The 288,358-nt window shown below is 40.1% G+C and overlaps 4 protein-coding genes, 2 long non-coding RNA genes, 2 other non-coding genes and 1 pseudogene across 17 annotated transcripts in view; 4 read left to right on the plus strand and 5 right to left on the minus strand.

Moving 5' to 3' along the window:
- Positions 1 to 582: 582 nt before the first annotated feature.
- Positions 583 to 47,637, minus strand: CIRSR (corepressor of RBPJ and splicing regulator). The gene is made up of 10 exons (XM_031008580.3): positions 47,507 to 47,637; positions 39,641 to 39,735; positions 33,642 to 33,715; positions 32,751 to 32,761; positions 32,598 to 32,662; positions 32,149 to 32,197; positions 30,878 to 30,995; positions 3,837 to 3,943; positions 2,879 to 2,964; positions 583 to 1,394 (listed from the first exon to the last, which is right to left on the minus strand). Exons 1-10 carry the CDS (start codon positions 47,576 to 47,578, stop codon positions 716 to 718), a joined length of 1,356 nt encoding a protein of 451 aa, XP_030864440.2. The 5' UTR covers positions 47,579 to 47,637; the 3' UTR covers positions 583 to 715.
- Positions 47,638 to 47,664: 27 nt separating this feature from the next.
- On the plus strand, positions 47,665 to 75,231 carry SCRN3 (secernin 3). 3 transcript variants are annotated; one of them, XM_004032820.5, is made up of 8 exons: positions 47,665 to 47,773; positions 50,242 to 50,409; positions 51,886 to 52,067; positions 52,954 to 53,153; positions 56,071 to 56,283; positions 68,068 to 68,230; positions 69,648 to 69,822; positions 72,860 to 75,231. In XM_004032820.5, exons 2-8 carry the CDS (start codon positions 50,251 to 50,253, stop codon positions 73,040 to 73,042), a joined length of 1,275 nt encoding a protein of 424 aa, XP_004032868.3. In that variant the 5' UTR covers positions 47,665 to 47,773; positions 50,242 to 50,250; the 3' UTR covers positions 73,043 to 75,231. The 3 variants fall into 3 exon arrangements, with proteins under 3 accessions (XP_004032868.3, XP_030864441.2, XP_055235167.1); XM_031008581.3 differs by having other exon boundaries at positions 47,713 to 47,773; positions 50,333 to 50,409; XM_055379192.2 differs by lacking the exon at positions 47,665 to 47,773 and adding an exon at positions 47,814 to 48,182.
- Positions 75,232 to 77,385: 2,154 nt separating this feature from the next.
- Positions 77,386 to 131,549, minus strand: GPR155 (G protein-coupled receptor 155). Of its 4 annotated transcripts, none has more exons than XM_019022666.4 (17): positions 131,324 to 131,549; positions 127,459 to 127,607; positions 125,946 to 126,436; positions 117,754 to 118,153; positions 115,191 to 115,356; positions 113,713 to 113,868; positions 111,356 to 111,439; positions 110,602 to 110,719; positions 106,392 to 106,476; positions 106,206 to 106,296; positions 104,686 to 104,896; positions 98,536 to 98,640; positions 91,746 to 91,882; positions 90,220 to 90,315; positions 87,246 to 87,310; positions 85,032 to 85,169; positions 77,386 to 81,564 (listed from the first exon to the last, which is right to left on the minus strand). In XM_019022666.4, exons 3-17 carry the CDS (start codon positions 126,403 to 126,405, stop codon positions 81,264 to 81,266), a joined length of 2,613 nt encoding a protein of 870 aa, XP_018878211.2. In that variant the 5' UTR covers positions 126,406 to 126,436; positions 127,459 to 127,607; positions 131,324 to 131,549; the 3' UTR covers positions 77,386 to 81,263. The 4 variants fall into 4 exon arrangements, with proteins under 4 accessions (XP_018878211.2, XP_063551073.1, XP_055235163.1 ...); XM_063695003.1 differs by having other exon boundaries at positions 127,322 to 127,607; positions 131,324 to 131,533; XM_055379191.2 differs by having other exon boundaries at positions 81,455 to 81,615; positions 131,324 to 131,533.
- Positions 79,328 to 85,483, plus strand: LOC134756656 (uncharacterized). Its single transcript, XR_010129623.1, has 2 exons — positions 79,328 to 79,400; positions 85,200 to 85,483. It is a non-coding gene; the product is annotated as an uncharacterized lncRNA (long non-coding RNA).
- Positions 131,550 to 131,613: 64 nt separating the features above from the next.
- On the plus strand, positions 131,614 to 132,753 carry LOC129531910 (uncharacterized). The gene is made up of 2 exons (XR_008677375.1): positions 131,614 to 131,981; positions 132,488 to 132,753. It is a non-coding gene; the product is annotated as an uncharacterized lncRNA (long non-coding RNA).
- Positions 132,754 to 146,428: 13,675 nt separating this feature from the next.
- On the plus strand, positions 146,429 to 146,844 carry LOC101134286 (replication protein A 14 kDa subunit-like; annotated as a pseudogene).
- Positions 146,845 to 201,324: 54,480 nt separating this feature from the next.
- Positions 201,325 to 201,431, minus strand: LOC115933924 (U6 spliceosomal RNA). The gene has a single exon (XR_004069750.1). It is a non-coding gene; the product is annotated as a U6 spliceosomal RNA (small nuclear RNA).
- Positions 201,432 to 202,948: 1,517 nt separating this feature from the next.
- WIPF1 (WAS/WASL interacting protein family member 1) overlaps positions 202,949 to 288,358 on the minus strand; it is a 123,314-nt gene continuing 37,904 nt past the window's right edge. Inside the window, exons 1-8 of one of the 5 annotated variants that reach the window (XM_004032822.5) lie at positions 277,819 to 277,958; positions 228,883 to 228,971; positions 224,635 to 224,764; positions 218,527 to 218,703; positions 214,998 to 215,768; positions 211,228 to 211,440; positions 210,437 to 210,550; positions 202,949 to 205,977 (exon numbers count right to left, since the gene is read on the minus strand). In XM_004032822.5, the coding sequence (XP_004032870.3) occupies positions 205,922 to 205,977; positions 210,437 to 210,550; positions 211,228 to 211,440; positions 214,998 to 215,768; positions 218,527 to 218,703; positions 224,635 to 224,764; positions 228,883 to 228,933 (1,512 nt within the window). In that variant the 5' untranslated portion in view covers positions 228,934 to 228,971; positions 277,819 to 277,958 and the 3' untranslated portion in view covers positions 202,949 to 205,921. The other 4 variants (XM_063695004.1, XM_063695005.1, XM_055379195.2 and 1 more) reach the window with 4 other exon arrangements.
- Positions 209,583 to 209,645, minus strand: LOC115933838 (U7 small nuclear RNA). Its single transcript, XR_004069686.1, has one exon. It is a non-coding gene; the product is annotated as a U7 small nuclear RNA (small nuclear RNA).

The following is a 288,358-nucleotide window of genomic DNA, read 5'->3' on the forward strand; positions in this document are numbered from 1 at the left end:
AATTTTTTGTATTTTTAGTAGACACGGGGTTTCACCATGTTGGCTAGGCTGGTCTCGAAACTCCTGACCTCAGGTGATCCGCCCGACTGGGCCTCCCAAAGTGCTGTGATTACAGGAATAAAGCCACCGTGCCTGGCCCAGTTGGACTGTTTTAAGTTTGAGGTAATTTGTATACCTGCACAGAAAACTAATATTATCCAAATGTAAACAGCTTATTCTATAGAACAAAACACCTAAAGGGGGGCTTAAAAGTCTTAAAGATTTATTAATCCTTGTTTAATTTATACTAATGAATTTGAATAATTATTACAATTCACTTCAAGCAAATTCAATAACAAATTTGAATTGAAAAAAGTAAATTATACCCATTCAATGTACTGTCATTCTTTTAATGATGTTTCAGAACAAAGAAAATGTCACAGAGTTATATGTGGTTTTTATCTGGTATGGGGAACAAGAAACAGTTACCAACAGAAAATATTTCCACAGCCCCAAAATAGCTTACTTACAAATATTTGCAAAATTCATTCTTATAGTATTCACGTAGTTTTGTACTTGAATTGACAGTCTAGAGATGAAAAATTAAAATTGAGCTTTTTTATTAGAAAGACAACAGTACATAATTTAGCCCTTGCTAAAGGTATTCAATAAAAAAGTGGGGATATTTTTATTCCCAGGTAATTGTCACATACAGTCTTTCTTCTCTACTTCTGCTTCATTCTCTTTGTGTCACTTTAGTATGTGTACCTCCTGGGTGCTCTCTGTACATTTTTTCTCCTCTATACAAGTCTGTGCCATGGCTTCTGCTGTCATTTCTTCTGCTTTGCTCTTCACCAGGACTTCGCTGTGGCCGTTTCCTTGTCTCCCTTTGCTTGTAACTACCAGGACTTCTGCTCCGGCTTCTCCGGCTCCTTTCCTCCCTGCTGTGGCTTCTGCTGCTCCCCTCCTTTCTTTCAGAGCCTCTCTTCTCTGGGCTATGTTTATGGGTTCTGGACTTTTTGTCAGAATCAGAATGGCTCCATTTGCTGTTCTCCCTAGAACTCTCGTGTTTTAAGAACCTGGGCTTTTCCTTGGCTTTTTCCCGGTTGTGGTGACTGCTAGAAAGTTCTTCATGAAGCTTTCTCTTCTTAGACTTGTCCTTCTCTTCAGAATCACTGTTGTTATGCCCTGAACACTTGTTTTTCTTTCTTTTCTTCCTTTGTATTTTTTTTTCTTTATTGTTACTCTCACTCTCACTACTGCTTTCTGAAGTCTCAGTAGAGGAAGAGGAGGAGGAGGAGGAGGAAGACGAGGAAGAAGAGGACTTATGTTTTTTGTGTTTACTTCTGCTCTTCTGAAACTTTTTCTTTTTTCTATCTTTTTTCTTTTTTTTCTTCTCCAGTCGATCTAATTTCCTGTAATTGGGAAATAAACAGTAACAGACTGTGTGAAAAAGTTATTTCATCAACTGTAAGTTATGAACAAACAATATATTTTCTTAGAAGTTATTAAAAATAGTATCCATGGCAGAGCGCGGTGCCTCATACCTGTAATCCCAGCACTTTGGGAGGCCAAGGCGGGCGGATCACAAGGTCAGGAGTTCGAGACCAGCCTGACCAACATGGTGAAACCCCATCTCTAGTAAAAATACAAAAATTAGCCGGGCATGGTGGCACCTGCCTGTAATCCCAGCTACTCAGGAGGCTGAGGCAGAAGAATCGCTTGAACCTGGGAGGTGGAGGTTGCAGTGAGTCAAAATCATGCCACTGCATTCCAGCATGGGCAAAAGAGTGAGACTCTGTCTTAAAAAAAAAAAAAAAAAAAAAAGAACTGGTATCCATATATGAACACATTGTTTACTAAATGACAACTCATTTTCTTCCTTTAAAATTATTCAAAGCGTGAATACATTAAATTAAAAAATTAAATGCATCAAGCCAATTTTCTGACTATACTTCAATAGTAATGACTACTTTTTTGTTAAATTCTTACTGAGTTGAAATTATATAGCACTCTAAAGGGTCATCCTAAAGAAAGCCTGTGAAAGGTGTGTAACATCAGTTGGAACTACTATAAAAGCAAATATATAGCTATAATCAGATGAAAAATTAATTTTATGTACTATTTTATAGTATATAAATATTAATCAACATTATCAAAATTCAAGAGAATATTCTCCAGAAATTCTGAGTAAGAATACACATTAAACTTTTGAAATATTGGTTTTATAAAATAATATAGTTAACACTTGTTTTCAACAATTGTTTAGTTTTATAAATAGGACAATCCTATTAAAACATTCTGTTTCTAAAGAGTACTTCACATTCTTGGAGGAGTAACTTGTTTATATGGTATGTTTGAGTTACTCTGAAAATAAGTCTCTAGGTTCTGTCTAGCCATTCTCAAAAATCTACATACTGAAAGCATCATGAGCTCCCTCTATTGGACCCAGCAGACATTTCTTGGATTCTTTTAATTCAGAGGTAGTCTGTTTAACAAAATTCACGTTTACCTTAAATTTAAGCATTCTTTCTGCATTCTCATAAAATTTTACAAAACATTTTAAAAATGGCCAAAAATGTTTCCTAAGAACAAATTGTGTGCGAAGATACATACAAATCTATTTTGAAAAGTAAAAGCTATAAATAAGTCTAATTCTAAATTAAACATTCTGAAAAGTGCAATCGTTTTGTGGTATAATCTGAGTATACAATCTTACACTCATTTCCATGTTACTGAAAAGACAGACAAAATTGTATTAGCTATGGGTGAAGAATAATCAATAAATGTGATGCATGGTATAAGGACCTTCATGAGCTCTTAGGATCAGAGTTGAATACGATACTGAGATGAATACTAAGGAAAAAATAAATCTATTAAATATATAATTTTAAATTACCTGAGAAGTTTCTGTTTTTGTTTGGTTGTTAGTGACTTTAAAAATTCAACTTCTGGATCTTCTTCACCCTCACTTGCAACATACTCCTGAGTCAACAAAGATATCATTAAACTGCTAGATTTCAACACAAGGTAGTTAGTAGATAAAAAAGAAAACATTTATAAATAAGTTTTGTATCAGGGACACACTGTAGATGAATATGATATTTTGGATTGGGAAGTGGGAGAGAATTAAAAAAATTTTTTGTAGTCTCCCTGCCGAAGTGGATCATACAGCACTAAGAGGTTAACATGACTCTTTGCCAGCATTAGGAAACTTTTCCAGAAAAAGGATGATAGACACACACAGATAAAATGTTTAGAGCATGACTTCCATTCTCTATCTCTTGAATGTTAACACTTGCCAGTTTAAATACTTTATTTTTAATTTAATGAAATATAAAAAAGAAGATTATAAGTTTTACAGGAATGTCAAAATATCCACAATTTTAGCTTTTATTATAATTTCAACAGCACATTACCAAATATATAATAATATAGCCCTTCAAACTCAATCATTTTCTGGATCTATGTATAGTTTAATAAAATAAATAAGTTTAAAATATTTTCTACAATTTTTAGGAGTTTTTACATACTTCTAACCATTGGTTCTATTTAATGTCATATCAGGGGTAAGTTAGCAGGAAGGAAAAACCAACAACCTCATCACCAGTTCAGTTAGATATTTTATCCACATCAACTCAGAGGAGCAGTTTCATTTATTAAAATACAGGTTTATAAACAATTTCTCATTTAGATTAAAATAATAAAGCAAAATCAAAATACATTTTGGGCATTTTCTTTGCTCTATCTTACTTTCCTATGGATATATGCATATTGGAAAACATTAAGTAGCAATTCACAAGCAATCACATTTAGATTTATAGACATTTTCAGCTTACTGATAAAAAGATCATTACCTGTGATGGATCATTTGCGGTCAAGTTTCTCCCCAGTACATTTCGTTTCAGTGCAAACCCACTGTTTCTCATCTCCGCTATTAGCTCCGAGGGGTGCATCGATGGCCCTGTTCACAAAAATCACAGTTTGAATGTATCATTTATATCTCTCTACCTTTTTCGGACTCCACAGTAGGAATGCAGTTGAAGCTTTGTTAAGTAAAATCACAGCTAAATCAACTCAATAATCTTCTGCTGAGCAAATAATCAGATATGATTTTCTAAAACAGCAGTCTGGAGATTCAGAATAGAAAATAATTGCATTTTTCTTTACGTGCAAGGGGAGTCTTCTTATGTAACTTTGTCATATTGAAAAAGATACATTTAGATGTTATCTGGTTGGCAGTTTTTAGTATAAAATCAAAGCAAAATATTATAATAAAAAACTACAATTAAACTTTTAGTAGTTATTCTCTCAGTAAGAGTTCATTTAAAAGATGTATTTTTAAAGGTACATGAGGAATTTATCATCCTTATTTCCAATTCAAAATTCCTCATCCTTATTTGTCAAATAACAATACTGAATACATTGCCAAGTGGTTGCTAATCACACACACACACACACACACACACACACACCTATGGGTAACCACCAAGAACTTTAATTAATCTTGCTTTTATTCCCAGATTTCAAAATTTTTAATTACTAGCTTGGGTTGCTAACAAGCAGTTTTAGGCTGGCTACTGGTATGTATGTTTTATTTGTTTTTACACTACACTTCCACTTTTGCAAAATCTCAGACTGAAAAGTGAGCTTTTTGTTTCCCAAATATGAACTAACAATAAATTTTAAAAATTTTCAGCTGGGAGTGGTGGCTCATGCGTGTAATCCCAGCATTTTGGGAGGCAGAGGCGGGAGGATCACTTGAGCCCAGGAGGCCAACTTGGCCAACATGGCAAAACCAAGTCTCTAAATAAATAAATAATTTTTTTTAAAGGTTTGCCCCCTGCCCTCAAACATAAGGTTTATGTAAGGTAAGACAGACTCTTATCTCATTTTGTATATTCCTGTTTCATTTTGTTTTCCCTGCAGATAGCAAACTAATGACAACATTTCATGGCAGCTATTTAAAGTTGCCAGCCTAAATCACCTACACTGGCTTAAATGACGTACTCCAGCTGATGTGTCTGTCATTTAGGGAAGAATGAGACAGTTACTGCCAAAAAGGAGTTCATAAGGGAGGGTAGGGGGATAGAAAAATATTCAGAAATGAGTTCTTTAGTTTGCTGGTTAAATACTTTGTCTATTTCTTTTTACTGCTTTGTTGGTCTTTTACCACTTATTTGTGCACTCACCTGCATATTATCATGGAAAGCAAAAGGCAATCAGTTCAAATTTGTTTACCTGTCAATAGCAGATGTGGTTAAAAATTTGGTGAGAAAAACTCAGTTATAAGATAATATATTTTACTGGACTTTCCAGGCTTTACCATTCCATTCATATTGCCAAGAACAACTGTAAGTTTGCCCTAGGTACTAGGGAGATGATGGGAAAAAACTGTCTATTATTGGAGTATGGGGGAAGTTATTAATGATGTCATAGTTTTAGGAAAAAAAGGCTTATTTAGTTAAAAACAAACAAAAACACCTGTCTTATATTAATATTTCATTTTAAACCAAGAGGGTTTTTAATTTTTTTCTTCTTTTTTTTTTTTGAGACAGAGTCTCGCTCTGTCGCCCAGGCTGGAGTGCAGTGGCGCGATCTCGGCTCACTGCAACCTCCGCCACCTGGGTTCGAGCAATTCTCCTGCCTCAGCCTCTGGAGTAGCTGGGATTACAGGCACCTGCCACCATGCCTGGCTAATTTTTGTATTTGTAGTAGAAACGGGGTTTCACCATGTTGGTCAGGCTGGTCTCAAACTCCTGACCTCGTGATCTGCCAGCCTCAGCCTCCTAAAGTGCTGAGATTACAGCCGTAAGCCACCGCGCCCGGCTCAATTAAGAGCTTTAAATGAATAATAGAATGTTTACTTTGGTGGCTTCTCAAATTTCACATGTAGGAACTTAATTTTATAAAGTAGAAAATGTCTCTTCTTAAGTGTCAAAACTACATTTCCTTGTCAACAATTTTATCAGATATCGAATGAATTCAGACACCAAACTTGTTAATAATTAGAATAAAAACCACTCCAATAAAGGGTCACAAAGCTTGGCCATCATGATGAGAGGTTATACTAATTTCATCAGTTTTCATCACAAGATGGGTAATTTTAATAAGATGTTATAGAAAGCATGCCTTCTTTACAGTACTTCCAACTACGTCAAGAAAATGATGTATTTCCCCAGTGTTACAGAGATTATACAGACTATTAAACAATCATTACTCTTCTAGCATTTATATTTTTCAAAAATCCCAACTGAAAACTCTGTGTAGTATATAAATTTAGCACACTTTCACAATGTATGACTGTAAATACAGTGCTTAGTGAAGTGCTCGGCAAATAGTACTTAATAAAGAGTAACAACTATTATTTTTACCAGTAGCTATTCAACTTTCTTATATAAGAAATTGTCTTTTTATAAGATATATATGTACATATATTACTTATATATGTACATATATATTTTATATATTATATATTATTTTATATATTATATATATATTATATATAATATAATTACATATTATATATTATATATTATATATTTTATTTATTTTATATATTTTATATTATATATAAATATAATATATATAATTTTATATATTATATAATATATATATTTTATATATTATATAATATATATATTTTATATATTATATAATATATTATATATTTTTATATATTATATAATATATGTATATATGTATATATATTATATATACACACACACACACACACACACACACACACACATATATATATATATATTTTTTTTTTTTTTGGTAGAGACAGGGTTTTGCCATGTTGCCCAGGCTGGTCTTGAATGCCTCAGCTCAAATAATACACCTGCCTAGGTCTCCCAAAGTACTGGGATTACAGTTGTAAGCCACTGCACCCGGCCACTATCCAAATTCCATGACTATCTTATGGTACTTTTCATAATTCAAAAAAATGCTCTTAGTAGTAATACTTTTCACAATCCAGTCTTATTCACATATTTTTTTATACTTAAACCTTCTCCTATCAACCAAAGTTCTGGGTTTAAAGTTCTAGGTTTAGGAGATGAAACAAGTCAAGTTTAATCAAGATATATTTAGCAAGTATCTTTCTACTTTCACATTATTATGACAGAGGCTATGTAGAGTTACATTGACAGAAATGACTCCAGATCTTTTGAGAACTCAAAATTTGGTTGATAAAATAGATGATTACAGATATGTTGATAAAATAGATTACACAAATATGTTCAAATGTAAAATAACTACTTTTATGTATGATGCCTTAATAATTTCAATTATAGCTGGAGTTGGATCTTAAAAATTGTTTGGCTTATTCTTAAATTTGTCATGGTAGAATAATACTAGAGAATTCAGAAAGAAGGCATTTGTTCTAAAATGCAGATTTGTGAGGGCTCCTTTCTAGATCATCTCAGCCAAGCCTTCACAGCATGAAAACCAATGTTCCCACTTAGAAAAGCAGGTCCACTGAAGAAACTGCTTTCAACATTCATTTATTTTACAAACTTTTCTTTGCTGTGATATGGATAAGTATCAAAATACCAATTGTGTACAGTTCCATGTTCTGATTAGACCCAGGCTCTACTAGAAAAATACCGTGAAATCGAGTCTCAGGAAAGAAAAAATTCCTAGAAGGTAAATTATGCTATACAAAATTATGTGTGTAAAGCGCTTAATCTACTCACTAAGAGTATTCATTTTTACAGAACAAAAACAATGAAAGGTAAAAAAAGAATGTCCTCTTGTAAAATAGTTATCTTATCAAAGAATAATATATAAACTCAAAAGTTCTGGCTATGAGGAAATGGCATACAACTGACTCCACAATTATAGTATGGCAGTCCCAGGGGAATGCCACAAATGGCATAGGAGGGAGACTAAAGCTGAAGTCAAAGACACTTGTGTTTCACTGCAAACACTAGGTCCATCTGCTCCATTCGAAGTTCATCATTCTTTTCTTTAGCCAGGATGGTCTCGATCTCCTGACCTCGTGATCCGCCCACCTCGGCCTCCCAAAGTGCTGGGATTACAGGTGTGAGCCACTGCACCTGGCCCATCATTCTTTTCAAACAATGCATTATCACCTACAAGTTTATGGTATTAAGTAGGAGAAAAGGGGGCAGTGAGTTGTAGGTTAGGTAAGGCTGAATTAGAAATGCCTTTCCTGGCCAGGCGCAGTGGCTCATGCCTGTAGTCCCGGCACTTTGGGAGGCAGAGGCGGGTGGATCGCCTGAGTCCAGGAGTTCAAGACCAGCTTGGGCAACATGGTGAGACCCTGTCTCTACAAAAAATACAAAAATTAGCTGGCCGTGGTGGCGCACATGCCTATACTCCCAGCTACTAGAGAGGGTGAGGTGGGAGGATCACTTGAACTCAGGAGGTTGAGGGTGCAGTGAGCCTGTGATCTCACCACTGCACTCCAGCCTCAGCAACAGAGTGAGATCCTGTCAAAAGAAAGACAGAAAAAAAGACAGACGGGAAGGAAGGAAGGAAGGAAGGAAGGAAGGAAGGAAGGAAGGAAGGAAGGAAGGAAGGAAGGAAAGAAAGAAAGGAAAGAAAGAGGGAGGGAGGGAGGGAGGGAGGAAGGAAGGAAGGAAGAAGGGGAAGGGGAAGGAAAGAGGACAGACTGACTGACTGGCCTGTCTCTCCTTCTCCCAAATATAATATATTATGTACTTAATTTATAGGATGCCACTGTTGGCTGAAACTAAATTGCTACCCTAAAGTGAATATAGTTTTGCTTCCTATTACAGTGATGATCTATTTTTTTTCCCTTCTCATTGTGTGTGTGTTTTAATTTAACTTTATACTACGGAAAATTGCAAACCTACATCACATAGCTTCAACAATTAACAATATTTTGTCATTCTTGTCTTAGCTATTACTTCCAAATTTATTTTTTTCATAGAATATTTTAAATAAAATCTCAACCTCAATACCTTTATTATGCTTCTCAACATTGATAATTTTAAAATGTCATCGAATAGTCAACATTCAGATTTCTCAAACTGTCTCAAAAGTATCTTTTTACAGTTGGTTTGCTCAGATTAGGATACAAACAAGGTCCACATATTGTATTTGATTTATAGATCTCTTTTAATCTAAAACATTTACCTATCTTCCCCTCCCTATTGTTATTCATTTGTTAAAGAAATTGGGTAATTTGTCCTGCAGATTTCCCACATTCTGGACAGTGATGCCATTTAACATGTTTCTCTAGCTCTTATATTTCCTATAAATTGGTAGTTAAGTCTAGAGCCTTATTATTAAATTATTTTGATATTTTATACCACATACTTTGGGGGAATATATGGCAAGTTTTGTAAAGTTTGGATTTAGGAAAATGACACCTGAAAATACACTTCTGGTTAATTAAAACATGTTTCTAGCTAAAGAAAAAGGAGGCCAAGACTACTTGTATGTTCTTGTAATCACTTTCCCATGTATTTATTGCAGTCAAACTAACAGTAATATAACCATAAAAGTTGTTTTAAAATAAACCCCAACATTATCACAAATGAAAGAAAGTACAATCTTCTGTCCCTTTTTCTTTCCTAAAGTTAAATTGGCTATATCTAGCGAATAAGCCAGTCCCTGTCACTAAATGTAAAAAGGACAGTTAGACACTAGTTAGAGTATGTGATCAGGAGGGAGATATGTGTCTAACGGGACTTATCAAGAATTATCTTACACTTATATTTGATTACTAATATTACCGTAACCTTTCTGCTTTTAAGAAAGCTTAAAGTTATCTTTTAAAAAGACTAAAAAAATGGGCTCAGTAGGAACATGCAGCATAACACCCAGGAAAAAAAGTGAACAAAGCTATTAATAAAGTGTGTGGGTGATTTTTATTTATATAGATGAGAATGTTTTATGTATGATTTTCTAAAGGTTATGCAAGAACCAACTGTACTGAATTGTAATAAAACTGCTCCATACTGGGAATTTTCCTGACACACTGCCAGTTCATCTTAGTGGAGGCTGGAAACATAGGGTTTCTTATTGCCCTCATCCGAAGTTCATACTGAAGACAGCTAATTGATGTCTATTGAAACACACAATGTAAAGGAAAAATTAAACATTTCGTTTTAGTCTATGTGTCTGGAAAGTACACAAAGGCAAAGAAATATGAAACTGTCCTTATTGTATGCTAGTAAAAAAAATCACTGTTTATTAGAAACTTTGCCTTATTTTTATTTATTTTTATTTTTTTGAGAGGGAATCTTGCTCTATTGCCCAGGCTGAAGTGCAATGACACCATCTCAGCTCACTGCAACTTCCACCTCCTGGGTTCAAGCGATTCTCCTGCCTCAGCCTCCCAGTAGCTGTGATTACAGGCGCTGGCCACAAAACCCGGCTAATTTTTGTATTTTAGTAGAGACGGGGTTTCATCATGTTGGTCAGGCTGGTCTCGAACTCCTGACCTCAAATGATCCACCAGCCTTGGCCTCCCAAAGTGCTGGGATTACAGGCGTGAGCCACCGTGCCCGGCCTAGAATGAATATAAAGATATATGACTTATATGTACTTACTTATATTTTCAACTTAATTTATATGCAAATATTTTAGTGATGATATATCTGGCAATAATAGTTAATTCATAGCCCTACAAGACTACAAAAAATCATTTGTGCTGTGATGAACCTGAAGTATTAGAAGTTAGCATTATTATTACTATTATTTTTTGAGACAGAGTCTCAGCCTGTTGCCCAGACTGGAGTGCAGTGGCACAATCTCAGCTCACTGCAACCTCTGCCTCCCAGGTTCAAGCAATCCTCTTGCCTCAGTCTCCCAAGAAGCTGGGATTACAGGCGCACGCCACCATGCCCAGCTAATTTCTGTATTTTTAGTAGAGATGAGGTTCACCATATTGGCCAGGCTGGTCTCGAACTCCTGATTTCAGCCTCTCAAAGTGCTGGGATTACAGGCGTGGGCCACTGTGCCCAGCCCAGAAGTTAGCATTATGTTTTAAATGAGTTATGGGAATATGAATGCTCTTGAAAAGTTAGGCATCCATGAGCCTCAAAAACTTGTTGAATCAAAGAAATGAGATACAAAAGGGTACCTACTGTATGATTTCACTTATAAGAAGCTCAAGAACAGATAAAATTCATATATTGGATTAGGAATTAGAAAAATGGTTGTGGGAGGAGAAGGCAGCCTGGAAAAGGACAGAAGGGCATTTTCTAGGGTGATGGCAATGCTCTGTATCTTGTCAGGGATGTTGGTTACCTGGGTGTATACATTTGTCAAATTCAAACTCTACATTTAAGACCAGTGCATTTTACTTAAAAAAAAAAAAAAGAGATTTTAAATCCATAAACAGTGATTACTGAGTGACTATGGTACTGTGGCCACTCATTATATCTATATATTATATATCTCTCTATGAGAAGACCTCTGCATAGGGAATTCAAACTTACATATCCCAAGTATATAACTTAGAAAATGGTTTAAAAAATTAGTGTGTAACACCAGTTAGAATGGCGATCATTAAAAAGTCAGGAAACAACAAGTGCTGGAGAGGATGTGGAGAAATAGGAACACTTTTACACTGTTGGTGGGAGTGTAAACTAGTTCAACCACTGTGGAAGACAGTGTGGCAATTCCTCAAGGATGTAGAACTAGAAATACCATTTGACCCAGCGATTCCATTACTGGGTATATACCCAAAGGATTATAAATCATGCTACTATAAAGACACATGCACACTTATGTTTACTGCAGCACTATTCACAATAGCAAAGACTTGGAACCAAAGCAAATGTCCATCAATGACAGATTGGATTAAGAAAATGTGGCACATCTACACCATGGAATACTATGCAGCCATAAAAAAGGATGAGTTCATGTCCTTTGTAGCAACATGGATGAAGCTGGAAACCATCATTCTGAGCAAACTATCGCAAGGACAGAAAACCAAACACCGCATGTTCTCACTCATAGGTAGGAATTGAACAATGAGAACACTTGGACACAGGAAAGGGGACATCACACACTGGGGCCTGTTGTGAGGTGGGGGAATGGGGGAGGGATAGCATTAGGAGAAATACCTAATGTAAATGACGAGTTAATGGGCGCAGCAAACCAACACGGCACATGTATACATATGTAACAAACTGCACGTTGTGCACATGCACCCTAGAACTTAAAGTAAAATAAATAATTTTTAAAAATTGGTGTGTAATATTGAGAGTTTATTATTTTATCTCCTTAGTACTTGAGAGAACTTGTTTTTTGCCTTCAAGTTTATAATATTTTGGGGAAAATTATTTCATAGGAAAGACTTAAATTGTAAATTTTTATTATACATTCAGAAGAGATTATAAATGGTAATGTTTAGAATAGTTAGCAAAGCCTTTCCATTCACTCACTCACTAAACCAGTAGTGGAACATGGGGGTTTGTGTTAAATTCATTAAGTATGATTTGGGTAGAAGAATTAATATTTACTGAGTGAACTAAATTTCATTCATTCTCCTTTTCTCAGGTAATCACAAGCTAATTTCTTTACTTGAAGCTGATAGACCTTGAGTAGATGAAATGATGGTAATAGGAAGAGTCATGTAAAAGAGAGTTATGACTGTGATTGGAGAATCATAATACCCCTTTGAGATTATGGGAGGTGTAGCTTCCACTGGTACATGCCTTTAACATCAAGCAGGGTCATTTACTGACAGAACAAGATTGTTATTAAAAATTTGTTCAAGTCAACAAAATTTCAAGGAACAGCCATACTAACAACAAATTTAATTACAAAATTATAATAATGTGTATAAATAATTTGAAATGACTTAACCATTGGTAATACCTAAAACAAAATAGCCAAAATTTGAAGTACTAATAAGGAGCATCATTTTGACCTTTGAAGTACTATGACTGGACAAGTTTTACTAAAATACCTTGTTAATAGGCCAGTATTTCTTTTCAACTAACTAGCTTCCTCTTGCATAAAAAAATTTTAAACATCAAATCACCTACATATTATAAAGGAGAGACTTATAATCAACTATAATCAAGTACAATCAACTACGATCAACTACGATCAACTATATATTTTAAAAGAGGGAAATGGTGCCTAACTTCACTTCTTTATTTTGAGGTCAGTTCTTTATTTACTAGTTTCAATATTTGCCTGTTTTAGGAGTTTAGCTTTAATAAAATTCTGGTAACACAAATGTTTTTCTGCAGTAGAATTATGTTGGAGGATTAAAAAGAAGTCTGCCATTAGATGCAGGGCTATGAGTAGCTATCCTGGTAGGACTTCACCTCTCCAAGGAGTTGCATAAGGGAACTGCTCTGTAACAGATTCAGGTAGGATTGCCAGAAGGGCAACTGAGTTTATCATCTTTCTTTCTACAGGAAGTTCCTCTGGTATGCTCCTAGCTGTCTTCCTAGCAAATATTATGATCAGACAATTATTTTGGTAAATTTCCCAAATGTGTTCCCAAGCAACAAAAATGCCTTCAACACGAAAGGTTTATGAAAAGATGGAGGAGAAGCATGTGCAGCGCTTCTTGCAAAAAATGTCTATCAGTACCATGGCTTAGTGCAGCATTCTTCAAGAAAAATTAAATCAAGAATTAGGAAAAATTAGGCAAGGAGAAGAACACTGACACACAAACAAATCTTTGCAGCAAGTGTAAAATAAAACTTCCTTAGTTTAAATTGTTCATTTTCATATGGTTAGAACACACTAAAAACTATAGTGTAAACAAGATTGGATAGAAACATTTGAGGCATTAAGTCCTTATCATATTTTACCCATTTGTGGTGTGTCTAGAACTCAGACTTAGGCAATTCTTATTTTTTTTAAAAGCAATTTTGTATATGTATAGTGTATCTGGTGACATTATTTTGAATTTGAAATTTACTTTTATTCAAATCATGAAATTTACCATATTATCCTATCTACTCAGTCCCAAATATTTGAAAAAATTAGCTAAATTTAAAAAAATTATGGCAGGGCTGGGCATTGTGGCTTACGCCTGTAATCCCAGCACTTTGGGAGGCTGAGGCCAGAGGAACACTTGAACCCGGGAGTTTGAGACTAGCCTGGGCAACATAGTGAGAGCCTGTAAATTTTTTTACAAAAAAAAATTGAAAATGAGCCAGGCATTGTGGTGTATGCCTGTGGTCCCAGCTACTCTGAAGGCTGAGGTGGGAGGATTGCTTGAGCCCAGGAGGTCGAGGCTGCAGTGAGCTGCAACTGTGCCACTGCCCTCCGGCCTGGGGGACAAAGCAAGACCTTTTCTCAACAAAAACAAAAACAAAAACAAAAAATTATGGCAAAGTAACTAGAAATATATAATAAATTAAACTGAAAAATCCAAAACTCAATTAGTAAAATATGAAATAAATGTTAACAAATTTGGAGTCGATGTTTATTCACTTTTTGTTGCTTTTATAACTTTGAGCTTGAAAGTCCTCTTATTCTCATAACAAGAAAAAAGCTGAAACAACAGAAAATTTAAAAATCTTAATTAGCCAGGCGTGGTGATGGGTGCCTGTAGTCCCAGCTACTCAGGAGGCTGGGGCAGGAGAATGGCATGAACCCGGGAGGGAGGTGGAACTTGCAGTGAGCCAAGATCACGCCACTGCACTCCAGCCTGGGTGACAGAGCGAGACTCTGCCTCAAAAAAAAAAAAAAACAAAAACTTACATTTATCAGAGAATTGAGGTCGCAGGGCAAACCGCTGCCCTGAAAACTGGAGAGATAGGTAATACAGAGTATTATAGCTTGCTGGAATGAGAAACTACTGCTGGAGCCAGCCATTGGTAGGAATACTTAGAGTAATTTGACTAATTGTTGGAGACTGAGCATGGACTAGCTTGACAGATAAAAGCTCCTAGAGGCCCAACCATAGTAGAGCCCCCTTTCATGAGTTTTATTTCCAGAGTCTCCACCAGGTTCTCATTGTGAAGACCAAAGAACAATCTCCGTGTGCTTCCCTTCCATCAGTGGGAAGGGAAAAGTAACCATTTCCAAATATACCCAGAGCATTTTGTTTTCCTTAACAAATGCTTACTCTCAAGGGCAACTATGTCACCATAGCCAAGCCTACATGGGAAAATAAAGCTGAGAAGCACATGTGAAGGTTACAGCCCACAAGCACAGGCTCACTGAAAGACTAAGACCTAATCACAGAATAAGAGAATGCTTCCTTCTCCCCTATATCTTACTACCACATCAGGAGCATTCCTGTATAATATCAGGGGATTAAAAATGAAAGAACTGCAAGGCTCAGACCCTTAATACTGAAAGAGGAGTCTTTTGGGAAAGCTAAAGATAAGAGCAGACAAAAACAAGGACACTAGAGGAAATTTTAGCCTCTGACATCTACAGTGACAGCAAACAGTAGACACAGTCTTAAGGCCTAGCCAGATAAACATAAAACCTCACCTTACAGGCCTGTTTACCTCAGTTCCTTTTACCTGATACACCATGTCCAGCTTTCAACAAAAAAATTATAAGGTATGCTGTATTAGTCTATTTTCATGCTGCTGATAAAGACATACCCTAGACTGGGAAATTTACAAAAGAAAGAGGTTTAATTGGACTTATAGTTCCACGTGGCTGGGGAGGCCTCACAATCATGGTGGAAAGCAAGGAGGAGCAAATCATGTCTTACATGGATGGCAGCAGGCAAAGAGAGAGAGCTTGTGCAGGGGAATTCCTCTTTTTAAAACCATCGGATCTTGTGAGACTTAATCACTGTCACAAGAACAGCATGGGAAAGACTTGATCCCATGATTGAATTACCTCCCACTGGGTCCCTCCCATAACACATGGGAATTCAAGATGAGATCTGGGTGGGGACACAGCCAAACCATATCATCCCACCCCTGGCCCTTCCCCAATCTCACATCCTCACATTTCAAAACAAATAATGCCTTCCCAACAGTCGCCCGAAGTCCTAACTCATTTCAGCATCAACTCAAAAGTCCACGGTCCAAAGTTCCATCCAAGACAAAGCAAATCTCTTCTGCCTATGAGCCTCTAAAATCAAAAGCAGGTTAGTTACTTCCTAGATTCAGTGGGAGTACAGGTATTGGCTAAATTCAGCCATGCCAAATGAGAGAAATTGGCCCCTTTGTTTTCACAGGGGCTACAGGCTCCATGCAAGTCCAAAATCCAGCAGGACAGTCAAATCTTAAAGCTCCAAAATGATCTCCTTTGACTCCATGTCTCACATCCAGGTCACACTGATACAAGAGGTGGGTTCCCATGGCCTTGGGCAGCTCAGCCCCTGTGGCTTTGCAAGGTATAGCCTCCCTCCTGGCTGCTTTCATATGCTGGCGTTGAGCGCCTGCAGCTTTTCCAGGCACACTGTGCAAGCTGTCAGTGGATCTACCGTTCTGGGGTCTGCAGGACGGTGGCCCTCTTCTCACAGCTCTATTAAGCAGTGCCCCAGTAGGGACTCTGTGTGGGGGCTCCAACCCCACATTTCCCTTCTGCACTGCCCTAGCAGAGGTTCTCCATGAGGGCCCTGCCCCTGCAGCAAACTTCTGCCTGGACATCTGGGAGTCTCCATACATCTGAAATCTAGGTGGAGGTTCCCAAATCTCAATTCTTGACTTCTGCACACTTACAGGCTCAACACCACATGGAAGCTGCCAAGGCTTGGGGCTTGCACCCTCTGAAGCCATGGCCCGAGATCTACATTGGCCTCTTTCAGCCACAGCTGGAGTGGCTGGGACACAGGGCACCAGGTCCCTGGGCTGCACACAGCACAGAACCCTGGGCCTGGCACACAAAACCACTTTTTCCTCCTAGGCCTCTGGGCCTGTAATGGGAGGGGCTGCCATGAAGACTTCTGACATGCTCTGGAGACATTTTCCCCATTGTCTTGGGGATTAACATTCGGTTCCTTGTTACTCATGCAAATTTCTGTAGCCGGCTTGAATTTCTCCTCAGAAAATGGGATTTTCTTTTTTATCATATTGTCAGGCTGCAAATTTTCTGAACTTTTATGCTCTGCTTCCCTTAAAAAACTGAATGTTTTTAATAGCACCCACGTCAACTCCTGAATGCTTTGCTGCTTAGAAATTTCTTCCGCCAGATATCCTAAATCATCTGTCTCAAGTTCAAACTTCCACAAATCTCTAGGGCAGGAGCAAAATGCTGCCAGTCTCTTTGCTAAAACACAAGAGTCACCTTTGCTCAGTTCCCAAGTTCCTCATCTCCATCTGAGATCAGCCTGGACCTTATTGTTCATATTGCTATCAATATTTTTGTCAAAGCTATTCAACAAGTCTCCAGGAAGTTCCAAACTTTCCTACATTTTCCTGTCTTCTTCTGAGCCCTCCAAACTGTTCCAACCTCTGCTGTTACCCAGTTCCAAAGTTGCTTCCACATTTTCAGTTATCTTTTCAGCAATACCTCACTCTATTGGTACCAATTTACTATATTAGTCCATTTTCACATGCTGATAAAGCTACACCCCAAACTTACAACTTACAAAAGAAAGAGGTTTAACTGGACTTACAGTTCCATGTGGCTGGGGAAGCCTCACAATCATGGTGGAAGGCAAAGAGGAGCAAGTCACGTCTTTCATGGATGGCAGCAGGCAAAGAGAGACAGCTTGTGTAGGGGAATTCCTCTTTTTAAAACCATCAGATCTCATGAGACGTATTCACTGTCACAAGAACAGCATGGGAAAGACTTGTCCCCATGATTCATTTACCTCCCACTGGGTCCTTCCCACAACACGTGGGGATTTAAGATGAGATCTGGGTGGGGACACAACCAAACCATATCATATGCCAAAAAGCAAAAGCCACAGTCTCAAGAGAAAAGCAAGCATCAGAACCAGACTTAGATATGGCAGAGATTCTGGAAGTATCAGACTGGGAATTTAAAATAACTAAGATTAATATGTTAAGGGCTCTAATGGAAAAACTGGACAACATGCAAGAACAGATGGATAATGTAAGCAAAGAGATGGAAACTCTTAGAATCAAAGGAAATGCTGAAATCAAAAACACTATCAGACTTAGATTAGTTGTAAATTCATATTTACAATGCCTTTGACGGGCTCCTCAGGAGGAAGGAACCAGTGAGCTTTAAGATATGTCAGTGGAAACTTCCCAAACTGAAAAGAGAGAAAAGAAAAAGAATATTCAAGAACTGTGGGACAATTATGAAAGGTGTTACATGTGTATAATGGAAACAATAGAAGAATAGAGAGAAAGAAACAGAAGAAATATTTGAAATAACAATGGCTGAGGATTTCCCAAAACTAACGATATATACCAAACCACATATCCAGAGCCCAGAAAACACCAAGCAAGATAAATACCAAAAAATCTATACCTAAGCATATCACATTCACACTGTGAAAAAATCAAAGATGAAGAAATTTAGTATCTAGTGCAAGTATCCTTCAAAAGTGAAGAAGAAATAAAGACCTTCTCAGACAACAAAAATGGAGGAATTTTTTGCCAGTAGACTTGTCTTGAAGGAAATATTAAAAGAAGTTCCTTAGTGAGAAGGAAAATGATATAAGTCAGAAACTCAGATCTACATAAAGAAAGGCAGAATGTTTGAGAAAGAAATGAAGTTTGTAAAATACAATCTTTTATTTTTCATATTCTTAACTGATCTAAAAGACAAGTTTGTTCAAAATGATGAAAACTGCAAAATACTGGGTATTACAGCTTAGGTATGAATGAAATGCATGGCAGCAATGTTATAAGGGATGCGAGGGAGCTATTCAGTTGTAGAACAGGAATTGGGTTACTCTGTTATGAGATACTTGTACTAACCATGAAGTTGTATAGTATTCGAAAGTGGACTTAGATTAGTTGTAAATTCATATTTACAACTGTGACATACATACAAAAGTGGTTCTAGGGCAATCGCTAAAAAAATTTTTAGAGTATAATTAATATGCTAAAAGAGGAGATAAAATGGATTCCTATCAAATGCTCAATTAAAACCAGAGAAAACAGAAACTAAGAGACAAAAAAAGGAAACAAAAAATTAGGGTAATGAACAGAAAACAATTACAAATATAGTAGATATTAATCCAACTATTTCAATCATTGCTTTTGATAAGAATGGTCTTAACACACCAATTAAAAGACAGAGGCTGGGTGTGGTGGCTCACACCTGTAATCCCAGTGTTTTGGGAGGCCAAGACAGGAGGCCAGGAGTTGAAGACCAGCCTGTGCAACATAGTGACAGCCTGTCTCTCCAAAAAGTTTTTAAAAAATTAGCTGGGCATTGGGCGCGGTGGCTAACGCCTGTATTCCCAGCACTTTGGGAGGCCGAGGCAGACGGATCACGAGGTCAAGAGATCGAGACCATCCTGGCTAACACGGTGAAACCCCGTCTCTACTAAAACTACAAAAAAATTAGCCGGGTGTGGTGGGGGGCGCCTGTAGTCCCAGCTACTTGGGAGGCTGAGGCAGGAGAATCATTTGAACCCTGGAGGCGGAGGTTGCAATAAGCCGAGATCATGCCACTGCACTCCAGCTGGGCAACAGATCGAGACTCTGTCCCCCACCAAAAAAAAATTTGGTGGGCATGATTGTGCATGCCTGTCATCCTAGTTACTTAGGAGGCTAAGGTGGGAAGATAGCTTAAGCCTAGGAGTTTGAGACCACAGTGAGCTATGACCTCGCCACTGCACTCCAGCCTGGGCAAGAGAGAGCGAGATGCTGTCTCTTAAAAAAAAAAAAAAAAAGACTATTTGAGTAGATAAAAAAAAACAAGACCCAACTACCCAACTATATGTTATTGTTGTCCACAAGAAACCTACTTTAGAAATAAAGACACAGATAAATTAAAAGGACAGAAAAAGATATACCATGCTAACACTAATTGATAAGGCTGGAGTAACTATATTAATGTCAGACAAGTAGATTTCAGAGCAAGGAAAATCATCAAGGATAAAGAGAGACATCACATAAATTATAAAGGGGTCAATTACCCAGGAAGACACAACAATCCCATGTGTACGTGCCTAACAACAGGGCATCAAAATATATGAGGCAAAAACATATATAAATGTTTTTAGAAATAGACAAATCCACGATAATAGCTGGAGATGTCAACACCCCTCTATCAGTAACTGACAGATCCAGCAAGCAGAAAATCAGGAGGATATAGTTCAACTGAATAGTACCATCCATCAACTGGATGTACTAACATTAATAGAACACTTCCTCTAACAACAGCAGAATATACATTCTTCTCCCACTTGTATAGAACATTCACCAAATAGACCACATTCTGGGCCATATGACACACCTTAACAAAGGTAAAAGAATAGAAATCATACAAAGCATGCTCTCAGACCATAATGGAATTCAACCAGAAATCAGTAACAGAAAGATAGCTGGAAAATCCCCAAGTACTTAGAGATCTAAAAACACACTTATAAATAAACACAGGAGTCAAAAAAGTAGTCTCAAGAGAAAGTTAAAAAATATATATTTTGAACTAAAGAAAATGGCTGGGCGTGGTGGCTCACATCAGTAATCCCAGCACTTTGGGAGACCAAGGCAGGAGGACTGCTTGAGCCCAGGAGTTTGACGCTGCAGTGAGCTATGACTGTGCCATTGCATTTCAGCTCAGGCAACAGAGACCCTGTCTCTAAAAAAGAAAATGAAAATACAACTGCTGTGTAATAAGGAATTTGGCTGGTCTTTGTCCCTAGAGCTCTTGGGTCACTAGGTGCATTGTAAATGAGCAGTAAGATTTTAAAAGGCATCTTTTTTCCTGAGCAGCAATTCTCAACAATGGGCTTAAAAATCTTCAGTAAATCATGCTGTAAACAGATGTGCTGTCATCTAGGCTTTGTTCTTCCATTTACAGAGCACATGCAAAGTAGATTTAGCATAATTCTTAAGGGCCCCAGAATTTTCAGAATGATAAATGAACACTGGCTTCAGAAATTACCAGCTGCATTAGCCTCTAACAAGAGAGTCAGCTTGTCCTTTGAAGCTTTGAAGCCAGGTACTGACTTCTCTTTGCTAGCTATGAAAGTCGTAGATGGCATCTTTTTCCAATAGAAGGCTGTTTCATCTACATTGAAACTCTGTTGTTTAGTTTAACTACCTTCATCAATTATCTTAGTTATATTTTCTGGAGAACTTGCTGCAGCTTCTACATCAGCATTTGCTGCTTCACCTTGCAGTTTTGTTAGGGTTGTGGCTTCTTCCCTTAAACCTTATGAATCAATCTCTGCTAGCTTCCAACTTTTCTTCTGCAGCTTCCTCACCTCTATTACCCTTCACAGAGTTGAAGAGAGTCTGGGGCCTTGCTTTGGCTTAAGGGAATGTTGTGGATGGTTTGAACTTCTATCCAGATTACTAAATTTTCCTCCATATCAGCAGTAAGGCTGTTTCACTTTTTTCTCATTTGTGTGTTCACTGGAGTAGCACTTTTGATTTCCTTCAAGAACTTTCCCTTTGCATTCACAAGTTAGCCAATTGGTGTAGGAGGCCTACCTTTCTACCTATCTCAGCTTTCAACATGCTTTCCTTATAAAGCTTAATCATTTCTAGCTTTTGATTAAAGTGAGAGATGTGTGATTCTTCCTTTCATTTGAACACTTAGAGGCCACTGTATGGTTATTAATTGCCTAAATTCAATATCATTGTGTCTCAGAGAACAGGGAGGCCTGAAGAAAGGGAGAGAGATAAGGGAAGAGGCAGTGGGTGGAGCATTCAGAATACACAAAACGTTTATCCATTAAGTTTGCCATCTTCTATAGGTGCAGTTTGCGGCATCTCAACACAATTACGATAGTGATGTCAAAGATCACTGAGCACAGATCACCATAATGATATAATAATACAAGTTTGAAATATTGCAATAATTACCAAAAATGTGACCCAGAGACAAAGTAAGCACATACGGTTGGAAAACTGGTGCTGATAGATTTGCTCAGCACAGGCTGACCAGAAACCTTCAATTTGTAACACAGCATCTGCAAAGGGCAAGAAAGTGAAGCATGATCAAATAAGGCATGCCTGCATTAGAGTTTCAGGGCTGGTTCATCCACTATCACTGCTGGTGTAGAGCTGAGTTCACCGGCGGGCATAATGGGTGGTTGAGAAGCAGGCTGAAGGAGAGCTAGCACTCCCAGCAACCCCAGCTCTAGCTTTCCTATACAGTAACTGTTTATTTATTTACAAAAAGTTTCTGTAGCAATAGGGTCTTGCTGTGTTGCCAAAGTTGGTCTCAAACGCTGGTCTTGAACTATCCTCCCCTCTCAGCCTCCCAAAGTGAGGAGATTATGGGTGTGGGCCACCACACCTGGCCCAGAGTGACTGTTTAGTGTTACCTGTTTGCTTCGTGAAGAAATAAATCTGCAATTCAAACATGGAAAGATGTGCAAAATCTTTGTTTGCTTGGGGAAAAGAATTACTTAATAGATAGAATTTTGCTTTATATTTATTTTGACAATCTTACTAACATTAATTTGCTTTATAGGTACCTATACACAAATTCTTATCCCCTTGTGGGTTAGAAACTTTAATTAGTATAAGACTATGCACTCTGCTGTGTGTATGTGTTTAAGCATCACAGAAAAATACATTCCACGGGCTGGGCACCATGGCTCACGCCTGTAATCCCAGCACTTTGCGACACCGAGGCGGGCGGATCACGAGGTCAGGAGATCGAGACCATCCTGGCTAACACGGTGAAACCCCATCTCTACTAAAAAAAAATATTAGCCAGGTGTGGTGGCAGGCGCCTGTAGTCCCAGCTACTTGGGAGGCTGAGGCGAGAGAATGGTGTGAACCCAGGAGGTGGAGCTTGCAGTGAGCCAAGATCGAGCCACTGCAATCCAGCCTGGGTGACAGAGCGAGACTCCGTCTCAAAAAAGAAAAAAAGAAAAGAAAAGAAAAGAAAAATGCTCCATGGATGAATGTGGGGCAGGTATCAGTGGTTTTACTTGTATTACACTGTGAAATTCAAAGGCAAAGAAAATGGTATTAAAACCACATTCTTTCCCTCATATTATATGATTCTATTTATATAAAATGTACAGAGTAGGCAAATCTATAGAGACAGAAAAAATTAGGTGGTTGCCTGAGGCTGGGGACTAGAGGGTGAGGGCTAACAGGTATCTTTCTTGGGTAACAAAAATATTCTAAAATTGACTGTGGTGATGGATGTATAACTCTGTGAATATACTAAAGGCCATTGAATTGTATGCTTCAAATAGGTAAATTGTGTGGTATGCAAATTATAGTTCGCAAAAGTTGTTAAAAGAAAACAAACTTGCTGTTGATATATCCCACTGTGGATTTAAAAATGTTTAATTTAAATATACATTAAAAACACAAGTAGCTGACAGATGTTAAGAGTCAATGATAAGAATAAGGGCTATAGAATATAGATAAAAGCCAGGTGGGCTGGCCATTTAATTGTATTGTAGTATAAAAATATTTTATAAAAATTCAGTCAGCACTGAAGCTTACAAGTTTTACATATAATTTTGAGTACCTGGAGTGGATGAAAACTTATAAAGTTAAGATGATCTTATCAGTAGAAAAGATATTCTAAACCATTTTAGCCCAAAGAAGCATTTTGATTGCCTAATTTAACTTTGCAAAGGAGAAGTAAATCTTATGCTGGTCTCTGTAAACCTCACAGCTGGAACATTCTAACAGCACCTTGCAGTTTCCAGTGATCAAAGTAAGTTACTTTATATACTAAACTAAGAATTTCATAATAGAAATAATGCAACACCAGGGGGTGCGGTTATCATGAAATAATTACACTCCTGAGAGATTACAGGCACAAGGCTGTACCCCAGGAGTGTGATTATCCCATGATAAGCACATCCACTGAAATTGCCTTATTGCAAAAATAATCTCTATTCACTGGTGAGACATTATTCAATAGGTGATTTTTTTTTAAATGAAAAGACTTTTTTTGTAGCTTGAATCAGCAAGTAGATTAGAAAATTGGTCAGTTTATTTTTCATTGCATTCAAATTCAGAACACAACATCATTATTTGCTTTCCTATTTCATACAGAATTTTGATTTTGATTTTGAGAAATCTTTGAGAGTTTCTATTAGCCTTAGTTAAGTACTACTGCTAAATTTAAGTCAAACTTTAAAGGCATTAATTGAGCAATTCAATTTTAAATAATTTACTTCTATATACAGTTTTTAATTCTTCTAAAACAATGTTCATTTAAAAAACTTACAAATGTAATGTACCTTCACTAATGGAATTACAGGTAAGCCAAAAAGATGAAATTAAAAGTCGCAAGTAATCCTACCACCCAGACACAACCACTGTTAATATTTGTCTATCTGCTTCCAATCCTTTTTCTAAAAGTATCTGTCTCTCTGTCTACATGTCTACCTAAAGATACAAAGAGAAACACAAATGTAACTACTGTTTCATAACCTGCTTTTCTTATTTGACCAAAGGTTGTAAACAATGTCCATATCATTAAGAAATCTTCATATCATTTAATGGGATAATATTCCACTGTAATAATATTCTATAATTACTCACTTAATATCATTTTATTAGATATCTAGGTGTTCTTTCTCTATTTTTTTTCTCTGTAGCCCAGGCTGGAGTGCAGTGGCACAATTTCAGCTCACCGCAACCTCTGCCTCCCAGGTTTGAGCGATTCTCGTGCCTCAGCCTCCCGAGCGGCTGGGATTACAGGCGCCACCACCATGCCCAGCTAATTTTTATATTTTTAGTAGAGACAGGGTTTCTCAATGTTGTCCAGGCTGGTCTCAAACTCCTGACCTCAGATGATTTGGCTGCCTTGGCCTCCTGAAGAGTTGGGATTACAGGTGTGAGCCACCGAGCCTGGCCTCTCTTTTACTGTAATATTATATACAATCCTTTGTGACTGAATGTTTGAACATATCCATGATTATTTCCTTAGGGTAGATTCATGACTTTGTAATAAGTAAAACATAATTTAAAGAAACAGAAAAACGTACTTTGCTCCCAAATCGTCAATTGTTCTTACATATAGTTTAAGCTGATGGTTCTCAACCTTGATGATGCCTAAGAAATAGATCAGTAACTTTCATCATTTTATGTGGCATCACAGATGGTGAAAGTTACTGATTTTTTAAATCATAATTTTATCATAGAGTTCAGGCATTCTAAGATACAAGATTTAAGAAATTAAAATATCCAATGTATTTACAAGTATTTGTTCTCAAACCATGTCAGTTTGAATGGAAAAACTGGAAATGGAAATTTCCCTAGCATCTTATTCTATAAAGACTGAGACAAAGAATTAATTCAGTCGGCTAGTTATTTCTCATCATGAACATAGCCTTTACAACACACCAGTAACTCTGCTTTTTTTAGCTGTTCCAATTATTCTGAAAATAAGTTTAATACGGGAGTACAAAGGAAAACATTAGCCTTCTGAAGAATATCATGTGACAGTCAATGTTTGAAAAGCCTAAATTTTAAGTTTCTTTTTAATCACACATTTTAATGTAAAAATAAAATTACCTGTAATTTCACCTAATTAACATACTATTTTAATTTTTCTGTTTCTTTCCAGTCCTAATTTACATGCCCATAGATTTATATTAGAATCATAGCATAGATTCATATTAGAATCATAGCATAGATTCAATTGTATTCCTTAGTTTACTCAAGATATCAACAGTTGACTTTGCCATTCCCCTAGGGCTGGATATTTAGACTGTTTACAATGGTGAAAAATTAGAAATGTTGACAATGTCTTCCCTCACCTTAAAAAAAAAAAGCTCTTTCAACACATCACCATCTTTCCTTTTCCTCAATACTATCCCCCTGTGTGTGTGTATATGTTTTGCCTGTTTCTTCTCACAAGCAAAACACACACATACACACACACACATACACACACACTCTTCCATGGCATTAATTTTGCTTACAATGGTTTCACCAAACTTTCAGATCGTGAACGTCATCTTGGAGAGTAAGATGCTCAGACTTCTCCCTCCTCTCAGGACTCTTCTACAACAGCCCCTCTGCAACAGGGGCTTGGGAACCAACATTTACACAAAATACTTAAGTGAACCTTTACATTAGGTAAGTTTGAGTAAACACTGGCTACAGCATCAGTGGCCAAGCCCTTTCGGCCAGCTTTTTGAAAGCCATTTAAATCTGTTGCTATCATTTAAAGTCATCCAAGTTAAATCTTCTGTGCTTATGTTTTTCTTTGAATCTTTCTTTTTTGGTCAACCTTTCTTTCTACCTAAGTTTTAATTCTTCAAAGCTCATTTTAGTCCCACCTCCTCTATTAGCTACATAATTTAACACTCAGTTACTCTCTATTAAATAGAGCCTTACGTAATACCGTACTTTATTTTCCTGACTAGGTTGTAAACTGGGATTACTCTATGTTATTTTGATGTGTCTGATTAGATTGTAAATCAGGGGTTGTGCCTGTATCTTCTATGAGCTTGGGTTCAAAAAAATAAAACTTACTGGCTGATGTGCAAGATGTCAGATACAGAATTGGCAAATACAATTATTTCAAAAAGTAAGCAAAAAACTTCAGTTCTAAGAATTAAGCAAATGCAGGCAGAGAGATGTTAAGCAGCTTGCCTAAAGTTACACAGATACTAAGTAGCAAAGCAGTTAGCTACGTACGGAGCTACATAGATGCCTGGCTGTAAACCTGGCAGCTGTGTAGCTCCACAGCTCCTCAGTCTGTGTGCTTAACCGCTAAGTACATGGCTTCTCAGAACTGATGGTTTCCTCTATACGAAAGGTTATTCCTTTTGCCTAAGATGCTCAATACTCTTTTCCCATGTCTTGCATGCCAGCATCCTTCCTGTCATTTAGGTCTCAGCTTAACATTGCTTCCTTAGAGGAGCCCTTCCTGATCACTTAATCTAAAGTAATTCCCCATTTAGTTCTTATCACAGTAACCAATTAAACATTCATCACAGCACTTATAAATACCTGAGATTTTCTTATTTATTAGTTTACTGTGTGTCATTCCCAATATAATGAAAGGTTTTGGTACTGTGTTCCTAGAGCCTAGAACAAGGCCTGGCACAGAAAAAGTGCTCCATAAATGATGATTGAATAAATATGTTTATCTTACAAACCACTGATGAACATTTAGGGTTGTTGCCAATCTTTCACTACTATAAATCTTTGAAAATCTGCCTTATCACTGTTTTTTATAAATTACTGGAGGGCAAATTTCTAGGTAAAAAGGTATGCATGTTTTTCAGGCTTTTGATATATATCAGCAAATATATAACCTCTCCAGAAAGGTTGCTCTAATTTATCAAGAGAGGATTAAAATGTTCATTTTGGCTGGGCACGGTATATCACACCTGTAATCCCAGCACTTTGGGAGGCTGAGGTGGGATGATCATTTGAGCTCAGGAGTTTGAGACCAGCCTGGGCAACATGGTGAAACCCCATCTCTACAAAAAGTACAAAAATTAGCTGGGCATGGTGGCTTATGCCTGTGAGTCCCAGCTACGCAGGAGGCTGAGGTGAGGGGATTGCTTGAGCCTGGGAAGCAGAGGTTGCAGTGAGTTGAGACCCGTGTCACTGCCCTCCAGTCTGGGCAACAGGATGACACCCTGTCTCAAAAAAAAACCAAAAAACAAAATAAAATGTTCATTTTACCACACTTGTGCCAATATTGGATGCATACCTTTTAAAAATCTTTACCAAGGTTCGATGGGCAAAAAGGTAACATATTGTTTTAGTTTTCATTCCTTTGGTTATTAATGTTGAAAATATTTTCATATGTTTAATGGTCATCTGAATTCCTCCTTTTGTAAACTATCTTTATGTCCTTTGCTCCTTTATGTTTGCATGTTCATCTTTTTCTTATTGACTTGAAAGAACATTTTTGTTTTTGAGACAGTCTCGCTTTGTCACCTGGGCTGGAGCACAGTGGTGCAAACCTGGCTCACTGCAGCCTCAACCTTCTGGCTCAAACAATCCTCCTGCCTCAGCCTCTCAAGTAGCTGTGACTACAGGTGCAGACCACCAAGCCCAGCTAGATTTTTTTGTATTTTTTGTAGAGATGGGGTTTCATCACGTTGCCCAGGCTGGTCTCAAACTCCTGAGCTCAAGCAATCCTCCTGCCTTGGGCTTTCAACGTGCTGGGATTACAGGCAAGAGCCACCATGCCCAGCCCTGAAAGAACATTTTATATGTTAGGGGTATCAGCCTCATGCAGAGAAACCATATTATTTCCACAAAGGTAATGTTCTCATCTTCTCCCACCCAGGTGCTCAATTCATTTAGATAGAGAAAAAGAATCACTAATATGTAGACTTCTTAAGCCTGGTTACATAAATGTTAAAACTTGATAGGAACCAAATACTTGAGCATTTTTTCTACTTCATTCACTTGATCCTGAAAAAGTTCATTTTACTAAGGAATAGTACCACAGTAAAACCCCACCATAAGAGGGTTCCAAAAATGTCAATTGTATAAATTGAGTGACTGAGTTACTATAAGGTTAATGAATAGAAATGGAGGGCTGGAGGGCCGGGCGCGGTGGCTCACATCTGTAATCTCAGGACTTTGGGAGGCCGAGGCGAGTGGATCACGAGGTCAGGAGATCAAGACCATCCTGGCTAACATGGTGAAACCCTGTCTCTACTAAAAATACAAAAAATTAGCCGGGCGTGGTGGCAGGCACCTGTAGTCCCAGCTACTTGGGAGGCTGAGGCAGGAGAACGGCATGAACCTGGGAGGCGGAGCTCGCAGTGAGCCAAGATCGCGCCACCACACTCCAGCCTGGGTGGCAAAGCAAGACTCTGTCTCAGAAAAAAAGAAAAAAAAAAAAAAAAAGAAAGAAATGGAGGGCTGGAGAAGAGCCAATAACCAGCTTTATTATATCTGAATTCACATAATTATGGGCATGTTTTTTTGAGGTTTTAGTGTTTTCAATACTCTTAAAAACAGGTTAACTATTCAGTTAGCACAAGTTCTTTTGAATGTTAGCAGACTTTCTAATACAGACTCAAAGAAAATCAAGTCTACTGATTATTAAAAGAAAGCACTGAGTCTGGAGTCTATACTACTCAGGATCAGAGTTACATAAGGCTGAGGCATAAAGACAACCACTACTTCTGCCTGTCCCAAGTCAACCCATGAGTCATGCAGTCATAGGGGCACTATAAGGTTCGAGTGAAAGAAAAGATAAGATGCAACCCCTTCCAGAAAACAGGTTATACTTCCAGATATAACAACAAATCCCTGTGACTAAAAAAGAAGTGGTCAGAAATATTTGAGCCAACGGGTATATAACATACACCACTCCATTTTCTTTGGGGCTTTATTTCCTTTGAGGCCTTTCTCCCTTCTTCTACTAGTTAGCTGGGGGCAAGGGAGGAGGAGGCATTAGGTATGTAAGCTTTTAAGGGTACCTGTACTGTGGTATCAGTGGGATGTTCTTTTGTCAGAGATTGCCAGACCTATTGTGTCACCTGACAATACTGAGCGAATAATTTCCTTCTACTTAAACTGTACAAATAGTTTCCTTCTACTTAAAAGGTGGTTACTGGCCAGGCATGGTGGCTCATGTCTGTAATCCCAGCACTTTGGGAGGCCGAGGCAGGTGGATCAATTTGAGCCCAGGAGTTCAAGACCAGCCTAGGCAACATGGCAAAATGCTATCTCTATTAAAAAATACAAAAACTAGCCAGGCATGGTGGTGTGTGTGTCGGTAGTCTCAGCTAGCTACTCGGGGGGCTGAGGTGGGAAGAGAGCTTGAGCCCGGAAATTGGAGGTTGCAGTGAGCCGAGATTGCGCCACTGCACTCCAGCCTGGGCAACAGAGCCAGACGCCATCTCAAAAAAAAAAAAAAAAAAACCCAAACTTATTCATCAAATTCCTAAACTCCTAATAGGAGAACTGGCACTTTGAATCCTATAGCCTGAATCAGCTTGCTGGAAAGAAGCAGGATCTCTAGCTAGTGATTAGTGGCTGAAGAACGTATGTTGATTGAGGGTAAACCCTGGGCTCAGAATGAGGCAGCAGTGAAAGCCAAAGGAAGTCTGAGGAGGTGCATCACAGGCCTTGGTGGCCTGAGAGGACAGGGCTTCATGCCCAGAGCATCTGCTTCAATAGAGCAGCCCTGCTTTTATATGTTCTGTATACTGAGGTTTCATGTAAGATTTCTTAAAAGAAAAAAAAAAGAGGTTCTCTAGCTGCTTTAAAAATGCAGAAAATCTCTGAGTTATACTATCACCCTTATTTTAAAATAAGGAGCTGAAGTTCATAAAAGTGAAAGGACTTGCTTAAGGTTACAGGATTAAACAGATTATTTCTATTATGATCTATTACAAGTTAGGGTTGGATTATTGTGCCTGTTTCAATAATATACTAACAAAGCACTAATAAATTTAAGTTAAAACTTCTCAGTTTAATATCTCTGTAGAAAAAGAACCAAAATAATCTAAACCAAATTAGATCAATTTTTCTGAAGTAGACAGTAATATGTAGGACAGTAAGTAACTTTAAGTAAAAAACAATTTTAACATACTCAGCTTTGTTTTTACCTCTGTACTAAAAAGAGATGGCTGCTGAGGCTTTCAGTACAGTCTATTTTTATAATTCAGGATATGAATATGAGAAATAAGCATTTTTTCCTTCCATTTTTAGGCTACTAGCCTGATAAACTATGTTTAATGTATTTTACTTTAAAACTTAGTTCATAGGGCCTTTGGCTGGAAAAATTAAACTTAATCCTATTACACAGCATTTTAATTCAACATATATGATCAGAGTTTCCCATTAATCGTATTTTGGGAATGGTCTTAGTCAAAAACAAACAAACAAGCCACACACACAAACCCAAATAAAAATACCCAGAAAGAGTAAAGAAAAATGTTGTTTTATCTTTCCTTGTTTGTCCTCTCCCGAAACAAATCATGTCTAGTGCCTACCTGAGCCATCAGTGGGAACCGAACTTGCATTGATTCCAGAAAGACCAAACAAAGGACATTCTCGATCTGTGTTGACATGACCCCATTTGTGACATTTAATGCACCTCACATTTCGAACCTGAGAAATAATGAATGTGATTTTGGTTACTAAAAAAGTAAGAATCTAACCAATGTTCAAATTCCTATTCCTTGATAGAATTTAAGCTAAATTACATTTTTAAAAGATCTCCAGGGAAAAAGACTCCAAACTATGTTTGGTAATTTAATACAAAGACTAAAATCTTTCACTATAAATTTTGCCTAGAAACTAAGCTGAATCCCATTTCTTTTTGCCTCTCACTTGGTGGCAATATAATGTCATCCAAAAAGAAATGGTAAAATACCAAAAAGAATTATGGCGTTATGTGAAGAATTTAAGCTTAAATTCTCTCATTTTAATAAGTAAACCTTTAAAGTTTCAAATTTCAAAACCTGGAGCTGGTAAACATTTTCTGTAAAGGTCCAAATGTAGTAAATATTTTAGGCTTTTTGGGACAGATGTTGTCTATTCTAACGACTCAACTCTGCTGCTGCAGTGGGAAAGCAGCCACAGCCAATAAATAAATGAATAGGCAAAGCGGTGTTCCAATAAAACTTTCTTTACAAGGATTTGCCCTCTGATGATAGTCTGTCCTGATTCTAAACCAATAATAGATTTAAATCTTTTCTTGACCTTGAGCTGATTCTCCAAATTTTTTGAAAACTGCAGAGACCAATATCATTATAGCTCTCACTATAAAAGTTTGATTCCTGTCTTTTTTTTTTTTTTTTTGAGATGGAGTCTCGCTCTATTGCCCAGGCTGGAGTGCAATGGTGCAGTCTCGGCTCACTGCAACCTCCACCTCCTGGGTTCCAGCGATTCTCCTGCCTCAGCCTCCTGAGTAGCTGGGATTACAGGCGCCTGCCACCATGGCTAGCTAATTTTTTGCATTTTTAGTAGAGACAGGGTTTCACCATGTCGGCCTGGCTGGTCTCGAACTCCTGACCTTGTGATCCGCCCGCCTTGGCCTCCCAAAGCGCTGAAATTACAGGCATGAGCCACCACACCCAGCCTGATTCCTGTCTTTTATCAGCCTACTACATTTTATGTTTTCTCCTCTATTCCTTATATTATCTGATACAAATAAAAACCATAGTGCCCCTTTTCAGCTTAAACACCTTTTAGACAACAATATAAAGATACATTTATTAAATAAAAATTATTCTTACAGAGTAAAATATGTGTCACTTGCCTGAATACCAAAGGGCTGATCTCTGATGTTCATGTCATCTTTGGCATATCTATTAAATAGAGGAAATGTACAAACACAATATTAAGAATAATTTAAAAAATTAAACAGCAGTTAATCAGAAAAATAGTTTTACAGTTCTAAGAACATTATGAAATATATTACTTCAGTAAGAATACAGAACTATAAAATCTATCTAGTATTTCCAAACACCATTTAGTTATTATGTGTCTAGTCTGATAATTTGTGATATTAAAAAAATGAAAAAGTATATAAAACAAAAGACTATGAGCAAGCAGATTAGTTGAATAAGACAGCTAATTAAAATCATTAAAAATAACTTTTCACATCAGTTGCCTCCTCTAATGATTGAAAAAGCAACATAAGATGGGATATCAGTAAATGTAAACTTAATGATACATATCTTGTCTTAAAAGTAAACCAGTCCTTACTTTTCTCGTGGGGCTCCTTTCTGCCATTCAAATTTGTATTCGGTCTCTCCTTCTGTTTCTTCTTTCTAAAAACATTCATTGAAAATTCTTTTAATTTTTCCATATAATACAATCAACTGCAAGTAAATTCAGACATAGAAAATAGTACTTTACCTCTTTGTTTTCTTGATTGCATATCAAAAATATGGAAGAAAAAAGGTATGACAAGTTAAAAACTTCAATATAAAAATCTACTGTATACACTGTGATATCATGTTATTTAACTGTCACTTATAATAATTCATTGTTTGACTTTTTTTCTTCTGTCACATGATAAAAATTCAGACCACTGCGGGATAAAATACAAAATTAAAATTAATAAGTATGTTAACTCACAGTTTTTAAACTTTTCACTGTTCATTGACAGTGAATATTATGTTTTTTATTTACAAATGCATTAAATATTTAGTAAGAAGGACTAAAGATACATATGCAAATTATTAAAGAATAAGTGTACTTTGGACATGAAAGTTTCTTCCTTCTCAAAGGGCACATTATGAAATATTATCAGATTAGAAAGATATTTTTTAGTATTTATTCTGTTGTATGATTATAGTTTTTATTATCTTCACAGGATAACAGCAATTTTAAAAGATGGAGAGCAACTTTAAAAAAATATCTGTCATAGTACTTTTCCATCTTTAGCTGCAAACACATCAAAGACTTAAAAGAAAAGGAAGGAGGCCAGGTGCGGTGGCTCACGCTTGTAATCCCAGCACTTTGGGAGGCCGAGGTAGGTGGATCACGAGGTCAGGAGTTCAAGACCAGCCTGGCCAACATGGTGAAACTCTGTCTCTATTAAAGATACAAAAATTAGCCAGGCGTGGTGGCGTGCTCCTGTAATCCCAGCTACTTGGGAGGCTGAGGCAGGAGAATTGCTTGAACTCAGGAGGTGGATGGAGGTTGTAGTGTGCTGAGATGGCGCCACTGCACTCCAGCCTGGACGACAGGGCAAGACTGTGCCTCAAAAAAAAAAAAAAAAAAGAAACGGAAGAAGATAAGTACCTTTTTTAGCTCCTGGTGGGGCTTCATACATGAAATTAAGGCCATTCTTTACACGTTCATCTCCCATAAGCAATCTAAGTGAAACAAGACAAAGTTAACGATTTTATGTAGGACAAAAAAAAAATTATAGAATAATCCACTCCCCACCAAAAAGCCTAAGGGAATTAAGATAAAATATTTTTGTTAGAAACAGAGTTCTAAAACTTTACTCCACTAACTAGATTACATCTGAATGGAAATTAAACAGTGCTGTCTCTTTAGTAACTGGTTATAAGCTCTGAGACTTTCTTACTAGCTGAGAGATCCTACCCATCCTAACAAAAAAGGGGAAAAATAACATGGTCATTTTTCTTACAGGATTTTCTTAAACCCTGAAATGCTGTGGAAATTATGACAACTTTGAAATCCAATATGCCATCACAAATTTACAATTAAGTTAAATAGTGCCAACACTTTTTCTTGATTGTAAGGGATCAAACGGTTTTGTTTTTTCCCACCAAAAAAAGAAAAGGCAAAGGAATCAGTTTTGGAAAAAATAAGTCTCTCAGGGATTTCTTTAGGAAGTCAAATCCAATCAGGGCTTGTAAGAGTCACAGTAAATGAGAAAATAAAATTCTTTCGTGAGGCCAGTGAAAAAAGAATAAAGAAAGTCTGCAGTTGGACACAGTGGCTCACACCTGTAATCCCAGCACGTTGGGAGGCCAAAGCAAGTGGATCACCTGAGGTCAGGAGTTTGAGACCAGCCTGGTCAACATGGAGAAACCCCGTCTCTACCAAAAATACAAAAATTAGCCAGGCGTAGTGGTGCGTGCCTGTAATCCCAGCTACTCGGGAGGCTGAGGCAGGAGAATCACTTGAACGTGGGAGGCGGAGGTTGCAGTGAGCCGAGATCGTGCCACTGGACTCCAGCCTGGGCGACAGAGCCAGGCTCTGTCTCAAAAACAACAACAACAGCAAAAAAAGTCTACATATGCCAAGTAGTATGATGGACTCAGTGTCTGGTGCATGACAAAAATCACATTCTTTATAGTTCTGTTTTAACACTCAAAGTTCCCTGTTTGAGCTCTGTTTAAAAAAAGATACACTAGGCTTTTTAGAAAAAAAAAGCTCTGTAACAAATGGAATGACTGGTTCAGTCAAAGTTTTAATTCATAAGATCCAAGTAAAAATAATAAAGAAGGAGGCTAAAGAGTGAATATAATTTCTCCTTATATTTGGAAAAGACAATCACAAAGGATATATGACATGATTATAATTCCTCTCCTTATATCCACTGGATTCTATAAAGACCTGTAAAAAAGAAGCAAAAGGCCACAAGGATCTACATCCAATATATGTAGATATAAATAGAGTGATATTCAGCAATAAAAGGGACTGAAGTACTGATATATGCAATACCGTGGGTCAACTTCAAAAGCATTATGCTATGTGAAAGAAGCCAGTCACAAAAGACCACATGACATATGATCTAATTTATAGGTCATGTCCAGAATAGGTAAATCTATAGAGACAGCAAGTAAATTAGCGGCTGCTTAGCGCTGAGAGGTAGAAGGAGAAAAAGGCAGGGGAATGAGAAGTGACTGCTAATGGGTAGAAGATTTCTTTTTTGGATAATGTAAATGTTCTGAAATTAGATTACAGTGATGGCTCCAAAAGTCTAAATATACTTAAAAACAACAAACACTTTTAACAGGTGTATAAGTTACATTTTAAATTCACATCATTAAAAATATCAAAATCAGCTGGGCATGGGGGCTCACATCTGTAATCCCAGCACTTTGGGAGGCTGAGGCGGGTGGATCACCTCAGGTCAGGAGTTCGAGACCAGCTTGGCCAACATGGTGGAACTCCGTCTCTACTAAAAATACAAAAATTAGCCGGGCGTGGTGGCAGGCGCCTGTAGTCCCAGCTATTTGGGAGGCTGAGGCACAAAAATCACTTGAACCTGGCGGGCAGAGGTTGGAGTGAGCCGAGATCGCGCCACTGCACTCCAGGCTGGGTGATAGAGTGAGACTCCGTCTCAAAAAAAAAAAAAAAAAAATCAAAATCAAATACACTGAAAGCCAAGCTCGGTATCACTAGTTATTAGGGAAATGCAAATCAAAATCACAATGAGATATCACCTTGCACCTACTGGCTGGCTATCTTCCCAAAAAAAAAAGAAAATAACAAATGTTAGAGAGGATATGGAGAAACTGAAACCCAAGTCCATTACTAGTAGGAAATGTAAAATCGTGTAGTCACTGTGACAACCAGTTTCATGGTTCCTCAAAACGCTAAATATAAACCTACCATGTGATCCAGCAATTCCACTCCTAGGTATATACCCAAAGGAACTAAAAACAAGGACTTGACCAGGTATTTCTATGCCAACGTTTATAGCAGCATTATTCACAATAGCCAAAAGGTGGAAGTAACCCAATACTCAAACAGATGGATAAACAAAATGTGGTATGTACATACAAAAGAGAATTATTCAGCCACAAAAAGGAATACAGTGCGGATACATATTACAACATATATGAACCTTGGACACATTATACTAAGTGAAACAAGCCAGACACAAAGGAACAAATATATGATTCAATTTATATGAGGCATTTAGAATAGGCAAATTCATAGACACAGAAAGTAGAATGGTGGTTGCCAGGGGCTGTGGGCCAAGGGGAATAGGGAATTATTCTTTAATGGTTTAATGGTTACAAAGTTTCTGTTTGAGACAACGAAAAAGTTTTGGAAATGATGATGGTTCACCACACTGAATTTAAGGGTACACTGAATTGCACACTTAAAATGGTAAATTTTATGCAATATATATTTTACAAAAAAACCCACAGACAAACCATTTCATTTATATGTGTATTTTTTATTTATTTCTCTTTGTTTTTTTTTGTTTTTTTTAGAGACAAAGTCTCACTATGTTGCCCATGCTGGTCTCAAACTCCTGGACTCAAGCAATCCTCCTGCCACAAAGTGTTGGGATTACAGGCATAAGCCATTGTGCCCAGCCCAATTCATTTATATTGAAACAAAAATAATAATAAAACCCAAACTAAAAGATTGTTTCCCACTTTATGCAAAATTCAAGACACATATAAAATAAAAGGTAAAGGTATAACATTGGTATTTTTGTTTCAACCTCAACTAAAAATTTACATAGATTTTTTTGACATCCCATAAAATCTTTGTATGTATCTAGACAGAATAATAAATGTGATTTTCAGCTGGGCATGGTGGCTCATGCCTGTAATCCCAGCACTTTGGGAGGCCAAGGCGGGAGGATTGCTTGAGTCCAGGAGTTCAAGATCAGACTGATCAACACAGTGAGTGAGAGACCCTGTCTCTACAAAAAAGAAAAAATTAGCCGGGTGTGGTGGTGTGTGCCTGTAGTTCCAGCTATTCAGGAGGCCAAAGCAGGAGGATCGCTTGAACCCAGAAGTTTGAGGCTGCAGTGAGACATAATCATACCACTGCACTCCAGCCTGGGCAACAGAGTGAGACCTTCCTCTCAAAAAAAAAAAAAAACAACAAAATTTTTTTTTTCATCTTAGGAAAAAAGTATAAAGTGACGAAGGTGATTGATATAATAAACATTAAGCAATCTCTAGGACGGTAAAAACAAAAGAGAAACAATAGATTACTGAAGAATGAAATTGGCTATCAAAAACAGTACTTTTGAATGAGGAAGAAATAAACACTTGGCAAATGACCAATTACTCATAAATTTGCATTCAAATGACCAAACCTAGAAGTAATAATATCTTAGTAGCAATGAACACACTTAGTGCTCAGATTGTGGTTTCTAAATATCATTCACCAATGAAAGGAATCTGGGTGCCTTGGAAAACTGGTTGATTCCAGTGTTGCAGCAGGGAAAATAAAAGACGAGTCTGACCATCTTGTGGGACCAAAAGCAGCATTAAAAAAACAAAACAAAACAGGGTTGGTGCATGTTAAATGGATATACGAGCCAATCTAACAGAGCTCTCAATGGCCCAAACTGAAACAACTGGAGCAAGAAAATAAGTAACAATAGTATTATATTATAATCCAAAGAATTAAATAAACAGCCATGAGTCCATATTGATAGAAAATTAATAGTAACTAGATAAGGGAAATTCTTCCTTACAGAGGAATTCAAATTAATAAATGTAGAGGGAACGATAGAAATAGAAAATAACCATTAGAACATCACAGAAATAAATAATTGATGCAGGCAAGATCTACTGATGAATACCAAAATTAGGCAAAAGTCCAAGGAGAAACAGGGTATTTGCAGGGCTTCAAATATTAATTAAAAGGGAAAATAGCAACTTTTTTTTAAAGATAAAGAATAAACATGAACACTGTGATCTGTTTCAAACCTAGTTTTTCACCTCCACTCTGTTTTTATCCCTCTAACTCAACAACTGTTTCCTGAATACCCTCTCCATTTTCCAATATGTTTTTACTATTAATAATATAAAAATTAGGTTTTTGTTGTTGTTGCTTATTTGAGACGGAGTTTCGCTCTTGTTGCCCAGGCTGGAGTTCAGTGGCGTGATCTTGGCTTACCGCAACTTCTGCCTCCCAGGCGCAAGCAATTCTCCTGCCTCAGCCTCCTGAGTAGTTGGGATTACAGGCATGCACTACCAGGTTTGGCTAACTTTGTATTTCTTAGTAGAAACGGGGTTTCTCCATGTTGGTCAGGCTGGTCTCGAACTCCCGACTTCAGGTGATCTGCCCGCCTTGGCCTCCTAAAGTGCTGGGATTACAGGCATGAGCCACCGCGCCCGACCAAATTAGGGTTTTTAAACAGTGATGCTATTGACATTTTGAACTAGATAGTTCTTTGTTGTGTGGAGCTGTCCTGTGCATTGTAGGCTGTTTTGCGGCATCCATAGTCTCCACCCACCAGATGTTGATAGCACCCCAGTCCGCAGTTGTGACAATCAAAACACTGTCAAAACAATGTCTCCAAACATTGCCACGTTCCCTGGGCAGGGTGGCAGGGAGGGTGCAAAAAACGGTGCTCAGTTGAGAACCACCTATCTAAATCCTTATCATTCTTCAGAGTTCAGCTTAAATGTCACCTCTTCCATAAAGTCTTCCGTTATCCTAAATGGAATTATTTCCTATACTAACATGCTGTATTTTTAAAAGCAGTGTATGTTTTTAATATATCGGTTATTATATTTGGCCTTCAACTATATGTATTTGTATCTCTTACTAGGGTTTCTTAAGGATAGAGAGAAACTACACTTCACACACTTTTATAGGTCCCTATAATACCACTTATTGCCATGCATGGAGTACTCAATAAAAGTTACTAAGATTAAATAAAATTAGTGAGAAAGCTACTTAACTTTTATTTCTTTAACTTTCCTCTCAATATATTATATTTTAAAGAGTAGTAATAGTTTAGTATTACTTTGCTAAATTCCATATTTTGATTGAAAACTGAACTTCATGGACAATTTACCAAAACACCACTATTCAGTGGCTTAAGATTAACCAAGAGAAACCAGCTTCAGTGTTAGATCTGCATATACAAACACAATAGCTAAAGGCAGGTACCATGTTAGAAGACACCAATGAAGAACTCTAGCCACGAAACAGCTTTTAACAGAACAATGACATGCGTGTCAAATAAAGTCACTTAACTTTTCCTCTTGAAAGTATGCTGGGTATCTTTTGAGTGTGTTAAAGAAATAAGTTTGTAAGAGGTCTCAGCAGTTCAAGTGTAGACATGATTGTTCTTCTAAGCTTTGCCTAATTTGAGACTTGCTCAAAGACTGTATATGAGTCATGTGAATCTATGTTTTACGTGAATTATGGGTAAAGCTGGAAAAAGTGGCTATCTACAGGTATGAGAGTAAAAGAGATAGCCCTCAGGGAAAGACACGAATCCTATAATTGGGTATTTGATTCCAAAAAACTGACTTAATATATCATTCAGTAGGAAATTATTCCCATGAAATTGATAATTCTAGATATACTGGCATAACAGAATTTCTTACCTATTATCATATGATTCTTGTTCTTTAAGATATTGCTGCATCAATTCTTCTTGTTTCTTCTTATCATATGATATTTTCTGTTCTGCCATCCATACCTAGATTAGTGAAGTAAAAATGCAAATTAAATTGTTGGATTTAAATTAAACAAACTTTGCTTTTCTTGTATAATAAAATATAAAATGCAATTGTTTAAAGCAGGAGTGCCCAATCTTTTGGCTTCCCTGGGCCACAGAAAACACACTAATACACAGTGGAAGAAGAATTGTCTTGGGCCACACAAAATATACTAACGATAGCCAATGAGCTAAAAAAAAAAAAAAAAGGGCAAAAAAATCTCATAATGTTTTAAGAAAGTTTACAAATTTGTGTTGGACCGCCTTCAAAGCCGTCCTGGGCCACATGTGACCCACAGGCCAAGAGCTGGATAAACTTGGCTGAAAGTTTACAACATAATCCAATTTGGCCGTAATTACATCATTACAAATTAACACCTGAAAAATCTGAAGTGTCTTGATACGAGTTCTTTTTATTTTTGAGACGAAGTCTGGCTATCACCCAGACTGGAGTGCAATGGCATGATCTTGGCTCACTGCAACCTCTTCCTCCCAGGTTGAAGTGATTTTCCTGCCTCAGCCTCCGGAGTAGCTGGGATTACAGGACTCTGCCACCACACCAAACTAATTTTTTTGTATTTTTAGTAGAGAAGGGGTTTCGCTATGTTGGCCAGGCTGGTCTTGAACTCCTGACCTCATGCAATCCGCCTGCCTCAGCCTCCCCAAGTGCTGGGATTACAGGCGTAAGCCACTGTGCCCAGTCCACAGAATGCTTTATAGCAAGTTTTGGTTTTTTCAAAGCTGTATTTATAGTTTAAATTATATTAACTATATTCATAGGTAGTCAATGTTATACATTTCTTATATATCCTTCCAAGATGTTCTAATATATATATATATATATGCAAAAGAACATATACCACATTCTTCTTATATAAATGGTAACATACTTTACGCAAACACACACACGCACACAAAATATATATAAAATAAAATTATATACCATGGAGATCTGATATGGTTTGGCTGTGTCCCCACACAAATCTCATCTTGAATCGTAGTTCCCATAATCCCCATGTGTCATGGGAGGGACCCGGTGGGATGTAATTGAATCATGGGGGCGGTTACACTTCATGCTGTTCTCATGACAGTACATGAGTTCTCACAAGATCTGATGGTTTTATAAGGGGTTTTTCCTCTTTTGCTCAGCACTTCTCCTCACTGCTACCATGTGAGGAAGGACATGTTTGCTTCCCCTTCTGCCATGATTGTAAGTTTCCTGTCAATTAAACCTCTTGCCTTTATAAATTACTCAGTCTTGGTCATTTCTTCATAGCAGCATGAGAATAGACTAATATAGTAAATTGGTATAGGTAGAATGGAGTGCTGCTAAAAGGATACCCGAAAATGTGGAAGTGACTTTAGAACTGGGTAACAGGTGGAGGTTGGAATAGGAAAATGTGGGAAACTTTGGAACTTCCTAGAGAATTGGAGTGCTCAGAAAACAGGAAGATGTGGGAAAGTATGGAACTTCCTAGAGACTTGTTGAATGGCTTTAACCAAAATGCTGATAGTAACATGGACAATGAAGTCCAGGATGAGGTGGTCTCAGATGGAGATGGGAAACCTTTTGGGAAGTGGAGTAAAAGTCTCTCTTGCTAGGCAAAGAAACTGGTGGCATTTTGCCTCTGCCCCAGAGATCTGTGGAACTTTGAACTTGAGAGAGATGACTTAAGGTATCCGGTAGAAGAAATTTCTAAGCAGTAAAGCATTCAAGAGGAAGCACAGCATAAAATTCTGGAAATTCTGCAGCCTGACAATGCAATAGAGAAGAAAACCCTATTTTCTGGGGAGAAATTCAAGCCGGCTGCAGAAATTTGCATAAATAATGAGAAGTCGAATGTTAATCACCAAGACAAGGGAAAATGTCTCCAGGGTATGTCAGAGACCTTCACAGCAGCCCCTCCCATCACAGGCCTGGAGGCCTAGGAGAAGGAAAAAAGTGGTTTCCCGGGCCGGGTCCAGCCTCTCAACTGCTGTGTACAACCTTTGGTCTTCGTGCCCTGCATTCCAGCCACTCCAGCTATGGCCACTGCTTCAGAGAATGCAAGCCCCAAACCTTGGCAGCTTCCATGTGATGTTGGGCCTGCAGGTGCGCAGAAGGCAAGAACTGAGGTTTGGGAACCTCTGCCTAGATTTCAGAAGATGTATGGAAACACCTGGATGTTCAGGCAGATGTTTGCTGCAGGGGTGGAACCCTCTTGGAGAACCTCTACTAGGGCAGTGCGGAAGGGAAACGTGGGGTCGGAGCCCCCACACAGAGTCCCTACTGGGGTACTGCCTAGTGGAGCTGTGAGAAGAGGGCCTCTGTCCTCCAGACCCCAGTATAGTAGATCCACCAACTTGTACCATGTGCCTGGTAAAGCCACAGACACTCAACACCAGCCCATGAAAGCATCCAGGAGGGGGTTATACCCTGCAAAGCCACAGGGGCAGAGCTGCCCAAGGCTGTGGGAGCCTACCTCTTGCTTCAGCACACCCTGGATATGAGACATGAAGTCAAAGGAGATCCTTTTGGAACTTTAAGGTTTAATGACTGCCCTATTGGATTTTGGACTTGCATGGGGCCTGTAGCCCCTTTGTTTTGTCCAAATTGTCCCATTGGGGATGGGTGTATTTACCCAATGCCTGTACTCCTGTTGTATCCAGGAAGTCATTAACTTGCTTTTGATTTTACAGGCTCATAGGTGGAAGGGACTTGCCTTGTCTTACATGAGACTTTGGACTTAGACATTTGAGTTAATGCTGGAATGAGTTAAGACTTTGGTGGACTTGGTGGACTGTTGTTAAGGGCAGGATTGTGTTTTGAAATGTGAGGACATGAGATCTGGAAGGGGCTGGGGTGGAATGATATGGTTTGGCTGTGTCCCCACCCAATCTCATCTTGAATTGTAGTTCCCATAATCCCCGCGTATCGTGGGAGGAACCCGATGGGAGGTAACTGAATCATAGGGGCTGTTACCTCCATGGTGTTTTCGTGATAGTGAGTGAGTTCTCAGGAAATTTGATGGATAAAACCATCAGAAAAGGAGCTTTTCCTCTTTTGCTCGGCATTTCTCCTTGCCGTCACCATGTGAAGAAAGATGTGTTTGCTTCCCCTTCTGCCATGATTTTAAGTTTCCTGAGGCCTCCCCAGCCCTGCAGAACTGCAAGTCAATTAAAATTCTTTCCTTATAAATTACCCAGTCTCAGGTATTTCTTCATAGCAGCATGAGAACAGACTAATTCTAATACAAGACTAATATGGATCAGTAAACAAACACTTTCTTCTTTTGGGTGGTAAAGTTGCATATTGTGGGACTATACCATAATTTATAATTTATTTATCTCCTACTGTATAAATGGGCACTTAAGAAATTTCCAGTATTTTGCTATTAAAAACTTTGCTGCAAGAACTCAATACACAGGTAATTTCACACACATTTGACAGGGTTTTGAAAAGGATCAAGGCATGGCCAAGGAAAAAAACAGGGCAAGATATAACTGGCAGAGAGAATGACTCAGGCAAAGGCCCAGAGATATAAAATAGAACGTAAGTAGTTCAATATTACTAACATATAAAATCTTAGGTTGGGCTGAGGTGGGCAGATCACCTTAAGTCAGGAGTCTGAGACCAGCCTGGCCAACATGGTGAAACTCCATCTCTACTAAAAATACAAAAATTAGCCAGGCGTGGTGGTGTGTATCTGTAATCCCAGCTACTCGGAAAGCTGAGGCAGGAGAATCACCTAAGCCTGGGAGGCAGAGGCTTCAGTGAGCTGAGACTGCATCACTGCACTCTAGCCTGGGCAACAGAGTGAGCCTCCATCTCAAAAAATAAATAAATAAATCTGAGGTGGGAGAATAGTAGGAGGGGAGAAGGAGAAAAACGATGGAGTGAGATTACTTGGACTCAATCCTGTAATATTTTCATAACAGGCTGAAAGAGATCAGATTTGTGCTTAAAGACAATTCTATCGAAATAACTTACATCCATACAATGGAATATTATTTAGCAATAAAAAGGAAAAAGTACCAATACATGCCATACCATGGATAAACTTCAAAAACATTATGGTGAGAGTAGCCAGTCACAAAAGACCACAGATTGCATGATTCCATTTAAATGAATTTCCAGAATAGGCAAATCCACTAACAGAAAGTAGATTAGTGCTTGCCTAGGGCTGGAGAGAGGGAGAAGAGTTAAGGAGAAATGGGAGTGACTAACAGGTATGCGGGTTTCTTTTTTTTTTTGAGTCAGTGTCTCACTGTCACCCAGGCTGGAGTGCAGTGGCGCAATCTTGGCTCACTGCAATCTCCGCCTCCCGGGTTCATGCGATTCTCCCACCTCAGCCTCCCAAGTAGCCGGGATTACAAGCGCCCGCCACCACACCCAGCTAATTTTTGTACTTTTAGTAGAGACAGGGTTTCACCATGTTGGCCAGGCTGTCTTGAATTCCTGACCTCGGGTGATCCACCCACCTCAGCCACCCAAAGTGCAGAGATTACAGGTGTGAGCCACCGTGCCCAGCGGGGGTTTCTTTCTGGGGTGATGACAAAGTTCTAAAATTGTTTGTGGTAATGATTACTTAACTCCATGAATATATTTTAAAAACCACTAAATTGTACATTTTACATGGGTGTTTGTATGATATGTAAATTTATCTCAGCAGAGCTGTTAAAATGAAAAATGACTATTCTGATGGCTGTGTAGTGAATGGATTTGAGAGGACTCAAGATTGGAGGCAGTAGAACCACTTAGGAAATGCAACGATATAGGTGAAAGATGATGAGGGTCTGAATTAAGACACAAGCAGCAGTGACAGAAAGGAAAGATGGATTCAAGAGATATTTGGAAGGTAAGACCAATAGCATTCAGTGATTGACCAGATAAAGGAGTGATGGGAAAAGGGATGAATCCTGAGCTTCTGGTTTGGGTAACAGGATGAAGGATTGTTTTACTATCTATATTTCTACCCATATGAAATAGCAAGTATAAAAAGGGCTGATTTGGGGTAAAAAACTTTTATATCAGATATGTTGAGTTTGAGGTGCCTATAGGACATCAAGATGCAAATGTCTAGTAGATAGCTGTTTTGAGCCACATCAAAGTTAAGAAGAGAAAACTGGGACTGCAGATTTGAGTCATGAGTAAACTGGCTAGTTAAAACAAGCTAGTTGGATGTGATTGCTTGGGGCAGGCATACTAAGTAAGCAAGAAGTGGGCCAAGGATGAAACTCTGGGGAACGCTTATATTTTAGGGGCAGGCTAAGAATAAAGATCCAGTGAAGTTGATGGGAAAAGAACAGTCTAATAAGAGAGCTGGAAAACTAGAAGAGAGTAGTTATTACAGCTAAGGGAACAGAGAGTTTCACAAAAAAGGGAGTTTACAGTGATGCAATTGTCAATAGCCAGTTTATGAACTGTTTGCCAGTCCACAAGAAGACTAAAGAGCTTGGACCACAATGTAAATTAACTGCTTCCTTCATTAACAAAATCAAGAAAAAAAAAGAACAGCTGAACAAAACAGTGTATCCTGTGACATAAATGATTGAGGCAGCGCATAACAATACACAACAGAGTGACCAGCAGATATACAGCATTCACTCTTATTTTTGGTGAACAAATGAGACCTTAAAACCTACTGGACTTTTTATAAGCTTGGGAAACTGAAAACAAACAAGGAAAAAAAGAACCTACTGGACTTTAACAAACCCAACATGCCTAATTTTACAATTAGAATTTTCTTTCTTTCTTTTTAAATATAGATGGGGTCTCACTTTGTTGCCTATGCTGGTCTTGAATTCCTGGCCTCTCAAAGTGTTGGAATTATAGATATGAGCCACCATACCTGGCCCTTAAAATTTTCATGGTGGAACTCTTTTGCACTCTTTGATCAAACTCCTTTGTTTCTTCCACTTCTATTTCTTAAAAAAAAAAAAAAAAAACTTTACTGGAGTATGACATATAAAAAGCTGTACATATTTAATGTATACAACCTGAGTTTGGTGACAAGTATATCCTTGTGAAACCATCACCACAATCTACACTATAAACATACCCATCACCTCCAAAAGTTTCCTCCTACCCTAATAAATTTTTCTATTTATCTTCATTTAATATAGTTCCTTTATCCTTAGTTAATAAACAATGCTAGAGGTTACCCCCTCTCCCCATAAAGTGTTAACTATCTAGAAAGGTCTGCTAATCAAAAACATTTCATTCTTCTCTATCCTGGGAAAAGTATAAAACAGATCAAAGAGGCCAACAATATTTGGTACATTTTACATAACACTTTACACAGATGAGAAGAATGTAGGTTCTAAGCCTATAACTGCTTTACTGAATTTCTCATAGCGGACTTGCAAAAGTTATTCTCCGTGGATTTCTTTTTTCTTGTAAGAAAGCTGATACATTGAAATTTATAAAGCGAAATGTCAAAAGTTCCAGTAAAAAATTATGATTTCTCAGGTATATTTGTCTCTAAATATAAACAGCAAATAAGCAAGCACCTGAATTCCATCTAATCTCTTCATTCTTGTAAAAATAGTAACAGCTGACCCCCTAAGTATGCAGAGAAAGGAAATGTCTGTGTTTGGTGTCAAAAGTTATTGAGCCAACCAAATACAAGAAACCTCTCCCTCCCACAGTTGCAACCACACAAACACAAACTGGTGCAGTGGAAAAAAATCACTGGGTTAATCAGGTGTTCCAGATCCTAGTTCTGGTACAACATTTAACTAGCTGTGTAACTCTTGGCAAATTTGTTTCCTCATTTATAAAATGAGGAGATGGGGCTGGATGATTACCAAAGAGCTTTCAAGGTGTATCTGTGTTATTAAAATTTCATGGGGGAGTTATTAAGAAAAAATGTTTAATAAGACTCCTTAGGAAGGTAACAGTGAAAAAAAGTTGAGAATCACTGGTCTAGAAGAGAGTATATAGCAGTATCTCATCACCTCAACTCGTTCTAAAAACAAAAGCTTAGTTATTTTCACAAGTTTCTATGTAGGGACAATCAACATTTTATTGAGCACCTCCTCTCTGTAGTGGACACAGTGATAGATGCCTACGTTGTTTCAAATCCTTTATCTCCATTATTTCACTTAATCATCACAATTAAGTCAATCATCCTTAATTTACAGATTAGAAGACTGAGGGTCAGATATTACAAATATTTTGTGCAAGGTCTTAAGGCTAAAAGTGACTGCTCGAATAACTAGAATCCAGGTTTGACTCCAAAGCTGATTCTTTCTACTTCACTCTTTTGCTTTTCATTACTATGATATTCACCAAAGTATTACAACTGGTAGACCTGTAATTATGTAAAACACTAAACTTCAACGAGGTCATCAAAAAGACACTAGATTATTGGGTAAATTTTTTAAAGATCTATCTTAAATAAACGGGGAGGCTTCTTTGTACAGAAGAGTTCAGAAGCCGTGATCCCTGGGATCCGAAAAGACAAAAAACCAGAATCAGCTGAAGGAAGTACTGAGGAATTTTGACATTAGTCTTCACATATTATGGATTTGCATTCTGGCCGACAAAGATTCTCTAGGCCACCGGTCTCCTCGCTGTTGCAGAATAAACGCTGAGTACCCGCTGCGTCAGCGAGCTGCTCAGCAGAGAAAGGCGAGACCACCAGGGCTTTAGGCCTAGAGAAGCGTAGGCTGTCCTAGGGATCTCAGAGACACCATCACTTTCACTTCCAGCAGCCTCTGGGAAGGCAGTCGCTGTGGGCCTGATCCCTCCCCGGGTCTGTTTACTCACTTTTTTGATATTGGATTTGGAGGCAGGATGAAAGTCTTTCTTGCACATGAAGTTGGCGAAGGATTTCCCCATCTTGGAAGTGGAACTAGGGAAAGCAGGGGCTAGATCTGTAAGCAACGTAAACAAACTCAGCCGCCTAACCGGAACTGCGTTTCCAGCAGCAAGGGGGAACTTCCGAGATCAAAGGTGACAGCTTCCGGCAACTGATGCCTCCACTGGCCACTCCTCCCTCCGTCCACTTGTCACTTCGGGTAGCTGGGAGGCCAGGTGAGGGGCGCGCACGGGGGAGGGGCATGAATAGTTGAGACAGAAACCGGGAAGACCCAACTGTGGCGGGGCACTGCTTGACCGAGGGGCTCCGGAGCCCAGCTGCACCGGCTGCGGTTTGAGCGCCCAGGGCCGGGGTGCGGGGTGGACCGCGGCGGCCCTTCGACCAAAGGTGCTTGAAGCTCGAGCCCATTACTTTCTGTGGACTCTGACTCGAGCTGCAAAAGCTTTTCTGCACTGTTTTTCTCATCTATGTTATGAAGATAATAATTCCGGCCCTAACCGTAGTATGCTTGCGAGAATCCAACAATATGATGTTTCTGAAAGCGCCGGCTGAACTAAGAGCGCGTGAAATAGAATGACAGACAGCTCTGCAAGAAAGGAGGCCCTGTCTATTTTGTACCCAGCTGTACGGTGCTGGCGCCGAAAGACGTTCAATAAATACTTATTGAATGACGAATACGCGTTAGGAGTTGGTAAAATCTCTCAAGGCTTCACCTCCTCAGTGGGCTAGGTGCAATTGTAACCAGGGGGCAAGTTTCCTTAGCTTTCCCTACGACCCCAGTTAGGCAGCTCAGGTTACTATTGCAGCTTGATGGCCCTTGGGACTCCAGGTTTTTGAGTGGACGTGGCTGCTACTGCAGCAGGTGATCCACCAACCAAGTTCTCTATCAGGGTAATGTTAAGAATAAACCTTGGCCGGGCGCGGTAGCTCACGCTTGTAATCCCAGCACTTTGGGAGGCCAAGGTGGGTGGATCACCTGAGGTCAGGAGTTCAAGACCAGCCTGGCCAACATGGGGAAACCCCGTCTCTACTAAAAATACAAAAAATTAGCCGGGTGTGGTGGCACGCGCCTGTAATCCCAGCTACTCGGGAGGCTGAGGCAGGAGAATCACTTGAACCCGGGAGGCAGAGGTTGCAGTGAGCCAAGACTGCGCCATTGCACTCCAGCCCAGGCAACAAGAGTTAAACTCCATCAAAAAAAAAAAAAAAAAAAAAAAAAAAAAGAATAAGCCTTTATGAGAAATTTTCTCTCCTACCAAATAATAACAATAACAGCTTTCATGTGAGTATCTACTATGTTCTATGCACTGTGCAAAACACTTTACGTGTTGCCTTATTAAGTTCTCATAACAGCCCATCAAATAGTGTCTTATTTTTCTGATGAGGCAGAAGGCATAGGTAAGAGAGAGATTAAATAGTCTGCCAAAGTTATATAGTGATAGAACTAACTATAAAACACAAATAGAAGGAGATCCAGGACATAAGAGTTGAAATACAGAAAGAAAATAACAGAAACCATCAAGACATCAGACTTCTCGTCACTGAGGAGAAGAGGAAAACCCTTAGGAGTTTCAGTCTGAAGTTTTTATTTAGTCATTTTGTTTTCTTTTTAAGGAAACATTTATTATATTTAAATTTTGTTTTTAAGTTGCTAGCGTCTGCCTGTGTAAAGCCATTTTAAGGTTTTGTCATTATTAAAGGAAAGAAGGAAACTCTGTAAAACAATGTGTCTGTTCTGGCAGCAAAATAAGGACCTTTAGGTGTTCTATTATAAGTGAAGATCTAAGATTTTCCAAGTTACAACTGAAGAGGTAATCTAGATATTAAGGTATATAATTGCGATTTATTAATTAAATATGTGAACTTTCTCCTAGAAATATCAGCAATTTGGAATTATATTGACATATTTTTGTCTGAATCAATGAGTCTGTTTCAAAATTTCAGTCTCATCAGAATTATAATGTGTATTATTTCCCAGCTCAAATAAGACCCCTTCTTCCTTCCTTTGAGGAAGTACTGGGCACATAAGATTTTTTTCCATAAGACAAGTTCCAGCAAAGAGAATATAAAGATTAGTAAGACATACTCCCAGCCCTCAAGGATCTCATTGTCCAGTAAAGGGACTTATATATACACGAATGTAATGGAATCTAGCCTTTACAACAATAGAGCTAGGTACATGGATTCCCAAATATGGAAATGGTGAAACGAAATTCAGGGAAGACTTTAGGAGAGAAAGGTCTTAGAGAATAAATGTGAACTATACAGTAGAAGAAGGTAGTTCTCATTGCCATTTTGTTACTGAGTTGTAGTACAAGATTGAGTCCCAAGTCATATTCTTACTGATTTTTAGGCTATAGTATACAAAATTTAAAACTTTAATGAACAGCCAAGCACGGTCACTCATGCCTGTAATCCCAGGGCTTTGGGAGGCAGCACGGGGAGGATCTCCTGAGCCCAGGAGTTCCAGGCTGCAGTAAGCCCTGATCATACAACTGCACTCCAGCCTGGGTGAAAGAGCTAGACCTTGTCTCCAAAAAATAAAAATAAAAAAATCAAAGCTTTAATGAACATCCTTAATTAGATATGGCAATAATATCCTTTGGTCATTGAGTAAAACTCTTTATTTTTATATACTTAAAAGTGTTTTTTTTTTATTTTAAAACATCTGTATAATTTTTAGTTAAAAAAAATGGAACCTTTTTCCTGTGACACTTTCGTGGCATTACCTCCAGCAACAGTCGATAACAGGATTATTTTTGGAAAAAATTCAGATAGACTCTGTGATGAAGTACAAGAGGTGGTTTATTTTCCTGCTGCAGTTCATGATAACCTGGGAGAATGTCTTAAGGTAGGTGAAATAAATGTTTTGTTAGCAATATGCCTTTTAAAAATATCATAAAGTTATTTCTATAAATAGCAATTTGGAAGAAACTGTAGAAGTTAAAATTGAGGAGTTTACATTTGAAAAATAAATGAGTCAGAAATAAACTGTGATCTTTTATTTCGGTGATTTGGAGGAAGTTGAAATAACAATAATAAAATTATCCATTGTTTGAATAAATATTTGAATGCTTTCCATATGCAAGCATGTTAGATAGGGCAAGAGATTTAAAGTCAGCTGTCAAGACTCTGTTCCAGGAGCTTAGAGTCTAGTATAGGAATAAGATGTGTATGCATTATACCCCATTATAAAATAGGATGGTTTAAATGCTAAATTTAAGTAACAGTAGCATGCTGTGGCAGCGGAAGAGAATGAACATTTAATTCAGCTTGGAGTTAGCTGGAATTTGATGGACAAAAAGGATTCTGATTCTGAATTGGCATAGGTTCTACTTGATGTAGAATAGGAAAGTCATCCCAGACTTTGGGAATGACAGTTTTATGACACATCAAAAAAGGTTTATTGGGCCCTATGTTAACACTATCAATATACATTTTATGCAGTCACTTGGTAGTATACACATTAATTAAAGGATCCTTTAAAAACTTATTTAAAAAACCCATTTAATGTGGAACTTAAAATGAGAGCTTCAAATTATGCTATTGTTGCTAATTCATACTTTTTAGATTTTATTTTATTGATATTCTAATATTAAAACATATTAAATATTAGACTTTTTTCTGTATCCTATGCCATATTTTTTTCTTTTGCTAAGACCACTTATTCATCTGTGATACCACTTCCACTTTATTTCTTCATATTTAAATATAGCCTGTCCTGTAAACCAGTGGTTCTCATTCTTTTCATTGCTGTGGACATACCTAATGGTTGACTTCAAAATGTGATGTGAGATTCCTATGACAAAACTCTTGTGTTCGAAGGCTACCATATGAGTAATTATATCACTAATCAAGAAACACTGGATATTGAGGTTGAGAACTACTTCCTTAAGCTTCAACTCACACATCTACAAAAATGTTTCAAGATATTACAGCTAGAGACCGTCTTTCTCCTGAGCTCCAATAGCACCTTGTCTTCACTTCATGACCCTAATACTTTATACTTTATTTTATCTTAATGTAGAAGTTTTAGTTTCTCAAAAGTGAGATCTTTATCTGATTCATCTTTGTAACTAACATATCTCTTGGCAGAATGTTTTATAATAGGAAATGCTCAGCAAATATTTGAATGAATAAATATTTTAGGGTTATTCTGAATATGTTTTAAGGGTAATGCCTTTATTATTGAAAATTTCAATTTACTTATATTTCCTTTACCTCTTTCATAACAGTTTTGTCTTCTGACTGATCTTTTTAAATTCTGGATTTTGATAACTTTTCTGGTTTTGTGGTTCTTGCTATGACTTTTTTTTTTTTTTTACAGTGTACATATATAGAAATTGATCAAGTTCCTGAAACATATGCTGTTGTCCTGAGTCGCCCAGCGTGGTTGTGGGGGGCAGAAATGGGAGCCAATGAGCATGGAGTTTGCATTGGGAATGAAGCTGTATGGGGAAGAGAAGAAGTTTGTGATGAAGAAGCACTATTAGGAATGGACCTTGTCAGGTTATTTTTTGTTACATTTTATACTACAGACCTTGTCTAAATTTATAATTTTTGTGTAACTCTTACTTGTTTTATTTTCCTATTTTTGAGGGGGCTTTGATACTTTGCAGTTTGTGTCAAAATGGTTTAAAGTACCAGCATGCAATTTCATGACTCTCAGTTTTGTTTGGTTTTTTTAAATTAATTAATTTTTATTTTTTTGAGATGAGATCTCACTGTGTCATGCAGGCTGGAGTATAATGGTGTGATCATGGCTCACTGTGGCCTTGAATTCCTGAGCTCAAGCAATCATCCCACCTGAGTCACCCAAGTAGCTTGGATCAAAGGCACGTGCCACCACACCTGGCTAATTTTTAATTAAAAAAAATTGTTTTTTCAGAGACTAGGGTCTTGCTATGTTGCTTACACTTGTCTTGAACTCCTGGCCTCTAGCCATTCTCCTGCCTCAGCTCCTGAGTAACTGGGATTACCAGCACAGGCACCATGCCCAGTTTTCAGATATTATTATTTGGGAGAAGGGAAGAAGTAGGAAATTATAATTCATTGGAAGTACCTAACATGCTTTAATCACACCTTAACTAATTCTCACAATAACCTCATGGGCTATCGTGCTCATTTTACAAATGAGATATCTGAGGTTCAGAGATAAAGTAACTTGACAGTGAATTACCAACTTTGAATTTGATAGGTTTGTTTGACTCCAGAAACTTTATTTCCATGATTCCAAACTGACTTCAGAAGGAAAATTTTTAAAGTTAGATGTCATTTCATCTGTTAACTTGAAAGAAATTTTACTTTGAATCTAAAAAATCTCATGAGCATGAAATTATTTAAGAAAAATAATGGAAATTTATTTTAATATGAGAACTTTATATTTTTGTTTTAGACTTGGCCTTGAAAGAGCTGATACAGCTGAAAAAGCCCTCAATGTCATTGTTGACTTACTAGAAAAATATGGCCAGGGTGGAAATTGCACAGAGGGTAGAATGGTATTTAGCTATCACAACAGTTTCCTGATAGCTGATAGGAATGAAGCCTGGATTCTGGAGACTGCAGGGAAGTACTGGGCAGCAGAAAAAGTACAAGGTATGGACAACTTTTTGTGATTTAACTTATTTTTGCAATTAATAAAATACACCCTTACCTATAGATATTGCATTTAATTGCTTCCAAGATTAATAATCTAGTGTAATGAAGGGTTGAACTGCAAGGGAAATTTTAAAATTTGAAAGAACAATGAAAAAGTGCCATAAAGAGCTTTCTTGAAAAAGATAAAAAGGTAGCATTACCTCTGGGAATATGAATTTCATATAACCTGTGTATACTTGCTTTGCTGCAGCTCTTGGCCATTTCATAGTACTTTTTCACTTTAATAATCCCTTACAATTTCTTCCCCTTTAAACTTTGGGCTGCACTCCAAAATCTTATGTGTAAGTGTGGAGGTGAGGAAATGGGAGTGGGGTTAGAGACAGGTGTTTGTGAGTTGGTGGTTGAAAAAGCTGTGTTGATACAATAGTAAAACACAAAAGTTTGATATCTTTGAATAAAACAACATTACTTGATTGTTTTAGAATGCTTTGATTTTTCATTCTCATTTTCTTTGTGATCATATATTCCTCTAATTTTTCAAGTGAGGAAAGCCAGAGATGTAAAGTGATTTAAGGTGGTAAATGAAAGACCTAGAATTTAAATCTTTTCATCTTGAATCTCGTCACTAGAACATAGCCTTATGTTTAAGCATAATCATGTCCTTCTTGGGTATTTAACTTCTGGACTCCTAGTTTACTAGAGAGATAAGATACACATGTGAAAATGCTAAATGGTGCACGAATGATACAGACACATAGATTCTTTGAACATTTAGAGAATAGAAAGGTTATTATCGTGAGCTAGAGGAGTTCAGAAAGGCTTCATGAAGGTAGCCTTGAACTTTGGAGGATTTAGGTGTTATTTTTCAAAACAGGTCATTACCAGTTGTTTTGATGGACATTTTGTTTTATGTTTTGCATATATGTTTATTAATGTATAACATTGTAGTTAGACTTTTTCTTTTTGTGATAATTGGCTTGATAATACCATTGAGCACTTTTATTTTATTAAATGTACTACGTGCAAGAGAGAACTGAATAAATACATTTTGTTGAAAAAGTGCCACCTGGCCATCTAAAATGAACACCTTCATTGGGTCTCATTGTCTAGCTGTAGATTAATTTTGCCAACTGGTTTCTCTTTCTATTACTAACTAAGCCCAAGAACTAAATTGTTAAATGATAGGGAATTATTTATTAGATGGAAAATTATTGGCTGCGCATGGTGGCTCATGCCTATAATCCCAGCGCTTTGAGAGGCTGAGGCAGGAGGATCACTTCAGCCCAGGAGTGTGAGACCAGCTTGGGCAACACAGTGAGACCTCAATTCTACAAAAAATACAAAAATTAGCTGAGTGTGGTGGTGTGTACTTATAGTTCCAGCTACTCAAGAGGCTGAGGTGGGGAGGATAGCTTGAACCCAGGAGGTCGAGGCTGCAGTGAGCTATTATTATGCCACTGTACTCTAGCCTGGGCGAGAGAGTGAGACCCTGTTGAAAGAAAAGAAAAGAGGGAAGGAGAAGGGGAAAGAAAGAAAAGAAAATTCTTCCATCTGATTCTATCATGACTTGGATCTGGTTTTTGTAATGAGGGTATCCCAAGTATGACCTCATTAGAGTAATTTCATTGATTTTTACTTGACAGACTGTCATTTCAGCTGTTTTTAAAACATTATCAATTTTTATTTATCGTGATCTATTTCATTTAGTATAATCTCTAAGACAGGCTTTTATTTTTTCTATTTTGTATTTTAGTTGAAAACTTTGTTTATAGCTTCATGCCATAATATTTTTGGAAGTCATATATTTTGATTCTAGACTTATTTATAATTTAAAAAAATTTATAGAAAGGACTACTATCTGGAATATATAAAGAGCAGTCAAAACTCAATAGTAAAAAAAAAAAAATCCAGTTAGAAAATAGGCAAAAGATATGAAGAGTCATTTCACCCAAAGGGATATACAGATTTGAAATAAGCATGAAATGATGTTCAACATTATTAGCCATTAGGGAAATGCAAAACCCCAATGAGATTTTACTACACCTCTATCACAGTGACTGAAATAAAGGTAAGAATGTATAGCTAGCCACTCTAGAAAATAGTTTGTCAGTTAAAAAAAAAAAACTAAACATGCAACTACCATACAACTTAGCAACTGTACTCCTGTGCATTTATCCCAGAGAAATAAAAACTTACAAACATTTACACAAGAACCTGTACACAAGTATAGCAGCTTTTTCCATGATGACCAAAAACTAGGAACAATTCAGATATCCTTTACCTTGTGAATAAGTAAGCAAGTTATCATACATTCATACCATGGAATATTACTCACCAATAAAAATAATAAACTATTGATATATACAATAACATAGATGAATCTTTAGAGAATTGTGCTCAGTAAAAAAAGCCAAAGGTTTATATATTATTCCATTTATATAACATTCTTGAAATTACAGTTATAGAAATGGAGAACAGAATAGCTGTTACCTGAGGTTAATGAAGGATTTGAGGTGGGAGATAAGTAGACGTGGCTATAAAAGGGCAACATGAGGGATCCTTGTGGTGATGGAAGTATTCTTTATCTTGACTATAGCAATACCAATATTCTGGTTGTGATATTATACTACAGTTTGGCAAGATGTTACCATTGGGGGAAACTGGGTAAAGGGTACACAGTATCTCTCAGTATTATTTTTTTCTAACTGCATGTGAATCTATAATTATCTTAAAATCAGTTTAATTTTAAAAATAATTCATTTATCTTTTTGAATATGTAATAGATGCCCATGGCACAAAATTTAGAAGTCTATATTTACGTTTACATAGTGATTAGGAATCATGATGTACAGATACATGCTTTATGTTAAATATGACTTTTCTTCTCCTTTCTCCTCTTCTTCTTTGAAAATAGAGGGAGTTCGTAATATTTCTAATCAACTTTCCATAACAACCAAGATTGCCCAGGAACACCCAGACATGAGAAACTATGCTAAGCGGAAAGGTTGGTGGGATGGTAAAAAGGAGTTTGATTTTGCTGCAGCATATTCCTATCTTGACACAGCCAAGATGATGACTTCATCAGGCAGATACTGTGAGGGCTACAAGCTTCTAAATAAGCACAAAGGTAATTTTATCATATAAATAATATTAGGATGACAAACTATATTTTGTGTAGGTGTAATATGGGAATGATAACATCTGTTTTGGGGAATTATAATTAGTAAAAATATTGTTCTATTAAAATGAAAAATATTTATTTATTATAAACCTATTTTTTGAGGTAAGTATTATACAATTGTGAGAGGGTCATGATTCTTTTGAAGGTCAAGTTCAGATTTTCAATGCTCAGATGCATTTTTTCAGTTCTTATTAATATTCTTAAAACAAAATTGAGATTACTTTTCTTCTGAGAATTCATTGCAACCTGGAGACAGGCTTCTTTGACTATTGCTGCTGCTGCTGTTATTTATTTTTGGGTAGTACTCTTATCAGTTATTTTCTTATATATAGAACTTCTGGCCAGAAGACAAACTGAGCAGATATAGGAATTCCCTCTTTCCACTCCAAAACTTGAGAAATGTTGGATAAAATATTTAAACATTCAAGACATATATAGCTAAGTTCAAATACAAGAAGAGAAAATCACCAGGTACCAAAAATGAAGAGAGGGCCCACACAATCCTCCTCATCTCTGTGTCAGTTGGGGGATTCTGGACCAGATATACACCTTAGAGGCTAGAGTGTTAACATCCATGAGAATGTAGGTGTACAGGTGAAAAAGATCCATTTGGGGAGCAGGAACTGGACTCCTTATTACGGCTATGAGTCTGAAAAATGCTACTCCACTCCCTACCCAGAGTTTAGGATGGGATTGAGCTGCCTGCTGCTCCAGGATATGGATCAATACAGTTTCTTGTGAGAGATTGAACTCTGAGCCACATTTATTTTGTGGGCTCACCTGGAGCTACCTGGTGAGGAACAAACACTGGTTTGTAACCAGTAAACCAGACAAGATCCCAGCATACCTGTATTTCTATACCCACTATATGAATATTTGGTATGACAAATATTTATATTTTACTCAAATTTCCCATCCGAATGGGAAATCTGCTATAATGAATCTACATGTATTTGCCACTGAAAATATTTGTTACATGGGGGTTCCATTGAAGATGTAGTTTCTACGACTATTATGATAGTTTCTACTGTAATGTCCTCAAGTTCACTCCTCTTTTCTTCTGCATGATTTAATCTGCTATTAATCTCATCTAGTAATATTTTGATTTATTATAATTTTAATCTCTACAAGTTCCGTTGGTTCGTTCTGTATAACTCCCATTTCTCTATTCTTTACTTTCAAGTTTTTAAAAAATCCTTAAGCATGTTTAGCATCTTTATAATAATAATTAGAGTGGCCGGGTGCCGTGGCTCACGTATGTAATCCCAGCACTTTGGAAGGCCAAGGAGGGCAGTTCATTTGAGGTCAGGAGTTCGAGACCACCCTGGCCAATATGGTGAAACCCCGTCTCTACTAAAAATACAAAAATTAGCCAGGTATGGTGCAGGCACCTGTAATCCCAGCTACTTGGGAGGCTGAGGCAGGAGAATCGCTTGAACCTGGGAGGCAGAGGTTGCAATGAACCGAGATTGCACCACTGCACTCCAGCCTGGGTGGCAGAGCCAGGCTCTGTCTCAAAAAAATTTTTAAAAATTAAAAATTAAATAATTAGAGTATAGTTCATTAACATTTAATGGAAGCTGGTTCTGGTTGCAGGTAAGATGGAATAAGTAAACTCTACTCTGTCTCTCTCTCTGAATATAACTAAAAATCTGGAAAGAATGCATGGAGCAGCTTTTTGAGGAGTCTTAAAAGTAAAACGGAGCAGTTAGCAGGGCAAAAAAAAACCAGAAGTCAAAGTAGGAATGATCCAGGAGTGAGTTTCATGGTTGTTGTTGTTCTTGTTTTTCTCATTTCATCCAGCCTGGTGTTAAACAGCATGAATCCCAGAACCGTGTACTGGGTGTCAACAGAAAGAGCTCCAAGAGAAACCTTCTTTTTCTTGTCTGAGGAGAGGGAAGGTGGGCACCAACAAGACATAGCATGGGAGAAATCTCCTGGGAATTTTTTTTTTTTTTTCTGCTTTCTTTCTGTCTTGTCCCAGCTCCCAGGCAAACTCCAGTCCTGAATCTGCAATCTTGTGATGGGTATGTGATGAGGGCAGCAGCTGCTGGGAGGCATCTAAAACTCTGAAGGAAGGGAATTCTCTCCCACTAGAGGAATTGTGGTCCAAATACCATAGGAGAAATTCTGTTGCTTTTTGCCCTCTCTCTGTTTTCCTGCCTCTTGGCTTCAGAGGCAGACCCAGATGTGGGAAGCAGTTGGGCAAAGAAGGGAGACCACCAAGGCTCTGTTGTTCTAGCTAGAGGACCTGGAAGGGGGATCCCTGGAAGCCAGAATGTCAGGGAGAATTGAGGAGCAGAGGTAGCTCAAGAAAGAAATCCCATGAAGTTGTGTAAGAATGCCTGGGCCTACCCTAAGCTGTACATAGGTGTATCTGACCCTAAACAGCATACCAAAGCCTTTGAGAACTAACCTATAGAGTAGACAACTGCTCAGTTTCCATATAGTGCTTTTTTTTTTTTTTTTTTTTTTGAGACAGAGTTTTGCTCTGTTACCCAAGCTGGAGTGCAGTGGTATGATCTTGGCTCACTGCAACCTCCTCCTCCCGGGTTCAAGCAATTCTCTTGTGTCAGCCTCTTGAATAGCTGGGACTACAGGCACATGTCACCATGCCCAGCTAATTTTTGTATTTTTAGTAGAGATGGGGTTTCAACATATTGGTCAGGCTGGTCTCGAACTCCTGACCTCAGATGATCCACCCACCTAGGCCTCCCAAAGTGCTGGGATTACAGGTGTGAGCCACCGCACCCCGCCTGCCCCCTCACTTCCTACTGCTTGTGGTTGAGGTCTGGTTCTTCAGGCCAGAAAGACCAAAGTTTTCTATTGCTGTCTGCATAGAATGACACAGCATTGACCATGGGCTTCCCTCAAGCTAAAGCCATAACAAAAGTAAACTTACCCTGTGCTTCATTCTGTCTCCCAACTTTCACCTTTCCTCCAGAATGTTACTTCATTTGTTAATTGTAAAGAGCCTTCAGGTAGTTGTTTTTCTGTATTTTGTCCCAAGTTGATAGTTATCTGCGGGAGGATTGGCCCAATAGGAGCTCACTTAGCCACATTGAAAGTAGAACTCCTTCCCATGTCATTTAATATTCTATGATATTATTTTACTTATAAAAATTAATATATTCACATGATTCAAAATTCTGAAGTACACAAGATTATACAATGAAGTCTGTCTTTCCTACCCTGTCCAGAGATACTTAGTTTTTTTTCCCATATGCAGTTCCTTATGTGTTCTTCCAGAGATGATATATGCTTAATGAAACAAATATGTAATTTTTCTTTTTTTACAGAAATGATAGCATGCTATTTACACTTTTCTCCACGTAACTTTAGTTAGCAATATACAATGTAGATCAGTTAGCAATATATGATGTAGATCATTCTGTTTCAATATATACAGAACATTCTCATTTTTTAAAACAGATATGTAGTATCCTATTATTTTGTTATTCCCTTATGGTAGTATTTTAATCATTGTATAATAAAGATTGATTGTATGAATCATACTTTAGCTATCAAATCCCTGTTATTTGGGTTATTTTTAGTTTTTCATTATTGAAATTATATAACATGCTTATAGCTTATTTATATTCATATCCATGCCTTTTTTTTTTTTTTTTTTTTTTTTTTTTGAGACAGAGTCTTGCTGTATCCCCCAGGCTGGAATGCAGTGGCACCATCTCAGCTCACTGCAACCGCTGCCTTCTGGATTCCAGCGATTCTCCTGCCTCAGCCTCCCAAGTAGCTGGGATTACAGGTGCCTGCCACCACGCCTGGCTAATTTTTTTATTTTTTGTAGAGACGGGTTTCACCATGTTGGCCAGGCTGGTCTCTAACTTAACTGACCTCAAATGAGCCGCCCACCTTGGCCTCCCAAAGTGCTGGGATTATAGGCGTGAGCCACAGCACCCAGCCAAGCCACCGCACCCAGCCCCATGACTATTTTCTAAAAGTGAGTTTGTAGTAGAATGTCAGGTCAAAGCTTATGTACATTTGAAGGTTTTTGAAACACATTGTTAAATGACCACCAGAAAAGTTACATAAATTTAAATTACTGCCAATAATATTTGAGTACCCATTTTCTAACATGCTTATCAATAGAGGATTTTTTTCAACCTTTATAAATTTTGTAGGCAAAATGGCATGTAAATATATATACCTACTATGTACCCACAAAGAGAAATGAGAAAAAAATGGCATGTTACAATTTTAATATTTTTTTTAGTGAAATTAGATATATTGTTACATTTACTGAAAATTTGTAATTGCTTTGTAAGTTGTTTATTAATGTATCCTTTTCCCATTTTCATGTTGGGTTATTACTAACTCTTAAAAAATAACTTCCAATGTATTTTCTCCTTTTGCTTCCAAATAATTCCAGCAAAGTAAGCTTTATTTAGATTACTGAATGGCAGATAATTGCTAAAAGGGTCATGCTACTAATAAAAATGTAAATGTGACTAATATACCCTCCTTCACTTGAAGGATAAAATGTTTCTATTAAAAAAAATTTTTTTGAGACAGTGTCTCGATCCAATACTCAGGCTGGAGTGCAGTGGCGTAATCTCAGCTCACTGCAACCTCTGCCTCCCGGGTTCAAGCTATTCTCGTGCCTCAACCTCCCGAATAGCTGGGATTCCAGGTGTGCACTACCATGCTAGGCTAATTTTTGTATTTTTTGTAGAGCTAGGGTTTCACCATGTTGTTCAGGGTGGTGTTGAATTCCTGGGCTCAAACCATCTGCCCACCTTGGCCTATCAAAGTGCTGGGATTACAGGTGCAAGCCATTGTGCCTGGCTGGTAAATGGTTCTATAAAGCGGTCAGAAAGCAACTACTCTGAGATGGATCAGTGATTGATATTTGCTTTTCATGTATTCATTAAACAAATTATATGGTAGTTATTATGAGGGTGTGGCCAAAACATTAAGGAATTGATTACAACAGTACAGGATGGCTTGGTCTGGGGTCCAGGGCCACCAAGCAAGGTTATGGAGATCATGCCCTGTACAAGGGGGTAAGTAGGGCTGAAATCCAGCCCCACTATCTGCCCCAAAGAAGAGGCCCCTTTCTCTAATTTCCTTAAAGGTTAGCTAGCCCAGAAATGGCAGTGGTGGCATGGAGATGGAGCAAAGTGGACAGATTTGGCATATACTTTGGTGGCAGAATAGACAGGACTTAATTAATTGGAGTGAAGGTTAGAGAGAGAAAGATGTCATAAATGAATACCAGGTTTCTGCTGGGAACCAGTGAACAGTTGGAAATGCCATTTGTAGAGATAGGATAGATGGAAGATTTGAGGGTAAAGAGTGTAGTTTTCCATTTTAGAAGAATCAACTACTCTGAGATAATAACCTAACCATCGCAGAGGGATGATTTGCATCTTCCTTTGTCTGAGAGGACAACTCATCCTCTTCCCTTCCTGGGTTTAGAACTTCACCCAAAAGGTGTTGGTGATTGAGGGTGGAGCGTAGGGTAGGAGTAGTCTTAGGAGGTGGGCACTCCTATCCACTTGAAAGTCAAGATATTAACTCAGACCTGTAGCAAAAATAGAGTGAGACTCTAGAATAAAGCTGATGCTGTTGGATATTTTCAGTCTTTTATTGACAGGTACACAGGAAGTGGCAAAGGATCTTTTTACGTGAAGTTATGAGTACATTCCCCTGTATATATGTTTCTTTTACTTTTTATTATTAATGTTGTTTGGTGCTAATACAGCTATTTAAATAAATCCAATCTCAGTATAAAAAAAGGAAAAAGTTTGACAGAATATTTGTAGAATGCCTTTACATTATTGTTTTCAAAGTAGTTAATATCTTATTTATATTTTAATTTCCAAAAGAACATGTTATAATTTGAAAAGTTTTCTGTAAAGTTTCTTAATGTTATAGTTTAATAAATAGGTTATCTAAACTATCTTTTTCCCCCACGTAGATAGATATGTAGAAAATGCTAAAGCATGTTATACTAAGGATTTTAATTTTAGACTTATTGTAAAAGGAGAGCATCAGGAAAAATAGCTAATGCATGTGGGGCTTAATACCTAGGTGATGGGTTGATAGGTGCAGCAAACCACCATGGCACACGTTTACCTATGTAACAAACCTGCATGTCCTGCACATGTATCCCGGAACTCAAAATTTAAAAAAAGAAAAAAAAAAAGTAGATCAGGAGTAGCTGTTGCAGCAACACCTACTCCCATTTATTAAGTGCTTTTATCAAGGGCCAGATACTGTGCTAAATGATTTAATTATATTATTCTTTTTTTTTGAGGCAGAGTCTTACACTGTCGACCGGGCTGGAATGCAGTAGCATGATCTCAGCTCACTGCAACCTCTGCCTCCCGGGTTTAAGCGATTCTCCTGCCTCAGCCTCCCAAGTAGCTGGGATTACAGGCACTCACCACCACGCCCAGCTAATTTTTTGTGTTTTTAGTAGAGACAGGGTTTCATTTTGTTGGCCAGGCTGGTGTCAAACTTCGGACCTCATGATCCGCCCACCTCGGCCTCCCAAAGTGCTGGAATTACAGGCGTCAGCCACTGCACCTTGCCTAATTATATTATTCTCTAAGCAACCATGTGAAATAGATATCTTCATTTTACAAATGAAGAAACCAGCAGTGTTTGCGCTCTTCTCTATGAAACTGAAAAAAATGGACTTTCTTACTTGTGGTATTTTTCTCTCAGCACCTAATTCATTATGTTGTGTGTGCTTAGTAAGTATTGAATAAATTAACAAAGTATTGTTAGTTGATTTGAATTAAATTGTAATTTGCAGATAGTTTAACAAAGATCACTGTTGTGTACTTTTTGCTAGTAATAAACTTAAAGGCTCAGGAAATAAATGTAGCAGATATTCTTTAAAAATGAAGAACAACAATGCATAATCAAGATGGAGAGGAAAATGCCAAGAATTCTAAGGTTTAGGGTAATTGGACAAAAGAAAGAAAGAAAAAAGAAATAATTATAAGCCAATTAGCTACTACATCATAATAATAATTCAGTTATATTTAAGAATAACTGAATCGTAGATTTGAAATGCATACATGATTATAGGAATAGATGCATCTGACATGAAACTTACTTTTTCTCAAGTGTGAAATATAGTTCATCTAGCTTTCTGTGCTTTGACAAAAGAATATGTCTTTCTAATACTTTCATAGAAAATTGTCTACCAGTACATTATAGTTAATTTTTCCTATGATTTTTCTAGTTAGAACAGCCTACCTCTCTTCTTTCCAACTATCCCTACCTGATAGCTATTAACTGTGCTGCATGTATATCCAAATTGAATCTATATTCACTCATATATTTTAAATAACTAGCTTAAATTGCAATGAAATTACACCCTGTGTTTTGCATTTATTTTACTGAACCCTGCCACTGCAGTCTCAGTACTTACTCAATGCTTGCTAGTGGATTACTTATGGCTATCCCACTGAAGTGATCATGTAAATCCTCCTTTCATTTTGTGAATTGTAGGTTTTGAATACAGAAAATATTTTCATAATACCTGTATTATCACAGTATTATGGTTCTGACACTGTTTTTTATTAAAACTTGCCATTTATAGGAATTTGGATTTGAATCATTTTTAAGGCTCACTAGGTGTTGAAACTATGTGCCTGATATATAGGTGTGGATGGCAGGTTTTTGCTTTATTGTTTAGTTTTAATATTAAGGGCTGCTTTTAGGCGCACCTTCTTTACCGTGTTTTTCAAAACTAACAGAAATATATTATTTCTGTAACAAGTTATCTATAAATTCAATAAGTTATTTTTCTTGATTTTGAAGTAATGGCTATATTGTGGAGAAACTGGATAAGAGAATGTAGACTTGTATAAATCTGTTGTCATTAACATAAAATAGTTGGTAGCCTGCATAATTAACTGAGGGCAGAACATTAGATTATTTTATATGGAATTCAGTTTTAATTTGAAATATTGTGAATTACAATTTGGATACAGGCTTGCTGTGAGCTTTTTCTTTTAATTCCCAATTATGGGAATAGTTGGGGGAGAGATTCTTGCTTTTCATGCTCTCTTTGTTTTTATGAGTTACTTCATTTTTTCATTCTTTTACTGTCATTATAGGGTTTTGAGAGAGAGGAAGGAGATACCTGTGTTTAATCAACCGTGTTAAATGAAAGGTTTTTTGTTTCTTTAGAACTCATTGAAATACAATAATTAAACATTTCCATATAAAGTATCTAAAAATATCTGTTGGCAGAAACTATGTTTTGTGATTGATTGAGTGATTGACAGGGTCTTGCACTGTCGCCCAGGCTGGAGTGCGGTGGCACGATCATAGTTTACTATAACCTCAATCTCCTGGGCTTAAACAATCCTCCTGCCTCAGCCTCCTGAGAAGCTGGAACTACAGGCATGCATTACCACACCTGGCTAAATTTTTTTTTTTGGTAATAGACGGCGGACTTGCCATGTTGCCCAGGCTGGTCTCAAACTCCTGGGCTCAAGTGATACTCCTGCCTCAGACTCCCAAACTGGTGGGATTACAGGCATAAGCCAGCATGCCTGGCCTGTGTTTTTTATTGTTGTTGTTGTTTTTTAAACTGTACTTGTTACTTGTTACCTGGATTCACCACATTCATTACTGTTATTAAGAAATTGGTACTACTTCAGGATAAAAAGAGACTGATGTATTTAATAAATGGGAGGCATAATAGTGCAGTGGAGTGGTTAAAAAGCACAGGGCTGGTTATGAAGGAGTAACTGGTATTAGACCAACTTCCTTCCAGGAATAACTGTGAGATCTGCAGGGAAAAAACCTCTGTTGTTGGAAGACATGGATGAATACCCAAAAGAGTACACAAAAGAGTAGAGACGAAGAGCCTAGATCCTGAAGGCTGAGAGAAGACTCTACACATTGAGAAGACCTTGACTTTCTATGTCACAGTTTCTTAACGCAATTGCCAACTTCTAAGCAGCACGTAGGTAGGATGAGACACAACACTGAGAAATCAAGCAGAAAGTAGCTGCTAGGAGCCTTAAAAGCTAAGCAGAGATTTTTTTTGCAGTCTCACAAGGCCTTAGGGACAAAAATTTGACTGGAGGGCCAGCCAAGAAGAAGGTACCTGGGAAATACCCTTAAGCTTTCAATTGAGATCCCAGAAATGCTACTCCTTAGGAAGAGTAAGAACAAACAAGGGATAGACTAGTCTCAACACTGGATCAAGGTAATCTACCTATATTCTATCTGGTTGCCAAAAGAATATTAAATGCTCTGCAAAAGAAAGTATCATGCAGAGCCTCTATAAAATTTCATTCAATGGAAAGTATCAGGCATGCTAAGAAATAAGACCAAATGACTGAAAACCAAGAGAAAAAGTAGATAGTAGAAACTGACCCACAGGCTGTCTACACATTAGCTTTATTGGAAACAGACTTTGAAATTACTATTATATATTCAAAATAATAGATGAAAAGATGGAGAATTTCATCAGGGAACTGGAGTCTGTAAAAGAACCAAATGGAAATAATACAACTAAAAAATTATAACTGAAATTAAGAATCCAATAGATTGATTTAACAACAGATTAGGTATAACAGGAGAAAAACATTAGTGAACTGGAGGATCAGTAGAAAAGATTCCAATTCAAACAGAAATAAAAGTTTAGAAAATATAGACAAGAATCTGAGAAGCATGTATAGGACTCAGTGAAAAGGTCTCACATACATAAGATTGGAGACTCAACAGGAAAGGGGAGAGAAAATAGGGAAGGGCAAAAGCAATAGTTGAAGGATACAGGCCAAGAATTTCCCCAAACTGATAAAAGTCATCAAGCAACAGCCTCAAGAAGCTCTGCAAATCCCGAGAAGGACAAATAAGAGGAAGCCACACCTAGGCCCATCATAGTAAGATTTCTGAGGGGGAAAAAAGACAGAAAAATCTGAAACACATCCAGAGGAAAAAAAATATCTTCAAGGAACAAATATAAAGCTGACAGCTAACTTTTCAACAGAAGGGAGGGAATTCTAAAGATTGTAAAATGACAACTTTAAGGTGATGGAGAAAGATAAACTACTAATTTAGAATTGTATATCCAGTGAAAAATATCCTCTAAAAATAAAGGTGAAATAAAACAGAGAATTACTAGCTGATTGGCACTAAAAGAAATGCTAACGGGCATTCTTCAGGCAGATAGAAGCAAGGTACGCAGGAGTAGATGAAGAGCAACAGAAACAGTAAATACATAGGTAAAACTAGACAAACATTGTTGAAAATAATAATAACTTTCTAACCAATGGCCACAGCTGCAGTGCTTAAAGTCTGTTGTGCATGGATTTCATGGAGCACTCTATTTTTCACAGGATGCTTTTGGCTAGTGACTGAGAGCAGCAGGGAGACAAAGGCCCATTCTAGGGATACACAGGACTCCTCTAATGGCTGACTTGGATCAAGGACTCCCTGACAGCCTGGCCGAGCTTTCCTTAGATGGCATGGCAGCCTGGGATACTTCTCCAACTTCTCTTCCTTCTCTACTAAACTCAGACTTCAGATTGTATCATAGTCTGATGATTCTCCGAGGCTTTCCAGGTTCCCTCCCCATTTTCTGTCACAGGCATTTCTCCTAAAATATTTGATCCTATGTTGTGGCATCTGCTTCTCAGAAGACCCAGATGAACACAGTAGAAATTAAAGTGCATTAGAATAGCACAAAAGATAGGCAGTAATCGGAGCTAAGTTCTGTATGGGTCCTGCTTGTGTTAATTGGTAAGTGGTAAAGAGTTAATTGAAGGCCCACTGTAGTAAATCAAGAGAAAGTAATAAGATTTTTTTAAGTGTATAAATAATAAGCTGATGGGAGAACTGGAGTAATAAATAATTGATAAAAAGAAGACAAGAACGGAGAAAAAGAGACAAAGAATAGATGGAATATATAGAAAACTAATAATAAAATGGTCTACTTAAATCCAAATAATCAGTAACTATATTATATTTACTTAATTTTTTCAATTAAAGACAGAAGCCTAGGCACAGTGGCTCGTTTCTGTAATCCTGGCACTTTGGGAGGCTGATGGGGGAGGATTGCTTAAGGCCAGGCATTGGAGACCAGCCTGGGCAACATAGCGAGACCCCCATCTCTACAGAAAAATTTTAAAATTAGCAGGCATAGGCTGGGTGCAGTGGCTCACACCTGTAATCCTAGCACTTCAGGAGGCCGAGCTGGGGAGGATCACCTGAGGTCAGGAGTTCAAGACCAGCCTGGCCAACATGGTGAAACCCTGTCTCTACCAAAAATACAAAAATTGGTTGGGCATGGTGACATGCGACTTTAGTCCCAGCTACTTGGGAGGATGAGGCACGAGAATCACTTGAACCCAGGAGACAGATTGCAGTGAGCCAAGATCGCACCACTGCACTCTAGCCTGACAGAGCAAGACTCTGTCTCAAAAAAAAAAAAAAATTCTGTAAGGGCAATGGGATTGAATATATTTTTGCATTATTAATTCCTTTTTCTAGGGATTTTTTACCTGTTACAATGGCTTTGAGACTTTGCATAGTTTATATTTAAAATAACATACCTTTCCTGTGACAGTGGAATGAATCTAATTGTAGTTGATACAAAGTTTGTTTATAGTCAGTCTCTTAATTTATGTCAACACTAATATCTCACATATTATCAGTAGAGAAAGCAGTTCATATTTGCAAGGCATCTGTATATGCATATCTATTTGATGATTTTAAAAATTATTTCTCTAGGAAATATAACTTTTGAAACAATGATGGAAATTCTTCGAGATAAACCAAGTGGCATTAACATGGAGGGAGAATTCCTGACCACTGCAAGCATGGTTTCTATTTTACCTCAAGACTCCAGCCTTCCTTGCATTCACTTCTTTACAGGGACTCCTGATCCTGAGAGGTGAAGCCACAGAATACTATAAACCAGCAAGGGGTCAGGGGATGGAGTAGAGTCATTAGTATGTTAATAATTTTGTCAGGATAAATTTTTGTTATACAACTAGGACAATAATTTTTAATATATTTTCTGTTCAGGCTTTAATCTGCAATATCCACAAATGTGTAACTGTTCTCTTTTTATGGGAAGGAAATGTGAATAGTTTCTTGTATGCGTTATCCCTACTCCTTCTTCCTACAAATAGATTTAACACAGTCAAGAAAAGAAAGTAGATTTTCTTACTCAGATTTCAGATATGATATTAGATAATTCATAACAGTAAAAATGTTAAATGATGTAGTTGTGCAGGATTTACTTATGCACTCGTATCTAGAAAATACATGTGAAACTTAAAATATCAATAGTTCCAGTTTTATTTAATTATATTATTACTATTTTGAGACAGAGTCTCGCTCTGTCACCCAGGTTGGAGTGCAATGGCATGATCTCAGCTCACTGCAACCTCTGCCTCCCAAGTTCAAGAGATTCTCATGCCTCAGCCTCCCTAGTAGCTGGGATTACAGGCGTGCGCCACCACACCCAGCTAATTTTTTGTATTTTTAGTAGAGACAGGGTTTCACTGTGTTAGCCAGGATGGTCTTGATCTCCTGACTTTGTGATCCGCCCGCCTCGGCCTCCCAACATGCTGGGATTACAGGCGTGAGCCACCGCACCCGGCCAAGTCTTCCTTTTTTTTTTTTTTTTTTTTTTTTGACACAGGGCCTTGATCTGTCACCCAGGCTAGAATGGAGTGCAGTGGCACAGTCAGCATGCTGTAGCCTTGAACTCCTGGGCTCAAGTGATCCTCCTGCCTTAGCTTCCCAAATAGCTGGTACTGCAGGTGCATGCCACCATGCCTGGCTAATTTTTAATTTTTTTGTGGAGATGGGGTCTGGCTATGTTGCCCAAGGCTATTCTTGAACTCCTGGTCTCAAGAGATTCTCCCACCTTGACCTCTGAAAGTGCTGGGATTACAGGCATGAGCCACTGTGCCCAGCATGTGTCCTCCTTTACTGACACTGGCGCTGATGTTCACCCCAAGTCCTAATCCTCTTCTATAACATTAAAGGTTGTTCTTATCCTCCAACTGTGGAATGTGAAGTAGGAAAGACAAACTATTGCTTTGCTGACACTGTTTATGTGCCAGGTCCTCTGTTAGGTTCATGGGAACACAACACTAAATAAAGTATGGTTCCCTGCCCCAAAGGAGATCCCAGTGTACCAGGGAAGACAGGCATGGGTATAACTAATGTGACAGGAACAATTAGTATGTAGCATCATTAACAGAAACTTCTAATTGAGAGAATCTTAGAAGACTTAGAATAACACTGAATATTTTTATATATTGACATGATAATTTAATAAAGACTCTTTCTTCTAGATCTGTTTTTAAGCCTTTCATATTTGTGCCACATATTTCACAACTATTGGATACCAGTTCACCAACATTTGAACTTGAAGATCTAGTTAAAAAGAAATCACATTTTAAGCCTGACAGAAGACACCCACTCTACCAAAAACATCAACAGGCATTGGAAGTAGTAAATAATAATGAGGTATGCTAGATTATATTCTTTGTTATATCATTAAGTGTAAAGTTTGATTCAATCCGTATTTTGAATTTTGGAGTATCAGCTTTCCTCCCTTCTTATAAGAAATAGTTTTAGGAAGAGTTTAGATGCTCAGACTATAGTAGAGCTGTATTATTTTTATCTTTGGTTATGAATACATGTATGTGAATCTTGTAGAGAAACTTAGTACATTAAACATAATAATAATAGCTAACATTTGTTGAACACTTACATAGCACTTTTACATGAATTATTTTATCTAATCTTCACAACCACTTTATGAAATGGGTACTATTTTGATTCCCACTTTGCTGATAAAGTATCTGAGTCTAGGAGAGTTTAAGTAACTTGCTTAGTATATATCCCACACCAAAAATTACAAAGCCTCCAAAGAGCGGTTGACCTGGTTTCTTAACGTAATGTTCTTAATGATACAGACCTAGATTAAAATTAATTGAAAGTGACTTAAAACCCCAGAGACTTAAAATAATAATGAGTTTTAGTTTTTAAAAAGTGATACATCCTCATTATTTTAAAATGTAAGCATTATAGAAGAGCAATATATCACTCAAAATCTCTTCTCTAGAAATAAGGATTTATTTTTTTCTGGTATAGATAGACAGGTCATTTTATAATGTCTATACCTATTCAGCTCGCTAAAGAAAAATAATGGATAAGAAGCGAATGGAAAGGATATCTGTTGACCCCCTGCAATGAAAGAAAACATTAACCATCTTAAATCTTTTCTCGTCTGTTTCTACCTCCTGGTTTTTCTTGCCTGTAATTCCTTTTACTTTGTCAAGGCATATACATTTACATTCTGTCCACACTGAAACGGATTAAATGAATTTTCCTCCAGGTAATAATTTATTTATTTTTGTCTGCAGTGTTGGCATTGTTTCTATGCCTTTTTTTCTCTCACCTATTTCACTTATGCTCAAAGCAACAAGCTCTGCCAGACTTCCTATTTTTATTTGAAAATTTTTATTTTTAAATAAAAATTCTAAAGCTGTAAGTATTTTAGGCTTTACTTAAAAATCATAAGATGTCGATTGACAACTTAAAGTAGTGGAAAGATAATGGAATTTGAGGGAAGAAGAGTAAAAGAGCTGGGTTCTGGTCCTGGCTCTGTAAATAACTACTTTTGTGTGTTAGGGAGAGTCAATCCTATTGGTAGTTTTAATTTACATTTCTTGATTACTAGTAAGATTAAAAACCTTCTCCTATGTCTATTGGTCATGAGTATTTTATTTTAAATTACTTGTCTATTTTTTCCCTTAGGCTATTTTTCCATTGATTTTGGGTTATTTTTGTTTTTTGGTTTAAATAGGTAAAAATATGTGAATATTAACTGTTTGTAATAAGGTGGAATTTTATCCCAGTTTATTGTTTGACATTTAACTTTTTTGTCAGACAAAAATTTTAAACTTAGTCAATTATATTTATTAGTCTTTTGCTTTAAGGCACCTTGATTTCATGTTTCAAAAGGCCTGCCTCACCTCAATATAAATATAACTTCTAGCATATATATGTGTTTTTTAAAAATTTAGTTCTTTAGTCCATCTGGAATTTACTTTTGTGTATTTCATGAAGTAGGGATTTTAACTCTGTTTTCCAAAAAGGTAACAAATTATTCCAATACCATCTATAGACAAAATCCATTTTTTTCCCACTAATATGAAATGTAGTGTTTCCTCACAAAAAAAGCTGCATACAATTTCATACTGCAGTCCATGTTAAGGTTATTTGTTTTGTAGAGTTCTACCCCATAATGGTTCAAATTTTAAAAATTATGCTCACAGGCCGGGCGCAGTGGCTCATGCCTGTAATCCCAGCACTTTGGGAGGCCAAAGCGGGTAGATCAACTTAGGTCAGGAGTTTGACACCAGCCTGACCAACATGATGAAACCCCGTCTGTACTAAAACTACAAAAATTAGCCAGGCGTGGTGGCGGGTCCCTGTAATACCAACTACTCGGGAGGCTGAGGCAGGGGAATCGCTTGAACCCAGGAGGCGGAGGTTGCAGTGAGACTGTGCTATTGCACTTTAGCCTGGGCGACAGAATGAGACTCCATCTCCAAAAACAAAACAAAACAAAACAAAAACAAAAACAAATTATGCTTACTTTCTAGTAACTTTTTATTTATTTATTTATTTTGAGACAGAGTCTCACTCTGTCGTCCAGGCTGGAGTGCCCTGGTGCGATCTCAGCTCACTGCAACCTCCGCCTTCCAGGTTCAAGCGATTCTCCTGCCTCAGCCTCCCGAGTAGCTGGGACTACAGGCGTGCGCCACCACGCCCAGCTAATTTTTTGTATTTTTAGTAGAGACGGGATTTTACCATATTGGCAGGCTGGTCTCGAACTCCTGACCTCGTGATCCACCTGCCATGGCCTCCCAAAGTGCTGGGATTACAGGCGTGAGCCACTGCGCCTGGCCAAGTTTTTTCTTACATACTTTTTCTCTAGATAAGTACCTTATAACTGATCATGGTGATTCATCAACAATTTAAAAATTACTTCTTTCTGTAAGAATCATAGACCTTTTTTCTCCCTTTATTGAAATAAGGATGAAGTCATAGAGGAAATGTCTTCTTTTGGTTGATTTTTTCCTGAACATTATTGTTCTATTGTATTAATCTGATAATATTGGTTTTAAATGTAAAAAATCTAAATTGATAAAAATATTTCAGCCTCAGTTTTCAGCAACCTTCCACATACACAGTTCATATGAGATTTTCTATTGTCCTGTTGTCTTTTAGGTTTTTTACTTATAAACTACTCTTATAATTGTTTTTGTCTTTTCTACTAAAAATAATTTGGTATTCATGCATTAACTCAATCTAGAGCAATGATTTTCCCGAAGAATTTCATTTCGTTCTTTCTGTCTCTAAAGAACAAGAAGGGAACCAAACCACAATCAGAAGCCAGCATGAACAAACCTTATCTGTAGAGATGGGTTGAATTTGGTTGGATTTATGTGTATATGTATATGTGTTTATCTTTATATTTTTAATTGTTTAGGAAAAAGCCAAAATAATGTTGGACAACATGAGGAAACTGGAGAAAGAACTATTCAGAGAGATGGAATCAATCCTTCAAAACAAGCATCTTGATGTGGAGAAAATTGTTAATCTTTTTCCTCAGTGTACAAAAGATGAAATTCAAATTTATCAGTCAAATTTATCAGTCAAATTTAGTTCTTAGTGATCATATGATCAGCTAATATTAGTTCTTAGTGATCAGTGGTCAGTAATCTTCAAAGTCAGAATCTATCACCTTGGTAAATTATATAAACCTAATTTGAGCAGATCTGATTATTCTTGGATAGTATTCAAGTGGTATCTTGACTATTAAACTACGTATAGTGTTGCTGAAATAGAAAGAAAACAGCATTGGAATTGGATTCATGTATCGTGGGATACCGGTGTTATTTCAGGTGATGTACTTGCATTATTTTCTTTAGCCATAGTAACTTTTTGTCACAATAACTAAGTATTCAATTATATATAAAGAATGAAACATTAAAATGATGCATGGATTTATATTTATTATAATTATGTAGTACCGTCAAATCATTTTGTCAGTTACATCAAGAAAGCAGATTTTTCTTTAGTCATGAAAAATATCGCAAGTGGTAAGTTGTTTGTGCTTTAGGCAAATATTAACCAGCTCTAACAAGAAAAATGTCTAGATTTACACATTGTCAATACAGTATATTAGTTCTGCAAATGCACTTTTGTTAAACTCAAACATGCTCTTTGTCAAGACTTGGCTAACCAGTGGGCTTGTAGCTCTGATTATCTAGCATTTTTAGGGTCATTCTCCTTAACAGGCTTTTATGTTAATAAGATATATTTTTAGAAGAGCTTGTTTGGGAGATTAGAGAATAAGATAAAAGAACCAAAACCTTAGGATATACTGTTTCTGGGTCTGAAATCTCTCTCATTGTTTACTTCTGTTCACTCATTGAAAACAGAAACAAGAATGAGGTAGTGGCAATGAAATAGAATTATTAGTATATTATGAACATTATAACATTTTGAACACTATAATGCATTATATTTTATGAACTTTTATGAACTTTATACATGAGTAATATCTTCCTAAAGTTTATAAAACATTGTTTAGGTTACATAAAGATTACCAAGTAAGACTCAAAATTGCAAATATAAACAAAAGAAAAATCCAGCTGAAAATAACACTAAGTACTTTTGAGTTTCTAGAATGTCCATTTTGGTATTTGGTTACATTATCATATTTACTAGTCACTATCAGCACAATTAGGTTAATAAAGAAGTGGGTCATTATATTCAAAGAGTGCTCAGGAAGTTATGTGTTCAAAGTTCTCTCATAAATACCATCGTCTGCCTGATACTGCTCTTGTCTAATATAGGGTTGACATTACAAAAGAGGAGATGTCTGACTCAAGAACTCAGCTGATTCTGTTTGCCTTAAGTTTGGTTCAGTGATAGGCTGTCTTCTAACCCCCATACTCCTCTTCTCTCCTTTAATAGATGAGGAAACTAAGGGCAAACAGTTCGTTACACTTAGAGGAATCTTATTTCCCTCTCTAGGGGCAGCATGTTTTCACCTTCTCCTTTGCTGCCACCTTGGCCTAAACTAGCACCATCTTTTAGTTAGTTACCTAAACTAACACCATCTTGTGTTAACTGTTCTCCTACACCCATTTTTGTTCTTTATTTCCACCCACATGAGTCACTGCAGCCAATCTATTACAAATTTAAATCTGATTATGAATTCCCCTCCTAAAACTCTTTTTTAAAAGAGACTTTATTTTTTGGAGCAGTTTTAGGTTCACAGCAAAATTGAACAGAAAGTACAGAGTTCCAATATAGCCCCTATCAGCATACATGCATAGCCTCCCCCACTATCAACATCCCAGTACCAGAATGGTACATTTGTTACAATCAATGGCCCTACATTGACACATTATCACCCAAAGGCCGTGGTTCAAGTTAGAGATCACTCTTGATGTGGTACATCCTATGGGCTTTGATAATTATAAAATGACATGTATCCACCATTATAGTATTATACAGAGTAGTTTCACTGCCCTAAAAATCTTCTGTGTTCTGCCTATTTATCCCACCCTCCCTCCAACCCCTGGCAACCACTGATCTTTTTACTGTCTCCATAGTTTTGCCTTTTCCATATGTCATATCATTGGAATCATACAGTATGTGACCTCTTAAGATTGTCTTTAACTTACTTAGTAATATCCATTTAAGGTTCCTGCATGTCTTTTCATGACTTGATAGCTCATTTCTTTTAGTGCTAAATAATATTCAATTGTCTGAATATACTACTACTGAAGGACATCTTGGTTGCTTCCAAGTTTTGAAAATTATGAATAAACCTGCTGTAGACATCCATGTGAAGGTTTCTGTGTGGACGTGTTTTCAACTAATTTTTTGTAAATACTAAGGAGCACAATTGCTGGATCATGTGGTAAGACTATGTTTAGTTTCCCAAGAAACTGCCAAACTGTCTTCCACAGTGGCTACCATTTTGCATCCCTATCAGCAATGAATAAGAGCTTCTGTTGCCCTATATTCTTGTCAGCATTTATTGTTGTCAGCATTTTGGATTTTGGCCATTCTAATAGGTGTGTAATGGTATCTTGTTTTAATTTACAATTCCCTGATGATATATGGTGTTGGACATTTTCACATGCTTTTATCTGTTTATCTTCTTTGGTGAGTTGTCTGTTCAGATCTTTTGCCCATTGTTTACTTAGGTTGTTAATTTTCTTATTTTTGAGTCTAAAACTTTTTTTTTTTGAGACAAAGTCTCATTCTTGTCCCCCAGGCTGGAGTGCAATGTCGCATTCTCAGCTCACTGCAACCTCTGCCTCCTGGGTTCAAGTGATTCTCCTGCCTCAGCCACCCGAGTAGCTGGGATTAGAGGCGCCTGCCACCATGCCCGGCTAATTTTTGTATTTTTTAGTAAAGACAGGGTTTTACCAGGTTGGCCAGGCTGATCTAGAACTCCTGACCTCAGGTGATCCACCTGCCTTGCCCTCCCAAAGTGCTGGGATTATAGGCGTGAGCCACTGTGCCCGGCCTAAACCTCTTTAAATACCAAAGGGATCCCACTGATCTGCCTCATTTATATCTTATTACACCTTCAACCGTTGTTTTTTAGGTTTCTACTATGCTGCTCTTTCATGTCCTTGAATGTGCCTTCCTCATGGCCGTATTTGTCTGCTTGCACTATTCATTCCATGTGCTCCCTTTTATATAAGTAATACTTGACACCCTTTAGAGTTTTGCTAAAACATGACTTCCTCAGGGGAGTTTTCCTCACACCAGAAGGTCTCTCTTACAATACTCTTGGAGGCACAGGTGATCCTGGTCACAGGTCAATCATGTTTAACATCTGTTTTTCACAGAATAGAAGCTCCATGCAGATAGGAATCATATTTATTCCCACTGTTGTGTGCTCAGTGTTCAGATTGTGTCTGGCACATGCTAGATGCTCGATACATATTTGTTAAATGAACATTCAAGTACTGATGGGAAGAATTTACACAGCCCTCTTCTCTGCCTGTAGAAATGTAAAGTTGAAGAAACTAGCTAGACAATCTATCTGCACAACTTGGTATCCTTTGATAAGTCTCAGGTCAACCTGTCACCTCTTAGATACTGGTATTATTTACCATTACTTAATAAGCCAGGGGAATAATACAAGTATTCTAGACAAGGCTATTTTGTTTGATCTTTGATGAAAACACCAGTTTATATATGTTAATCATGAATCAAAAGTTTTGCTTTAGAAATAACTACATAGCCTAGAATTTTGGAGAGTTAGTTTCTTCTTGTAAAATGTGCCCAAAACAGGTCTACAGAGCTAATGTTTTCTTTTTCATTAATTAATTCAACCTTTTTTCATACCAATTGCAGAAATTTATAATCTCATCTTTTCTTGAAGAATGATGATAACATTTATGATCCTGAACTTTTCTCCAGCCATCACTCATGACAGGACTACCTATGTGCAGTGGCCTAAAGTAATTTAATATTTTACATGATGAGATATGAAGGGGCAAACACTAAGAGCTGCATTCTGCTGCGTAACAAACATATAAAACACTAGTTTCACATTTTTCTTGCTTTAGAAATTTACTGACCATTAATTGTTGTTCTCAAAATGCCAAATACACTTTGTCTTAGTCTAAAAATATTGAAAGCTAAGCACAAGCTAGGCATGGAGTTACTCATTGAGAGTTAAGAAAACAATTGACTATGCTGAAGAAAAAGAGATAGGTTTTAATCAAAATTTTATCATTTTTCTAGCTGTCACTCTACATATTGGAAATGATGAAATGTATGAAAAGGACTCAATGTCATATTGACTCATTCATAAAAGTGTTTATAGAATGCGTAATTGGGAAACCCTGTTTGCAGAGCCCAGAGTCATGAAGAACAGAGCTCAGGAAACCCATTTAAGAAAACATTGAGAATGTATAGAAAAGACCTCTATGGCTTCTGCATTATTCAGATTACTCAAAGAAAAGATGTCAGTAATGCAAGTTAAAATAGGTATTTTATTGAGAAACTTGCTTTGTCAGTGAGAAAGTTAACAGTTACAAATATTTTCATTTAATAAAATTAGCATATTTTTAATTCTAAAAATGTCTCTTAAAAGCCTTTATTATCTGAAACTGCAGATCATTCTGATCCAGGGTTTTCTTTTAGGGTCTCCCATGGAAAAAGATATTGCAGATTCCATTCATGCAAATAACAGAAGTAGTATGACTTGTTCACAGACAAATTCTCCACTTGAGTTTCAGTTGTCTGCATGCATGTGAATTAACATCTTTATTACTGTAACTAGAAAAATCTCCTGGTAACAGCAATGAGGCCTTAGACTTACCCCTGAGCATTCAGAGTCATAATATGGTCTTATTAAAAAAGGAAAATTCCGCAGCAAGACAATTCAGCTTAAAAACATCCCCATTCCCTAATCACAACTTAAAATTGGTATAGGTTAATAGTACACTAAAGTATAATTTATTTGTTATTAATAAATATACTAGGCTTCCATGCAGGTTTTTTTTTTTTTTTTGCGATGGAGTCTCACTCTGTCGCCCACGCTGGAGTGCAGTGGCGCGATCTTGGCTCACTGCAAGCTCCGCCTTCCGGGTTCATGCCATTCTCCTGCCTCAGACTCCCAAGTAGCTGGGACTATAGGTGCCCACCACCACGTCTGGCTAATTTTTTTGTATTTTTAGTAGAGACGGGATTTCACCGCGTTAATCAGGATGGTCTCGATCTCCTGACCTCGTGATCCGCCAGCCTCGACCTCCCAAAGTGCTGGGATTGCAGGTATGAGCCACTGCGCCTGGCCCCCATGCAGGTTTTTAAAAAACTGTTTATTTGTTGCATTAAAAGGGCAATGACTCTAACCCTATAAATTATTTTATAAATAACTTTTTTACATGAGACACTTAAAGTATAATTAAATAAATATCTGAAACGTTTAAAATAAGTTAAACTAGCACGGACATCTAATAATTAAGATGCTCAAAGGTCATCTAAATAGATCTCTTTAATTTACTGAAGATAAAGTTTACCTGAAGATGCTATGGTCTAAATGTCTGTGTCCTCCTAGAATTCTTATGTTGAAACCTAATCCTCAATCATGTTTAACATCTGTTTTTCACAGGCGAATAGAAGCTCCATGAGGATAGGAATCATATTTGTTCCCACTGTTGTGTGCTCAGTGTTCAGATTGTGTCTGGAACATGCTAGATGCTCGATAAGTTATTTGTTAAATGAACATTCAAGTACTGATGGGAAGAATTTACACAGCCCCCCTTCTCTGCCTGTAGAAATGTAAAGTTGAAGTCACATCCTCAATGTGTTAGTATTAGGAGGTAGGGCCTTTGAGAGGTTATTAGATCATGAGGGTGGAGCCCTATTGAGTGGAATTAATGTCCTTATAAGGGGCCAATGAGACCAGTTCTTCCCATCTACCATGTGGGGACACAGCAAGAAGGTACCATCTATGAGCCAGAAATTTGCCTTACCAGACACTAGATCTGTTAGTGCCTTAATCTTGGACTTCACAGCCTCCAAAACTGTGAGAAATAAGTTTCTGTTGTTTATAAGCTATCCAGTTTATGATATTTTGTTTTAGTAGCTAAAATAATAGACTAAGAGAAAAGGCAACATTTAGTAATTTTAAAAATTATATATTTTTATACATGGACACTTTAAAAAGACTAAATTCTAAATGTAATCTTTAGAATTTTTTTTTTTCTTTTCTGAGACAGAGTCTCACTCTGACATCCAGGCTGGAGTGCAGTGGCACGATCTCAGCTCACTGCAACCTCTGCCTCGTGGTTTCAAGCAATTCTCCTGCCTCAGCCTCCTGGGTAGCTGGGATTACAGGCGCACACCACCACACCTGGCTAATTTTTTTTTTTTTTTTTTTTTTTTAGTAGAGATGGGGTTTCACCACATTGGCCAGGCTGGTCTCGAACTCCTGGGCTGAAGCAATTCACCTGCCTCGGCCTCCCAAAGTGCTGGGATTACAGGTATGAGTCACCATGCCCAGCCTAGGTTTAGAATTTTTAAATATTGGCTTGAACTATATAGTTTTTTTTTTTTAACTACAGGGAATAAAGTAGAAGAGTTATCCTGCATTACGATGCTTTGTTCAAACACAGAAATGATACATCATATGGCAATAATTTTGTTGATAAAATTCAAATTAATCTACTCAAATTATTATTTGTAGCATGAAAGTTAAAGATCAGATTGTACTTCTGCAGAAGGACTGTGGAGATAATAATACATATGGAGGTTCTTATTCCTTTCCTTAATGGCATAGATTAGTAATTTGGGTAGAAAAGAAAATACAAACTTTAAAAAAAAATAGTGCCTCTAGGTTTTTTTTGCTTGTTTTATGTTTTTGAGACAGGGTCTTGCTCTGTCACCCAGGTTGAAGTGCAGTGATGTGATCTTGGTTCACTGCAACCTGCGCCTCCCAGGCTCAAGGGGTACTCCCACCTCAGTCTCCGAAGTAGCTGGGACTACAGGCATGCACTACCACACCTGGGTATTCTTTTTTCTTTTTCTTTTCTTTTTTTTTTTTTTTAGTGCAGACCGGGTTTCACCATGTTGCCTGGGCTGGTCTCGAACTCCTGACCTCAAGCGATCTGCCCGCCTCAGCCTCCCAAAGTGCTGAGATTACAGGCGTGAGCCACTAAGCCTAGCCCTCTAGTTTTTAAATGAGTACTATTTGTCAGGAAATGGAAAAAAGAAAAAGAACCTCTTATTAGAATCATTAAAATTCTTTTTCAAGAGATGCTATCAAAAAATATAAAGTTGTCATAATTTAAGGTCCATCTCCTGCTAGCAATACACTTGCCAAATTTGATAATTTATAGGAACAGTTAATAGGATGTTAATTTTGAAATTATAGTAAACAGTTGCAGAAAGCAATGATTATATAATGTTGGCATATTCGTATTATTTATAGTACAATTGACCCTCCATATGCACAGGTTCCACATCCATAGATTCAATCAACTGCAGATAAAAAGATGTAGTCAGGCTTACAATGGTTGCATCTGTAGTGAACATGTACAGACTGTTTTTCTTATTGTTATTCCCTAAACAATACAGTATAACAACAACTATTTACATAGCATTTACATTGTATTAGGCATTATAAGTATCTAAAGATGATTAAACTATATGGGAGAATGTGCATAGGTTATATGCAAATACTACACCATTTTATTAATTATTTTATTTTATTTTATTTTTGAGATAGAGTCTTGCTCTGTTGCTCAGGCTGGAGTGCAGTGGCACGATCTCGGCTCACAGCAACCTCTGCCTCCCAGATTCAAGCGATTCTCCTGCCTCAGCCTCCTGAGTAGCTGGGATTACAGGCACCCGCCACCACACCCAACCAATTTTTTGTATTTTATAGTACAGACGGGGTTTCGCCATGTTGGCCAGGCTGGTCTTGAACTCCTGACCTCAGGTGATCCACCTGACTCGGCCTCCCAAAGTACTGGGATTACAGGCGTGAGCCACCATGCCCGGCCTACACCATTTTATATAAGGGACTTGAGTATCCTCAGATTTTGGGATCTTCAGGAGTCCTGGAACCAATCCCCTTGGATACTAAAGGATGACTATATTATATCCATTATCAGAACTTTAATTTGGTTTTCTCTTTTTCCTAAGTCAGCTTCCTATGTGTTTTACATACATGTAAAATCACAGACCCTGAGCATGTGGTGGGAGCACATCTTTTGACATTTTACAGAAGAGACAACTGAGGCTCAGAGAGGTTGCCTCTGTTAACTTGCCCAAGGTCACCCAGCTAAAAACTAATGAATACGCGGCTAGAATATGATTCCATGTAGGGTTCTCCCCTGCATAATTTAGGTCTTAGGGGAATGTGAGGGTGGGGATGAATGCTCAATTTCTTTATATCTTTCCTGTTGGAGAGTGTTTGCATTAATAGCAGGAGGACTCTGTTCAGGACTCTTTTGAAGAAATCTGTAAAACAAGTACTCATCCCGGAATTCATACTCGTTGGTAATATGTTGGATGACTCCCCCTTGTACCAGCCTGTCTCCGTATATCACAGCTTCACCACGGTCGGAGGCAAGGCCGACTTCAATTAGCCAGTTCACCAGGTCACAGCCACAGAAAGTTCCAGCAGAAGTCTTTGCACCACACCTGTGTCAAAGGAATGATTCACCCATATGTTCTGTAAATCTGGTATCAGCACTGCATGATAGAGGACAAGCAAGAAAAAATAGAAGGAAACAAGGAAAGACAGCATGGTAGTTAAAAGCATGGCAGGAAGGAAACTGTTCTGAATAGAAAGGGTTTGTTAACTCTCCTGACCTAGGAAGACCCACTGGAGAAAAAGAAAATATGCCAGTAATGCTTGTGAAAACAGAAATGCTTAAACAATACCAAAAAAAGTCATAGATAATGTAAATGCACTTACAAAGAAATACTTTTTATAGTAGCCTGTTATCAGATCTGTCCTGTAATAGCTGAATATGATATATTTTATAATTTATACTTTTAGTTATACTAAATAATTTGTGTCAGGAACACTAAATATTTTTCACAAGCTCTTAAGAAGTGATTATTTTCACTATTCAAATCAAACTTTATTTTTAGCTCCATATACATCATGTATACGTATGCACTACATACATCATAGCGCCCCACAAGTAGCCTTTCTTCTTGCCCTCAGCAGGCAAGACAATCCTACTGATATGTTTGTCAGAAATTTGCTTCATTAGGAAGCAGGGAAAGAATAAGTGAGATCTAACTTGCTACAAATCTAAGATTTTTAAAATGTGCTTTGTGAATCTACTTCTTGAATATTTAAAAATCTGTCTTCCTGATGCAAATATGGGATGTCTTAAGTATGTATAAATAAACAAAGGATAGAGAGATACAGGGAAAAAAATCCAATTACACGAGTGCTGTACAAATACACTATAGATAGACAACATGAATCTGTCCACAAGCATCATTCAGGCTACAAAACCTAAAGTGCTTGACGTGGGAAATGGTGGATGAAGATCAAGGTGAAAGGAGAAATAGGTGACAAAAATTTAAAAACATTTCACCATAAATGAATATTCATTAGAGTTTATATAAGAATTAGAAAAAAAGGTTAATACTCATGAAAAGTTTTCTCAAATACATAAAACTACATTATTTTAACATCAGTATTTCATTTAGAGATAAGTTGTCTTAATTTATGCCTTGCAACTAGAAACACCACATTCGACAAAAGCCTGGATATTATAGTCTGTGTTAGCCTTCTTTTTGCTTGTTGATTTTTTTATTTATGGCCTAACACTTTTTTTTTCTTTTTGAGACAAAGTTTCACTCTTGTTGCCCAGGCTGGAGTGCAATGGCACGATCTCAGCTTACCCCACAACCTCCGTCTCCTGGGTTCAAGTGATTCTCTTGCCTCAGCCTCCCGAGTAGATGGGATTACAGGCATGCGCCACCACACCTGGCTAATTTTGTATTTTTAGTAGAGACGGGATTTCTCCATGTTGGTCAGGCTGGTCTCGAACTCCCGACCTCAGGTGATCTGCCCACCTCAGCCTCCCAAAGTGCTGGGATTACAGGCGTGAGCCACCGTGCCCGGCCTATAGCCTGACACCTTCTATTCCAGACACCAACAGAATATTTATTTCCTGATGACTGTGATCAGGCAGCTATAATGACAGCCCATGGCTGGGTATGGTGGCTCACGCTTGTAATCCCAGCACTTTTTTTGGGAGGCCGAGGTGGGCAGATCACTTGAGCTCAGGAGTTTGAGACCAGCCTGGCCAACATGGCAAAACTCCATCTCTACTAAAAAAATACAAAAAATTAGCTGGGTATGGTGGCACGCACCTGTAGTTCCAGCTTCTCAGAAGGCTGAGCCCAGGAGATTGGGGCTGCAGTGAGATTGCGCCACTGCACTCCAGCCTGGGCGATGGGAGTAAGACTCTGTCTCAAAGAAACAAACAAAAAAAGCAGCCCATGGAGCTGTACAAAGTGGCAGAGAATGTGACACTGTACAGGCTGTAGAGCCCGGAAAGGGGCAGGAAACAGGCTGGCACACTCCCAGCCAGTGTCCATTCAGCCAAATGGGACTGAGGCAGACTGGCAGCCCTGCAAATTGCAAAAGCTATGCTTCCTTCCCAAGAGCTGGCAATCACACTGGGCCTCAAAGAGCTAACCTGGAGTTCTCTTTTTTAATTTTAAAAAGCAGGGTTTTTTTGTGGGTTTTTGTTTGTTTTTTTTTTTTTTTGAGACAGAGTCTTGCTCTGTTGCCCAGGCCAGAGTGCAGTGGCGTGATCTCAGCTCATTGCAACCTCCACCTCCCGGGTTCAAGCGATTCTTGTGCTGCAGCCTCCTGAGTAGCTTGAATTACAGGCACCCGCCAACACACCCGGCTAGTTTTGTATTTTTAGTAGAGACAGGGTTTCACCATGTTGGCCAGGCTGGTCTTGAACTCCTGACCTCAGGTGACCCTCCCACCTTGGCCTCCCAAAGTGCTGGGATTACAGGCATGAGCCAGCACGCCCGGCCCTAAAAAGCAGTTTTAAATTGTCAAAACTATTCATAGATGGCACTTTGAAATAATTGTACTCAGAAGGGTGAAAAACTAACTTTTCTTCATAGTTTACTATTGCCAGAAAGTGGGCTATGCCTATCACAGACATTCTGTCATCTAATTCAACAATCCCAAGAATTCGATATTTTAAAGAAGAGGAAAACTAAAATTTAGAGAATTGAACTTGCCCAATGTCACACAGCCAACAAGCGGCAGTTCAGGAGCTGAGTTCTAGTATTAGTCCACACCCATACTGCAGCCCCTTTTCCACTCTCCGTACCAGGCTACCTTCTGATTATAATGATATATATGTTAAATACAGTGGCATAATATATGTAAATAAATTATCCTCCATATGAATTTTCATACATTTCATATTTTCAGTTATAGACATAAAAGTATTTGGTTCTTTATATTTTGTTTTTTATGACAAAGAGAAATACTGGTAGTATAGTATTTATTCAAAGTTCATAATTTCCTGCTGTATACTTCGTTTATAAAAAAATTTTTTTTCCTCATCCAAAATTAAAAGAGAACCCGCTATATACTTCATACCTTAAGGATTAGTATAATAAATATTATGTCACAGACTGAAGATTAGAACTTGAAGTGAAACATAAGCAACAAAATTAAGAGGCAGAAATTTCATTTCATTTTCTTGACAACAAATGCATTTGTCAAGAAATGCTGAGGTGGGAATATAACATCACTTCTAAGTCCAGTGTATCTCAAAGTTTTGTGAGAGACACTACTGGCCAACTTGAAATGAGTGTCAATATTCTATGACATTTTGGTTCACTCTAAACTGAAGTGTTCACATTTTATATGGCAATCAGAAGTTATATGACATTTTTAAAATACTAAAATCAACGTAATATGGTTCTTTTATATGCCATTTCTGAAACTATAAACTCACTCATAATTCCTTTAACTTTTACATGCATATGTAAAAATAATCATGTAATCAGTCACAACCACCTCATTTAGCCTATTACAATCCAAAATTAATCAATTAATCATTTAAAATATAATTGTCTAGAACCTGTACTGGCGCTTTGCTTACCTTCTTTCTTTGACAATGTTTCGGATACAGAGGTCACGGTGATAATGGATAAATTGTTGACAGGTCATTTTTATTTCCTCTGAAACAGGAGAATCCCTGTTTTCTGCTGTTTCTTTATTGTTCCATAGGAATTCAAGTCTGAAAATCAAATTTATGGCCATTTTTAAGGAAAGAAAAGCACTGAGAGAGAACTCTTCCTGCCTTATCACCCCATCAAAATGGCTGTTCCAAAGCTGTCGATCACCAAAGCTGTCATCTACAATACCCAGACATCGTTAGTCTCAGAAGCAAAAACATTCTACATTCCAGACATCATTAGTCTCAGAAGAAAAAACATTCTACATTCAATTTCCTATTCAAAGCATACTGGGGTGGAAGACTTAATCATTTTATAAACCCTCCAGACATGTTTGATCCATTTCAGGTTCTACTAATAAATGTTCCTTACTCTACATTCTACTGTTTTGAAATGCAAAGATAAATTAGAGATCAAATATTTTAATCACTTTTCTATTTTAGTACCACAGAGACAAATACCAAAAACTCGTACTCCAAAAACTGGAGTATGAAACAGTTTTGTTTCAGCCAGCCTACACATTAGAATCGTTGATTATTTTACCCAGTCAACAAATGAAGCTGATAACTAAGTTCAATGACTTTCCAATTATGCTTTTCTTCTTTCGTGAAATGATTATGAACCTAGCAATTGCATCTTGATGATAATGATAAAGATGAAGAAGAAAGAACCATTAGCATTTACTGGGCACTTTTCATAGCGCTGGTGGGATACATTTCTTTAGCACTTCCAGTTTCTACAAATTTTGACTTTGAAAACACAAGAAGTAGAAAGATTTGTCCCGACCTCTTCCTCCTACCCCCACAATGGAGTATTACTACTTGTTATTTTTCATAAAGAAATCCCTGATCTTAATTCAAAGAAACCCTTCACTAAGCTGATAAAAAAAACCAACAATTTAGAAAGAAACTTGAGTTTTCTGTAAGCTGTCAGTTTGATAAAAAGAGAAATTGTGTTGTCAAAGGAGACAGACAATCAAATATAGACCATGGGGGCACACCACCTACTACTTCCATTTCCAAAGACATTTTTGAGTTTCATTTAACTTTATGTAATAGTTAATAGCATAGATAGAAATCAATGTCCATCAATTCTTGTTAAAGTGCAAATTACAATGCCGGATTTACAATAGTTCCTCCAATTTTTTTTTGCAGTTGTTTATAACCTTTGTGTGGCATTTAGTGGTGTCTTCGCAGTTACTAAAGGTTTAAAAACATCAATATCTTTTTTTTAAGCATAATATAGCAAATTTTTATTTGACGTTCAAGTGTTGAAATTAAGCATTTTATGTACCATTATTTGGACACTCAAATATATTTTCTTAGGTTTATAATTTAGACATTAAAAATACGTCCTAGTAAAAGTTTCACCATACAAAGCCTAGGATGGGGCATCACAGGGCTAATTTTACCAATCAAATTAAAAAATATATATATTTAAAAATTTTTTTTTAATTTTTATTTTTTATTATTATACTTTAAGTTCTAGGGTACATGTAAAAAACATGCAGGTTTGTTACATATGTATACATGTGCCATGTTGGTGTGCTGCACCCATTAACTCGTCGTTTACATTAGGTATATCTCCTAATGCTATCCCTCCCCCCTTACCCTACCCCACGACAGGCCCCGGTGTGTGATGTTCCCCACCGTGTGTCCAAGTGTTCTCATTGTTCAGTTGCCACCTATGAGTGAGAACATGCTGTGTTTGGTTTTCTGTCCTTGCGATAGAAAAACATCAGTATCTTTGTGTGTGTGTGTGTGTGTGCGTGTGTGTGAGACAGGATCTTGCTCTGTCACCCAGGCTGGAGTGCAGTGGCACAATCTTGGCTCACTGCAACCTCTGCCTCCCACGTTCAAGCCATCCTCCTGCCTCAACCTTCTGAGTAGCTGGGACTACAAAAGCATGCCACCACACCTGGCTAATTTTTGTATTTTTTTTTTTGTAGAGACTAGGTTTCATTCACTATGTTGCCCAGGCTGGTCTCGAACTCCTGAGTTCAAGCAATCTGCCCACCCTGGCCTCCCAAAGTACGGGGATTACAAGCAGCCACCATGCATGGCCCCATATCAGTATCTTAATATAATGGCTTTGTCATCACATTTACAGATACAGATTTATTTCAAAACTTAATTTACCTTCTTTTGAAAGGCAGGATGATTAAATGTTTATCTAATCCAAAGATTCCAAAGGAAATAAATCCCTAGGGAAGAAAACAAAGTTATTTTTTTCAGAATTCAACAATAACATTTTAAAACAGAGAAGTTAAGGAAGTTACCAAATTTAGTGTTTGAGGAGACAAACCTATAGTGACAAGAGCAACATTTTAAGTGGAACACACAAAGTAGGCCCTTCAAAGGCAGGTATGATGCTTTGCTGCCTTTTCCCAATCATTCTGTCCCACTCATTATGATGGGTGATACAAACCAGGGCTGAACAGCCGCATTTACATGATAGTAAAATGAAAACGTTTAAGGGCAAATATGTCTTTGTTTCCCCTTTATAAAAAGAAAATATTTCCCACTGTGCGTATTTATTATTTTTCCATGAAACCTCACAAATTATATAATTAACAAGTGTTGCAGTATCTAATAATAATGCAGTAATTGAACAGAATTTATGTAAAGTGAAACTGGCTAGTGGTTAGGGGAAGAGTTCAAGGATTTGTGAGTGTCAAGGCAAACGCCTAGCACCAGGTATCAGCCACAGGTTAGGACAATTTAAGACCTTTTTGAGAGACAGGAAGTTGGGAGCTGCCATTTGTGGCACACTGGGATAAGGATCTGAATGCAAGTTGGTGGAAGTAGAATGGAGAATGCAGAAGGACCCAAATTTCTTCATCCCCCATACTATAAGCAGCCAGAAGGGAATGAGCTTACCATACCACCTCCCCAAGAGGAAAATGGGATGGGAATGGGGTTTCTGTCTGTCTTGCTCCATTGAAACACTTCGGCCTTAAGTTGTGGGGCAGCATTTTAAATGCAACATTCCTGGCATTAGCTGCTGTTGATGACACAGCCCTATGGAATGAAGCTCATCCCAGTCCCAGTTCTGGATAGCTCAGCTTAGAATGGGCTTTCTGAATGCAAAATGCTAAGTCAGACTATGATTTTTCAACTCAGTATTTTATAGTTCTTAGATACAAAATCAGATCTTAAACAGTATCACAAAGTGAGATATCAAGTAGGATGCTCATGTCTGTCTGTAATAAACTGATTAAGGTCATTTGTCTCTGTGGGCATAGCCATTTTTGCTCCCATCATAATGGCCAAACTGTAAATATTGTAAGAAATTAATATTAGGAAAAACACAGCGACATCTATTGACAAATGTTAACTAATTCATATGGCAAATTATTTTAGATTTAGTAGACAAACTCAGTGATTTCAAATGTGTGGGTTTTTTTGTTTTTTGACCTGATACTCAGTCTGTGGACTAATATTCTGTAATGCAAAAGTAAGGGCTGGGTGCGGTGGCCCATGCCCGTTAATACCAGCACTTTGGGAGGCCAAGGCAGGTGGATCACTTGAGGTCAGGAGTTCAAGACCAGCCTGGCCAACATGGTGAAACCTCATCTCTACTGAAAATACAAAAATTAGCTGGGTGTGGTAGCAGGTGCCTGTAGTCCCAGCTACTCAGGAGGCTGAGGTAGAAGAACCACCTGAACCCAGGAGGTGGAGGTTGCAGTGAGCTAACGCCAATGCACTCCAGCCTGGGTGACAGAATGAGACTCCATCTCAATTAAAAAAAAAAAAGTAAGGAGTTAAAGGTCAAAATTTGGAATTTGCACATAAAAAATATTTTCCCAATATGTAAGATGTAATTTATCCTTAAGTATCCCTTTTAATAGTGACATAAACATAGACAATAGCACCTATCATATTACTTGTTTATGGAATTTTAGTTTCCTAATTTATAAACTGGGGGTGATAATACTACTTTGCAGGTGTTGTCATGATGTTTAAATGAGATAATGAATGTGAAATGCTTAACGATGGTTGGCACATAGTAGACTATCAAGGAATGGTAACTGCTATCTCTAGCCAAAATTTATTTATATATACCACATGATTTTTCTTTTTAAGATTTAAGTATCTATTGTTCAAGAAACATCAAAATGTAAATGAAATGATATCCACTAATTTAAGGAGATGGCCGGGTGTGGTGGCTCATGCCTGTAATCCCAGCACTTTGGGAGGCTGAGGTGGGTGGATCACCTGAGGTTAGGAGTTGGAGACTAGCCTGAGCAACTGGAGAAACCCCGTCTCTACTAAAAATACAAAATTAGCCGGGCGTAGTGGTGCATGCCTATAATCCCAGCTATTCAGGAGGCTGAGACAGGAGAATTGCTTGAACCTGAGAGGCAGAGGTTGCAGTGAGCTGAGATCACGCCATTGCACTCCAGCCTGGGCAACAAGAGCAAAACTCCGTCTCAAAAAAAAAAAAAAAAAATTTAAGGAGCTAAATTAAAAGTTCAGGGAAAGTAAGTTATTTCCCCAAAGTGACCTTTTTTTTTTTTTTTTTTTTTTTTTTTTTTTTTGAGACAGTCTCATCTCACTCTGTCACCCAGGCTGGAGTGCAGTAGCACAGTCTCAGCTCGCTGCAACCTCTACCTCCTGGGTTCAAGTGATTCTTGTGCCTCAGCCTCTGCAGTAGCTTGGATTATAGGCATGGACTACCACGTCTGGCTAATTTTTTTGTATTTTTTGTAGAGATGGGGTTTCACCATGTTGGCTAGGCTGGTTTTGAACTCCTGGCCTCAAGTGACCTGCCCACCTTGGCCTCCCAAAGTGCTGGGATTACAGGTGTGAGCCAATGAGCCCGGTCCCAATGTGACTTATTAAGATCACACCAAAGTTACTACCTGGCATTTTTCTGGTGGAAGCACTCAGCGTACATTCTGATGACTTTAACCAATATAATAATTCGTCTCTACTAGAAGACAAGCAGCAGCTGTCAGCTGCCATGCATACCAGCAGCTGGCAAACAAACTAAATCCTTTTTATGTGAAAGAAAACAACATCCTAATCCGATCCCCACTTCCCCCGACCCCCTACCAATCAACCTATCCAGGAAGACAAAAACCCCTCAAAGTTCTCCATAAATAAATACCTGACCAAAGTTAAACACAGCACAGAAAAACTGTAACTCAACATAAAGTCTTCCAGGCTCTTGGTTGAATAGCCACCATAAACAACTGGAAAGATTCTGTAAAGAAAGGAGAAAAGAGTATTTTAAAATCAAGCAAGCTGATAATTCCTCTCCATCCACAGCATAGTACAATAACTTACCTACTTAATAATTACAGGGAAAAAGACTAGACGGAAAAACACTGAGAGAATATAGAGGCTTTATCTTTTCAATAAGAAAGTTTCAACCTCTCCTCCTGACAGATGTCATTCAAACAGTTATCTATTCTGATCAGATTTGAAGCGAGAAGACATGAGCCATAATACAGAAGCTTACATAATGTATCAAGATTGCCAACTAGCCTAAGACAGGCCTGATTTTAAATTTAGTTCTACACAATGAAAACAATTACATCACTAAGCAATTCTTGGCAGCATTTCTTATTTTTTGATTTTTGTTCTTAAATGGCACTTAAAGTGGTATTGGCTGATATCACACTATCTCACGAGCATCCCAGTGTGCAAAGTGTTCCTTCATAGGTTATCTGGTCCATCTCCTACCTCTGGACGAGTTACACTTGAACCATCTCAAAGAATTATATAATAAGAACTGATAATTCACAAATAGGACATTTAGTAATCAAAGAAATGCATGTAGTCTAAAAATAAAATACTGTATATTTTAATTTTCTCTATTTTGTAAGGGTCTATTATATGAAGTAGTTATGTTATTTTGTTAATTGAAAATTATTTTTTAAAGTTTATCTGAGGAATATGTTCTGAGAGGTTTTTTGGTTTTCTTTTTTTTTCTTCTGGTGGACACTGAGGTTTCATGTTCTGAGACATTAATGTAGGCATTTATCCACTTTGGTCAGTCAGGTATGTTAGGAGTAAGTGGCCCTGTGTACATTATTGAAATAGCTGCTTTTGGGCCTGGCGCGGTGGCTCACGCCTGTAATCCCACCACTTGGGAGGGTGAGGTGGGTGGATCACCTGAGGTCAGGGGTTCAAGACCAGCCTGACCAACATGATGAAACCCCGTCTCTACTACAAATACAAAAATTAGCCAGGCATGGTGGCACGCGCCTGTAATCCCAACTACTCAGGAGGCTGAGGCAGGAGAATCGCTTGAACCCGGGAGGCGGAGGTTGCAGTGAGCTGAGATCACGCCACTTCACTCCAGCCTGGGCAACAGAGTTAGACTCTGTCTCAAAAAAAAAAAAAAGAAAAAAGAAATAGCTGCTTTTACCAAATTCTAGGTTCAGAGCATAGAATGAATAAATGATTCTAAGCAGAATAAGCTATTGGAGCACTCAGGCCTCAGAGTAATGTGAATGATTCATCTCTTCCCCTCACACCCCCAAATATTTAGCTCAAGATCCAAATTCAGGTGACCTAGCTACCACACTTCTGGAAAGCAGCAACTAAGTTTTTCCCGGATGCCTGAATAAAACCTTTGCCAAAAATTTAAAGAAATGGCCCCAAAACAAAACCAGAAAAAACCATTACAGCGAACAGGCCAATGATGAGAAGTAAACACAGCAACACATGTCGGGTCAGTTGCTGGTCTCCACTCTGTAGATACTGTTCTTCTTCCTGGGCTAATATGCAGCTCTGGGAGTTACAGCGACTCACACAATGATTGTCTATAAAAGAGTAAGCACAACAATTTGTAATCAGAGCTTTTTATCTAAATGCATTTTAAATTTGTAATGACTTCCTAAGAGAAACAACAGAAAAGCACATTCAGCTAAGAATCAGTATATTATTTTAGATGAAATTGGAAGAAAGCTCCTTCATGTTGCTTTAGAAGAATTCTAGCTGAAATGTTTTTATCTCAAAAAACATAAGTAGAATACAATAGTTCCCTTTTACACTATTCAACAATGTTATATATATAATTATCTAACATAAGTTATATAATTTGGTCTTTAAAAATTATACATAATTTGCCCGGGTGTGGTGGCTCATGCCTGTAATCCCAGCACTTTGGGACGCCGAGGCAGGCAGATTACTTGAGATTAGGAGTTCAAGACCAGCCTGGCCAACACGGTGAAACCTCATCCCTACTAAAAATACAAAAATTAACTGGGTGTGGTGGCGGGCACCTGTAATCCCAGCTACTTGGAAGGCTGAGGCAGGAGAATCGCTTGAACCCAGGAGGCAGAGGTTGTGGTGAGCCAAGACTGCACCACAGAGTAAGACTCTGTCTCAAAAAAAATTTTTTTAAATAAAAAAATAAAAATTATATATAATTTTTATATAATTAATATAATTAAGTATAAATTATAATTTGTATTTATTTTATATATTATATAAATAATATATACACATTACATATATAATTATATAAAAATTATATATATGTTATAAATGTATATTATATATAAGTATATATTATAATCATAAATTTATATATAATTATATATGTAATTTATGTATATTATATAAATTACAAATTAATATATAAGCATATATAAATAAAAATTTTATATTTAATATTTATAATTTACATATATAAATTATATATTAAATATATAATATATATTAGATATTATATATATCCTAAGTGAATTAACACAGGAACGGAAAACCAAGTACTGCATGTGCTTACTTATAAGTGGGAGCTAAATATCAGATACTCATGGACATAAAGATGGCAACAATAGAAACGGGACTACTAGAGGTGAGGAGGGAGGAAGGAGGACAAGGGTTGAAAAAGTATATAATATATATTATATTTTTATTTTTATATTGTATATATTAAAATTATATACATATAATTTTAAAGGCCGAATTAATAACTCAAGTTTTATCACTGATAAATCTACATATTAGTCATGAATACCCTATTTTGGCTAACTGTAAAACAAATTACTATTATCTCTTACCTCTCATTAAAGAGTTTACAATTTGCCTTAACCCCTGCCTTTCACCATATACAAAAATTAACTCAAGATGGACTAAAGATTTAAATGTAATGTCTCAGCCAGGCACGGTGGCTCATGCCTGTAATCCTAGCAATTTGGGAGGCTGAGATGGGCGGATCACTTGAGGTCAGGAGTTCAAGACCTGCCTGGCCAACATGGTGAAAACTTGTCTCTACTAAAAATACAAAAATTAGCCAGGCATGGTGGCGGCCGACTGTAATCCCAGCTATTTGGGAGGCTGAGGCAAGGGAATTGCTTGAACCCGGGAGGCAGAGGTTACAGTGAGCCAACATCATGCCATGGCACTCCAGCATGGGCAACAGAGCAAGACTGTGTCTCAAAAAAAAGTAATGCCTCAAACTATAAGAATCCTAGAAGAAAACCTAGGAAACACCATTCTGGACATCGACCTTTGGGAAGAATTTATGACTCAGTCCTCAAAAGCAATTGTAACAAAAACACTATACTGGGAAGTTTTAAGGTAAAAACAAAAACAAAACCAAAAATTGACAAATGGGACCTAATTAAACTAAAGAGCTTCTGCATAGCAGAAGAAACTATGAACAGAGTAAACAGACAACCTACAGAATGGGAGAAAATATTTGCACACTATGCATCTAACAAGGCCTAATATCCAGAATCTATAAGGAACTTAAACAATTGAACAAACAAAACACAAATAACTCCATTAAAAAATGCACAAAAGACATGAACAGACACTTCTCAAAGAAGACATACAAGCGGCCAACAAACATGAAAAAATGCTCCACATCACTAATCATCAGAGAAATCAAAACCACAATGAGATACCGTTGCATCAGTCAGAAGGGCTATTATTAAAAAATCAATAAACAACAGATGCTGGTGAGGCTGCAGAGAAAAGGGAATGCTTTATACCATTGGTGGGAATGTAAATTAGTTCAGTCACTGTGGAAAGCAGTCTGGAGATTTCTCAAAGAACTTAGAACAGGACTACCATATGACCCAGCAATCCCATTACTGGGTACATATCCAAAAGAAAAAAAATGGTTCTACCAAAAGACTCATGCACTTGCATGTTCATCACAGCACTACTCACAACAGCAAAGCATGGAATCAAACTAGGTGCCCATCGATGGTGGACTGGATAAAGAAAATGTGCTACATATATACCATGGAATACTATGTAGCCATAAAAAGAATGAAATAGGCCAGGCACAGTGGCTCATGCCTGTAGTCCCAGAACTTTGGGAGGACAAGGCGGGCAGATCACTTGAGCTCAGGAGTTCGAGACCAGCCTGGGCAACATGGCGAAACCCTGTCTCTAAAAAACTAAACAAGTCCGGATGCGGTGGCTCAAGCCTGTAATCCCAGCACTTTGGGAGGCTGAGGTAGGCGGATCACCTGAGGTCAGGAGTTTGACACCAGCCTGACCAATATGGTGAAATCCCGTCTCTACTAAAAATATAAAAATTAGCCGGGCATGGTGGCAGGTGCCTGTAGTCCCAGCTACTCGGGAGGCTGAGACAGGAGAATTGCTTGAACCTGGGAGGCGGAGGTTGCAGTGAGCCAAGATCGTGCCACTGCACTCCAGCCTGGACGACAGAGCGAGACTCCATCTCAAAAACAAAACAAAACAAAAATTAGCCAGGCGTGGTTGCACACGTCCGTAGTCCTGGCTACTTGGTAGGCTGAGGTGGGATGATGGCTTGAGCCTAGAAGGCAACAGTTGCAGTGAGCTGCGCACTCCAGCCTGGGTGGCAGAACCAGATCCTGTCTTGAAAAAAAAAAAAAAAAAAGAATGAAATAATATCCTTTGCAGCAACATGGATGCATCTGGAGGCCATAATCCTAAGTGAATTAACACAGAAACAGAAAACCAAGTGCTGCATGTGCTCACTTATAAGTGGGAACTAAACATCAGATACTCATGGACATAAAGATGGTAATGATGGAAACTGGGGACTACGAGAGGTGGAAGGGAGGGAGAGGGCGAGGGCTAAAAAACTACTGGGTACTATGCTTAGTACCTGGGTGATGGGATCATTTGTTTGTACCCCAAACCTCAGCATCACACAATATACCCAGGTAGCAAAACTGCACACGTACCCACTGAATCTAAAGTAAAAGTTGAAAAAAACTTTGCCTTAGGAAACACCTTTGAGGAACCATAAAAGTATTATATGCCATGTTTTGTTCACATATGGATACAAACACAAGTCACAGGCATGACTCTTTTCTGGCCAAAAATAGAGGTGAGGGACTTTTCACAGGAAGCCTTTGTTTTTCTACCTTAGCTCCATTCTATATATGGGAGAAAAAGCAAAGAAAAACATTTTTTTTACAAAATAGGTGTCTAGTCCAACATATAGTCTTATACAAGTCAGTGATTAAAAACCACAATTCTATAGCTCTTGCCCTCAAGCTAAAAGAAAAAATTTGTATTTCCTAAAACCACATTTTAGAAAAGGCCATGTATACCCATTAAACATGGTCTAGCACAATTGCTGATGGCATGGGGGAAGGTTCATAATGTTGCTAAGTATAAAGAAAGTAGGTTGCCAAACTGTCTCTGTAGTATGATCCTATTTGAATAAAAATTATTTGTATATATGTGTGGAAAAATCCTGGAAGTATACCTATATATAATAAATCTGGTTTTAAAATATTGTGTACAAGCCAGGCACGGCAGCTGACGCCTGTAATCCCAGCACTTTGGGAGGCCGAGGTGGGAGGATCACTTGAGGTCAGGAGTTTGAGACCAGCCTGGCCAACATGGTGAAACCCCGTGTCTACTAAAAATACAAAAAAAAATTAGCTGGGTGTGGTGGCAGGTGCCTGTAATCCCAGCTACTTGGGAGGCTGAGGCAGGAGAATTGCTTGAACCCAGGAGGCAGAGGTTGCAGTGAGCCAAGATTGCGCCACTGCACTCTAGCCTGGATGACAGAGTGAGACTCCATCTCAAAAAAAAAAAAAAAATTTTTCTGTACAGATATTACAAAAATGGATAAAAATAAATCTTACTATCTTTCATTTGCTTTTTCATACATTGTTGCCATTCAACAATCTAAATGTGATACTTATTTTTGCCTTTGTACTATGCCAAGGGGTAGAGAATAAATTATATTGTCAACTCTAAAAATTCTAATTTGCCCATGGTTTAATTTCCTTCAGGCTTTATTTTAGGCTTAGGGATGATACTAAATTGTATGATTAGATGAAGTCCCTATATAATGGCTCTCATTCTATATAATTTTTATAAAATATGATCAGAAAATCCAAGCCCCTATAATTTAAGGGAATTTTCAACGATCAACATTTTGTTTGTTTATTTTTGAGACAGGGTCTTGCTCTGTTGCTCAGACATGATCATGGCCTATTGCAGCTGCAAACTCCTGGGCTCAAGCGATCCTCCCACCTCAGCCTCCTGGGTAGCTGGGATTACAGGCATGAGCCACTGCATTCAGCTAATTTTTTTGATTCTTTGTAGAGATAGGGTCTGGCTATGTTGCCCAGGCTAGTCTTGAACTCCTGGGCTCAAGCACAATCCTCTTGCCTTTGCCACCCAAAGTGCTGGGATTATAGGAGTGAGCCACCACGCTCAGCCAAGAATCAACATTATTAATGAAGAAAATGACAGATAAGCAAAGCCTAAGGAGATTTGGGGAGGGAAAAAGAAATTTGCCAAATCAGATTACATGTTGAATTTGTTAATGGATTTTACTACTAGGTATATTGTGTAGGGAGATAACAATAAGGAGGAAAACCTTGGGAATTCTGATGTAAAGAAACGATTTTAGAAAAAAAGCAGACAGATAAAACAAAGACAGTGTAACTGCCAGAAAGGGTTTCTTGTAAAAGAAAAAAAAGTCAGTGAATGTTTCATATCTGATATGTTTTCACTACTTTTTATGGAAATGTGAATTCTATTATTATTTAAGATTCACTCCTTGCCAGCAGATAGCCAAATATAAATCCCATCTGAATAACAATAATTACTACTGCTACTACATATTTTAATGAGCATTTACTATGTATACCACATACTGTGCTAAGTGATTTGCATACATTGTTTTCTATAATCCTTACATTTCTTATATAAAAACATAATGCCTTTAGCAATAATACAGTTGACATAGGCCTTATCAAAAAGAGCATTTTTGGGGGTTTCCCTTTTTAGTTTGATTATAAACAAGTATAATCAATGAAAAATGCACTGCAATTCCACATAAGTATGTTCGGTTGTTTTGAATAATTTGAAATTTAGGCCACAAATGTAATTCAGCCTCTTAGTCAAAAGGTTATTACTTTTTTTTTTCTTTTCCCTAGATGGAGTCTTGCTCTGTCACCCAGGTTGCAGTGCAGTGGCGTGATCTTGGCTCACTGCAACCTCCGCCTCCTGTGTTCAAGCAATTCTCCTGCCTCAGCCTCCCAAATAGCTGGGATTACAGGTGCCCACCACCACACCCAACTAATTTTTGTATTTTCATTAGAGACGGGGTTTCACCATGTTGGCCAGGCTGGTCTCGAACTCCTGACCTTGTGATCCACCCACCTCGGCCTCCCAAAGTGCTGGGATTACAGGCGTGAGCCACCTTGCCTGGCCAAGAGGTTATTACTTTTAAAGGTGTTTGTTCCTTATTTTATAAGAATGGCCATATTTAAAGCATAAAGATTCAAAATATAATTAAGAACTAATTAATTAGTCCTGGTCCTAGGGGATGAGAATGGGGGAAAAGCCTGTTTCTAAAACAAGAAAAAAGCTTCCCTCTCTCCACCTCCCACCAAAATGCCCTTTAGGGCAAACTTCCTGGATTTGTCACTTGGGTTAAATTTATTGGAAAATGTGTGTATGACACTACCTATTAGCACTTTGTGAGAACTTTATTTTTTAAAGTGAGTATTCTGTCTATACACAATTATTCCCTATTAGCACTTCTTTGCTCTTAATTGAGGATCTATATTCTTGATGTTTGTAACTTCTATAGATATTCTATGTAGAGTTCTTTTGAGGGATAAGAATAAGGAATCTTCTGGCTGGGCGTGGTAGCTCACGCCTGTAATCCCAGCACTTCGGGAGGCCGAGGCAGGCAGATCACGAGTCAGGAGATCGAGACCGTTCTGGCTAACACAGTGAAACTCCGTCTCTACTAAAAATACAAAAAATTAGCTGGGCATGGTGGTGGGCGCCTGTAGTCCCAGCTACTCAGGAGGCTGAGGCAGGAGAATGGCGTGAACCTGGGAGGCACAGCTTGCAGTGAGCCAAGATCGCGCCACTGCACTCCAGTCTGGGTGACAGAGCAAGACTCCGTCTCAAAAAAAAAAAAAAAAAAAAAGAATAAGGAATCTTCTGTCCCTTAATCCCATCCTCATAGTCCAGAGGCACTTACTTTTCTCAAACGAAGGAATCACAGGCTCACTGGTGCTTGTGTTTGCTATTGGCTCTATTGATGGGCAGTGTAATTCACCATTTCCCATGGAGCAGGAGCAGCAACCTATATCAATCAAATAGTATGTGAGAGTAGAGCCCAACCACAACATAAATGGACAATTTTAAGAAATGCCAAAGAAAACAAAACAAAATCCACTCACACACACTTCCCATGTAGCCTCAATAGTTTTCACATGGTATCTATCCAAAAGTATTCAAATGTTCTCACTCATATACAAAATTAAAAAAACTTAAATCTCATAGAAGCACTGAGTGTGGCCAGGCATGGTAGCTTACACCTGTTGCTTCAGGAGGCTGAGGTGGCAGGATCACTTAAGGCTAGGAATTTTTTTTGTTTTGTTTTGTTTTTTTGTTTTTTGAGGTGGAGTCTCACTCTGTTGCCCAGGCTGGAGTGCAGTGGCACAATCTTGGCTCACTGCAACCTCCGTCTCCTGGGTTCAAGCGATTGTCCTGCCTCAGCTTCCGAGTAGCTGGGATTACAGGCACCTGCCACCAGGCCCAGCTAATTTTTGAATTTTTAGTAGAGACAGGGTTTCACCATGCTGGCCAGGCTGGTCTAGAACTCCCGACCTCAGGCGATCTGCCCGCCTCGGCCTCCCAAAGTGCTGGGATTACAGGTGTGAGCCACCATGCCCAGCTGAGGCTAGGAACCTAAGATCAGCCTGGGTAATACAGCAAGACTCTGTCTTTACAAAAAGCTTTTTAAAAAATAGCTGGGCATGCTGGCATATGCCTATAGTACAGCTTCTTGGGAGGATGAGGTGGGAGGACTGCTTGAGTCCAGGAGTTCAAGATTACAGGGAGCAGTCACACTCCAGCCTGGGGAAAGAAGGAAGGAAGGAAGGAAGAAGGGAAGGAGGGAAGGAGGGAAGGAGGGAGGGAGGGAGGGAAGGAAGGGAAAGGAAGGAAAGGAAAGGAAGGGAAGAAAGGGAAGGGAAGGAAGGAAAAGGAAGGGAGAGGAAGGAAGGGAAAGGAAGGAAAGGGAAGGAAAGGGAAGGAAGGGAAGGGAAGGAAGGGAAAGGAAGGAAAAGAAGGAAAAGGAAGGAAGGGAAAGGAAGGAAAAGGAAGGAAGGGAAGGAAGGGAAAGGAAGGAAGAGAAGGAAGGGAAAGGAAGGAAGGATGAGTAGTGGGTACCGGATACTTGGGCGGGTAGGGGGTGGCAGGGATGGGGTCAACAGGTACAAAGTTACATTAGAATAAGTTCTAGTGCCCTATCATACAGTATGGTGGCTATAGTCAACAAAGATACTGTACATCTCAAAATAGAAGAGAGGATTTTGTATGTTCCTACAACAAAGAAATTATACATTTTGAAGTGATAGATATGCTAATTACCCTGATTTGATCATTACACAATGATCTCCAGCCTGGGCGACAAAGCGAGACTCCATCTCAAAAAAATAAAAATAAAAATAACAACAACAACAACAACAAAAACACAACAAATGACCAAACAAAGAAATTAGTGAGCTTCGGTTTTAAAGGCCCTGAAGAGAAGTGATAACATGAGTGCCGAGTGCTGGACGGACCAAAGAATGGAAGGTTCACTGGGTAGTTCAGGCAGCTGCAGGGAGAGGTGGCAGAATAGGCTCGGAGAGGGATATGGCTGGCAGTGGAAGGGCTTGGGCACTATGTGCAGCACTTTGGGCATCACGGGCACTGCAAGGCCCTTGCAGCCTCTGAAGCAGGAGCCTGATGTGGCCAGAACTCTGTGAGGAAGGTTAATTTGGCCATTTCCCTTATAAAACAGACTGGACCAGAGTGACAAGAAACAGGAAGTTCAGTTAGGAGGGAATTACAAGAATCCAGCAGAGAGACTGGAGGCCCAAGTGGGGAGATGGGAGGTCAGGGGGAGGAGGGGGACCCTGCAGAGGGAGAACTCCATGCCCTGAATGGCTAATTCACCTCAAGGGGAAACAGCAGAGATGTTGCTGAGCTGGGAAGTTCTAAAGAATGATAGAACCACTAAAAGAAAGATAATTGTTTAAAAAGCTCCAGTACCTTTGACAAAGAGAACAAGTGCTGTCCACATATTCAGAAAGAGATGTAAATAATTTTTTATTTTTTTTTAGATGAAGTTTCGCTCTGTCACCCAGGCTGGAGTGCAGTGGCACAATCTTGGCTCACTGCAACCTCTGCCTCCCAGGTTCAAGCGATTCTCATGCCTCAGCCTCCCGAGTAGCTGGGTCTACAGGCATCTGCCACCACAGCCTGGCAAATTCTTGTATTTTTAGTAGAGACGGGGTTTCACCATGTTGGCCAGGCTGGTCTCAAACACCTGACCTCAAGTGATCTGCTTGCCTTGGCTTCCCAAAGTTCTGGGATTACAGGTGTGAGCCACCACGCCTGGCTGAGATATAAATAATATATGTGTAGACAGCAGGAAATCTGGGATTGGATCTGTATAAAGGGGTCAGGTTAGAGATGCAACATTAGGAACAAAGTACAAAGCGTTCACATTAAAGCCATGGGAACTTACCTATTTCCTGTGACCCAGGAATTACCATCCTAGGTATAATTTTTTTTTTTTTTGAGACAGTGTCTCGCTCCGTTTCCCAGGCCAGAGTGCAGTGGTGCACTCTTGGCTTACTGCAGCCTCTGCTTTCCAGGCTCTGGTGATCCTCCCACCTCAGCCTCCTGAGTAGCTCGGACTACAGGCACATGCCACCATGCCTAGCTAATTTTTTATTTTTTGTAGAGATGGGTTTTGCCATGTTGCCCAGGCTGGTCTCCAACTCCTGAGCTTAGGCAATTCACCTGCCTCAGCCTCCCAAAGTGCTAGAATTACAGGTGTGAAACACTGCACTCAGCAACATCCTAGGTATAATCTTGATGTATCTTGATGTATACTCAAGGAGATGTGAATAAAGCTGTTCATTACAGCATTGTTTCTAACAGCAAAATATTTTAAAGCAACTTAATCCATCAGTAAGGAAATTAATAAATAAAATTTGGTATATGCATATAATTGATTACATCTACAAAATGAATTCAAAAATATTGAGTGCAAGAAGACAACTACAGTATAAGATTTATATAAAAATGTAAAAGCATATAAAAATACTATATATTGTTGATGGAAAACCACACATATTGTAAAAGTATAGTAAAATTGTGCTCTGGAAGGATACAATCCAAATTCATAATAGTGGTTACTTCTGGAGTTAACAGGAATGAAAGATTCTAACAAACATTCTGACTTTATTGGTAAGTTTTATTTCTTTTAAAAAAGAAAACTGGGCCAGGCGCAGTGGCTCATGCCTGTATTCCCAGCACTTTGGGAGGCTGACGCGGACAGATCACTGGAGGTCAGAAGTTCGAGACCAGCCTGGCCAACATGGTGAAACCCCACCTCTACTAAAAATACAAAAATTAGCCAGGCATGGTGGCACACACCTGTAGACCCGGCTACTTGGGAAGCTGAAGAGGGAGGATTACTTGAACCCAGGAGGTGGAAGTTGCAGTGTGCCAAGACTGCTCCACTGCGCTCCAGCCTGAGAGACAGAGAAAGACTTTGTTTCAAAAGAAGAGAAAGACTTTGTTTCAAAAGAAGAGAAGAAGAGAAGAGAAGCACCATACAATAAATAAGTTAATATATTTGATTACAAATCAAGACACAAAGAAATCTCAGTCCTGATAGGCTTAGGCAAATACTGAAGTCCTGTCTTAGACTTTTTTTGAGACAGAGTCTTGCTCTGTCGTCCACACTGGAATGCAGTGGCACGATCTCAGCTCACTGCAACCTCTGCCTCCCTGGTTCAAGTGATTCTTCTGCCTCAGCCTCTGGAGTAGCTGGGATTACAGGCACTCGCCACCACACCTAGCTAATTTTTGTATTTTTAGTAGAGATGGTGTGTCACCATGTTAGCCAGGCTGATCTCAAACTCCTGACCTTGTGATCCGCCCACCTCAGCCTCCCAAAGTTCTGGGATTAGAGGTGTGAGCCACCGCACCAGGCCTTGACTTTTTTTTTAAAGACAGGATCACGTCTATTGCCCAGGCTGGATTGCTGTGGCGTGACCATGGCTCACTGCAGCTTCGACCTCCTGGGCTCAAGCAATCCTCTTGCCTCAGCCTCCTGAGTAGCTAGGACTACAGGTGTGTACCACCACATCCAGCTAATTTTTTATTTTTTGTAGAGTCAGGGTCTCACTATGTTGCCCAGGCTGGTCTTGAACTCCTGGGCTCAAGCAATCCTTCCAAAGTGCTGGGGTTACAGGTGTGAGCAACCATACCCAGCTTTGTCCTAGACTTTTAAAAGCCAGATGCAAAAATTCAGGATTGGAGAGAAACTGTTCAGTAATGTACTCGGGGTGGGAGGCAGGTTTTTAGTCGCTCATAAATTCAAGATGAAATCATCAGAGTAAGTTAATGCAATGTTAGGCAGAATTAAAAGTTTCTTTTCTAAGTAAGGACAGGAATGATTCTCTTACTCTTCAGTCAACAAGCATTCATCAAATATTGAATGCTCACTGTGTCCTAGGACCATGGTAACTGGAATGTTATACTCAGATTTAAGCATCCCATTTTAAGAGGTACACTGAGAAACTAAAATGAATCCTTGGTGTCTCATGCATCTCAAACTTAGAAGGGTCAAATTGAACTCATTATCTTCCCCTACATATTCTGTTCTCTCTGAATTCTTCTTAGGTAATACCCACAATTATACATTCACTTAAACTAGATTTCTGGAAGTCGTTCTCAGTTTCTCTCTTAGCCCACACCCAGCTTCTAATCAATTACCAAACCCTGTCAATACAACTTTGCCTGAGTTTGGCCTCTCCTGTTTATCCAATACCTACTGCCTTAGTATAGGCCCCGAAGACTCAACTCTGCCATTATAGCATGAAGGTAGCCATAGATGATATATAAATGAATGAGCATGGCTATGTTTCAATAAAATTATGGACATGAAATTAAAATTTCATGTAGTTTTTAAGAGTCACGAAATATTTGTCTTCTTTTAATTTTTCTTCAACCCTTTAAAAATGTAAAAAACATTTTTAGGCTGGGTGCAGTGGCTCACACCTGTAATCCCAGCACATTGGGAGGCCGAGGCAGGTGGATCACCTGAGGTCAGGAGTTCTAGACCAGCCTGACCAATATGGTGAAACCCCATCTCTACTAAAAATACAAAAATTAGCCAGGCGTGGTGGCATGCGACTGTAGTCCCAGCTACTGGGGAGGCTGAGACAGGCGAATTGCTTGAACCCAGGAGGTGGAGGTTACGGTGAGCCAAGATCGCACCACTGCACTCCACCCTGGGTAACAGAGTGAGACTCTGTGGCAAAAATAAATAAATAAAGAAACAAACAAAGAAAAAAAAACATTTTTAGCTGGTGGACCATACAAAAACAGGTGGTGGGCCAGATTTGGCCTATGGACTATAGTTTGCCCAAAACTGACTTATATCATTAATCTGGCTTCAAACAGGCCTCCTTTAGTTCATATTATTGATGGTGCTTGCCTGATACAATATTGTTAAATTAACTTATGTATGTGCTTCGTTTCCTAGTTAGGGCCTTCCTTCAGTTGCTACTTTTTTCTATATTCTCAGGTCCAGGGAAGTTTTAGGATTTAACAAAAGTGTATACTCACAATAAGACTTATAAACAAAAATCTAATGAATAATTTTACAAGCAAGTTTGTTGACTGTGATTCAAATTCTTCATTTGACAAGCACTCATGATATTCAAACTAGTTCAAGGAAGTTTCCCATAAACAAAACATTTAGGATACATGCTATAAAGGCATGTAGCAGTTTCTTTATATTTAAAGATCAGGCTGGCTCATGCCTGTAATCCCAGCACTGTGGGAGGCCGAGGCGGGTGAATCGCCTGAGCTCAGCAGGTCGAGACCAGCCTGGGCAACATGGCGAAACCCCATCTCTACTAAAAATACAAAAATTAGCAGGGCATGGTGGCAGGCATCTGTAGTCCTAGCTACTCTGGAGGCTCAGGTGGCAGAACTGCTTAAACACAGGAGGCGGAGGTTGCAGTAAGCTGAGATCATGCCACTGCACTCCAGCCTGGATGATAGAGCAAGATTCTGTCTCAAATAAATAAAAATAAAATTAAAAAGATCATACTTGTTTCTGGAATAGAGCTTGTAAAAAGTTCTGGTTCATTTATTGGTGCTGGACTCTCCTCAAAAGCAGTATTTCCAGGCTCCACCACTTTGTGGCTCTGAGACTGATCGAAACCTTCATAGCTTCCTGCTTGGGCAGTCCGGTTCATGCACATGAGGGATATGCTAGCTATCAGGATGCTGCAGAACAGGGTGACCGCTGTGGTGATCATCTGCCAACATGAAAAAAAGATATCAGGCCACTTTTCACAACTTCATCTTGATAATCTTAGGGCACATTTTTTTTTTTTTTTTTTTTGAGATGGAGTCTTGCTCTGTCGCCCAGGCTGGAGTGCAGCGACACAATCTTGGCTCACTGCAACCTCTTCCTCCCAGGTTCACGCCATTCTCCTGCCTCAGCCTCCTGAGTAGCTGGGACTACAGGTGCCCGCCACCACACCCAGCTAATTTTTTGTATTTTTTAGTAGAGACAGGGTTTCACCATGTTAGCCAGGATGGTCTCAATCTCCTGATCTCGTGACCCACCCGCCTCGGCCTCCCAAACTGCTGGGATTACAGGTGTGAGCCACCGCACCTGGCCATCTTAGGGCACATTTTTGATGGACAATATATCTCCACAGTTTTAAACACTCTAGAACAGTAGCTCTTTTAAAAAGGTAAGTGTATATAAGGAATGTAAGTTACTTGGAGAGAAATTAGGGTTTGCTTGTAATTACACAAGGTTTTAGATGCTGCTTTCATTGTATAACAATTGGTTACCAACATAGCCACTGGTTTCCTTTACAAGGAATCTAAATGATTTCTCTCCGATGTTTTCTTTACTCCTGTTTCTGCTCACTTTCACGTATAATTCACGCATACTTCAGTCACTAAGATGTTTTTCTGGTAATGATATTAAAAATAATTATAGCTAATATTTATTGAGCACTAACCAGATGCCAAGACTAGTCTAAATCTTTTATATGTATAATCTTATTTATTCTCACAAAAACACAATAAAATCCAAAATTGCAAAACAGAAAAAAAGAGTAAGAAATCAAAATTATGTGGAGAGGCTTTTTAAAAACACATCTTTGGAATCCACCCCTAAAGAATTCTGCAGGTCCCACAAGCCACTTACTCTATAGCTTTTCAAGAATATTTTTCCTAGATACGTTTTGTCCTGAAATTTATATTTATGATAGGATTAAGAGTCAAGAATTTGACCTTTATTATTACTGCTAACTTATTAAATGGTTTTAAATTAATCACTCTTTTCTCCAGCACAGGAAACACAATTCCTAAGTGTGATTAAGAACATTCAATAAGTTTTAAGCATTTAGAAATCTTCAGCTAAAAATGGACTTAGACATGTAAAATGTTCATGTTCTAGATGAGACAAAGTGATATAGGATCACCAATCTGATATGCAATAAATTGAAATAGATTTTCAAAGTTAATTTTAATGTAAGTCTAGCAAGGCACATAACGAGCTAAAAAGAGACATTCTCAAGAACAGAACTGCCAGTAAACTCTTCCCACCTGTTCTTTTCCATAAAAGAAGGCTGAGTCAATGCTATCTCCATTGTGTTTTCCAGTTATCAAAAGAACACCAACAAGGAGAGCAGGAATTCTGTAATCACAAGGGATATTGGGAGAGAAAAAGAAAGGATGAATAGTAACTGTCTATATGGAAAGGTGTAAGCAAACAGAGAACTACCAACTTACCCCCAGCCAGATATTATGATTATTCCAACAGGAATTTGTACCCTCTCTCGCTTTTTCAAAAGAAACAAAGAAATTGCTAGAAGGCCTAAGAATAAGAAGATTGAAAGAGAGACAGTTACTCAACATTGATCAGACTTCATGAAACTTTATTTCCTTTTTATTTTTTTAAACCAAGCTTATTTCATAGTAGTGTGTGGTTTTTGCTTTAGAATTTATTCCTTCTAAATAAATGCTATCCTCAATATTTTGAAGCAAGTTTTAATTCAAAATCATTCATTGTTTCCCTCATATATTGTTTCTTTACTCAATTCTTTTTATCTGTGAGGATTTATTTTATTTTCTCTCTGGTTTTTGTTGTTTGTTTTTTGGATAGGGTCTCACTCTGTTGCCCAGGCTGGGGTGCAGAGGTGTGGTCACAGCTCCCTGCAGCCTTGACCTCTGGGTTCAAGTAATCCTTCCACCTCAGCCTCCTGAGTAGCTGGGACCACAGCCACATGCCACCATGCCTGGCTAAATAAGAATTTTTTTTTTTTTGTAGAGACAGAGTCACACTATGTTGCCCTAGCTGGTATTGAACTCCTGAGCTCAGTGGATCCTCCCACTTCTGCCTCCCAAAGTACTGGGATTACAGGCATGAGCCACTGCGTCTGGAGAAGTATTTCTTTCCAAAAGCCCTAATCATTTTATTGTTTTGATTCATGTGTTTGGAATCTAAGTATAACTGAAAAACATTTTTTTTTCTTTAGACAGAGTCTTACTCTGTTGCCCAGGCTGGAGTTCAGTGGCATGATCTTGGTTCACTGCAACCTCTGCCTCCCGGGTTCAAGCAATTTTCATGCCTTAGCCAAACAAGTAGCTGGGATTACAGGTGTGCACCACCATGTCAGGCTAATTTTGTATTTTTAGTAGAGATGGGTTTCACCATGTTGCTCATGCTGGTCTTGAACTCCTGGCCTCAAGTGATCCACCTGCCTTGGCCTCCCAAAGTTCTGGAATTATAGGCATAAGCCACTATGCCCAGCTGGAAAAACATTTTTTAACTGAATACAGGACAATTCTAAAAATAAAAACATCCCCCTCTTCTGGTGCTAAGAAGTATGGGCAACTCTTACCCAGGTTATGTTTTTAGAAAACGCCCTAAGTATAATGATAGCACTTAATACAAACACACTGAATTTAATACAAACACAAATGTTTTGAAGTTCTTGAACTTTCCTTACAACTTATATGTAATTATGTATACAAGTAACATTTTATTTAATAAATTCTACATAGTTATAGGATCTTAGAACTTTAAAGTTGAAAGGGACCTCTATTTTTAAATGAGCACCTTAAATGTGGAAATGAGGGTTTGCCCAAGTCATACAGCCAGCAGAGGGCAGAGTGAGACTAGAAACCTAGCCTTTTGACACAAGCTAAATTCTTTGTTTCTTGAATCAGTTTCTCAAACTCAGATTTGTGGACCCCTAGGTCCCTAGGTACCCTAGGGTACCTAAGACATATTCTTCAGGATCTGAGAATTTCTATGAGAAATTTTAAGTCTTTTTTTTCTTTTTTCTTTTTTCAATGGTAGTCAGCTGTGTATCCACCTTGCAACCAACGTGCAGTCTCATGATTTCAGAATTTACATTGGGTTTATTTTTATTTTATTTTAGAGATGGGGGTCTCACTTTTTTACCCAGGTTGGGGTACAGTAGCACAATTACAGCTCAAAATTCTGGGCTCAAGGGATCCTCCTGCCTCAGCCTCCTGAGTAGCTGGGACTACAGGCATGTACCAGCATGCAAAGCTAATTTTCAAATTTTTTATAGAGAGAGGGTCTTACTATATTGCCCAAGCTAGTCTCGAACTACTGGCCTCAAGCGATCCTCCTGCCTGGATCTCCCAAAGTGTTGGGATTACAGGCATGAGCCACTGTGCCTGGCCAGAGCTTACAATGGGTTTTATATTAAGTTTGAGTCAAGTGAAGGCCAAATGATATTACAACACACAGTCCAAATGAAATGGTAGTTTGAAGAAAGAATATCAGTGAGATAACAAGGTCAAAACCCCACATATGGAAGTAAAGGCAAGGCAAAAAAGCCATAGCAGTGAGTTCCATTTTATGTTGCAAGCTATGATTTACATTAGCAAAACAAGATCCTTTGTCGTGTTAATTAATGTTGCTAATTAGAATTACTGGGTTTGTAGTTTTGTTTGAATAGAATCTGTGAATTTGCTTTGGTTTTAGAATTGCATATTAGCTGTATATAAAGAATACATACCTAGATTTAAGATTGTCCAGATTAAATAACACTGTGCTAGATTTAATATAAATTGACATTGAGGTCCTTGAGAATTGGTTTTCTTTACCACTTTTCCTCCCTCAATCCATTTGTACACTGTGTAGTTGCAGTGCCAGGGAAACAAGTAACCAATCACAAAAGGGTGCCATCTTTGTTACAGTAGCAAAGGCAGTCTTTAAAATTCTAATGTGCATCACTCCTGCCTTGTGAAAAGAACTGTATACAAACAGGCAGAATCCAGCTAGCCCTGGATGTCTCACTGAAGCTGTGAGAGCTGCTGCCTAAATCAGTCTATCTTTTTGGGCCTATTTCTCAGTTTGCAAAATGAAGGATTTAAGTTAGACCAGTGTTTCCTAAGGTGTAGAGATTATAGGTGTCACAAAGGTGAAAATGTTTTGACTAGTTATATGTTTATTTTAATGCATATTTGAAAAAAACTAATTAGCAAATGAAACCTGGGATTTTACTGATATAAGGCTCAACTGATTAAAGTTTAAAAAAAAGTAAATCAATTTTAAGGAAAAAAGAACAAGTAGTATGCAGATATGGCAAAAATTGTGAGGATGGTATGAAAATGAGTAGAACTAAAAATGATCGAATGGGATGACTTAAAATGACATTTTCAGGTCTAAAATTCTGTCATAGCATAATAATCTGATGGTTAAAGGGCACCTTTATTGGGTTTTGGGAATTCAGAACGACTTCTTTGAATAGACTTTGGCGTGCATGCTTGAAGGGGGTTTCAGAGAGACTTAGGACATTTTAATTGATTGATCTAGTTGCTGCTCTCTTATTCTGATTATAAAGTTAACCTGAATAAGCCTAGTTATTAGACATCAAGTTGGTCCATCGATATTTTGAAATATAAAGTCTTTAGGCTCTTTTAATTTGACATGGCATAAAAACTCATGCTATGCAAGATGTAGTTGCCTTTAAGAAGCACAAACCATCTTCTGTTTGTGCTGAATTTTTCATTCCATGATTCCTCACCACATTGTTGCTTCACTTCAAAAGGCTATTGACTGAGATGGGACCTGCTTTTGATCCTGAAGGCATGAAATCAAAGGTCCGTCCTTTGTGGCCACTTCCTGACACCTACCTCCTACCATTCTACTATTTCCTTTCATGTGCCATTTTATAGGTTCAAATTTGTAGGATGAATACAAAACAGCCAGACAGAATTTTTCACAAACATACCAGAATGCATGCATCCACATAAATATTATACTTCAAAATAGCAATGTGCTACAACATTTTGAATATCCTTTTTGGAGCCAGCTGAAATGAGAAACAGTCTTTCTCACTGGGTCCTTCTCTATTTCCATGCCTTTTTATTCCCTTAGTTTTCTTCTTCTCTTATTACCTCTAATTCTTCTATTTAATAACTAACATAGTTCCATTTATTTAGTGCCTACCATGTACCAGACATAAATACTCACATTTCATTTTGTCCTCAAAGTAACTCTGTAAGGTGCTGTAACCTAGTTTTACAAATGAGGAAACTGAGGTTTCAAAAGTTAAGTAATTTGCATGAGGCAGAGCCAGAATTTCCCTGTTCAGCAGGACTCGATAGTGAGCTCTGGAACACACCTCACGCATCTTTCCCATTCCCGCCTTTCTCCATCTGCCTACAGTATCTTCCCTCTTGTCTCCAAAAGGGAGCAGCACTGACAGCAGCCTAGAGCCACAGGCCCTGGGGAAAAGGACCATGTGACTGGACAAGGCTCTGAGCCCAGGCAGGAATAGAGTACATTAGGAAACAGAACTCAGCTTTGCCGATGGCCTCCGTGGGTGGGCGGATCTGCCTCAGTGCATGCCTTGATCCTGTACTACCAGACTTCAAATAGATCAGTAGAAGCTCAGGGCTATTAGGAATGGGGTGGGGTGGGGAACAGATCTCAATTTCCATTCATAATCCAACTCACCTGTCCACAGGTAGGTGCTATAGAGGGAGCTGTACAATAGAACAAACACCAAAATTTGTCCAACAAAATTTTTTTCTTTAACAAAATTCCATATCATCATTCCAGCACAGGCAATAGACTAAGGAAAAAATTATTAAAAGACTTTGTAAATAGCTAAGAAAACCATATAATTCAATACTGCAACAGAAAATTCCAATTAAGCCAGCCATATTCATCTTTCATTCACAGCAAATATTATTTGTTTAAAATTTTTTTGTGAATAATTATCAAGTATTACACGCTACTTATACTAAAACTTCAAACTTTATGTTGAAAATCCATTTTATAACAGAGCCTTTGACAATATACATATCCAATTGAAACAGATGACTACATTCTAAATATTAATTTTATACCTGTATTTAGTAATGGCTTACATTAAAATTGCTAAAGTTCTTTCCATTATAATTTGAGACATGCAAAGATTAATTAGAAAAATGATTGTGAAAGAGTTCAATTATTAATGATTAAATTGTTTCTATTAAAAAATGCAAAGTTATCAAATGCCATTATTAGCCTCAACTTTAGATAGTTTAAGACATTTTGCAATATTAAATATGTTAGGCATATACTAGTTGTAATCAAACTGTAATTGACTGCATTTGGTAATACTTCTGACTTCATAACTGGAAAAACCTAGCAAAGTTATTTTCTCCTCTACAGTAGAATAATCCACTAGAAAAACATAGTTCTAAATATCAGTAGTTTTACTAACCTGAGCAATGAGTAAATTAGTTGTAAGCATATGAGGAAGCTGTTTATATTTCTTACTCAAAAGAAGAATAGCCAGAGACCAGATCTTGAAGACAAAAGGTTCAAAAGTTATTCATGTTTCTTAATCTTTATAATTACTTATTAAATAACACAATGATTAGCCTCTTTAAATAACCCTCTTTGTCCTGGTTCTGAAAGAATTTCCAATATTTTATTTAATCTGTCTAGTTCCAAAAAGGTAAATTATTATAACCAATGTAAAATAACAAGCATGGAGAGATCCCATAATAAATTAACTCTCCAAAAATTACAGGGTCTTTAAGAACTTATGTGGCCAGGCATTGTGGCTCATTCCTGTAATCTTAGCACTTTGGGAGGCCAAGGCAGGTGGATCACCTGAGGTCAGGAGTTCGAGACCAGCCTGGCCAACATGACGAAACCCTGTCTCTACTAAAAATACAAAAATTAGCTGGGCACAGTGGCGGGCGCCTGTAATCCCAGCTATTCAGAAGGCTAAGGCAGAAAAATTGCTTGAACCTGGGAGGTGGAGGTTGCAGTGAGCCAAGATTGTGCCACTGCACTCTAGCCTGGGTGACAGAGCAAGACTCCATCTCAAAAAACAAAACAAAACAAAACAAAGCAAAACAAAAAAAAACTAATGCCTTGGACAGGTGCAGTGGCTCACGCCTGTAATCCCAGCACTTTGGGAGGCCCAGACAGGCGGATCACTTGAGGTTAAGAGTTCGAGACCAGCCTGGCCAACATGGCGAAACCCCACCTCTACTGGGTGTGGTGGTGTATGCCTGTAATCCCAGCTACTTGGGAGGCTAAGGGAGGAGAACTGCTTGAACCCAGGAGGGAGAAGTTGCAGTGAGCCAAGCCAAGATCATACCACTGCACTCCAGCCTGGGCAACAGAGGGAGACTCTGTCTCAACAAAAAAGAACTAATCCCTTGACGAGGGCCATGTTCTAACTATGCCTGCCTTCCATGTCTGGGGTGGGACACAGGGTCACAGACAACTATTCAGGGAAGGAGCTTTAGTGGAAGATAGTTATAATAATGCACTATTCTAAGTTTTTTTCCTTTTCTATTTCCACCATATTGTCTCATGGGGTATCTAAATGCCAGGCTGTTTTACTTCAAACAACACATACCACCCACCTTTAAGGTTAATCATCTTACATTCTTCATTTTTTATTCTTTGTGTGTGTGTGAGACAGAGTCTCACTGAGGTGCAGTGGTGCGATCTCGGCTCACTGAAACCTCTGCCTCCCAGACTCAAGTGACTCTTGTGCCTCAGCCACCCAGGTAGCTGGGATTACAGATGCATACCACCATGCCTGACTAATTTTATATTTTTAGTAGAGATGGGGATTCTCCATGTTAGCCAGGCTGGTCTCGAACTCCTGGCTTCAAGTGATCTGCCTACCTCTGCCTCCCAAAATGTTGGGATTACAGGCATGAACCATGGTGCCAGATCACATTCCTCATATTTTAAAGGATTGGGTTTCCATTCTACCTACGTAGTGGCCAGGTAAGTATCCTGGCTGACTTCCTTCTTTCCTCATTGCCAACTGAAATGTATATGGTCTCTTTCCCCAAACTGCCCTGTTATGAATGGGTGTAGTAGATTTTAAGAACATGTGACAGAGGTGGAATTTCTTTAAAATTAATCACACATTTATTTGTTACCAATATACATATTCACCCCCACCTCCATTAACTGTACACATTGTCTTTTTTTTCAGCCAGAATATCTGTAGTTTTACTAACATGAATTCAATAGGCCATTTGATCTGTAAGATACTCTAGCTGTCATATACTTAATTATTTAATTTTAGTTAGATATATTCAGTTTGAGAAGTAACCAAAAGTTTCATTAACATTAAATAGGCGGTTGGACTTGAACTCAAAGATACCTTCTGACCCCATGATTCTAGAACAGCTAGGAATTCTATAGTGATTCATCATTTGCAGGATGCTTTTCACATATATTATTTCATGTAATCCCTTAAAAAACTCATGGAAATATGTGAAATTATTGTCATTATTTTATGCTGGAAAACAGAAATTTAGAGAGGTTAAGGTAACTCCACAGAGGCATACAGCTAGTTTGTGAGAGGGCCAGGAATAAAATCCAGGTCTGACTAAATCTCATGTCTTGTCTGTTATAGAACTCTAACTCCCAATAGAAAAACAAAACTCAGTTAATCAGAAGGCTGACATTATATTTTATGGGCAGGCTTTAGCTTTCTTTATTTCATAAGAAACTAGATTTTTAAATCCCTTCTATTAACAATCTATTCTCAAAACTCATTCTGTGGTTTCCATTCATTTTGGGATGCAACGTACTTACCAAGGAGATCAGGCTGACAATACTTATATCAAAACTAACATTCTGGATGGCATATGCCAATGGCTTAGGGTCCATAGTGGGAAAGGTCAGTAACCAGGCAGAAACATACATGATGGGAGCAGACACAAACGTGCTTATCACCATCCCTGAGGTTATCTGCAAAAATGAAATCAAACGGAGGAGTTACAATCTCAATTAAACAGTATTTTAAGCTTTAAATAACCACGGCACACTAAAGCATTCTAAAATAAAAATGAGACACAGTAAAGACATTATAAAATCCAGCATGTTATCCAATACCATACTTCCCCTTTCTGAGAATCCTTAATACAAAATACAATTGAGTTACCTTGGTTCCTCTTCTAATCTATGCTTAATTTATATTTACGCATAATAAATACTAGAAATTTACTGTTGATGGTTAGTTATCCTCTAAGTTCTAGAAAATAAACTGTAGCAATGATATAAATAAACCTGTTTCACAAACTATGTGGCAAAAAAGAAAAGGAATTCAAAAAAAGAAAATTACCATGCAAATGTTTATTTTACAGATTAAATAACAGAATTGACCTCCATTAAACAACTTAGTTCCTTTGTATTATATTTACAAATCATTTACTCTGATGCTGTAGATACCATTTACAATACATTTAGACACTGTTAATAATTTGGTGTCAATTGATTTTAACTATCTGCTGCAGTTATTATGCGGTATTTTGCATCTGGTGCTTGAAATTATCAATGACAAAATAGGCATTTTTTTCTTCAAAATTTCAAAGTTACCTTTCTGTAAATAATTTTTAGGTTTCAGTCTAAGTACAGAAATAAAATAGTTAAAACTAAAAAAACTGATTAAAAAAAGTCATGGCTGACTAAAGACCCCAGATTAAATGACTGTTGTTACATTATGTTACATGATGCCTGTTTCTTATAATGAGACAGCTTATAGGCATCAAATTCTCATAAAAAACAATGCTGCTTGCTCTGTCACCCAGGCTGGAGTGCAGTGGTGCAATCTTAACTCACTGCAACCTCTGCCCCCTGGGTTCAAACAAATCTTGTGCCTCAGCCACCCAAGTAGCTGGGATTACAGGCAACTACCACCACACCCAGCTAATGTTTGTATTTTTAGTAGAGACAGGGTTTCGCCATGTTGGCCAGGCTGGTCTCAAACTCCTGGCCTCAAGTGGTCTGCCCACCTCAGCCTCCCAAAGTGCTGGACCTCATAAAAAACAACATTGCTTTCTATGTTTAGAAATTAAAATGGGCTGGGCACGGTGGCTCATGCCTGTAATCCCAGCACTTTGGGAGGCCAAGGCAGAAGGCAGGAGTTTGAAACCAGCCTGGGGCAACATAGTGAGACCCCCGTCGTCTCTATTTTTTCATTTTTAAAAAAGAATTTTAAAAAATTTGAAATGAATTTAAAAATTTTTTTCTACTAAACACACCATCAAACTTAGAAAGTACTATATACATACAATTTCTACTTCCATGTTGAACTGTGTTGCAAAGATAGCCACTCCTGGTGCTACAGGAAAGACACCATACAGAAATGCATAATTTGATAAACTTGTATGGTTCACCACACTGTCGCCCTTGTCCAAGAGTTCCACCATTTCTCTGCACAGAAGTGGCAGCACCAGACTGAAGAAAAAAGAAAAACATCATTTACCTGATATCAAAGCATGGTTGTCCCCAGTAGCAGGCTGCTCTGGTGAATTTGGCATCAGGTTCTCCTGCCCAGAAGGTATGTCTATTTGCATGCACATATTCTGTGCATGTCTACCTGGGCACATTTTGTTGAAAAAATCAAGAATTCAACTTGGAGCCATTTAAAGTGTAACAATATTCTGGAAATACCTCACACATCAGGGATTAGGAGGGAAAAAAAGATGTTTTTGGTTCTACAAATAATTTTTGTTTTTTGCCAAAAGATGGTAAAAGTTGTAATTCTAGCTACTTTCTTGCTTCCTCTATCAGTTTACTGAAATGTTCAAAGAAAGAAGGTTGACAATCTGCATAAAAACTTCTTTCAAGAGAATCACTAAACTCTTTTTCTTTCTTTCAAAGTATTCTAGAGAGACAGAAACTCCTGTTTTGAAAAAAAAAAAAAAAAGCTGAACTTTATCATGATTAGGGCTTGAAATGGTTCAGTTAATAACAACATTGCTTAATAAGATTCTAAAATCCTGCCGGCATGGTGGCTCAAGCCTGTAATCCCAGCACTTTGGGAGGCTGAGGCAGGCGGATCACGAGTTCAGGTCAGGAGTTGAAGACCAGCCTGGCTAACATGGTGAAACCCCATCTCTACTAAAGATACAAAAAATTAGCCGGGCATGATGGCACATGCCTGTAATCCCAGCTACTCGGGAGGCTGAGGCTGGAGAACTGCTTGAACCAAGGAGGTGGAGGTGCAATGAGCTGAGATCATGCCATTGTACTCCAGCCTGGGTGACAGAGCAAGACTCTGTCTCAAAAAAAAAAAAAAAAAAAAGATTCCAAAATCCTGTAGAAAAATAGGTATCTTCAAGCAGCTCTTCATCTTTGTAAAAAAAAAAAAAAAAATTAGCAAAGGAACTAAAACAACTGAGATGGAGCATAAAACTAGTGAAATGCAGACCTGTTGAAGAGTCAATTATTAAACAAATTCTTCAGGATTTCATAGAATGAGCAAATCCACAGTAGTTGAGCAAATAGGGCTCTCCTTTAAAATCAGCAAGACCAAGATTGTTAACATTTTCACAGCAGCACCTAGCAAGGCCCTCTGGGATGGAGTAAAGAACTACTTTGATCTGTACTTTTTTAATTAAAAAACTTAAATATCTAATTAAGTATCAAAGACCCCCCATCTTTAAAATTAGAATATTTAAATTCTACTTATAAGCAAAAATTGATAATACCATTATTGTTAAAACTATACTTATTACTTCCACAATACTAATACTTTGTTTCTGAAGAGCATAACATCGCCATAAATAATTTTCAGTACTTATATTCATTTTTATTATTATGAAAACAGTAGATTATGTTGCACTGGTCTCATGAATATAACTGTCTATACATGAGGGGAATTCCATAGTTAAGTATGCCTCAAGTACTTTGGGATAATCTTGCAGTAAAATTATGTCACCTGCACCATCAAGTAGAACTCCATGGCTAATGGACCAAGTAAGCTGAAGAACTATTAACTAAGAAGTTGAGGCTGGGCACGGTGGCTCATGCCTGTAATCCCAGCACTTTGGGAGGCCGAGGTGGATGGATCACCTGAGGTCAGGAGTTTGAGACCAGTCTGACCAACATGGTGAAATCCCGTCTCTACTAAATATATAAAAATCAGCCAGGTGTGGTGGCAGGCACCTGTAATCCCAGCTACTTGGGAGGCTGAGGCAGGAGAATAGCTTGAACCTACGAGGTGGAGGTTGCAGTGAGCCAAGATCACATGACTGCACTCCAGTCTAGTTGACAGAGCAAGACTCTGTTTCAAACAAAAACAAAAACAGCAACAACAAAAAAGAAGTTGATGAGCACTTTTCATTTGGCAAGCCAGGATCATATGGCTGATAATAATCATTCATATTGACTTGGCTGTATTTAGAAAATTTGGCCAACCTCAGAACTACAAAATACTTTTCCCAAATTCATGAAAAAAAGTTTGTATTAGAAATTATTGTTCTGGTTATTACTAAGATGCTTTTGTCTTTGGGGTCTTTATGGATTTGGAAAAGTCAGAAATGCTGCAAAATTTATTTGAAAATACTGTCAAACTGGGACATGAGGAGATACTGAGTAAACTTTATGTAAAAGCTGAAGGGAAACCCATCATCTTTATCCTCTGACAGTAAGATGGAAAGAATAAGCTACTGGGAATAAGGAAATGACTTTCCACAATACACCATCACATTTTCCTTTATCTCACAACTATTCTACAAGGAGGGGTTATTAATATTCAAAGGGGAAAATGGTTGCAGACATACCCCTGATGAATTGGCTAAATACGGCTTTCAAAAAGTACAATTCTCAAGTTAAATAAGTGATGCTTACAGTTTAGCTGTGATGAGAAGAATTAGTACTACAAATGCCGACTTCTTCAGTCTCTTTATTTTTCCCACCATCGTGAGACCGAGATAAAATAGGGCTGATCCAGAAAAAGAATTTCCAAGTCCATCAAGAAAATTTTCGACATATACAGGTACCTTTCGATCAAGAATAAAATTGAAGGCGATGCCAATGAAGACCATAAATACTATTGGGTTCTGTAATACACGCAGGAGTCCGAGTCCCACAATTTTTATTTTATTTTGAGAAGCATTTTGAGTGTCTTTCCACTTTTGGATTTCACAGAAAATAAACCCTATAGGGTTTAACATCATAAGAGATATTGGTGCCACCAAATAAATGTACTGGAGATATTCTGGGTATGTAGTTTGATATAAAGCTTCAACTGCAAAACAAGAATATTGATTTTTAAATGATGACCACAGAAATACAGATATATGTTATGTATATAACATTTTCTGTACTTTATAGCAATGATAAATCTAAAATTTTCAAAATGACCCAAATAGCCTATTTTGGAAAAGTACATTTTAGTAATAAAGCTGAAAAAAGAAAAATGTAATAAATATCATATAGCTTATAAAATGATAACCAAGTTTACACATTATTTTTAAACCTCACTAATTTTTACCATCTAAGGGTTAAAACTAGTCTCCAAAAATGAGCAGAATTGTAGAATTTTTAGAAGAAACAATTCAAAGTAAAAATCTAGGGACAAACTAAACATTTAAGTAGTAATAGCAAAAATGTGTTTATTGGTATCCATGGAGAGAACAGTTTTACTGGAGTGGTAAGAGACAGAAGTCAGATCACAGAGGGTTGAGGAGAGAGTAGGAGTTATTTCAGGAACTAAAAAGGAACACGGATGTGGAATCCAAGCTGTGTAAGAAAAGAAATGAAGATGGGAGATGTTTGGAGGCCTCTAGGAATTAGGGGCAGTTGGAAGTGCGGGAGTTCAGAGTAAAACAGCTAATGAGCTACTCAGTTAAATATTTTCCAGATGACAAGGTCCAGGATGTGGCTATGGGACTTAGTGGCTGAAATGGAGTAAAGGAAAACATCACTGGAGAAGAGGAGGTCAAGGAAATGACAGGGCAGAGAATTTCATGGTAGTTCACAAGACAATGACAAAACTTGGGATAAAGGTAAATGAGAGGGAATGCCTAGAATGAGGTCAGCAGGTAACAGCAGAGAGGATCAGTGGTCTAGCCGGAAAGCATGAACCTCAAAGCAGTTTTTAACAGCAGAGCAGAGGGATGGTCTAGCAATGGTCCACAGTAGCTGTGGGGATGCCAGTCCTACCTTCCACTGCTCATGTGGTGTGCTGGCAATGGGAAAATGAACAACCTCCATTTGAGAGGAATGAAAAGGAATGAATGCCTTCAAAGACGACCAGTGGAGATACTTAAGGAGTAGAGATAGAAAGGTGGATCTTACAATGTTTGGGAGGGAAATACAGTAGAGTCACATCAATGCACATTTAGTTAACACAAATTCAACCATACCCTCTTGGGAAAACAAAAGCTTCATTTCCCCCCACCCCCCATAGCATGTTTCCAAGTGCAAACAAATTATTTCAACTGCTGTTCATTGAAGAACAATGCTAGCTAAAAAAATCTGGCTGTGTTAGACTTATGAAAAATGGTACAATATAGACAAAGTATGTGTGCTGTATTTGGTGGGCATTTTCAAGAGTTTGAATATACAAGATGACTTTAGGACTTAACCACTGCATAAGATGTGTTTTTTTTCTCATGAGGGAGGTGAGTGAGTGGGATCAGACTTCTAGCAGTTTCCTGGTAGACGTGAGGGTTGGTGACCTAGTCTTTAGTTTATTAGAGCAACTTAGGGCCTTTCAGTAAACAACTGGTCTCTAGCACATTTTTGGCAATGGGTCCCGATATTATACAATCTAATGCAAATAAAGGCTGATTTATAATTGATTTGAAGTTGAGAAAGATAAAAAAGAACAGCCACAATCGCTCACAAGGAGAGAGGCAAATGTGAAAACATGTAAAAGATTAGGTTTCTCAATTTACACTAAGATAAAATGATATAGGTAGGAAAATACACTTGTTTACTTAGGATGTGTAAGTTCAGTTAATGTCATGCACATGTCCCATTAAAGTTATATAACTAGATTATGTAACCTTTAGAAGGTCACCTTTTTCCTAAAAGCTAAAACCTATTTTTTTTTTAACAGATTCAATCCCCATTTTCTCAGCTAAGTAAATTCAAGATCTATAATATCTCCAAAATGAAGCAGTGGCTAAAAAATATTTGATTACATAAAACTTTATAAGTTCTTTCCACTGGTTTCCAAATTAGATATGCTAGTTATATAAGTTAGTGGTTTTCTTTCAGGTTTCATAAGGCTTCATCTTTTAAACAAAAAGCAGCACTTTTGATAACTATTTTTAGATAATTATATTTCTGATTCTCTTGAGATATTTTATCTCAAGAGAAAGATGTTCATACCTGCCCACCAACTTTTATAATAGAGCAAATATTTTCAAAAAGTCTTATGTTTTCATCTGAGTATCAGAATTTTTCCTAACCAGCCACAACAATAAGATGCATGACATGTTTTCCTTTGACAACACAGCTATACAGTTCTGTGATCTACTCAAAGCCCCTTATATTAATGCCTTTTTCCAGAAATTTACTTTCCTGGCACACTAGCATTTAATCACTACCGCATAATGAACTTTACATTGTTTTAAGAACTCAGTGCAAATTTAAGCAACAGTTTTTATATTTGGCCATTCACCACATACTTTCTTTCTTCTTTGGAAGGATGTTCTCCTCTTGATTGCTACTACAATTATTAGTCAAAAATCTCAAAATTAGATTACTTCATGTGTTTACCAACCAACATTCTCTTGGATTTTCTCAACCACCTTCTTCATCCATTTTATTCACAGCTAACAGTACCATCTAAATCTAAACTTTCAAAAGGTAAGATTTTCTCACGGTTCTCACTGCCCACAGAAACAGCTACAAAACCTTTCTTTTACCGGGCATGGTGGCTCACGCCTGTAATCCCAGCACTTTGGGAGGCCAAGGCAGGCAGATCATGAGGTCAGGAGTTCAAGAAGAGCCTGGCCAACACGGTGAAACCCCATCTCTACTAAAAATACAAAAATTAGCCGGGTGTGGTGGCGCACTCCCGTAGTCCCAGCTACTTGGGAGGCTGAGGCAGGATAATTGCTTGAACCTGGGAGGCGGAGATTGCAGTGAGCCAAGACTGCACCACTGCATTACAGCCTGGGCAACAGAGTGAGACTCTGTCTCAAAAAACAAAAAACAAAACAAAAAAAACCCTTTCTTTTAACATCCACAGTCCAGTCTCCACAATTGGCCCCTTGCTTATCCACCCCATCCTTAATGCAAAGACTCCATCAGCCAGTTTAATAACAGTTATACCAGACAACCACCACATTCATAATTAGTAGTTCTTTATGCTGTTCATACCATCACCCCCTAACTTCTTAATATCTCCTTTTTTTACCTAAATCTCACCTACTACTTAAGGCCTGTCTCTGGCACTACATTTCCCACCAAGTCTTCAACCTACATCATTAATCTCCCCTCCTCTGGTATTCCATAGTACTTTGTTTCATACTAGTGCCACCTCAACAAATTCTAAGTTCCTTGAAAGCATCATTTTAATAGCCCTCAGTCCCTGCCATAGTGCTTGAGAAAATCTGAAAATACTTGCTGAATGGTACGAACACATCAATGAACGTCAAAAGTTTCAGATGTAGTAAAGATGTATTTTCTAATACGCAGCTCTTTACATCGAATTGTTGTCAATGAATCCATTTTTATATCCATTTTTAAACTTTATTTTTACTTTTAAAAATTTATTTTTAATTGACAAATATAAATTATATATATTTATAATGTACATAATGTTTTAAAATATGTATACATTATGGAATGGCTAAATCAAGCTAATTAAAATATGCATAATCTCACATATTTATCATTTTTTCTGATGAGAACACAAAATCTATTCTCAGCAATTTTCAAGAATATGTTGTTATTAACCATCATCACCATGTTATACAATAAATCTAATGGAAATTTTGTAACTTTTTTTACATTTTACACATTATGAATATTTATAAAGCAGGTTACTATTGAGGTATTTTAAGTCAGCTGAACAAGCATAGAGGCAGAAGAAGTGTAGTCTAGAGGGAACACACAGAAAAATTGTGATTAAATAAATACATGTTAAATTACTAGAATAGGGTTCAACATGGGAATTTCAGTCTACTTTCTGCCATTCATTTGCATAATTAACATTACATCTTTATCTATAAATTGGCAGTGCTTTTTTTTGCTATCAATCTGAAGATGGTTTTTAAAACCTGAAAAAATATACATGAAAGCAGTACGGTATAGTATAGTAACTAAAATTAGGTTTACAATCATTATATCAACTTTTAAGTTCTAATTAATTAATGCTTATAAATAAGGCTCTTGGAGGGCGGGGAGAATCCCATTATGAGGAGTTATTATATAGCTTTGAAGAACTAAGAGACAAAATTAGCCACCCACTGTGCTTCCTATTTTGATTCCTGCAGGGTTTCAATCCCTAGCATATAACACAAAGACCCAGATAAAATCATTCTATTATGTAATGGCATATAGTTAAATGCTTCATTTCCTTTCTGTTTACAGCTCAAGCACTAGACCATAATTATGATTAGTCAGAGTACTTATGCTATCAGCATTGTTTGAAGAATAAATTATAGGACTTAACTATGCTCTATTAGTATCTTTTAATGACAGGCAGGGAACCATTCTGATATGCTGAAATCAACATTTTGCCACGGGAGAGTCTTAGTTTCTTCTCATACTTGGATTTTTAAAAGTACTTTAGAAAAGAATTGCTCTAAAACACAGTGAGCTTCTTTTATTTTTATTTTTTGAGAGACAGGGTCTCACTGTCACCCAGGCTGGAGTACAGTAGCCATCTGCGGCCTTGAACTCCTAGGCTCAACAGATCTCCTGGCTCAGCCTCCCAAGTAGCTGGAACTACAGGCTTGTACCACACCTGGCTAATTTTGCTGTTGTTGTTGTAGAGACAGGGTTTTCACTATGTTGTCCAGGATGGTCTCCAACTCCTGGACTTAAGGAATCCCTCTGTCTCAGCCTTCCAAAATGTTGGGATTACAGGCATGAGCCACCATGTCCAGCCTTCTTTTTTAGTTGCAACATGCACTATTCTGTTACTGGAGTAATAATACATCATTTTAATGTAATGTCATAGACTGTTATAGTTGTCATAGTATGTAGCGAAAGAAAACGTAACTATCTTTTTTCTTTGTTCATTAACTTATATGTCTTCTCCTTGCCAGCATTTCCTGTGTTACCTGTAAATTGGACAGATGTGGAACAAATGCAGTCTTAAAAAGGACATTTCTTATAACCCATGATCGATGCTTGTCTGTGAGCAAGAGAGTGGGAATTCCTCGGAGAGGCCAGGAAACGAAAGACAGAAAGGTCTTCTCTCTGGGGACAGTATTCTTTCTCTGTTCACCGAGAACAAGGCCAGAAGGCAGATGGGCACAGCAGCAGTAATAAGTTACCTCATCAGGTAGCAGATACTCACCCCTAATAGTTCTACATCACACCTTCCAACGTCTAGATATATGAAAAAGCACTTGTCTACTATATTGGTTTTTAGCAAAGTTATATTCTACAACTTAATATTACAAGAGCTTTTGTTATTGTGATTTAAAAAAACAAAAACATAAAAACAAAAATTATACCTCGAAATCAACAAACAACCATCAGAGAAATTTGGGCTGGCACACGGCTAGAAACATGATTATTACCAGATTCACTGATTTAATGTGGGACATAAGAAAAGCAGTGATAAAATGGCTGATTACATTTTGTATTTGGAAAGTCTGCCTCAATATGACAATAAATTAACTATTCTAATAGGTCTTTTTCCACTACTACTCATTTTATGGAATATTTTAGAGGAAAAAAACCCTTTGATTTTTTCTGGAACTAGTATATTACAAGGCTGGTTGGGTCTTCTGAAAATTGAACTGGCACATTATGTAACTGCATGGCATAAGAGAATGCCCAGGATTTGCAACCAGAAGACCTAGGTTTGGGTATCAGTCACCTGCTAGTTGTATGACCTGGGATTAAATAATTAAATCTCTGTAAGCCAGTTTCCTTATTTGAAAATGAGGATAAAAATATCTGCCCTACCCAAATGAGATAAGTATATAAGAAAGTACTCTGTAAACTACATAGTTAGAAATGTTAGTTCTATTTCATTATCGGCTCACTAATCTATGGGAGCATGAAACTATATACTTCTAGTTTATGTCTAAAGATACGTAATATTTGTCAGATATTTAACACTATGGTGCCGAGTCAGTTCTAAGGTCCTTATACCATAAATACCTTGAGAAATTTACCTTATTAATTCTCCTGAGGAAATGGACAAACATGTTAACTCCTTGCTGTTTTCTTTCCAAAAGTCTTTATTTCCTTTTGAAATTCAATAACCTTAAAGGAACACCTATCTAGTTTCTGACTATTTGTAGCTCAATTATCTATGAGCCCAGTTTTTCCTGTCTCTTAAACCTCCAGCTTTACTGACAGTTATTTAACTTCTTAGGTGTTTCTCTCTTTCTGGTAACAAGATAGAGGAAAGTCAAAAGTAGAGACAGAAGTGAAAAGTATAGTTAAATAGAATCTTTTTCGTACCAGTAGTGAAATAAGTTGGGGTTTGAGGGGAGAGGATAAAACTGCTAGATAAGAAACTTGAAAGTTAATTGTGGATTTCAATTGTATCCTTCAATAGGCTCAAGTCACTGCTCAGAAGACATATCATCAGAGAGGCCTTCATTGACCACCCTACCTCAAATAGCACCTCCACATTCCTATCCTTCTATGTGACTTTATTTTTATGGCCCTTGTCACCACCTGACATGATTTTAATTTTATTATTCTCCCATTACAATGTAAATTTAATATGTGCAATAACTTTGTTCACAGCTATAATCCCAACAGTTAGCACAGCCACTGGTACGAAACAGTTCCTTATGAGTGAGTGAATGAATGAATGAATGAATATATCTATAATATTCAAGTCCTCATACTTGATAGATGATCAAAGTATATATAACTTTAATTTAAAATATAAAAAAGTAATTTAAAATATACATTTTCTTGGTGACAGAGTGTTCTGAAATATAGAATGTTTCCTTTCAAGATATGTCAATATCCCAAACTGGTACGTTTACTGTTTCATTAGTAAAACATATACACATAGAAACATAAAATTAGGCTGCTGAAAGAGTCAGAAACATAAAAAAGGAAAAGTTAGAAAGGTAAAAAAGCTCTCACCATTTTTGTTCTTAAACAAGAAATTAACTGCAACTAAAATACATTAAAATTTTGAATAACAAGCTCAAAAACATTTTTTTTTTTAAATTTGAGACAGGGTCTCACTGTCACCCAGGCTGGAGTACAGTGGTATAATATCGACCCACTGCAACCTCTGCCTCCTGGGCTCAAGCAATCCTCCTGCCTCAGCCTCTTGGATAGCTGGGACTACAGCCCTGTGCCACCACAGCTGACTAATTTTTTTTTGTTGTTATTTTTTTATAGAGACGAGGTTTCGCCCTGTTGCCCAGGCTGGTCTCGAACTCCTAGGCTCAAGTGATCTGCCCCCCTCGGCCTCCCGAAGTGCTGGGATTATAGGTGTGAGCCACATCTGGCCCCAGAACAATTTCTGATATAAAATAATACATATTCTAGATGGTAAGAAAAATAAATTCCTTTCACAAACAATAATAACTTTTTATATAGACATAAATCTACTTTTTTAACATAATTTAAATCAGAATTGGATCCTTTCTAAAAATTAAGCTTCTTTCATATGCGCTTACCGGGAAGAAAAAAATACAATTAGGTCTGTTCACAGTGGTTATTAGAATATGACCATTTATGTTAGGTAGATGTTTAAAGGATCCTCAAACTCTGAAGTTTAGGAAAAACTATGATTCATCCTAAGACATATTTAAGAAAAAAATGAAAAACTTCTTAGATATAAGAGTAAGAATCTGTTACTAACAAATGCCTAAATAAATTAAAATTGAATTTTTTAAACACTTGAAAAATAAAAAATAACTTACCTATAGGGTATCCCAATGCAAAGTCATTACTTTGTGTAGCAAAAATAGGGAATAGTCCAGCTTTGCTAAATCGACTATCAGGACTGGCAACCAATAAGGTTAATACACATACAGTGAAAAATACAGAAGCTTTGGCAATTAAGATACTATATAGGAAGGACCAGTCCACATTGGAAAAATTAAGTACAACCATGTTTTTGAATAATAAAGCTGGAAGTGCAAATCTGGAGACAAAATTTCCTAGTCCTTTGGCCTGGGTTGATGTTATGACATTGGCCCTTCCTGCTATGTAGCCACAAAGGACAATGCCAAAGCATTCCAGTAAGGCTGGAAAAAGCCTTGTAATTGACATTGAAGGTGGGTCATTAGTGGAATTAAATCCATGCGTTACTGCTGTAGGCAAAGTCTTGGTCATATTGACTGCAATGGTTAAGTTCTCTGCAGGTAAATTAGAATTCATTTTCTTTTACCCTCCAACTCCAACCAGATCTCTGGAAAGAAAGGAAGAAAGATTCAGTATGGCCATCAACAAGAATTCTAGTTGAAATAATACACTGGCAAACCTAGATTTATTTACTTATTAAATGGCCAAATAAATATACACACCCCTAGATTTACTTACTTATTCAATGGCCAAATAAATATACATACCATCAGGGAAAATACAATGGAAAAAAAAGTGGGGGGTTGCTAACAATAATCGCTTCACTCTCAAAGGCAGGTCAGCTCAAAATATTTATGTTGCTAAGTTCTATATTCAGTATTAGACATGAGTAAAATAAGATCCGCAAATATTAGAGCTGCAGTGATGCCCTGTGGTTCTCTCCAGTGATTCTCTCCATCAATTGAGCTCTGCCTGGTGGATAAGGGCATCGGGCCCACATAGTCTCCACTGAATGTCCCCATGCATCCAAATTCTCTGGAAATTTCAGAAGTTCTCAAGGCTACATTGAGGAGTCACCCAGGGACCAGAGTCCTTTCCAGCCCGTGGTCATATTTGAGTATAGGATGGGAAGAAGGGTATAGTAGAGCACCACTAATCAACTTTAAACCAGTAACTTTTTTTTCTAAAGACAGGGTCTTGCTGTGTCTCCTAGGCTGGAGTGCAGTGGTGCAATCTCGGCTCAGTGCAACCTCTGTCTCCTGGGTTCAAGTGATTCGTGTGCCACCACGCCCAGCTAATTTTTGTATTTTTGTAGAGACATGTTGCTTAGGCTGGTTTTGAACTCCTGACCTCAGGTGATCTGCCTGCCTCAGCATCCCACAGTGCTGGGATTACAGGCATGAGCCACCGTGCCCGACCTGAACGAATTAACTTTAACTTTTCTGTGTCTCACCTTCTTCACCTGTAAAATGGCAATAATAGTAATACCTACCACATGGGAACTTGCGATTATTCCACTGAAGTCTTTATAATCACATCTGGAACAGAGTAATTACTTAACGGAAGTTAAATATAACTTTTGGTAGAATATGAGAGAGAGAAAAAAATGACGACCTCCCACCAATATACCTTTAGCTCCTTCTATACCCGCCACACACACTGGCCCCAGGGACTTTGTGCCACAGGGACTTTGCACATTCAGTTCACTCAAGTGTCACGGAAGCAGGGACTATGCATGTTTTTGCTCAATGTTGTGTCCTTAACATCTGGGACAGTACCTGGCACACACGAGACAGAAAAAAAAATTTTTTAAATGAATAACTATAATAACTTATACTTAAATAAACCTTTTACCCTTTCATGGATCAATGTTCTCTTTCAGGCACTATTTAGTTTACAGACAGATTTTTTTTTTTTGTTTTCTGAATGATAAAGTATTATAAGTTTTCCACTACAGCAACAGAACCAAGAACACAAAATATGTCTAAAGGTGTTCATGAAATGTTAAAAAATACAAAATGTTTTGTAAAATGTTCTAAAGAGGTTCAGAGAATGCTAAAGCATGGAACAAATTCAAAACACGAATAGTACAATAATGATCAGACCCCCTCTTGCTGCCAGGAACACAATGAACATGAGGTCTGGATAACTGTAAAGCTAATCAGCTTTTATTAGTATCTTGAAATTAAAATGACGACAATTGCCAATTTCTTTTTCTTTTTTTTTAGATGGAGTTTTGTTCTTGTTGCCCAGGCTGGAGTGCAATGGCATGATTGTGGCTCACCTCAACCTCCGCCTCCGGGGTTCAAGAGATTCTCCTGCCTTAGCCTTCCCGAGTAGCTGGGATTACAGGCATGCACCACCACGCCCGGCTAATTTTGAATTTTTAGTAGAGACAGGGTTTCTCCATGTTGGTCAGGTTCGTCTCAAACTCCCAACCTCAGGTGATCTGCCCGCCTCGGCCTCCCAAAATGCTGGGATTATAGGTGTGAGCCACCACGCCCAGCCAACAATAGCCAATTTCTAAGTGATTATTCTGGGTTTACCATCTAAAGTAGACTGATATAAGGTAGAAAGTAAAAAGCTCATGCTTCCAGAAATTTACAATGCTCAGGTTAAGTCCTCAAACATCTATATCACATTAAAAAGACTTAGATGGCAGCCCAGAGATCACCAACAACTGATACCTGGCGTGGGTATAAGGGAATTTTCTCTGTGCTACCCTTGTATAAACCGAACCATTTGAAAACCTTATATTTAATCTGGATTAGGACAAGTATTTTTCTACTAGGATTAGATAGCAGTGGTCAATATAGTACATGAAACCTACACTACTCACATACTTGAAGTTTACCAAATAAGCATCAAATTATATCTTGGGAAAGCTACCGGTTGGTACAGATACACATACTTGAAGTAAGGAGCTGGTAAACAATTAAACAAAGGCGTTAAACATTTGGAGCCCTTAAGACAGTGTGTACTTGGAAAGGCAGTGCTAAAGAGGAAAGTGATCAATTAGTCCAGTCTTCTGTTCACTTTCAAAAGTGCCTAGAGTATTAATAACTCATTCTGCTTATAAGCCCTTACTTGTACCACACAAGCATGTCAAGGCATTCCAATAATATTTTTTAACCAACAGTTTTAACTAAACTAGCAGAAGTTCAGTGGAGAGTCAAACAGATTCTGAGCTTTATGGTTTATCAACTCATAAGTTACTTAGCCTTTCTGAACCTTTGTTTCCTCAACTGTAAAATGAGAGTAAAAACCTCCCTATAGGGGTCAGTCATAGCAGCTCACGCCTGTAATCCCAGCATTTTGGGAGGCCGAGGCAGGTGGACTGTGTGAGCCCAGGAGTTTCAGACCAGCCTGGCCAACATGGCAAAACCTTAGTCTCTACAAAAAATTAGCTGAGCTTAGTCATGCGTGCCTGCTGTCCCAGCTACCTGGGAGGCTGAGGTGGGAGGATCACCTGAGCCTAGGAGGTCTCTGCAGTGAGCCATGATCACACCACTGCACTCCAGCCTGAGTAAGACCCTGTCTCAAACAAAGACCTCCTTAGAGGGATATTGTGTGGATAGAATATTTTATATACAGCTTATCACAGAGTAGGCCTTCAAAAAATGGCAGCAATTGCTATTAGGAACTGTTGTCTTACTACTAATAATGATAAAAAAGTAAACATGTTAGTTCTTCAAACATAACTGGTAAAAGATCCACCAACTAAAAAAAGAGGGATGGGATGCGTCATAAATTTATCAGTTTTTGTTTTATACCAAACAATTAAGTTGAATTTAATTTGGTTTGATAGTAAATGGTTAACAGTGAAGGCAGAGCTCTTCATTTTTCTCAGGGTGATGGTCAAATAGTTGTAGCAATGTCCAAGATTAACTTTCAATTCGTTGAAAAATTAAAAAAAAAAAAAAAAAGGGCCGGGCGCAGTGGCTCACGCCTGTAATCCCAGCACTTTGGGAGGTCGAGGCGGGCGGATCACCTGAGGTCGGGAGTTGGAGACCAGCCTGGCCAGCATGGTGAAACCCTGTCTCTACTAAAAAGACAAAAATTAGCCGGGCTTGGTGGCAGATGCCTGTAATCCCAGCTACTCGGGAAGCTGAGGCAGGAGAATCTCTTGAACCCGGGAGGCAGAGGTTGCAGTGAGCCGAGATCCTGCCATTGCCCTCCAGCCTGAGCAACAGAGCAAGACTCCGTCTCAAGGAAAAAAAAAAAAAAAAAAAAAAAAAGGCAATCTGCCCCTCCCCATGAGGTTTCTTTTAACGTTTTTCAGTATTATAAAAGAAATACCTGCTGAGGTAAAGTCAAAATAATCAAAATGACTTTAAAAGTTTCATTTCATCCTAATCTTTTTTAAACGGGAAGATAATATGCTTTCTAAAGCATATTTTAAAATGAACAGGAACCACAGCAAGGGAAGTTTTAAAAAAAATTACATCCAGCCTTTTTATCTATAAAAACAAAGCTTGTTACAGAACAAACACGTTCACAGTAAAAGACCACTCGCTGATGCACGAACTGAAGAAATGCTACTGTACTTACAAACCGCTTCTAGCCACATCATATTTGGCTTAGATCACATAAACGAACCACTGATATTGTAAATAATTGCTATTAAGTGAAAATGCGGGGGGAAGGCGAGGGTTGACTAACTTCATAGAGAAAGCTTTAAACTCTCAGGTTATTTCTCAAACATCCAACATCCTTTATCCCGTGGGATAAGTGTAATACAGTGTGGTACTATTAAAGCACTCTTCAACATTAATAGTCGCACCATTCACCCACTCCTACCTACTTGCAAGGCGCCAAATGTCCTCCCTAGAGACCCAGGGTAGGGAGCGCTGAGCACTGCCTCCTTGCCTCGTCTGCAGGGACAGACTGTGGCCCTCCGAGATAAGGGGCGCAGAGAGTTCCTAACCGAATAGGCTGCTCGGAGAGCAGCTGCCAGCCAACGCCTGGGAAGGCAGCTGTGGAAGTGGAAAGGCAGCCAGGGGTCTTTGCCTGGCGTAAGAAAAAGGTGGTCGCTAGTCTTCCCAGGGCACGGGAGTCACAACGTCATGGTAACTAACATACCCCAAAAACGGGTAAGGGAGAAAATTTGGCGCAGTGCTCCAGGTGCCTGGGCAGAAGCCTTCGGAAGGGCCAGATACTGAGGGTACCCCTCGGGATAAAGGGAAGAGTCTAAGAAAGACAGGGTGGACGCCCGTGCAGTGAGGAGCTTCCCAAACTAGGGATGGCAGTTCTGTCTCCGGAGGGGACGAGACACCCCTTCCCCCGCGCGAGCCTTCCCGGGTGATCTCACACGTTCCACAGGCAGGCGCTGCGGGGCAGAGACAGCAGGTCCAGACAACGGGCCGCGGGGCCAGGGCGCAGAGGGTCGGCGGCTGCCCACGTGCCCAGGCCTGAGGGGCAGAGGCGGGGGTACCCCGTGCCCGCAAGGGAGAACCAGGACCCAGCAGGTCCGCGCTCCAGGGGCCCATCTCACCTGCTTCGTCTGCAACCTTGGAGTGGCGAGGAGAAGGGAGCTGGTGCTCGCAGGGTGCCAAGCAGGGAGAAGACCACCGTCATCTCCCGCCCCCAGCCCTCTTCGCCGAGCGCAGCCGGGTGCCAGCTGCAGCAGCTTAGGGACGTTCCGATAAAGTGAGGTGGGGTAAGCCGCTGCGGCCCTGTCAGCTCAGCCCCGCGCCGGCCGCGAGGCCCCGCCCCCGCCCCGCCTTCAGGCCCCGCTCCCTCCCAGCCCCGCCTTCAGACCCCGCCCCCAGCCCCGAACTTCCAGCAAGACGGGCCGCTTCCCGCCCTCGAGCCCCGCCCATTTCCACGAGCCTTGAGCCCAGAGTCCCCGTCCCGCCCTCAGGCCCCACCCACAGCCTCGGGCCTGCGAGCCACACGATCCCCAACCCCGCCTTCAGTCCCCGCCTCCTCCTCCAGCCTCGGAGCCCCAGTGTACCCGGCCCCGCCCTGCCGGCTGGGAGCCTCCCAGCCGCGATCCTCCGGGGCGGGACTTCCGGCCTCCCTGCTCCCACAAAATGGTAGCCGCCGTGGGGGATGTCCAGTTTTTTTTTCCTCTTCCCAAGTACAGACGCAGAGCGGGCTTGTCTTTCCGCTTAACCTCAACCTCGTGTGATCTGCCAGTTTCGCTCCCGGTTAGCCCAGGACTTTTTATAGCATAGATTTTTAAAGCAAGGGCTTAGAATCAGACCCGGGTCAAAATCCTGCCTTCCACCTTCACCAAGGCAGTGTGACCTTGACGTTCCTACATAAGAGATTAAAATGTAAACCCTCAGCCCTGGGCTTGTTTTAGAATCTGGGCCCCGTCCATGACTGCTTCTATTCTATTGCGGTACGGGGGTGGGGTGGGGGTGGGGAACTACATGCATGTCCACTCAGTATACTGAAACTGGTTACATTGATAGAAAACTTCCAAAGCTTCTTGAAATAAAGGTATTGAAACTATCCTCACAGGGTTTATAAGAATTCTGGACAAAAATATAATTAAGCATTAATCAGGCTACACTTTGACCCACTTCCTTGTAACCCGAAAGTCAGGTAGAGCTAGATAGTACATTTGTATCCCCGTTGTCCCTATGGATAGGCTTTCTGATGTTAAGAGTCGTAAGGCTTTTTAAGAATTGCTTAAGATGTTTTTCAGACCCCAAATTCCAGCGAAACAGCTGATGCCAGCCAGCTTGAAGACCCCTGCCACAGAAGAAGGGAATCAGCATGAGAATACAGCTTCTTCATCTCCCTGTCCCATGACTTCGCCCTGTACTCTTCAGCCAATTAATGATCTCCACACTTGGGACCACTCCAAAACCCTTAAGAACCTGAGCCTCAAAGTCCTCCTGGAGACGAATTTGAGGTTTCCTCCTATCTGTGTTTGGTGGCCCTATGATTAAACCTCTTTCTCTTCTGCAACCTGGTGTCCCAGTGTATTAACTTGCCATGGGCATCAGACAACAAACCTGTATATAGTATCCCAAATATGGTGCTCCACTTTGAAACCTGAAGAAATCCTGCAATTGAGTTAGCCTTTTGAAATAAAAATTATTTCAAATTTAAAAATATTTATATATGTTCCCACTTAAGATATCCACAAGCATTTGTTTACAACCTTTTATCTTGCTTTGCATCTTAAACATTTCTGTATGGCAATTTCCGTGTCTTCCTATCATCTCGGCCATCTTAGTGCAAAGATACAAAATTGTATGGCTTATTAAGAAAAATTACAGTAAGCTAAGGGTAGGTTAAAGGATCTGAAACTTAGCAGGAAAAAATGAGCAGAAATTAAAGCTATAAAAGGCATGGATCCTGCTCCAGTTCTCTTTGCTTCTGCTTTGTTCTCTGTCTTCCTCACTTTTAACTGCCTTCTTTGTTTCCCTTGAACCTGACTACTTAAAAAAAAAATTGAATATCTAAATTATCTCAAGGCTAAAAGGATTTTTGTTTAGGAAGTATGAAGATTAATTCAATTAAATAAATACTTATTGAGCATTGACTATCAGGGGAATACTGGAAGATAGGCCTGCAGAGGTAAGTTACGGTCAACCTGTAGGAGGTTCCTTGGGTTAGTTTGAACCTTATCCTTTGGCCACAGTAAAACATGTAACTTTTCTTTCCCCACACGAACATGTCAGAATGATCACACTATTTGTGGGTGTGTAATCTGGAAGCTGTACCATGATTAGTTGAAAGAGAGACTGAAGGCAAGAAAAACAGTGTGGTGACTTGGAGAAGAACCAAGACATAAGGAAATGAAGACCGACTCTTGGGTGATGACAGTAAAAAGAATGGAATAGGCCTGAGAGACAGGAAAAGGGAGAACTGATGAGACTCAGTTACTGATAGGGCTAAAGAGGAAGAAGGACAGGGCGAGGTGGCTCACGCCTGTAATCCCAGCACTTTGTGAGGCAAGGCAGGAAGATCACTTGAGCCCAGGAATTCAAGACCAGCCTCAGCAACATGACAAAACCCCATCTCTACAAAAAATACAAAAATTAGGCCGGGCGCAGTGGCCCAGGCCTGTAATCCCAGCACTTTGGGAGGCCGAACCGGGTGGATCACCTGAGGTCAGGAGTTCGAGACCAGCCTGGCCAACATGGTGAAACCCCATCTCTACTAAAAATACAAAAATTAGCCGGGCGTGGTGGTGTGCGCCTGTAATCCCAGTTACTTGGGAGGCTGAGACAGGAGAATCACTTGAACCCGGGAGGCAGAGGTTGCAGTGAGCTGAGATCGTGCCATTGCACTCCAGCCTGGTGACAGAGCAAAACTTGGTCTTTAAAAAAAAAAAAAAATTAGCAGGATGTGGTGGCACGCACCTGTGGTTCCAGCAACCCAGGCAGCTGAGATGAGAAGATTGCTTGAGCCCAGGAGGCGAAGGCTGCAGTGAGCCGAGATCGCACCACTGCACTCCACCCAGAGCAACAGAGTGAGACCCTGTCTGAAAACGACAAAAAAAAAAAAAAAAAAAAGAGAGAAGGAAGGATTTAACAAGCTGATGTATTTCCTCATCCATTAAAATAAAGAAAAGAAATTGAGCTAGAGAGCTTCTAGTATCCTGTCCAGCCATAAAATTTCGTTGTTTTCTATTATTCTGTTACCTGAAAATGAAAGGAAGAACTATTTCAGTGGGAGAAGCAGTTTCAAGGAGAAAATAATGAATGTGGTTTTAGACCTCAAATCTAAAACCTTGAGAAATTTTCTAGTTCAGTTTTCTCTCTTGAAGTTATCATCCTCTCCATCTGAGACTCTAGGAGATTAAGCAGTTGGTCTAAGAACACTCAACTAGTCCATGACAGAGAATGAGAATAAAAGCCCCCCCTGTCCTGTAAACAAACTTCTCATAAAGGCATCAGCACATGTATGTAGAGATTTCCAGTAGACCCCTAGGGAGAGAACAGAAAAGAGAGAGAAAGAGCAGAAATAAAGACATGGTTTGAGAAGACATCCATACAGAATTGATGAAGTTTCTTGTGGAAACCTCATTGGTGAGGTTTCCTTCCACAGAGCAGCTTGTGGAAGGAAACTCTAAGAACAAAATGTATACAGAGATGAAAGACTTCATTAAAAAGTCACCCTCAGAGAAGTAGTTGCCAATGAACGCCACGAGAAACTAATTTAATTCCACTGCCATATCTGCTAATCATTCTGTGAGATGCTGACTTATTCTATACTATTAACTGGAAAAAATGAAGAAAAGCTAAAAGTAATGCAGAATAATGGAGGGAAAACTGTAAATTAATCATAATTTTCATTTACAAATAAGTGGGACCTATAAACTTCAAGCACACTGATATCCCGATTTCCCTCAAGTCCCGCTGATCAAAATTGACAGAAGAAACAAACCAAATGGTTTGATACAATGACAAAGGTCATGTAGGATATATGTTGAGGCAATATGATGTACATGTGGATTCCTGGTGAATTTTATTTTTTCCAAAATGAAGTACTTCTAATGTTTCTTTCTATGAAAGTAATAAATAACAATGATAACATATTCAGATAATACAGAAAGGAATGAAGAAAGTGAAAATCATACCTATGGATAACTTCTTTAATATTATATCATATATGTATCATTTTATGCAAATATAGATTATTTAAGAAAAATAGGATTATACATATGATTTTCATACACATGATTTTAGTAACTTCTCATTTAATAATACCTTTTTAATCCATAAATAATTTATACATATAGATAGATTTATATCATTTTTAATGCCTATTAAATACTCCCTAGCGAAATTTTGAGGATGATCTTCCTTGAAAAAGTGGAAACTGGGCCATCTATAAAGTCTAATCAAAGTTGAGTAAAGAATAGAAAAATAAAAGAGAGTGACTTAAAATGTGCTGTTTGAACATGTCTAGTACGATGCCAGATTTTGTTTAAAAACTTTTAGTTTCTTTAAAACTCCCCTTCCCCTTCCCAATAGCATCATTTTCTCTTTAGGGATTCATGTTTCCAGAAAAGTTGACTTCACTCTCCCTTCAGAGGTGATGTAACTAATGTAGGCTGTCCAATCAGTATATTTCATCCCTTTGCACTTAATGATTAGTCAGGGTGGGCACTGATCCTAAAGTAGCTCAGTTGAATAATTTTCAGGACTTTTGCAGAGAATGCTGATCTTCTCTTTCTTGCTAGACAAGAGGAAGATGCCGACAGCCATTTTAGAACCATAAGAGAAGCCAGTCTTAGAATGGTGCAGAGACCAAGGTAGCCACAGCAGAGAGAAGGAAATAAACAGGGACCTTGATGACATATTGAGATGTGGGGTCAAGCCCCACCTGAAGCAGCCTCACCGGTTGGCCTGTGGACTCTTCATTGATGTGTACCAATCAGTTTTCTTCATTGTTTAAACAAGTTTGAGTTGGGTTTTCTATTACTTAAAATCAAATGCATAGGAAAAGTGCTAAAGGAAAATGCAACAGTAATTATCTCTGAGTGGTAAGAATACACATGATTTAAATTTTTTTTTTTTCTGTGCAGAAAAGTTTCCCTTTTTCTTGATAAAATTAATATACAAAGTATGTATTTTGGCTATATGGAAATCTTCTAAAATTTTAAAACGATGATCGTTTATTAAACCAGGAATATATATGAAATCCACCCATAAAATAGAATGATTTAAGAGCACGGGTATGATGCAGCCTATGACCTTAGAGAAGACAAAGGCCTTGCTTTTGTTGATCTTTGTATTCTCAGCATTTAGAATAGTGCTTTCCCTGACATATGGCAGGCATTCTGTAAATGGTTTTTGAATGATTTAATAAAACATAATTGCCTATCAGCTATCTAGGAAGTTGGATTGTAACTATGGGAAGTATTTGATACAAGCAACTGTGACATAGATCTTTTACAGTAACTGGACTTCTTGTTTCCAGCTTTTCACCTGGCCAAGTTTTATAGCTTTATTTAAATATTCCCCCTGGCTAGACGCGGTGGCTCACACCTATAATCCCAGCACTTTGGAAGGCTGAGGTGGACAGATCATGTGAAGCCAGCCTGGCCAACAGGGTGAAACCCTGTCTCCACTAAAAATGCAAAAATTAGCTGGGTGTGATGGCGCGTGCCTGTAATCCCAGCTACTTGAGAGGCTGAGGCAGGCGAATTGCTTGAACTGGGGAGGCGAAGGTTGCAGTGAGCCAAGATCACGCCACTGCACTCCAGTCTGGGCGACAGAGCAAGACTTCATCTCAAATAAATAAATAAATAAATATTCCGCCAAATTGTTGACTTCTTTTTGTGATTGTAAATGCTAGAATTAAATAATTATTTCTGATCTGTCAAGTTAAAACCCTGAGTATTATCTTTTAATATACATATATATGTTTATGTGTGCATAAATATATGATAGCTTTTTTTTTCTTTCGATCTGCCACTGAAATATTCTCACAAAAGCAATAAAGTGGAACCTAAACATCTCACGTGGCTATTGATCTTGTTATTGACCCCAAGAAAGACTCAAATGTGATTAAATGGGCAGAGGCTTTTGTCTAGGCCAGCACTTAAGAAGTTAAGCAGAGGCCGGGTGTGGTGGCTCACGCCTGTAATCCCAGCACTTTGGGAGGCCAAGGCAGACGGATCACTGAGGTCAGGAGTTCAAGACCAGCCTGGCCAACATGGTAAAACCCTGTCTCTACTAAAAATACAAAAATTAGCCAGGTGCAGTGGAACGCGCCTATAATCTCAGGTACTGGGGAGGCTGAGGCAGGAGAACTGCTTCAACTTGGGACATGGAGGTTGTGGTGAGCCCAGATCATGCCACTGCACTCCAGCTCGGGGACCACAGAGCAAGACTCTGTCTAAAAAAAAAAAAATGTTAAGCAGAAAAACAATGAAACCAGAATTAGCTTATGAAACTGAAAGTTAAATCGGTGACTTACATAAGATAGGCTGCAGAAATCATACAATAGAAGCATGGTAACTTTGGGGGCCCCACCAGTCTGTTTCAAGACTTAGCTTCTCGATACTTGTGGTTTTGTTTTGACCACTTTTTTTTTTAAAGGAGTTAGAGATCAGGAACATGAAGATGAAAAACAAAAAAATACACTTGTTCCTACTTCTGAATTGTTCATTTAAAAGTGGGCTCACTAACAAATTTATTTAATAGGCAGCCTTTAAAGAGATAATCTTTTAACTGTGCAGAGCACTTTCTAATTTGAATAATGCCTAAGTTGAAAAACTAAAACTAACCAACATTGTAAAACACAAGCAGGAAGTGGAGAAATCTCAGATTTTAACCTTGACTTTAGATTAAGAATGTTTTTAGCTGATTCTAGTTAAAACATTTTCGAGTAAATAGCTAGCTCAAAAAAAGGCTATCACATCCTCAGCACAACAGTGAAGCACATACCTCAGGTGCATTCTTCTAGTAGAGGAAATTTTTCAGGGGTTCCAGTCTCCTTCCCTCCTTGAAGGGGCAGGTCCTCTATCTGTGTTGATTTCTGTAGTCTCTTCAGTATCAGAACAGTATTTGATAGAATAGAAAGTAGAAACTTGATCAACTTTTGTTGCCCTACTAAATCTTACAATAGAGCTAAATAAGTTGGTGACATTTTTGTATTTAGAGAGTCACTCAAAACAGAAACACCTGTTCTTTTTTTTTCCTCGAGACAGTCTCACTCTGTTGCTCAGGCTGGAGTGCAGTGGCACGATCACAGCTCACTGCAGCCTCAACGTCCCAGGCTCAAGTCATCCTCCCACCTCAGCCTCCTGAGTAGCTAGGACCACAGGATGCACCACCACACCCGGCTGCTTTTTGTATTTGTTTTTGTAGAGATGGGGTTTTGTCATGTTGGCCAGGCTGGTATGAAACTCTTGGGCTCAAGTGATTTGCCCACTTCAGCCTCCCAAAGTGCTGGTATTATAGGCATGAGCCACCACGCCGGGTCCCTGCTCTTTCTTAGGCTGCTTCTTTCCGCTATTAACAAAAGTAACTGATAGAGAAGAATTATCAAAACTCAAGTGTCTACGTGGCAGCAGAGGAACTAGACAATTTTTATAAATGACAGTGGCTGAAACAGAATAAATCATGGGGAATCATCATCGATATTACATAGACTAAATATGATAGTGTTCCATTAATTAATTCTACAAATATTTAAAAGTTCTCAGAATTTCAAACATTATTTAGACTTTTCTTCACCTTAACTCTTATGTAAGCTTTCCCTAGACCTTCCCAAAAAGTTGAGACAGGAAAGGAAACTTAAGACTTCTGAAACACAAGAGCATTCACCAGGCCTACTCACTAAGAGGTCTGGACACTAGATTGGAGATTGTTACTCTTGGGGAACAACCTTGATAAAACTATGCTTCCCAGTGCAGTGTGAATTGGGGTCTCGGTCTCTATAGTCTATAGCTAATAGCATAATTAATTATATCAAGTCTGACCTATTATTAGTCCAAATGGCGTAACTCAAACCCTGTCCCATAGGTTTATTATACTCATATATTTTGAAGACAATAAGATGTTTATAGTAATGTTAAAACTTGAGGCCAGGCACAGTGGCTCACACCTGTAATGCCAGCACTTTGGGAGACCAAGGCAGGAGGATTGCTTGAGCCCAGGAATTCAAGACCAGCCTGGGCAACAAAGTGAGCCCCCATCTCCACAAAAAATAAAATAATTAGCCGGGTGTGGGAGTGTATGCCTGTGTAGTCCCAGCTACTCGAGAGCCTGAGACAGGAGGATTGCCTGAGCCCAGGAGTTTGAGGATGCAGTGAGCTCTAATCGCATCACTGCACTCCAGCCTGAGTGACAGAGTGAGACCTTCCCTCTAAAAAAAAAAAAAAAGACAAAATTCCTAGAGGATTCTTAAAAATTTCCTTTCATATATTGTCTGAGTGGCTGGTCAAGGATTTGTTCTTGTTGTTGTTTTAACCCAATAGTCTTTGTCAAACCAAGAACTGGTATTGAAAATTTCAGCCCAACATTTGCCATAGTGAATAAATCATTTATCTTACAGGAAAAAGAAGATCAAGTCTGAGGGCAGTTGAAGCAGTTTTTAGAAATCTTCAAACCACAAGCAGACATCCCAGTGAAATTCAGAAGTCCTTGTCTGAATCTCTCTTCATAACCACTTTAGTCTCACCCATCCAGCCATGAGTGTCAAAAATTAGAGTCTGTAGGTAATGTTTGTTCAAAACCAGTTTGTCCAGATTTCCTCTGTTAACTTCTGAAGGTGGTAAGCAGGGAAGGAGCATGAGCTCTGTTACAGAGAACTTAGCCTGTGTGAAGGTTAGAGAGGAAAAAGCCTTCATGGGATTAGCTAGACATTCCAAACAGTGTAGAACATCAGTAAGAGTAATAGCAAATGAACTGAAGAAGAGGCAGTTGTCTCCTCAGCTCTCAGAAAGGGAAATAACAGAAGGTTTGTATCAGTCCCATTGAGGCTGGCGACCAATGGGAAGCTGTTGCTAAGGAGACAGCTGGTGCAAGGATTACTACAGGCAGGATGAAGGGAGGAGGGTATGGGTTTATGCATTTGCTCCCATTCCTTGTTTCCTCTTTTAGGCTTGATGTGCTTCCAGGCTCTCGATCATTCTTTCTCTTTCTCAGCATTTTCTCACTTTCTCAAGTCTTCTCATTTCATTGTTATTACATGCTAGGGACTTGGTGCTACCAGGCTACCTGCTTGCTCCATACATTATTTGTTCAACATGATTTGCATATACGGGTTACTGATCAAGAACCTAGGAAGGTCAAGTGAGCAAACAGATGGAAGAATAAGGGGGCGGGGACAGTCATAAGGATTGAGGGCTATTACAGAGCACTCTACCAAAAGCTTAATCACAGTCAAGAATCCAAAAGTTCTGTCACAGTAGTTCTCAACTGGAGCTTCACACCAGAATCACAGGGGGAATATAATTTTTAAAAACATGGATGCCAGGGCCCAGCCAGGCTTTACTCAATCAATGCCACAGGAATCAGGTCCAAGGCCTGTATTTTTTCTGCCAGATTCTGCAGATTATTCTATTGCAAATTCCTAGTTAAGAGCTTCTGATTTAGGGAATAAACTAGAAATTTAGGGAATAAACTAGAAATTATGTCTTTTTTTTTTCTTTTAAGAGATGAGGTCTTGCTTTGTCACCCAGGCTGGAGTGCAGTAGTGTGATCATAGCTCACTGCAGTTCCAAATTCCTGGGCTCAAGTAGTCCTCTCGCCTCAGCCTCGGAGTAGCTAGGTGTGCGCCACCACACCCAGCTAATTTTTTTTTTGTAGAGACAGTGTCTGGCTATGGTGACCAGACCGGTCTTAAACTCCTGACTTCAAGCAGTCCTCTTGCCTTGGCCTCCCAAAGTGTTGGGATTATAGGTGTAACCCACCACGGCCAGCCTGTAAGTCTGTCTTAAGAGTAAGTAGGAATATTTATCTTAGAGAAGGGCAAAAAAATTTTTCTATGGCCTCAGTGCTCATTGGGAGAAATATGTTTTCATCATTAAAAAAGGGCACATTAAGTCTGGCATTTTCCATTAGAAATCCATTTCAGTAACTGTTTTCCTATGACATTGTTCCTCATGTGAAACCCATTTCTTTTGATTTGCTCTTTGTGAAGAAAAACAAAACAAAACAGTTGGCTGTCTTCATTCCTTGTACATATACACCATGTCTTCACTATGATGTCATTTCCAAACTCCAGTAAGAAAGTTCACATTATAGGTAAAACTAGGTGAGGTAATTTTCTGACACATTCAATAACTAAGCCAATACATTGAATGTGTTGTCGATTATGTAGTAAAACCCCAGTGTAGTCTTTTCACCATCTCTTAAAGCTTTGGTTTTTGAGAAACAATTATAATTCCTCTTATCTTTCTTCAGAGATGTTATTTTCTAAAATTTGGCTTTTTAATAATCTTTTCCTTTATAGTTTGTGCATTTGGTATCTTTTAAAGAAATCCTTCCTTGCATCAAGGTCATAATGATATTTACCTACGTTTTCTTCTAAAAGCTAAATGTTTCGTAAAATTGTTTTTCTTTGTATCATTTTTCAATTCTCATCTGTTATTAGAGCCCCACTCTAGATCCAGAATGTAGAAAGTTTCTGTCCCACAGAGAATAAAACTTCTGCAGCTCCTGCTAGAGTCTGGATCAAAAAACTCTCAATGTAGAATAAAGTGAAATAGGAGTGTTCAAAGAGATTTTAAAATTTATAAAATGTGGTAAAAGAAGATAGCAGATGGCTGGGTGTGGTGGCTTGCACCTGTAATCCTAGCACTTTGGAGGCCAAGATGGGAGGATTGCTTGAGCCCAGGAGTTTGAGACCAGCCTTGGCAACACACTGAGATCCTGTCTCTATTTATTTTAAAAAAAAAAAAAGGCCAGGTGCGGTGGCTCACACCTGTAACTCACTTTGGAAGGCCAAGGCAGGTGGATTACTTGAGGTCAGGAGTTCTAGACCAGCCTGGCCAACATGGTGAAACCCTGTCTCTACTAAAAATACAAAAATTAGCTGGGCATGGTAGCACATGCCTGTAATCCCAGCTACTCGGGAGGCTGAGACAGAAGAATCACTTGAACCCGGAAGGTGGAGGTTGCAGTGAGCCAAGACCATGCCACTGCACTCCAGCCTGGGTGACAGAGTGAGACTCTGTCTCAAAAAAAGAAAAGGTAGCAGAGCAGTAAGAGCAGTATCAGCTAATGGAAATATAAATTATCTTAAAGCCGACCCTCCAGAGATACTGAAGAGATGAGGCCTTAAACCTTGAGAAGAGTGAGAAAATGCAGTATGTGTGGTCTAATGGCCAGTAGCCATGTTGTGGATAAACTTATCACATGTTTGTCAAATGTCTAGCACAGATATGCTTATCATATATTTGTCAAATGTCTAGCAGGACCTTGAAGATGCCCTTGAAGAAAAGTCACTTCACAGTCTCATGTCATGGCTAATAAGTAGCCAACCACTCAGAGTGAGGTGAGGTGTTTCATGCCTGTAATCCCAGTAACTCAAGAGGCTAAGGTGGGAGGATCATTTGAGGCCAGGCATTCAGGATCAGCATGGGAGACACAGTGAAGCCTTGTCTCCAAAAAACAAAAATCAAAAAACAAAGTCATCTCAAAGACAGAACTCTTTGGTGGTACACTCCTGTAGTCCTAGCTACTCAGGAGGCTGAGGTGGGAGGATCACTTGAGCCCAGCAGTTTGAGGATGCAGCGAGCTATGATTGCACCACTGCACTCCAGTCTGGGTGACAGAGTGATGGTCTGTCTCCAAAAAAATTAAATTAAAAAAAATTAAAAATAATATAAGAAAGAAATCCTTGGATACAGTTCCTAGGTGTCCCACACAGCTGAACCCTGCTATGGCTCCAGCCTCCCATGTCCACCTGCTCCCTCAGGTCCTTGGCTCAACTTTGGAACTGGTTGTTGCACTTTGGGCTCCAGCCTTGTGCCGCTCTGTGAACATCTATCACCTCCTGTCTTCTGCCTGCCCCGGTGGTGCTGCTCTATTATTGACTTGGCTCACTTGTACACTCAGAATCAGAGGGACTTCGTGATCCCTAATATCACCTCAAGCTGATACGAGTAAGCTTCTAGCCTTACCTGACCCGCTGTTACCTGGTGGAGACTATTGCTTGTACTGGTAAAGCCAAACCATTATGAGAGCTCCACATACTCAAATGGTCTTGATGACAGTCCTCTAGCAAAGGAGGCATTTCCATAGATACGAAATCATCTGTTTTCAAAGGCGTGACCTGTGTTAGGCTACCCTGGGCTGAGTAGGCACATCCTTTGTAGGAAGACCTATTTTTCTCCCACCAAGTGACTCTGATAGTTTGGTGGGTTCGAGGGATGATTCCCCTCCTCACCAGCAGCCGACTTCCCTGCTGTCCACTATAAGAAGTGTTACTTCTGGCTGGGTGCGGTGGCTCATGCCTGTAATACTAGCTCTTTGGGAGGCCGAGGCGGGTGGATCACCTGACTTCAAGAGTTTGGGACCAGTCTGGCCTACGTGGTGAAACCCCGCCTCTACTAAAAATACAAAAATTAGCTGGGCGTGGTGGCACCTGCCTGTAATCCCAGCTACTGGGGAGGCTGAGGCAGGAGAATCGCCTGAACCCAGGGGGCGGAGGTTGCAGTGAGCCAAGATTGTACCACTATACTCCATCCTGGGCAACAGAGCGAGACTCCATCTCAAAAAAAAAAAAAAAGAAATGTTACTTCTGTCACTGCAACCCTGCCCAGGACTGCCTGGGCCTCTGGACGTGGGAGTGAACTGACAAGTGCTGGCTCAGCTGCCTCGGCTGGCAGGGCAGATGGCCCTTTCCTTCCTCACTATTTTGTGTACTTTCCCCAAAGTTTACCTCCTCAATAAAAAGGCACTGCCTGACACACTTTCCTTTCTGCCACTTCCAAATTCTCTCTGCCCTGGAATAGCCAAGGAATCTCACACAGTCAGGCTCTGACATCTTGAATCCCCTAAAATCATTGCCTGTGGGCTCTCCTTTGTGCCATGCTGCGAACTCCCCAGTGGTTAGCATTCTACATGGAAGCAAAATTTGTGCCTGGGGAAATCTCAGGCCATAGGTCTGACCTGTCACCAGGGTCCCTGTAGCAGCGTAGGGCCCTGGCCACCATAACAGCCACTGAAACTTTGCTTCAAGAATTATAGGTGTAGAGGACTTTCCTCCTGCTTCCTTAAGTCCCAGTGGACTACTAGCACTCCTGGTGTTTCTTCTCTGAAGGTAAACCTTGTAAACCAACAAGTATCTCAGAGACGTCTCCATCAGTTTAGAGGCTTATTTTGCAAATATTAAGGACCATGGTCTGTGACACAGCCTCGGGAGGTCCTGAGAACATGTGCCCAAGGTGGTTTGGTTACCGCTCAGTTTTATGCATTTTAGGGAGACAGAAGTTACAAGTTAAAAACATAAATCAATACATGGAAGGTATATATTTGTTTGGCCTGGAAAGGCAGAACATCTTGAATGAGGTGGCTTCCAGGTTATAGGTGGATTCAAAGATTTCCTGACTGGCAATTCATTGAGAAGTTAAGCTTTGCCCCTTAAGAGTTTGAAGTCAGCATAAAGAAATTCTTGAGTTAAGATAAGATGAGTTGTGGAAGCCAAGGTTCTGGTCATGTAGATGAAGCCTCCAGGTAGCAGGCTTCAGAGAGAATAGATGGTAAATGTCTCTTATTGGACCTTAAAGGCATCAATCTTTCTGGAAAAGACCTAGTTATGGAAGGAGATTTTCTACAGCAGACACATTTCCCACAAGAGACAGCTTTGCAGGGCCATTACAAAATTTGTCAAAGAAATATATTTTGGGGTGAAATACTTTGCTTTCCTTCAGGGCCTGCGATCTGCCATGGGATGCTATACCATAGTCCAGTTGGAATTTGGTATCTTACTGCTACAGCCTGTTGTCAGTCTTTTGAGTTAGTGCTGGTCAGTTGTGCCTAAACTCAAAAGGCAGGAGGGTAAAAGAAGGTGTATCCAGCTTTGCCATTCCCATCATGGCATGAAGTAGTTTTTCAGGTTTCTTTGGGATCCTGTTGGCCAACAGAAGGGTCTATTTAGCCAACTGGGGTGCTTAGAATTTTATCTTTGGTTTCCATTCTCCCCTTTCTGGCCAAGATTTGCCAGAAGCACCATCAATGGCCAAACTTTTATTTTGTTGCATATTGTTGCCGCGGTGGTGTGGCCACCTGACCTGCGCCCATCCTGTCCCTTGCTGGGACCCTCATAGCCAAGACACTTAGATCTAAAAGACTCATAGTCAATTCAAGCATTCTAGGCCAGGCAGGAATGGAGGTGGGCAGGCGTTCATCAAACCTTTAAAATCTTCTAAGTAATATAAGAGTCAAAAAGCCAAAAGGCAAGTTTACAGAACTGATTTATCTATAAATTTTATGCATTGAGCTACTGCAGTCTTGGTTTTAGTTACAGACTTGTAGCAATTAGCTATACAGAACATAAGCATTTTGTTAAAACCATTTAAACTAGAGAGTTTAGAGACTTTGTTGTATTGCAACGCTTTTTGCAGTCTTTTTAGTAATTTGTCCTAAGATGGCTAATAAAAAATAATAAGATCTCCCCAGGCACAGAAACTATACATAATTATATCTGTCTATCTTCATAAATCTCATAACTGGGAGCACTATACCCAGGAAGCTTTGTCAGTTGATATCCTCTCTGCAATTTTCTTTTAACTCTACAGGAAGTAGGAAATTCTTTATGGTTGGGGTAGATGGAAAGGGGCCACAGAATGACCCAGGAGGAAAAGTCTCTCATTTTGTCAGCTGTTTAGGCATCTGCATACCCACCCTTGATGTGGAGGGTCTGAACTAATTCTGTCCCTCATAATCCATACTTACAATCCCACATGCCCACTGCTTCTGCAGTAATCCCTGCCTAGAGGGAAGGAGCTTATATTTCCCCTAGAGGTAAGTTTTAGCAGTGGGACATTAGCAATGAAAGTAGATTCAGCCCAGTGGGATTCTAAATAAGTTTTAAATTTTGGAGCTTTCAGGTACAGAGAGAAAGGTAGTATTTGTTGCTTTACCCCATTTTGTAAGCTATAAATAGCTCAAAAAGAAAAAGGGGTTTTTCGTGGTTTTCCCGTCCGCTGCAGTGTTGGACCATAATCATGGTGGACATGATGGAGTTGCCCAGGTTGCACATCAATGCTGGCATGCTAGCTCAGTTCATCGATAAGCCTGTCTGCTTCGTAGGGAGGCTGGAAAAGATTCATCCCACTGGAAAAATGTTTGTTCTTTCAGATGGAGAAGGAAAAAATGGAACCATCAAACTGATGGAACCCCTTGATGAAGAAATCTCTGGAATTATGGAAGTGGTTGGAGGAGTAACCGCTAAGGCCACCATCATGTGTAAACTTATGTCCAGTTTAAAGAAGATAACCATCCTTTTGATCTTGGACTTTACAATGAAGCTGTGAAAATTATCCATGAGTTTCCTCAGTTTTATCCTTTAGGGATTGTGCAACGTGATTGATCTTGATGAATTTCCATATGATTGCAAATGAGCTATATTAAAGACTATTAAAGGAAGCCCCTCTTGTTTGAAGGAGAGATTTCTGTGCTTTCTCATATTTAATTTGCTCTTTTTAAGGTATTCCAACCTAGAGTTTTTGATGGAACTGATATATTGACAGTTCTCACCTAAGTCATTTTATAAAGAATTGCTACTGCAATTTATGGTCAGATTATATGCAAGAACAAAGCAGTTGTCTGAGTTTAGGTTTCTATTTTATTAATAAAAACTAAAATGGTAAAAAAAAGAAAAGAAAAGAAAAAGCGGTTTTTGTTTGTCTGTTTTTTCAACTGTGGAAAACAAAACAAAAGGACATAAGCCCTGCCTGGCTCTGACAATGACAGGAAAGGGAAACTGACAAACAACAAGTAAACATTTAAATTATCTAGTATTAAGGCACAGAACAATGATTTTAATTTGGATAGAGGACTGTTGCCAGGCTGGAGTGCAGTGGCGCAATCTTGGCTCACTGCAATCTCTGCCTCCCGGATTCAAGTGATTCTCCTGTCTCAGCCACCTGAGTAGCTGGGATTACAGGCGTGTGCCACCACACCTGGTTAATTTTTGTATTTTTAGTAGAGACGGCATTTCACATGTTGGCCGGGATGGTCTTGATCTTCTGACCTCATGATCCTCCCAAAGTGTTGGGATTACAGGGGTGAGTCACCGCACCCAGCCGAGGAAAAATTATTAAATCAGTATTTATGCTTTTGAATATAGGTCTTGTCCAGTGTGATTTAAAAAAAATTTTTAGCTGAATTAAATTTAAGAGTTTAATTGAGCAATGAATGATTCACGAATCAGGCAACCTCATGAGCCTCTGAGACTGCAGCACAGCCACGTGGTGGAAGAAGATTTATGGACAGAAAAAGTAAGGTGATGCACAGAAAATACAAGTGAGGTAGAGAAAAAGCTGGATTGGTTACAGGTTGGCATTTGCCTTATTTGAACAGTTGGCCTTATTTGAACAGTTGAACAGTTGGTTATATCTGATTGCCCAAAACTCGGTGATTGGCACAAGTGTAGGCTACAGTCTGTTTATACCTCCGTTTGTTCACAAGATACAGAGAAACCTTTAGGCCAAACTTAAAATATGTAAGGAGGCAGCTTTAGGCTAAACTTGATTTAACAAGTGTAACATGAAAGTGGTTTATTTTGGCTGTTACCATCTCTGAGGTCTGAGGATGAGGTTTTGGTTAACTTAAGTTTGCTGCCAGATAACAGTATTGACATTTAAGATTTACTAGGAGTCAGTGTTCCTTTGAGATGACAGAGGAGTACCTAGGAGTCACACCCCTTCAACTTAACAGCACAAGAGCTAGTTAACATATTTGATAAAGACCCTATTTAATGGGAATGGAGGGAATCTCTCAACTGATGTCTAATCATCAGGCTGGAGGTGATGATACTAAAGTTTATCTTAATTGGAAGCTATAGAAAGATTCTATAACCTTGGGGTGATTTTTATAGTTCTGATAAGGCCCCAGCAATAAATCTAAGTCAGAGGCTTAAGTTAGGATTGATTTTTGAGACTGTTTGTCAAAAAATGTTGAAAGACTCAAAACATTTTATTGAAACAGAATCACAGGTCATTATAAAATAATAGTTATTCACTTAACCAGAGTGATAATAAAAAGACTTTATTTTTATTGTTATTATTTTTGAGACAGCCTTACTCTGTTGCCCAGGCTGGAGTGCAGTGACCTAATGTTGGCTCACTGCAACCTCTGCCTCCCTGGTTCAAGGGATCCTCCTGCCTCAGCCTCCTGAGTAGGTGGGTTTACAGGTTCACGCCACCATGCCCAGCTTATTTTTGTGTTTTTAGTAGAGATGGGGTTTCACTATGTCTCCCAGGCTGGTCTCAAACTCCTGGCCCCAAGTGATCCACACACCTTGGCCTACCAGAGTGCTGGGATTACAGGTGTGAGCCACCGAGCTGGCCAAAAGACTTTAAAAGCTGTATAGGAAGTTATATGGATGTAAAAACCTTAACTCTTTCAAAGTTTAGTTTTTAAGAGTAATTTTAGGACGGACGCGGTGGCTCATGCCTGTAATCCCAGCATGTTGGGAGGCCGAGATGGGCAGATCATGAAGTCAGGAGATTGAGACCATCCTGGCTAACACAGTGAAACCCTGCCTCTATTAAAAATACAAAAAAAAAAAAAAAAATTAGCCGGGCTTGGTGGCGGTCACCTGTAGTCCCAGCCACTCGGGAGGCTGAGGCAGGAGAATGGCGTGAACCCGGGAGGTGGAGGTTGCAGTGAGCTGAGATCACGCCACTGCCGTCCAGCCTGGGTGACAGAGTGAGACTCTGTCTCAAGAAAAAATAAAAATAAAAAAATAAAAAATAAGTAATTTTTAAAAACCTAATAAAAACAACATAGAAATTATCTTAAAAGTTTTGTTTCTTAGGCTAGTTGCCAAAAAGGAGGAAAAAAAAACCTCTTCTACAGTGATTGTTTTTCCTTATGGGAAGCCCATTTGGATAACCTGAATGTCAGACTTGCTGAAAAGATAAATTAATCAGACACACAGAAAGAGTGTGTCCCAGGTTGAGTGACCACTATATTACAGAGGCCTTGAGGGGGGAATATATGTGACTCTTAGCTACAGCATGGGAAGTTGTCTGGTTATGTTGACCACTTTAGACATATCTTGGGCTTCAGAAAACAATACCCCAAAATGATAACTGCGAACCCAGAAAATCTGAGACAGGCTCAGTTAATTTAGAAAGTTTATTATGCCAAGGTTGAGGACCTGCCCATGACGCAGCCTCAGGAAGTCCTGATGACACGTGCCCAAGGTGGTCGGGGCACAGCTTGTTTTTATACATTTTAGGGAGACATGAGACATCAATAGATGTAAGTAAGAGGTAGGAAGTTGCCTGGAAAGGCAACTTGAAGCAAAGGCAGGAGGACTGGAAGTCCGGAGGGAGCTTCCAGGTCACAGATAGTTGAGACACAAATGGTTGCATTCTTCTGAGTTTCTGATTGGCCTTTCCAAAAGAGGCAGTCAGATATGCATCTATGTCAGTGAGCAGAGGGATGACTTTGAATAGAATGGGAGGCAGGTTTTGCCCTAAGCAGTTTCCAGCTTGAGTTTGCCTTAGAGATTGTGGGCAGCCATGGTATCTTCCTTTCACATAACCAAAGGAGCAGCCTCAGAACTAAAAGTTTCCCTTTGGCCTTCTCCTGCCCTCCTGTTTCTCAGTCCCATTTTCCCTTTAGGCTGGCTATAGAAACTAGAATCTTTCTTCCCCAAGGTGGGTCCCAGAAACCAGAGCCCATTTTCATCAAAGCCAGCCATAACACTTAAAAATATTCCTCTAATTTTTTCTCCACTTTTCTGTGTAAAAACTGGCCATGAAGAAATTCTCTGAACTTCCTTGTTGGACTATAGGTTATAAGACCCCTATACCCAGAAGGAAGGAAATGCATACTCAGGGAGGTGAAGAAGAATCTAGGCAGACAGGCCTTGCTCCTTTCCCCACATAGTCTACTAGTGTTCAACTCTATCTGTAGTTTTTTACATGGCTGTTCATACTTTGTTGAACCTAAGCATAAAAATGAACAATTTTCCCTGTATCTTGGGTCTTTACTCTGAAGATTCTCACATATATATGCCGAACAAATCTATATGCTTTATCTTCAACCAATCTGTCTTTTGTGAGTTGATTTTTTTCAGCAAACCTTTGGGGGGCCCTTGGCCCCTAAATATGTTAGAAAAAGCCAAGAGTACAGAATTAAGTTATACTGGAGGAAACTATGGCCTTCTTTTTTTAATTATTATTTTTTAATTTTTAATTTTTTTGAGACAGGATCTTGCTCCATCACCCAGACTGGAGTGCAGTGGCGCAATCTTGGCTCACTGCATTCTTGACCTCATGGGCTCAAGCAATTCTCCCACCTCAGCCTCTTGAGTAGCTGGGACTACAGGCGTGTGTCACCATGCCTGGCTAATTTAAAAAAAAAATTTTTTTCTGTAGAGATACAGTGTTACTATGCTGCCCTTGCTGGCCTTGAACTCCTGGGCTAAAGCATTTCTCCTGCCTCGGCCTCCCAAAATGGCTGGGTTTACAGATGTGAACCACTATGCCCAAAATATTGCCTTCTTTAAAAACTTTCAAGATAAAACATTTTACATCAGGCCATAAAAACAGATTTAGAACTGGAGGAAAAAGAAAAAAAAAAGTCACAGAAGCCCGCAAAATTTGAAGGAGAGCATTACCATTCTAGGCCTTTCCAAAGGGATAAAAAGCTGAAAGCAGCAGAGTATGGCAGAAGTTGAACTTCTGAGATATCAATCTGAGAAATGTTAAAAAGAAGCAGATTAGGGAAGTGGAGCAAGATGGTCAAATAGAAGCATCCAACGATTATCCCTCTCACAATCCCCTGCAGGAACAACAAATTGAACAACTATCCACATAAGAACACCTTCATAAGAACCAAAAATCAGGTGAGTAATTATAGTGCCTGGTTTTAACACCATATTAAAGAAAGAAGCACTGAAGAGGGTAGGAGAAACAGCCTTGAATCACCTACATCACCCTTACTTCATCCCCTGGCAGTGCATGGAGAGACCCTGTGCATCTGGAAGAGAGAAAGCACAGCGAGTGTCGGGGGCTTTGCATTGGAACTCAGTGCTGCCCTGTCATAGTGGAAAGCAATATGGGGCAAAACTCAGCTGGCACCCAAAAAGGGAGCATTCAGACTAGCCCTAGCCAGAGGCAAATCATCCATCCTAGTGGTGGGAACCTGAGTTCTGGCAAGCCCTGCCATTATGAGCTAAAATGCTCTGGGGTCCTAAATAAACATGAAAGGCAGTTTAGGTCACAGGACCTCAATTCTCAGGCAAGGCCTGGGCTATGCTGGCATCAGGTCTGACCTAGCACTGTCCCAGTAGTGGTGACCACAGGGGTGCTTGTGTCCACCCTCCCCCAGCTCTAAGCAGTCAGCTGAGAGAGACAGACTTCATTTGTTTGGGGGAAAGTAAGGGAAGAGAGGAAGAGTCTCTGCCTACTAATCCAGGGAACTCTCCTGGATCTTACCCAGGTGTTGTGCTGGGCTCAGAGCCAGGAGACTTAGAAGACACACAACCCAGTGAGATACCAGCTGGGGCAGCAAAGGGAGTGCTTGCATCACCACTCCCCCAGCCCCAGGCAGTGCAGCTCGCAGCTCCAACAGAGACTACTTCCCATTGCTTGAGGAGAGAAGAGGGGAGAGTATAGAGGACTTTGTCTTATAACTTGGATACCAGCTCAGCCACAGTAGAATAGGGCAACAGGCAGAGTCCTGAAGCCTGCATTCCAGTCTCTAGCTCCCAGACAACATTTCTAAACACACCCTGGGCCAGAAGGAACCTACTGCCTAGAAAGGAAGGATCCAGTCCTGGCAGGATTCATCACCTGCTGACTACAGAGTCCCTGGACCCTGAATAAGCAGCAGCAGTAGCTAGGTAGTACTCTCTGCAGGCCTTGGGTGAGACTCAGAGCTGTGCTGGCTTCAGGTGTGACCCAGCACATTCCCAGCTATGGTGGCTATGGAGAGAGATCCCTTCTGCTTGAGGAAAGGAGAGGGAAGAGTAAAGAGGATTTTGTCTTACAGCATGAGTACCAGCTCAGCCACAGTTGGGTAGAGCACCAAGTGGACTCCTGCGGTCGCTGATTCTAGGCCTTGGTTCTTGGACAGCATTTCTGGACCTGCCGTAGGCCAAAGGGACCACACTGTCCTGAAGGGAGAGTCTAAGGACTGGCAGAATTCACCACAAGCTGACTGAAGAGCCCTTGGGCCTTGAGTGAACATGGTGGTAGCCTGGCAGTGCTTGCCATGGGCCTGGGAGTGAGTGGGCTATGGTGGCCATGGTGAGAGACTCCTCTTCTTGAAGTAAGGGGAGGGAGATGTGGAAAGGACTTTGTCCTGTGGCTTGGGTGCCAGCTCAGCCACAGTAGAGTAGAGCACAAGGTAGATTTCTAAGGTTCCCAACTCCAGACCCTGGCTCCCAGACAGCATCTCTGGACCCACCGGGAACAAGGGGAACTCACTGCCCTGGAGGGAAGAACACAAGCCTAGTTGGCTTTGCCACCTGATGATTGTAGGGCCCTTGGTGCTTGAGTAAACACAGGCAGTAGCCAGGCAGTGGTCACTGCAGGCCTTGGGTGAGACCTAGGGCTGTGCTGGCTTCAGGTCTGACCCAGCACTGTCCCAGTGGTGGTGACCACAGGAGTGCTTGTGTCAACCCTCCCCCAGCTCTAAGCAGTCAGCTGAGAGAGAGAGAGAGAGACTTCATTTGTTTGGGGGAAAGTAAGGGAAGAGAGGAAGAGTCTCTGCCTACTAATCCAGGGAACTCTCCTGGATCTTACCCAAGACTACCAAGGCGGTACCTCTATGAGTTTGCAAGAGCCACAGCATTGCTGGGCTTTAAGTGCCTGCTAAAGCAGATATGGCTGCAGTGACCAAAGACTTAGATCACAACATTCAAGTCCCTTTGAATACCTGGAAAGCCCTCCTAAGAAGGATGGGTACACACAAGCCCAGACTGCAAAGACTATAATAAATACCTAACTCTTCAATGCCCAGACACTGACAAACATCCACAAGCATCAAGACCGTACAGGAAAACAGGACCAAACGAAGTAAGCAAGTCACCAGAGACAAATCCCAGAGAGGCAGAGATATGTGACCTTTCAGACAAAGAATTCGAAATAGCTGTTTTGGTGACGTTTAACAAAATCCAAGATAACACAGAGAAGGAATTTAGAATCCTATCAGATAAATGTAACAAACAGATTGAAATAATTAAAAAAGAGTCAGACTGGATGCAGTGGCTCATGTCTGTAATCCCAGAACTCTGGGAGGCTGAGGTGGGTAGATCACATGAGCCCAGGAGTTCAAGACCAGCCTGGGCAACATGGCAAAACCCTGCCTCTACAAAAAATACAAAAATTAGCCAGATGTGGTGGTGCACACCTGTAGTCCTACTTACTTGGGAGGCTGAGACAGGAGGATCTATTGAGCCCAGGAGGTCAAGGCTGCAGTGAGCTGTGATCATGTCACTGCATTCTAGCCTGGGCAACAGAATGAGTCCCCATCTTAAAAAAAAAAATCAAGCAGAAATCCTGGAGCTGAAAAATGCAATTGACATACTGAAGAATTCATCACAATCTCTTTCTTTTTTTTTTTTTTTTGAGTGCAGTGGCATGATCTCGGCTCACTGCAACCTCTGCCTCCCAGGTTCAAGTGATTCTCCTGTCTCAGCCTCCTGAGTAGCTGGGATTACAGGCGAGCACCACCATGCCCAGCTAATTTTGTATTTTTAGTAGACACAGGATTTCACCATGTTGGCCAGGCTGATCTCAAACTCCTGACCTCAGGTGATCTGTCCACCTTGGCATCCCAAAGTGCTGGGATTACAGGCATAAGCCACCACACCTGGCCAACATCACAATCTCTTAGCAGAATTGATCAAGCAGAAGAAAGAATTAGTGAGCTTGAAGACAGGCTATTTGAAAATACACAGTTTGAGGAGACAAAAGAAAAATGAATAAAGTAGAATGAAGCATACCTACAAGATTTAGAAAACAGCCTCAAAAGGGCAAATCTAAACTACTGGCCTTAAAGAGGAGGTAAAAAGAGAGATTAGGGTAGAAGTTTATTCAAAGGGATAATAACAGATCTTCCCAAACTTAGAGAAAGATATCAATATTCAAATACAAGAAGGTTATAGAGCACCAAGCAGATTTAACCCAAACAAGATTGCCTCAAGGCAATTACTAATCAAACTCCCAAAGGTCAAGGATAAAGAGAGGAACCAAAAAGCAGCAAAAGAAAAGAAACATACAAAGAAGCTCCAATACATTTGCAGCAGACTTCTCAGTGGAAACCTTACAGGGCAGGAGAGAGTGGCATGGCATAATAAAGGTGCTGAAGGAGAATGCAACATTTAAAACTTCCTATAATTCAATTTTATTAAGAGTAAATCAACACTTAAAAAAAATCTTGGGCTGGGCTCAGTGGCTTACGCCTGTAATCCCAGCATTTTGGGAGGCCCAGGCAGGTGGATCATGTGAAGTCAGGAGTTTGAGACCAGCCTGGCCAACATGGTGAAACCCCATCTCTAATTAGCCAGGCGTGATGGTGCATGCCTGTAGTCCCAGCTACTCAGGAGGCCGAGGCAGGAGAATCACTTGAACCAGGAGGCGGAGGTTGCAGTGAGCTGAGATCACACCACTGCATTCCAGCCTGGGCTACAGAGTGCGACTCCATCTCAGGAAAAAAAAAAGAAAGAAAATCTGTTGTTCTAATCAATTATTTAGTGTCTTAGTGTGTTTTTAATATCAAAGCCCAATCTCTAGAAAGATGATTATAATTTCCTTTTAATTATAGACACCTCAATCACATACAAAATTTCTTTCATACGTTCTCCTTTTGTGAACCTTAACATGACTTACGCAGACCATTTACGACTTGCTTGGACTTTCTGTTTTGTCCTAAGCATCCCTCTTTTTAAAATAACCAGTCATTTTACCATTTACCAGGGTAAAAGGAGGCATGTCCAAACTTGCCTTTCCCATCATGGCCTGAAGTAGTCTCTCAGGTTTCTTTGGGATCCTGTTGGCCAAGAGAGAGGCCTGTTTAGCCAACTAGGGGGCTTAGAATTTTATTTTGGTTTACAACCTCCACTCAACTAACCCCTGAGTTACAGTTGCTCTGTAAGGCCCATGTGACTTTCTACTTACAGTTCACAGCCCCTTCCTGGGCTTACAGGAGAGGCTTAGGTCACAGGCACATGCTAACTTCTGGCAAAAAATGCGGAAGGCCACTGAGGGTGCCCCATGGTGTGATGACCACTCCTGACTGATCTGGTCTGTGTGCTATAAACTCCTGAGGTTTATCAGCCAGAGAAGGAACACTGGCCACTGGCCACAGTTCATTTAATTCATTTTATTGTTTTGTTTTGTTTTTTTTCAGATGATGTTTCGCTCTTGTCGCCCAGGCTGGAGTGCAGTTACGCGATCTTGGCTCACTGCAACTTCCACCTCCTGAGTTCAAGTGATTCTCCTGCCTCAGTCTCTCATGTAGCTGGGATTACAGGCACCCACTGGCACGCCCAGCTAATTTTTGTATTTTTTGTAGTAAAGATGGGGTTTCACCATGTTGGCCAGTCTGGTCTTGAACTCCTGACCTCAGGTGACCCACCCACCTCAGCCTCCCCAAGTGTCAGGATTACAGGCATGGGCCACTGTGCCCGGCCCATTTAATTAAGTCTATCAGTGGGAACAAAGGTAAATTCCATGTTCTTTCTCATAATAAGGTCTCATAGTGTCTTTATATATGTTTTTAGTGTTTTTACCCTTTAACTGTTAACTTTTGCATTTAACTAAACCTATAAAGCAACCCAAAAAGCCCAAAGTCCAAGATTTATCTCTGATCACTTCCTGGACTTTCCACACTTACTAGAGAACAAAGCTCACTCCTTCTCTTCCTCCATCTGCCTTGTCAGTATTGCCAAGAATTTTAGTTTTGTTTCTTAAAAGAACATAGAAGAATTCAATTCTCTCAAGTTTTAAAAATATATTACCCTCATATTGCTACTCATTTCTGTGCCTGCTGCTCTTTCCTGAGTCTGACTCCTTCCCCCGGGCTCTGGGAGTGGTGAGGACGTACACAGGCTTCAAAGCCAGGCTGCCTGGTGTAGAGCCTTGACTGCCACTTTACAGCTGTGTGATCTTGGATAAGTAACTCAACCTTTCTGTGCTTCAGTTTTCTTTTGTGTAAAATCAGGGTAATTATAGTAGCTCCCTCAAGATTGCTGTGAGAATTAAATGACTTTTGGGCTTTGAACACTATCTTTGCATATAGTAAGTATTCAGTAAGTGTTTGCTGTTATTAATATTTTTCTATACTGTCCTTTTCATCAATGGTCTTTCAGTTACAGTTCTCAGGTGCTTTTAAATGATAGTTTATGTGGGTATACATTTTTAGATTGATGGTTATTTATCATCAGCACTAACTTCCATTATTACCTGTTGTTCTCTGGCACTTGTTTTTGGTGATGAAAAGTCAGGGGTCCATCTAATCGTCATTCCTTTGTAAGCAATCTGTACTTTCTTTCTGGGAGCTTTAAGAGTTTTCCTCTTCAGCTTTGATTTTCTGTTGTTCCATCGTAATGTGTAGGTGTAAGTTTACTTTCACTTTTCCTGCTCTGTACCTCCTGTTACTTTTAATCTGAAGGATTCTGCCTTTGTCAAAGTCTATCAGTGTATTAGCTATTATCTCTTCAAATAGCACTTCTCTTCCATTTCCTTTGTTCACTTCCGGGACTCCTGTTTGAAGTAGTTTGGAACCTCTCCACATATTGTCTGTGTCTCTCAATGGCTATTTTCGTATTTGATAACATTATCATATTTAATATTCACTATTAGCACAGTTAAGATAATAAAGAAGTGGGTCGTTATGTTTGAAGAGTGTCCAGGAAGTTATGTTTTCAAAATTAGCTCATAAAAATCATCATCTGCCTGATACTGCTCTTGTCTAATATAGGGCTGCCAATACAAAGGAAAAGATGTCTGACTCAAGCATTCAGTTGATTCTGTTTGCCTTACGTTTGGTTCAGTGATAGGTTATCCCTAAATCATGAAGACCTCTGGCCAACTCCCATACTCCTCTTCTCTCTCTCTTTTAATAGATGAGGAAACTAAGGGCAAACAGTTAATTGATTTCCAGAGAGACACGTCTGTAAATCTTATTCCCCTCTAGGGCCAGCATGTTTTCATCTTCTCCTTTGCGGCCACCTGAGACCAAACTAGCACCATCTCTCACCTGGACCACTGCAGTTAACTGCTCTTCTACACCCATTTTTGTTCTTTATTTCCACCCACATGGGTCAGTGAAGCCAGAGTGACCTCTTAAAAATAAAAATCTGATCATGATTTCCCCTCCTAAAACTCTTTTTTAAAAAAATAGACTACTTTTTAGAGCCAGTTTTAGGTTCATAGCAAAATTGCCTAGATGTTCCACAGTTTACTTATTCATTCACTTACTGAAGGACATCATGGTTGCTTCCAAGTTTTAGCAACTATGAATAAACCTGCTATAAACATCAGCGTGCAGGTTTCTGTAAGGACATAAGTTTTCAACTCCTTTAGGTGAATACCAAGGAGCACAACTGCTGGATTGTTTGGTAACAAGATGTTTAGCTTTTTAGAAAACTACTAAACCATCTTCCAAAGTAGCTGTATCATTTTTCATTTCTACTAGCAATGAATGGAGAGATCCTGTTGCTTAACATCCTCATCAGCATTTGGTGCTGTCAGTGTTCCAAATTTTTTTGTTAGTATTAACATGGTATGTCTTTCTCCATCTGTTACTTTTAATATTTATGTGTCTTTATATTCAAAGTGGGTTTCTTGTAGACAACACATTGATAAGTCTTTTATGAATCACCTTGACAATCATTGTCTTTTAATTGGTACATTTAGGCCATTGATGTTAAAGTGATCATTGATATAGTCTAATGGACATCTATCATATTTGTTACTGTTTTCTATTTGTTAAGCTTATTTCTTTTCTTCTCTTTCTTTCCATGCCCCTTGCCAGCAGGGATCTATTTTTTTGTCTGTCATTCTTTTTCTGCCTTTTATGGTTTTAAATAAGCCTTTTATGTTAGTCCATTTTCTCTTATTTTTTGGCTATACTTCTTTTGTCACTTCTTTATAGTGATTGCTCTAGAGTTTACATTATACTTTTACAACTAATCCAAGCCAACTTCCAAATAACCCTATACCATTTCACAGGTAGAGTGAGTATCATATAAGAGCAAAATAATCCTAATTCCTCCCTCCTGATCTTTATATCATTGCTGTCATTTATTTCACATATATAAGTATATATAGACTATGATATATATGTAATATATAATGTGCATATATGTATAATATACAGAACATCTACATAAGCATACACAATTGAATGCATTATTTCTGTTATTATTTTGAATGAACTGTTACCTGTTAGGTCAATTAAGAATAAGAAAAATAAAAGTTGGCTGGGCATGGTGGCTCACACCTGTAATCCCAGGACTTTGGGAGGCCAAGGCGGGCAGATCACCCAAAGTCGGGAGTTTGAGACCAGCCTGACCAACATGGAGAAACCCTGTCTCTACCAAAAATACAAAATTAGCTGGGTGTGGTGGCGGGTGCCTGTAGTCCCAGCTACTTGGGAGGCTGAGGCAGGAGAATCGCTTGAACCTGGGAGGTGGGGGTTGTGGGGAGCCGAGATTGCACCATTGCAGTCCAGCCTGGGCAACAAGAGCAAAACTCCATCTCAAAAAAAAAAAAAAAAAGAAAGAAAGAAAGAAAAAAAATTTTTTTTGAGATGGAGTCTCGCTCTGTCACCCAGCCTGGAGGGCAGTGGTGCAATACCTGCTCACTGCAGTCCCCACCTCCCGGGTTCAAGTGATTCTATGCCTTAGCCTCCCAAGTAGCTGGGATTACAGGCATGTGTCACCACACCTGGCTATTTTTTGTATTTTTAGTAGAGACAGAGTTTCACCCTGTTGGCCAGGCTGGTCTTGAACTCCTGGCCTCAAGTGATCCACCTGCCTTGGCCTCTGAAAGTGCTGGAATTACAGGCATGAGCCACTGTGCCTGGCCTCTCCTTCACTTTTGAAGGATAATTTTTCTGGGTGCAGAATCTTGGGTTGGTGGTCTTTTTCTCTCAACACTTTAAATATTGCATTCCACTGTCTTTTTGCTTGCATAATTTCTGATTAGAGTTGGATATAATTCTTATCTTTGGTCTTCTGTAGGTAAGAATATTTTTCCCTCTGGCTTTTTTAGAATTTTTCTTTCCTTTGATTACCTGTAATATAAAAATGATATGGTGGCCGGGCATGGTGGCTCACGCCTGTAATCCCAGCACTTTGGGAGGCCAAGGCGGGTGGATCACAAAGTTGGGAGTTCAAGACCAGCCTGGCCAAGATGGTGAAACTCCGTCTCTACTAAAAATACAAAAATTAGCCAGGCGTGGTGGCGGGAGGCTACTTGGGAGGCTGAGGCAGAGAATTGCTTGAACCCAGGAGGCAGAGTTTGCATTGAGCCGAGATCGGGCCACTGCACTCCAGCCTGGGTGACAAAGTGAGACTCTGTCTCAAAAAAAAAAAAAATGATATGGCAAGGGGTGATTTTTTAGCCCTTATCCTGTTTGGGGTTTTCCAGGCTTTCTAGATCTGTGGTTTGGTATCAGACATTAATTGGGGGAAATTATCAGATATTGTTGTTTCAAATATTTCTTCTGTTCTTTTCTTTCTTCTCATTTTAGTATTCCCATTATGAGTTTGTTATACCTTTCGTAGTTGTCCCAGTTCTTGGATATTTTGTACTGTTTTGGGGTTTTTTTTTCAGTCTTTGTTCTCTTTACTTTTCAGTTTTAGAGGTTTCTACTAATGTAGTCTCAAGTTCAGAAATTCTTTCCTCAGCCATGTCCAATCCGCTAACAAGCCCCGCAAAGACATTCTTTATTTCTGTCACAGTGTTTTGAACATCTCTAGCATTTCTTTTTTTTTTTTTTTTTTTTTTTTGAGACAGAGTCTCGCTCTGTTGCCCAGGCTGGAGTGCAATGGGGTGATTTTAGCTCACTGCAACCTCTGCCTCCCGGGTTAAAGTGATTCTCCTGCCTCAGTCTCCCAAGTAGCTGGGATTACAGGCGTGCGCCACCATGCCCGGCTAATTTTTGTATTTTTAGTAGAGATGGGGTTTCACCATTTTGGCCTGGCTGGTCTTGAACTCCTGACCTCAGGTGATCCACCCTACTTGGCCTCCCAAAGTGTTGGGCTTACAGGCATGAGCCACCGTGCCTGGCCTGTTTTTGTTTATTTTAGGATTTCTGTCTCTGCTTACATTGTCCATCTGTTCTTGCACACTGCCTGCTTTATTCAGTAGAGCCCTTAGCATGTGAATTATTGTTATTTGAAATTCCCTCTCTGGTAACTTCAACATTCCTGTGGTGCCTGTTTCTTCAAACTGTGTTTTTTGCCTTTTAGTATGCCTTGTAATTTTTTCATGATAGCCAAGCATGGTGTATTGGGTAGAAGGAAGTGCTATAAACAGGCTTTTAGTGATGAGGTGGTGAGGTGTGGTGGGGAAAGGAAGCTATATTTCTTAAGTTTTTCTCTTTGTCTCTTATCTAGCGAGGACATGCTGGTCACATTGATATAGTTTAGACTTCCAAATGAATTCTCCCCTTCCAGTGACTCAGGCTGTCCCTCTTCTCCTTCTCACTGCCATCTCATATGCTATCACTTTGTGCCTAGTCTCCTGTCTGCTCCAGCTCCCTTCAGCATTTCCTCATTTCATGTGATTTTGCTGTGACAATGAAATACTTTCAATTTCAAGGGATAGATAACTCAGACAAATGTAAGCAATGGAAGTGATTTATTGGCTAAAAAGTCCAAGGTATGATAGGCTTCAGGGGAGGTTTAATTTAGTTGTTCAGCCATGTTATACAAGACCTGCCTTCTTTACCTTTCTCTTCTCTGTCTTCAGTCTTGTCAACTTCATTCTAGATCTTGCTTCTCTCAGGGTGGCAAAATGAATCTAGAGATTCAGGTTTCATATCCCTATACCATTCTGCCCAGAAGAGGAGAGAGTGTCCTCTGTGGTGGCTCTCAGAAAAGTAAGAAAGTGTCTTTCTAGAAGCCCCAGTGAACATCCTTTGCATGTTACTGGACAACATTTGCCAGATGCCCTTCCTGAATCAACATCTGTGCCTGCGAAAGAGCATGCACTAGTTGGCTTAGGTCTGGGTTGTATGAACCAATACTGTGGAAACAGAGATGGGATAACCTGATGGACTTCGACTCATACAGCTGGGAGTGCAATCAGATTCTCCTTAAACATGTGAGAGAAGTAGGTATCTGATGGAAAACCTGGACAGAGTGTGGACCAAGGACAGGGAAAATGGATGCCAAGTAGCTAAAAATGCCCACTACCCTTGTACGTGGTTACTTCAAAAATCCTAATAAAACACCATTTTTATTTTATTGCTCTACTGCTCTAGCCCAAAGGCCAAGTCCAATCTGCCAGTGTTTTTGTTGTTGTTGTTGTTTATTTTTTTTATTTTTCGAGATGGGTTCTCCTTCTACCACCCAGGCTGGAGTGCAGTGGTGTGATCGTAGCTCACCATAACCTCAAACTCCTGGCCACAAGGGATCCTCCCACCTCAGCCTCCTGAGTCACTGGGACTGCAGGCATGAGCCACCATGCCCCACAGCCACCTGTTTTCTTTCTTCTTCTTCTTTTTTTTTTCTTGAGATGGAGTCTCATTCTGTCGCCCAGGCTGGAGTGCAGTGGCGTGATTTCAGCTCACTGCAACCTCTGCTTCCTAGGTTCAAGCGATTCTCCTGCCTCAGCCTCCCGAGTAGCTGGGACTACAGGCAAGTGCCACCACACCTGGCTAATTTTTTGTATTTTTACTAGAGATGGGGAGATGGGGTTTTACCGGGTTAGCCAGGCTGGTCTCAATCTCCTGACCTAGTGATCCGCCTGCCTCACTCAGCCTCCCAAAGTGCTGGGATTACAGACATGAGCCACCGCACCCAGCCTATCTGTTTTCATTAGTAGCTTTATTGAAACAGCCATGCTTATTTTCAAAGTTTTGTGTATGGCTGCCTTCACACTACAATGAAAAAGTTGAGAGTTGAGATGAAGATTGCATAGTCTGCCAAACGAAAAATATTTACCACCTAGCCCTTTTCAGAAAAAGCTTACAGATCCCTGGCATAAAAGAGTAAATTTATTTTGTTTTATTTATATATTTATTTTTGAGACAGGGTGTTGCTCTGTTGCCAACGCTGGAATGCAGTAGTGTGATATTGGCTCACTGAAACCTCTGCCTTCCAGATTCAAGCGATTCTTGTGTCTCACCCTCCCAAGTAGCTGGGATTATAGGTGAATGCCACCACGCCCAGCTAATTTTTGTGTTTTTTGTAGAGTTGAGGTTTCACCATGTTGGCCAGGCTGGTCTTGAACTCCTGACCTCAAGTGATCCCCCTGCCTCAGCCTCCCAAAGTGCTGGGATTACAGGCGTGAGCCACCACACCCAGCCTAAAAGATTAAATCTAAACTCCTCCTGGATTTCAGTCCTCTATCATCTATCCTCACTTTATTGACCTAATTTTATTGGCATTATTTACTGTATCTAAGCTCTCTAATCTGATCAAATCAGTTTATTCATCCACCCTAAATATTGCACAATCATTGTCCACTTTTCTCTTTTCTTTCGTTCATGCCTAATCCACCCTGGAACGCTCTCCTGTCTCATGTATCTTCAAAGGCCCATCTCAAGTCCACGGAGCCTTCCTTGTTACCTTTATCGGCACAGGGGCCTTCTTTCCTACCTTTATTGCCTCTGTCAATCACACACTAAGGCATTCTGAGTCTGTATATATTTTATAAATATGTCATATGTATACCATCTTTTTTGTTCAATTTAATGTAAACCTCCTGAATATTAGTCTTAGTGATATAATATTTTCTATAAGGTATTCCCTTATAGAATTTCAAGTAACGGTGGACCAAGAAAAGGCACTTAACTAATAATTACTAGTCCTGTCAAACTCTACCTCACACATATCTAGAATTAGCCCACTTCTCTCCAGCTCACTAACTACTTGATTCTGAGCCCCATTTACTCTCATCTGGCGTGCGCTAGCCTCCCAGGTGCACCCTACCCGCTTTGCCCCACTGCAGTTTTTTTCCCACGTAGCAGGTGGACCCACTAAATGTTTAAATCAGCAGGTGTTACTCTCCTGCTTAAGAGTCTCTACCGGGTGCGGTGGCTCACACCTGTAATCCCAGCGCTTTGGGACGCTGAGGCGGGCGGATCACCTGAGGTCAGGAATTTGAGACCAGCCTGGCTAACATGGTGAAACCCCATCGCTACTAAAAATACAAAAATTAGCCGGGCGTGCTGGTGCATGCCTGTAGTCCCAGCTACTCGGGAGGCTGAGGCAGGAGAATCACTTGAACTCGGGAGGCGGAAGTTGCAGTGAGCCGAGATGGCGCCATCGCATTCCAGCCTGGGGGACAAGAACGAGACTTTGTCTTAAAAAAAAAAAAAAAGATTCTCCACTTCTATGGTGTGTCTTAGAAAGTGAGTCATGAACTGTCTCTGCCTACATCTTCCAGTTTATCTCCTTCTGCTTGTCAGTGGTCCCTCTGCTGCAGTTTCTCTCTGCTCCCTCTGCCTGGAATGCCCTTCCCTCAGCTCTAGAATGTCTGACTCCTCATAATTGGGTCTCAGCTCTCTTCTCCTTGCCTGACCACCAATCTGAACGGGCTCCCCACTTCCTGTCCATCATGTTAGGTCACATCATCCGGCTTTGCTCTCCTCTTGGCTCTGATCTCAACTCCAATATGTCTTGTTTACTGTTAACCCTCTGAGTACAAGCCCTCTGAGATTAGTGAGTCTGTCCCATTGGTTCACCCCTGTATTTCCAGGTCCTAGAATGTCCCAGCACATAAGAGGGACTCAATAGCTCTTTGTGGCTTAAATGAACTAAACCATTCATAGATTTATTCTCTTTTGAAATAAAAAGGAATACACTGTCACAAAATGTATTCACTGTCACAAAATGCATTTGCCATGTGCCTATTCTCATGGTTTCACTTCTTAGGGTTTTGCCAAAGAATCTGCTCTTAGGGGTTGCATTAGGTTCACTGTCACAAAAATGCATTTGTATTCACAGTCACAAAAATGCATTTACCATGTGCCTATTCTCATGGTTTTACTTCTTAGGGTTTTGCCAAAAAATCTGCTCTTAGGGGTTGCATTAGGTTCCAATGGCTGCTATAACCAAGTGGCACAAAATGAGTAGCTTAAAACAACAGAAATGTATTCTGTCACCATTCAGGAGGTCAGAAGTCCCAAATCAAAGTGTGGGTAAGCTTAGTTCCTCCTAGAGGCTCCGAGGGAGAAACCTCCTCATGCCTCTTTCTTAGCTTCTGGCAACCCGGCAATCCTTGGTGTTCCTTGCCTGGTGGGTGCATTGCTCCAATCTCTGCCTCCGTCTTCACATCACTTGCTTCTCTGTGTGTCTCTGTGCTTGCTGTTTTGACTCTTATAAAGACAATCATTAGATTTACGGTCCACTCTAACCCAGTGAGGTCTCGTCTTGATCCTTAACTAATAACATCAGCTGTAACTCTATTTCTATACAAAGTCGCATTCTGAGGTTCTGCATGGATATGCACTTTTCAGAGACACTACTTGCCCCACGCTAGAGCTTTAGAATACAACACAGAAACTTACAATCTACTCTTGCTATAATGTAATGCACATACGTTGTTTTTTCCGTGGCCAGCAACCAAGAGCACCCTTCCCAGGAGTACCCCAATTTCCTATTGCATCTTCCAGTTGGAGGACAGTCTTGATCGGAATGTAACTCAATATTTCTCATCTCCTCTCTGCAACCAAGGAGCTACATGTGACCCAAAGTAAGACAACTGGACTCCTGGGATACCTTCTTTTCCCAAATGTATGCTATTTTATGTTTTGGCAAACTTTCAAGAGAGCTTTCATTCCATACTAAATTTCCTTTTTTTTTTTAGAGAGAGAAGATCTCTGTCAGTCACTCAGACTGGAGTACAGTGGTGCGATCACCACTCACTGTATGCAGCTTTGAACTCCCTGGCTCAAGCAATCCTCCCACCTTAGCCTCCCAAGTAGCTGATACTACAGATGTGCACCACCACGCCTGGCTAACTTATTTATTTATTTATCTGTAGAGACACTGTCTCACTATGTTGCCCAGGCTGGTCTCGAATTCCTGGACTCAAGTGATTCTCTTGCCTTGGCCTCCCAAAGTGCTGGGATTACAGACGTGAGCCACTGCACCTGGTCTCACATATTTTTAGTACTATAAATCTGTGAATGCCCAGAAAACATCAAGCAGTCTGGACTCTTGGAACTTTTCATCTTGAGTGGAGGTGCATAAGGAATGGGAAAATATTGGAACACATATACTGGAGGAGCAGCACCCAGATGAGATCCTTCAGTTGTTCATGCTGCCTGGACTCCAGGAATTGCCTTCATTCCTGTCTTGTGTCCTGATTTGGCTCTCCAGCCTCCCATCTATCCTGAGTTCCTAGCTAGCACCCTGTTAAAGTCTCTTTTTGCTTCTGTTAGTCAGAATCCATTTCCATCATTTGCATCCAAAGACATTCAACTATTACACCGAGATCCAAGATTTTTTTCAGCACTGTTGCTGTTTTGCATATTTAGCTCTGAGTTCTGACATGCTGAGTTTACTACTATATGAGATACTACCTTCAAAATGTCAATTTCATCCAAATGCACACATTAGTGCAATTACAAGACAGTATATTAGCATTATTATTAATTTATTTATAACCCAGCTTGTTCCAAAAGGATTTCATTGTGTTAAATTATCCTACAGAGGTATGGCAAGAAAAAATACATTTAAAATAAGGAACAAAAATGAAACAAAGGAAGAATAAGAGGTAGAAAAGTGAGATGAAGCCACAAGAGAACCTAATCCATAAAAGTGGTTACTGCCAAGGCTAGACAATAGGTAGGGGAAAGATGCAGTATCGTGAAAAGGTCTGCAGGCTACAGTTGTTGCCATGGTATTTGGCAATAATATTTTCTATTTTTCATAGTTCTTTCTCAACCTGAATTTCTGTTAAAAGCTTGCAATCTCTCGACATTAAAATGGGACCATGAGGTAATTAAGCAGTTGCCAAATGGGAACTAACTGAATAACAGAAAAGAATACATTTGCTTAAAATCTTTACGTTATTACTTTAAAGATGGTAAAAACCCTGAGATATCTGCTTTAATCTTCATCTCTCTTTCTTTCTCTTTCTTTTGTTCTTTTTTGGTTAATATTAGTCAAAACCTGGAAGCTGCAGTGCCTTATTTCAAGTTATGATTTTTTAAATTTTGCTTTTCACAATAGATGGACCCTGAAAAATTTATTCCGTTATCTGTTTTTACAAATTCAAACACTCTAAATGGAAGACAGAAACTATTTAAAAGAAGATTTATAGTCAATCTTTTTGCAAACCAGGCATTACATTTTTACTTATTATTTTAGTGATGTGGGGTTTTCACATGTTATAGAAATGTCAGTTCCCTTCTTGCAGTTTTTATCAAGAAAGCAAAGCTCAGATTTTAAATGCAAATACTGCATAAAGATATTGCTCATACATAGTAACATAGTAAACACAATCATGCTGATCTTCATTATTGTAATGACGATTTTCCCATTTTAATATTTATTGCATTTTTTTTTCTATCCAACCTTTTCCAAAAAGGATCGGAGGCAACTATGGAATACATCACAAGTGCCACCTAGTGCTTCCTTTGAAAATAATGCTTTTTTTTTTTTGGTCTTCAGAAATAAGAACAAAACAAGATGTAGAACACCCATGCTCGTAGGCTGGATCTTGCTTAAGTAGTTCTGCCTCCTAAAAATGAGTGCATTTGTTTTCAGCCAAAACATATGTTGAAAGAAGAATTTGGAAGTGAGTTTCTTTGACTGTGCTCAGACCTCCCAATACTGCTTGGTTTTAATTCTGCATAGGTAGACATGGCATTAAGTACAGGATGCTAAAGAAAGGAAACATAAAATAAGGAATTTCATTAAACAAGAAGTAGCAGTAATTATTTCAAAAAGTATTTTCTCCATCTCCCAGTAGGAGTTGGCATCTTACTAAGTTTGATTTCCATCAAACTTGGCTCACTGCAACCTCCACCTCATGGGTTCAAGCAATTCCCCCACCTCAGGCTCCTGAGTAGCTGAGACCACAGGTGCCCGCCATCACGCCCAGCTAATTTTTGAATTTTTTTAGTAGAGACGGGGTTTCGCCATGTTGGCCAGGATGGTTTCAAACTCCTGACCTCAAGTGATCTGCCCACCTTGGCCTCCCAAAGTGCTGGGATTACAGACGTGAGCCACCACTTCTGGCCAATGGTTTTTTTTTTTTTTTCTTGTGGTATTTCTAGTTGCCTTTTTTTTTTTTTTTTGCACCTCTTGTGTCATTTGCCTTTATAATATTTTCAACCTTTTTTCAGTTACTTCATTTTATTACTTAAAACCATTCCCCTCCTCCATGTACACTTTTTTCACTGGTGACTTTCCTCCTGCGGCATCACCTTCTCCTCCAATCTCTACTGGTTACTCTTTCATCTTGCCTCATAGCAAGTCACATTGCAACTTCCCTTTCCTGTTTTTTGGGTTTGTTTCACTGTTTCCTGGATCACTGGTCTTCCCCTTTCTTCATTTTCTCCTTGTTTTGCTGCAGAATATTTTTTTAAAAATGGGCACATGGGAGGTAATTGCTTCAAGTCCTTGCATGTGTGAAAAATGTCTTTATTCCACCTTCACACTTAATTGTGCTTGCCTGGCCACACTATTCCAGTTTATAATGATGTTACCAATAACAGTAGCTATTTCCTCACTGTGTTTTAGTACCTTTTTGTCTTAGTCCGATTGTGCTGCTATAACAAAATATCATAGACTTGGTAATTTATAAAGAACAGAAATGTACTTTCTCACAGTTCTGAAGGCTGCAAGTCCACAGTCAGGGTGCTGGCAGGTTCAGTTGTCTGGTGAGGGCTGTCCTCTGTTTCCAAGATGACCCTTATTGCTGCATCCTCCAGAGGGAAGGAACGCTGTGTCCTCTCAAGGCAGAAGACAGAAGGGCAAGAGAGCTGAAAGCTGCCTGAAGCCTCTTTTATAACGGCCTTCATCCCATTTGTGAGGGAGAAGCCCTCATGGTCTAACCACCTCTTAAAAGCCCCACCTCTTAAGAGTATCACATTGACCAACAAGGTTTAATCTAACATCTGAATTTTGGAGGGGGCACATTCAAACCATAGCACAGTGTTGCTGATGAGAAGTCCAATGTCAGTCTGACTCTTGTTCTTTGTAACATGGAAGATAAATTGTTCCAACTGCACTGCTGTCAAGTTAAATCCTAACAACCCATTTCCCATTTCTAAAATTGAGACTCACAGGTCACACTGTGCTTTTAGTGCTAACTAATGACATATCAGAGTCTGGCTCTGAAAATACAGAACTTCATAATTTTAAAAAATGTCTAATAAAGAGGTAAAAAATATTTCTTTTCCATAGCAACTAGAGAGAGGGAGAGAAAGAGATCGTTTCATAGCTTAAAACTTTGTAAAAGAATCTGATGAGGTAAGATGTTAAATGTGAACTCTCACAAGACATCAGTCTTATTTCCAGTGTGATATAAAGTCTTGCACAAATATTCCCAACTTCTACCAGCTTTTTCTGTTTTAAGTAAATTTATCATTGAAATTATTATTGAACAAAGAAGTCCTGTAGATGCTAGAAATTTTAGAAATTGTTGCCATATAGCGTAAGCATGACCTTCAACAACATTAGTAATTCTGGCTCATAGTCTTACTTGTTGGTTTATTGCCTTGGTGATGATAATGTAGTTGACGCCTATGTTCCCAGTGATATAAACATTAACAGGTTTTCTCAGTCAAATCAAAAAGAGGATTGGCTTTCTCTCCTTTTTCCTATTTGCATAATGGACAAATAAAAGTCTATTCTGCTAGAGTCTTCAACAAAAAAAAATTTAAAGTCTTGTCCTAGTTACATCTCCACAGAGATACCAGTTGCTTCAGCATTGTGACTTCTCAAACTAAGTGTTGGTTTTACAAGATGTTTTATTTAGGATACCTGAGCACTATTCACAACATGGTACCTTTTCAGTATTATTTGCAACATGTATTGTTTAGATGCCCTTAAGGAAACTTTGGAAGGGGGAAGGAATATTTGATATCAATGTAAAAGGCAAAGGGGGGCTGGGCATGGTGGCTCACGCCTGTAATCCCAGCACTTTGGGAGGCTGAGGCAGGTGGGTCATGAGGTCAGGAGTTCGACACCAGCCTTACCAACATGGTGAAACCCCGTCTCTACTAAAAATACAAAAATTAGCAGGGTGTGGTGGCAGGCACCTGTAATCCCAGCTACTCAGGAGGCTGAGGCAGGAGAATCACTTGAACCCGGGAGGTGGAGGTTGTAGTGAGCAGAGATCACACCACTGCACTCCAGCCTGGGTGACAGAGCGAGACTCCATCTCAAAAAAAAAAAAGGCAAAGTGGTAGTTCCCTTAATTTACAAAAATTCAAAACCAAAAACATTTTCTATATTACCGTAGTATTAAATATTTACTAAATGTATTATTGTATACAGTAACCAGCTCCACAACATAGACTAGTAGAAAAAAATAATGCTGTAGAAAGAAACTTTTTTCAGGTCCATATGAGCCTTTATATCATCATTGAAAGTGATCTAATAGACAGCAGATAAACAGAATGGAATAGAGTCCAGGCATAGACCCGTACACAGAGGATTACTTAATTTATCACAAAGGTGCCAATGAAATTCAATGCGGAAAGGAAGGGCTTTTCAATAAATGGTGTTGGTTCAAAGGATATTTGCATTTGAAAATTGGATAAATGTTATCAAATTATTCCTTAGAAAGCTTATACTAATTTATAGTCTCACCAACTTGATTGAAAAGTGTTCTGTGGTCTATTCATGTAAATGTTCAAAGATGTTTGCAAATAATGGATATTTTGTTTATTGGGCACAAAGTCCTCTTTCTATGTGTGTGTATAATGCATTGTATTCATTATTCAAGCAACAAGGGTTTATTGAATGCCTCTGTACATGCTAGGTACTGTTCTAGGCCCCAGGGATTTGGCCGAAGGCAAAGTAACCTACTTTCTTGGAGCTTACATTCTTGTAGGGGAAGACAGATAATAAAGAGACAAAAATAATATAGTTTCACATGGTTGTGTAAGTTGTGTGAGGGAAAAACCCATCAGTTTAAGAGGATAGAGGGAGACTGGGGTGAGGGCTGTATTTCAGATCCGAGAGTCAGGGAAGGCTTCTCTGCATGTTGAGAAGGAGGGAGCCACGTGGTCTGAGGGGAAGGCATGTGTCCCAGGCAGAAGCTCAGGGAGTATGTGGGAAAGGGTCAGAGGGAGGCCAGGGTGGCTGGAGAGTGTAGGAGATGCTCAGAGAGGTAGGTAGGCAGGGGCCATATCACACTGGCCTTATTGACCATAGCATGATGTTTAGGCTTTGTTTCAGTGTAATGGGAAAGCATCAGAGGCTCCTCAGTCCTGGTGTGGCATGATCTGATTTACGCTTTTAAGAGATAATTTTGTGCTGTGGGGAAATGAATTGGAAGGGGACAAAAGAAGCAAAAAGACTGAGTTGCGGCCAGAGTGACAGTAGCATGGACTAGATGGTAGCTGGGGAAGTGGTAAAATGTGACCAAGCTTAGGCTGTATCTGGGTGATATAACGAGATGTGCTGATTGTTTGGATGTCAGAAGTGGGGTGGGGCCAAGGGAAAGAGAGGAATCAAAGGTGACTCCTAAGTTTTGAGCCTAGTACCTGGGTCAGTTGTGGTGCCACCAGCTGAGATAGAGATGACTGGGGAGGAGGGGAGTTGGGGCTGGGGTGCAATGGGAAGAAAAACTTTGGTATGTATTGACGGAAACAACCCAGTGTGTCCATCAGCAGACAAATGGATAAACAAAATGTGGTATATCCATACAGTGGAATATTATTCATCTATGAAAAGGAATGACAACGTACTGATACATGCTACCACATTAATGAACCTTGAAAGCATCATACTAAGTGACAAAAACCACACACAAAACACCCCATGTTGTATGATTCCATTTATATGAAATATCCAAAATAGGCAAATATATAGAGATTAAAAAAAAAGCCAGGGGTTCACGTCAGTGAAAGAGTAACTGGGAATGACTGATTAATAAATATGGAGTTCCCATTTGGGGTGATGAAAAAGTCCTGGAGCTAGATAGTGGAGCTGGTTGAACAGCACTGTGAATGTACAAGTGCCATGGAATTGTACACTTTAAAATGGTTACAATGGTCAATGTTCTGTTCCATGTATTTTACCATAATAAAAAAGAATCTGAGACAACAACCAAAAACTTCAGGATGTACGTAGTGAAGCTGAGAGTTTAGTTTAAGATATGTTAAATTCGAGATGCTTATCAGATATTCATGTGGATTTGGATAAAGGAATCTGAACCTTGGGTGAGTTCAGGATGGGAGAAATAAATCTGGGAGTCATCAACGTGGGATGGCACTTAAAGACTGAGGACTGGCTGGGCATGGTGGCTCATGCCTGTAATCCCAGCACTTTGGGAGGCCGAGGAAGGCAGGCAGATCATGAGGTCAGGAGTTCGAGACCAGCCTGGCCAATATGGTGAAACCCTGTCTCTAATAAAAATACAAAAATTAGACAGGCGTAGTTGTGCGCGCCTGCAGTCCCAGCTACTCAGCAGCTGAGGCAAGAGAATCACTTGAACCTGGGAGGCGGAGGTTGCAGTGAGCCAAGATTGCACCACTGCACTCCAGCCTGGGCGACAGAGTGAGACTCCATATACAAAAAAAAAAAAAAAAGTACTGAGGACTAGTGAGATCCCCTAGGAAGGCCGTGTAGAGAGAGGAGAGGAAGGAGAAAGGGAAGACTGCGTCCTGGGCTATCTCAACACTAGGAGATCACAAACAGGAGGAGGCATCAGCAAAGCAGAATGGCCACGCTGGACCCATAAAGTAGCAGGAAAGTTAGGGGAGCATACAATCTCCAGAGCGCAGTGCCAAATGTGTCCATTGCTGCCTGGAGGTGGAGTAAGGTGAACATAGTTGGATTTTGTGCAAGTAAGGTTCCTGCCATCTATACAAAGTTGTTCAAGGTGGTTAAATGCACTCCTCAAATACGCTTGATGACTTCTTTTGTCTACCAATTTCTGAAATAGATGGATTACGGTTTTCCCCCATTATAATAGATTGATTTTAATTTCTTCTTGTATTTCTAACATCTTTGTTTTCTGAATTTTGAAGTTCTATATTGAGTGAATAAAAGTTCTTGGCTCTTGTGTCTTGTTAGTGAATTGTGACTTTTATCATTTGGAAATAGCCTTTTCTGTTAATATTTTAGGTATCTGTTTTGTAAACAGCATACACAGTAGTCCCCACTTAGCAGAGGGGAATAGTTCCAAGGCCCCCCAGTGGATGCTGAAGCCTCAGGTAGTACCAAACCTGATTGCCATCAGTCAGAACACATTTCTTTCCTTGTCTTCAACCCACAAACTTAATGCCACTTCGCTTAACAGAGGGGAATAGTTCCAAGCCCCCCAGTGGATGCTGAAGCCTTGGTTAGCACCGAACCCAATTGCCACTGATCAGAACACATTTCTTTCCCTGTCTTCCACCCACAAACTTAATGCCATTTCCATCTTAACTAAACACTTAGCATACACCGTGGCTGAGACTTTTGCAGTTTGAGGTGCACCAGCAAAATTAGCATGAATTTCTTTTTCTTTCTTCTTAATTTCAGGGATAGAAAATTCATTCTTAAAGTAGATCTTAACAACCTCAGCATACGATTTTTTTTTCTTCCCTTAAGTTGAGAACTTTCACCTTTTCACTTAAAGGAAGCACTTTACAGCTTCTCTTTGGCATATCCAAATTACCAGCATGACTAGTCTTGTAAAATAAGGGTTACTTGGACACAAGCACTGTGATACCATGACAGTCAATCTGATAACTGAGAAGGTCAAGTGACTAAGGGATGGCTGGTGTCTCCAGCATGGATACGCTGGGACAGAGGGGTGGTTCATGCCCCAGGCAGGGCTGGGCAGGGCAATGTGGGATTTCATCATGCTACTCAGAACGGCTCACAACTGAAAACTTAAGACTTGTTTATTTCTGAATTTTCCATTTAATATTTTTGGACCACGGTTGACCATGGGTAACTGAAACTGCAGAATTGCTGCAGATAAAAGAGCCTACTGTAACTGCAGTCTTTGTAACCCAAATCAGGACTAAATTTTTAAATAAAGGAGCGCAGAACATGCAGCCAATTTTGGATGTGTGGGTTTTTATTTTTTTCCCCACTGTCAATGTTGTTGATCTTATTTAACGTCTATCTACCAGACATTTCAAAAATGTTCTGATAATGGACACCCTTTCCTATTTTCCAGAGACTCTAGCATTTGTGATTTTTAATTCGTGGTTTTAATCCAGGCATTCATGGTTTTTAATTCATTCACATTTATTGGTAGTAGTATGCTTAAATATATTTCTGTTATGTTGACACGTGCTTTCTTTCCATGTTGCTTTTTTGCTGTTTCTTTTTTCTCATTCCTCTTTCATTAGATTGATCAAGTTTTCTTTGTTCCATTTGTTTTCCTTCAAGGGTTGGCAGAGTTACGTATTCTTTTTTTTTTTTTTTTTCTTCAGACAAAGTCTCACTCTGTTGCCCAGGCTGGAGTGCAGTGGCGCTATCTCAGCTCACTGCAACCTCTGCCTCCCAGGTTCAAGTGATTCTCCTGCCTCAGCTTCCCGAGTAGCTGGGATTACAAGCACCCACCAACATGCCCTACTAATTTTTGTATTTTTAGTAGAGATGGGGTTTCACCATGTTGGTCAGGCTGGTCTCGAACTCCTGACCTCAAGTGATCCACCCGCCTCAGCCTCCTAAAGTGCTGGGATTACAGGTGTGAGCCACCACACCCGGCCAGAGTTATGTATTATATTTCAATTATTTACATGGTTAACTTAAAATGTTTACTCCCACGATTATATATGGTTTCTATGAGCACCTAGAATTAATCTATCTTTATATTGTAGGGGAGGCAAAATTTGACTTCTACCCTCTTAGAGCTTTCAGTTGGGCCTGAAAATTAAATTGACATAGAACAGACTAACAGGGGAAAAGTATACAAATTTATATAAATTTTACATGACATGAGGACCTTCATGGAAACAAAGGATCAAAGAAGTGCTAAATCTACATACTAGAGAAGCAACCGTAGAAAAGTAACCAAGTCAGCTGGTAGTGGTGGCTCATGCCTGTAATCCCAGCACTTTGGGAGGCCGAGGAGGGCGGATCACCTGAAGTCAGGAGTTCGAGACCAGCCTGGCTAACATGGTGAAACCCCTTTTCTACTAAAAATACAAAAAATTAGCCAGGCATCATGGCACATGCCTGTAATCCCAACTACTCAGGAGGCTGAGGCAGGAGAATGGCGTGAACCCGGGAGGCGGAGTTTGCAGTGAGCCGAGATCGTGCCACTGCACTCCAGCCTGGGTGACAGAGCGAGACTCCATCTCAAAAAAAAAGAAGAAAATTAACCAAGTTATGTGGAGAGGCTACAGGAAGATAAGAACTATTTTAACAAAGCCTGTTTGTACAGGATTCTCTTGGCTATGACTCCTTGTTGAAGAATGTTTCCTTTCTCCTGGTACAAGGAGGACATCTTTCATATGGGAGTTTTTATTTCCTGTTTCCAGGAAGAAAAAGGGAGATGAGAATGTGCATTTTTCATCTGCTATTTTTCAAGTGTCTTTAGCTTAAAAATAATCTTTAGGCCAAAGTGGCATTTTTTGGGTGGCATATTCTGCCACCCTTCAATATTTTCCTATTAAACAAGAAATTTACACTCTCTGACTTCTTCCTCCCTCCACTGCTACTTCTACAGGGTAAGCACTTTTACCAGATTAGTTTTATTCTTAGTTAAGTATACGTTTTACAGTTTGTTTTTTTGGGGGCGGGGTGGGGCAGGGGGCACTTACCCTTTTACTTGTATCCCACATTATATTTTTCTTTGGAGTACTTTTTGTCATTATTGTTTTGTTATAGCTCATTTTGTAATTATTTTGGAGATAGTGTGTTTGTGGCAAAACTTCTGAGTCCTTGTATGTTCAAACATGTTTTCACATTTGATTGTAAGTTTACCTCCGTATAGACTTCCAAGTCAAGACCTATTTTCCTCTCAGAATTGTGAAGATAATGTTTTGGCGTCTTCAGCAGCCAGGATTGTTGGTGAGAAAGTCTGATGCCAATCTGCTCATTGTTTATTTATGTGGAATTTTTCAGAAGGATTTTCTTTATCTGTGGGTTTCTTAAATGTTACTAGTACTTGCCAGTGGGCCCCTTTCATCTAAAAGTGTGCTTTCTTCAGCTCTGGAAAGTTTTATTTAATTTTTTCCTTGATGATTTCACTATCCATTGCTTCTTTACTTTCGTTCTGGAACTCCTGTTAAATGGATTTTCAATCACCTGGATTAATTCCGCATACTGCTTAAGTTCTTTCTTTTTTTCTTTTTTGAGACAGAGTCTCCCTCTGTTGCCCAGGCTGGAGTGCAGTGGCGAAGTCTCGGCTCACTGCAAACTCCACCTCCCGGGTTCACGACATTCTCCTGCCTCAGCCTCCCGAGTAGCTGGGACTACAGGCGCCCGCCACCATGCCCGGTTAATTTTTTGTGTTTTTAGTAGAGATGGGGTTTCACCGTGTTAGCCAGGATGGTCTCGATCTCCTGACCTCGTGATCCGCCCGCCTCGGCCTCCCAAAGTGCTGGGATTACAGGCAGAGCCACCGCGCCCGGCCTGCTTAAGTTATTTCTTATGTCTCCCATTTACTTTGTCCTTTTAATTTCTTTCTTTCCTTTTTTGTTTTTTTTGAGATGGAGTTTTGCTCTTGTTGTCCAGGCTGGAGTGCAATGGTGCGATCTCGGCTCACTGCAGCCTCCACCTCCCGGGTTCAAGCGATTCTCCTGCCACAGTCTCCCGATTAGTTGGGATTACAGGTGCCTGCCACTACACCCAGCTAATTTTTTTGTATTTTTACAAAATATAAAAATACACCTTTGCCTCTCAAAATGTTGGGATTACAGGCGTGAGCCACCATGCCTGGCCTAATTTCAATTTTGAAAGTTTCTTACCTTTATTTTTCAGATCACTAATTTTATTTTCTATTGTATAGGTTCCACTGATCTTTCATTCATTCAACAAATATTTAGTGAGTTTCTAGCATGCTCTACCACACCTGGATAATTAAAAACATTTTTTTTTTTTTTTTTTGTAGATATAGGGTGTCACTATATTGCCCAGTCGGGTCTGGAACTCCTGGGCTAAAGTGATCCTCCCACCTCAGCCTCCCAACGTGCTGGGATTACAGACGTAAGCCACATGCCCAGCCTCTCAGTCAACATTCTTGATTATAAGTAACATATACTGGCTCTGGGTAATTTATGCAAGAAATAATTTATTGGCAGGCTTTAGGTAGCTCATGAAATTAACCAGAAGGCCGAGAATCAGGCTTGGAAAACCAGCAGGAACCAAGGAGGCCACAGTCTGGTCAAGTCGTTGTTGCCTTGGCTGATATCACCTCAGATTCAGGTCCTGAGGGGAGCAGCCAGGGCTCCAGCTGCCAAACCAGGCTGCAGGTCATCTGCCAGGCAGCCAATGACCACACGTAGGGGCAGAATAATGGCCCTGAATCCCCAGAATCTGTGCACATGTTCCCTTATGTGGCAAAAGGGACTTTATAAATTTGATTAAATTAAGGCACTTAACATGAAGAGATGGGCCGGGCGCGGTGGCTCACGCCTGTAATCCCAGCACTTTGGGAGGCCGAGGCGGGCGGATCACGAGGTCAGGAGATTGAGACCATCCTGGCTAACACGGTGAAACCCCATCTCTACTAAAAATACAAAAAAAATTAGCCGGGCATGGTGGCAGGTGCCTGTAGTCCCAGCTACTCAGGAGGCTGAGGCAGGAGAATGGCATGAACCCAGGAGGCGGAGCTTGCAGTGAGCTGAGATTGCACCACTGCACTCCAGCCTGGGTGACAGAGCGAGACTCCCTCTCAAGAAAAAAAAAAAAAAAACATGAAGAGGTGATCCTAAATTATCCAGGTGGGCCCACCCACATGATTCCTTAAAAACAGAGACTCTTTCTCAGCTATGGCCAGAGGAAGACATGACTGTGAAAGAAGGGTCAGAGAGGTGCGACACTGCTGGCTTTGAAGGTGGAAGAAGAGGGCCAGGAGCTAAGAAACATGGGAGGACACTAGCAGCCAGAAAAGCCTCCCCTAGAGTCTCCAGGATGGGATGTACCCTGTGGCCTGAGGACACCTTGGTTGTAGCCCTGAGGGACCTATGGCAGACTTCTGACCTACAGAACAATAAAATAGCAAATCTGTGTTGTTTTAAGCCACCAAGTTTGCGGTAATTTGTTATGGCGGTGATAGAAAACCAATACACCACACATGGGCAGGACTTCCCTGCCATGATGCTGAAGAAAGGCAGGTTTCACACTGGTGGCGGACCCTGCGCATTTTTTTCTTGTAGGGCTGCTTGGCCTCCTCCTAACACTTCCTCTTGTGCATGCGCCTCCCATGCCCCACTCGGCACCCCAACAACACTCCCCAGGCCAGACACTACTGATGTTTTCTTTCAGCCAGCTTAGGAGTGGGGGAAGGCCATGGGCCCCATGTTCTGTCTACAGCTCTTTAATAAATTATACTGTTGGTTGGTCCAGAGCCTTCTTCTGGATTCTTGATTATTGTAAATGTCCTTCTGAGTTTGGAATCTGTCTGGATTTGTTATCTTTCCATTATTTTAATTATTTCTTTGGTTCATTTTTTGCAGCCAATTTTGTTCTTTTTTTCCCCCCTCAATCCCTGGGAGCTCAGAACATGCAGCCAATTTTGGATGCGTGAGGTTTTCTTTTCCCACTCTTGTCAATGTTAATTTTATTTAACTTCTATCTACCAGATATTTCAAAAATGTTCTGATAAGGGGCACCCTTTCCTATTTTCCAGTGCTGAGTGGATCTCATCTTTAAAAACAACACACTCCCCCTTGTTATTGTAAAAAAAAATTGGGTGGAAGGAGATAGGATCTTATGAGCTCAGCTCACTATCTTAAGCTAATCACTGCTCATTATTTAGACTGGCTGTTCTGTACCTGGGGCTCAGACAGAATGCGAAGGACTGGAACATTCTCAGAAGAGCGGGCCATGTGGTCCTGCTGCAATGGCAGACAGTGGGAGACATGCAGATGGATGATGGGTCAGCACCAGGCCAGTCCAGGAGGAGGCAGAGGTTGGGAGGGTCTGGGTTGGCATCAAAGAAGCCCTTTAACAGAAAGAGAAAAGACAGACCTCATTTCAAATCCTGATTTTGCCCCTTGACAACTACGTAACCTTAGGCAAGTTTAGTCTCATTGAGCTTCCGTTTCTTCACTTGCAAAATCAGGATAACACCATCTGTCAGAGCGTTGCTGCAAGGATTAAGGAGATAATATTGATAAATTCTTACAATAGGCTTGGCATGTAATACTACTGGATATTTCCTGAGTAAATTTACATGGATTAATCTGGTATAATCCTGATCATTAAGCCTATTACACAGATCAGGAAACTGAGGAATAGAGAATTTAAGTAAGCTGCTTAAGGTTATAACCATTAAGTGGCAGAACAGGGATTTGAACCTAGGCAGCCGGGCTCTGTCATCTTTGCATATAAACACCGTGCCACAGAGCACCCTGTGGGTAAGGACTATGGGGCTGAAGGCTCTTCTCTAGCTTTTTAAATTTCCTGTGCAGTTCTCGGGGTAGGGAGCCGGATTCATTTTATGAATTGGGATGGGATTGAGTCAGCAGGCTGGGATAAGTGGCCCCAGTAACAGGCAAGCTGCAGCTAGCAAGTCATTATAGGTTATTGTGTCTGTGTTTGTTTATTGGCTTGTTCGCTTTTATGATGTATTTATTTTTGTGGAGGTAACATTCACATAACAGTAACTGCACAAATATTAAGTTTGCAGCTCAAAGAATTCTTACATATGTATACACCTGTGTAATCACCATGTAGATCAAGAAATAGAGAGTTTCCAGTCTCATAGAAGACCCGGCCAAAGGTAACGAGCGTATGAACCTCTACAGGCGAGTGTAGTCTGTTTTTTAATTTCATATAAATGGAACATACAGTTTGTGCTCTTTCATGTTTGGTTTCTTTTACTCATCCTGTTTGTTATTTTGATAAAAAACAAGATGCATTACAGGCCAGGAACTGGTGAGCAGATGGCCACAAGGAGCAGATAGCTAAGATCTCCCAGCATGGCCCCCCAGGGCTCTGGACACAGATATAAACCTTGGTGCAGCCAGCAGTGGGGGATGGAAATGAGGAGAAAAACCAGACTGGGTAGGGCCGCCATCTGCTCTGACACACCACTGGGAGGGCTCTCAGGATGCCGTGGGCCCCAGGGGAAAGTGTTCTTGGAAACTTACAGGTGTGCAGTGAATGTCAGTTCCTTTTCTCTCAGTTCCCCGTGAGTCAGGTTTGAAGATGGGACAACTGCTGAGGTTTGGCTGAGGGTGGCACATTCCTCGCCCTTTTGCAGCTGTGGTGGAGCGGAAAACTCTGAATTGCTCCACACACTTGGGTGCAAGAGATGTGCACCCCTTTTTCCTGCCTCTGGGATCCCCTCTTCTTTGAGGAGCAGCGTATCTGTCTCTCCTGTGAAACAGTGGCTTCCATTGCTTTCCTTTCTGGATAATTCCATTTCTTTCCTGAAGAGCCAAGAACTTTCTTTTTTTTTTTTTTTTGAGATGGAGTCTCACTCTGTCACCCAGGCTGGAGTGCAGTGGCGTGATCTTGACTCACTGCAACCTCCGTCTCCTGGGTTCAAGCAATTCTCCTGCTTCAGGCTCCTGAGTAGCTGGGACTATAGGCGAACACCACCACGCCTGGCTAATTTTTGTATTTTTAGTAGAGACAGGGTTTCACCATATTGGTGAGGCTGGTCTTGAACTCCTGACCTCATGATCCACCCACCTTAGCCTCCCAAAGTGCTGGGATTACAGGCGTGAGCCATTGCGCCCGGCCAAGCCAAGAACTTTCAAAAGTCCTGGTTGAACTTTTTCCAGGACAGCTTATAAAACACACAGAAGTTCTGAGAGCTCATTCACTTGAGCATACGAGAGTCTGAAACCTCAGAGCAAAAGGCTAGTTTTCTTTCCAGAGAGGAAGCGCAGGGGGAAAGCACCCTCTTCTTCTATCAAATATGTCTCCAATAGAAATAAGAACAGGGCACAAATTACCACATCAATAATTTACCCTGCCCCACTGGATTCCCAATGTCTCTGGGACTAACTTAGAGAGCCTAGAAAAATTTCCCTCTCAGCCCCAGTTTCTTCAACTACAAACGGTGCTGATACTGAGCTTACAAAGACATTGTGACTAGGAAATGAAATAGCTATTTGTGAAGCTCAATACTTAGGGTCCTAATAAGTATATTTTCTTTTCTTTTTTTTCTTCATAAGAGGAATTGCCTGCTTTCATGGAATTACAATATCTGAATTGGGTGGCTCAGATTACAGGGGTCTGAGAACAGAGACATAAAGAACATTGTGCTGAGGGGGTGGGGTGGGGGAAGGGGAGAGCAAGTGGGGAAGGAGCAGGGTGGGACTCCCAGAGGCTTGTCTCTCCTTCTCTTTGTGGGGAGGTGAGGAGCAGGACTGGAGGGGGTATGGAAGGAGCAGGCTGGGGCTCCCAAAGGCTTGTCTCCCCTTCTCTTTATGGTTCTGAGCAGGTGTCTTAGGTATTGGGAGGCCCCTTTGTATCTTCAACGGTGGCTCCAAACCTGACTGATCACTAAAATTACGTGGAGAATCTTAAAACATTCCTACCCCAGCCCCTTACAGCCCTTTCTCTCTGGCTAAGAATCTGATTCAGTAGGGCTGGGTAAGATGACTGAAAATGCTTATTTTTTAAAAGTCCCCACGTGATTCTGATGACCGGTAAGGTTTATTATTCTAAAATACATAAAATATACGCTATTCTAAAATATACTCCTGCCTGAAAGTCTGATAGTGAAAAATATGTCCATATTATCTCAGTGAGGTGCATAAAGAGTAGTGCAGGGAAGCCATGAGCTGCCTTGACTTCCCAGAAGGGAAGATACTTCTGTGCCACTATCAAAACCACACGGACATTGTGGCATACTTCATAGAGCCTGAGTCTTGATTTCTTTTCTGTGAGAAAATTTTCATCAAGGTAGAGAAGATCAAAGCCTACCAAGTGCCTTGCTCAAGTAATCTGAGCCACTCTCATTCCCAAACACTTTAATGAGGGAGACCTTACTTTTTTCTTTTCTTTTCTTTTTTTTTTTTTTTTTTTTTTGAGATGGAGTCTCACTTCATTGCCCAGGCTGGAGTGCAATTCTGCGATCTCGGTTCTCTGCAACCTCCACCTCCTGGGTTCCAGTGATTCTCCTGCCTCAGCCTCCCGAGTAGCTGGGACTATAGGCACACGCCACCGTGCCTGGCTAATTTTTGTATTTTTTAGTACAGACAGGGTTTTGCAATGTTGGCAAGGCTGGTCTCGAACTCCTGACCTCAGGTGATTCGCCCGCCTTGGCCTCCCAAAGTGCTGGGATTACAGGCATGAGCCACCGTTCCTAGCCCAAGGTAGACCTTTAATTAGTAATTTCTTTTTATGTGAAAGTAAATCATAATGACCAGAAACACTTGAAACCTTTTTTTCTTCTCTATATTCTCTCTTTTGTTCCAGTTATTGAAAGCATGGGAACACTTACCTCTCTAAGATGCAACCTCTGAGCATTCTGGGTTTTTTTGTTTGTTTGCTTGATTTTTTTTGAGACGGAGTCACTCTGTTGCCGAGGCTGGAGTGCAGTGGCACAATCTCAGCTCACTGCAACCTCCACCTCCCAGATTCAAGCAATTCTTCCGCCTTAGCCCCCTAAGTAGCTGGGACTACAGGAAGGAGCCACCATGCCTGGCTAATTTTTTGTATTTTTAGTAGAGACAGGTTTTCACCATATTGGCTAGGCTGGTCTTGAACTCTTGAGTTCAAGTGATTTGCCTGCCTTGGCCTCCCAAAGTGCTGGGATTACAAGTGTGCGCCACCACGCCCGGCCTCTCTGAGCATTCTGATGAGAGAAAATATGAGGATAATAGGCCTGAGGACTGTGAACTGGCTACTGAGAGAGTCTATTAGAAGCTGGTTAATCAGATTTATTTCCTAACTACTAGATTAGATCAGCACACTGAGAAAATGAGAATTAGAGTTTTGGCGGAAGAGAGTTTGGGGAATCAAAAGAATTTGGGAGCATTTAACATTCAGAGAAAGGCTCACGGAGGCCAGAGGACAGGAGAGCACCGTGAGCCTAGGTGGGGAGGAAGAGGGAGGGGCCAGAGACTAAGAAGATCACAGAGGTAGAAAGCTTCCAAAAATAATAATTATTTCCCTCAGCCCCTTATGGTTCTTGCCAGCCTATTCCCATCCCACATTTCCCTCAGCTCTTGTCTCTCTCTCATCCTGGTAGAAGTGAGAATCAAGCTAGTTTCTTGAGCTAGTTTCAAAATGACCAAAGTGGAAGTCTAGGAAACCCTTGGATGTAGTCAGTAAAATGCCCAAATGTCTCTACAGCTTTGTGCCTCTGTAGAGATGCCTTAGTGGGGCCGTGCTCAGGGATCTTTCACAAGCATTCTGGAGCTTGGAGGACATCTTCATTACTCACATTTTAAAAAACGTTTAAATAATGTCTGTCTATGCTGTTTGCGGTGTGTGTATGCATTTTGCATTTTTTAATAGGGCTGGGATACTGAAGTCATGTTGAAACCAAACTGGCTCACTACTGTTAAGAGGTTTGGTTTTTGAGTTTGCTGTCATTTATAGCAGGCAAACAAAATCTAAAAATTAAGTTTCCTGATTCTAAGTGCACTGACTTACACCTTTTCAAAAGGAACAAAGGATGTACTGAAAGTGAATAAATGATTGCAGGGCTTCAGACACCAACTTTAACAGCACCAAGTAGTAAAATTTACTAGATTTTTAAATTTTTGTCTAAAAAGTTATGCTTAGGCCAGGCGCAGTGGCTCACACTTGTAATCCCAGGACTTTGGGAGGCAGAGGCAGGCGGATCACCTGAGGTCAGGAGTTGGAGATCAGCCTGGGCAACACGGTGAAACCCCACCTCTACTAAAAATACAAAATTAGCTGGGCGTGGTGGCACATGTCTGTAATCCCAGCTACTTGGGAGGCTGAGGCAGGAGAATCACTTGAACCTGGGAGGCGGAGGATGCTGTGAGCTGAGATCGTACCATTGCACTCCAGCCTGGGCAACAAGAGTAAATCTCCGTCTCACCAAAAAAAAAAAAAAAAAAAGTTATGCTTAGGACCTCATTGGATAGAATTAACATTCTATAACCTATAACACTTATTTCAATGGGGTTAAGTTTACTTGGGGGTACTTAGTATAGGATAGTCAGGAAGACTTTTCTGCATTTTCTTATAATAACGATGGTGATATCAGAAGTTCTCACTTCCAGCCTGCTGCTGTAAGTACTGTCTTGAGACATCTTTGACTGGGTGACCTGGAGGAAGCAGATGGACTGTTCCCAGGAGCCTGAGGTGCGCATCACTGACAGTTTCTGCCCTGGGCCGTGAAATTCCAAACTGAAGTCCATTGGCCCAAACTGGTGACTGAGTCACACAGGATTGTTTACCTGACTTTCCCTCTTTTCTTATTTTTATTCTTTTCTCATCTCTTGTGTAAAAAAATGAAATATACTTTGGGAGGCCAAGGCAGGAGGATTGTTTGAGTCCAGGAGTTCGAGACCAGCCTTGGTAACACAGTGAGACCCTGTCTCTACAAAAACTTTAGAAATTAGCCAAGTATTGTGGCATGTTCCTGTAGTCCCAGCTACTCAGAAGGCTGAGGCAGGAGGATCACACAAGCCCAGGAATTCGCGGCTGCAGTGATCCATGATTGCGTCACTGCACTCCGACCTGGGTGACAGAGTGAGACCCTTTCTCTAAAACAAAACAAAAACAAAAAAACCAAATGTATAAAAATTGTTATTTCAAAATAAATAAAAAGAATTGTATAAGGAACACCCAGGTACACATCACCCAGCTTCCCAACTATTATTCACAGCCAGGCATTTCCTACCCTCACTTCCTTACTTCTACTGGATTTTTTGGAGACATTTGAGGTAAATCTCAGATGTCATATTTCTGCTATAAATATGTCAGCATGTGCCTCTAAAAAATACTCACTCTTTTAGAAGACATAACCACAGTACCTTTATCCTTTCTAAAAATATTGACAATAAGTCCTTAACATCATCAAATATCCAGTCAGGTTTAAATTTCCTCAATCATTTTATAGGTGTCATTTTACAATTGCTGTGTTTGAATCAGGATCCAAACAGGGTCCAAACATTAAACATTTTAATCTATAAATGCTCCTTCTCTTAAGTACATCTTAATCTAAGAAGCTCCCTCTCCTTTTTTTTTTGAGACAGAGTCTTGCTCTGTCGCCCAGGCTGGAATGCAGTGGCACAATCTCGGCTCACTGCAACCTCCGCCTCCCGGGTTCAAGCGATTATCCTGCCTCACTCTCCTGAGTAGCTGTGATTACAGGCGCGTGCCACCATGCCTGGCTAATGTTTGTATTTTTAGTAGAGACAGGGTTTCACCATGTTGGTCAGGCTGGTCTCGAACTCCTGACCTCGTGATCCACCCACCTCAGCCTCCCAAAGTGCTGGGATTATAGGCATGAGCCACCGCACCGAGCCTCCTTTTCTTTTATTCACTAAGCCAGGTCATTTGTTCTGGATTTTGCTGACTACAACCCCATGGTTGTGTTTAATAAGTTGCTTTCTTCCCTGTACTTCCTGTAGGTTGGGTGTTAGATCTAGAGGTTTAATCGGATTTGATTTGTGTTTTTGGCAAGAACATTTTATAGGTGACATTGTATACTTCTGTAGGAAGGCATTTTGCTTATCTCTTTTTTTGTGATGTTAGCAGCAATTAATTATCACTGTCTAGAATATTTTCTTTCTTCATTTTTGATCACCCCTCAAACCAACCATCAAGTTACACACCCCTTCAGACCCCCTCCTCACACCGACTCTCTCCTTTGTACTGTTTCAACTGATTAGAAAATGATTTACTTGAGGCCAGGTGTGGTGGCTCATGCCTGTAATCCCAGCACTTTGGGAGGCCAAGGTGGGTGGATCACCAGAGGTCAGGAGTTTGAGACCAGCCTGGTCAGTATGGTGAAACCCTGTCTCAACTAAAAATACAAAAAGTAGCCAGGTGTGGTGGCGCACGCCTGTAATCCCAGCTACTCTGGAGGCTAAAGCAGGAGAATCACTTGAACCTGGGAGGTGGAGGTTGCAGTGAGCTGAGATTGCGCCACTGCACTCCAGCCTAGGCAACAAGAGTGAAACTCCATCTCAAAAAAAAAAAAAAAAAAAAAAGTAAAGAAAATGGTTGCTTGGTTCTATGTTCATTTCACAGATACAGTCTCCGTGGGAAATAAACAGAATGCTCATTAACCTTCGGTGTATGTACATAGAGTTTTCTAAGTTCCCACCTACAGCGGCTACCCTTTTTGGCTGTGTCCTGTTTTAAGTGCTGGTAGGGCCCCCTCCCACTATAGGGGCCGATCAGCCACTCACTATTTGAAGCCTGGGTGTTTTGTGGGGAGCTCTTTCTCCTCATCATAATGAGGACACTCTCGTCCTTTGGCCTTCAGGTGATGTATTAGGAAGTTATTAGAGCTGCAGTGGCCCTCTTCTGACCATAGGGGCAAGCTTTAGGATTAAAACCGATGTGCCCAGGATGATGAGTTGAAATGTGGAAACAGTCTAGGTCCTCAGTAAGACACTGAGTCACTGAATTATTAAATAGGAGAATTGGAATTTGTGAATTTCCTCCCTTGCCACAAAACAGTTCCCGAGTTTCAGATTGAATGTACAAGCTTAGCAGGCAGAGCCAACCTGCAAATGCCCTACCTCCACACTTCTTATTCTAGGGGATTATGAATTTAATCTACTTTAGTTGATTACTTGCAGCTGCAAACAACCAAGCAGACACAGTGATTAAATACAAATAAATCTATTCTATGTTTCTGTTTACCGTATATTTAAAGTTTTGATGGAGAGAAGAAGCCAATGGAACCTGACCTTGAGTTTTCCATAAAACTGAACTCTTCCTTAATGACCCTAATAGAGCTAAAACTATGATTGAGATTGCACGAAGCATTGAATCATCAAAAGTAACGTATTATGATGTCATATATTAAATAAACTCAGCTTTTGGTAGGATATAAGTTGAAAAAGCACACAGCAACTTAAAAGTGGAGATGGAGGCTTAGAAACTTCTATGTTGGTGAGAGGAGGTGGAATTAGAATATTTTCCAAGGATTATTCTCAAAGCACATAACTGAGAATTGACTTTGAGTGTTGGCAATAAAGGAAGACTTTTCTCCTATTACGATATGCTAGACATAACATTCTTATTAAAGTAAGGAGGAGAATTGGAATTTCTGAATCTCCTCCTTTGCAACAAAACATCTCCCCAGTTTCGAATTGAATGTACAAGATTAGCAAGCAGAGTGATGAAGATTTAAGAAAAAAAGTATGGGCTGGGTGCAGTGGCTTACACCTGTAATCCTAGCACTTTGGGAGGCCGAGGCTGGAGGATGGCTTGAGTCTAGGAGTTCAAGACCAGCCTGGGCAACATAGCAAGACCCTATCTCTACAACAAATACAAAAATTCGCCGAGTGTGGTGGCGTGCACCTGTAGTCCTAGGTACTTGGGAGGCTGAAGTGGGAGGATTGCCTGAGTCTGGGAGGTCAAGGCTACAGTGTGCTGTGATGGTGCCACTGCACTCTAGCCTGGACAACAGAGCGAGACCTTGTCTCAAAAAAAAAAAAAAAGAAAGAAAAAGAAAAAAAGTATGATGTTCAAAATCTATTTAAGAGGGAGCCATAGAGCTTGAGAAAGCAGAGGATAGCGATGATCTGCCCTGTTCTTGCTCCTGCTTCTTGTATTTTGCATTCCCACATTGTGTTGTATGGAAGCAAAACATCATTGTTTTACTGGTGAGTAGATTGCACCTTTCTCCTTGCAGACAAGGTGGTGACAGCAACCGGTTCCAGGAAGCCCCTGGTAACAACCTTTCTTTGTGTTGTGTGAGGAAGCTGTGGCTCATAAGTGACCTCAGCAGATTTCCCACCCACTACGCTGGGTCCCTCAACTCACAGAGACTCATTGTTAAGGGCTTTCACTCTGAACAGCTGCTGGCGCTTGCTGGCTTCATTCACTATGAAGATGGTGATCAAACACCCCAGATTTCAAATAATCTGTCCTATGATCAGACCATGGGTCAGCCCATTTGCCCTGGTGTCTGATTAGGAAAGTATGATCACTGTCACCACAGAACAACGCCTCCCAACTTCTCTATCCACTTGGATGTTTTCCCCACTCATTTCATTGTTTTGGATATCACTTTAGATTGTGGCCCTTCTCTTTCTGCCAGAAGCAAAATTCCCCCATGTGTCCACAGTAGAAATGCCCTCTCTTCAGGGATCATGCCTGAAATTCCATTTCGTCAATTAAAATTAGACAAAGTATGGCAGGAGCCTAGCTCCCTTTGAAAAGCTACCTACCTAATCAGTATTCCAAGTGATTTAAACGTCCATTATCACAATAAAGTTCAAAGCCTTTAAAGATGCATGAAGTGATGCATTCAAGCAGGTGAACATTACTTGTCTTGGAAAAGTCACTGGAGGGTGGAAGGCAGGGTTAGGGTTCAGCTTTTGAGATTAGATAAGAGCAAAGAGCAACTTCAAAACTCCCTGGGGGCAGGCTTGCTGTCACCAGTGGTGGGGCAGGCAGTGGGCTTACTGTTCTCTCTGACACTGTGGCTTGTGTGACCAGGGCACAGAATATGTCAGAATCTTGGGTATCTTCTATGGTACTTAGCCCCGTGAGTCAGATACACCAGAGGTGCTGAGGGGATGCTTGTAGACTCGCTTTTACAGATAACTTTCACGTAGATCTAATGTGTGTGGCACACCAGATCGATGCATTTGCAACCACCTTCCCGGTCCACAGTGTCAAAACATGCCTGAAATGCCAACAAGAATGTTTGTATTTGAGCATAATTTTTCAGAGAGGCAGGGCTTTGATTTTCCTGATTTTTTTGTGTTTCATTTTTTTAACCTATGTAGCAAGAATATCAGAAATAAAATTTAGGAGAGGATAGACAATCCTTGGGTGTATGGAGACGGGATGGCTCCGGGCAGCTGAATAAATAGCATGCATGCATCTGGCTTTCTGGGCCCTACCCAAGCCTTTTTACAACTACCAGGTGTTTTATAGACACATTTTTCTCTGTAGTAGTCAAACTGTAAACAGCATGAATCCTGAATGATAACCGTGTCTTAAAATAATAATAATAAAAGAAACAAAATAAGAGACAAGCATCACAATTTTCCCAATTGAAATGTCTTTTGGTTTTGCCTTTGGTGGCACAGGGTCAAGGGTGTGGGGGCATTTGTGTGGCATTTACTATTCTTTCAACCTGTCCTGATTATGGAACCCTTTAAGGTCCGTCCTCCGCTTGGAACCACGGTGCTCTGAGAGGATGCTGAACTCACAGCAGCCCACACACAATCCCAGTGATACTACTGCAATGTTTTGTACACAGAATCTTAGGTTTGTTGGGTAAATGTGGCATCATATTTTGTTTTAGCAATTTGTGAACAGTCTTGCTTCTCCTTCATACTTATAAGTTCATCAGGCCAAGGATTAAATCGTATGCACCCAAATACCTCTTAGTATACAAACGTCTGCACTCAGTAGCGTTTCTGGCTGAGCAGGTGGAAGAAGGGCCACGTTCGCCAGTGTCACGAGGGGCCAGCATCTTTAACCTTCACGCCCACATCACCAGCCTTGCCTTCTTCACAACAGAAATGTTGTCCCACTTCCTTTCCAGGTCTCTCAGATTCATGGTACGAGTTGGAAAGGGACCTGAGAGATTATTTAGGCTAAACGTTTCATTTTATAAATGACAAAATTAGGTTTGAGCAAAATGGGGTGATTTAGTTTGTGCAAAGCCAAGAAAAAAAATTAGAGCCTCTTAAAAGTCATTTTTCCCCTGAAATAAAGTATCTTCATTTCACTGTTATAAATATATGTCCTCATGTAGTTGCTATAATCAACCACTTCTCAAGAAAACTCTAAAAGCTTTATTTCCCATATGACACATTTCAGAATATTACATAACAAGCTCTCACCAAGACACCAAGGTAAAATATATATGACAAGCCAAAGACAGGTGCCATAAAAAAATAAGAAATCTTCAAAGGGAAAATCCGAAAAGTGGCAACATGACATCACTCTCTGCCTACTTTCGAGGTAAGACGATGTTGAAGTTCTGAGGGGGCTCAATAAATAACACCTCTCTTCCCCCTCCACGTCCTGCACAAATTGAAAACATAAAAGGTAGCAGATGGACTCAAACGCCACCTTCACGACTGAGGTGCTAAGCTGGAGGGCAGGAGTTGCCCTCCGGTCCTGGTTTAGGCTGACTTTCTGAACGGGGCCTGAGTGCAGGACCACACGGGCAGGGAGCCGAAAGGAGCTGGAGGGGAGCTCAGAAGGGAGGGCGGGCCCAGCTCTTCTGGCGGCCAAGGAAAAAGCCTGGAATGTTAGAGCTGGTGCAGGACTCTCCAGGGTGACCGAGCCACCCAGAACAGGGATGAGCCATTCTCCATACCAAAAAGTCAGGACCGGCTGAAAGCCCCTCCCAGCCCTCCACCCTCCGTCGGCGGGGCTTCCTTCTGAGCTTTGCCCCATCTCTGCCCCGTGCTGGTGACTGGTGTTTGACTCCTTCCTAGAAAAAGAGATGGGCCTGGGTTGGTTGAGAGAGAGAGAGAAAGGGAGAGACAGAGAAGGCTTAGCTCCTGTCCAACAGGGCCACCTAGAGGGACTCTCAGGCCTTAGCGGGGAGCAGCAGAGTTTTGAGGCAGAGCTGATCAAGGGAACCTCAACAAACAACCCCAGCCATGAAGGTGGTGGTGTCTCTGAAGACCCCATGAGAACATCAAACAAGGGAGAGAGGTAACTTTAAATATCACAACCTAGCCCAGGAAGAAAGAATGGGCCCTCTGAGACGATCAATTAATTAAGAGCTTTTCTCCCTTTCTCCCTCCTCCTCCTCCTCCTTCCTCTTCCTGCTTTGAGCCTGGAACAAATCATGGTAGTAAAATGGCGGCAGAGAGCTAGTAATGTGTCCGGAATTGGTGGGTTCTTGGTCGCACTGACTTCAAGAATGAAGCCGCGGACCCTCACGGTGAGTGTTACAATTCTTAAAAGTGGCGTGTCCGGAGTTTGTTCCTTCTGATGTTCGGATGTGTTCGGAGTTTCTTTCTTCTGGTGGGTCCGTGGTCTCGCTGGCTCAGGAGTGAAGCTGCAGACCTTCGCAGTGAGCGTTACAGCTCTTAAGGTGGTGTTTCTGGAGTTGTTCCTTCCTTCCGGTGGCTTCATAGTCTCGCTGGCTTCAGGAGTGAAGCTGCAGACCTTCCTGGTGAGTGTTACAGCTCTTAAGGCGGTGCGTCTGGACTTGTTCATTCCTCCCGGTGGGTTCGTGGTCTCGCTGGCTTTAAGAGTGAAGCTGCAGACCTTCACGGTGAATGTTACAGCTCATAAAGGCAGTGTGGACCTAAAGAGTAAGCAGCAGCAAGGTTTATTGCAAAGAGAGAAAGAACAACTCTTCCACAGTGTGCAAGGGGACCCCAACGGGTTGCCACCGCTGGCTCGGGCAGCCTGCTTTTATTGTCTTATCTGGCCCCACCGACATCCTGCTGATTGGTCCATTTTACAGAGAACCGAGTGGTCTGTTTTGACAGGGTGCTGATTGGTGCGTTTACAATCCCTGAGCTAGACACAAAGGTTCTCCACCTCCCCACCAGAGTAGCTAGATACAGAATGTCCATTGGTGCATTCACGAACCCTGAGCTAGACAGAGGGTGCTGATTGGTGTGTCTACAAACCTTGAGCTAGATACAGAGTGCCGATTGGTGTATTTACAATCCTTTAGCTAGACATAAAGGTTCTCCAAGTCCCCACCAGAGTAGCTAGATACAGTGTCGATTGGTGCATTCACAAACCGTGAGCTAGACACAGGGTGCTGATTGGTGTGTTTACAAACCTTGAGCTAGATACAGAGTGCTGATTGGTGTATTTACAATCCCTTAGCTAGACATAAACGTTCTCCAAGTCCCCACCACACTCAGGAGCCCAGCTGGCTTCACCCAGTGGATCAGGCACCAGGGCCACAGGTGGAGCTGCCTGCCAGTCCCGCGCCGTGCGCCTGCACTCCTCAGCCCTTGGGTGGTCGATGGGACTGGGCACCGTGGAGCAGGGGGCGGTGCTCGTAGGAGAGGCTCTGGCCCCGCAGGAGCCCACGGAGGCCGGTGGGGGAGGCTCAGGCATGGCGGGCTGCAGGTCCCGAGCCCTGCCCGGCGGGAAGGCAGCTAAGGCCCGGGGAGAAATTGACCACAGCAGCTGCTGGCCCAGATGCTAAGCCCCTCACTGCCCGGGGCGCAGCCGCTCCGAGCGCGGGGCCCTCCGAGCCCACACCCACCCAGAGCTGGCACTGGCCCACAAGCACAGTGCGCAGCCCCAGTTCCTGCACCTGCCTCTCCCTCCTCACCTCCCCGCAAGCTTAGGGAGCCGGCTCCGGCCTTGGCCAGCCCAGAAAGGGGCTCCCACAGTGCAGCGGTGGGCTGAAGGGCTCCTCAAGTGCCGCCAAAGTGGGAGCCCAGGCAGAGGAGGTGTGGAGAGCGAGCCAGGGCTGTGAGGACTGCCAGCACGCTGTCACCTCTCAGTAACAGTAGGTGGACGACAAGAAAAAATGCCTCCCACCCCTCTTTACCTGGCTTCCTGGCTGCAGAAGGCCCCACACAGGTGAAGGGAGAAGTTTCAACTTGAAATCTGGTTTTAAGAATTGATTATGGGCCAGGAGCGGTGGCTCACGCCTGTAATCCCAACACTTTGGGAGGCCGAAGTGGGCAGATCAAGAGGTCAGGAGATTGAGACCATCCTGGCCAACTTGGTGAAACCCTGTCTCTACTAAAAATACAAACAATTAGCCGGGCATGGTGGCAGGCGCCTGTAGTCCCAGCTACTCGGGAGGCTGAGGCAGGAGAATTGCTTGAACCCGGGAGGCGGAGGTTGCAGTGAGCCGAGATAGAGCCACTGCACTCCAGCCTGGGCGACAGAGCGAGACTTCATCTAAAAAAAAAAAAATTGATTATGACACAAAACTAGATATTCTAACTTCTCAGTTGAGACTGTTGGAGACTTAGAGTGACTATAGGACTTTTTATTACTTAAGAGTGATAAAAACGAGTTGTAAGATTATGGAGATTTTCATTCTGGAGCAAGAGAAGAACTTTTCCCCTATTGAGTAATCTGAAAAGGACAGCGGGAATCAAAAACAAGGTTGCTTTCTCCTTTGAATATATTGTTTTCTTCTTCAAATCTAAAAATCTGTTGATTTCATGTTTTCCTTTTTATTTCTCTAACCCACTGAAATGTGATTGCTTCTGGTATCCCTAAGTTTATCAAGCATACTACTAAACCAGCATTTGGGACATTAAGAACACTGGACACTCCAACTAACCAGGGGCTCAATCCTACTGACTGCACTCGCTATGTTTTGTCCAGGTGGCACGGTGCCTGGGAAGCAACTGCAGGGCTGTTCCTCCAGCAGTTTATGAACTCAAGAAGTAAAATGAGAGGAGAACCCAGGGGACACCAGGCTGCTGCCTCTTGGTTTTGGTTCAAAAAAAAGAAAAGAAGAACAATGATAAATGTATTACAGTCAGTAACCGTTTCTGATTTACACTCAAGGTGGTCTTGCTATGATCTCAAAGCGCTCTTCCAGCAAACAGCACTGCTATTAAAACCTGTTGGTGATACAAATTGTTTAAGAATAAAAATCGGCTGGGTGTGGTGGCTCACGCCTGTAATCCTAGCACTTTGGGATGCTGAGGCGGGTGGATCACCTGAGGTCAGGCGTTCAAGACCAGCCTGGCCAAGATGGTGAAACACCTTCTCTACTAAAAATACAAAAATACATAAATTAGCCAGGCATGGTGACGGGCACCTGTAATCCCAGCTACTCGGGAGGCTGAGGCAGAGAATTGCTTGAACATGGGAGGCGGAGTTTGCAGTGAGCCGAGATTGCACCACTGCACTCCAGCCTGGGTGACGGAGCAAGACTCTGTCTCAAAAAAAAAAGAATAAAAATTAAAAACACACGCAAGAAAACAAAGTAAAACTTGTTGGTGAGTAAACCGAATGAAATATGTTAAATCTCTGTCCAATCCTGTCCAAAGTCAGGCAGAGGAGGCCAACTTGAGTACTTATCACCATCTCCCAGCACCTTTTGTTGTTTGATTAGAATAGATTCCCTCTGTAAGACATTAATGATTTCCAAGGCTGCTTTAAGAAGTTTCTTTATTATATGGGAAGTGATTGAGAACTGGCAATCATGAATCTGGCTGTCTCTGCTCAGGAGCTTAAAGACTGTTCTGATGACGATAATTACATTTTTATGAATATCCTACCTAGAGAGTAACAATTTTACTATGTCAAACCGCACCACACAAAGATGCATCAATTTCATCTGCAATGAAAAATAGAGCCTAATAGCACAGTTATATTTATATGATAGTCAGACATCAAGATGTAACGTAAGTGCTTCAACTAAAAGAATTCTGATCATTATTTAACCTTGAGATGATTAAGGTGAAAGCTTGTCAGCTTCCATGAATTACTTTTTTCATGATTTTTGCTGTTTTGGTTTGATTTTTAAAAATCCATAATTAACATTTATTAACATTTGGATTCTACTCCAACCTCCATGATGTGTGGGCAAGGGAAAAACAACAACAAAAAAGATCCATAGATATGATTAATGGTCAAAGAGAGAGTATTAGGTAATTATAAGTCATAATTATGTTCTTGGTAAAATACCATACTAACTGGTTTTCTCCTTTTCTCTGCTAAGTTTCTTCAACTATAATGCAAATTATGGACAATGTATTTAGGTTAGATGCTATACATACATATTAATTTAATACAAAGAAAACTGTTTCATTATGATTGTGTGCCAGAGCTATGCCAAGTGTGGTCTGAGAACCAGCAACATTAAGCATTACTCAAAAACCTGTTGGAAATGCAATTCTCAGGCGTTACCCCAGATCTCTTGAATCCGAATCTGTAGCAGTGGGCACAGGCCCCTGGGACTGTGTGTTAACAAGCCTTCCAGGAGGTGCGATGAGGTGTGAGAATCACTGCTCCAGCATCTTGTAACTCATTCTCCCCTCGCTAAAGTGAAACATAGGTAAGTGTGGAGGCTGCAATCCCAGCAACGCTGTAGGTGTTCCCTGTTAGCTGGAGGAGGGGGCGTGTGTTCCTAGAAAGGGGGCCCAAGCGAACAGCCTGTTTTGGCCACGTCTCTTGAGTCCAGGTTCTTCTCCGTTGGGTTTTCTCTTCTCTTTAAATCTCCTGAGGTCACAGTGTGCCCCAGGCCATAGTTTCTTCCCATTGCCAGTCATAGTTGTTGTTTAACCTCTGTGGTAGGAGGAGTGTTTATGATACTCCTCATCATGTGAGGACTTCCACCACCCTGAAGCACCCTGTTGGTGCTTCCCCTCTATCACTGAGACTTCATTTCCTTGACATCATCTTGAGCTGCTTAAACATTTTTCTTTTTCCCAGACGGAGTCTTGCTGTTTTGCCCAGGCTGGAGTGCAGTGACATGATTTCAGCTCACTGCAACCTCCGCCTCCTGGGTTCAAGGAATTATCCTGCCTCAACCTCCCGAGTAGCTGGGATTACAGGTGCCCGCCACCACACCCGGGTAATTTTTGTATTTTTAGTAGAGACAAGGTTTCACCATGTTGGCCAGGCTGGTCTTGAACTCCTGACCTCGTGATCTGCCCACCTTGGCCTCCCAAAGTGTGCTTAAACATTTTTAACATCCACCATGATACTCTTCTATTTTTCTTTATGGCAGAAGTAACACTGTTTACCTTTTGACAGCACAATGGACCAAAATTTTTTACCAGAACTCACCAGAAAGTGGCATGGAGAGGGGCCACACATTGCCAACACACTGAAAGAAACGCAGTAGAACACACACTCAGTACAGAGTGCTGATGCTCCCTGGCCGGGACCGCACAGTGCTGTTACCGTAGGAGTTTTCTTTGGCAGAGAGGATAGGGTAGCACGTAGCATGAGGGAAAAGTGTCATCAGAATTTGGTGACAGATAGATAGATAGACAGATATAGAGATAATTTTTATTGTGGTAAAAACATAACAAAACTCACCATCTTAAATATTTGTAAGTGTATGGTGAATAGTGTTAAGTATATTCAAACTGTTGTGAAACAGATCTCCAAACTTTTTAATCTTGTAAAACTGACACTCTATACCTTTTAAACAACTCTCACTTCCGCCCTACCCTTAGCCCCTGGCAACCACCATTTTACTTTCTGTTTCTATGAATTCAGTTACTTTAGATAGCTCATAAAAATGAAATCATCCAGGCAGGTGCAGTGGCTCACACCTGTAATCCTAGCACTTTGGGAGGCCGAGGCAGGAGGATTGCTTGAGCCCAGGAGTTTGAGACCAGCTGGGCAACACAGTGAGATCCCCATCTCTGTTATTAAAAAAAAAAAAAAGAATCACTCAGTATTTGTCTTTTCTTGAATGGCTTATTTCACTTAGCATAATGTCCTCAGGGTTTACCTAATAGAAACATTTTTGAAGGAACGCATATTTGAGACAATAGCATTCTAATGAATCAGCACACATGGGACAGTGTTAAATGAAGTGAATCAGTATGACAAAAAGTGAACACCATCTTGGTGATTTAATCTTCTTATTATTTCATGTATTCTTTTTTGTTTTAATTTATGCAGGCTTGGCTGGGTTTGGTGGGTCATGCCTGTAATCCCACCACTTTGAGAGGCCAAGGCGGGTGGATCATTTGAGGTCAGGAGTTCAAGCCCAGCCTGCCCAACATGGCGAAACCCTGCTTCTACTAAAAATACAAAAATTAGCCAGGTGTGGTGGCATGTACCTGTAATCTCAGCTACTCAGGAGGATGAGGCAGGAGAATTGCTTGAACCCAGCAGGCAGAGGTTGCAGTGATCCCAGATTGCATCACTGCACTCCAGCCTGGGCGACACAGAGAGACTTTGTCTCAAAAATAAATAAATAAATAAAAATAAAAATAAAATGGATGCAGGCCCCATCATCTATGGAGATGGACTCATCCACATTATTTCATATATGCTATATATTTTAATACTTTTTTGTTTTATTTTTTAGTCCAGGTTCCAGGCTTATGAATACATTGTTTTAGAGGCCCAGTGCAAGGGCAAAATCTTTAGAGTGGTGCTTCTGAAATCTGAATGTGAATCAGAATGACCTTGAAATTTGTTAAAAATACTAATTCCCTGGGTTCCAAGAGATTCTAATTTTGGTAGGTCTGAGGTGGAGCCCAGGAATCAGCATTTAACAAGCACTCCAGGTGATTCTTTCCTTCTGAGAGACACTGCAAGTCTAAATCAGCAGGGTAGAGCAGTGCCTGTGAGGGTGAAGCAGTGAGGCTCAACCCCTTTCACAGGTGTTGTACCTTCTTTGGATCCTCCTGATGCATTGCATCTGGACTTTGAATAACAATTAATGTACTCTGCCTAGTTCTAGAGTTTCTCACGTCCTTGCCTCAGCCCCGCCCAAAGACCACAGGCTTCCTGAGATACAGGCATTTTGCAGTACTGACCTGCATATCCTCAGCTGGGCTTACCTCACGCCGTCTCTGTTGTGAGAAGATGCGCAATAATATTTGTCAAATGAATGAAGACAATAAGGACAGAAATGCAATGAAAAGAATGTGACTGAAAGAGTCAGAGAGGAATTTAGTCTTGGCCTGTAAGCCCAACAGCTGTGATGCCTTAAGTTACTTCCTCTCTCAGGCCTTAGCCCTGCACCTGTGACATGGGGATCAGTTTCTTCCTCCTTCCTCTTTCTGAGGGCTGCTGTGGGGTACAAATGACATAAGGTATGTAAAAATGCCTGAAAACTGTGGAGCCACTCTTTTCAATTTTGTTGAATATGATTGTCTTTTTGCTTTACTGAGTGTAAGGTAGTATGATGAGGCAAAGAACACAAGGTTTACTTCTGGCTGTTACAGAAAAGCGAATCCTATTATTTGGTATTTAAAAGAGCCACATGGCTTTTCCAACTCCAAGGAGAGTGACAAAGAAATTTAGTACTATAAATTTATGATAGGAATGGTAGAAATATCCTATAAATAATGAACAGTACAAAGGAAGGGAGATTCACAGGAAAGCAAATTAACTAGGCACACTGCAGTTTGATTCTGACATGGGGATTTCCCATAACCTGTAACTGCTTAATGAAATGACTTCTGGCTTCTCTGAGATCACCTTAAAAGGTAGCAGGTATCTGATAAGATGAGCTGAAAAGCAAATTTATATAATATCCTTTTTAAAACTTCAAGGCAGGGATTATAACCACCCCCTAAACTGCAAAGAACCAAAAGAAGTTGGATCACATCCAAGAAGCAATGTGTCCCAGGTGGTAAACGCAGAGCCAGTCCACAGTCCAATGAGGAAAGTGAGGACAACGGAGCAAGCTTTCCAGGAAGCTATGTTTATTCAGTTGAGCCAACTGTCTCATTCTCAAATGAGGTCTTCCATTGTCTTGGCTCACTAAGGTTCTTACTTATAGGAAATATCGGTATTTTTTTAAACTGACAAATGAAAAGTTGACAATGATATTACTCCCCATTCAAATTTGATCAGGCAGCTTTGAGTTTGAATTCTCAATCCACTTAAGGCAAGTGGCTTGAGGCAAATTTCTAATCCACTCAGGCTTTGATTTCTCTATGTATAATGATACAAAGATTGGCAATAATATTTGTAAAGAGCCTAGCTCAAATTGTAGTATTGGTGGTGGTTATATGAAAAAGAAAGACAATATATGTGTTGTCATTTAGATACATAAATTAGGCAGAGTGTCTTCTTTTTAAAATTTTTTTATTGTTTTAAGAGATGGGGTCTCTGGCACCCAGGCTGGAGTGCAGTGGAAGGATCATAGCTCATTGCAACCTCAAACTCCTGGGCTCAAGTGATCCTCCTGCCTCAGCCTCCTGAGTAGCTAGGAGTATAGGCACATGCCACCATGCCCGGCTAATTTTTAAAATTTATTTGAGACAGGGTCTGGCTATGTTGTCCAGGCTGGTCTTGAATTCCAGGGCTCAAACAATCCTCCCACCTCAGCCTCCCAAAGTCTTGGGAATACAGGTGTGAGCCACTGTGCCTGGCCATGGTAGTGTGTCTTGATGGTATAAAATTACTGTTTTCATTAATGTGCTAGATGTTTTTTCATTTTCCCATGGTGGCCTCCTTTGGGACTGTCCATGCTTTTGCTCCAAGAGTAAATCTCAAAGGAGCAAGCATGAGTAGGAATTTTCCTTGCATGCACACAGCCAGCCAAACAGCCCTATGTCCATGATGAGGTGCATTCCAGAACCAGTGGTAGGATGGGGTTGGGTTGTACCTACTAGCTGAATTTTTTGTTAGATGTAGAATTTAAACTCACACTTGGTTCTGGGACTAGTATTTAAAAACTTCCTATCGTATTATGTATATCTTTATATTCCTAGTGCTTAATAAATTATAGTTCCTCAACTACTGTTTGTTGATGATTTGAATAAGTAAATGTACAAATAAATATCAGGGAGTACAACAGCTCCATTAAATCATGTGGGTTTTTCCAATTATTTGCTGCTATTTGTTTCTGGAACTGATCTGAAATAGATAGCATTTTGATGTGTGACCTTTAACTTACCAAGGCAGACAGAAAACAGGAAAAGGGTGGGAGTCCCTATGACTAAAACATTTATGTTAAGTCCATGATGGATATTCCAGGTGTTCTGGTAGGCATCTTCCTGGCCAAAATTTAAGCTGAATTTGAGCTCAACGTCTAATAATGGCTGGACTTGTTTTCCAGGGACCTCAAAGGTCAAACGTATTTTCTTAGATAGGTCATGTTCTGGGGCTTTTGACTCTAATGCAATGTGGGCAATGCAATGACCATGTTATTTTAGAGACATTTACAGGTCACTCAGGGAGTATGAAGGAGGCAAACACTTTGGCTCTCTTATATCTGTCACTCACAGGAAGCTGGTGGCTTAAAGTTTTTAAGACATTCGTTTTGGTTGAGTTCTCCACCAGAAGTTGAGCAAGGCAGAATTGCAAGGGCAGGTCCAGGTTTTGTGATGTCTGAAGCTTTAGACAATATAAGTTGTCCTATTTAAGAAAGATAATATAAAATCATAAATAAAAAACTGATATGAAAATGAGTATTTAACTTGAAGTCCCAGCCAGGCACAGTGTCTCACACCTGTAATCCTTGCACATTAGGAGGCTGAGGTGGGAGCCTCGCTCGAGGCCAGGAATTTGAGACTAGCCTGGGAAATATGGCGAGACCACCCCTCTTTACAAAAAAAAATTAAAAAATTAGCCAGGCATGGTTGCGCACCTGTAGTCAGTCCCAGTGACTCAGGAGGCTGAGGCAGGAGGATTGCTTGAACTCAGGAATCTGAGGCTGCAGTGAGCTATGATCATGCCACTGCACTCCAGCCTGGGTGACAGAATGAGACCCTTTAAAATAAAAATAATAATAAATAGTTAGAAGCCCCCCCCCCCCCCGCCTTGCAACTGGGGGATCCCACAGCTTGAGCTTAATTAGCTTCTTATAAATGCATCTGTGTAATAATGGAAGCAACATTTTAAGACAAAGGTACTTGTGCTATAACGTTGATGAGTGGGACATTTCTAAACATATACCAGTATGAGAAACACGTACATGCTAAATGTAACTCGACATAGACATTAAATGCCAAGTGTTCAGGCTGCAGGGAAGTGAGACTGGGGGAAGACAAGGGAGAAGGGAACTGGTGACTATTAGGTACCCAGGGAGCCTTCAGTTAGTTGGAATGTTTAGAAAACTCGGAATCCTTGAATTTACCTTCCAAATTAATCAAAACCCAGAAGATATAATTTATTGGTCATCAAAAATCTTTCCGAATACTGTTTTTTTCAAGGTTCCTGTAGGTTTAACAATTTTTAAAAAACGAGTGTAATTTACCATGACATTGAGATTAGAAAGAAAGCAAATAAATTACTTAAGGGGGTAAGAACCTATAAAATATGTGTCTTCTCCACTAGTAGCAAGCCCTCTGTGGCTTGGGTGACTGAAGTTGCCCCCATGCCTGTTTGGAATGGGTGCTGGCCTCCTTACCTGCCACTCAGAGATCACTTGACCACTACAGTCACGGTGGGGATACCAGTTATTAATAGGTCATTTGTGGTGAAGCTGGTAAACAGTAAGCGCTCAATACAAACTTATTAAATGAATGAATCAAATAAATAATTCCACTTTGAACAAACGAGGCCAGACTTAAAGCAATTTTTATTCCTAAAGATTCTGCAACTGAATTTTGTCAAGACTTCTTTATTTATTTATTTATTTATTTATTTATTATTATACTTTAAGTTTTAGGGTACATGTGCACAATGTGCAGGTTAGTTACATATGTATACATGTGCCATGCTGCTGTGCTGCACCCACTAACTCGTCATCTAGCATTAGGTATATCTAAAAATATGGAACGCTTCACGAATTTGCGTGTCATCCTTGCGCAGGGGCCATGCTAATCTTCTCTGTATCGTTCCAATTTTAGTATATGTGCTGCCGAAGCGAGCACTTGTCAAGACTTCTTTGACTGCGTTTGAGAATTCTGTCATGAATATGGCCTAGGTTTGATGGCAAAATGATTATGAAATGGAGTTAATTTTCATTGAGTGCCTAACATATGCCAGGTATCTTGCTTGAGTTTTGCATATTTACTTATTTATTTTAAAATTTATTTTTTTTCAATAAACCACCTACAAAGCTTCTGGATGTGTATTATTTAAGCTTTGTAACCATTTTGCAATTGAGGAAGCTAGAACTCAGACTTAAATAACTTGTCTATGGCCTCACAGGGAGCAAGTGGCAGAGCCAGAATCCAAACGCAGATTTGTGAGTGCACGGCTTTTGCTGTGACGCTGTAACCTCTCATTTGGCCTGTTCTTTCCAGCCAATGTGAAAGACACATAAAACAGTGATAGAGAGAGAGGCAGGAAAGACTATGAAGATGGGACAGTACAGTGAGAAGTCACACTGTCTGTCATCAGTACATCATTTAGGGCCTTAAATTGCCCATCTGTAAGCCCAGACGTTTGGACTGGATGACCTCTGAGTGGGGTGACCACACGGCCCCATTTTCCAAGGCAACCCAGACTTATACCTGCTTTGCCACTGCAACTATTAGCACCCCTTCCACTCTCAAAAATGTTCCACTGTGGATCATAAATTCTAAGGTCGCCCTATCTGCGAGGTTCTGGCTCTTAATTTCTGTTATTTCATACTGAACCTAATAATACTTCTCTGATGACTGAAGCACGGTAAAATTTCATTTTCCAGGCCTAGAGGTACAGGGAGGACGGTAGGTGAGGTGACCCTTATGTAGAAGTTGCTTTGCATTTCTGATTTGGATATTTTTTCAATCTAGGAGCTAGTGCTCCTTTCCTTTAAAAGTACACTAGTAGATCCCCTTCTAGTGGATTTGGCTCCAGTTAATTTGGGATCATTATATAAATATTTGTTTCCTACTTCACACTAATAGTGGCTACTCCTTATTGAGTGCTTACACTAAGGCTAAATGCTGAGTGCATTATCTCATTTAATGCATATATTAATGCTATAAGATAGTTCCTCACCTTATAGATAAGGAAACAGGTTTAGTGAAGTGACTTGCAAGTAAGACACAGAGCCAGGTCTTCCTAAGCTCTTAGCCATTCTTCTATATTGAGATCTGTATATATACATACAGCAGATAATTAAGAAAGTTATCAGGCTCCTAAATTCCCATTGGCCTTTCCTGTATTTATCAGTATCCATGCCAGTCTTTGTAATTTCATCTTCCATTGCTTCAGCCATCCATCTTTACCTCCTAGTAGAAACATCTGCCTCAAGTAAACAGATTTTGACTAAGATGCAGATTCTCGGAAAAAACGAAGATGGGATTAGCAAGTAGGTACAATGAATATTTACTTACTTATACAAACCTTTTTTTCTTTGTCTTTCTTTTCCACAGTTTAAAACCGAAAACAGACACTTGTTTTTTTGTTTATATTTACATAAACAATACTTAAAAGAAAAACACCAGTTGACACCATATCATTCTGCTTTTCTTTATTGTCTGGCTAACTTACAAAGATGCAGATGTCTAGGGTAGTCTCTACCCTACCACTTACACTATCCTGATGACACAGATAGCAAAATGTGTCTGTTTACATAGTGCATGGTATGAAAAAAATGTTTTTCTTCCTCTACGGTCCTTGACTATAAGGAGGGAAAAATTAATTTCATGCCAACATTTTTGGGGAACTTTAACAATCATCCCATTTCTGCTACTAAAATAACAAAACTGGTATTACACTTTAAAATATAAAGACCTAACAGTTTTTACAAATATGCAAATAATCTACTACTTAGACATAAAAAAAGTTGATTTCTTTTAAATCACAAAGTAAGGCACCATTGGATTAAACATTTCTCCTGGCTTTTACTAAATAAAATGCATAGTGAAATAAATACTGAACACTGAGTTTTAATACTGTCATACATTTCAATATAAAATAAGAGGTGAATGTTAAAATACTGTATTACATGTTGAATACATTTATCTGAAAATTTTATGAAAAAAACACACATGTAAGCTCTGATTTCAGGGAAGAAAAATTCATTTTTGTAATTTTCCATAGTTTAAGATTTTACCACAGAACTTATTCATAGTTTTAGATGCAATTAGGTTGCAAACTTTCAAAGAAAGGGTGTAGGTGTATTAATGAAACATTCACTTAAACACTACATTCTAAAACAATCTGTTCTGGATGAATGGCAACTTTGAGCTATCACCCTGTTTCAAATTTAGAATGGTACCTGCCAAGTTCAGATATGCAAAGGAATTGTCCAATTTTTACTACCCCTTATAAAATTCAGACCAGCTTTCTTTGAGTCAGACTTTTCTCTGTCATATTTTCTAGGAAGGGCAAATTCCATCTTTTGTGAAATGGGTCATTAGGCTTTATCATAGGGATGTTTTTCACTGTTGAAATCAGATAAAAGAATCCCAAATAAATGATGCTGCTAAATTACCAAACTGCTAGAGATTTAAAAAAAATTTTTTTAAAAAGCCAACACTTTGCCAAGCTTGTTATACCTTATTATTTCTTGATTCTCTTTGAGTAAAAAGCCCAAATGACTGTATGGAAGAGAGATGAATGGCAGAGGAGAGAGGAAACACAGGTTCTCTAATGTACTAAATCAGGACTTTGGCAAGGAAGTTATAAAAATATAATATATTCAAATCAGTAACTTCATAATTTATTAGACATCCCATTTATTAGAACTCTAAGTTCTTTTGCTTTTATATAAATGAAACATTTATTCTATAAATAGAAATGTATTTTTCAGAATTTTCTTTGGGTTGGTTTCTTGTTAGCATCTCCCAGTAATACATGAATAACATACTGAAACCATGATACAATGTTTAGGTAGATATACATATACATGCGTGGTCATGTGTTTTTAAAAAACAAGTAATGGTAATTTTAAACAAAACCATGTAAAATATCTAAGTGGAAATATTTTTTCCCAACTCTATAGCTAGATTTAAAAGTCCCAGTAAAATTTTGTAAACAAAATCATATAAGAAAAGGCAAGGCTGGCTCTTCCCTATGGTCCTTTAGTGGAGCTATATTTGCATAGATCCTAGACAAATGATGCAAAACAAATTCCCTCCAATTTCCACTAGCAATCTCCCTAATTCGCTCAACCCTTACATAAGCATCAGATTTAGATTTTTAGAGTTTTGCCCACCAACTCAAATCTGTTCCCTTCTTCTTCCATGTTTCTGATTTGATATGTTTTCCTGACTTTCTTCCCCTCCTACCAAGCCTTCCTAGTCTCTCCCAGCCTCAGGAGCTTGCTCAGCCAGAAAGGAACAAAGGCTGCTTCCATTTCACAAGGCAGAAGTCCAGCTGACAAGTGGAGTGCGTGAGCCAGCTGGTTCTGAGCCCGGAAGTCCTGACAGGCTTTCCATTTGTTTCCGATGGCTTTATTCCACATGACTTTAGTAAACCGTACTCAATCAATTTCTGACCTTGGTACTTTGAAGCAACACTTGTATACAGATATTAAGGGAAGAGGGAAGTTAAGTGAGGAAAATCGAAGGTCAAACTGTGTGTCAAACAAGGTGCTGGGTCCTAATTTTATTTTTAGTTGCCTCTTGAATCGCTCAAGCCCGTCTTGCCTTTTTTGTTTTTTAAACAAGAGGTTTCTGCACTAGCTTCCATCTTCCAGACTCGTGCTGTCTAATCCAGTAGCCACCAGCCACATGTGGCTACTGAGCACTTAAAAATGTGACTAGTCTGAATGGAGATGTGCGGTAAGTGTAAAATACACTCTGGATTTTGAAGATTCAGTACCAAAAAATAATATAAAATATCTCATTAAAATTTTATGTTGATTACAGGTTGAAATATTTTGGATGCATATTAACTTCACTTGTTTAAAATATATTAGAAATGTAAAAATTGTATATGGGGCTCACATTATATTTCTATTGGACAGCTCTGTCCTAGAGCCAAGCTCGGACTGCCAAAGATTGGACATCCTGTGACTGCAAGTTTCCTGTGAGCCCTTACTCAGCAGCTTGCTTAGGTGGTCTGTGGTTCATAGAAACAGAGAGGAGGCCAAGCATGCGAAAAAGGAACGGGAGAAAACAGCTCTCAGGGACTTTAATAATTACAGTCTGTAGCAAATAAGCAGTCAATGTTTGAATTTGGTTGGTGGAAAGCTGGGACGCAATTCATCTCTGCCTATTACCACAAAAGCCTATCGACCCCAGCAGCCAGCACAGGCAGGCTGCAGCTGAAGCAAGCAATAGCCTGGAGAATAAACACAATATGAAAAGCTAGGTGCATTTCTTACCGATTCCCACCCACACACGCATATTCCCACTCCCCCTCCCACCTTTCCTCCTGCCCATACATGGGGCACAAGGGAAGAAGCAGGGAGGAGGGTATGCAGTTCTTAGATAGCAACAGAAGCAGCTCTTGAGCTTGGGTAGAGAAGAGCAGGCAAAGATCACCTCGGGATGGGAGGGAGTGGTGGAGCACCCCTTTCTCTTCGGTTGGATCCACCTTGGTGAAAAAACAGACAAAATATAATTTTGGTTAGAAAGCTGATGTTCTCATCGTGGAAACTCGGGGATGGTTGCATGGGTACCCACTACCTCATCCCTACGACCAGGGCTGTCAGCTAACTGGCGTATGTTGTGGATGAGAAGTGAGAGGTGAAAACAAGCAAGTAATGTTCTGAATAAACATCATGGTGGATGATCCATCACTGTCTCCCAAGTACTTGCACAAAGTTAAAAAAAATCATTTTCTTCTTATCACAGTGTGTGCTTATTACAGATTTAGAAAATATGGATGAGTAAAAACAAAGAACTCACCCATTCCTCCAGCACCCAGAGATAACCAATTATGTGTATATTTTTTACTTAGAAACAGTTCCCCGTTTTCTTCCAGAAATAAGATCATATAGTCAGTTTGAACATCTTTCAAAGGCATTACTCTTTGCAAAGATTATTAATGACAGTCTGCATTCCAAAATATGACTACACTACAGTCTACCTAGTCAATTCCCTTTTGTTGGGCATTTAGGTATCTTCTAATTAAAAATTAGAAAGCTTTTCTGACAGCCATTCTAATGGGTGTAAAGTTGTATCTCACTATAGTTTTATTTGCAGTTTCATAAAAGTTAGTGATGTTGAACACCTTTTCAAGTACTCTGTTGATGTGTTCTTTTAAAAGTTATTCACGGCCCAGTTGCAGTGGCTCACGCCTGTAACCCCAGCACTTTGGGAGGTTGAGGAGGGACGATGGCTTGAGCTCAGGAGTTCGAGACCAGTCTGGGCAACATAGCAAAACCCTGTCTCCACAAAAATTAGCCGGGCATGTTGGTGTGCACCTGTCCCATAGTCCCAGCTACCCGGGAGGCTGTGGTGGGAGGATCACCTGAACCTGAGAGGTCAAGGCTGCAATGAGCCAAGATTGTGCCACTGCATTCCAGCCTGGGTGACAGAGTGAGACCCTGTCTCAAAAACAAAACAAAAACCAAAACCAAGCTATTCATGGGCTATCAGTCCACTGTAACTAGGCTTAAAACCCATTCACATAAAAAAAATTCATTTACTACACAAACATTTGTTGAGGATTTAACAGGTGTTCGGCATGAGGTCAGGTGCTCAGATGTTGTGAACAGGTCTAACTGGGGAATGTGTCAATCAGGTAGGTCTGCTCTAACCACTGCTCTGAGACTCAGTGGGCTGGAACTGGCAGATTCCTCAGTAGGCATCTTGATAGGGACCCTACTGGTCCACTTAGGGATTTCTGAGAAAGAACCAAATTTCTGAGCAAGGAAAGGAGTTAGGAGAAAACACTGAAAGAAGCACCTCTTCCTCTCACCATCCCAACCAAATATTTTCTTGGGCAGGCATCCGAGAAAAGACTCATCTGGATGTAAACCAGACACCTATCATGGGGCCTTGACCATCAACTGACCCGCCACAAGTGGTTAGTAGAATGAGGGCTGGCCTTGTCCAAAGCTGTAATTAGAGGGCACTCCAAGTGCATTCGGTACTGCTCAGGGCTGTCTGGGTGCGCTCTCAGGCTGTGGGCTTGGAGGCTGAGGCTGCTGCAGAGCAGAGGAAAACTTGGTACTCGACGGTGCCTTATTTATTTTTGTTAGATGATCCATTATCATTATAAAATATTAAACATGTCTACTGCTGGAAATATTTAAGGCAAATCTACAAAAAAAGTTGGTAGACTGTGGAAATTAATTCACCAATTTAAAAACTACTTTTAGGCGAGGCATGGTAGCTCATGCCTATAATCCAGTGCTTTGGGAGGTTAAGGCAGGGGACTACTTGAGGCCAGAAGCTCAAGACCAGCCTGGTCGACATAGAGATATCCTGTCTCTATACGAAAATTTTTAAAAAGAAATACTTGGAAATGCCCTTTATGTTTCAGGCTCTGTGCCCCTCAAGGAAGGTGCAATAGTGAGCAGGACACAGTTCTAGTCCTTACATTGCCTACTCAAGTCTTAAAGGAGGATGGGAGAAGATATATGCTTAGCTATTACATTAAAGATCTAGAGGGTACAGGGAAGATGGTCTATTACCAATTTAAAAATAGAAATAATATTTAGAATAAGAAGCAAATAATAAGTTAGGAAAAATATTTGGAGTCTATATGAACAACTCCTTAAAGTCAATTCGTTTACTGGTGCCCAAGAAGGAAGAAGGGCTGTACTCTTATCCAACAGAAGCCCTTCTTCTGGTGCACACACACACACACACACACACACACACAACACACACACACAGCATTCAAAGATATCTGTCCCATGTGAAAACTTACTTTTCACTAACACTTTTTTTTTTTTTTGAGACGGAGTTTCACTCTCGTTGCCCAGGCTCGAGTGCAATGGCGACTTCTGCTCACCGCAACCTCCACCTCCTGAGTTCAAGCAATTCTCCTGCCTCAGCCTCCTGAGTAGCTGGGATTACAGGCATGCACCCCTATGCCCGGCTAATTTTGTATTTTTAGTAGAGACAGGTTTTCTCCATGTTGGTCAGGCTAGTCTTGAACTCCTGACCTCAGGTGATCTGCCCACCTCAGCCTCCCAAAGTGCTGGGATTACAGGCGTGAGCCACCGTGCCTGGCCTTCACTAAAAATTTCAATCATCAACTCTTGTATAATAATTTTATTATAGCTATACTTCTTCATTAGGTATTGTCTATGAATGCAGTCTTCCACATAAACAAATCTTTTCAGGAATTAAAGTTTTCCTTTTAAGCAGTAGTATTCTGTTTTCTTCTAGCATTTGTCCATGGAAATTTTCCTATATTTTCTAACTCTTTAAATTTTTCTACAGAGGCACAAAGCACAGTTTGACTCAATTAATTTAATTCCATTTAACCCAATAGAAATTCAACCCAACAGAAACATCTGGTGTTGTTCTGCGCTGTAACACACAGCACAGCCATGTTCCTGTCTCCTCCTCTGACCTGGGACTGCCATCTGTCACTTCTCTCCCATGTCAGTGATTTTGCTTCTCACCAGTCTTAACTTTAGCTGTTATTAATCTCCTATAAGGTTTGGAACCAACCAACCAAAAATTACTTTAAACTGTGTTAGGAAAGAATCAGTAGGCTTTGAGTACATGTAAGATGCTCTGTTAGGGAGTGGGGCCATGGCTAGGGGTGTTGTGACATATTTGACTTGTTTGCTTAAGTTTTCTCTATTTCTCGTTTGGGAATTTGGCTCTGAGGCTAAGGCTGCCACGAACCTCAGCCTCATGGATGACATATGCATATTTCATGCTAATTCTTTCTTCGTTGTATACATTTATTTTTATTTTTATTTTTTTGAGATGAAGTCTCGCTCTGTCGCCCAGGCTGGAGTGCAATGGCGCAATCTCAGCTCACTGCAACCTCTGCATCCCGGGTTCTAGCGATTCTCCTGCCTCAGCCTCCTGAGTAGCTGGGATTACAGGCGCACACCACCATGACCAGCTAATTTTTGTATTTTTAGTAGAGACGGGGTTTCACCATGTTGGTCAGGCTGGTCTCGAACTCCTGACCTCGTGATCCGCCCGCCTCAGCCTCCCAAAGTGCTGGGATTACAGGCGTGAGCCACCATGCCCAGCTATTGTGTTTTTTTAAAAGTAAATTTCAGAGGCTTTCCAGCAAAACCCTGGAAAGCCTGCTAGACAATTTCTCAAAGAGCTGTAACACTTCCTATACATTTACTGTTATAAAATTCCAGTTTGTCTATTTTTCCTTTCTTGTTGACATTCTTCTTCAATGGAGGAAAAGCAATTTAGTTCTTTATGGTAGCATTACCTACATTAGCAGAACAACAGAAATAATTTAAATGTCCATGGTAATGGTAAATTACTATATGCTGAAATAAAAACCATGTGATAACATGGGCACTATTTACTAAGCAATGTTATGTAAACCCCGCCAAAAAACTGTACATCGTCATTATAACTACATAAAAAAACAGAATTATATGGATAAAAAATTGGATGAGAATCTGGTAAAATGAAAATATCTATTATGTGGAGAGATTATGGATATATTTACATTTTCATGTAATGCTCTGTAAAGCTATGATTACAATACGTTTAAAAGATCAAGGCAGTTACAGGGAGTTTTTGTTATAATTAATCAGACATTATGCCAATTTCAAAACTAGAAGGAATAGAAGATGGCTCTACTTGTGCTGTCTCAGGAAGATGAAAACAGAGGAAGATGTCCAAAGAAGTAAAATAATAAAATTTAATACTAGCAAACCACGGTATTTTGAGCTTGTAATGACACATTAAAATAACTGTTTCTCATATGCATTCTGGGCATCTGCAATTTCCTCACTGCCTGTGGAAGGGGAATTTACTAGAATGTAGATGGCTCCAAAGGGTTCTCTACCCCACTTCAGGCAAGAAGCCTGGACTTTCTATATAGCCCGAGTGTCACTCAGGCTATTCAAGCATGAATCTTCAAAAACCTTGGCAGAAATACTCACTCCGGCTTTCATTTCTTGCCAGTTTGCTGGGATAACTTTTGGTCGTTTGTACATATGGCTCTGGAGGTGGCAAATCGGAAATCGGATGGAAGTAGAATCTGCTTTCCCACTCATCTGGGAAGAGAAACAAGCAGTATCTTCAGTGACAGACAATGTGCTATGAAGACTTACGTAACGAAAGGCACAGAATGAAACAGAGAGAGAACCACAGACATCAGTGCTAGTTTTTATGCCTAGAAGTTTACAGAAAAGCTGGAAGTGCTACAGAGGTCACGAATTAGTACACTGACATATATACAGGCCTGCAAATCAAAGCAAAGTGGTTTTAGTGAGAGTGATTAGGATCCAGCCAGTCCCTCTTAGGAGCTGGGGGCTAAGGTATGGGACACCTTTTTCCCCATTGATAACAATGGCAGAGATAGGCAACTTAGTATCTGCAGGCCGTCAGGCCTCTTATCTACAGTGAACTGTTTAGAAATGTACATAATAAGAAGCTATAAAAAGGTTCTTTTCAGAATCCTGGAATCTCTGGAAAGTTAACTAAAATGAGACCCAAACAAAGAACAGATCAGGGAAAAATGATCCGCCTTTTTGGGAAGTGGGGAAGGGGGATTACTATTTTTAATTTGAAATCATGGTGGGCCTTAGAATGGTTAGATAGTTAGATCAGTGCAATGGAGTGTGATAATGATGGAACAAGAAATTAAACGCAAACAAGCAAACCACATATACAAACAGATTTACCATTTAGTTGCTGCCCTATAGCCCAGGGAGCTGGGACCACACCTCACCTTCACATGGAGAGTCTTGGAAGCCATTTCTAATAGATGTTGATGGTGGAGGTGGGGGAGGTGCCCCAGCACTGGGCCTGTCAGGAGGAAGGGGAGGCCTGGGTCCACTCCTGGGACTGTCTACTCCACTCCTGGATGGCAACTGAGGGGTAGCAGGCAGGGCCCGAGATGTGCTGCCGTTTCTGCTTACTGGAGGAGGTGGTGGGAGGGGGCCTGGAGCAAAAAAAGACACTTAGTGCAGAACCTTACATCCACATTCCATTACCGTGGTCACCATTAGTGTACAGCTGATGGGGACTTGCTGGACACATGCCCTTTAATTAGGGTGATTTTCTAGGATATTTGGCTGAGAAATGAGTAAACACACAGAAACACAAAAATTGCACATGTGTACACATGTATACGCAAAACAAGTGCATACTGATAGCTAAATGGGTGTTTTGGCTTTGAATTAGCACTGAGATTGGAGGTGGCACAGTGAAATTGAAAAGAGGTGAAAATCTGTTTACACGGACAACCGTATATTTAAAAAAACATTTTATAATCCTTTAAAGAGCTATTGAACTAATTACTGTGACATGATGAAAGAATTTTTTTAAAAAGAATAAGATAGTTACAAAATTATTTTAGGTCTTCAGAAGAACAAAGTTCTTTAAATGCATAGTTTTGTTGTTACAGAAGCATGTTTCTGTGATGTATATGATCTGTTTCCAGGCAGAAGTGGCATCAGGAAACCAAATACCAGTCATCCTGACAGCAGTAAGAGTTTCTTCTTGGTTCTTCCTCTTTGGGGAGGCAGATAAACACAGGGAGTGACAAACAGCTAATCAACATCCATGGCTATAAATGCTAATGTGAATCTTGACCCTGAGCAAGCTGGTACCCTATGGAACTTGGTTTCCTAGGTGTAAAAGAGTGCCAGATGGTCACCTGTCTCACAGCACTGCTGCCAGGAAAAACTAGTGAAAATGCAAATAAAAAATACTATGTAAGTACTTGAAACCATTTTTAAAAAAAATGTAGCAGTATGGTATAACCATAAGTTTTTAAGTTTCTAAGAAAAATTCAAGGAAATTTTTTTTGATAATACAAAAGAAAACCATCTTGCTTTTCCTATCCTCCAAATGCAGGGGCTATTTGAGTAGTAAGTAAATTAAAAAAACAAAACCAAAAACTTGAGCATTTTCCAATGTAAATCAAAATGGCCTTAGTAATTATGCCTGCTCTTCAGCAGTGTGTTCCACTTGTAAGATGCTGACATTTTATGTGAATACAATGTCTTACGGTGCTATAAATAAATATCTTATTAGCTATAGATTCAGAATCCAATTAGGAACCTTAAGCTGAACAACCTGCCCACTGCAGATATCCCTGACAGAAAGTCTTGGCTCCAACATTTTACAGAGGTGGGAGGCACTGCCCAGCCCTGATTGGTCTCTCAAGGAGTCTTCAGTGCCTCACCTGGGAGTGGTTATTTATTACCCTATCTGCTTGTCATTGCTGGAGTCCCAGGCAGCAAGAGTTGATTGGTGATACCACCACACAACTGTCACTACATGCAAACTCAACTTCCAATATTATGGGGCCCTGTACTATGTAACTTCATCTCATTTTCTTTTTAAAGTAAATGGTCATGTTCATGTTCCTAACTCTCCAACCTTGTGGCACCCTGCTCCAAATCCTGGCAGGCACAATAGAAAAGAAAACAGATTTCTATTTCCCACTGGCAGAATAACAGAAATGATCATTTATTGAATATAACTACATGCCAGGAAATAAGATAACCACTATACATGCTTGTCTCATTTAATTCTTATAACAACTCTGAGAGGTACAGGGATAGGAGACAAGGCCTCAGAGGTTTTGGAAGCTTAAAAAGCTCATCAGAAGACTGAGTGGAGGAGCCAGGATCTGACTCCAAATCTATTAGATTCCAAGGCCCACTCCCCACAACACTGAAGCCAAACAACTCAGAATACACAGGGCCTTTGATGAACTCTCATACGCTCCTTGTGGGAATGTAAATTGGTAGGAAATTCCTGGAAGGCAATTTGGCAGTATCTGTCGAAATCCATAGTTTACTATGCACACTCACTGACCCAGATATTCCACTTATAGGAATTAATCCAAAGGAAATACAGAGATGTGTACACATATTTTGCTACAAAAATATATCACTGCATTATCTGCAACAGGAAAAATCTAGAGATGGCCCATATGACCAAGTGAGGGGATTGGTTAAATAAATCAAGGTACATTTGTAGGATTTAATATTAGGTAGCTGTTACAAGTCAGGCTGTAGAATAATCATATCAGCAAACATTAATGAGATACTGTTAAATAAAAAGCAAATTAGCAAACAATATATGTAGTGGGATACCAAGTTTGTAAAAACATATGCATTTTAAAAAGACTGAAAGGACACATTAAAAGAATGTTATCAATGATTATTTCTGGATAGTGGTGGTAGAAGGATTAATTTTAATTTTCTTTATATTTTTCAGTATTTCTATAATAAACAAGTATGACTTACATAATCAAAAGAAATAATAAATGTTATATGTCAATGCCTGTCATATTTTGGGGAAGATTTAATCTGCTGATTCATCCATTTGGTAGGGCCATGGCACAATGGTTTCAAGGTGTGGTTCTCACATTCTGCTGCACACTATAATCACCAGGGAGCTTTTAAATATCCTGATTCCCAGTCTGCACCCCAGACCAATTATACCAGAGACTCCGGGAAGGGACCCAGGCATTGGTGGTTTTTAAAGCTCCGCAGATGATTCCAGGACGTGAGCAAGTTTAAAGAATGGTGATTATGAGGTTCCTGAGGTCACAGGGTCAAAGGTCTCTTATCTCTGCGTAAAGGAAAAAAATGCCCCATTTCCAGACATAATAAGGTCTGTACGATGAGATTAAATTTTAAAAGTGGGTGGTTCTACTGAGTTCATCCATAACCACTGTAAAACGCATCAAGTGAGTGTATTCTACTAAAAATGCCTATTATAATTCGGAGAGGGCAAACTCTAGGCAATCCTCACATTTCCTTTCATACTCTGAAAGTTTGTCCCTCAGATCAAGGTTTCTCAACCGTGGATGGGGGCATTGGAAGGGTCTCAGATGGGCTTCAGCAGGCTCTTCAAGCCATGTGACAGCAGGCAAATTGTGAGTTTATGCCTGAGTATTTTTGTAAAGATAGTCTATACCTTTATTTGATTCTCCAAGGGATTTATGTACCAGAGATTACAAAGAGCAAAATGGACTTTTTAAACATTAGTCTTTAATGAATAGGGAAATGGCCTCAAAGCCTGGCGAATGAAGAGAGAAGTACAGGAGAAGTTCATTAGCTCTTGAAGAACTTCCCCTCTTGTTGGAATAACAGAGCCCTCCTGCGGGAGGTGGGGACTTATTTTCCCAATTAAGACCGCCGAAATTCTCTCTAGGGAGGCAGAGTAGTGGACTGGCAAGTACACTTCAGAGATGGAAGATGAAAGTTCTTGCCTCTTCTTTATTAACTAGCTCGTGACCATTTAACTTTATTAGCTACTCAGTGTCCTCATCTCTAAAACACCAACAGAAATATTGGTCCCACTTTCCTCCGGGGTTTACACGAGGTCACGATCACACGTGTCGTGTGCCACTTAAAAGCACAAAGCAGTCTGAGTTTACTTATGCCTGCTTTTGTTAGACTATCTTGACTGACAGGATTATTGGTACATTTGGGCAGGCTGGGTTTTGGAAGCAACTCACCCCACGTCTTGTCATACCTGATCGGCCTGGCGGGTCCCTCACTGGAGGTGGGGGTCTCTCGCTGGGCGGGGGAGGAAGAGGACCTGAACGTCCTGGCGAAGGTAACGGGGGCGTGGACGAACTGAGGGACAGATTCCGCTGTGGGAGTCTTGGGGTTTCGTCATTGCCGCCGGAACTTGGAGGCAGAGGAGGCGGCCCGGGCCTGCTGGGAGGTGGCGGCGGAGGTGGGGCCTGTGAGGACGCGGAAGGCCGCGGAGTGGAAGGCACTGGAGGCTTGTTGTTCTGAGGAGGAGGAGGGGGAACCGCTTCCCTGTGGATGGAGGGCCTGTTGCCCACTGGAGGAGGTGGTGGAGGGGGTTTGTCATCCAAGGCCCTGCTGGGGGTAGGCGGCAGGGGAGGCCGGTTGGAGAAGGGCGAGGAGGAGCTCAAGGGGGACTGACGTATTGAGCCTCCTCCCAAAGCAGTGCCGCGGTTTCCAGGGAAAGGGGGAGGAGTGGGCCCGGGGCTGGGCTGCCTGGGGCCTCCGAGCACTGGTGGGGACCCCCGGTTGTGCAGACTTGATTGAATGGGTCTTGGAGTACTAGGTACTGGAGGGGGAATGCTATCAGGCTTTGAGCCCACGTCGGGCCTTGGGGGCGGCATTCGGTTCCTCTGAGGCTCTGGGGGACCACTTCTGTGGCCTGGAGAAGGCACAGGAAACCTCCCTGGGCCACTTGGGGGTGAAAAGGGTTTGGCAGATGTGGATCTTCCTCCCGGTGGCAACAATGGTGGTCGGCTTCCTCCAGAATCTGAAGAACAGGAAAACAAACATCAGTTAGGAAATCAGGCACCCTGAAGAAATCAGAGAGCTAGAGTCTGTTCCCCGTGACTGGAAGTCCCTTCCTCAGAGGGCTATAAAATACAGGAAACTATTATTTATATAAATTGGGTTTTGTGTGGTCTTTCTTGGGAGCAGAAAATCGACCATAGCTCTATTTACCTGCGAGTCCCAACTTCTACAGCCTATGAGCTTTCAAAAGGATTCTGCAAAGATCTCTTAGCATTATGTATAGACAAGAGCCAGGATGAAGTGGGTGAGAGTTCTGGTGAGATGCCTATTCATTATGAGAGGACAAGAACAAGATGGCATTGGTAGAATCATGATTTTCATTTTTCCTCACCACCATCTCTGTCTCCCAGCCCTTGTACCTCTCAGTTTTGAAAATAAGTCAGCTGTCTTAGGTGAAAAAATTAATTATCCCAATGTAAATCTCCAAATGTGAGGGCTTATCTAGTCCCTATGAAGAGAAATGCCCCCCAAAAAGTGGAAAAATATAAGGGGAAATTATAAGGAAAGAGTTATGACTGCAATAAGAAAAAACTAAGAATGGAAAAAGAACCATCAGTAAAGTTTAATTGTAAGAGTTGACACCAGTGGATGGAATTCATCTACAAAGAAGCAGGCAACTACACAACTTTTTTTTGGTACCACGTCAACCTCTGCTTCAATACTGGCAGGACAGAATAATCCTATAACTGCTCTGGTTCAACAAGGGAGAAACTAAAGGGGGAACCAAAGAGATGGAAAATTTCAAACCACCATCCCAGAATCTCTTGGAACTCAAGGTAATTCTGAAAAAAAAAAAAATCTACCCTTCATTTATGAGTTAATAAGTGTACCAAATAATTTTGAGCACTTGCTATGTGCCTGCCATTAATCTAGAGACTAGAGACAGAGGAGTAAACAGAATAGAAAAGATTCTGCATTCCTGTAGTTTACATTCTTGTGGGGGGAGATAAACAATAAACCAGGAAATAAATACTTTCAGATAATTATATGTACTAAAAAGACACTAAAATAGGCCGATGAGATCAAGAGTGCTTGGAGAGGCCAGGGTACATGGAGTGGCTGGGGACAGCTCTTCTGAGAATGTGACATGTGAGCTGAGGCCTGACAAGAAGGAGTCAGCCACCAAAAGATGAGGAAGACCAGCACTTCAGGCAGGGTTGGCCAGCAGGTGCAGAGGCCCTGAGGTGGGAAAGAGCTTCAAGTTCAAAAACGGGCCCATGTGCCCGGGGCACAGTGAGAATGGGAGAGATCCATGGGAAGTGGAGCCTGAGTGGCCAGCAGGGGTTAGTCATAAGGAGCCCTGCAGGACAGAAGGGGTTCCGATTTTATCTAAGGCACAGGAAGAAGCATTTGGACAGATGTATACAGTGGAGTATCATGAACTTAAGAGAGAACTTTCTTCTTCTTTTTTTTTTTTTTGAGACAGGGTCTCTCCTCTGTTGCCCAGGCTGGAGTGCAGTGGTGCAATCACGGCTCACTGCAGCTTCAACTTCCTGGGCTCAGGCAATCCTCCCACCTCCGCCTCCTGGGTAGCTGCGACTACAGGCAAGAGCCACCATGCCCACTAACTTTTTGTTTTTTTTAGTAGAGACAGGATTTTGCCATGTTGCCCAGGCTGTTCTTGAATTTTTGGGCTTCAGCCATCTGCCCGCCTTGACCTCTGAAAGTGCTGGAATTATAGGTGTGAGCCACCATGCCTGACCCGTTTTATTATTTTATTTTTCTTTGTCTTTTGCCTTAATTTCTTCACCTGTTGTTAAAGTACTAAATGTATACATTTATCAGCTACCTTAAATCCTTTTGGTGGGTTTTAAATAAATTTAAATTCAAATTTAAATGGTTGTCTGGCAAGATAGAACCTCTCATGTGATTGAGTTTCTCTCTAGATTTGGACCATTCAGTGATAAAATAGTAGGCTAACCCTGAGGATTCAGTGATTCCCTATTCATGTAAATGTGAGAGTTTCATTCTTTCCCAGAGGACATCTTATAAAAGGTCTAAAAACGAAAATTATTATAACATGATCAACATTACAAAAGCAATTTTATGGTAAAATTTCTTGAGTTCCTGTAGTAGTTGGGAGAGAGCCTCATGCCCTCTGCAAAGTTTTTATCTAGGCATTCATGAGCAAGTTCAGTTTTTCTCTACCATCAGGTTCATAGACAATCCTGAAGGACTCATGTCCATGGCTCCCTGCAGAGACTCCTGAGAACCACTGGCACTGAAATACCAAATATCTGTCATGCAAAACACTTTTTCAGATTTAGTGAGATTTGTAATCATATTCCACAAGACGTGCTCCATCGTGTTTGAAAAGCGGCTCACAAGTATTTACTCTACTAGACAGCTGGGCTACCTCACAAAGAAAGCTGAATCTGTCAGGTCACCAGGCAGATTTCCAGGGCCAGCAAGTTCTATTTGCTCCTCCCTTTTCTTCCCACTCCAGCTAACCCTTTAGAAAAGTAAAAAAAAAAAAAAAAAGTACAGGTTACCCCCAAAGACACTGGGTGAAAATTTCATAGTTCTGTGTAGCTGTCTGATCCTGGTTAATAATAATAATAAAGCCTAAATTGAGTCTCTTATAAAACAGTGGTAATATTTCAAACAATGTACAATATTTTAATAAGGGTGAAGAGCCTTAGAGGCTATGACCAGCCTCCAAACTGCCAAACTCTGCCTTGTCTTCAGTCACTCAGAGACAGGGAAACTCTCCTTACCATTATCCCTGTTGGCCGTGGATCTCAGCTTCGGCATTCCAGCCTGGAACAATCCTCCCAGACCTGGAGGTCCGCCCCCTCCAAAACTTCCACCGCCTCCGCCACCACCTCCTCCGCCAAATCCGCCGCCTCCACCAAAGCCACCACCACCGCCTCCAGCACCAGCTCCTTTAGGTTCTGCGGAAGAAGAAACACCCGACAGACTATGCCCCCTGGTCTGACCCAGGTAAACCATAAAACAACAGTACAACAGGGAGCTGGCCGGCTCTCGGCCTCCAGTGGACAACTGGGATTTCTTCATTAAAATGCAGGATTTTAAGAGTTCCTGAGCTCAGTCAGAACTGCCCGCTCCAGGCAGTCCCAGGCCCAGTGGTGGAAGAAACGAAAATAAAGGATGATTTGTCCCCACACTCCCCACTTGACTGGCTGCCACATGGGTCAGTATCTGTTTGTTCCGTATCCTAAGATTTGGCAAATAGAAGGATCTTCAGGCTGGGCGCAGTGGCTCACACATGTAATCTCAGCACTTTGGGAGGCTGAGGTGGGAGGATCGCTTGAGCCGGGGAGGTCAAGACTGCAGGGAGCCAAGACTGTGCCACTGCACTCCAGCCTGGGTGACAGTGAGACCCTGTCTCAGTAAAAAGGATCTTCAAAGAAAGAGGGTCGCAAGGGAGGAGGAGATGCCATAAAAGGTGAGAAGAAAGGAAAGAGTTAAAAAGAGAAGAAAATAAAATATCTCATAATTTCACAAATATACAAATATCCAGGCTGGGCACAGTGGCTCACACCTATAATACCAACACTTTGGGAGGCTGAGACTGGAGGATAGCTTGGGCCCCAAGAGTTTGAGACCACCCTGGGCAACAAAGTGAGACCTCCTCTCTACGAAAATAAACAACAACAACAAAAATGTAGCCAGGCATGGTGGTGCACACCTGTAGTCCCAGCTACTTAAGAGGCTGAGTGAGAGGATCACTTGAACCCACTGAGGCTGCAGTGAGCTATGATTGCACCACTGCACTCCAGCAAAAAAAAAAAAAAACAACAAAAAAACACTAAGCAAATATCCACAATTGAGTTATACTTTTTCCCATCAGTATTTTTCATTTTATGTTTTTTCTTAAAATTAAGAACAAATTCACTAAGCAGTATTAAGCCTGCTTTTTTCATTTAACACTTTGTTAGCACTTCTTGTGTCATACTCTTTGAAAACATGAGTTTAAAGGATTGTATTGTATTGTAGAACATGAATGTATTACATTAAAATTTATTTACTCATTTGATGGCCCTTTAGATTGCTATTAATTTGTTAATATCATGAAGCCCAATAGTAGGCTTTAGTAATTTAAACATTCTTTGCAATTTGAGAGGGTATAAAGATCTTGTTTTATTTTGAATTTATCTGCAAAAAATTGTGAAAGATTTTGATGGGAGGCAAACAAACAAACAAAAAGATTACTGAGTATTCTGTCTAGTCTTCTGGGTTACTTTCCATTGTCTTTGAGCCACAGTATTTTATCACTCTGAAAGGCATAGAAAACTGATACTAATGTAATGGTATTTGTCGAAAGAAGTGCAAATTAGTTGTGTTTAAGCCATGCTTATACCCTCTTTAAAAAAATTATCTCTTAATTTATGTATGTATGCATGTTTGTATTTATTAGCTTAAACATTATTTAAAGTTGTCTTCCCAAAAAACTATGTTGAGTTTTTGATAAATAGTATATGAAATCTACAAATTAATCTGGGAGAACTGATACTTTTGTGATATTTAGACTTTCCATTTGGAGATGTGGTATATTTTCCCATTTATTTATGTCTTCTGCATTTTTTGGCAAAGTTTTTTAGTTTTTATGATATACATTACACATGCTTTTTGTTAGGGTTACTTCAAATGTATTTTTGTTTGCTGAAATTGTGAAAGGGATGTTTTTCCTGTTATATTTTGTAATTGGTTATTTTTGGCACCAGGAAATTGTATTTAATATCTAATAAGCCACTTTGCTATGTTTTCTAAATAAAATTTACTAAAAATGTATTATCTTGCATTTTCTAGTATGCACATGGTCTTCAAATAATGACGGTTTAAAGCCTCCTCTTCTCTAAGAGTTGTATGTCTTATTTCTGTTTTATATAAGTAATTACTTTGATGGGTAAATTTCCATAACAATGTAAATTATTAACGTTTCTAAAGGCAATCATGTTCTGATATTAATGAAAATCCCTCTGATATTTCAAAGTTAATATGAATTATTGGTTTGAAATAGGTTTTTTCCCTTTCTAAATATTCAGTCTATGGATCCTTCTATTTTAGGTTTACAAGAATTTCTTATAGCATGAAATTTTATCAAATGCCTATTCAAGATCTACTGAGGCTTTTTTATGGTCTTTTTTATTTGATATGATGGATAGACTTTCTAACATTAAAAATGGGATAGGCCAGGTGCAATGGCTCACACCTGTAATCCCAACACTTTGGGAGGCCAAGGTGGGTGGATTGCTTGAGCTCAGGAGTTCAGGACCAGTCTGAGCAATATGGTGAGATTCCCATCTCTACAAAAAATGAGCCAAATGTGGTGGTGCATGCCTGTAGTCCCAGCTAGTTGGGAGGCTGAGGTGGGAGGATCCCTTGAGCTTGGGAGGTCAAGGATGCAGTGAGCTGTGTTCATACCATTACTCCAGCCTGGGTGACAAGACAAGACCCTGTCTCCAGAAAAAAGGGGGGATAAACCCTGGTGTTGGTGAATTATTCTTGTAACATCTGATTGATTTAGATTTGTTTTTTGGTATTTTAGTGTTCTCTTATCTATGATGATAAGTGGTCCATAATAGGGTTTCTTAATTATAAACATTTTGGGACAGATAATTCTTTTTTGTGGGTGGCTGTCCTGTCCTGTTCTTTACAGAATGTTTACAGCATCCCTGGCCTCTACCCACTAGATGTCAGTAGCAGCCCTCCCTGTCCCCCAAAGTAGTGACTAAAAATGTCTTCAGACATTGCCACATATCCCCTGGAATGCAAAAATCACCCTCAGTTGAAAACCACTAATGTACAGCTTTCTTTTTTGTATGTGCTGCCTTTGTCAAGTTTTGACATTAGGATCATGCCAATTTCATTACAATTATTAGCTAGCCTTCCATCTCTTAATATATTGGGGAATGACTTATACAGCATTTGAATTAGCTGTTTCTTAAAATTTGAAAGAATTTGCTAATAAAATAATCTGGCTCCAAAACTTTTTGGAGAGAAAGTAATTTAATAAAGTTTTTATCTTTTCCCTTGCTCATTGAGGTTTCCTGAATAAATGTATGCTTTTCTTAGAAAAGTACTTTCTTTAATATCTTAAAACATTTTAGCAGATAACTTTATTACACTACTTTAATTTTAGAAAATATGCTTTGAATCTCTTATTTTATCTGCTTTCTGAGTTCCACTTTTATTCATTTTTATTTCCATTTTCTGGATTAGGTTTATCATAAATTTGTGTTAGTTCTGTATCTTTTCTAGATGTGGAGCTTTCTGAGATGCTTATGGAAGCTCTGCTGTGGAAGAAATAATCTGATAATAACTGACAAGAATTACTTCACCTAACAGGATAAATCATATAAGACTAACAATTTCTAGAAGTGTATGCAAAATTGTTTCCATATAAAATTTTAAAATTTTGCTAATAATATTAACATTGCCCTTGTCATTCAAACACTATTCATTGACGAATGACACATTTTGGAATACTGCACTTCACAGGACACGTTTGCATGGTACTGAAACTTTAGAGGGACTCCTGCACTATCAGACATCACCCATTACTGTTCTTTTTTTTCTGTTTTTTTGAGATGGAGTTTCACGCTTGTTGCCCAGGCTGGAGTACAATGGCACGATCTTGGCTCACTGCAACCTCTGCCTCCTGGGTTCAAGCGATTCTCCTGCCTCAGCCTTCCAAATAGCTGGGATTACAGGCATGCGCCACCATGCCCAGCTAATTTTGTATTTTTAATAGAGATGGGGTTTCTCCATGCCTCAGGTGATCCCAGCCTCAGGTGATCGACTTGCCTCAGCCTCCCAAAGTGCTGGGATTACAGGTGTGAGCCACTGTGCCTGGCCCATTAGTGTTCTTAACCTGCAACATCTGTCCATCTTTCAGAAAGAGAAGCTAAAGCTGAGGATTAAGCTTTCAGATTATTTTTTCAGTAATTAAACTGTAGGACAGGGCTGAGTTATCACACATAACCATGGTCAACATTTTGACATACAGCCCAGGGAAGTTTCACATGCAAACAGATACAAAACTGTGGATAAACACTGCTGCTTGCAAAGAGCTTGTGACAGCAGTATAGGTGTCCAGTTGAGTGTGTGGACAAGGGCCTGCACCGGACTGTATCTTCCTTCCATCAAGGAAAGCACATTATTAAACATCATGGAAGAGAGAAGGACTAACACTATTTCCATTAAATGAGAGAAGTGGACACTGAAGAATACAATTCTTCAAGGTTTCCACTAGTGGATTCAGGAATAGGTCTAGACTGTCCAGCCTCCTTCAACAGAGCCCTAGGCTCCCTCTTGCAGTGAGGAGAACCACAGGCCTCTGTCCTAGAGGTCAGCTCCTCTGGCCTCATACCAGGGACCATGATTCAGATGGCTATTGGAGGGCTTGGAGGGCTGAGGGATTAGAGGGAATATATTATAACCACATTCGTTTTGTGGGCATTTTGACTTACAAGTCAGACTGTGTCAAGAGTTAAATACCTTAGTTCCTTTTTTTTTTTTTTTTTTGAGACAGAGTCTTGCTCTGTTGCCCAGGCTGGAGTGCAGTGGCACAATCTCAGCTCACTGTAACCTCCACCTCCTTGGTTCAAGTGATTCTTGTGCCTCAGCCTCCCGAGTAGCTGGGACTACAGGCATGTGCCACCACACCTGGCTAATTTTTGTATTTTTAGTAGAGATGGGGTTTTACAATGTTGTCAAGGCTGGTCTTGAACTCCTGGCCTCAAGTGATCCACCCGCCTCGGCCTCTAAAAGTGCTGGAATTACAGGTGTGAGCCACCGCACCTGGCCATAGTTCCTTTCTGAAAGCAGTGCATTCTCACTCGCAGCACTTTGCCCGGTAACAGAACAACATTCAAAGGCCTTATCTAGGTCTTTCACTTTTCCTTTTTCCTCCCAAACCAGTAGTCCACCTAACTCTGATCCTTCTTCTTCCTTCTCTACTCATTAGGCATTTCTCCCAGAAAGTTCCCCGAAGCACTTCTAATCCTTTACTTTGCAAAGATTCTGCCTCATTATTCACTTGTTGACAAAGCTCCATCTGGTGATTTTGGAAGGTCAGTCTATTTCCTGTTCTGTCCAAATGAGATCTGTAGTCTAGGATGAATCTTGGGGACATCTGGCAGGCAAAGGAAGGGTCTAGGAATGTGAGGAGACAGCCTTAAGATCTACTTATTAATTGCCAGTAGAATTCTAGTCATGGATTATTTTTTGTTCTGTTGTAAATGTTAATAAGTAGCCTTGTTCCAGAAAGTACCTCAGACTTAGGTGGGTTGATAAGTGAAGTTGTGACCTCATTTTCTTTCTCTCTAAGCTCCTAATAATTGTATCGTACACTTGAATTACACTTTCCAGACAACAAAACATTTTACAGGCATTATCTCATTTGAAGCTCATGACAAACTTGTGAGGTCAATAGAACATGTATTATCACCTCCATTTTAAAATGAAGACAACAAGGCTTGGAGATGGTACAGGATGGATGTGCCAGGTCTTGAACCCACAGCTTTTGATTCCAAGGCTAGGGCTCTTTCCATATTTTATGCTGCCTCCTCATCTGTGGTGCCAGGAGCAATGGGTTAATCTCCAGAAAGTGTTGTGAATAATGCAGAGAATTGCTGCTGTGTATGTCTTGGACAAAGAATTATTATACTGGCTTCTTGCAGCATTAGAGGGGAACCCAAGCCAAAGCTGCGGCCTACAGGGAGTGATACAGTCCCTTATTTTGCTAGCTTTGCAGCTGTTGTTAACCAAAAAAAAAAAAAAATTGAGGGGTGAGGGTAGGGTTGATTATTAGGCCATAAACTGTTCCTCTCCATGGTAGATAGCCTTTTTTTACTTACTGTCCAATATTGGTGCACTTCTGTCATTGGTGACCGTCTTCTTTAGTTTCTTCCCTTTGCTGATATCAGAAAGGAGAGCATTTCTCCCAGCCTGCTCTGTCTTATTCAAGGTAGGCTTCTCTGTATTGGCCTGAAAGGGAGCCATACAAACAAGTAGTCATCTCTTGGGTTAAAATCATGCATTGTAACACTCGGCTGGGAAAGGTTGGGTACGGGAAGCTTGTTGTTAAGGTTCTTGGTGATAGGTTGTAAATTCTCGACAAGTTTTAGACCCCATATCTTTCTTTTTAAGATCCAGACGTTTGGAAGCAGATGCAGCAATAAATTATGTTCATTTTTAAGGGAGGAAGAGTCAGTCCTTGATTAAAGTCTCTGAAAATTCAGACCACAATCTGACTGAAACTAACAGGGCCAGGTTAGGGTGAGATGACTAGACACGAGAAAAGAATTTTAAGTCTGGGAGGATTCTGCAGGACATTGCCAGGCGTCATTCAGTAGAGGGTACCCTGAAGAATAACTTCCTTTTCCCATCTTTTAGAACTATCCCAGTGCAAGGGAAAAACTGTCTCTAGCAAAAAGAGTCAGCTGTATGTTTTTTAAACCCACTAAAGTTCTAGAAAATAATTCCCTCTGTGTATATTGCCAAAGATGCTTTTTTTCTCTTTTTAAGTCAGATTTATTAAGGTGTAATTTACATATAGTGAAATCACCCTTTTTACTTACAGCTCTATGAGTTTTGACAAACATATACAGTTGTGAAACCACCGTCACAATCAAGATATAGAATTTTCATTACTTCAAGAGTTCCCTCATGAACTCTTGTTCTGTTGGCATGAGGTGTTTCTGATGTTTAATTCTGATGAAAGCTTAGCTCATGGAAATTGCGGAATGGACAAAAATGCTGCTTTAACATGTTTGATTATTTTCTTATATTTCCAGAATTCCTAGGAAAGATCCCTACCTACTATGAAATTGGGATCTTGTTCCTTCAGGGAGTTGGGGACACTAAGAGACCAGCAAATGGACTTAGATGTAGGCACCTGCCTGTGTGCCTGTGTCTATCACACTTGGAAACTGGCTAGGTCTTGTCTGTCTCAGGGAGAGTCTGGCTGCCCCAAACCCACAAGTCCTTTCTAGGCTGGCCCCAGCCCTTCTGACAGGGATATGATTTCAGATTTGCCAGTTAGGGCCACAGGAGGAAAAGCTGGGGAAATGTATGGCTCAATATCTTACCCAGCCTTTAAAAAACAATTTTTGTTTAGAGACAGAGTCTCATTATGTTGCCTAGGCTGGAGTGCAGTGGCTATTCACAGGTGTGATCATCATGCAATACAGCCTCGAACTCTTGGGCTCAAGTGATCCTCCTGCCTCAGCCTCCTGAGTAGTTGGGATTACAGGCACGAGCTACTGCTCCTGGCCTAACTCAGCCTTTTATTAGCAGAGTTAGAGGCAAAGGAAGAACTCAGAAAAACCCTGAAGTAGGCTAACCAGAATTGCAGTGGTAAAGTTGGAAGCATCTTGAAATAACTAAATGATGAAGTATTACTTGCTTATGATAATAATAGTTAACATATACAGCTTTTACTCTGTGCCAGGCACTGTTTTCAGCACCTTAAGTGTATTACTTCATTTAGCCCTTATCAACCCTGTGAGTTATTATTTCCATTTTACAGACAAGAAAACTGAGGTATAGGGAGTTTAAATCATTTGCCCCAGGCACCTAGTTAGTTGAGAAGGAGCTGGGATTCAAACCCTGGCAGTCAAGAGCCTTCCCTACAAGCTGATAGAAGGATAAATGTGGGCTCTAAAATGCCCCTCCCCATCCAGCCCCAACACACCGCTGAAGCATGCTTGTTAAAAGTTTCTCTGCTGTCCTTCCAGAAATGCTCTCTGCATACACAGTTTGCTTTTGCTAATGGGATTCTCCTCTATTGTTCTGCAACTTGTTTGTTTTCAACTTAACATACTTTGGATGTCCTGGAAAGAGCTCTTAACATTACCTGCTGTCTTCATTTTAAGGATGAAAAAACTCTGAGGCCTAGAGAGGTTAAGTGATGTGTCACACTGGATCTCTTAACAGTTTTGGGTCAGCAACCTTCAGTAGCCTCCTGTTCTGCCTCAAAATTTATTTTGACAGCTGACCTCCCTGGGTGCTAACTTCTCTCGTGTTCAGGGCCCTTAATTATGTTGTTTCACAAGGGCAGTGTTCTATGATGGCCACCAACCCACCTTTTCCCTTTCTTCATCTCTATATTCTATTTATCCAAAATCTTGCTTTGAATTAGGTAACAACGGATAGAAATGAGTTGATAAGATAAGCAAGGTCTCCCAAACTTCAAGCATTCTGGTATAAGATTCATGATTTTTGTCATCTTCTCATACCACCTGTGTTATTTATTTAATATTTTTTATTAAGTCAGTTCACTATAACCCACACTTTTGGGGAAACATGGATAAATGAATCCTGCTATGTAAGCCACCTTGGAGGTTCTCAAACTTATCCATGTGAAGGACCAGCGTTTTTTGTTTTTTGTTTTTTGTTTTTTGTTTTTTTTGCGACAGAGTCTTGCTCTGTCACCCAGGCTGGAGTGCAGTAGTGCAATCACAGCTCACTGCAGCCTTGACCTCCTGGGCTCAAACAATCCTCCCATCTCTGCCTCCAGAGTAGCTGGGACTATAAGCACGCACCGCCATGTCTGGCTGGCTAATTTTTAATATTTTTTTTGTAGATATGGGGGTCTCGCCATGTTGCCCAGGCTGGTCTCGAACTCCTGGGCTCAAGTTATCCTTCCAAAGTGCATGCCTGGCCAAGGACCAGTCTTTTGAAAAATATTTTCATCAGGAACTGACGCTTTTGTAAAATAACAATGAATTATTAGAAAAATGAATTAGTTTTTTAAAAAAGACACACAACATCCAATCTTAGAAACAGAAAACTACTGTCAAATTGCTAGAAATGCTTCTAAATGCTTACTTTCAACTTTTGTCCTCATCACTTTGGGGACTCTTAAAAAGCAGTTGGAAGGCCACACTCTGAGTAACAATAAGCTAATTAATAGGCAGTTCTTCTCACTAGGTTTCAACCTCAGATGAGTTATATAAATGTGTCTCATGGAAACCTGGGGCAAGAAACTTTCTCTCCAAGCCTCAGTTTCCCCATGGGAAAATGGTGAAAATGAAGCAACCATCAGTGTGAGGCTCCTCCTCAGTGAAGGCTTCACAAGCTGGAGACGGCTTTGTAACAGAGCGTATCTTGGGGCCTTTTCATATGACCAAGTGGAGGGTTGCCAAATTCCTGGAAGAGGGCACACTAACTTCCCCAAAGAGGTCTATCAAAGGAGCAGGATGAGCCGGGCACAGTGGCTCATGCCTGTAATCCCAGCACTTTGGGAGGCCGAGGTGGGTGGATCAACTGAGGTTAGGAGTTCAAGACAAGCCTGGCCAACATGGTGAAACCCCGTCCACACTAAAAATACAAAAATTAGCCGGGCATGGTGGTGCGCGCCTGTAGTCCCAGCTACTTGGGAGGCTGAGGCAGGAGAATCACTTGAACGGGAGGTGGAAGTTGCGGTGAGCTGAGATCGTGCCATTGCACTCCAGCCTGGGAGACAGAGCGAGACTCAAAAAAAAAAAAAAAAAAAAAAAGACCAGGATGAATCCACTGAAGAAATTCTTTCAGGAAATAAACATCTAAATGCCTAAATGCAAGTATAGATTTAAAGGAGGATGTGAATGTGTATGGCAGAGGTGGTGGAGGGAGATATTTGTCAAAAACAGATTGGGAAGAAGAGGGGAAAAGGCAGAAAAAAAGAAAGGAGTGAGACCGGAAGACACTTTAATGGAATGCACTGCAGGCAGAGACCTGGGTTTCTAGACCGTCCAGCCCAGAAGTTAAAGGCCAGACATTGAGTTCATCTGAATGAAAACAGTGCACACTGGTCTCAGAACTGCTCCTGCAAACCCTATCTTGGGCCAGCACATGTCCCTGTGCAGATGCGGCAGAAAACACCTCATCAGCCACATTCCACCCTTGTACTATCCATCACGAGACCTTAAACAAACAAAACCCTTCGTGTTGTTTGTATTTGCTGGGTTTCAGGATTTGGCTTACCCTGGGCACTGGGAAAGCCTGTTGTATCACATGTAAGACAGAATGCAAACACATTTAATACAAACACATGCATGCCAGGTTTTGGCTTCATTTGGCTTGCTTTATGCATAGAAAGTGTTTGGGGAGGAGACACTCACCAGTGCAAACGTCGGGGGCGGCGGGGGTGCTGGAGGGGGAGGGACAGGCATCTTGGGCCGTTATGCGTTCAACAATCTTGCTGATAAATCTGGAAAAACAAGAATGCGATCATTTATTAGATGTAATCTTAGTAATACTGTCCTAATCTGTCTTCACTTTCCCACCAAAGTGACAGCTCCACCTAGCTCAACTCTTAAAAGAGATGGGCTTACCTTTACACCTCACTGCTAAAACATTACTGTTCTGGAAGGATCCCGGCAGAGGGGCTTCTGACCCGAGGTGCTTGGAGAGAATGGAGGCCACATCCAGTGCCTTACTCGGCTCCATTCCCCCACCCACTACAGTAGGCCATGACCGACCCAGGTGGGCCCAGTTAAGCAGGAAGGTCTCACACACCTGCTAGGATGTATCCTGGCCAAGTTTCACTGAAAAGAAATTCACTTCAAGTGGCTTCTCCTCTTCGCTAATTTCCATGACAATCCTTTCGTGCTCTCCCATGCCCTCTGGCTTTCTCCTCCCATTCTTCCTGACATTCGCCAAGTCTGTGTGTGCACTGCAGGAATATGAAAATGAATCTACTTCTAGTCCCGCCCTCAAAGTTCCTAGTCCTCCAGGGAGAGGGCATGGAGAATGTAAGGTGGAAAGCAGGCAGCAGCAGGTGAGGCGGGGTGGACATGTGGGGGTCAAACTTATGTTTGGAGCATTCAAAGACCAGCCATCCCTATCTCTGTGCTCCTTAGCATTTCCTCAGAGGATCTAAGCGAAAACAGAGCGGGCATGAGAAGCCAGACCTAGGACTCCCAGGCTGTTTACCAGAAATGCATTTCATTTAGAAGAGCCTGTCTTACCTTTGTTTGGGTAAAAAATTATATATAAATAAAATAAAAAAGAAGAGCCTTTCTGCAGAGTGTGCTTGCTCTGAGAACAAAGGGAAGACCAGATTCCGTAGCTGGGTAGGAAAGTTTAGGGACCCCAGGTGGGTGAGGGGGCAGGGTGGAGAGGGCAGCCTGGCAAACACCAGGGCCAGGAGAGACGATGGCCAGGAAGTGCCTGGTGAGTTACACCAGCCAGGAGCCTTCTCCCCATTTCCTCCAATTCTTGCAGTCCTGTTCCTTCGCCTCACTAGAACCCCTGCTCCCTCTGCCCTGTCTAGGACAATGCCTCACCCACTGTTCTCATCCCTAAGCAATGCCAGCTTCTCCCACCCCATCCTTGCTACACAAACTGTGGTCCTGGATCGGCAGCGTGGGCACCATGCAGAAGCTGTTAGAAATGTCAACTCCCAGTCCCTTTTGCCCCCAGCTGAATTTGTTTCAGCATTTTAACAAGATCCCTGGGTGATTCATATGCACTAAAGCCCTATGTAGAGATCGAGCCTTAAACCAGCGGGCAGTCTGGGTCACTGGCCACCTGAATAACATTATTTCTACAGGACATGTGTCCCAAATTTTAAACTGCAGAATTCTATTTCTTTAAAAAAATTTTTTTAATTTTTTTTTGGAGATGAGGTCTTGCTCTGTCACCCAGGCTGGAATGCAGTGGCATAATCATAGCTTACTGTTGCCTCAAATTCCTAGGCCTAAGCAATCCTCCTGCCTCACTCCTGAGTAGCTTAGCTAGGACTGCAGGCATATGCCACCACGCCTGGCTAATTTATTTTTATCTTTTATTTTTGTTATGATGGGTCTTGCTATGTTGCCCAGGCTAGTTTTGAACTCCTGGCCTCATGCGATCCTCCTGCCTTAGCCTCCCATAGTGCTGGGATTACAGGTGTGAGCCACTGTGTCAGGCTTTTTAAACTCCCAATAGTCCCTTAATTGCAAAAAACAATTTCTTAGAATTTAAAATATTCATTTAGTTCAACCACTACAAGTTAATGTGGAAAACTGAAACCTAAACAAATACTTTCTATTGAGATAATCCTAGATGGCTTGCTTTCTGTGAACAGAAATGCACGGGAGAAGCTAAAAAAAGACACTGCTGGACTCGTCACAGCCGCCGGGAAACAAGAATTAAGACAGTTCGAAGAGTCCCATTCAAAGTGGGCGGTCTAGAAAATGAAAATTTTAAATTCCACAGCAGCAACAGCAGCTCTCATGTATGGAGAATCTGCTGGATCCAGGGCTCTATCCTTGCGTGGTCTCTGACTCCTAAGACAGCGGAAGCCAGCATCGCTGTGCTCATTTGATAGACTCAGAGAAATTAAATCACTCCCTAAAACACCCTGAAGCAATTCATTCAGTCATGTCCTTTTGCTTCCTGCTCTTCTGCTGGATAACACTGCCTCACTCACTCACTGCCCTTTTAATGGTCTGATAAACACTTTCAGGCAGGCGAATTAGTGCCACAGCTCACCTGTTAACTAGGCTGGAATCTGTTTTCAGTAAGAGACTGTCTCAGGCAAGGATTCTTTTAAAGTATGTTTCTTAAATTGCTCTTTCTGGCATGACATCAATTAGTCACCCATAGGGCCACATGGGCATTGTGAGCAGGACTGGGTGCCTGTGTTAGGGGGTCCTCCATCAAGGGGCATCTCCAGCGGCACATTCAGAGGCCTTGGAGTCAGACGTCTCCTAGGACCAGCAGGAACAAAAGGGATCTGATTCAGGCCTGACTACTGCGAAAGATGCTGGAGCCAAATCAATGGTATGACCAGAGTTGGGAAAGGCTTACCAAGGAAGGGGGATAGCCTGGTCTGCCCGGTGGGCCCAAGAGATGGGCTGTGGGAACAGTGCATCCACGTGCTTGGTCGATGAAAAATCCCTCAAGACTATTTTGTCTGACTCCATGTTCACCGATTAACTTTCTGTCATTCTGTGATCCTAATATCTAGGAAGGAGTGGATATTCTGGTCAACTAACAGGAACCTCTTATGGGTATGGTTTTCATGAGTTCGGCTCTCGTAGCAGAGATCAAATTGAACTTCTGTCCTGCACAGCTTAGGGGGCAGACTGTGGAATGGGGACCCTTTCAGGGGCTGCCACCCTGAAAGGCCTCCTTAATTATTTTACAATTCTCTGTTGCTGCTGTTTTAGTACTGTCTGTGCACTAACTGACTTGTATATTAACTTCTGGATGACAGCTCCAGGGAGGGTGTGTTAACTTCATGGTCCAAAGGGCTAGTGTGGGAGAAATGGCAACAGTCATGGCTGGGGCCAGGGCCAAGGCCAGATTGCAGAAATTAGCAGGCAAAAACAAGGTTCAGGGAGCAAGATGCTATTAAAGGGCCTGAGGTATTGAAAGAAGTGCTGCCTTTCCTTCCTGGCCACTTCAGATGGACAGTGGGGAGAGGGTCTACGGGTGAGGGCTCTCACTTTTTAGAGGGTGGCACAGAACTAAGTGCTCTTTCCTCTCTTCCTCTGCGAACTTCTGTTTGCATGGCTTGCTTTCCCTGGCCCCATCTCTCACTCCCCTCCAGATTAACTGTCCCTTTCCAATCTCATGGTAACATAGATGAGGGAGGCTCCCATGTCCTCTCTCCTCCCTTCTAGCTGAACAACTGCTGGGCACGGTCTGGACTTCTCCAGGCTGGGGCCTCAAGGGAAGTGTGTGAGAAACCCCAGACTCCAATACTGCCACCTCACTCAGCCCCTGGATCAAAGACCAAGCTCGTGTGCCCCAACACTGGGCCCACCGGCCACACCAGGCCCACTTCTTTGCTGTCTTTCCACCAGCCTATGGACTCCACGGGGTCTTGCCAATACCTGGCACAAAGTAGGGTTCTTACTAAATATATATGCAGTGAAAGAACTGTGTATCACACAAACAAGCCGAGTGCTTGCCACTGGAAGGGCTCCCAGCATCACCCCCGCGCACTGTGAGATCTGGGCAAAAGAATCAGCCCTATTTCAGAGGGGCTTGCTAGTGTTGCAGACTGGAACTTACTTTCCTGGCAGCCTCCAACTTCCCCAGAGAAGTAGAGCCCCAAGGCCCTGGGAGAGGAGGGCTTCCCTCCTCTCATGGACTTGACAGCCCACATCAGAGCCAGAGCCAGATCTTACTGAAGGCCTTGGCCCTAGAGCAGGGATCCTAACAGACCAGGCATTCCTGCCTGGATCCTCACACCCAGAGTCTGTGGATAGAATTCAAGGGTTCATGAACTTGTATGAAAAAAAAGTACATATTATTTCTACTAAGCACTAACTGAAATGTAGCATTTCCTTTGATTATGAATGCAGGCCACAAACCATAATATCTGATATTCTTTCACCAATAGTTTTCACGTGATATTTTCACATCATATTACAACTACACACCAACAATTTTCAACATTCTGGCAACGTTTAGATCCATTGCTAGATCTTGTTGTTTAAACCATTAATAAAGAAGTACATATTTTAATAAATTAGTTTCCTTTGTAATTCTCTGTATTTTATTTTATGCATTTAAACGTAGACACAAAAGGGTCCCTTTGGGACTGGGAGTGGTGACTTATGCCTATAATCCCAACACTTTGGGTGGTCAAGGTGGGAGGACTGCTTGAGCCCAGGAGTTTAAGACTAGCTTGGGCTACAAAGTGAGCCCTTTATCTCTAAAAATAAAATAAAATAAAAACAAATTAAAATTAAATTAAAAAAAAAAAAGGAGTCCTTTGGGCTTTACCAGTGGGTTTATAGAATGAAAAAGGGAGAACATGAGACCTTGGTCAGGCAAATTTGGTTCTGAATCCTTGCTCTGCCACCTGGCAGATTCAGATGGGAATTTGTTTTTCCCATCTGTTAAATGGGAAGTTGCTGAGCAGATTAAATGAAATGGTGTGTGCAAGGCTTTCAGCATGGCCTGGGGGAGCAAAGCTGTCAGTGGACAGGGCTTAGATCTGTCCTTCGGAGGATGAGGATGGGTCCTGCTGGTACAAGCTGCTGAGTGCCTGGCAGAGGAGGGATGGACCTGGAGGCTAGTCTGAGGGGCCACAGCTTTGCTCAGTGGCTGTCGGTGGATCTGCCTGGGTGGGAATGAGGCTGACTGATGACTGGGCCTCCCAGCATTTGGTTCTTCCCTTGGAGATGGGAGCATGGCAGGAAAGGCAGCTGACTCAGGTGCAGGAGAGACCCAAGAAGGGAAAGGACTCAGCAGCAGTTTCCCAGTGTGGTCAGTCATCTCCTGCATCAGAATCTGCTGTGCCTGTGTCCGGCTTCCCAGACTAGTTGGGCTCTCGGCAGTGTCGGATCACATGCCTACCCACTTGCTGGGCCTTGCCCTCCTACCCCACCCCAACCCAGGCAATGAACTTTTAAGAAGTCACACTTTTCAGAATTAATTTCTTTTTAAGAATAATTTCAATGTTAAGTAACTTTCATGATAGAAAAGCCAGACTTTCTAAAATCTTTACTTTGTGTTGACTTCTACGTACACAAAGAAAACTCAAGGGACAGAAAAGGCTTTTGTTTTCACATACAGTATTATGGTCTGAACTATGTCCCCTGCAAAGTGATATGCTGAATTCCTAACCCTCAGGACCTCAGAAGGCAACTGTATTTGGAGATAGGGTCTTTAAAGAGGTGATTAAACTAAAATGAGGCCATTGGGTGAGATCTTAATCCAATTTGACTGGTGTCCTCATACAAAGAGGAAGAGACATCAGGCATGTGCTCACACAGAGGAAAGTCTTCAAGTGAAGACGCAGTGAGAAGGTGGCTGTCTGCAAACCAAGGAAAGAGGCTTCAGAACACACCAAACCTGCCCACATCTTGATCTTGGACTTCCAGCTTCCAGAGCTGGGAGAAAACAAATTTCTGTTATTTGATCTACCCAGGCTGTGGTATTTTATTATGGCAGTCCTAGCAAATTAATACACATGGCTTTAACAACATACGTTTGTCTATTATCCATTGTGGAAACAATAAGATAATGGTCTTTGAATAAACTATCCATCAACTGATTTCTCAGAAAGATATTTCTGGATTGTCATACGTTAAAAAATTTAAAAATCAGCCAGAACCCTAGAGTATGTAAGTGACTGCCAAAGGTTTATTTAATAAGTGAATGAATCATTCAAAAATAATCAAATTTTAGGTGAAAATAGCTGAAGTAAGGGGAGGGATCTAGCAATAACCCTTTCGTAAGGAATTGGCTTTATGGGTTGAGAGAACAGAGTGAAATAATTTGCATAAATGACTTTAAAAATTTAATTACTGTTTCTTCTTTGTTGCCTACACACACACACACACACACACACACACCACCCCAACATTTAGAAATTCTGGACTTCCTAGTTCGTTCTGTGAATGAAATGGCTGGCATCGTTGGTCTTACTAGAATGCTATTAGGTCAACATCATGGTTTAACACTTACATTTAGACAACATTCACTGATCCCAGATCAACTAGGGCATCTTGCAGCCTGAACTCACTTGTTAAACATGCAATGTTGGCTACAATGAGCACTGTGAGAGAAAGAGAACTGCTCAGCCCACTCCCCAACAGTACAGGGGACACATTCTCCTCAATGGTATGGCCAGCTAGAGGTCAACCATAGCTCACAGTTCAGTCCAGACGTGCCCCAGGAAACTCAGGGTTTCTTCTTCAATGTGCTCATCTAGGAAAGCAGACTCATCCCTGAATGTAAAATGATTGCCTTCCTTGGGATCAAGAAAATGGGGTAGTTATTTAAATAAACTGTTTCTTAGTTTCATAGCCAACTTACAATTAATTCTAGATTGCACTGCCTAGGGCCCACACTACAGAATGACATGAGGTGGGGAGCGATTTCTAATAGTCCCCAGTGAACACAGTTGACAATCCTCCAAAGGCCGGTCTCTAATCCCACGTGGGCAGGGGTTCTATTAGAGAAGATAAGAAGCAGCCTTATCCAATTACGTTTATCATTAATTTGGACTATTCAAAAATATAAAGCATTTTGCTCTATAAATGTTGCTAAAAGTAACCCTTAAATACTATCATACCTAAAATGAATGGTGGAAAATTAAACTTCTTTTCCCCCAAAAGATTGAATCAATAGAGGAATATTTTATTTGCTGGGGGGTGGGGGAGGGTATCAGAAATAATATAACTGGATAGATTCAAAAATCCAACTGCTCTCTTGCCCTCATTATTTTCTATTTTTATTTACATTTATTTATTGATTTTTTTTTTTTTTGAGACAGAGTCTGGCTTTGTTGCCCAGGCTAGAGTGCAGTGGTACGATCTTGGCTCACTGCAACCTCCACCTCCTGGGTTCAAACAATTCTCCTGCCTCAGCCTCCCGAGTAGCTGGGATTACAGGCACACGCCATCACACTTGGCTAATTTTTGTATTCTTGGTAGAGATGGGGTTTCACCATGTTGGCCAGGCTGGTCTTGAACTCCTGACCTCATGTGATCCACCCGCATCAGCCTCCCAAGATGCTATGATAATAGGCATGAGCCACCATGCCTGGACTCATTTATATTTTACTTTATATATAATGCTCTTAACTCATTTTCATCTATGTATTTCTTGAGTGCTTTTGGCATCTTCAGGTTAGTTTTTTGTTTGTTGTTGTTTTCTTCGAGATTTCTTTTTTTCCTTTTGTATTGTAGAGAATACAAAAATATACAAAGATGAAAAAAAAAAGCACTGAAGTTGTATTTAACCACTAAAGGAAGCACTGAATAATAATTAATTTTTATGTGAAAAAGGGTTGGGGGTAATAACCAGAGGTAACTCTTTGTTATTTTGATACATGTCCTTCCAGCTTATAAGTACATGTACATCTCTCTCTCTCTCTCCCTCTCTCTCTCTCTGTGTCACACATACACATATACAGACAATTGTATGACAAAAAAAATTAACAGAACAAAATTTATAATACATGTAACACAAAAGTGTTTTCCTGAGAAAAGGTTTTTAAATTCATATTGAGTTATTACAACCATAAAAAATAACTGCAAGGGCATTCATTACAAAGACAGTGAATCCACTCCAAGTCACCCTGCAAAAATAAAATCATCGAGCAAACTCAAATTGCTGCTAAGACGGTGAATTTTAAAAAGCATGTCGTTTTGGAATTCCTACTCAATTATTCTTGATTCTATTCTTTAGATACTTCTCCATGATGCAAACTTAGCTGGATGTATTTAAGATCTGAAAACCATTAGAACTAATTAAGATGAATTTGGCTTTGTTCTTCAACTTCCTGTAAAAAATGCTCAACAGGAAAATTGATGCTCGCAGTAAACCACAGTCATCCTGTTTCTTTAACACAATCTTTTCACAGCTGCAGTTGCCTGGAGTTTCTATTTTATGACGCGAGTCACTGTGCAACAGCTCTACCATCCCTTCCCCCCAGCATGTGGTCTGGCCATTTTAGAAACTTTCAATACCTTTGCAGAAAGGTTCGTTTCTATTATTGCTACTCTTCCTCTCTCCAAGCTGAAGGTCCTTGCTCAGAGCAATAAGCCATGGATACAAGAGGGGAAACAGAAAAGGCAGCTGGACTCCAGAGGAAGCAAAAGGCAGAGAAGAGGAAAACAGCTTTATTAGCAAATCAGCAGCCTCACCCAGTTGGTTCTTATGCATTGTTAGTCTCCATTTGAGCTGAATGTGGAGCACACGCTTGCCATATACAGAATCCCTCATTTCTCAAAATGTACTGCTCTTTTCTCAGTCAATCATCATTGAAAACAATACTTCAGCGACGTCTGATTAGGTTGTCTTCTTAATGGTAAATGTCAATTTAAGTCTGCTGAACCTAGAAATGCTTCTTTTATAGTTCTTTTAGATAAGGAGGTGATTTATTTTGGCGGGGAGTAGGAAAGGTGTTTTTCAAAGAAGAAATTTTGAAGCATCTCTAACATCATTAAGACTGGCTAGGAGCTTGGACACAATTTTACTGCAAGAGTACTGCTAGGGAAATAAAGGTTGCTATGAAGTAAAATTATTTTTTAATCCACTATTGTGCACATTTAATTTTAAAATTAATACAAATTCATAGACATCGAAGACCCTTTTAATAGTGAGAAAATGAAGGTGAGCTGAATGACACACCTACCTGTCATTATTTAACTGAAGGAAAGGGAAAGGAAACATTTTTTATTTTATCCATATAATTAAAGAGTAGCAGGTTTTCTCCCATACTTCCCATCTCTTTAAGGGGTTCAAATCTCCAAGCTAAAATCTGCCTAAATCGCTATCACCACATTTAGTTCTATCAGAGGATTAAGATGTGCCACTGTTTCTCTCTCTCTCTCTCTTTCTCTCTCACACACACACATACACACACAGCATATATGTCAGCACACTTGATATATACTGTATTCATTTTATCATTGAAAGTACAGCTTTATGATATAAGCAGAAGTGTCACCAAGTTTACCTCTGAAGAAGTGAAAAGACTTAAAAAGGAAAATATCTTACTTGAGATTATTAGTTTTAAAGATATTTACTGTTGCTGTGACATTTAAAGCAAAACATTTGTAATCTCAGATTCCCAAGGCCGGAAAAGCACCTCAAGAAATCATACTGGCTGGTTGTCGTAGCTCATGACTATAATCCCAGCACTCTGGGAGGCCAGGGTGGGAAGATCGCTTGAGCCCAAGAGTTTGAGACCATCCTGGGCAAACATAGTGGGACCCTCATCTCTCCAAAAAAAAAAAAAAAAAAAAAAATATATATATATATATATATATAAAATTAACTGGGCATGGTGGCACACATCTGTAGTTCCAGCTACTTGGGAGGCTGAGGTGGGAGGACTGGTTGAGTCCAGGAGTTTGAGGGTGCAGTGAGCTGTGATCACGCCATTGCACTCCAGTGTGGATGACAGAGCAAAACCCTGTCTCAAAAACAAACAAACAAACAAAGAAAAACAGAAAATAAAAAGAAAAACAGAAATCATACAATTTATAATGTTGCTTCCAAGCTGCACTTGTGAAAAAAAGCTCTTACAATTCAGATAACTTCCTCCACATTTAGTTGTTAGGTGGCCTTGGGTAAATTACTTAGCTTATGTAAGTCCGGTTTTCAAAATAATAGCACTTACTTTGTAGGGTTATTCAAGAGTTAAATGAAGGAGTGCTTAATAAGTATTAGCCATTTTCAAAAAATAAAATAAGCAAAGGTGAAGAACGTAACACAAAATAAGTGGTCAGTAAATATCACAGTCTTTCCCCCTATTTAACCACGAGAAAGAGAAACCATGAGCTGATTTAAATCAGCCTACGTGTGTACACCCATGCAAACTTCCGTATTACAAGTGAATGGTGAAGGGAGATGTGTATAAAGTGCATTTCAAATTTCTCAGAAAAGCATACTGATTAAGGCATTCCTTATTCTAGTATTTTTTTACAGTTTTAATTTTCAGGACAGACAGAGGTATTTATGGCAGTCCAGGAGAAATGCTTTTTTCAACAACAAGCACGTGTTTAACAATTTGGACAAAATGAGTCAAACCTTAAAGCAAAAATATATCATAATTTAAACAGCCAGAAACTTCCAAAGTAAATGATGTGTGTTCATAAAATGTTAAGAAGGCTTCAAAAGGTCATAAAACTTGAAGGGTCCAGGAATTCAGTATCATATCACTTCATCTCATATTTTAGGTAGGTTGGGGAACTTCCAGCCTACAGGCCAGATTTAGAATTTGATCAGATCTGAAGTTGCTGCTCGATCCCAGGAACTAATTTTCACCACAGGGAGTTCTCTGAATATTTCAGTCCACCCAGAGTATGTGTAACCCTTACAAGGTTAGATATTAGAGTAGCTGAAGTGCTATGAGCAAATAGCCCATGAATAAACTTTTCAAAGAGCAATAGAAAACCTGACTTAGTGAAAAATGACTTTCAGGTAAGTCATTTAATGACCTTAGACTGATAAAAGGAAGAGTTTTGACATGATGATATTCCAGTTCAGAAGAACAAAGCTTGATAAAGTTAACACATAGCACTGTAGTCCAAGTGAATTGTAAGAGTATGATTTCCACACAGATCAACCTCAGAACTTTTTCCCAGTTTCTCATCTTCCTTTCTCACTGTCCTGTCCTATTCTTTCCCCAGTCTTTCATCTTGCTCTCTACCAAGCTGTCTTACTTTGCTTAGTTAGAATCTTTCAGTAGCCTTTTCATTTACCACCTCTCCATTCTCTACTACATATACTAGTTATGCCATTAAATTATTTAAAATAACTTGTATGCCTGTAATCCCAGCACTTTGGGAGGTCGAGGCAGGCAGATCACTTGAGGTCAGGAGTTTGAGACCAGCCTGAGCAACATGATGAAACCCTGTCTCTACTAAAAATACAAAAACAAAGAAAACAAAAAACTTGTACTTAGTGACTAAAGTTATATGTGCCTTCTGAGTTTTTTAAAGCTTTATTTTATATTTCTTCACGGGGAGAAAGGAACATAAGTCAAATTGTTTCTTCCTACATATTCTAGAAAAAAGTTTTTTAATGTAAAAAGTTTCCTTAGTTCTGCTCTATAAGTCTCTGAGTAGATGGCTTGAAATTTTAAAAATCACAATATTTTATGCCAAAACATTAATCATATTAAACATAAAGTTATAACTAATGCTGTAGAATTTGATTTGCGATAGTAATTGTGCACACACTGTTATAACAGGAATAGACTTATTCTAAAAGACAAATCGTATTATAAAAGACTCTGCTTAGAAATGGTTTAGTTTGAGTTTTGAACTTAAATAGCACATTGGCAGCAACAGAACTGCAACAGCTTAGTTCCATGGTATTTTCGTTTGAAGCTTCCAATGGCTCCTTGTACTTTAAAGCACTTATTGTTGCTGGCCACACCAAAGATTCAAAGGCAGTTGTGTGGACAACTGTATCATACATCAAAAGGATATATTTACCGACATAAGCCCCCAATTTAAATGGGAAAATAAATTCCTGTGGATCCAAACTTGTCCAGTGGTCAAAAAAAATTCTATTGAAAATCTTGCTTACATTTTGGCTCAAAGCATAAGTTATGAATCATTCACAATCACCATAGTGGTGAAACTAGCATTCTGGGCAACAGGAATAGCTCACATGGTGCTCTACAGAAAAATTAAACAACTTTATCTCGACATACTATGGTCCATTAAAAGCCATTTAGTTCTTCCCTGTAGCTGATAAATGAAATAAACTTAGTTTGAATATAATTTTTCTTACCGTTAAAGGGTACTGCAGGGAGCCATGGTCAGGGACACAGGCAGACAGAGGGCCAGCGGGACAGGAGCCAACAGAGAAAACTGTCCCTGAAAAAGGTATCATCTTCTAACACAAGTGTGGGGTCGTTTTTGGACAGCCATTTTGGACAAGCTCTGGCCTCTTGTTAAATGTGACATACTGAGTCAGAGGCAGACGTCCTTCTGCGGTTATTCGCTTCCTGTCTGATTAATTTGTTGTTTGTTCCTTCCTCCTTTGCTGCAGAAAAAGAAACTAGATTGGTTTTGCTTAAGAAGCAAGCAAGAAAAAAACCTAAATTAAAAAAAATTAAATGTTTCTCCTCCCCACAAGGTGTAATACACAGCTATTTGGTACAGTGACAAGAGGAGATGAGCACCTCCACTCAGTGAAGAGTCCAACTTTATTCTAGATATTCCCACAAAAATAACTGTTCATGGAACTTGATATTCCTTTAGGAAAATTATATTTGAAAGTATCACTGTAAATACTGACTATTCCATTGAGTAATAGGGAAAAGAGTCACTCAAGAAAGAAAAGCTCTTACCTACCTTACCTTATCGCTTCATTAGGCTAAGGGCTTCTTCTCATTTACAGGGCATTCAAGTGTGTGGGGAGAAAGTTACAAATGCAGGTAAAGAGAGCAGGTCAGGTGTATGAAGGCAAATGAGGTTCTTTTTTTGGTTTTGTTTTATTTATTTCTTTTTTTTTTAGAGACAGTCTTGCTGTCACTTAGGCTGGAGTGCAGTGGCGTAATCATAGCTCCCTGTGGCCCTGACCTCCTGGGTTTGAGCAATCCTCCAGCCTCAGCCTCCTGAGTAGCTGAGACTACAGGCATATGCCACTGCACCTGGCTAATTTATTTTATTTTTATATTTGGTAGAGATGGGATCTTGCTTTGTTGCCCAGCCTGGTCTTGCACTCCTAGCTTCAAAGTGATCCTTCCATCTTAGCTTCCCAGATTGCTGGGATTACAGGCTTCAGCTACCATACTTGGCAGCAAATGAGTTTTGAAACGTGATTTTGGTGCCCAAGTCAGGGTAATAATATACAGCTTAAGTCAGTTGCAGATCCATAGCTTTCTATGCCAAATGTTTCTGTCCCCCACACTTAATGGGATAACAGTAACTCTCCTAGAAGATGCTTGACAAAAGCATAGAGATAAAGAGGGCAGAAGGAAGAAAGTCAGATTTCTCATTATTAAAGAACTCAAGAGGTGGATGGCAATGGAATACATGTAGAAAACATTTTATCAAAACCTTGAGTTATGTATAGAACGATCTGAAAATGCTCATAATTTTTTCTTAACCCATCTTAAAGGTTCAGACTTACATATGCAACACATAGCATATAACTCTGAGAAAACAGTAACAGTCGAAGAATTTAAAAGAGAGGCATATTTCAGAAACTAGCTTCATTGTAAAATCTGAATGTTGGGTCCTGATTCTGCTAGGATCAGAGGCCAGAGGCATGAAAAGAACGTATGTTGTCTAACACTGCCTTACCTGTAAAGTGATAGAACTGGGCTAGATGAGTAATTTTCAACTCAGGTAGCTGTTGGGGGTGGTAAGCAGTGAGTGGGAATGGTGGGGGCAGGGGCCTGTAGCATTCAGTGGGTGGGGCCAGGAATGGGAAATTTCCTATGGTGCTTATGACAATCCCACCCAAAATACCAGAAGTGCTCCTACTGGGGAGTACTGGGACAGATGATGTCTAAGGATCTTTTAAACTCAAAATTCCCTGAGATAGGAGTCTAACTGCATGAGCAGATTCATGATGCCAGGCCATGGGCACAGTTCCTGGAGTGGAGTACCCAAGAATAAGTGACTGAGAGTCCTCTGCTTTGCCTGGAGCCCCTTGAAGGCAGGGACCGCCTCTTGTCTAACTCTGGCCTGGTGTCCACCCGTGACTTAGTACACAAATAAATACCTGCAGGCATGGGGCTGGACAGAGGTGGAGGCCTGCAGCTATCAGCCACTTCCCCCGATACAAACCCTCAGGAAAACAGAAAACTTGATCAACTATTAAGTAAATGCCCGAGTGAATCTTTGGGGAAGTCTAATTATAGTTGGGTCTAAAAAGAGAACATGGGCGATATGACAATTTCTCTACGTATTTTCAGAATTATTTTGAAGTTCTCTAAGTAAGACACCCCAAACACACACACACACACACACACGCACACACACACTCTCTCTCTCTCTCTCTCTCTAGCTATCTCTCTCTCTCTCTCAGTACACATACCATTCATGGCTATTTCCATCCCTTAGGGGAGTGGTCCCTAACCTTTTTGGCACCAGGGACCGGTTTTGTGGAAGACAATTTTTCCACGCAGTGGGGGCAGGGGGTGGGGATGGTTTCAGGATGAAACTGCTCCAACTTAGATCATCAGGCATTAGATTCTCGTAAGGAGCTTGCATGCACAGTTCACTTTAGGATTCTTGCTCCTCTGAGAATCTAATGCGCAGCTGATCTGATAGGAGGCAGAGCTCAGGAGGGAACGCTCGCTCACCAGTTGCTCACTTCCTGCTGTGTGGCCTGGTTCCTAAGGGGCCATAGACTGGTTGGAGACCCCTACCTTAGGAAAAGCTCACTTAGAAGGGAGTATGTCACCTAGAAGGCTGCAGTCCCCAAGACATGCAAGGGAGTAGTTGTGTAGTTTGAGTCTATTCCTACAGTCAACTTTGGACACATTTATCACGTGTCTACTATGCATGTTAGGACATAAATTAGATAATGTTCCTCCCCTGCTTAAAACCCTCCAATGACTTCTCATTTCACTTAAAAAGTCCAAACTCTTAGGTCCACAGGGACCCACGAGATCTGGCCCCTCCTTAACTCTCTGCCTTCATCTCAAGTAATACTCTGCCTTGCTAATTTACCTTCCACATCTTTCTGTTCCTTAAATGCACCAAGCTCATTTGCATCTTCAGGCCTTTTACTTGCAAGCCTGGTACTCTCGCCTGGTACACTCATCTTTTTGTTCCTTTTTATTCTTCAAATGTCAGCAAAAATGCTCTCCCTCATGACCCATTTCTGCTCTGTTTTCTTTTATGCATAGCACGCATCACCGCTTGACACTGTCTTATTTATCTGTTTATTTACTTGTATGTTTCTCCCCACTAGAATTCAAGCTCTATGAGAGCAGGGACCTTGTCCATCTTGTTTCTGCTGTTGCTTCAGCATCTAATGCAGGTGTTTGAAAATAGTGTTTGTTGAATGAAAAAGAAAATCAATGTTTCTTACAAATTCTACTATAGTATAATGTTCCTTTTTTTTTTTTTTTTTGAGACAGAGTCTTACTCTGTCACCCAGGCTGGAGTGCAGTGGCATGACCTTGGTTCATTGCAATCTTCACTTCCCAGGTTCAAGCGATTCTCATGTCTTGGCCTCCCTAGCTGGGACTACAGTCGTGCACCACCACGCCTGGCTAATTTTTTTTTTGTATTTTTAGTAGAGACGTGATTTCGCCATGTTGGCCAGGCTGGTCTCCAACTCCTGGCCTCAAGTGATCCGTCCACCTCAGCCTCCCAAAGTGCTGGGATTATAGGCGTGAACCACCACGCTGCCCAGCATAATGTTCCTTTAAAAGCTTAAGACTGTTCCCCCTGAAATGGTAAATAACAAATGCCAAGACTAGACTTAAGCCTTCTTGGGAGAAGCTGTTAAAGGGAAATTTTCCAGAGAAAAGGTCAGCAGGTAAAAGCCTTGGCCCATCAGTGGGCCTGGCAGTGCAGGCAGAGTCTTATGCAGTGCAGGTGGCTTACACCATTGGGCAATGTGAAGAGAAAAATGGATTAAGAAAATGGAAAACAAATAGAACAATCAGAAAGGAAGGGGAGGAAATAAAAAGATAAAGAAAATAAGGCAAGAAAAGCTGGAGATGGGGAGAGATCATGTGGTGGGTAGAGGAGAGCTACAACAACACTGCTGACCTCAGAGGCTTTGGAAGCCACCTCTGCAGTGGATGACCCACAGGTGCTGGATATAACAGTGCTGTCTGGCCTTCCTCAGTGAAGCGGAGTTCTCAGCTCAGTGTCAGCTTTTCCAGCAGCCACGTTCTTTAAAAAGAAAAGAACTTTAAGGCTGCAGGAGACTTGCAGAGATCAAAGTCTACATCACCACTTACAGAGGAAGAAACAGGGGTCCAGAGAAGTTAGGCATCCCGCCCATGTCACACAGCTGGCAGCAGCAGAGCAGTGGCCAAAGCCTGGGCTCCACTCCACTGTCCAGCGCCATTAATGTCTTCAGCCTCATTTCAGGTTCGGGTGATACCACCTACCTCCTTTCTGTAAGTACAAGAAGAGGCAGAAGAAAGAGGGTGGAGAGAAAGGCTGTGATGCGGATGGGAGAGGTTGTTATACTATAACCAAAGGGCTGAGATAAGTGGATTGAAAGCCTGGATGAATAAAGACAATCACAATTCTGGACTTAAAGAGAATTTTAAATGCGTATCTCTTTCCCATTTAATATGCATCAGTCTGAGCTTAATGACAGAGTAAAACAATAACCAATAGGCTCGCAGACCAATCACATAAAGAATCCTCCATATTAATCTATAGAAATAAAAAACCAAGAGCAGGCAGAAGATTATAAAACAATAATGTAGGTCTAGCCAGTGTAGAAAAAGTGTTGAAGAATCACAGTCTCCTGCCGTGGCCCCCAGTCAACATGGACTGAATCAGTGCAACAGTGGCATGTGTAAAATATGGCAACATAAGTTTTTAATAATTCTGGTTTTTCACGTTGTGTTTCCATGACTACCTGTTATGGTGCAGTATTTCCCCAGTAGTGGAAAGGTGTTTTATAATACTGCATCCCGCAGTTCTAAAACTTACATTATTCCTTCTTATACTGCAGAATGACCCCTTACAGATTTTTAGGGTGAAAAAGAAACACTACCAGATTAAAGATATGCATTAGTTGTAAGAATCTATGTTCAAAATGTTAAAATATGGGAATTATTTGATTTAAAAGAGCAGAAACAAAGGAATAATCCTCTCCACCACGTAATTATCAGTACAGCTACATACAGGGTTGATCATTTAAAAATAATCTCAGAAACATAGATGAATTAAAAACAAACTTGTAGTATTCTGCACCGTTAATATAAATTGATATAATCTTACTTGGGGAAAAGTCTGCAGTGTATTCTGTTGTGTTTTGGCAGCTCAGCAACCATTCCCCCTACTTATAATCACGTCCATTTGTTTGTATGGAGAATCATCCCGCGCTCACTCTCAAACCATGTGCATCCAGAGGCATTCACTCCCATTCCAGACAGAGGAAAAGCATGTGATTCAAGGCTGGCTAATCAGAGCCTTGCATTCATTTGGCCCTAGAGACTTCTGGTGATGGCTTGTGATCATCAGAATCAAGGAAACTTGTAGGCTGAGGCGAGCTCTATCCCTGAGGGATGAGACTGGAACCAGATCTGTTGAGGATGTAGGGGATGGGCCTGCTGCACTCATCCTTTAACCACATGGGGTCTAAAACCAAGACCAACAAAATGGGAATTGGAAGACGGAGAAAAACCAAGTGCTGCTGGTGTTGGTTGAGCCCTGAATCTATCTATAACTGAAGATGGCCTTTTTCTAGACCTTTAATTTATATTAGCAAATAAAGTATCTATTTTATTTAAGCTGGTATGGTCACGTTTTCTATCATTAGCAATACAAAGACTCTTAAGTGATAAAGGAATTGGTACTAGAAGTGAGTGTTGAATGTGACTAAGCCTAAAATGTGCAACTGGCTGATTTGAGGTTGGGGAAGGCTAGCGCAGGCTGGCCTGGACTGGAACATTGGCAGTCCTTGTTAAGTGACAACAAAATAGCTAGTTATGCTGCCACCTATTGACTCCTCAGTCTGAGACAGGAGCCTACTCATGGTACACCATTAATGGATTCACTAGAAAAACATTTAGAATGGTGCAGTGTGTTGGCTATTTCTTGTGTCTTTTAGTAAGATCCACAGGAAAGAGATAAATGTAGGCTCAAAACTGACTAGAGGCACAGAGGGAAAAAATACGGCTTTGTTAAGAGAGGCCTTTTTTTGGCTGTGATCTGCAACCAAGATGGGTGAGAGTCAAATAATTTGGAGACTTGCGGGTTGGAAAACCCAAATTCTCTACGGCATACTAACATTAGATAGAGTGGGGAGGGACCCGATCATAATCCTGAGAGACACAATTCCAAACACCAGAATCCTGAATATTGAAATCCCAAAAGATCAAAATCCTGAAAATATAATTCTGGAAGAAATAATAGAGAATTATTTGAAAGATATTTATTTACATTTTAAAGGAGGATTTATTTAAGAAACATACAAAAACAAGACAGAACACTTCATAGGCCATTTTACACAATAAAATAGACAATAATAACACAAATATTTTTGCAAGCATAAACACTCAGGTAGTCTAACGACAGTAGCACAGGTATAGAAGTTATAAGCAGACATCTGTATTCATAAAGAAATAGGGCAAGAAGGGAAGTGTACAAATGCATATCACTACAGTTGGTATTATTTGTGCCCAGCTTTATAAATTTGGTCATCTGAAATACTGTGACAAAGAATCTTTTGATGAGATCAATAAAAAACTGTGCCATGCAGTTACCACATAGGCAGTTGTCCAAAGAGCTGAGATCTCAAGAAATTTTCTTCACAAACACAGATTTGTATAAAAGGCCATCTCTTCATTTATTGAGGATGTTTCAACATTTTTATGTATATGCGCAATGCTTACACACAAAGTCAATGCTGTGCTGATGCATTTTTATGGAGTTAAATTTGCAAAAAAGGCATTTAATGAATTAGAATTTTCCAAAAGTCTCTACACAATGTATATGTCCAGTATTGGAAATGAGGAAAAGATGAAATAGATGGCATAGTGAATTATAAAAAATCATGCTGAAACTTTAAAATAGTGGAAAAAAAACTAAAATAAGAAAAAGAACTAAAAAGAAAATTCAACATATGAAAAGGGTATTATGGGGATAGATTATGGGCAATTGCATGGAGATAGTCCAAAGAGCTGGCCTAACATGATGCAGCTATTCTGTGATTGTGATTTTGGGGATTTTAGATGTTCGGGATTTTAGACTTTAGAGATTTATGCTTTAGGGATTTTCATCTTTGGGAATTTCAACATTCGGGATTATGGTGTTCTGGACTGTGTCTTTTGGGATTATGATCCAGATCTGGAGTAACTCTACTCTGACTCCAGGAATGGAAAGTGACCAGCCCTGGCTAATTAGAGCCTTGGGTTCCCTGGCTGCAGTGACTGGTTCAGAGACTACTTTTGAACCAAGATGTAGTGAGACTTATTCTAAGGTGTGTGGGGCTGAATTGGTAGTATGTTATCCACATTAGAGGTGTGGGGCTGGAATGGCAGTATTATACCCACATTATAGACGTGGAGACTGAGCATGAAGCCAATGCAGTAAGAGCGAGGGGAGCCTGAGACTCAAGAGGTACAGCAATCAAAAGCAACATGTGGGCCAGCGTGGGGGCTCGCGCCTGTAATCCCAGCACTTTGGGAGGCAGAGGCGGGCGGATCACGATGTCAGGAGTTCGAGACCAATCTGACCAACATGGTAAAACCCTGTCTCTACTAAAAATGCAAAAATTAGCTGGGCGTGGTGGGGTGGTGTGCACCTGTAATCCCAGCTACTCAGGAGGCTAAGGCAGGAGAACTGCTTGAACCCGGAAGGCGGAGGTTGCAGTGAGCCGAGATTACGCCACTGCATTCCAGCCTGGGCGACAGAGCAAGACTCTGTGTCAAACAGACAAACAAACAAAAGGCAACATGTAGATGTTACTTGGATCCTGAGTCAAATAAACTAAAAAACAAAAATGAGGCAATTGGAAATTTGGATATTGTTCAGATATTTAATGATATTAAGATATTGATAATTGTTAGGTGTGATAATGTTACTGTGGTTATATTGTATTTTACAAAGAATCCCTCACTTTTAGAGATATATACTGAAATATTTGTGGATGAAATATGATGCCTGGGCTTGTTTCCAAAGTAATATGGAAAAGGAGGGAAAGTGGGTAGGGGTACAAATGAAACAAAATTGATCACGAAATAGCCATTCTTGAAGCTGGGTGAGGAGTACACAGCAGTTTGTTTCACAGTTCTGTCTACTTTTCATATATATTTAAAATGTTTCCATAACAAAAAGCATTAAAAAAAAAAAGACTTGTGGCTCATTCCCTTCCTTATCCACTAGAGGCTGTTAAAGAGGTTTGCTTAATCTAGTGTAAAAATGCTCAGACTTGTAGAGGTAACTTACAAAGTTACAGAAGTTACCTTTTACTTCTCAAAATAATTTCTTTTGCTCTTGGAGAAACTGGATAGAATGAGGGCTCCCCTACAATGGTCAAAGAACAAGTGGTTCTTCCCAGAAAAGGAGTAAACTCTCAAAATCTGAACACCCATTATTAGTGGCAATAAAAAAGTAAAAATAAAAGTCCAACCAACAAAAGAACAGACCCTTTTTTCTAGATCAGCACTGCTCAGTAGAAATATAATTTGAGTTACGTGTGCAATTCTATATTTTCTACGAGCTATGTTAGAAATAGTAAAAATAAATAGGTGAGATTGTAATATTTTCTTTTAACACACTACTTCAAAAATAGTATCAAAAAAACCAATGAAAATCCCCCCAAATAGTATCATTTTATAACATGTACTAAACATTTGAAAAGAACTATGAATTAGGTATTTTATACTCTTTTTTTCACAAGAAGTCTTCAGAAACTGGTGTTTACTTTACTACTGGCAGCACTTCAAGTGCTCCAGAGCCACTACCACACTGGGCAACACAACTCTAGACAGTGACGGCCTGACGCGCAGGCCCCATCTTACTCATCTTTTATGCTGGCAGGATGCCTGAATGACACTTGACAGATGTTCAATCAATGTCAGTCCCGGAAAAGTCTTGGTCCACCTAGAGCCAACTCTGCGCTTTATAGTTATAAATTCTTAGGAAGAGTTTATTCTACTTGAAGCCATCTCTTAAAACAAGGAATTGACTAGGTATTGTTGGATTTGTGGCCAGTAGAAGAGCTAAATTGGCTTCTCTTTCCCAAGGTCTTAGTGCTAACACTTCTAGTACCACATGTGAAGAGATACTGCAGTATAGAAGTTTTAAATTAAGGGCTCAGAAAAAATACATCGCCTTAGTCTGTTTTGTGCTGCTGTGACAGAATACTGGCAACTGAGTAATTTATGAAAAGGCCAGATACGGTTCTGGATGCTGAGAGTCCAGGGTCGAGGGGCCACATCTGGTGAGGGCCTTCTTGCCGTGTCATTACCATGGCTGAAGGCAAGAGAGCATGCACAATGAGAGACAGGGAAGGAAGGAAACAGAACTCATCCTTTTATCAAGAACCCACTCTTGCGATAACTAACCTATTCCCATGATAAGGACATTAATTCATTTATAAGGGCAGAACACTCAGGACCTAATCATCTCTTAAAGGTCCCACCTCTCCTTTGGGAGGCTGAGGCAGGCGGATCACAAGGGCAGGAGATCGAGACCATCCTGGCTAACACGGTGAAACCCCGTCTCTATTAAAAATACAAAAAATTAGCTGGGTGTGGTGGCGGGCGCCTGTAATCCCAGCTACTTGGGAGGCTGAGATAGGAGAATGGAGTGAACCCAGGAGGCGAAGGTTGCAGTGAGCCAAGATCATCGCACCACTGCACTCCAACCTGGGCAACAGAGCAGGACTCCGTCTCAAATAAAATAAAATAAAATAAAAAAGTCCCACCTTTGAACATGGTTGCATTCAGGATTAAGTTTCTGACAAATGAACTTCAAGGGACACATACAAACTACAGCATTCACGGACTCAAAACACTTCAGTGGCTTTCCATTTTATACCAAGTAAAACCTAAAGTCCTTGCTATGACTAGCAAGGTCCTCGAGGATTTGACACTCCCCCACTTCCCCTCTCCTTCCTTGACCTCTTTCCCTACCTTCTCCCCCCATCTCTTTGCCTTAGGGATTTTGTGCTTGCTGTCCCCTCTTCTGAGGACACTGTTCTCTTGGCTGCTCCCCTCACTCCACTCATGTTCTGCAGTATTTGTGCCTGATCTGCTCTTCCCACCAGAGAGGCAGCTCCATGAGGGCAGAGTTTGTCTTGGTCACTGCTGCTGCCCCAACAACTTAGAACAGTATCTGGCATAATGCAGGTGCTTGAAAATATTTGTAAGTGAATTTTATAAGCTTCCAGCTCTAAGTTTAGTTCTAACTTTCATTTAACCTGGGGTTGTGATTATGCTGCTCCACGTTTGGCTCTAGGCAAGAAGGTGCCAGGATAAAGTGGAAATTGTTAGATTTGCTCCTCCAAAAAGACCTGGGGAGGCTCTTGCTTCTCCCAGCAGGTTGACACAAGACAGCCATTTAAAAAGACAATATGGGGGCCCTGCCAACAGATTTAACAACTCTTTCTCACGCAGGGCTGTTTGCCAGTGTCAGGGAGAGAATAAGTTAGAAAATAGTGAGATGACTGACTTGGAAAAGAGGCAGGGGAACCAAACTAGGGTGAGAAAAGAGAGGCCCAGGACTATCTAGAAAGGACAGTCCCATAACGGCTTCACGTACTCATATCCAACAAATCTGCATTCTATGCCCCTGTGTGCCTGATGCCAGTACCCTAGATGCTGAGGACACAGCGTGGAAGTTCACCTCTCCATGCTGAGTTTGGCAGTTTTGTGCTCAGCAAAAACCAAGAAACAAAAAGCAAACAAATACAAGTGCTGAGGTTGGAACATCACTTGCCTTATTTCTTTGAAGAGAAAATGATTTCACATGTGGAAAGACCATTCATGTTTTTTTCTTTTTTTTTTTCTAAGCACTATCTTGTCTTAGGTAATTTAATTAAAATGCAAATATTTCCCAGTTACCAGCATCCAATACAAGTGGCCCCCAGGGGAAAACCCATGTGAATGATAGAAAGAGGCTTCTTGCAACCCAAGGGAGAAACTGGTGGAAAGCCCCATTTTCACATCCTGCCAGGTACATACTTGTGCACACACACTGAGAGAAGCTGCTGGCATGAAGATAGCTGTGTGTTCCCTATGGTTGCTAATCATTAGGTATAAAGGCCAGAATGGGCCTTTACAATTACTTCTGGGCTGGTGAAAGTAGCCATATTGTTCCTTATTCAGACTTCTCTGTAGCTAAATGGCTACTCAGTATCACCTGCTGGAGGACAGAACTATATGGACACCAAAGGCCCCTCCCTTGGATTCTCAGGAACAAGGGTAACTAGCTCTGCACCTCTGGGCCTGACACCACCCATCTGAACACTGTGGGAAGGGCTCAGTGACCTAAGACTCCCCTAGGGGCCCTCTGACTGCATATAAGCCAGGCCTGGCTAGTGCAGCTGCCTGGGAGAGGCAGACCCAACTACTCTGCAGGTGGACAGGAAATGGTGGGCATTTGTGAGTGCCATAAGAATGGGGGGCCTTCCTGGGATTCAGATGATCTGCAATGTACCACACCGTCTCACTCAGTAAAGAATTGTCCCACAGGACCTTCAAAGGTCCTGTTACATATTGATGTGGTTGAAAAAACTATTTCTAGTTATCTGAGCCTAGACCTTAACTCCAATTTATATATAAACTCAAAATAGTTATTGCACTGTTGTATTCATTCCCTGTATTTTCAGGTAATGCAAATGTCATACAAATGAAATACTTTGTTTTGTTCACATATTTACCAAGAGTTAGTTGCCCCTTTGGAAAATCATGAGCCCAAGGACAATGTCAATGGTGTTACTGAAGTCTTTAACTCAAGAGAGCCTGCAATGGCAGCTGTCACACCCACCGTGATCCTACGCATACACGCAAACACCTGACCATGTACTTTTGTTTTCTGATGAGTTGTACCTGATCACTTACAAACTGAAGTTATTTTATAATAAATTACTTTCATTTCTCTTTTAAATTAAGACTACATTGATTTGGAGGGAAATTGTGTGTGAAGTCAGATTATTTTATTTGTGAAGGTTCACTGAAGATTGTGAAGAGGGCATTAGAAAATACTGTTATTACAAGTGGGCACGGGGTCAGTCGGGGCTTGGAGCCACTGCTTCTGGTGGTCCTGGGATGTCTACATGTGCCTGAGCTCCGTTTAAAGTCATGAAAGGCCAATCAGACGATTCTGCTCATCCAGCCTGGGCAGTGGAGACCACCACAGCTACTCACCTCTGATCCTGTGAAAGGGCTTCACATTTTGTTACCAAACATATCACAGAGGCATGGGTGATTCGTTCTCCTGTTTCTCAGCAGATCCTGCTTTTCTCAGTGGCTTGGCCAGAACAGAATTTGTTCTACTCGAATGACCCCAGATTCCCTCCAAGAACTTCCCTCCTCTCATTCAGCTTCTCTGGATTCTTCAAATGACTGACCGGGGAAACAGATTGTTGGAAAAACACTTTCGGGTTGCCTCGACGGGGTCAATACCCTATCAGGCCACAGGATAGACAAAGGAAAATGCTTCCTGCTGGAGCATGTGCACATATGTTGTTCCTTTAACTCCAAATACGTATGCAGGGGTGGTGGTAGGATCAGAAAATGTGTGATCAGAAAGTGACCAGTTCCCCACCATTTTGTGTGGGTTTTATTTTCTTTCTGCTCCGTGTTGACTCATTTCCCCACAACACGGAAGCTGCTTAATCCAAAGACTTGGACCATTTCATTCTGTTTCAGATCCATTCCAACAAAATGATCAGTTGGTGGCTTATGTAAAAAGCAGCTCCATGACTACATTTAAATATTGACTAGTTTGGGAATAACAAACCACAAAAATTTGGGGTATAAAAACCACATGTGGTTTATGTTTTGTAGGACACCCTCAGGAAGATAAATGGACAAAGTAGAAAAAAAATATAAATGGTCTCTCCCTGCCTCACCCCCACCATCATTAAATAAAAACAAAAAAACACACAAAAATAAAATGAAACAATGATTAAACAAAACTCAAGCTGGGTGCTACTCCTGGCTTTGGATGGCAGTTGTGTCTTGGCAAGGCAAGTTAAGTAGTGGTCTGGGAACTGTGGCTAAGGTCAACGTGTCAGAATAGCCCGACATAACCTCCACCTTGGTCAACAGCTCACCCAGCTCCTGACCATGGCTCCTCTCTGTCACCAGCACTTCCTCCTTCCAGAAGAGCTTCTCCAACCTCTAGGTCCCTGCAGTCACTGACCTTTTCCCCCTAGATCTGGCCCCACACTCAACCTCCCGGCCCTCTTCTCCAGCCAAAAGAAAAACGCACAAAACTGTAGATGACTTTCTAGAAATAGAAGTGTTTTATAATCTTTGTGTGTCTCTAATGCCACTGTTAACTAGCGAGCAGCTGTGCTAGGGCTCCATGCACAGCAGCCATTCAACAAATACTCAGTATCTTCATGTTCCAAGGTTGCTTTAGGGGATACTACGAAGATTAAACAGACAAAATTGTCCACCGTCATGGAGCTTACACTCCTATCTGCGTTGATGATGTGTGGAAGGAAATTTACCCTCTGTTTTGTGCTGTGCAGGTTTTCATTTAGGCCCAGCTCATATTATATTATGAAGAGCAGCCTCACCAAGATCACTGTCAGAGCAGCACTAATCCAGGCAAACTAGGATGCAAATGGAAAGGGCTCCAAAGTCCTTTGGGGGTTAGTCGTTTCAATCCAAGGACCATTTCCATAAAACAAAAAGAAAAACAAACAAACAAAAAAACTTGATGATATATTGCTAGGCCAGCCCACAAAAGTATATTTAGTTCATAATGTCACTAAACTAAAACTTCAGTTCTGAGTCCTCAAAGGAAAGGACTTTAAGGTGGTATCAGGAGGAGGAGGAGGAAGGGTCGTCCCTCTCTGGGGCTCCCCAGCCTCAGCTTCTGCCTCTGCCCCCACCTTCAGGCCACCTCCAAACTTTCCCTTGGTCTCATGCAGGACACTAAGGGGCTCCTGTCCCCCAAATATTTCTTACCCTAAATTGTAATTCCCTTTCCTGGGATAAGATGATCTCATTGAGGCATCAGGAGGAAATCAAGTTGTCTTAATTTATTTAAAAGAGAAGAGTTTTACCCATGTTAACCCATATGATGTTGAATTTTTTTGAGATCAGAGAAGACATTTAGTTGGAGGAAGACACCACATAGTACAGTCACACACTGTCTAGGGTTAACTTTGTTAAGTTTCTCCCACTTTTCATAGTTTGATTCCTTCACTTAAATAACTTTATTTTTTTTGAGACAGATTCCTGCTCTATCACCCAGGCCAGAGTGCAGTGGCATGATCAACTCGCTGCAGCTTCAAACTCCTAGGCTCAAGCAATCCTCCCACCTCCTGAGTAGCTGGGACTACAGGTGCATGCTGCCTCGCTTGGCTAATTTTTACAAATTTTTTATTTTTGTAGAGACGTAGTCTTGCTATGTTGCCTAGGCTACCTTCAAACTCTTGGCCTCAAGCAATCATCCTGCCTTGGCCTCCCAAAGTGCTGGGATTATAGGTGTGCGCCACCATACCCCACCTATTTTTAAAAATCACCCATTAATACCCAGAGAAAACCAGTTATCATCTTAGAATTTCTTTCCAGTGTTTTTCTTTTTCTGTTCGTATTTAAAATGGGATCATACTTTGGATGTGTACGTGCGTCTGTATATATCCTTCTTTTTCACATTTCCCCATATTATTATCTTAACACAATTTTAATAGTTGCATATCTCATTTTCTGGATGTTCTATTATCTATGTAAATATTTTTTATTGTTAGACATTTAAATTGCATCCAATTTCATTATTACAAATCCTATTATAATTAATATACTTGCATCTAAATGTTTTGTAATCATTTTATAGTATTTCCTTAGGATAAATTTTTAGAGTACAATCACTAGAAGACATGAACAGTTTTTTTTAAGGAATCTTGATACATACGATTAAATTATTTTCTCAAAGTTTTAGCTTGCATACTCCCATCAGTACTCATTTCTTCTTTTTAACATGTGCTATTATGACGTTTCAAAATCTTTGCCAATTTGACAGATTTATTTATTGTCTTCTCCATTATTAGTATATCTTATTCCATTAGTGGTTTGTTATCTGGATTTAAAAAAAATCACAGGAATTTAGTCTTTTCCTTATTTCCTCCTATTTGAACCTAAAGGTTACCTAAAAGCTCCATGATTTTTCATAAACAAAATAAAATATTCTAACCATTCATAGACTGACTGGGTGGAAGGCAGTGACCATTTCTGTGTGTTTATAAAACAAATGTTCATAAACCAAGGACTACCTTTATTTTATTAGCTGTGGCTAATTTTGTGCAGTCTATGAGAATTTTTACCACTCTAAGAAATGTTTCTATCCCATGCTGGGAGGAGAGGGTAGGACCTCTAGGCACATCTTACCATAGCTCTTCCTGCCTCAAAGGCAAAAGCAGGAATGCCTTGGTTTATGTTATGCACATGCAGACATGTGTAAACTTCTAAAGTCTAAGGTACAGAAAACAGCAGTTGTGACCCTGAGTCACCTTATTTTAGTGTTCACAAGACCAAAGTTCCCAGAAATCAAGGTGTAATTTAGGCTGACCTAATGAATACTCAAGCTTCTCTCATTTTTACCATTTTCATTAGCCATTATGCAAATATTTTAGAAAAGGTAGAATCTAGTTTAGAATTTTTTTATGATTGCAAACTTGATGATAATAACCTCTTTTGAGCACAGGTCATTCAAAGCAACTCTAGCAGTCTACCTGGTGGGCTGTAATTTCCAGTTGTCCTGGGCTAGAAGGACAACTGATGTCCTTTCCACCTGGCTCTTCCCAAGTGAAGACCTGTGACAGGATGTTCCTCACTTTGCACAGTTCTTCATCCTACACTTAGGAGATATTTGATATTTCTAAATTAGACAGGCAGATGCTTTGAGATGAAGTGCCTGGTACATACTAAACACTCAACAACATTAGCTATTATTACGATTATTAAGTGAGCAGAACTTCTCCCCAGTTCGTGCTACTTGGTAAAAGAGGAAACAACGGTAGGTTGGGCAGGGAGGGCAAGATTGATAAGTAAGAAGGCAAATGTGGGAACACAGCTGGTAAAGTGGCTCCTTTTGTTTACAGAGGGATAATTCAATGCAATGTAAGAATGAAGACTTTTATAATGCTGAGTTATGAGTTATTTTTAAAAATTTTATATTAAACAAAAAAGAATAAATAATTTACTCTATTTGATATTTGAAAAAAGTAGGTGCTAATCATTTGAGTCTCTATTTATGTCATTTATCTAAAACTCATTTTCAAATACACTTAGCCCTATTTAAAAAAGCTGCATTGATCCATTCAATTTGTGCTGGTCATTCTCATTCACTAATACCTCTGTATTTTTGTGTAATTCCAAATATCACTAGACTCAATGAACACAAATTCAGAAAGAAAATGCCCTACAAATTTCCTAAAAACACAGTTGCTCCTAAAAGTTAAGAAACGGGGATTAATAAGTTGGTTTTATGTTCATTAACTTGTTTTCATTTCACCTGGAGAGAGCCATTGCTAATTAGTAGTTAAGTTAAAATTCCAAGAGCAGAATGTGGAGCCACTTGTCTCAAAATCCTCCACTGCAGAGAACAGGACTCCTCTTCATTTCACTAAGAAAATGTTCAAAGGCTTTTCGGATAGTCTCACCCAACTAGGGAATGGAAGACTGCTTATTTTCAAGGCTGCCTTATTCTAGTGGTTGAGGAGTAAACAAAGAGAACACTAAACGTCTGGGAATGTTTTCAGAGGTGACACATAACAAACAGGGAGAAAATAGGCCTTGAGGCAAGATCTGATTTAACTACGTAAGTGAGAAAAAAAAACATGCCACAATTCCTATCATTATTCCCAAGTTCTGCCACCACAAGCTGATGGCATTCTGACGTGAAAGGTACTAGTGCCAAGAGTCAAATAAAGCTTTGGCAAAATTGAACACCACACAGAAAACAGAGTATCCAACTCTCATTGTCAGGGCATTCATGGAAAACAAGTATGAAGATCAATGTGAAATCTTATTTTCCAAAGTACAAAGGCTTCTGTATACAGAATTTCCTACTATCCAAGCTATACTCTTAACCTGCTGCAAAACACCATGTGGAGGTCCATCTTACTCTTCACTAGCATTGTTCACTGCAATGCTTTCCAACCTCTGTTTGCACCAATGTTGAGATCAAGTTTTCTCCTATGTTCCCTCTGCCCCAATATCTTGAGAATATAGATGAGAGTGTCTCAGAAGTTCTAATATGCACAAAGATGAGAATATCTCAAAAATATTTATAGCATAAGTAACATGGAGAAGTTCAAGCAATGGAGAACAATACCAACATATATTCATTCTACTCTGGATTCTGTGACATGTATATAATCAGTCTTAAAAGTGCAGCTTTAAAAAAGTTTTAAAGTTATGACTTTATTCTAAAATGCCACCAAACCATAATAAAGACAGTGTACAATATATTACTTAGGGAAGAAACTGATACCTGTTATCGCTTTGATAGAATTTGGGCTTAAAAAAAATAAAGTTGATAAAAGGATGGGTCAATTCAGTGGTGATTTGCCTCAAGGATAAATCCTCCCACTTCCTACACAAAATAAGCAATTACATTTAAAAAATACAGTCAGAATTTTATGGAATAACATCAGTTTTTAATGTATGAATCAGAGAACATAACAATCACTATAAATGTAGCATGGTTATGTATTTTAAGTCTCTAGTCCTATTTTCCTTAGTGTAGGCATAAAAGTTCTTAAAGGCTTAGAATTTACTCTTAAAATACTATAAAATATTACTATTTTCATGACAAAAGCAATTTATGAATTTACGGAAAAGGGAATATTTATAAAATGTGTTAGTAAAAGCACTGTTTATGTTTGTATAGCAACATTTAAAAGTATTCAAAGGTCATTCATTGCCAAAAATATTTAAAGCAAAATAAAAGGAAAGTTAAAAACAGCTTCACTTAAACTTGGCAGTTTCTAAAATTTATCAGGACCCAAGAGCCTGGAAGTATCAAAGATTAAGTGGAAATCCATATTCAAAAGAGTTCTGTGGAATTCTTATAAAGAGAAGAGCAGGCAAAGGTCATCGGAGGACATTATTTTAGCTGAAATTCTGAGTATCATTCAAACAGGGGAGCCAATGCTTGGTATTAACAAAGTGCTGTTTTCTACTGCAGAGCTCAGATGACAGCCCACCCCCTATTTGCCAAAATTAGTGGATGAGAAATCATTTCATGAACTCATCCAAAAACATGAAGTGCACTAATAAAGCTTTACTGCCATCCCTCAGTCATCACTTTGCTTGGCTAGGCTGGTGGCCAGCAGGAATATCTCCCTCTACAAAACTGTTTCAAAGTAATGACTTGGAGGAAGTGGTGTGCTGATACCATGAAAAAAAATTCCCTCAAACACAAAGATAGTTCAAAAAGCATCTGTATATGGCTCAGAGGAAACAAACAGCTCAGCTCATTTCAACTCAAAAGAAACCCAAGAGACCAGTTTACCTTGGCCATGGTTACACACATGCAGGCAAACTTAAGGTTGGCATTTATCCAGGGATTTTGATCCGTGCCAAAAAGGATGATGAGCTATCCATCCTGAGGTCAAGATGGAATAAAGAAAATACACTGAAAGAGAATCATGTGTCTATAAGAGGATTTCACACCTTCCTCTTCACCAGACAGGGAGGCCTCGACCCCTGCTGGAATGGCAAGTCTGGCGTCCCTTCCTGAAGCCACTACTAGATCAGAAGCCCACTCTGAGCCTCCATCACATGGTTTCTCCCCTGCTGAGGCCTTTCCAGTCTTCCTTCCACAGTGTGGTCCTTAAGGAGCTAAGGAGGGAAGAGGATACCTAAAGCACTTGTTTGTCAAGCTTGGGCTGAAATACATCTAGAATCTTTAAGATGACCAACACTGAATTTTCCATTTTTGAGCGTTTAAAAGTATTCTTCAAATTAAGGGAATACATAAGCAATAAAGACCATGTTTTACTGGGTTTTGAAAATTATTTAGAGTTTTCTGTAAAAGCAGTTACTTTTCTGAGAGACAGGTGGCAACTGCTACCAAAATTTCAAAAAGATCCTTATTTTTATTTTCAAATAACTTTTATTTCACAAGAACTTTGTCAGTAATGGTCTTTAAATTCTTTTCAATCCTGGCTTTGTATTGCTATTTTGAGGTGTTTCTTGCTAACTGGATTAAGGAAGCCCAAAGAGCCCTCTGGTTTTGGTCATCAAGAAAATTTGTCTCACAACTGATGATTTATTTGATTTTTTTTTTCATTTTTTTAAGAGGAAGACAGGAAACAGTGATAAACCTTTAATATCTGAAACCTGTGTCATTGACCTTCAACTAGATAGTGAGGTTTTCAGTTCAGAACATTTAGGGCCCATGTTACATGTGGGGATAATTAAAATGTTTCAAGTGATGCTTTCTATTCTTCAAGTGTTGGCCATAATATTCAAGCTGGGTACAAGCAGCAGAGATTTTTGTCTGAGCTCAGTCCAAGCTCTGCAGTTTCTGCTGTTTGTCTTTCTAGGTGGCACCAGTCAGTCATCCTCTGCAGCTCATGAAACCCAGCATAACCTTTTGGGCTGCTCTGGAAAAACACATTGAGCAATAAGGGTTAGAATACTTTGTGTTCAATGTTTCCAGTGCTACTCTCTGGCCAGGAGAAATACCAAATCATAGGCATCTGGAAAAGAGAGACAGCCCAGAAAGAATGATGATGTTACAAAGCCTGTGAGCACAGACCCCTCGTACACATTCACCTACCTGCTGTCTGCTTAATGCTGAGCTATAGGCATCGGAGCAAATGGTAATTTCTATCAGTCATGACTCAAGAGCTGGTGTGGTCTTCAAGTAGCAATGGATTGACTTCCAGGGAGTGAAATGTCATTGTTCTGATCACCTTGTGGACACAGGGAGTGGTGAAAAGTTGAGTCCATGGCAGCATCAGAGCAAGAAGGAAGTGCGGTTGGTTGGAACGCGCACCCTGTGGTGGTGATGTTCCCCATTAGCATTTCCCAAAGGTCTCACCCAGCCATAGTAAATTATTAGGAGGCCCTCAGCATCTCTCTGTGTAGTTTAAATATCGTATTGTATTTTCTTGGCCAGTCCATGAATGGAAAGAAGTGAATAAAGATATCAGAAAGTAGACAAACTGCAATGTGACCTGATGCAGAGGTGGAAAGGGTGTGGTCTGGAAAGGCAGAGGTTCAATAAAGGCCTTTGAGGTTTCCTTTCATTTCCACAGTTCTTAGTCACACAATTTCCTTTGTGGATTTTAACGGTAACTAATAAGGCTTTGAAAAGGAATCGAATTGGTATGCTAGGTGGGAAATGACAAAGGTCATCTTGCCACTTCAGCAGGGTTATTTTAACCTTTCTTTTATACTCTTCAATCCTCTTTCCAGAAGAATTGAAAATCCCATAATTAAAAGACCTTCCTTTGTGCCCACATTCCCCTTCTGAGATCAACTAGAGCTGGGCTCACCCCAACCATGGTCAACTGGACCAGGCCAGCCAGGCTTCAGGCTGGAGAGCACACTGTGAGCTGGTCTGTCCTGAAAAGCTCGGCACAGACAAGGAAAAGGTAATGCACGAGGCAACTCAGGTCCCTCCTTGTCTCAGAAGTATGAACTGAGGATCAAGGTGGGGCAGGCAGTTAGCACCAGGGAAACAAGAGCAGGCAAAAATGGACAGCTGAGCCAGTCAACCAGTGGACTTAAGAGAGGAGGGGAGATCTGCCATCTCCTGGGACTGAGGGTGCACTGTGGCTTTTCAGGTACCTGAACCACATCCTAGTCCCAATAATTCTAATAATATTAATACTAACAATAATAACAAAAGTAACAATGAGCATGTACTGAGCTCTTATTGTGTGCTAAGGAGTGTTCTAGGTGCTTTTATAAGTATTATCCACTCATTCAATTCTCACAACCCTGTAAGATGCATCTGGGTGCTGCTGATGCTGATGAACAGACAAGTTAAGTTATTTGACCAAGGCCACAGAGCTTATAAGTGGCAGAGACATAATTTAAGCTCAAGTGGTCTGGCTTCATGCCTCTGCTCAGTCTGTGCCTCCCTGTGGGGCTAGTCCTGAGTCACCTGTCTCCTTTATTGCCCATCTTTACAATAAAGCCCCTCCTATTAAAGAGGCCCTACAGAGGGTCTTTTACTCTTCTATTGTCTCACAATTAGCATTTTCCTTGGCTCCACTCATTATGAATCTTATTAACTGACACATACACACACACACACGCACACAGAGTTTTTGAGAAAGGGTCTCACTGTGACACACAGGCTGGCAGGCAGTGGTGGAATCACTGCAACCTCAACCTCCTGGACTGAAGTGATCCTACCTCAGCCTCCTGAGTAGCTGGGACCACAGACGCATGCCATCATGCCCGGCTGTTTCTTTTTTTTAGATATGGGGTCACACTATGTTGCCCAGGCTGGTCTCAAACTCTTGGGCTCAAGCAATCCTCCCACCTCAGCCTCCAAAGCATGAATGTAGTTTTGAATTCAGTTTTTGTTATCCTTTCATGCCACTAAATATTCTTTGAAAGCATGACTTTTAATGACTGCATTATATTCATTTATTTATTTAACATTTACTTAATAACTTATTTAACACTTAACATTAAGTGATCACTTGAGTCCAGGAGGACGACGTTGCAGTGATTGTACCATTGCATGCCAGCCTGTGTGTCACAGTGAGACCCTTTCTCAAAAATCGTCATCTAGCTATCTCTTACTTTGCTTTTATAATTGTGCTAATGTCAATATCTTTATACACAAATCCTTGTGCACAGGTAGGATTATGCTATAGAATAAATTATAGAAACAGAAGTATTGGATCAAAGAGTTTGAACAATTTAAGTTCACTTGATACACAGTGCAAATGGCCTTCGGGGAAGCCTAGACCCCCTTTGGCTACATAAAAGCTCCAGGGTCTGGGCATGGTGGCTCACACCTGTAATCCCAGCACTTTGGGAGGCCAAGGTGGGAGGATCACTTGAGCTCAGGAGTTTGAGACCAGCCTGACAGTACAGTACGACCCTGTCTCTACAATAAATTAAAAAATTAGCCAGGTGTAGTGGTGTCTGCCTGTAGTCCCAGTTACTTGGGAAGCTGAGGCAGGAGGACCACTTGAGCCCAGGAGGTCGACGTTGCAAGAAGCCATGACTGCGCCACTGCACTCCAGCCTGGGCCACAAGGCAAGACTCTGTCTCAAGAAAAAAAAAAAAGAAAGCTCCATTCACCATACCCTTGACAACAATGAATGCTGCAGGTTTAGAAAACCTTTATCTTAATTTGATTTCTTGAATGGGTCAGAATAATGCATACATTTAAACTCTATGCTCCTTAATAAAATGTCAAAGGGCCATTTGCGTGTTTATTAAGAGCAAAAGCCTATGACCTACAATCTCCAATGTTGAGACCACTGACGCCTTAAAATGCTTTAGAATTTCAGAAATGGAAATCAGAGATCACTGAGTAAACAGCTTCAGTGAATATAGAAGGTAACCAAAACTCAGAGAAGTTAAATGACCTGGGTAATATACTTGACTTGCAACTAGAATCTAGGTGTCTTGCCCTGTGATTCATTTCTTTAGAACAGATTCCTTCATTAACCTAATGGAAGCAACAAGCCATTGTTACCGGGGTGAAAGTATAAGGAAAAAAACTGCACAAGAATATATTTGAAAAAGAAACTACAGTTGTTCTAAACTCTATTTTATCTTCATAGTAACAAGTTAGAAAAAGTTATTTTATAGGCAAAAGTAAAAATTCACACCTAGTTACTACTTTATTTTCAAGATCCCTGCTAAAATCTACAAATAATTTTTTTCCTAGGACCATTAAAATATTCAGCACATACCCATTATCCTCTCATCCAGCCAACATTTACTAGGTCTATACTATGGCCAGACCCTGTGCTAGGTGCTGTAGTAAAAGGGGGAAGAGTACCAAGGTAAGAAAAGAGGGATTCATTTTAGGGACATGTGAGCAAATCATCACAGTGAGTGTGACTGGGCAGTAACGGGGTGCACATGATGCCGTGGGGGTGCCGGAGCAATGAACATGGAAGGCTTCACAGAGGCATGTGAGCTGTGCCTGTGCTTGAAAGCAGGGGAAGAAGTGGATTAAGATAAAATAAGAAGAATAAGGAGTGGAGGGGCAGGGCCCACTGGAGAAGGCTGCTGTCACATGTGGCTAAACACAGCAGCCTGGGAAAATTTGTGCTGGTGGGAGATGAGGCTGGAAAGGTGGTCTGGGATCAGGCAGCGTTCAGGAGTTTGGACTTCGCCTGGAGGTGTTAGGACCCATGTAAGCTGTTTAAGCAGCGATGCCATGGTCAAAGTGGCACGTTACCAAGCTCATTCTAATGGCAGTACGGGGAAGGACTGGAGACTCTGAAGGCAGGAGCTTTATCTGTGCTGGTACAGACAACCAGGTTGCAGGCTTAAATTAGAGAGAGGCAGAATAAATATGAAAGAGGAGATGAGTTTGAGTAATATATATTAGAAAGAAATAATAAGACATAGAGACTAATTAGATGTGTGGGTGTCATTAATGAGACAGGCAAGGAAGGAGGAAGGCCAGGTTTTGGATGAAAGGGATTTGTACACATTGAGCTTGAGATCGAGTGAGGTATCAGAAAGTGAATGAAATATCCAGAAAGCGAATGAAAATACAACTCTGGAGATCAGGAGAGGTATAAGCAGAGTCATAGATCTGAATAATTAGTATACAGCTACAACTCTCCTACCAATCTCCCCCTCCCCTCCACCCCCATCGCCCACACACTTGGATACTTCCTCTTCTCTGTATATAGGTAGAACAGCACTGTCCACTAAAAATACAATGCAAGCCCCATGCATATTTTGCAATTTTCTAATAGCCACATTAAAAAAGTGATGTGGAAAACAGGTGACATTAATTTTAAGAATATATTTTATTTAACCTAATGTATTTACAATATCATTTCAACATTAATATAAAAATTACTAACGAGATATTTTATATTGTCCTTTCATACTAAGTGTTTAAAATCCAATGTGAATTTTCCACTCATGACCCAGGCCATCTCAATTTGGACTAGCCACATTTCAAATGGCCCCTGCTTTGGACTGTGCAGGACTACACAGTAGCCTACCAGGGTGATTAGGCACCAACATGAACTTTTTTAACCCTTGAAATTTGTGGAATTAAATTAAATGGAATTTAATTTTACTGATGAGAGAACAATGAGGAAGCCTGCTGGGCCCTCCAAATCACTGCCCACCCCACCCTCCCTTCTCAGAGGGGGTGCAAAGGGGCAGTGTTACATGCTGTTGGAAGTTTAGGAGACATGAAGCATAGAAAATCATTTCCTCTAAATGTTGCCTTTTAGGTTATTAAATACCCTGACAGCAACCTGACTGGATTTAGAGCCATGAATTTGTTATCTCTTAATGTGGATATATATCTGGTCTCCTGATAAATTTCCTAAGGCTGTTGTTCCTAAACTTCAAATATTTGCAAACTAACTTCATAATTTTGTCATGCCTGCATACCACCAAAACTATATGATTTGTTTAATATTTTTATTTAACTCAACTAACCTAAAAAAATCTAAAGACATATTTAGTGTCATCCTAAGTAACTATATCCATGAAATCATGAATTTCATATGTTGTTGTACATTTTTTCTACTACACATTAAAACAAATACATATTTAAATAAAGAACGTTTATCCATGTCTCCTAAAATCACCTCACAAACCACCTATGGTATGATTATCAAACTCTGAAAACACTGTTCTTGGGGAAGGGAAAGGAAAGTAACACTATAGGATCCCCTCTCTATGCCGCCAGTGCTCAGTGCGGTGCGCCTATCCTAACTCACCGAATCCCCACTCTCCTATGAGCAGGCTGATGGTCACTGCTACCCACTGGTTGTCTTTCAGGCTTGCATTTATTCTGGCTGATTAGCACTTGTGTCTGCCCCGCGGTCAGAAATTTTATATGGCAACCTGTATTAACTATAAGGAAATTCTTAACAATTTTTATTTTTGTTTTTAATTTTTGTGGGTACATGGTCTTTGTTTTGATTTTCCAGAGGTTACAGAGCTGCCAAGTCTGGGATTTGAGCTTTTACCTATAAACATCACAAGGCAGAGGCAACTACAACACCTACCATAATGCCCTCCTAAGAGGTGTTCTATTTGTTGTTGTTAACAAAATGATTTTCAATTATGAATTATCTTAAAGCCCAAAGACTTTAAGAAATAAGAGTTGGTAAATTTCAATGATGGGGATGCGTAGTACCAAAATGGTTTAAAACAAATGTGTTATATATTAACATAAGTGCTTCTTAGTGTATTAAATAACAAGATCTAGTGGCTAGTCTAATAATTACTATAATTTCAAATGGTAATACATATAAACAATATTAAAAGATATCTGAAATTGCAGTGTGTATTAGTTAGTCTATTGTTGTGTAATAAATTAGCCCAGAACTAAGTAGGTGAAACCAATAAACATTTACTTTATCACAGTTTCTGTGGGTCAGAGATTTGGGCACAGCTTGGCTGGGTACCTCTGGCTCAAGGTCTATCACAAGACTGCACTCAAGGTGTCAGCTGGGGCTGTGTTCCCATCTGAAAGTTTGGGGGAGAACCTGCTTCCAAGTTCACTCACATGTTGTTGGCAGGATTCATTTCCTGACTGGCTGTTGGTTACAGGTCTCCCTCAGTTCTCTGCACATGCGTCTCTCTATAAGGCAGCTCTTAACACGGTAGCTGGCTTCCCTGAGAGTGAGCAAGACAGTGAGAGAAAGCTCCTAAGAAAGAAGCCACCGTCTTTTTATACCCAAATCTCAGAAGTGATATCCCATCCTCTCTGCCACATTTCATTCACCAAAAGTGAATTATTAAATCCAGTGCATATTCAGGAGGAGGGACTTATGCCAAGGCATGAATTTCAGCAGGTGGAGATCACTGGGGACCATCTTATAAGCTGCCTGCCACAAAATGAAATAAAATATCTATGAGCTCTATTGGTGATGGTGTCACAGTGCTGTTAATGCTACTGCAGTTCGTTGGCTACGTTCATAATCAAAGAAATGCAAAATTTCAGCTAGAGGTTAGTGAAAAAGAGGTACTATTTTTCCCATCTAGTTCATAGACTTCAGGTGAAAAAACCCCTGTGTTAAAGGATGCAGTCTATCTTGCACCATCTGAAAAATCAGTCTGGTGCTTTGTGGATGGGCACAGGGATTCCTCACATACCCCTGGAATCCACCATCTGTGGGCATTTACTGTGTTTGTGAAAGATTCTTAAAAAAAGAAAAAAAAACATGTGGTACTGCTAGTGCAGCTCAGAAATAGATCAACTTTGAAAACTTCCCTCACAGCTGCAAAAGGCAAGTGTTTGGCACCAATAAATCAGAATTAGTGGAGCTCAACTAATAATGAACCTTTCATCTCCTCTGGGCAGGTGGTCACCAACTGAACTATGGGAGCAAACAAGCCATGGTTAGATGTAATAACCACATTTCTAATGACAGGTAGGACTAGAGCAGAAAGTGAGTGGAGGAGAAGTCTTCCCACAAAATTCAAATCTTCTTAAACTTGGGGCCCTCTGAAAACATTAATCAAAATTGTGTTTCTAGGGGCTGGGCTGACCTCTGCTTATTACCTTTCCAGTCATAACCACTGCAGGTATTTTTCTTCTCGCTAGTGAAAAACAGCCTGGGATGCTATCGACAGGCCCCTATCAGAGAACCAGTGAACTAGGGACACAATTATAGGTTTCAATTTTCCCCTCCTAGATGCCAATCCAAATTTGTCATCACCTGTTCACAGAAATGCCTTCCGTGTTTCATCTTACTTGGGTGGAAATGGGGTGATATTCAAAATATTTAACAACCAATGAGGCACAGGCACTAACCAATTAGGACAACATAAGATGCTGGAGCAGGGTCCAGGGGCACCCTGTGCTGTGCTGGCATTCATCCTTTAGTTGTTGAATTATGGGAGAAGTCTTAGGGGTTCTGGGGGTGTGCTCAGGGGGCTGAGGGTGATGACAATTCGCCAACTGGTTTTTAGGCATCTCATTATTTTAATACCCAGGATGTCTGCACCAGTGCACACAAGATTGAATATTCACTGTGGAGGGGGGTTGGGGCTGCTGCTCCCAAGGGCCCCCATGGAAGGCTACTGGTGTGGAAGCTGACCCCATCGCCCAACAGCGTTCTGACAACTGGCACTATGGGGACAGAGCCCTGTCCATTTTTCTGAGCCCTGAGCTCAGGCCAGAGCCTTAAGGTCCTGGACCACTTCCAAGGCTTGCAGAACCCCTCACTCAGGTCTCCTGGGGGCGGCTGGCTGGCAGTCTCCCAGTTACCAGGCACTTTCTGGGAGCAGCCAGGGACAGCTGCTGCCGGCTGGCATCAATGGGCTTCTGTGCAACTGAGGGTTGAGTGGAAGTTTCCTTGTGGGTTTGATGGAGGGCGTGTTCTCAGTCCACAGGTGTCATACCACCCGAGTAGCCTCACCACTGTACAGGACACAGGCCTAAGAAAAGACTTGGCTCACGAATCCCCCCACTTCGAGGATTGGTTTAGCAACTTCCTGAGCTTTCTGAATGAGGTCTCAGGTTTTAGGCTTATCACAAAGGAGATCATTCTGCATGATCTTTTGGTCTGCATTATTTCACTGAAATGCCCGGGTTTGTTTTACTTTACTCCATGCTTCTGGAAAGCAGGCTGGGGTGCTCTGGACGCACATAGACCTGGGTCTGAATTCCAGCTCTGTGGAATGCATCACCACTTCACTTCACCACTCTGAGGCAATTTCCACCTCTGTCAATGGGGCTCATGGGAGTGCCTGCCTCATAGGCTGGTGGAGGGTCTAATGAGATAATTTAAAGACAAATTTGATAACTGTTTTCTTGTAAGTTGAGGGAAAGATTAATTCAAAACTTTTAGTCTCAGTTTGGGCTAGGAAATGCCGGTGTTATTCCAGGGTACTAACACAGGTATTTTAAAAATAAGATGCTTTTTGCTTTCACAAGCTGACTAAAAAGTAAAGACAAAAAGTGACTTCAGAAGTCAAATGTAACTCAATAGTCTTACATGCTTAGATCCAACCCAGAAGAACTCAGGGTTCTCCCTCCTGAATGAAGATAATATGAAGTTGCATATTTCGATCCATAGTTGGCTGAACCCACAGATGCAGAGCTTGTGAATATGGAGGGCCAGCGGTATCTCCTTTTCTACAGGAAGACGGCATAGTTTAATTCATTAAAATTTGTAAAACTACATAATATCTGTTTCAATGACAAAAAGCAATTTCAATTATATTTAAGATGACATTTACATAAACATAAAAATTATAACCGTCTCACTCTCAACTACCTTGACATAAAAGCAGAGGAAAGCTTGATTTGTTAAGGTATTGCTTTCACCCATTTTGTTTAAAAAAACTTCTTTTTCTTAAAATAAGAATTATGGAATCATTAAGTTTTAAGCAATGAGAAGCAAAGTTCGAAACAAGAATCCTGATTCTTCACTTCTGTTTGCCCAAAAGAACATTCTCTCTCTGATTTCAGTCCCAGAAATCAACCACTGAACACATCACTATGCAGAGTCACATTCCATGTTTTTAATGGAAGTTTTAGAAGCTACAGATGAATTCAGGAGTGATATTAAACCAAGACCATTAAGAAAGATGACTTTTTTCTAGGATTCTAACTCCTATATTCAGACACATATACCCAACTGCCCACTTGACATCTCCACTTGGCTGTCTGTCTCATAGACATTTCAAACTCACTATATCCCAAACAAAAGTCCTAGTATCTCACCTCCACCCCAAATTGCTGTACTCACAGTCCTCCCCATCTCAGTCTGATGGCATTTCTATTCTTACTACACTTAGGCCACTTCCTATTTTCCTTAACTCCTCTCCTTTACTTATTATTTTTCAATCCAACTGCCAATCTTGCTGGTTCTACCTTCAAAATAACCAGACTCTAATTACTCCTCACCATCTTTACCGCTAACCCTTGTCCATGGCACCAGCATGTCTCACTGGAGTATTCAATAGCCTCCTAACTGGTCCCTCTCTTCCACTCTTGTGCTCCCACAGTCTATTCTCAATACTGTGGCCAAAGGGAGCTGTTAAATTTAAAGTCAGATCATTGTCTCTTTTTGGATCAAAATCCTCCCCTCACTCCCAGACTCTGGGTGGAAAGCCAGAGTCCTACCATGACCAACATGGCCCTCCAGGATCTCACCTCCAAATTACTGGCTCCATGTTACTCCTTGAATACGCCAGGCATGTTCTGCTTCTGCGTCCTCAGGCTTTCCCCATGTGGCTACATGGTGAATTATCTCACCATTTTCTCCATGACAGCTGCCCTTACCAGCTCACCTACACCCATCCTCCACCACTGTGCTCTGCTCCTCCTAGCCCTGCTAGACTTCTTTCTCCACAGCATGTATCCCTTCTAAATTCCTAATATACATCACCTAATATTTTTTAGATTTATTGTTTTTTGTCCACATCCTTTAACTTGAATATAAGATCCACATGGAAGATACTTAATAAATAAATCTGAATTAAGGGAAAATGCCAAACAAGAAAAACAAAGAGAAAAAACTTTGAAAACATCCAGTGTCCAAAAAAAGGCCTTATGATTTTTTCTTTTTCTTTTCTTCCTTCCTTCTTTCTCTTTCTTTCTTTCCTTTCTCTTTTTCTTTCCTTTCTTTCTTCCTTTCTCTTTCTCTCTCTTTTCCCCTCCCTTCCTTCCCTCCCTCCTTCTCTCTTTCTTTCTTTTTTTTTTTTTTTGAGACAGTCTTCCTCTGTTACCCAGGCTGGAGTGCAGTGGTGTGATCATGGCTCACTGCAGCCTTGACCTTGACCTGCTGGGCTCAAGTGATCCCCCTGCCTCAGCCTCCTAAGTAGCTGGAACCACAGGTGAATGCCACCAAACCTGGCTAATTTTTAATTTTTTGTAGAGATGGGGTCTTCCTACGTTGCCCAGGCTGGTCTCGAACTCCTGGCTCAAGCAATCCTCAAGGCCATCTTGGCCTCCTAGAGTCCTGGGATTACATGCATGAGACATCACACCTGGCCAGGCCTTGTGATTTCTAATAGCAGGACCCATGTATTACATCTCATTTTTTAATTTTAATAATGTTTGTGGCATTTTGAAGAGGACCAACAACAAAGTAAGCCTGACACTTAGGAGAGGCTGCTGTTTACCCTGAAAAGACCCCTAAGAGTGGCATTCTTGGGGAGGGGTAGAACACTACATCAAGCTCAGAGCATTATCATAGAGGTCCCCAAATCTCCCTTTTATCTGGGAGCCAGAGGGATCAGACTCAGAATGTCTGAGTAAAAATTCACAAGAGGCTGCTGGGCACCCCGGAATCTACAAAAAAAATGCCATTTCTTTCCAGTGACCATGTCCATTGTCCAGAATATACCTTTCTGAGCTAATGGTACCCAGGAAGTTGACTTAGCATTCAGAATGTGGTTCAGGGGTGTTGGAATCAGTGCTAAGGATGGCTAACCCTTCTGAGGACTGCTTAATCCATGCCGTGGTGAGCCCTGATAATGCATCACAACAGATACTTCACAAAAGATCTTCATCCATACTTACCAATCCACACTCATGTCCACAAGATTCAGGACCTATTTTCCAGGCCAATACTGGGCAACCATTGGAAATTTTTCCTCTCTGCTCCATGAGGACCAGTTCATTGCCCACAACCTTTCTCCAGGTAGGATGGATTAGCTTTCTACCCACAAAATTCCAACCATATGGCTGTGCTGTCTTCCAGGAATTACGTAGAGCTCACTTTGCTGGAGTTCTGGAAGTTCCTCAAATCTTCAATCTGTTACTCTACTCCCATTAGGCACAGATCTGGCCTCTGTAGATCCCAGAGGCGCACCTACTTTCAGATTCCCAAGTCCTTGGGGCCCCTCAACATTTCCCCCTTATGTCACCAGTATGTAGCCAGGGGCCTTGTTCTGCACCCTCTACCATCATTAATGAGCTACTTTGACCATAGACAAATCACCTAATCTCTCTGGGCCTTAGTTTCCAAATCTAAAAATAAAAGGATATAACTCTCTAAGGTCCCTTCTAGTTGTAAAAAATCCAAGATTATTTTTTACCTACCTCTTTAAGATTTAAATGATGACAACAGCATCTTTCCTAAACTTTTCCTGAGGCCAGATGTTCCTGGCACTGAAGTAGAGGAAAAAAATAGTTTTTGAATAACCTAACATTTTTGCCTTTTAGAGAAAATTATCCTCTGGCCTTTTTAGTTCCCCTTCCCTTACAGCTACCTCCTTATGGACCCTTAAAGGAAGTCTTTAAAACACAGAGAGGCTGAGGCAGGAGAATTGCTTGAGCCTAGGGGTTCGAGACTGCAGTGTGCCATGACTGTACCTGTGAATAGCAACTGCACTCCAGTTGGAGTTGGGCAACATAGTGAGTCTCTCTCTATCAAAAAAAAGTAAACTATTTATCCTTCCTGATTCATCAGGATCTTATAAAAAACACTGTTATTTTCCAAATTATTTTTCTTACATAAAACCTCTTAAACAGTTTTATTCTGATAACTATGCTCATCAGCCTTGACTTTCCTCTGTTTTGCAGGGAAGGCTATTAAATGCTCTGGGGAAGAGGAATAAAAAGCTCAGACAGGGCCAGGGAAGGAAGCATGCTGTCCATGTAGGTAAATTCTGCCCTGAGCTTTCACAAGGTGATGGGCATGAAATGGCAGAGGCGAAAGTAGGGAGTGGAGAGAAGGGGAAAAGAAGAGGGAAGAAGAGAAAGTCTGAAAGCATATATTGTTTGCTTAGAAAAAAGTTTTAGGAGAGGTCTGGTGGCAGTTCAAGAATGTTCACTTAGTTAGACGACTTCTAAACTGAGACTTGCCTAAGAAGCCACACTGCAGGGAGGAGGTAGAGTTGGAACAGCAGTTCTCTTCCTTTAGCAGCCCCTCCATCTAGCCTTCCGCATAGCAGGCTGGTGAGGTATTGAGCAGCCCCTCTATTGGCCCCGCACCCAGTTTTCAGAAGTTAAGTTCATTCTACAGGTCTCTAAATGCTTCAAGGGAGACCAAATCTATCCATTGTTGGCCTGGAAATCAAAAAAGACATTCCAAATCTTCACCATTCAGTAAAGCAGTGACTTACTGAAAGAATTACAGTTTACTAGCAAACCCCCCAAATGAATCTCTATGTATAATACATGCATAACTTCCTAGTCTGAAGATAGCAGTATTCCAAATAATTGTAGGCTCCAAGATACCACTTAGTGACTTCTAATTTAGGAAACATATGCTCTAGAGAATTCCTCCCATTATACACACACACATACACACACGTATATTTGTGTGTGCAAACACATATCCTACTATAACAAATGACTCTGTTTTTAAGCCACACTAGGTTACAAAACAATACGATGAGTTAACTTAAAATATGTCATATTAAAATCTGGGCATGAACGCAACTAGAAAGGAAGCCTAATTCATACCAGAAAATATCAAAACAAAGTCTGGTAAGTATCTAGCTAGTTAGACAGTCTCAAAGCAGTAGCTTCTCATTAGCATTGAGAAATAACAATCTGAGTGGTAATGTGAATACCTACTGTGGAACTGGTACTGGATGTTGTATAAGCTGGGAACGGATGCCTGTTAAATTCAGTTTGTTGCACTATGACAGGGTTCTACTTCAAGGACTCATCTTTTTCCAGTTTATTCTTTTCCAGGAAAAGCTTTCTATGCACTTTCATAAACAAATGCAACTCTTCTTGTCATTTTCTGGTTCCTTTTTTTGGGAGAAGGGGACACTTAGAGCTTTTTTTTTCCCTTTAAACAGCACCAACCTTCTTCTGACTGATGACAAAATAGAGGGAAATTGAAATGGCAGAGTAAAAAATCAATCAGGCACATAGGCAATCCCTTCCCTGGTAGTGTTACAGAGCATACATTAGTATTCATGATATTTTAGTTAGGAGACAACATCTCCAGCAAAAGAATCACCACACAGCACTGTGTCAGGCCGTCTATCACATCTTTCCTACCACTTCCTTGCACAGAATCTGTAATCCAAACACCTACCATGGCCACCCCTCCAGAATAGCCCCATTGGTCTTGCTCCTTTTCCTGGGACAACAGCCCAAGTCCCCTCTGCATCCTTACTGCTCAGAAGCAAGACATGAACATTTTGTTTGAGGCATTCTTGAAGAAAAATGATAATGATCTTATAATATGAGGTATCTTCAAGTTTGTGTTTTGGGAGGAAGAGTGGTATAAGAAGACACAATTGCTGGATAATTCTCAGAAGCCAAACATAGAATTACCTATGATTCAGCAATTCCACTTCTGGGGACATACCAAAGGAACTGAATCCAGGATCTCAAAGAGATATGTGCAAACCCACGTTCATAGCAGCATTAGTCACAACAGCAAAAAAGTAGAAGCAGCCCAAATGTCTACTGATGAATGAAGGGATAAAGAAAATGTGATATATACATACAAATATGTTTGGCCTTAAAAAGGAAGGAATGTTTGACACGTGCTAACACCATGGACGGACCTTAAGGACATTACGCTAAGTGAAATAAAGCAGAAACAGAAAGACAAATATTATATAATTCTACTTATATGAGGTACCTAGAAAAGTCAAATTCATAAAGACAGAAAGTAGAATGGTGGCTGCCAAGAGCTGGGGGAAAGGGAATGGGGAGTTGTTGTTTAATGGGTTTAAGTTTCAGTTTTGCAAAATAAAGAGTTCTGGAGATTGGTTGCACAATATGAATATACTTAACGCTACTGAACTGTATCTTAATGGTTAAGATGGTAAATTTTGTTATGTGTCCTTTATCACAATTAAAACTCCCCCAAAACCTATAGTTCTTAGTATTTCCCAATATGATGGTGATAACAATAATACCTTACAAATGTCCAGGAACTTCTTTCTGAGAAATCCAGAGAGCTGGGCCTCCAGATTCGTTCATGCCAACTCAAAACGATACCAAGGATGAGTTCAGTTGCAAAAGTTGCACTTAACAGAGTTTAACTTTCTTTTCCCCACTAGCATGAATGTTTGGTATATATCACCATTTTATCCCTCTGAAACCAGGGTCACTCAGACATCTGTGGATGTCGACCCGCAGTGCCACTCTGGTATTATCTGGGATTCAGGGAGGAGAGGCCTGCCTATGTTGAGGAAGAAGAGAGATTTGTGAAGTTAGCCTCATTCCTCTTCTATTTAGAGAGTTCAGGAATGTGTCCATGCTGTTCCTCCCCACAAAATTCACCATTTTTTCTCCAGATTAAAGGTGACTTCATCTCTTTCCACTTTGACCTTTAAACTCAACTCAGTATTCAAGTTGGCAGTCATTCCTATCTAAAAATTACACACAAGATTAATACTCCAGGTGCTCTCTACCACCCAACAGGATCTGTTACCTTCTGCCATTCTGTGTCTCCACTCGTTCTTTCAGAACCTGGGAATCAGAGGTTTTGTATAATGATGACACTTTATAAGCCATTTTTTGCATCTCAAACACAATGGAACACAGCGCAGTGAAAGTGGAAAGGTGGGGAAGGGGCTGAGAAATAGGAGAGAATAAGGACCCCCAGAAGAAATACAAACAGCTTTTGGAAGGATGCATTTACAAAAATGACATCAGGCAGCTGGGTGCAGTGGCTCACACCTGTAATCCCAGCACTTTGGGAGGCTGAGGCGGGCGGATCACCTGAGGTCAGGAGTTCAAGACCAGCCTGACCAACACAGTGAAACCCCGTATCTACTAAAAATACAACATTAGCCACGTGTGGTGATGCATGCCTGTAATCCCAGCTGCTTGGGACGCTGAGGCAGGAGAATTGCTTGAACTCAGAAGGCAGGGGTTGCAGTGAGCCGAGACGGTGCCACTGCACTTCAACCTAGGCGACAAGAGCAAAACTCCATCTCAAAAAAAAAGACATTAGGCCCATCTGGAAAGTATTCTAACAAAATAAAAAGATAAAAAGTCCCTTTCTACTATGAGCAGCAGATTTGCAGAATATAAAACTTCTGGAACAGCAAGGCTGTATAGCCAACTAACAAAGCAAAACAAAACTGAAAGAAGAGCTCCTTCGAGGGATGTCCAGCCACTGCTAAGCTGTAAGCCTCTTCCTGGGGCTCAAGGGCAGTACTAGGTACAAGAGGCCTTCCTACTGCAGTTCCCAAGTGCGTGTCTCCTACAGGCATTTGTGCAAAGGGCTCCAACCAGTGATAAATCCAATCTTCCCTCCATCCCTCCAAACCTGATGACAATGTGGGCTGGCTCTGTCTGAGCTAGCGCAGGGTTTCTGAAACCACTAGGGCTGATATGTCCAGCTTAGAATCTTCTCTTATTCTCTGTCAGCTTTGTCTCCATTTTCTTGTACAACTTGGTAGTAAAATATGAAAAAAATGTGGCAATTGGAGGACAGAATCAACCATGATTTTTCTCTTTCATCACTGTTCTAGTTATTTGGCATTACTAGGATATAAACAAGTGAGTCCACGAGCCCCTCACCCCTTCGTTGTTTATCATACAGACACATTTTACAACACTTTGGGCTGGAATGAAGACATGAAACAGGAAGTTCCTGATCTTGCTCTCCTCTCCTCCTTATCCTCCCTGTCTCAGTTAACACAATAACACAGTCAAAGATGCCGTCTAGTATGTTTCCCAAAAACACCCAGAAAGAGTTCAGCAGCCTCTCTGGCTAACCTGTCCTAGAGCTGCACAGCAGTCCAATAATGTAGGAACTTCTTTCTCTTAACTTGGATTTGAGATGTTTTCTTTTTCCACATACAGGTCTGAAAGCAGCAGGCCACTGCGTAATTAAACTGTCCCTCATTGGCCTCAGGAAGAATAATCTTGGGCCCTTTCTATGTTTCTGGACTGCTGCTTCCCAATCCTCTAGCCATCTTTCTGGCTCTTTTGCAGACTCTTCTCTAGGAAGCACAAGGCTGAAGACATAAAGCTCTGGCAACCGTCACACCTCACGGCCTCTTCAGGGCCTGCTGGGCTTTGCTCTGGGCTGTGCCTGCTTCTTAAACTCTGGTGCCGGGAAAAGGATTTCCTCGTCTCATATTCAAGCTGTCCCTACTGCTGCTTCTCTACTCCTGTTTTGTGTTAGTAAAAGAAGGAAGGAAAGAAAAGGGGGAAGGAGGACAGTAGAAAAAATAAAAAAAGGAAACTTAAGAATTTATAATGACATACTATTTTAACATGAAATACAAGCCAAAAGATGAGCTTTATGAGATGAAAACCCCACAAAACAACAAACTTTTGCATATAACCTCGCAAGCACGTTTTTATGCACAGTATTTCTGTATTTTCTAACACCCTTTGAATGCCATACAGATGTCTGCAAACACAGGCTGATCTGTCCCGTTTCACATTTACATTAACAGGTAAAAATGACAAGAGGCCTAGCTGAATTCCACGAAATAAGTTATTTAAAGAACATCTGAAGTTTTGTTCTTTCAGAAGCAGAGAAGTTCTAAACAGGGAAGCAGGAGATTCTGAGAATTTCATTTTCACCATAATGGCTCAGTGTTTGTTCCTCTAACAACGTGCAGTTAACAGCTGTGCGCTGGCTCTTACATTCAAAGCCAAAAAGCAAGTTCTTCACATTAGAGAAATTGTTAAAGACAGTTCAAGGAAAGAGAATTAGGTATTTTAGAGTGGCTACGAAAAGTTTTCCAGGGGGCAAAAAGCACTAACCTGTGTTGTTTTAATCTGCTGAAAACAACCAACTTCTCGAGTTCCCCTGCTGTCTTCTAGCCAGTTTCCTGTAAATGTTGCATGTGACATTATACTTCCTCACTGCACCTTCTTTGACTCGCCTCCCTAACCGGTCAGAGGCATGTGATAAGATCAATTTGCTGCTTGCTTCACATGGGGGTAACCCTGTGTCTGCAGAAATGATTGTCTCCCCCAGCTTGTTTCAGGTGTTCCCAGGACACAGGTAAAGAGGAGATAAGCCAGGGGGAAGTCATGCCTGGACTCCAGGCACTCCTGACTCCAGAGGAACCTGAAGGGGGAAGGGAGAGACAGTCTTGAGCCCCAGGGTCACCTATCTTGAGACTGGAGTTCAGCAGCTGAGAAGGGGCAAAGCGTTCACAGAGGAGCCTGGGGCTTGGGTGCTCTGCTGTCATTAGGACAGCCCCTGGGACTGCCACCCTCAGGGCAGCTGAGGAAGGGCCCTTGACGGTGCTGCACCCAGGATGTCCCCACACTCCTCTCTGGAGGGCACCAACATCAAGGGAACACACTCAGGCCTTGGTTCATATTTCTGGATCCTGCAGCAACCATGGCTACACACCCTGAATTTCCTGGGACTCTCTCAAGTTCACATGTGGTCATGCTGTCAGACAGTGTGCCCCAACTGTTGGTTCGGAAAACAAAACCACTGTATTCTCAGCCTTCCAGGGCTAAATAACTGGGAGACATTTCCCTCCTGCTGACCTCCAAAATATGCCAGCATTTTGGTTTCCCTTGAAAGGGCTGGGCATCATCTTCCTCCAGGATGGTGCTGGGTTCCTGGCAGCGTGTGAGTCCTGGCCATGGGGGCTCTGATGGTGGCCTGACAAGAGCACCAGAAGAGTGCCGGCTGTGACCCTCTCTGCTCTGTACAGCTAGAGAGGCTGGAGGAGAGCTGGAGCAGGGACTAAGCAACAAGGCCAAGGGCACCATGTCTAGCTTTCTTGTTCTACTCACTGGTGCCTTCTGTTTTTTGTGTGTGATTCTCTCAGCCATCAGGAGGGTCCAAACATATTGGAATTTGTGGATATAGGAAGTGGTGGTGTGTGGGAGTCAAATGATCTCCTGGACCAAGGGGAATATTCCACAATTTATAAGACTTGACTCTGCAAAAACCCCAAAGTTGCTTCTATTTGGCTACCCTGGCATGATTATTTTTTAAAAATGCTTTTAAATGGATTTTTTTGTTTGTTTTTTAGAAAGGTAACTGTAGACATATTCCAAGTCTTGAAAATATTACCCTATAATTCCCCGATGAAGTTTTCCATGGGAGAATACCGAGTAAGGAAACCAGTCCTGGGACTCAGAACTGTGGACAACAGTAAAACCCTGAAGTCTCACCACATGATTGCACTTCTGGCTTTGAAAACACACATAACTGTTTTTACCATTTTGACAGTTGATGGCTGGTTTTCTGATTGAAATGACATTTAGATTAGACAGTTGAGTCAAAATGGCTGTCCAAGCTATAGCAGACATGGCATTAACTTTAAAATAGGAATAATGGTACAATTTTGCCATCTTGGAGTCAGAAATTGTAAGAACTTTGGAAAAACAAAATACTACATAGATGAAAAATGATGATGACTCAATTTGAATGTATTTAGAAGTCTCACATTCTGGGTTAAGCTGCCAGTTCCATTTTTCAACTAAGCAGCTGCATATGTTCTGCTTAAGCCGTGTTCTGTGTGGAATTTTTAAAGGCCTTAATAAAATGCTTTATAATTTTCCATGAAAATCCCTAACCTGGCTTTCCGTCCATGATTTTTTTTTCTGGTTAGGCATTTAAAAATTTTAATATACTTCATATTTCAGAACAGTTACAGATTTACAGAAAAACTGAGAAGACAGTACAGAGTTCCCATAAATCCTACGCCCAGTCTCCCCTATTATTAACTTCTTAAATTTAGTATGATACATAAGTACCAATTAATAAACCAATAGTGATACATAATTATTAACTAAAGTCCACAGTTTATTCAGATGTCTTTAGTTCTTACCTACTGTCCTTTATCTGTTCCAGGAGCCCATCCAGGACTCCACATTACATTTAGTCGTCGTGTTTCTTACGCTCCACTTGGCTGTGACGGTTTCTCAGGCTTTCCTTGTTTTTGACAACCATAACAGTTTTGAGAAATACTGGTCTGGTATTTTGTAGAATGTACCACAATTGGGCACACAAATGGGTGTTTTTCTCTTGGTAAGACTGGGGTTATGGGTTATTTGGAGGAGGATCACACAGATAAAGTGCCATTTTAGTCACATCGCATCAGATATATGTGCTATCTACATGATTTAATACTGCTGGTGTTGCCCTTGATCACCTGGCTGAGGCAGTGCATGTCAGTTTTCTCCACTGTAAAGTTGCTCCCTGCTTCTCCCCACCTTTCCATATCATACTCTTTGGAAGAAAGTCCTTCAGGGTAGAGTGTCTATATAAATTATTTGGAATCCTTCTGCATGGAAGATGTCTCTTCTACATATTTATTAAAGTATTCAATCATTTATTTATACCAGTATGGCTGAATGGATATTTATTTTATGCCTTGCATTTTAATTCAACAGTACTTTATTCTGTTGCTCAAATTATTCCAGCTTTGGCCACTGGGAGCTCTTAACCATTGGTTTCTGTGCTCCTTTGACATACTCCTATCAATATTTTTTTCTTTTTTGTTTTTAAGTACTTCCTCACTTTCCAGCACTACAAGATGCTCCAGGCTCACCATGTATAGTACCTCCCCAACTGTTTATGATTTTGGTTTCTTTTTTTGTTTTGTTTTGACAAAAGAATACAAAAATAAACTGATGGGCCTAAGAAAACATGTGTCTTCAATTTTAATTAGTTCTGCTTATATGTATTAATAAAAAATTTTGTTTAATTACATTCATAAAATTAGTCCTACCTACCTGGCCTCTACCAGCTGCAAAATACCATAATTCCAGTGGCTCACGCCTGTAATCCCAGCACTTTGGGAGGCCTAGGCAGGTGGATTACGAGGTCAGGAGATCGAGACCATGCTGGCTAACACGGTGAAACCCCGTCTCTACTAAAAATACAAAAAATGAGCCGGGCATGGTGGCGGGTGCCTGTAGTCCCAGCTACTTGGGAGGCTGAGGCAGGAGAACGGTGTGAACCCGGGAGGCGGAGCTTGCAGTGAGTCGAGATCGCGCCACTGCACTCCAGCCTGGGCGACGGAGCGAGACTCCATCTCAAAAAAACAAAAAACAAACAAAAAAAAAACCCACCATAATACCAAGTGAAATACCAAGTGAAATTCTGCACTGGCTTAATCCCAAGATGCATGGTTGTGCTGGTAGTGTTTTTTCCCCTACATATTTTTAACATTCCTGGAATCGAAGTGCGCATTTAATGTCATGTCTTTTTTTCCTCCTTACCTGTTATTAATTTGATGTTATACCTTATAGTTGATAGTTTTCTGAGAATGGAGGAAATAGATCAGTCAATTACTTTTTGTTTGGACTAAGAGATGTAATTTATTTTCACTGATTTTTTTTCCCACTGAACAAATATTTTGACTAAAGTGGTTTGATGTGTAGCATGTGCAGACATTAAAAAATCCCAAGATACATTCTACTCCAAACATATTCTAACTTTACCTCAAGCTACAAATTCTCATCAAGTCCTAAATATAGATAAAACACAGATATTGATATAAATTAAAAAGGGGAGTCTAATTTTATTTTTTAAATTGACATTGTAACTGTACACATTTATGGGGTACAATGTGATATTTTGATACATATCTATATTGTATAATGATCCAATCAGGGTAGTTAGCATATCCATTAACTCATGCATTTATTATTTATTTATGATGAGAACATTCAACACCTCTCTCCTGGCTATTTTATAAAATACGATATTTTACCACTAACCATAGCCTCCCTACTGTGCAAGAGTGCACCAGAATTCACTCCTCCTGTCTAATTGTAACTTTGTACCTGTTGACCCCATCTTCCCCTCCCTCCCCAATCTCTAGTAACCATCTGTTCTATTCTCTGCTTCTATGATATCAACCTTTTTTTTTTTTTAAAGATTCCACATATGGGTGAGAGCATGTGGTTATTTGTCTTTCTGTATCTGCCTTATTTCACTTAATACGATGTCCTCCAGGTTCATCCATGTTGTCACAAATGACAGGACTTTATTCATTTTTATGCCTGCATAGTATTCTATTGTGTATATATACCACGTTTTATTTGTTGGACATTTACGCAGATTCCCACATCTTGGCTATTGTAAACAGTGCTACAATAAACACGGAGGGCGGATATCTCTTCAACATAATGATTTCATATCCTTTGGATATATATATCCAGTAGTGGGACTGCTGGATCATATGGTCATGCTATTTTTAATATTTTTTAGAAATCTCCATACTCCTTTTTTGTTCATTTGTTTCTTTTTTCTTTTTTGTAAATTCTTCCAGATCCTGACCCATACTATTTTCCATAATGGCTGTACTAGTTTACAGTTCCACCAACAGTGATAAGTATTCCCTTTTCTCCACATCCTCGCCCAACACTTGTTTCCTTTTGTTCTTTTGACAATAGTCATTCTGAATAGAGTGAAGTATATCTCACTGTGGTTTTGATTTGCATTTCCCTGATGAATAGTGATGCTGGACATTTGTATGTCTTCTTTTGAGAAATGTCTACTAAGGTCTTTTGCTCACTTTTATTTTTGAGACAGGGTCTTGCTCTGTCACCCAGGATGGAGTCTAGTGGCATGATCATAGCTCACTGCAGCCTCAAACTCAGGCTTAAGTGATCCTCCTGCCTCGGCCTCTTGAGTAGCTGAGATTAGAGGCATGCATCATCACGCTTGGCTAATTTTTAAATTTTTTGTAGAGACAGAGTCTCACTTTGTCACCTAGGGTGGTCTCAAACTCCTGGGCTCCTCCCATCTCATCCTCCCAAAGTGCTGGGATTACAGTTTTGCCCATTTTAAATCAAGTTATTTGTTTTTGGTTTTTTTGTTTTTGTTTTTGTTTTTGCTATTAGTTCCTTATATAGCCTGGATATTAACCCCTTGTCAGATGTATGGTTTGCAAATATTTTCTCCCATTCAGTAGGTGATCTCTTCACTCTGAATAGTTTTCTTTGCTGTGCAAAAGCTTTTTAGCTTGATGTATTCCCATTTGTCTATTTTGGCTTTGTTGCCTATGCGTTTGAGGTCTTATTTTTAAACTTTGTCCAGACCAACGTCAAGAAGAATTTTCCCTATGTTTTGTCTAGTAGTTTTACAGTTTCAGGTTTCACACTTATGTTTTTAATCTATGTTGAGTTGATTTTTGTATATGATGAAAGGTAGGGATCTAGTTTCATTCTTCTGCATGTCCTATCTAAAGCAATTAGGCAAGAGAAATAAATAGAAGCATCCAAATTGGAAAAGAGAAAATCATATTGTCCCTGTTTGCAGATGACATGATCTTAGATATAGAAAACCCTAAAGACACCACCAAAAAACTGTAAGTACAAATAAACAAATTCAATAAAGTTGCAGGATACAAAATCAACGCATAAAAATCAGTAGCATTTCTATATGCTAATAGTGAACTATCTATAAAAGAAATCAGGAAGACAATTCTATTTACAATAGCTACAAAAAGAGATACCTAACAATGAACTTAACCAAGGTGAAAGAAGTCTACACTAAAAACTATAAAATTTTGATGAAAGATGTTCTCACTCATAGGTGGGAATTGAACAATGAGAACACATGGACACAGGAAGGGGAACATCACACTCTGGGGACTGTTGTGGGGTGGGGGGAGGGGGGAGGGATAGCATTAGGAGATATACCTAATGCTAAATGATGAGTTAATGGGTGCAGCACACCAGCATGGCACATGTATACATATGTAACTAACCTGCACATTGTGCACATGTACCCTAAAACTTAAAGTACAATAAAAATAAAATTAAAAAACAAAACTTTGATGAAAGAAATTGAAGAGGACACAAGTATATGAAAAGATATCCCATGTACATGGATTTTTTATTTTTTATGTATGTATGTATGTATTTATTTATTATTATTATACTTTAAGTTCTAGGTACATGTGCACAATGTGCAGGTTTGTTACATATGTATACACGTGCCGTGTTGGTGTGCTGCACCCATTAACTCGTCATTTACATAAGGTATATCTCCTAATGCTATCCCTCCCCACTTTAATTTTAATTCTTTAATTTAAAGAATTTAAATTTAAAGAATATTGTTAAAATGGCCAACCTACCCAAAGCAATCTACAGATTTAACGCAATCCCTATCAAATACCAATGACATTCTTCACAGAAACAGAAAAAAATCCTGAAATTCATATGAAACCATAAAAGATCCAAAAGAGCAAAAGCAATCCTGAGCAAAAAGAACAAAGCTGAAGGCATATCTGACTTCAAAATATACTGCAAAACTACAGTGACCAAAACTCCATGTACTAGAATAAAAACAGACACATAGACCAATAGAACAGAATAGAGCCCAGAAATAAATTTATGCACTTACACTCAACTGCCATTCAACAAAACTGCCAAGAACACATACTGGGTAAGAGACATTCTCTTCAATAAATGGTGCTGGGAACATTGGATATCCATGTGCAGAAGGATGAGGGAAGGTGTTAAATTCTTTTCTAGGTTTACTGACTCCTTTTGTGTTTACTCCATTACTTTTCCAAGACCTCATGAGTCCATTATCATGCCTGGGCAACCTAATATTGATGCTGAGGGGTTGCAAGAATGGAGTTTCAGTCTGGCTGATGAGGAGCAAATGTGCTGACTGGTCAGCAGGCAGATCCAAAGGTCTCCTTGCTTCTGCTTTCCTACTGAGACAGATAAATAAGTGCACAGTGGCAGGACTGACCAGGAGTCCCCTCTCTGTGGCCAGGATTTTCTCTCCAGCTAATGAACCGCTGTTATTTTGGGAGCATGATGTTTTATAGATCTTTTTTCTTTTAATGGACAGAGACTAATTCAACCATTTCCCACTGGCATATCTTACAAATGGTCACAGACAAAATGCCCAATCTTTTCATCCAGGTAGGCAGAACTTGGCTACTCTAAATACTATTTACTGTCCCACTCCTGTATAAAGTGTACCAAAATACTGATAGTGCCTTACTCATCTCACCAGTACCCAGGAGGGACTGGAAGAGATACTGCACTGACTTTTTTCAGCAACCATTTACCAAGCCTGTGCCACATGCTTTGACATTGAGCTAAGTGCTTTATATACATATTTTCACTTAATTCTCATAATCCTGTGAGGTAGGTACTGTGATCTCCACTTTACAGACAGAGTAATCAAGATTTACGTGGTTAACTAACCTCTCCAGAGTCTCTTGATAAGTCTGAAGCCAATATACAGGTTCAGTTCTATCGGTGCAGAGACTCAGAGCCTAACTGCTACTCTTTGCTATAGAGAGATTTACCATACCAACCATACCAGATTTACCATACCAACCATACCAGATTTACCATACCATACCAAGATAGAATACCAACTGCTATATTCATAAATGACCACTTTATTGAATACAGTCCTATTCTCTATTTTCTGCACATGCCTTTCACTTCAACCAAACCTAAGCTGCAAGGAGGGCAAGGACAATGTTTAATATCCCCTTATCTCAGCTTTCCATTGTCACTGCAGCAGCTCTCCTAGGGACCCTGCATTCTTGCTTTCCTGTCAATTCTAATTTTCTTTTAATTTTATTTTATTTAATTTTAAATTCTAATTTTCTTCTGCTTTATCTTCATTACTTCCTTCCTCCACTTTTTTTTTTTTTTTTTTTTTTTTGAGACGGAGTCTCACTCTGTCGCCCAGGCTGGAGTGCAGTGGCGCAATCACGGCTCACTGCAAGCTCCGCCTCCCAGTTCACGCCATTCTCCTGCCTCAGCCTCCCGAGTAGCTGGAACTAGAGGCACCCACCACCACGCCCGGCTAATTTTTTTGTATTTTTAGTAGAGAAGGGGTTTCACTGTGTTAGCCAGGATAGTCTCCATCTCTTGAGCTCGTGATCCACCTGCCTTGGCCTCCCAAAGTGCTGGGATTACAGGCATGAGCCACCGCGCCCGGCCTTTTTTGTTGTTGTTGTTGAGACTGGGTCTCCCTCTGTCGCCCAGGCTGGAGTGCAGAGACATGATCATAGCTTGCGGAAACCTTGAACTCCTGCCCTCAAATGATCCTCCTACCTCAGCCTCCCAAAGCAGTGGGATTATAAGTGTGAGCCACTGCACCTGGCACCTCCTCCACGTTTATTATTTCCTTTTCCCCGCCTTGTTTTGCTTTATTTTATTAGCTTCTTAAGTCATAATCTTATTTTTTCCAGTCCTTTTAAATAAAAGCCTTAACTTATTTAAGTGTATTTTCAGTCCTATTCCACACATTTTGATGCATTATATTCCCATTGTTAACTTTTAAATAGTCCATAGTTTTAGTACTGGTTTTCTTGACCCAAGGATTATTTAGAAGGATCATACCTTAATTTCTAAGTGCTTAGATGGAGGTGGGGGAAGGAACCATCTTGTGTTAATTATCAATGCTACTATACTATTATATGCGGCCAATACATGTCTAGTTTTTGTTAATTGGACATCTTCTTTGCGGTTGAGTATTTAATCAATTTTTGTAAATGCTCCATGATCTTTTAAAAAAATTGTGTGTATGTCCTATTTGTTGGGTTAAGTCAATAATGATAATGGAAAAATGCTATTCAAATATTCTGTTCCTATTTATTTTTGTCTACTTGATGAAATATTGAAAGCATTTTGTTAGTCTCCCACTATCATGATGAAAAACTTCATTTGTATTTTAAATTTTCAAATTTTACTTATATGTATTTTGTGTGTGTGTGTGTGTGTGTGAGACAGAGTCTCACTCCATTACCTAAGGTGGAGTGCAGTGGTGCAATCTCAGCTCACTGCAACCTCTGCCTCTTGGGTCCAGGCGATTCTCGAGCCTCAGCCTCCCAAGTAGCTGGAATTACAGGCACGCAACACCAAGCTGGCTAATTTTTGTATTTTTAGTAGAGCCGGGTTTTGCATGTTGGCTATGCTGGTCTCCAACTTCTGACCTCAAGTGATCTGCCCACCTTGGCATCCCAAAGTTCTGGGATTACAGGCGTGAGCCACCATGCCTGGCCTATATTATTTTATTTGTATTTTTAACAGATTTTTCAGTGCTAGGATACTCAGTGCATAAAGGTTCATTATTGTTAAATCCTCTTGTTGGATTTGTATTTCTTATTCTATGTCTCATTTAGAATTTTTTTTACATTCAATCCTACATTTTTAAATATTAATATTACTGTCCTGATTTTTGTTTTGTTAGTTAGCATTCACTAACCTATCCCCTTTTCATCCTTTCTGTGTTATTTTGCTATACATATGACTCCTAAAGATGGTATATAGCTAGATTATCTTTTTAAACAATGAGAGTCACTGATCTTATTAGAAGAATTTAACCTAGTCACATTTATTTTTGTTTAACTTATTCCTGCAATTTTATCATGTGTTCAGTTATATTATTTTCTTCCTGTCTTTCCCCTCTTTTCTAGACTTTTTCTGACTGATCATGCTCTTAATTAGTATAGTACCCTCCACCCAAGCTGTGTATGTGTTTTAATATGTAATGGTTTAGAAATCCTACTTAATACTTTTTTCAAGAGATCAAATACATGTGACCTTTCTTCATAAACATCAGAGAACTACATAGTAGGACTCTATTAATTGGTAAAGTCATTCTGTTGTTTTGAGAAATGTAGTGGTAGGTTCATGTTAATAAGAATAATTATATAAGAGGGTTTAATATTACACAGGCATCAGAAATCTTTCGAAAAGGGTATGCTGCCAGGTATTCATATTCACTCCCCCACCCCCCTCCCTATATGGAGGACAAGCTACAGCTTTCACAAATAATGTGGGTAAGTGTGGGGTAGAGGCAGCAAGGAACCCACTGGCTATGACATAACCAAAAACATCCTGGGGACTGCTTCTACAAATTTTGGACTCTGAGACATGCAGGCAATCTGGAGATCTACAGAGGTATCTGTAGAAGGGAGGCTCTCAGGGTGGGTTTCCTACTACCTCATTTCCAGTCACTAAAAGCCATCATAACTGACGAATCTGTTCTAGATTAGGTGATGTCACGAAAAATGTAAACATAATTGCTAAAGAGTTGAGGAGCTCAATTGAGAAAATAATGTTGCTAGACCTGCTGAATGGCTAGAATTCTGAGTTTCCTAATGTCTAATTCAGGAGGCACAGTAGTAAACAAGAATTCACAATCTTTTTTTCTTCTCTTTTAAAAAATGAAGTACTTTTCAATTTTTAAAGCTTTGATATCACTGGAGGGGTATGGTGGAAATTCTGGCCATAAAATACAAATATTGTTGTGTGGTTTTTTATATGTGTATGTGTTTGAATGAAAGTTAACATTAAAATTCCTTATTTGATTTTTCATAGAGAAGCCTAG

This window comes from Gorilla gorilla, chromosome 11 (assembly GCF_029281585.2).
Source record: "Gorilla gorilla gorilla isolate KB3781 chromosome 11, NHGRI_mGorGor1-v2.1_pri, whole genome shotgun sequence".
In the NCBI taxonomy this organism is placed as follows: Eukaryota; Metazoa; Chordata; class Mammalia; order Primates; family Hominidae; genus Gorilla; species Gorilla gorilla.

What these genes read in the sequence shown, in the direction of transcription:
- CIRSR (XM_031008580.3), bottom strand. Translation starts at nt 47,578, where the DNA reads ATGGGGAAATCCTTCGCCAACTTCATGTGCAAGAAAGACTTTCATCCT. An exon ending in CCGCAAATGATCCATCACAG is followed by an intron (nt 2,965 to 3,836) that starts GTAATGATCTTT and finishes TTGTTGACTCAG; the next exon opens with GAGTATGTTGCAAGTGAGGG. An exon ending in CAAAAACAGAAACTTCTCAG is followed by an intron (nt 1,395 to 2,878) that starts GTAATTTAAAAT and finishes TCCCAATTACAG; the next exon opens with GAAATTAGATCGACTGGAGA.
- SCRN3 (XM_055379192.2), top strand. Translation starts at nt 48,132, where the DNA reads ATGACAGACAGCTCTGCAAGAAAGGAGGCCCTGTCTATTTTGTACCCA. An exon ending in TTAGGAATGGACCTTGTCAG is followed by an intron (nt 52,068 to 52,953) that starts GTTATTTTTTGT and finishes TTTTTGTTTTAG; the next exon opens with ACTTGGCCTTGAAAGAGCTG. An exon ending in AAGTAGTAAATAATAATGAG is followed by an intron (nt 69,823 to 72,859) that starts GTATGCTAGATT and finishes TTAATTGTTTAG; the next exon opens with GAAAAAGCCAAAATAATGTT.
- GPR155 (XM_019022666.4), bottom strand. Translation starts at nt 126,405, where the DNA reads ATGAATTCTAATTTACCTGCAGAGAACTTAACCATTGCAGTCAATATG. An exon ending in TAGCACCTACCTGTGGACAG is followed by an intron (nt 106,477 to 110,601) that starts GTGAGTTGGATT and finishes TCTTATTCTTAG; the next exon opens with GCCTTCTAGCAATTTCTTTG. An exon ending in CTGTGTTTAACTTTGGTCAG is followed by an intron (nt 87,311 to 90,219) that starts GTATTTATTTAT and finishes TTTCTTCCCTAG; the next exon opens with GGATTTATTTCCTTTGGAAT.